This window comes from Gopherus evgoodei, chromosome 2, assembly GCF_007399415.2.
Source record: "Gopherus evgoodei ecotype Sinaloan lineage chromosome 2, rGopEvg1_v1.p, whole genome shotgun sequence".
NCBI lineage: Eukaryota > Metazoa > Chordata > Testudines > Testudinidae > Gopherus > Gopherus evgoodei.
In genome coordinates, this window is record NC_044323.1 from 35,610,709 (window position 1) to 35,848,456 (window position 237,748).

Here is a 237,748-nt window from a genome sequence, read left to right on the forward strand (position 1 = left end):
AGCATTTATTATAGATGGAAATATTTTTGTGGATTTGTGTATGCATAGCGAAATCGACGTTTACCAACATTTACTGATAAAAATCTAATCTCTCCAACCCTATATTTAAGTGGTTCTTCCATTCTTTTCCTTAAAAATTGTGTAGTGTTGAGATATTGTTAAACAGTTGCTGCTTTCCATCCCACAAATGGTGTGAACTGAAGGGAAGCTGAAGTGATTTTTAGATGCAAAATGTTTTGGTATTATTAGGAATGAAAGGCACTACAAATCTAATATTATACTTCATATGTTTTCCAATTAACCCATACTATCTGATGTACTTCTGTCAAGTGGGGAACTGTATGGAAGTCTAAAGAGCACTTAACACAAGATGAAATGCTCCTCCATCTATCAACAGTTTAAAATCTGGAATATAAAAATAAATAGTTATTACAATGAAAACGTGTGTTCTACTACCTCCAATTTCCATAATGGTTGATAACATTTTCATCCTCCCCATCATCCAACTTCATAATCTGGGGAGCATTTTTTACTCCTTTTCCTCCAACATGTAGGCAGGTACCAAATCTTTTTGCTTCTACTTCCACATTTCCTTCTGATGGCGAACTCAATTTTTAAGTATATCCCACCTAGACCTTAGCAATCTTCTCATCTCAGTTTTTCCAAAAAAATGGAGGAGCACAAGATTGGTTTTACATTTACTGCTACTAGAATAATCCCTCACTTCTTCCCTGTAACCACAACACCACTCTTTGAGATGCTTCACTGGCTCCCACTGCACTGTGCGCCAAGTTCAAACTTCCATCCTTATTTTCAAGGTCCAACATAGTGCAGCCTCTATCTACGTGTCTGCTCTGGTCTACTTTTACATTCCCTCTGCTAATTATGCCAGTCTTGATACCCATTTATTCTTATATCCTTTCATGGTAACCCTTATTCTTGGAACAACCTTCTAAAATTTATCTGTCAAGGCTCCACCATCACCTCATTGAAGTCACTTGAAAATACCCATTTCTGAACATTGCCTGCAAGCAGTGTTTGCAATATATTTTAATCATCAAAACATGTGTATGCCTAAAACCAAGCTTAAGATTGTTACTATGTTTTCCTCACCCCTTCCTTCTAAGTGTAACTCATAACTTCACAAACCTGTCATGCTCACTATTAATACTGTAAGTTCTTTGGAACAGGCGACTCTTCTGTGAAAAGCCTAGCACATTTCTGAGCACTATAAAATAAATAACATCATGTACTATTCTTAGTATTTAATACTACATCACATATATGTACATCTATTCTGTCCCCAACGTGCAGCCACTGTCATTAGCATTATCATTAGGGCCAAACTGATGGATCTGAACTCCTATGAACTCTAGCTATTAGAGGAACATATACCATTGCCTTAGTATGTGGCATGTCAAACTTGCTCAAATATTTGTGACAATAACATTCAAATACCTGTTCCAAAGACATAAACCTTAGTCTTATCACAGCTAACAGTTTTGTCTTTTAGCTCAAATGGTAGATGCCTGTGTTTAGTTGGCGGCTGAGTGTGCGTGCCTATGGGTGTCACTGAAAGTGGGAGGTAGATATTGGAGGAGGAGGTTTCGTGCGTGTTGCTGTGGAGGCAGGGAATGTGATTAGAAGAAGGTAATGAGTGTCACTGTTGGGGAGGGGACTGGCTGGAAGGGTTGATGTGTGTTGCTGGGGGCGAGCCATTGAATGGGAGGTGTGTGTGTCCATCTTTGGGGATATAGGGCTTTTGTGGGTGGCTTGGTGGGTGTTGTTGAGTCAGGCACATAACTGGTAGGGGGAAGCAGCTGAGTTTTGGTAGGCTGGTGGGTATGAGTGGGTGAGAGGAGGTTAGGTGGCAAAATTGGTGGGAACTGTGGTTAGTTGTAGGGTGGACACTAGGAAAGGGAGGTTATATGGCCGGAGTGTTCCTCGGGGGAAGGGCTAGCGGGTATGAAGAGATCACTGGAAAGTGGAGGCAGGTAGATGGGAGTGGTGTCACTGCAGGAGAAGGAGTTGGAATATGGTTGGTGTAGAGAGGTTGGCAGATGTCCTGCGTTGCCTGATGTCCCTGAGGTTAAATGGAAGGGCTGGTGGACGTCTAGGGGACGGGGTTATTGCGGGTGTCCCAGAGGGGGTGGGGGAGTAACTATGTGGGGTGAAGTGCAGGAATTTAGCAGCTAAGAGGGGATTGCCACTGATTGCATCACCGCTGCTCAGAGCGTTACTTCCTTACAATCCCCGTCTCCACGCTCCCCAAATTGTTATCGGAAGTGACGTCACTTCTCCGGCCTCCAATCAATAATGTCTCCGGGAGGTGGGGCGGGGCGCTAGTTGCCATGGTATCGGACGCTTAGCTCCTTTCTTGCGGTCCTCCTCGACTCGCTAGTGGGGACGCGGCAGGAGCCTCCGCGCCTCGCCATGAGCAGCCTGTCGGCCGGGCGGAAGCTCAACCTGTCACCGCACATCCTAGAGCTCCTGGCGCTGCCCTGCTGCCTGGAGGAGCTGGAGGCCGACTGCCGGTAAGAGAACCACGGGACGGGGCTGGCACCCTGGGCGGTGAACACGCGGAGCTGGAGGGGGAGCCCAGGCAGGCGGGGGAGCTGGAAGGGGGGGGGGGCTGGGGCAGCCCAGGCAGGCGGGGGAGCTGGAAGGGGGGGGGAGCTGGGGCAGCCCAGGCAGGCGGGGGAGCTGGAAGGGGGGGGGAGCTGGGGCAGCCCAGGCAGGCGGGGAATTAGAAGGGGCGGGGGAAGCTGGGGGAGCTGGAAGTTAGGAGGGGAGCTGGGGCAGCCCAGGCAGGCGGGGGAGCTGAAAGGGGGGGGAGCTGAGGCAGCCCAGGCAGGCGGGGGAGCTGGAAGGGAGAAGGGGAGCTGGGGCAGCCCAGGCAGGCGGGGGAGCTGGAAGGGAGGAGGGGAGCTGGGGCAGCCCAGGCAGGCGGGGGAGCTGAAAGGGGGGGGAGCTGAGGCAGCCCAGGCAGGCGGGGGAGCTGGAAGGGAGAAGGGGAGCTGGGGCAGCCCAGGCAGGCGGGGGAGCTGGAAGGGAGGAGGGGAGCTGGGGCAGCCCAGGCAGGTGGGGGAGCTGGAAGGGGGGGGGAGCTGGGGCAGCCCAGGCAGGCGGGGGAGTTGGAAGGGGGGGGAGCTGGGGCAGCCGAGGCAGGCGGGGAATTAGAAGGGGCGGGGGAAGCTGGGGCAGCCCAGGCAGGCGGGGGAGCTGGAAGGGAGGAGGGGAGCTGGGGCAGCCCAGGCAGATGGGGGAGCTGGAAGGGCTGGGGGGAGTTGGGGCAGCTGAGGTAGGCAAGGGACAGGGCTGGCTCCAGGCACCAGAGCACCAAGTGCATGCCTGGGGTGGTAAGCCATGGGGGGTGGCATGCCGGTCGCCGTGAGGGCAGCAGTCAGGCAGCTTTCGGCAGGATGCCTGCGGGAGGTGCGCCAGTCCCACAGCGTCAGTGGCAATTTGGCGGCGGATACGCCAAAGGCGCAGGACCGGTAGACCTCCTGCAGGCATGCCACCGAAAGCCGCCTGAGTGCCGTGCTTGGGACGACACAATACATGGAGCTTCCCCTGGTGGAGGAGTTGGAAGGGGAGGAGCTGGGGCAGCTGAGGTAGGTGGGGGAGTTGGAGGGGGAGGAGCTGGGGAAGCTGAGGTAGGTGGGGGAGCTTGAAGGGGGAAGCTGGTGGGTGGGTGGAGGGGATTTGAGGACCAAGAAAGGCCAGGGAGACAGAAGGAGAGCATCTGGCTCTTCATTGTGCCAGGAAAAACAAGAGTTGATACCTTGTTTGGTGAACGTGGTGCCTTGCTGTGCCTAGCCTTACTCCCTCCAACTGTTGAGTAGGGACGTAGGGCACCTTGACACTAGTAATATTTGTACAGTCTATGCTTAAAAAACAGTTGTGAAACTTTAAGAATTAGCCTTGAAGGTTTTTATAAAACAGGAACTGCTTGGTTTTTTGTAATGATCCTCTTTCCAAAGAGCCCCTTCAGGGAATGCACTAACTTGTTTAGTTGGAGTTTCAAGCCAGAGGATTGTACATCTGTTCTCTGTGGTTGTGAGAAATCCTATCAAATTAAAAATACCAACTAGCTATTTTTAAGCAATACCAATTCACCCTCATGGACCCGTTCTTCTAAAATGACAGCTGAAGATTACTTTAAATTATATTAACTCACTCCTATGGACTGTTATGATGTGACCCAAAAAATAGCTTTTAAATCAGTCCTTGGCAGTACGTGACCTTATTTTTACGTCTTTGTTTTATAATGCTTTATTCATATTTGTTTAAGATTTAAAAATTATAAGGAGTTGTGCCTACTATTGCTTGACACCCGTTGTGCAATGTTCCTCAATGTAGCATTATTTTAGTATGACTAAAGAGCTTCTGTGTGTGAGGTAGATACCATATCTTTTTTTTCCTAAAAGAAAATGAAAATTTTACCCCTCCCCAACCCCATTCTTATGTTCTGATCCTTTCAAATGTCAAAAGATAAGTAGGATCTGACTTAGCAACAGTTAAAGAACATGTGTGATAGGAAGTGTTGCGCAGTGATTCAGTAGGAAGCTGAGTATTGCCGTTTTGGGGCCATCCCATCAAGTCCTGCCTCCAGTAGTGGCTAAAATAATAGTTTATGTTTTTAGGAGACAAAAATCCTGTAATATGTATTTGATTGTCTGAGCAGTGGTGCATGTGGGAGAAGTGTGCATGGTACTCTTTCACCCTGCTTTGGTCCTGATTCTGGATCCCATTAAGATGCTAGTGGGCATTCTGCTGATGGAGTGAGTGTTTTGGGCAGTCTTTCAAATATAAAACTGATGTTTTAGCCACTTGTATCGTTGTTTATATATTGAACAGTGCTAGTGACAAATCTGTTACTCTAAATTCTAGATGAGGGGTTGCGTATGTCACTCAGAATTTGTTTATGTACCTAGGTTTATTGGAATTTTAAGAAAAATGACAAAGCAAAAAGGGGTAATCAGCTGAACAAATAAAATTCAGTTATTCACATCATTCATTTCTGTGTCACTTTTAATACTTCAAGGTTATGATGTTCTGTGCCTGTAAACAAGATGTTTTAAGAGTCGAAAAATGGTTCTCTCTGAATGCTTTCAAACCTGTTCTGAGGCTTTTTCTTTATGAATTAGGTAATTTAAATATTGCCTTTTCTCTAATCTATACTGATCAGTTTAAGCACCTTTCCAATTAAGGGATAAGTAGCTAAACCTAATAACCAATTTAAAACTAAAAACATTGTCACATCATAAAACTGGATGTCTTATACAGAGTTTTGTGGTAGACTCTTGGTCATACCTTTTGCTTTTCAGCTTCTGTCTTCTGGGATATTCCGGACTCCTGTGGACTACTTGACCATATATAACTGTGCTTGTTTCACATTATCTCTCATGGAAATTGTTGAAGAAACTTCTGTTCTTCAACAGTCTATCAGGCAAAGGACTTGCTACATTTCTAGCTAGAGCTTACTAATCCAAACTTGTCATTTTCTTCTAATTGTAGAATTTTATTAAGATGACAGTGAGTAGTCATTTTTTAAAACAATGGCGTAGTTAGAGAGAGAGTGGGATTTTCAAAGCTACCTACGTGGTTCAGGCACACAAATACTATTGAAAGCCAAAGGGATTGGTGCACCTATGTTATGTAGGCACTTTTGAAAATCCTGTCCAAAGTTTTAGGTTCATCACTACTTACTAAGAATTAATGTGAATTCTTGGAACTGTGAAGGATTGTGTCGGAAAATTTAAGAGGAGTTGAATTTGAAGAGTCAGTGTATAGCTAAAACAAGATTACATACTATTTTGAAGGCTGTAATGCTGTTTCATGCAGCAAAAGATTTCTCCTAGTAATATCTTTCTACAGCACCCATGTTGTATTAGCAGGTGTGAACAAAAGTTTAGTTTTTTAAAAGTGTTTTTGTTAAACATGAAATAGGTTCTTAACTCCGTTCACTTGGTTTGAAATTTGATATTTTTTGTAATGCTTTTGAAATAAACAAATGAATTCTTAAATCCAGTCTTCACAGGAAGTGGTAACTATCTCAGTTTTACAGATGTGGAAAATGAGACCTGGAAGGGTTAAGTGACTTGTCTTGGGATAGTCAGTGACTAAATCAGAATTAGAACTAGAGTGCTTGACTCTCAATCCCATGGAGAATATGAGACAAAGATTATATGAATTGTCAGAGGCCAAATAATGAGTCCGTGACAGAGCTGGGATTAGCCCTAAAGTTTGTCTGTTGAACATGTTAATAGTACTTGGCATATTATGGTTGGTGGGTCAAAGTGCTTGACAGGCTGATATTTGTAATGGTAACATTGTAAAGAGGATCTCATTTGGAACACTTTCTGGAAGAATGTTGTTCTATTACCCTTTATGAAGGAGAGAGAAAAGACTCCATTCAAACCACTTTGTTAGATACTGTATGAACGTGAATAGACTTGGTCCTCCTCTCCCATAGAATTTTAACTGGCAGATTGTTTGTCCTCAGGCTAGCAAATCTTCCCTCCCCAGCCCCTTAATATTTTTAAAGTGACTTGTCCAAGAATAACCTGGATGTCCAATTTGGTTGTCCTTCAAGAACATAATTAGTTTTTTTTCCTAGCATGATTAGCCACATGCACTGCTCATGAAGAGTAGTCTGAGGCTCAACTGGCTAAGTGGCACCAGAGGAGGGATTTAGCAAAGCAGTTGAGGCAGGCAGGTGTAACCTACTTGTGTAGTTCAGTGACATTTACAAGGAAATTTTCAGTTCATCCTCAGGTTGGACATAGGAATCAATCAGTGCATCCAAGAATTATTGAAGTGTAGGTCAGCAGGTTGTGAACAAGGCAGCAATTGCATTTCACTTGTCTAAACTGTTTTTGGCTTTCTTGGGATGCGGGACAACAGAATTTGACCTAGCCTGTTGTCCCATTAATGTCGAAACATATTTTGACATTTTCAGAACAGAATATTTATATATTTTGTTTCAGAACAACTTTGAGGGTTTTTTAAAATTATTCTAAATAAAATTTAAAATGCCAAAATTGGGATGTAGCATCTGAACAAAACACTTGGACCTGAAATTAATTTTTTTTTTCAGAATTTTGTTTTGTGGGAAATTTCAAAATTTATTTTTGTTCTGTCCCAAATAGAAAAAATGGTTTTCCAGGAAACAGAAAATCTAGTTCCTACCCAACTCTAAAATTAAATATGATCTCTTGAACTATATAAAAGATTATTAGTGTTGTGTATAGAAAAATGGTCACAAAATACATTCTTTCCTCTCTGCATTCTCTTCCGATAGTGTTTAAAATAACATTCAGACATAAACAAACTTAGTATCTGATCAGAAACACTTCTCTTTATGATACAAACATTATAAGGGAAAACAGATTGTAAGTACACTTCTAACTCCATTCTCCCAAATGATACCCAAATGTTATCTTAGATAGGTACCGTAAGTAAAACAATAAGACATATGTCCTTTGGATGATCACTACTGTTTTGAATTTCAGTTCTTAAAGTTAAATTGCCTTACCTGACTAATTAATTTAGTAATCTTTCTTAAATGAAAAAACTTTTTTTTTGTAGGTCTTCCATTTCAGATGACTTAAAAGTAGGCTATTTTATCACGGATCATGCCACTCAAACAGATATCACAGAATTAGTAGAACTAAAGGAGCTTACTACTACAACACAAGCCCTAGTACAGGTAAGAATTCTTCTTGGATATGTCTCAAGATATTCTTCACCATGTTGTAGGACAAATCCTCTGTCAAAGTCATCTTTACCTTTTATGTTATTTTCTGTCCTGTTATGGTTGTTTCATTTAAGCTTACATAAATCTCAGTTCTCTGTTAAAATATGCCAATAACTCACATTTATATTAAATAGGTATAGCTGAATAAGAGACTAGACAGTTCGGTTGTACTCACCAGAGTACATATTATATCCATGCGAAGATTGATCAAGCATATATAAAAAAAGGAAAAAGTTTAAACATGGTGAGCAAAAAATGCACATAAGTGAAGACTTTCAGACTTAAACAGACTTAAACAGTAAACTTTATATTAATGCCCAGGACGCTAGAAGAGAAGTAGCTTGTGTAAAATAGTACTATACCCTTACTTTAAAAGATTATGTATAAAACAATTATGTGATGAATTAAATAGGAATATAATATTCAAATCAACTAGGTAGAGAAAGGTTGATTGTAACTAAGGTCGTCTTTCAGTTTGCTACTGTGATTTTGGTAGAAGCACCAAGAGGCTTAAAAAGAAGATATTTGGATAAAAGCATTTAATATTGGATTAAAACAAGCCCATCTCTAACAAATTCATGACTAATGCACCCATACTACAAAATAGTATGAAGAAAGTTACTGAGAGATCCTTATTTTTTTCACATTTTTCATTCATTTAAAATGGAGGGAAGGAGATGCTTTATAATTAAGGCTGCGAGTCTGTCACGGAAGTCACAGATTCCATGACTTTCCAGGACCTCCATGAGTTCTGCAGCAGCAGTGGGGGTTCTGGGGCTGTGTGCCGCTGCCCACTCCCTGGGTCGCACTGGCAGCAGACCAGGCCATGTGCCAATGCCTCCCCCACCCCCAGCAGCTGCAGGGTCCTGGGCTGCCCACTGCCACCCGCCCTCCATCCACAGCACCCCTGGCTACCCCACCCCTGAGCAACCCACCCACCTCCTACCCGCTTCCCCAGAGCACCCAGGATTTAGTCAGGGGTATATAGTACAAATCATAGACAGGTCATGGGCCATGAATTTTTGTTTAGTGCCCATGACCTGTTTATGACTTTTACTAAAAATACCTATGACTAAAACATAGCCTTATTTATAATACAATGCATTAACCTGCTGTGGTTATTGCGGAAGACTATTGCACCAAATAGCCGATAAGTTTTTAAAATGATTTTATACATGCTTTGCTCATATTTTAATCAAGTCTGTTTGTGTTTCTGATTGAAATAAACAATTTCTTTCTTACATGAAAACTAAGGTGCATAGCATGTGAGTGCTTTTATAATACCACTGCCGCAACTTTTAGTTGTAACTCTCTTATTCTCCTGTTCTTCACTGGGTTCTTCTGTCATTCAAAATGTTAACTTTTTTATTAAGTAATAGTGTTCTTTAGTCAGTCAGCTGAATTATCACAATCATGCCTTCTTGCAGTGCTTAAAATGCAAGAACATAAATAAGAACGTAAGAATGGCCATATGGGTCAGACCAATGATCCATCTAGCTCATTATCTTATCTTTTGACAGTGGCTGGTGCCAGGTGCTTCAGAGGGAATGAACAGAACAGGGCAGTTATCAAGTAGTGTAGAAGTTCTATTACACTGTTTTAAATACAAATTATTTGATTCCATGAGTATTTATTCATTTTAAGAGGAGGTTAAAATTAATTACTCACTGTCATCCTTGGGCTTTTGTGGCTCTGTTCTCTCTCAATTCTTCTAAATTTTGGATCATTCCTTGAGAGTCTCATTCAGTGGAACTTCCTCCTTTTCTTCTCTTCCTTTCTGTTCAAACCCCTTAGGACTCCATTCTTGGTCTCCTCCTCCTTTCACTCTGTTTGTGTGACCTCAGCTGCCAGCTAGGATTTGACTGTCATCTTCTTGCTGATGACTCATAAATACAACTCTCTATTTTGAATTTATCTCCTTCCATCCAAACTAAACTCTTAGCCTGTCTTTCTGACATCTCCTAGTGTGTGTCCAGCTAACAAATTAAACATAACATGACCTAAACTGAGCTCCTGATCTTTCCTCCAGAGCCTTCTCCACTCACTCCTTTCTCTATCACATTAGACAACATCACCATATTCCCTTTTGTTCAAGCCCTTAATGTATTGGCTTTTGCTTTGGCTCAGGCCTTTTCCTTTGATCCATACAGCAGAGGGGGGTGGGACGCAGAAATGGGAGAGGGAGTGGGAGCAGGAGCTAGTGGTTCTGCAGTGGAAATATTGTGGGGGCTCCTCTCCCATATAAAAACATACGTGTGAAGGGGTGGCTGTGAAAGTGGGACCTGGAGGAGCTGAAGTGGCCACCTCAGTGCCTAGGATTGGGCTGGAGACCAGGAAGGAACAGCTGGGACCCACTTCCCAGCCTGGAGTTAGCTGCCCACTCCCATCCCCCACAGAGTTTCAGTAGCTCTCTTTAATCCCACTCCTATCCCTCCACCCCACCACTGACAGAGAGCATTCACCCCCACCACCCCTCCCACACACATCCAGGCCACTTCTAAATCTTACAGCTTCTTGCACAGTATCTACAAGAGCTGACCTTTTCTTCCTGCACACACTGCCAACATTATTTCCCAAGCCCTGATCATGTAGCACCTTGACTACTGCAATCTCCTTCTCTTTGGCCTGTAAGTCTACAGTCTCAGCTCTCTCAAGTCATTCAAAATGCAATCACTAAGATCAACTTGGCTCATTGCTCCGATGGTATCATCCCCCCTTTTCATTGAATCCATAATGCTAATTTCTTATCCTTACTTTCAAAGCATTTGACAATTTAGTCTTATCCTTCCTGTCCTCCTCTAAATTCTTCCTCAAAACTCATCTCTGCCTTAGGGCATACAGAAAACTGCAACCTAATATGGCTAAGCCGTGGCAAGTTTTGACCACAGCTACGGAATGGCAAAAAATGGCATACATTTTATTACATTTGGTACCCTGTCTCCCCCACCATCTATTGTGGCCTTCTTGTTTGTTTCATTCCCCTATTATAGCTTGTCTTTTAGACTGGAAGCTCTTTGAGGCAGGAGCTGTTACTTAATATGTTGTGCGTACCACTGTGGGATCCAGCCTGGCTGTGACTTTTAGGCAGTATGACAAAATAAATGTTGTTGTTAATAATGTTGTATCTGCAATTATACTAGTATAGGTAGGATATATGATTAATATTAGGACCTAGATCCACAAAAGGACTTGCATGTCTCACTTAGATGCCTAAGTCCAAAATTTAAGTACCGCTGAGATCCTTAAAACCCCTGTTCAGCTGCTGTCTAACTCTGGAGGTGCTTAAAATTCCTGAGCGCCTAATTTTTTTTTTTTTTTTTTTTGTGTAAAAGTCCCAGGAGCCTAAGTTTCTGCATGCACCCAGATGCCTGTCATTTCTGACTCTCAGTGCTATCCTCTAACAGGTGAAGATAGGTGTTGCCCTGCCTATCCTGCCAGTAGGCGTTCTCAGAGCATGCCTAATTCCACCCAAAGTGCAGACATATAATTGCAGTATTATGAATCTGATTCTTCCATACTATAAGGTGCTTACAGTATTGTTGATGCCAGTCTTTTCTTCTTAACATCCCACAGTAATGATCATATGATGCAATGATCATGTTCATGATAAAGCATGTGACAGAGATTGTCAGTGGTGACACTGGGAATACAATACATAATGTATGTTTTCATAACTGTTTATAATTTGTGTGTTACCCTACAGAGACAATTACAGTTTGCTTTATGTAACTAAGTTGTTTGATTTTTTTCAATAAGTTTTCTGATAGAGTATTTTGTAATCTCTGTTCAGAAGGATGCCAAGGTATTTCAGTCAACAAAGTTGCCACTCATCCAGTGTCTTACATAAAAAGAATCATTAAAGCACAAATACTTTCTGATTAGTTTATTTTGTATCAGCAGGGAAGATTATAGAAAAAATGTCCTTTTAGTGTATATGTAATATCAGTCTTTACATTTTTAGTTCACTGACTCCATCCAGCAAGATTTTATGATCTATAAAAATATCCTTCAAGCACAGTATGAGGAAAAAATCCAAGAGCAGGCTTCGAATCTCTGTAGACACATAAATGACAGACTGAGAGACATAGAAGCTTTTCACAAACAGGTACAGAATAACTTATTTAAAATGTCAATTTTTCATTCATTTACCCTCTATATTTGGGCAGATTACTGATATGTAACAGTATAAGATAAAATTAATCTACAAATACGTTGATTAATATGTATATGGATTTCCAAAGATTTGCAGCATAAAGTAGTGGATAGTTATATGGAAAACATCTACATATAAACATATGTAAAAATGTTTACAAAAAATCTTAACATTTAGTAACAAACATGTGCTATAATAGTGAGAACTTTCAACACTAATGTCCTTTTAATGTATAGGTCTAAGATTTTAATCTACCTCTTTTCTCATGTGTTTATAAAGTCCAGGCAATTCTTTATGTATTATCTTCCAAAATAAATGCTTTAACACTCTTTTTGTTAACAAACGAAACTAATTGCCAATGTCCTAGTGCTTATGGAGAACTGTACAGTAACTGTCCAGTGCATGCTTAGGCATGGGAAGACAGCAGTAAAGGAAGGGGGGTTAGTTTTAAGCTCTCAAGATATCAGTATGAACCATAAATAATAAAACATTTTTAAATTTGAGAAATGTGTGGAGTTCTCTTTTTAAACATTTTCAGATGTATATAGTTGTTGTACATATTTTTAAATATATTGGTTGCATTTCGAGTATTTCCTTTGGAAAGATTTAGTAATCGTTGTTTGTTTCTTTTCAACAGCATGTATGTGTCTAAAATATTTTGGAATCCATTTATATAAAAATGTATGCAGTACAATTATTTAGCCAAAGGTGGAAATGAGAGACTGTTATACACCAATAATATAAATAACAAAGGGACAGAAAAGTTATAAGGGCACTGGCTCATTAACTTTTCTCCCAGAACAGAGGATTTGGACAACATTTTGATTTTGTTCAGTGGAAAAACAATAAGAACTAATGTTTTTCTTAAAGTATAATATAGCTATGTTTCAGTAATCCATTAAAAATTTGAATTCCAGAAAGAAGTCAAAATTCGACAAAGCTACCAACAGCAGCTATGTGATGCACTTGCTGTTCTCAGGGTAGATTATGAGGTGGGTTTTAACTGTAATTATTTTTTTCAGTATAACATTGATTTGAAGAGTGGTATAATATGTTATTGACAGGCTACAGAACTTTGAGTGCTGGTGCATTGTCAAAGCTGAAAAAAATAGGCTATGATACAGCTGTTTGGTGAATTTGTCATATTAAGATTAAGCATTCCAAAAACAATATATTGAACAGGAAAAGAAAATGAACATAATGTAAAAATATTTTTATAACTTTAGCAACCACAATTAGTTCCTCTGCTACTGAAAAGCCTGACCTTGCATTGACTTCAAGGTACACAACTAATGCAGAATTGGGCCCAAATAGTTGGTTAGAGCTTAATCCTGCAAGCTTCTGAGGATTGAAGAAAAAGGTCTGAGAAAATCAGGGTAGCCTCTTAAAGGATGGAATCTTTGGAAAACCAACTTTAGCTTAAATTCACAAAATGAATATATCTTAAAAAAAATAATTAAAATTATTTAAATCTTTAACATATTGTGCCTTCCAATAAATAAAGTTCAGATTCTTCCATTTTTACAGCCTATTAAATTGGCTTTGTAACCACAGATCAGAAAAGAAAAATCAGTGCATGTGAATGAAAAGAAAAATCCACTGTATGACTAGCTCTGTTACATAATACAAGTTTGATAATCGGAGAAAATATTGTATGTGGTGCAGCAGATAAATTAAAAGCTTCCTGGTGAATTTTGCAGTGTTGTAGCTGTGTTGGTCCCAAAATATTAGAGAGACAAGGTAAGTCAGGTAATATCTTTTATTTTGTCCTATTACTGCAGAGGTGTAACAGGCCACTTCACATTGAATGGTTTCTTACAATATGCATTAACTACTTATGCTAAACAATGTGTTCCACCTTGTATTTAATTATGATACTCTGAGTACCTTTCCCAGACCTGAATAAGACCCTACAAAGTTAAGAAGCTTGTCTCTTTCATCAACAGAAGTTGCTCCAATAAAAAGTATCACCTCACCAACCTTGTCTCTTTTGGTGCATTTTGTAATTCCACTTTCAAACAGTCATTGCAGACAAAGTGGTGACTGACCATAAGTAACCTAAATCAATGTTTTTCTGTGAGATGAAACTTGGGGTTATGCATGACAAATCAGGCTCCTTAAATGGGTACAGTAGTCTGGAAAGGTTGGGAGACCTTGACCTAAATGACATTCTTCTGCCCTCTAGAGACTATAGTTAAAGATCTGAGAGATCAAAAGAATTCTCATTTCACAAATTCCTAGATGTCATTTTACCAGTAAGAATAATTCCTGCCAGGAAATTATTGAACTTTGATTTGCAGATAAAGAAAAAATTTAAATATGATTTTGCATCATTACAGAAAACAATGTCACTATTTTCAAATTTGTTTTTATGATTGCTTTCCTACTGATGTGGGTAGGACAATATTTTTAACTATAATTGTTTATTTTGTATATTAGTACATATTTATGAACAAAATAGCATAGTCAGCTGCAGGTGGATAGCAGCAAGTGGATAGCATAGCACAGGGAGCATCGTATCAAACAGTAATGGAAAACAATCTGGAAAAGGCAAATTTTGAGGAAGTGTTTAAAGGGGAGGAGGAAGAATATATGGTTACAAGAGGATGAAGACTCTTCCAGGCATATAGAGGGACATGGAAAACTGTGCAGTTGTGAATGAAATCAAGTCATTTAGGAAGTGGAGTTTACAGAGAGTAGAACAGAGGAAATGAAGAGGAGGAAAGAAGAACAGTCACAAAGAGAGGCAGAGATCCAAAATCCTGAGAATGAGACATTTGAATATTATGTGAAAGGAGACACAAACTTGGAACATGAGAAGATGTTTGCATCAGTGGGTTGGATAGCTTAAAGGGAAGCAAGTGGAGAATCAGGGATCCAGCCAGGAGGGAGGAAGCTATGTTAGTGGAATTTTTAGCAGTGGGAAAAAGATAGCTGTTGTAGAGATAGAAGTGACACAATTTAGCAACAGCCTGGATATTTTAAGGTGGAGTAGAAACAACGACAGTTTGTGTCTCTCCTGCACCATGTCTGGACAATAACATGAGGAGCCGTCATCTGAAAAATGAAACTGCTACAAAGTCAAGTACAAAATATTTCAAGTTTCTACAAGAGCCATAAAATCTTCCCTAATGGTGATTTCAACATGGCAGTTTTAAGCAGTTCCAACCTTTCCTTCTAGAAGTGCTTGAAAAGAATCCTCTTTAAAGTACTATATTTTATGGGCTATCTGAACAGAGATTTGAAAAAGAATCTCCATTTTTAGTGAAATGCACTTATAGCTATTTTTTTGGGAATTGTTCCTTCTGAGAGAGTGTGTCTATAGCGATACTTAGTTTTCTGTCTCAGATCTTTATTTTGAACATATTTACTGCTGTGCTTAAATTTTTTTTTTAAAAAAACAACAATCCTTAATATGAGGTACCAGCAGTTGTGCTGTCTGAAAATATGTTTCAAAGAGATGATGGGCACAAGAATCTTTGATGAAACTAACCAAGGATCAGTTGTGCTTTAAAAGTGGTGGCACTATAAGAAGTTAATGCAAATCCTTTGGAACTCTATGCCCTGGTCTACAATACAAGTTTAGGTCAAATTTAGCAGCTTTAGATCGATTTAACGCTGCACCCATCCATACGATGAAGCCATTTTTGTCGACTTAAAGGGCTCTTAAAAATTGATTTCTGTACTCCTCCCCGACGAGGGGATTAGCACTGAAATCGACATCGCCGGGTTGAATTTGGGGTTAGTGTGAACACAATTCGATGGTATTGGTCTCTGGGAGCTATCCCAGAGTGCTCAATTGTGACTGCTCTGGACAGCACTTTCAACTCAGATGCACCTGCCAGGTACACAGGAAAAGCCCCGGGAACTTTTGAATTTCATTTCCTGTTTGGCCAGTGTGGCAAGCTGATCAGCACAGGTGACCATGCAGATCTCATCAGCAGAGATGACCATGGAGTCCCAGAATTGCAAAAGAGCTCCTGCATGGACCGAACGGGGGGTACTGGATCTGATCACTGTATGGAGAGACGAATCCGTACTATCTGAACTCTGTTCCAAAAGAAACAATGCCAAAATATTTGAAAAATTCTCTAAGAGTATGAAGGACAGAGGCTATAACACAGACCCACAGCAGTGCCACGTGAAACTTAAGGAGCTGAGGCATGCCTACCAAAGAGGCAAACGGCCACTCTGGGTCAGACTTCCAGACATGCTGCTTCTATGATGAACTGCATGCAATTCTAGGGAGTGCCCCCACCACTACCCCACCCCGTTCATGGACTCCTGCAAGGATTTTGGGGACGAAGATGACGACGAGGAGGAGGAGGTTGAAGATAGCACACAGCAAGCAAGTGGAGAAACTGTTCTCCCCGACAGCCAGGAACTGTTTATCACCCTGGAGCCAATACCCTCCCAAGGCGGGCTCCCGGACCTTGAAGTCGGAGAAGGGCGTCTGGTGAGCATACCTTTGTAAATATAATACATGGTTTAAAAGCAAGCATGTTTAATGATTAATTTTTCCTGAAGACTTGGGATGCATTCATGGCTACTGGAAAAGAGAATTGTGTATGGTGTGGGGGGGTATTAGTTGGGTTTCTGCTGCTCAACTGTGAGAGTGGCTCTCATCTTGGTATTCTGGCACTTCAGGGTAGGGGAAAGCAAGTCACAAAGTTCCATGAAAGTGCCCTTATGCATACAAAAGTTTCGCAGTCACTGGGAATAATCCCAGACCTGCAATGCTATGCAGTCCCACCAGTCTGTGCTTGTCTCCTGGGCCCAGAATCGGTATTCCACAGCACGAACCTACCCCATTACCACCATGATGTCCACATTGCCAGGGCCCGTGCTTTGAGAGAAGTCTGTGTCCATATCCTCATCACTCTCGTCACTGTGCTGCCATCACCTTCTCGCCTGCTTTTGCAGGTTCTGATTCTGCATATACTGCAGGATAGTGTGTGAGGTGTTTACAACGGTGATAACTGCCATGGTGATCTGAGTGGGCTCCATGCTTGCTGTGGTATGGCGTCTGCAGGAGAGCAGAGTTGCAGCAGACGCAGTGGATGACAGAATAGATATTTCTAGAGAGATACAATGAGAATAGATATTTATAGACACTGACGAGAGGACCTGCAAGGTGGATTCAGGAGAGCAGAGTTGCAGCGGAAGTGGGAGCCCATGACAGCCGACATGGAGAAATTCACTATTGATCGAGACAGGAGAGCAGAGTGGTAGCAGAAGCCACGGATGACAATGGTCATATAGAGGACCTGCGAGGCGGATGCTATGAGAATAGATATTTATTCTGCACAACGAGAGGACCTGCGAGGTGGATTCATGGCACCAGGAGAGCAGGAGAGGAGAGTGGCAGCGGAAGCAGCAGGTGACGATGGTCATATAGAGGCAGATGCTACAAGAATAGATATTTATTCTGAACGACGAGAGGACCTGCAAGGTGGATTCATGGCACCAGGAGAGCAGAGTGGCAGTGGAAGCGGTCGTTCAATGATGATGGTTAGCAGTCCTACTGCACCGTCTGCTGAAAGCAATATGACACCCGCACGAAAAAAAGGCACAAAATGATTGTCTGCTGTTGCTTTCATGGAGGGAGGAGCGAATGATGACATGTACCCCCAAACCACCCGTGACAATGTTTTTGCCCCATCAGGCATTGCGAGCTCAACCCAGAATTCCAATGGGTGGCGGAGACTGCGGGAACTGTGGGATAGCTACCCGCAGTTCAACGCTCCAGAAGTTGATTCTAGCCATGGTACTTTGGATGCACTCCGCCGACTTAATGTGCTTAGTAGGGACACACACAGTCGACTGTATAAAATTGCTTCCTAAAAAATTGACTTCTATAAATTCGCCATAATTTCATAGTGTAGACATACCCTATGTCAAAGAGCAAGAGTTACATTTAACTACCACCTACTGGGTAATAATTACGGCTGTCAAGCGATTAAAAAAATGAATCGTGATTTGTCACTGTTAAACAATAATAGAATACCATTTATTAAATATTTTATACATTTTCAAATATATATATTTTAATTATTACATAGACTACAAAGTGTACTATGCTCATTTTATATTTATTTTTTATCTATATGCACTGTAGAAAAACAAAAGAAATAGTATTTTTCAGTTTACCTAATATAAGTACTGTAGTGCAATCTCTTTATCATGAAAGTTTAATTTACAAATGTAGAATTATATACAAAAAAACCTGCATTTAAAAATAAAACAATGTAAAATTGTAGAGTCTGCAAGTGCATTCAGTCCTTCATCTTGTTCCGTGAGGCGCCCAGACAGACAAGTTTGTTTACACTTGCAGGAGATAAGGCTGCCCGCTTCTTGTTTACAATGTCACCTGAAAGCGAGAATAGGCATTCTCATGGCAATTTTGTAGCCAGTGTCGCAAAGTACAGAAGCTCCTTGACATTTGCAAGTGTTCCATTCTGGAATGCTTGCGTTTAGTTAAATTTTGCGTAAATCAGGAACGTATTTCCGACAATTATGCCAAAAAAAAAAAGCTACAGAACTTTTTCTCTAAGTGCGGATTTCCGTAAGTTGGGTTTGCGTAACCCGGGGAGCGTCTGTATTTGTGCCAGATATGCTAAAGATTCATATGTCCCTTCATGTTTCAACCACCATTCCAGGGAACATGTCCATGCTGATGATGGGTTCTGCTCGATAACAATCCAAAGCAGAGTGGACTGACGCATGTTCATTTTCATTATCTGAGTCAGATGCCACCAGCAGAAGGCTGATTTTTCTCTTTTGATGGTTTGGGTTCTGTAGTTTCCATATAAGAGTGTTTCTCTTTTAAGACTTCTGAAAGCATGCTCCACACCTCATCCCTCTCAGATTTTGGAAAGCACTTCAAATTCTTAAACCTTGGGTTGACTGATGTAGCTATCTTTAGAAATCTCACATTAATGCCTTCTTTGTGTTTTGTGAAATCTGCAGTGAAAGTGTTCTTAAAACAAGCAACGTGCTGGGTCATCATCCAAGACCAAAATAACATGAACTATTTGGCAGAATGTGGGTAAAACAGAACAGGGGACATACAATTCTCTCTCAAGGAATTCCGTCACAAATTTAATTAACACATTTTTTTAATGAGCGTCCTCAGTGTGGAAGCATGTCCTCTGGAATGGTGGCTGAAGCATGAAGGGGCATATAAACGTTTAGCATACCTGGCACGTAAATACCTTGCAATTTTGGGCACGAAAGTGCCATGCAAATACCATTTCTCACTTTCTGTTGACATTGTAAATAAGAAGAGGGCAGCATTATCTCCTGTAAATGTAAACAAATTTGTTTGTCTTAGCGATTTGCTGAACAAGAGATAGGACTGAGTGGATGTGTAGGCTCTGAAGTTTTACGTTTTAGTTCTGAGTGCAGTTAAATAATAAAAAAAAAATCTACATTTGTAAGTTCCACTTTCATGACAAAGAGATTGCACTATAGTACTTGTATGAGGTGAACTGAAAAATACTATTTCTTTTGTTTATCATTTTTACAGTGCAAATACTTGTTAAAAATAATATATATTTTGTTTTCAATTACAGGACAGAATACAATAATATATGAAAATGTAGAAAACATCCAAAATATTTAATGCATTTCAATTGGCATTTTATTGTTTAACATGACAACAGTGATTGAAAATGTGATTAATTGATTAATTTTTTTAATCGCAATTAATTTTTTTGAGTTAACTGCAATTAATCAACAGTCCTAGAAATAATGTGATTGTCCCTCATGTTGTCATGTGACAATCCAGCATGTTAAAACAGTATTACACAGGCTATCAGAAGTAACAGAGTTACAAGATTTTGTTATCCATGAAGTATACCAAGGAAGTCCTCACCGTAGGACTGACACTAAAATGAGTAAATGCACAGCTAACATGAGTTAAAATCCTACTAAAATGTTGGCCGACAGCCACCGTTGAGCATTCTTCATAAAATTACATTTATTGCATAGCTAGCATTAAAATAGTTGTACATTTAGAATTTAAGTGTTGATTTTAATATTTGAATTGTTTATCAGTAACAATAGCAAAAATGTGACCATATAATTTCAATTTCACAGGTCGTTAGCACTACCTTACTGATTTCTTTTAAAAATTCCCTCCACTCCAACTTCAGAGCAGGTTTAATTGGCACAACTAGGTTATTTTTGGAATATTGCCAGAACATCGATGTCTTTAAATATTTGATGTCTGGTCATGTTCCATTTGGTGGTGGTGGTGTTTTGAAAGAAAAATTGTCTCTTTATGTCCAGATATGATGAAAGTGTTTAATGTCATTTTGTAGTAATTATATTCTTAGTTCTTTTTATATTTAAACTTTAAAGCAAAAGAAATTGCATTTCTGAGCATTCTAGACAAAATTCAAACCCGTGGGCGTTATCAGGTATGAAACTTTCTGCATTTCTTGCCTCCGTTAGCCTTCACTTTTCTGACTACCTGACATTTTCCCAGATCTCTGACTCATATTATTTTTGTTGCTTTCTGTTAATCTATGATTGCTTGATTACACACATCAAATCAATTCAAAGCTGAAAATCTTTAGTATTTGTACAATGTACATAGTCTGGTTACTGTCATTCAAGTTTGAAAAACATTATTAATTTGCATTTTTCCCTTAATTAGTGAGATGTGAAGATGTATAATTTCTCTTCATGATTAACTGATCAGATCTACTTTCATCTCAGCTTATTGCTTATCTTAGTGAGATTCAGTGTTCACAATTAGAAACAGAAAGTTCAGGATTAATGTATTAATCAAGCACTTATGCTTAAAATATAGTATTTGGTAGTAAATTGTGTAGTGAAGGTTGCAGAACAGTTTTGATGATAAACCATTGTCTTCACATTTCAGAATTTTCTGAAAAGAAAATTCTGGATTGATATCTTTTCTGCTTGGTCTTTGATCAAAGGAGAATCTTTTTGTTGTTGTTTGTTTTCGTTTAAGATTTGAACAAGATCCTTTTCAGATGCTTTTGAGGATAAGAAAAATATGTTTTCCCATACAAATGCTTAAGTTTTAAATGGCTGAATTTTGCAGCTTGAATCTTTAATAATCCTCATTGAAGAACATGTCAATAATCCAATTAGAAAACAAAATTGGTAGAATATTACTGAAGTTATCAATGATTGAAAATTGTGCTAAAGTTTATGTTGACAAAGAAGCTGTTCTGTAGGGAACAGGGCTTAGGCACTCAATTAGGATATTGATAAAATATTCTCCAATGTGAAAATTATCGAGGAACTAAATATAGATTATCTGGTGCAGACTATTACAATGGATCTGAAAAAATGGACAAATCTCCCTCTTTCTTAAAATGAATAGCCTGCCTTCTTTACATCTAGCACAAGTGTTTCCATAGAAATTCCAACCTCTAGTCTTTAATAAACATAATTAAACTTTTTTACCCATTTTAAGATTTTTTTTTTGGTTTTTTTATGGCAACAGGAAGAAGTTTTTGTGAAATTTGACACTTGCACAAAACAAAAGATGGCTTAATTTTTCCAACCCAAAAAGGGAGTGCCTTCCCACCTGCGTAGTTGGAGGTTGAAATCAAGTTGGAACAAAAATGAACAGTAATTCACAGGTTACCTCTGTTGGGAAATCTTTCAGGCCCAGTACTGTTGGGCTTTGTGTGGGCACAGCAATCCCCTTGCATGCCGTCAACTGGAGGATCAGTGGTGAATTTCTGTGCATATTGAAGTCAAATGAGAGGTTTTGGGGTTTTTTTTGGTTAACTTCAGTGGGGTCAGGCTTTCATCTATGGTCCTCATTTTGCACAATGGACCAGATACACAAGAGGATGTATACCCACCCTCCAATGCCAGGGAATACAAATACACAGTGAAGAAATAAAACAAATGTAAAATACAGTGGGTGAAATCTGGGCCCCATTGCATTTAATGGGAATTTTGCCATTGTCTTCAATGAAGGCTAGGATTTCAGCCAGTGTAAAATATCCTCTCTCTTTAGTCTGTTGGATATTCCATAGTCTTCAAGAGGAATCAATTCTATCTAGAAAAAATAGGCAATAAAAGATATATTTCAGTATAATTTTTTTTTAAATCAGGAGAAAAATGTTTATTTTAAAAAAATCTAAAATGTAAAGGAACAAAATTCCAAACTATGGAAATTTTTATTGTATACAAGCTAAGGTATTTATTAGAGCTGGTCAGAAAATGGAATTTCTGTCCTGCAGGAAATTCCAACATTATAAATTTTGTATTTGTCCCAAATTGGGACAAAAAGTCAAAATTTTGAAATTCTTTGCAAAATAGAAATTAAAAAAATACACTTTGGAAATGTCAGAATATTTTGTTTTGATATTTTTTGATCAAAACAAAATATTTTAACATTCCCAAAATTGAAATGTTTCATTTTGGTTTGTTTAAATGCCCCCAAATTTTTCATTTTGAGTAATTTCATATTAAACTGCATTTCCCTAGGATGTGCACATTGTCTTATGGGAGTTTGTAGTTTAAGCCCCTATCCTGCCCTAGGGGTCAGTCTCCTTGGCAAGACTGTCTCCCATTATGCAAGTCTGGGATTGAGCTGCATGGTGCATCATGGGAGTTCTATGACTGGGTGCATTTTGGAAGATGTAATCAGGCTAGGGAGCCTGGCCCATAGGAGGCAATAAGGGCTGGAACTACAGCTCCCATAAGACAATGCACACATGCTAGGACAGGGGTAGGCAACCTATGGCACATGTGCCAAAGGTGGCACTTGAGCTGATTTTCAGTGGCACCCACACTGCCTGGGTCTCGGCCACCGGTCTGTGGGTCTCTGCATTTTAATTTAATTTTAAATGAAGCTTTTTAAATATTTAAAAAAATCTTATTTACTTTACATACAACAATAGTTTAGTTTTATATTAAAAGAGACCTTCTAAAAACATTAAAATGTATTACTGGCACGTGAAACCTTAAATTAGAGTGAATAAATGAAGACTCGGCACACCGCTTCTGAAAGGTTGCCAACCCCTGTGCTAGGATAATGCAGTTTAATGTTGAAGTGACTTGAAACAAAGCATTTTAGTTCATTTCAACAAATCAAAATATTCCAATTTGGGACAAATTGACAATAAATATTAGAGGTGGTTGGGAATTCTACATCTGAATGGTTTTCCAATGGAAAATGCATTTTCTGTAAAAAAATGAAATTTTCTGCAGGAAAATTTCGATTTTTTTTTGCCTCAAATTTACAATTTTCCATCAGGAAAACTGATCCAATGAAATATATTTCAAACACCCATTTAATCCTTTAACATTACATCCCATAAAAAGGAAATTTGGTACGGTTTGTGTCACACAGTAGTATCATATTTTGAAAAAAGAAACTGTGATTTTTATAGATAAGAAAATATAGCAAAAACATATTGCAACTCTATTCCAAGATAGAATGAATCAGGCCTTAGAAGGAATGCATACATTTAATACATTTACAAGAAGCAAGTTAAGGTACAGAGCTAAACATTGTTCATAGATGTGTGATATGTGTGATCTCTTTGTATTGAATCCCTCCCCCCACTTCAGAAGAAAAATTGGAATTGCTAATCTTTTCTACAGCTTGTCTTTTTCCTCTCATCTACAGCTTCTGGAGGGAGATGTGCTGCTATTAGCCTCATTTTTTTAAACTATTTTCTCTGGACCCAAAGAAATTAAACATGTATATGTTCCCCAAGAAAACCTGGAAACATGTAACTTTTTTTTTTTAACTTTTTTTTTTTAATTGATTTTAAAAAATAAAATTTATTCTAAATTACTGGACTTCAGGCACTACCCCCTACACTTGAGCCATATATTGCATTAAAATGTATCTCCCGGTATATACAACAGGAAGAAACGCTTTAAAAATAACTGTTTTAAATTTCTTCAAGAAACAAAAATAACTACCTTTTGCTATAATAGCACTTTATACTCTGCAGCTTGTAGCACTACTGGTGAACCACATATGATAATGAATAAGGCTATGTTTTACTAAAAATACCTGTGATTAAAAGTCATGGACTGGTCATGGGCAGTAAACAAAAATTCGTGGCCCATGACTTGTCCATGAATTTTACTATATACTCTAAAACTTGGGCCGGGGGGGGCAGTGGGTGCTCTGGGAGGGCAGTCCAGGGGTGCCATGTGTACTGGGGGTGGCCTGGGACCCCAGCTGGTGCTGGGGGTGGGGAGTGGCATGGCTGACAGGCTCCCTACTTGGCTCCACATGTACCAGTAGCTCCTAGGGGGAAGGGCAGCTGGGGGGGCTCCACGTGCTGCTCCCGTCACAAGTGCCAGCTCTGCAGCTCCCATTGGCCGGGAACCGCAGCCAATGGGAGCTGCGGGAATGGCACCTGCAGCCATGAGCAGTGTACGGAGCCCCCTGACCCCTCCACGTAGGAGCTGCATGGATACGCCAGTAGGAACTGGGGAAGCCCCTCCCCAGGTAAGCGCAACCCCAGGCTTGGGCCCCCTCTCACACACCCAAATTGCTGCTGCTGGCCCAGGGGCTGCCCAGCTCAGGCAGCCCCTGAGCCAGCACCAGCTGCTGCAGAAGTCACGGAGATCATGGAAAGTCCCAGAATCCATGACCTCTGTGACAGACATGCAGCCTTAATGATGAATATTATTATTTTGTTGTCATTAAATTCCACTTTAAGTTTACAAAGCAGATTAAAGTATATTAGAGAAGAGACTGTTTTGCCCTTTATTCTCCTTAATGTGAAAAATTAAGGATATAAGAACTACAATACTGGGTCAGACCAATAGTCCATCTAGCCTGGTATCCTGTCTCTGACAGTCGCCAGTATCCTTGCAGCAGAAACAGTGAGTATGGAACAGGGCAGTTGGAGTAATCCACCCCTGTCTTCACCTCATGGCTTCTGGCTCTCAGAGGTTTGTTAATGCAATGAGCAACAAAAATGGTTCAAGGTCTAGAAAACATGCCCTGTGGGGGAAGATTGAAAAGATTGGGTATGTTTAGTCTGGAAAAGAGAAGACTCAGTGTTCTGGGCTGGGGGTGCAGGCTCTGGGGTGGGGCCAAGAATGAGGTGTTGAGATGCGGGAGGGGGCCTCAGGGCTGGGGCAGGGATTGGGGCATGGGGTTGAGGCATGGCCTTACCTCTGGTGGCTCTCGGTCAGTGGTGCAGCCGGGGTGCAGAGGCAGGCTTCCCGCCTGTTCTGGCACCATGGACTGCACTGAGCCCTGGAAGTGGCCAGCAGCAAGTCTGGCTCCTAGGCAGAGGCATGTAAGTGGCTCCGCACAGCTCTCGCCCACAGGCATCACCCACCCCAGCTCCCATTGGCCAGAAACCATCCAATGGGCGTGCAGAGCTAGTGCTCGGGGCAGGGGCAGCGTACAGAGCCCTGTTCCTCCCCTGCCTAGAAGCCGAATCCGCTGCTGGATGCTTCCAGGGCACAGCGTGGTATGGGTACAGGTAGACACTAGCCTGTCTTAGCCGGGCAGCACCACCGATGGGACTTTTAACGGCCTGGTCAGTGGTGCTGACCAGAGCCACCGCGACCCAGTTCCTTACATTCTGCAACACAGTACTGGGTCGCAACTTGCAGTTTGAAAACCGCTGATCTAGATAATACTTAGTTCTGCCATGAGTGCAGGGGACTGGACTAGATCAGCTCTCAAGCTCCCTTCCAGTCCTATGATTCTATGATAACAGTGCAAAATTAAATTGAATGTCACATTAACTGTACATTTCTCACGTTAGAGATATATTAAAATATATAGGATGTATTCATTGTGTGTGTTGTCAAGTTATCTGGAGTGGCTCATGAGCATGAATGCCAACCTCGGGGCAGACTGTCAAGGAACATGGCATAAACCCCAAACTGGTTGTATGTTCTGTAATTAGATTTCAGTAACCAATTAATAAGTGTGAACTCTTAAAGAACTATAAATCTTAATATGGAATAACGTTCCCCTTTGGCACTCTGTTCTGTCTTGCCTCCCATGCAAACCTGCCTTTGTGATATATGATCCCCTTTGCCAAAAATCACAGCAATATTCCAGTTATTCCCAGTCCCAAAGGACTAGTCACATACCCCAGGTCAACTGTGCCTCAGATCACAAGCCAAAGACAATGCCTGTAGCTAATCCTATAATACTAATTCAAGATTTATTAATTGGGAAGAAGAAATGTTGTTTACAAGGTTAAAGACACGATACTATCTTATGTTCCAAAAGATGATAGCTGCTTTAATATGCAAGCTTTATATGTCCTTTAGGTCTAATCCAGGCTAAACCACTGGGGACCCTTTGCTTATGCTTAGAAATCATCGCCTCTCAGAGTTCAAGCAGCATAAGGATAATAATTTTTCCTTAACAGGGATTTTTATTACTTTCCCCCAGCAATGGCTTGTGTGTGTACCCTCTTCAGAGGGGTGGGGAAAGCACTCAACTGGGTCTTTTATCCACTGCTGTTCCACAACAGCTTGGCTTGTGTGTAGACCTTTTTGTTGGGGAGGAGATAACACCTCTTTTGGTAAACTAGTATTTCATGCTTGATAGTGCTTCTCCCTTTACTGTCAGGGCTTACAGTCTTAAGCATTTTTATAGTTACAGAACAGACACTTAAACACTACCTTATAACATGACATACAAATATTATAAGTATGATTAATACATGCAGCATCCTACAAGCATTCCATAAAGTCTAATCACATTCTTAAAACTCTAATATATATTTTAACAACGCTAACACACAGGCAAGCCAGACTGGTTTCCAGTTATGCATTTGTCAGTGTCCAGTGAGGCCCAGTGGCCTTGGCATGAGCTGGCACCTGATCTGCCAGTGTCTCATCCATCTTTTCTGTATGTTTTACTTTATATGCATTTTCTTGCATGATTATTCTGTAAATGCCATTTTGTTTCTGTACTTGAAATGCAGTTAAATGTTATTCTAATGAAAAAGCTAATCACATTCAACTGGACTACAGAACTTAATGTTTAATAATAGTGTCATTAAGTTACAACAAAAGTATCCTGGAATTCTGTAATTTCTTTAAGAAAAAGTACTGTGTGATTTTATATAACTAGCATATCTCACTAGAGGATCTTCTCTTGTAACAGAAAAATTATCGCATACAGGAAGATGCAGATTCCTCATTAGCAGCCAGCTGGCAGGTTTTGATTAAGACACTCCAGGAGAAAGAGTCTAAAATTCAAAAATTAGAAGCAGAATTACAAGAATATCAGGAAAGTGAAGATACAAAAATGGTAGGTTTTTTGTAAAAAATCATGAATTTATTCTTTGAACATGTTTATTTACTGTAGTAGCATTTCCTAGTCTCATTATAAGAGTATAGGAAACCAGCTAGAAAACCTGTTCAAACAGCAAATTAAAACGCAAGTGGAAAAAGACCAAAGTTGTTTCAATAGGAAGTTTGTTTTGAAGATGTATCCTCCTGGAATTTTTTCTTTAAATGTTTCTCCTGTTGTTAGGGTGATTGGGAGATAGTAAATCTTTTTCAGGGCAGAGACAGTATGTTTGTACGGTTTTTGTGCAGTGCCTAGATCAGTGAGGCCCCTTAGTGCATTTGCAATATAAAACATGTAATAATAATTTCTGAAAGAAGATCTCTGGTCAGAAAAATCTTCTGAAACTGCTGGAGGAAATAAAAATACTCCTAACCTGATTTTTTCCAGATTTAATTAAAAACTAATAAAAAGTGCCACAGAAGTTGACCACTTCAGGGGGGAAAAAAAACAATGAACAGTTTCCTTATTTAAACTGAATCAAGGAGAATAGCCCACCAAAGGGGAGAGTCTTGCCTCATATGAATTAAGTATTTAAAGAAAGAAATCCTTGCCTCAGTGACAATTTAACAGTAAGTAATCACAGGTGATTAGAAATTTAAGAAATAACCAAAGAAAAGACCACTGCTCCAGACTTACTGGTGCACAGGCACGTTCTGAAAAGTGAACTTTCTGGGAAAAACAAACACTGTGGTGTAATAAACTATTGGAAGTGACCCCATTATTGTACATTAGTGGAAGTTGTTATTTCATATGTTTTTATGCAAATATGTAAATAAGTATCTGTTACTTCTGTTCCCCTAAAAACCAACCCAGGCTCACACTTGTATTAGTTTTATTACAATGCCGCTGTTAGGTCAGATAGAAAAGAGATGGAGCTTATTCATACACGCACACATTCACTGCATTCATACCTTCATACACCCACACACTTACACAGGCGGAGAGTTACTGGAGACAGCATGGAGGCCGAGAAGCCAAAGCATGTTAGATCTGGTATGTCTGCCTGCGGTCACAAATCCAGGCTGCTGGGCAGGTCAAGAAGCAGCAGCTGCTTGCGTGCATGGCTGCTTCCTTTGGCTGGAACTGGGTGGCTCCTGTCATGTACACTGAGTTTTCCTTCTGTGTCCATCACCGAGAAGCATTCCCAGACCAGTTCCTTTCATGCATACCAGGTTCTTCTTTTCTTTACAGCACCCTGTGATTGCCTTCTCAGGACAGATTATATTAGACACACCTGGCTCCTGACTCTGGGCTCCTTTCTCCTTGCAGTTCCTCTCTGCCCAGTCCCACATACACTCCCTTGTTCACACTCTCTCTCTTATTGTGTGATGAGATATTAAACAGCTTGGAAGTTCATACAAGTGGTAACTGGAAAAGGTTACAGAGCTTGCAAAGGTTGCAAAACTTAGAAGACTATGCTAACAATAACTGAAGTTACAAAAAGGTTGCAGAACTTAATGATACAAGTTACAGATCTTACAATCACATTTGAGCGGAGGCTTTACATAACATTTCCAACTTTCCCCAAGTTCCTCTATGTCTAGCCGTCAGTGTTGGATGATTTCATATAGGAATTGTGGCAGAAGTGAGTCTTGAAAAGGGACTTGAAAGGGGAGAGAGTAGTAGCTTTACAGATCAGTTCACATTTATTTACAGGTTTGGAACATGAGAATTTTAAAAATTTGACCTACAAAATACAGTAGGCAGTGGAGAATAAAATGCACTAAGGAGGCACTGAGGAACAGCTTGCACTAGCAAGGGAAAAAAGGCAATGTTATTTATATATCACCAACAGTTAGCATCCACACACTTTATCCACTAATCCCATTTCCTAAATGCACTTCTTTGGGTATGTATACACTGCAATAAAAAACCTGTGGCACTGAGTCTCAGAGCTCAGGTCAGCTGACTTGGGTCAGGCTCAAGCTGCAAGGCTATAAAATTGCAGTGTAGACATTTCTGCCATGTGTCTCGTATAACAGTGTTTATCAGGGGTCGGCAACCTTTCAGAAGTGCTGTGCCGAGTCTTCATTTATTCACTCTAATTGAAGGTTTTGCATGCCAGTCATACATGTTAATGTTTTTAGAAGATCTCTTTCTATAAGTCTATAATATATAACTAAACTATTGTTGTATGTCAAGAAAATAAGGTTTTTAAAATGTTTAAGAAACTTCATTTAAAATTAAATTAAAATGCAGAACCCCCTGGACTGGTGGCCAGGACCCAGGCAGAGTGAGTGCCACAGAAAATCAGCTCATGTGCCGCCTTTGGTACCCGTGCCATAGGTTGCCTACCCCTGTTGTAGACTAACAGACGTACTGGAGCATGAGCTTTCGTGGATGAATACCCACTTCGTCAGATGCATGTAGATGTCTTGAGAGATCTGCCACTTTTGCACCTGGCAAGCAATTCTGCATGCATTTCTCCCAGTCATCACAGACCCAGCTATCTGTATTTCTAATGATCAAATCCCTCATTACTATTACCTGTGGCTGGAGTTTTGGGCCTTGAACAGCCCAGATGGGAGAGGCCTGTTTGCTTGTTTTCTTTGTAGTCTCTGAGTGATTAATCCTTCTCTGTCACTGTGGGAGTGGAGTGAAGCAGCAGGATTTATTATATGTCAGTTGCCAACTGAATTCCTCAGTGGACAAACAAGAGTGTCAAACAGAGGAGTTTGCAGGAGGGAGTGTTGTTCTCAGGTCCAGCTCTATACCAGGTAGTGGAAATGGATGATTGGGGGACAACAGTTGAGACTTGCTTTGGATGTACTTTATCTCCCTTTCTGCTGAAAGACTGAAGAAATTTCTGGTGCATGAAGTGCAAGTTGGACATATTGGAGGAGAAAATAACATGGTCTGGAAGTGGACATTTCAACACTGCATAGCATTTTAGAAAATAAAGATTTCTTTAACAGCCGTATTCTGAAATTGTTGCCACAGACACCACACAGGGAAGGATCATTGATAAGGGAACTAGAGATAGTAGAAGATGAAGATTCAGATTGTCACAAATAGGGGGGCAAGAACCAGGAGGCAGTCAATTTAGGTAGAAGTATTGAATTGTTTTGAGATACCCAGTGAGTCAGGGACCAAGGGACCTGTCTCTGGAGAAATGAAACAGAAATCTGCAGGGGACATACCTAATGGGTGTCCTTACTGTCTGAAGCAGGTTGTTACCAAGAGAGGTTCTTCAGCCATAATAGGAATGGGCGACTCATAGGAGGGACACAAAGGGGGGCACCAGCTAAAGGGGGGAGGCATGTGAGCCCCCACGTGATTCCTCCACACCCTGCCCCCAGCGTGGGGGCTCTGTGCTCTCCCCATTCGCTCCCCATCCCACATTACTTGGAGGGGACTCTGTCCTCCTGCTTTGCTAGGAACCGCAGTGGTGAAAGGAGCACAATGTGGAGCCACTGGGCAGCAGCTCTTCCAGCGTGGCTTTACTGCTCTCAGACCTTCTATGTAGCGGTGGCTCCTGTCTGGGGTGGGGACTGGGGGTGGTACCAGTACAGCCGTGCCGGGGAGGTGTTGGCATGGGGCGCTGGCTCCTGGGAGTGGCGGCCTCACGATCTGCTCCTTTCGCTGCTGTGGTTCCCTGATGAATGCCCCTGCAGGCATCTGGTGAGGGACATGTGACCCTTCTTGCCCGTCCCAAGCATCGCTTGACCTCTGTGACATTTTCTGCCCCAGGGCTGGAGCTGTCAGCTGGGAGGCTACGCAGCTTTCAGCCACTGCTGGTGGTGTGCCCCCAGCACCTCCTAACCCCTGGGCAGCAGGGGGACCCTGCAGCTCCCAGCCACTGAGGGCAGGGGGGGCACCCCACAGCTCTCAGCCACCAAGGGTGGCGGGGGGATCCCCCACAGCTGCAGCAGGCAGTGAGGGGATCCCAGAGCTCCCACTCCCTGTGGGCAGTGGGGGCCCCCACAGCTGTGCAGCTGGTGGCAAGGGGATCTTCCGGAAGCAGCCTAATGGCGGCATGCTCCCCGCCCACTTCCACAGCTGTCTGGCAGGAGGCGGGGGGCTCTCTCTGCAGCTGCTCAGCCCTGGCAGGTGGCATGGAGACCTTGCCACTGCTCAGCCGTGGTGCGGAACCCATCGCAGTTCCCAGCTACTGGGGGAGAGGACAAGGGGACCCCAAAGTCCCCAGCTGCTATGGGTGCTGGATCCTCCTCCCTCCTCATTTTTAGTAAAAAGGGATATTTTTAGTAAAAATCACAAACAGAGCATGGGCTTCCATGAATATTTGTTCACTGTCCGTGATTTTTATCAAAAATATCCCTGATAAAATCTGAACCTTAGACATTAGCGACTCCATATTAAGAAGAGTGGACAGATAATTCAGCAAAGGGCACAAGGATAATAGGACAGTGTGATGTCTCTCTAGAGCAAAAATACGAGATGCCAGTTTTCACTCGTGATAATACATGTTGGAACCAATGATACAGCATCACATGGTACTACGCAGATTACAGAAGACTTCAGGAATCTTGGAAGAGAGCTGAAGAAGAGGAAAGGTCAAATGATCATTTAAGAGCTCCTTCCAGTCACACAAGTGACAGAAGGCAAAAGCCAGAAAGTACTGGAAGCGAACCATGGGCTGCACAACTGGTGTGAAGCTGATGGTTTTCATTTTGTGGAACAGTGGGCCACATTCCAGTGGAAGAGGGAGCTATGTGAACAGGATGACCTGTCTCTCACAGATAAGGGGTGACACATTGTGATTGGACCTTTAAGACAAGTCACGGCCCAGTCTATCTGTGACTGCCTGTGAGTAACTGACTGCCTAACTGGCTGCTAAATGGTTAAGCAGTAAACGAGCACCAGGAACCTAATGCAAAGGTTATTCAAGACTAGTTAGAAAAAGCATTCCCAAAAAGACAGGAAGCTCCTTAGGAGAGGAGTTCTCTGGGGAGTTCCCCAAAGCAAGGAGCCTAGAGGGAGCACTCTTGGAGACCGGGAACTCCCTTGTGGGACCACCAGAGCAGGGAACCTAGGAGGTGCTTGGAGGGATAAGAGGTTCCTAAAGGGAGATCTGCAGAAGGCAGGCATTTAGGATGGTGTGGGGAAAGGCTCAGCAAAAGGATTCTCCAAACAGTGGTCAGCAGCCCAGCCTGCCAGCAACTGTGTGCTGCCCTGGGGAAGAGCTGTAGCTGACAGTTCTCTGTTGACCACGGCTCTGGGGAAGGACTCTACTCAGGTAGAGGCAAGAGACTTGACTCTAGGGGGCAGACACTAGAGTGAAGAGAACCTTGCAGGTAAAGGGCCTGGACAGAGGTCAGCAGTAGACTGAGGTAGGAACAGATAGCTGGGAGACCGGGTCTTTCTGAGGCTAAGATGCTGGGGTGGAGGTTTGCTTATGTTTAGTGTTGTACCTTTTTTTTTTTAAATAAACAAGACCCTCTGAAGAGGGTGCTCTTCAGTATCTGAATGCCTTCTTGGACATGTTTATATGCCGGGTGAGGGGAAATCAAGGCAGGGCTCACCTGTGGTGCCGTGCCTAATAGCCAGGGGGGTGAGCTAGGATGGCCTGCACTATAATATGGGGGCTAATAATCTCATCTGGAGACTAGCTGGAGTATCCAGGATGACATTAACTAGCAATACAAGGGAAGAATGCTAAGAAGGCCAGTGTGGGACAAACTCAAATACATTGTGTCACAAACAAATTGAACTGAAGTGGCAAAGGATTTTAAGTTAAGAAATTTTTCAACTGTTTATGTATCAATGGAATCTGAGTATCAGGCAAAAGCTGTTAGAAAAATTCTCACTGATGCAAAGAAATTTGATATAATTGGCATTACTGAAATCTGGTGGGATGAGTTGCATGACTGCAATGTTAAAATCACTGGTTTATAACCTATTTAGGAAGGATAGAGTGGGTGAAAACGGTGGAGGGGGAGAACACTCCATTAAAGACACCCTTGTTTGTTTTAGAATTATTGATAACTCAGAACCACAGAATCTTGAATGCATATGGATCAATGTGCTGACAAAACCCAGGAAGAGATGTTGGGAGATCTGTTACACACCACTGGAGAACAGGATAAGCTACAAGATGAGACCAGTAATCGTGACCTGATTGCATTCAGTATGGGCAAACAAAGGACCGTCCCAACCAGTTTTATATATATTTAATGCATCAAAAGGGCTAATTTCCCAAAGCTGAGAAAACATGAGTGAAATTGACTGGGAGGAAAAATTTAGACAGAAAAGGGTAAATGAAGAGTTCCTCAAGAGGAATTTATTAGATGGCCAAAAAGCCACAGTTCATCAACCAAGAAAGAGGATAACTATAGCTAAAAGCTGATCCTGGTTCAGTGATGAGGTGAAGGCAGCAATTAGAATTTAAAAAATGGAAAAAGAATAAATAGGTATCAATTAATGTACATTAGATGTTTTGAGGTCTAGAAAATTGAAAAGGGAAACTAAAGATACTACAGAAAAATCCATGGCTACCAGGGCTAAGGACAATAGGGAGGGGTTTTTTTAAGTATATTTCCAACAAAAGAAATACTAGCAGTGGCACAGGCCTGTTACTAGGTGGATATGATAAAAACTATTAATGGCGATGCAGAAAAGGCAGAAGTAATCAATCAATATTTCTGTTCTGCAGGATGATGTGCTTGTATCAGAAGAGGGTAATGAAGTACTTTCCAGTCCAATATTAACCAAATTAGATCTTAAACAAATTCTGCTAGGGTTAGATACTTTTAAATCAGTAGGCCCAAGTAACTGGTACCCAGAAGTCCCAAAAGAGCTGGCTGAGGAGGTCTCTAGCCCATTGATGTTAATTTCTAATAAATTTTGGAATACTGGGGAGATACTAGAAGACTGGAAAAGTGCTAATGTTGTGCCAATATTCAAAAGAGGCAAGTGGGATGACCCAGTCACCCAGCTAGCTATAGGCAGGTTACCGTGACATCAGCCCTGGGCAGAATAATGGAAAAGTAGATATGGGATTCAATAAATAAATAATGAAAGTATAGGAATATGATGAGTGCCTGTCAACATGGTTTTATGGAAAATAGGTCTTGTAAAGCAAACCTGATTTTATTCTTTGAGGAGATTACAAGTTTGGTTGTTAAAAGTAACTGAGTAGATAGATGTAATAGACTTTGTTTGACCATGTACAGCATGACATTCTGATTATAAAATTGGCAATATACAATATCAAAGAAGCACACGTTAAATGGATTAAAAACTGATTAACAGACAAATCTCAAAAATTAGTCATCAATGGGAAATCAAGATTAAATCAGGGTGTTTCTACTGGGGTTTGGTATTAAGCCTGTCACGATTCAACATTTTCATCATGGTCTGGAAGTACATCTAAAATTACTGCTGATAAAATTTATAGATGGCACAAAGATTGGCAGAGTGATAAATAATGAGAACAGATTGGTCATACATAGTGATCTGGATCACTTGGTAAGCTGGGCACATTCAAAGAAAAGTGTTTTAATACAGACAAATACAGTACGAAGTTGTACATCTAGGAATGAGGAATGCCATACCTACAGAATGGAGGACCGTATCCTGGAAAGCAGTGACTCTGAAGAGGATTAAAGGGCCATACTGAAGAAACAACTCAATGTGAGCTCCCAGTGCAATGCTGTGGCAAAATGAGCTAATGTGATCCTTAAATGTAAAAAGGTGAGTAGGAGTAGGGAGGTGATTTTGTCTCTGGGTAAGGTACTGGTGAGACAGATACTAGTGTACTGCATTCCAGTGTCCAAATTTAAAAAACGATATTGGAAGAATTGGAGAGGTGTAGAAAAGAGCCACAAAAATTATCTGAGGGTTGAAATAAATGCCTTACAGGGATAGTCTTAGGGTATGTCTACACTGTAGTTAGACACTCCTGGCTGGCCTGTGCCATGTGGCTCTGGCTAAGGGGCTGTTTAATTGCGGTGTAGGTAAGCTCTGGGACCCTTCCACCACTCAGGGTCCTAGAATTCAAGCTGCAGCCTGAGCCTGAATGTGTACACCACAATTAAATGGGCCCTTATTCTAAGCCCTGTGAGCCTGGGTCAGCTGGCACTGGCCAGCTACGAGTTTGTAGCTGCAGTGCCAACATATCTTTAAAGAGCTCATTCTGTTTTAGTTTATCAAAGAGCTGGGTAGTAAAGGGCTCTTTAATCTATCAGAGTGAGGCATAACAAGAATCATGGCTGGAAACTGAAACCAGACAAATTCCAGTTGGAAATAAGGCACATGTTTTTAACAGTAAAAGTAACCATCAAGAACGTGATGCATTCTCCCAGCCTGATGTCTTCAAATCAAGATTTGTATTCCTTTCTGGAAGATATGCTTTAGCCAAACACAAGTTATTGGGTTCAATAAAAGGAGGAACTTTATGAATCTATGAAATATGTAAATGTATTCGCTGTAAAAAAGCTAAAATGGTAAATAAAACACTGGAACATCATAAGGTTGAATAAATATTTTACAAATAAATGGAAAAGTGTAACTTGCCATAGCTACTAACTAAAGTATAGTAAATGTAAGTTTGCTTTTCATAGAAATGTAGGGTTGGAAGGGACCTCGATCAGTCATGTAGTGCGATCCCTACACAGAGGCCAGACAACACATCAGATACTTCTTTCACAATTGCCCCCTCTTGTGGTATACAGACACAAGTACTTAAAATATATCTTAAAAAGGAAAAGGTGCATAATGTAATGGGTGACAGCTTTCTAAAAATGATTTTTTGGGGGGACAAACACCCAATAGCAACAAAAGAATTGAGAAATGTTCTGTTTGACTCTTTTAACCAAATTATGTACAAATACTTTAGTATTTTATACTGTAATTGGTTTACTGATATTATACATAACTTTTACTGTGATATGTTTACCAAAGTAATTATAACTAATCCTAAAAGTGCTGTTTGCTTATTTTTCAAGTGTATATTAGAATACACCCTCATACATAAGTATGAGAAATGCAAATTCCTGCAGCGGAATATATGACTGTATGCTTCCACACTTACAATTGCTGAAATCAGTGGGCCTACTCATATTAGAGGTTTTGAAACAAATTGATAAATTAAACAATAATAAGTCACCAGAACAGATGGTATTCATCCAAGTATTCTGGAGGAACTCAAATACGAAACTGCAGAACTACTAACTGGTATGTAACCTATCACTTAAATCAGCTTCTGTACAGGATGACTGGAAGATAGCTAATGTGAGACCCATTTTTTTTAAATAGGCTCCACAAGCGATCTTGGAAATTAGAGGCCAGTAAGCTTAACTTCAGTATCAGGCAAATTGGTTGAAACTATAGTAAAAACAGAATTATCAGACACATAGATGAACATGATTTTTGGGGGGAGAGTCAACATGGCTTTTGTAAAGGGAAATCATGTCTCACAAATCGACTAAAATTCTTTGAGGAGGTAAATGTGGACAAGGGTGATTCCGTGGATATAGTATAATTGGACTTTCAGAAAGCCTTTGACAAGGTCCCTCATCAAAGGCTCTTAAGCAACGTAAGCAGTCATGGGATAAGAGGGAAGGTCCTCTCATGGATCAATAACTGCACAAAAGACAGGAAACAAAGGGTAACAATAGATGGTCCATTTTCAGAATGGAGACAGGTAAATAGTGATGTACCTCAGGGATCTGTACTGTGACCAGTGCTGTTCAACATATTCATAAATGATCTGGAACAAGGGGTAAACAGTGAGGTGTCAAAATTTGCAGATGACACAAAATTACCTGAGATAGTTAACTCCAAAACAGACTGTAAAAAGTGACAAAAGGGATCTCACAAAACTGGGCGACTGGGCAACAAAATGGCAGATGAAATTCATTGTTGATAAATGCAAAGTAATTCACACTGGAAAACATTATTCCAACTATACATACAAAAAGAGGGGGTATAAATGGCTATTACCACGGAAGAAAGACATCTTGGAATCATTGAAGCTAGTTCTCTGAAAACATGTGCTCAATGTGCAGTGGCAGTCAGAAAAGCTAACAGAATGTTAGTAACCATTAGGAAAGGAACAGATAATAAGACAGTAAATATCATAATGCCACTGTATAAACCCATTGTATACCCATGCCTTGATTGCAGTGTGCAGGTCCGGCTTTAGGCCGATTCGCCCGATTCCCAGGAATCTGGCCTCGCGCCTAAGAGGGCCCTGCGCCTTAAACACTTTTTTTTTTTAACTTACCCCGGGTCCCTGGCTGCGATCTGCTCCGGGGTCTTCTGGATGGTCCTGCTCCCTTGAGTGAAGCACAGGCTGGAGCCCAGCAAGCCCTGCGGCCCCGGCTGTAGCCTCGGCTGGAGTGCGGCAAGCCCCGCAGCCCCGCTCTCCTGGCTGGAGCCCCGGCCGGAGCGCAGCAAGCCCCGCAGCCTCGCTTTCCTGACTGGAGCTCTGGCCGGAGTGTTGCAAGCCCCGCGGCCCCGCTCTCCTGCCTGGAGCCTCAGCTGGAGCGCAGCAAGCCCCGCAGCCCCGCTCTCCCGGCTGGAGCCCCAGCTGGAGCGCGGCAAGCCCCGCTCTTCTGGCTGGAGCCCCGGCTGGAGCGCGGCAAGCCCCGTGGCCCCGCTTTCCTGGCTGGAGCCCCGGCCGGAGCGCGGCAAGCCCCGCTCTCCCGGCTGGAGTTCCAGCCGGAGTGCGGCAAGCCCCGCAGCCCTGCTCTCCCGGCCGGAGCCCCGGCCGGAGCGCAGCAAGCCCCATGGCCCCGCTCTCCTGGCTGGAGCCCCGGCCGGAGTGTGACAAGCCCTGTGGCCCCGCTCTCCCGGCTGGAGCTCCGGGCCTTTAAATAGCCTCCAGAGCCCTGGGGTAGTGAGGGTCTCCGGGAGCTATTTAAAGGGCCAGGGCTCCAGCTTCCTCTGCCACCCCGGTCCTTTAAATAGCAGCCAGAGCCCCGCCACCCCCATGCATTCCCCAGGGCTCCCACAGCTATTTAAAAGGTCCAGGGTGGGGTAGAAGCTGGGGAGCCCCGGGCCCTTTAAATAGCCCCTAAAGCCCTGGGATAGCAGGGAGCTTGGGGGCTATTTAAAGGGCTGGGGCTCCAACTGCCTCTGCTGCACCCCCTGCCCTGCCCACACCCTGCCCTGCCCGCTCCCCCTGCCTGCAGCCAGCTCTGCACCCTGTGCCCACAGTGTGTAGTTCTTGTCACCCCATTTAAAATAAGATATATTAGAAATGGAAAAAGTACAGAGAAGGGCAACGACAATGATTAAGGGTATGGAACAGCATCTGTATGAGGGGAGATTAAAAAGACTGGGACCTTTCAGCTCGGAAAAGAGATGACTAAGGGGGGATATGATAGAGGTCTATAAAATCATGAATGATGTAGAGAAAGTGAATAAGGAAGTGTTTTTTTTCCATCACGTGACACAAGAACGAATGGGGCATCACTCAATCAAATTAATAGGCAGCAGGTTTAAAAGAAACAAAAGGAAGCACTACTTCACACAACGTACAGTCAACCTGTGTACCTCATTGCCAGGGCATGTTGTGAAGGCCAGAAGTTTAACTGGGTTCAAAAAATAATTAGATAAGTTCAAGGATGCTATGTACATCAATGGCTATTAGCCAAGATGGTCAGGGATGCAACCCCATTCTCTCAGTGTCCGAAGTCTCTGTTTATGAGAAGGTGGGAGTAGATGATGGGATGGATCACTAATAAGTTGCCCTGTTCTGTTCATATCCTCTGATGCATCTAGCATTGGCCATTGTCGGAAAATGGGATACTGGGTTAGATGGACCATTGGTCTGACCTAGTATGGCAATTCTTATGTCCAAGATACTATTCAGTGTGAAGTAAGGATAGTAGAATATGGCCCTAAATTTGTCATATTTCAGAATAATGTCTTCATATTTACCTAGTGTTCTGTTGGAAATTTAATAAAAGTTCATACCTTTAGCAACTGTGTATTTTTGCATTAATTAAAACTAAATAAAAACAATTTTGATATTTAAAAGTTATTATTGGGTAAATTGTAGATTGAAAGTAACAAATCAGCAATTTTATGTATAAAGTGAGAGAGTTTAAAACTTTATGATTGCCAACCACTTTCTAGCCCTTTTTTGCTTACATGATTGAGTTTAAAGTCCCCTTTGGTTTAAGCAAGCCAAAACTACTGCTGTGGGCAGATGGTAGAGAGAACACTACCACAAAACCTGCCACTCAAAGTGTAACAGATGACTGTAGCTACAGAAAACTGTCCCTTTGTTCATTTTGCTAATGAGTGTCCTCATTGCAGCATGAGCCTGAATAGTTAATTATTTGCAGTTCTTCTTTATAACAGATGGTGGAGCTAGAGCTAAAGATTATCTATGCAAAGCACAAACCATAAATTGATCTGTGAGTAAAATAAGCCCACTATGTTTTTCTGAATTATTGCATTAAAACAGTAAGAGATGAAGACTACATTTCGATTTTAAAACATCATTTAAAAATTTTACACTTTGATTCACATAGCTAAGTCAAACATTTCTAGTTTCATTTATGATGATGGTGATCCTCATGCTATCAGCTCTTGATGCTCAGATTCTGCCTGGGCAAAGGAACTCATGCCTAAGCTTATTAAGTTCTGAAACAGTTATTTAAAAGGTCTTTTGAAATTGTAAATTTGTTCTGTAATGGTTTAGGGTTGAACAATGTTAGAGGAGAATTATAAATAATTACTCAAATATTTTATTGGCTGTTTTTTTAACAACCCCTCTGCAGCTTGTTAGAGACTGCCTATAGGATTTCCAAGGCTGTGGAAAGAGTTCTTGTAAAAATTAATCCTAGTCTAGTAACTAACTAATAAGCATAACTGAAAAGTAGTTTTGTTAGTCTGAAAATCTGTATTACTAATAACATAATTTCATTAACTGATATTTGACCTTTCTAGAAATTGCTACTTCTTAGTTAGCAAAAAAGGGGAGCTACAAACTTATTTTCAGGTTGAATTTTTAAAACACTCTGGAATTTTATCCACCTGATTCCCAGTAAAATCATTGAGAGACCTGTGGCCATAACTCTGTGTAACACTTTGATAGTTTATTCCTAAAAGTGTAATTGAGCACAAGGGACTGAGAGGTGGTTTTGTTTTGTTTTTGTTTTGTTTTGGTTTTTTGAGAAAAACATTTGAAATAGTTGTGCAGGAGAGAATGTTTGCCATAAATATATTTTGGTTTTGAGTTCAAGTTTACTTTTTTTCTTAAAAACTCAGAATTTTACTTCCAAAGTTCTAGGTACCAGATTCTTACTTTTTATCATTAGGTAACCTAGAAAAGGAGGCCCTACTTTCACATGCTTATTTTTGCCTCATGAAACAACTATCTTAAATTTTCTTTAGTAAGCAAAGTAATTAATAACCTGTTCTTTGTTTTTAATATTTTTAAGGCTTTCAGAATTCAGTTTGATAGGCTGGTATTACTCTAAAGTTTTGTTCCAGCTTCCGAAAGCTTTTCTGTAATTTTAAAAGAAATATGTGGCAGTAAAATCTGGACAGCCATAAGACAATATATTCAAATGTTTTCAATAGCTTTGAAACAGACAAGAAAAAAAGAGTAGCTGTCCCAATAAGCTTCAGTTGCATAAGAAGTCTTTTCCATAATGGATGTGGCAAGATTTAAACAAAGGACACGCATAATAAAAATGTAAATGAGTTTGCTTTACTAAAACTATAACTTTAAAGTCTTTTGTTGTATGTTATCCTGGAACCTTCTTACTAGGTAATCACTGTTTGCATAGAGATTTAAACCATAGTCTTCAATAGCATTAAACCCCTGCACGGTCTATGTGTGACAGGCATGCAAAGCCATGTTAATGTTCAGAATATGAATTGCCTCTGGGTGGCTCCGACACCAAGTAGAAAACCAACTGCGTTGGTATCAGAAGGCCTGATGGACTCCATGCGGCTCCCAGCCTGAAAACTTCACCACTTTGACATGTGATGTGCTCCTCATGACACTGGCAGCACTGTCACTGAGAAATGGCACAAAGGCAACAAGCCCCCCTCCTTAGCCATGCACTTTGCAACCCCCTGGTGTTGCCTGTCCACAATCTCTCCTGCCTGCCTAGTTACGGACGGCACTTCATAAACACAGAGGGAAGTGTGGGTGGATAGGCCCCAGCTGCCTTCCTGGACACAGCCTCCATAATAAATTGACCTGAATGATGAGGGCGCACAAACAGTTTGATATGCATTATTCCTGTCAATAAAATGTCCCCATGTGTTATGGCTTTGTATATAATGTACTGCAGTCTTTCTTCCAGCAAGGTCCTATTTAGTCTCTTGACTTTTTTGTATTCATATTATAACTGTGTAATAGAATTCAGAAAATTATATGATAGCTGTGTTGTATAATTATTATATTTGTGCAGCATATTTAAATCCTTGATTCTTTACTTAGAAATACAAGGGTTCTCAATCTTTCAGATTATTTTTGACAACGATGATGACAATGAAAAAAATATGCTCGAGAAAGAAAATGAAGATTTCAGAGAAGAGGTTTCTAGACTACTTGATAGGATTGCACATCTTGAAGAGTCTCTGAAACGCAGTGAAAAAGAAAATAATAAATTAGGTAAAATTTTCATGTGATGTTAGGTCAAGATGACATTTAAATACAGAATGCATTAAATGTTAAAATCAAAATGCAAATCTAGTATGGTCCAAAAAGGTGGTAAATTATTCTTGGACCTTCTAACAGCTTGTTTTGTACTTTTTAATTATTCTAAACTTTTTTGAATATTTATATTTACTTTTTTACTCATGATAAAAGAATATTTGTTAATATGGAAGTTGAGACTTCTTATGTTGGTTAACAGTGTTGTTGGAGTTCATAAAATATAACACTGTTGTTTTGTAGCCTGCAAAATTACTAAAATCTGAGAAAGTGTTATGTAAATATTTATATTTGTAAATGATTAAATATATTGTTAGTTTTAATTTAGTTGCCTTAAGATGAGGAGGTAAAATGGACACTATATATGGAATAGGTTTCTGTGCTTGCACATACGTATTAACATACACTTCCTGGGAAAAATATGAATTATATGTTTGTGTAGAAGTCTACAAGAATCAATTTCTTTTTCAATTTATCAGCCCTGTTTTCAGTCCGGTTACTTTACAACATTTTTTAAAAGGAATTCATTTTGTCTTATTCTGAAATTGAGTGTGTGTATGTGTATTTATAAACAAACATACACACCATTCAGGCTATAAGAACAATTAAGAAGTTCAGTCTTTACTTTCAAGTTACTGCTAGTATATTGTCAGTGTTAGAAAGCTCTATGGAAAGCTAGACATCTATGGCATTAGAACAGAATTTGTGTGGAAAATCTGGCTTCTGACTTTTGTATATCCAAATAGATTAGACATAGTAGTACCTTTTATAGTAGAAAGATGAATTTGACATAAACAGTATTCTTTATTGCTGTTTATCATCTGATTTAATGGCGCTTCTCATCTTTTCATAGTTTTGTTTGAGCAATAAAGAACCACCTGCTAAAGCACTTTGTATTGGCTGTGACTAACAGCAAGGATGTCCAGAACTAGTATTAATGAAAAGCTGTGGGCACTCAGCCACACTTGGCTCTTGAACTTACTTCTTAATCTCTATCTGACCAGCCGGCTGAACAGCAGGAAGAAGGCTATGAATGTCAAGGGCAGTTGTGAAGGTCAGAGTTCTGCTAGGACTTTCATCCACTGTGCATTCCACTAGGCTTAGACTGACCTGAAGCATATAATATAAATACACTGATGTAGGCTTGTAATTTCACACTTTACCTTTCTCCCTATTTGTTTTCAGATAAGGAGGTTCGAGGTATGCAATTAAAAATGGAAAAAGATGAGAAAACTGTTCAAAAGGTACTGTACTGTTTTGACAGTGATGGATGTCTCTCTAAGCAGAAAAGCAGCAGGCTTGGATTATTCACAACGTCTATTCCAAATAATATGAGAAAGCTGAAAAATAGTCAATATCATTTCAATTGTTTCAGATTTTACGTTTGTGTAACTCAATGATGAGTAAAAATGAGCAGGTATTCCTACCTATGCGGAAGACGGTGGTTCAGGTTGTCTTCCTCCTGTCATGTCAGCATTATTTTTGCTGTATTTTAACACTAGTAAATTAGATACTTTCTCACTTCTGAACTTCAGCAAACTGTGTTGGAGTTGGGTGGAGTACTTTCATTAAAAAGGAGGGCACAAGTATATTTTTAGAGAGAGAGTAACGAGGATCAAATAGGGAAGTATCTGTAATTTTGGGCAAGAAATGTGTTATTCTCAATAACCTGTGGTTTGCTGTATATTTTCTGTATTTCTGGGTAATGTTATTAATTTATCTTCAATATTATTTATGTGCTATCAGTACAAGGCAGTGGTTGAACAAGACATAGTAAATACAAATCAATGCTTCTTGGCATAGGGAAGTTCTAAAAACCAAAACCACCTCACTGAGAGACATAAAGATCTATTTAGATATCATGCCAAATGGTTTTCTTCTCTACAGTGCTTTATTCCCTTTCTACAAATGAAAGAGAAATCAAAGAACTTCTTCCCACTGTAGAAAGTGGACTCTTTCCAGGAAACATTTTTCAATGTGATCTATATCCCTTGTTGAAGAACTTCAGTTTAGCAAGGTCTTACCCTTTTCATTAAGGTATTTTCATCTTTGTGGTGAAATCTCTGGGAAGTAATGACCCTTTATATGATAAAAATCTTCATATTAAGTTGTTCTCACTGTCCAGGGAGAGGAAGAATTCTGTTTTGTTGAGGCACAGGAATGAAAGTTAGGAGATCTGGGTTCTATTTCCACCTCTTCCATAGACTTTGCTTGCAAAGATGTCACTTCTCACACCTCACTTTCTCCTCTGTTAAATGGGGATAATACCAACCTACCTCAGAGGGGTGTTGGAAGGCTAAATTTGTTAATGATTTTAAACCTTTGAGATCCTATAAATGAACCCTAAAATTAGAAATGGAAGCTAAACATGTATCCTAAGATTAGATACTGAAAACTCCTATTGGTCCATCCATTACATCTATTTGCAAAAGGAGGATTGTTCCCTACAGAACATTTTCTAGTGTATTATTTATATTGTGGAACTGCCCAAAGACCCCAACAAGATTGGGATACCACTGTGTTAGGTTCTATACAAATTATATACAGATGAAACAATCCCTGCCCCCAAAAGTTTACAGCCTACAGTTTGTCTAGTTTAGTTTGCAAAGTCCTAATCCATGGGATTTCTGATGCTTCTTTGGAGACTGTTCCACAGCCTAATGCATCTCACTGTTGGGAAGTTTTTCTACTGGGTACTCCACTGAAAAAAATTTTTGGCTTGATATCTAGAATTTTTGCACTTGGATAACGTTAAAATTGGGTTCATTTTTAAAATTTATACATGCATGGACTTAGTCCTCATTGACAATAGGTGTCTGACATGCTCCCCATTAAAAAGCCTAAGTAAATAGGTTATATATACTGAAGATGACTTCAAGAGTCAAAGAAAAAAGATTATCTTTTCCCTCCCCAGAAAGCCACCAAGCAGCAGTTGAACTACTCCAAAACTGCCACTGCATCTTGACTGCATCAGCTCTTGTGAATGCTCTTGAAACACCCCAGTCATAGATGTGTGGTTTGACTGTTGGATCAGAGTAATCCTCATTCCGAATACTTCTCTCCATGATAGGGGCTCCATAAGCCCATTCTTTATACTTTACAGGTGGTATAGATATCCTAGTAGTTCCTCTACCTAAGCAATGGGGCATCATTAGTTTGACTGGATTCAGAACTTCATGCAGTTTTTATTTGGGCCAAAGGATTTGTCTCAGAAAGCTGTTTTCCAGAGTGCCCTTCATTTTAATCTGCAGCTTTCTAGAGATCTGATCTTGTATATTTTGTATGCATATTCAGGGTGTGTTCAATACAAAATTAAAGTGTGAACATTTGGTGTGTGAATTGCACATTCTGCATGTGGCATTCCTAGTGCACCATCAGGCTTGTTTCTAGGTATCATGGTATGTGCCAGGATGCCTATCAGCCTATCATTCATTAGGTTATATATATACTGTATTTTCTTTGGTAAACTGTATTTAGAAAGGATTTTGGAAGAATTCTACCTGCCTCTAATCTAAAATGCAACATTACTTTTTATGCTTTTATTTTTAGTTAATTGAAGCTCAAGAAAAAATAAGAATGGAACTTGAAAAGGAGAGGTCATTAAATCAAAGTATGGTAAGATTCTTGTGCTTAAATTATTTTGTGTTTCAAACTTCATAAAAATGGTTGTTTTCATATATATAGAAACTTTTTTATTTTATTTAAATATTCGGTTTGTTCTAAGTATCATATGCAGTCTATGTGTACCGACTGATTTTTTTTTTAGAAAAATGAAAAAGCATTTTTTAAAGAGGTTTTTGGAGAATCAGTTCAGCAGAAGCCTAAATTTTACTCTACTAATGGAAGAAACATGCAAAATGATTTTTAAAGATTTTTTTTTAAAGAACTTAAATATTGTTCGGCACAGAAGAACTTGGAAAACATTTAACATTATGTGAAAAGGTTTGCTACTATGATAGAGGGAGCCCTATCTTAAATATTTTTGTATTCTGTATTAGTCTCATAAGAATACTGCCTTTTATTTTCTTTTTACGTGTTTCAAGAACTTTCCAGATGGCTGATTCTTTATTTTATCATTTGACTTTTTTTCTAACTTGGTCTCACAGTGGTTTTCACACTGGTCACCACTAGTATGTCTTTGTTACAATATACTGACTGGGTTTATTATAATAAAAAATAAAACACAGCTTGACTTGCAATCTAAATATGCTGGAAAAGAATATGATACTGTTTAGAAGAGAAAAGGTTGTGAATAGAAAATCAGTACCACTTCAGTTACTTAAACATTTGCTTTTTTTCAGCTTGTCAAACTTTGTGCCAAGTCATAGCTGCTTTTACTTACTTTGTTTTGTTAATCTTAGCACAGTGTGTGTTGGGCTATCTTGACATAGGGCCAAATCCTGCAGTCCTTACTCAGTCTTTGACTTCAATGGGACTTCTGCCTGAGTAAGTACTGCAGGATTGAGTCTTTAGAAATGGATGAAAAACAGAATTTCAAGATTATAAAGGAAGCCTTCTTTGAAACCAGTTTTTAAAGGCTGAAAACTAAGAATAAGTTGATCTGTGGACCTCTTTTTTTAACAAATACATTAGTCTTGAGAACACATTTTACCTTTTTTTCTTTTAACTGGAAAAATGTGATTTTCTTGGAGTCAGGGATTCTGAGCGCACACAGCCAACATTTTTAAACTTGATTGCCTAAAGTTCAGACCCTAAATTCATGTATTGACTTTGGCCTTTGAAAAGGATCTGTGTTATCAAAAGCATCTGTCTGCAGGGCTGTCCTTTGGTATATGCAGCATACGCGTAGGGCACCCGAAAATTTGGGAAACCCTGGTTCTTAGTGTCCACCCTCCTGCCTCTTCCTGTCCCTTTTCTGACCCTTCCTGCAGGCTCCCACCACAGCTGGCTGCTGCAGCCTGGTGAGTCTTCTTCTAGATGGGAGTGAAAAAGCCTTCCAGCCTGCCAGACCTATTAGCACAACATTGAAACTGTTAAAGAGCCATTCAAGTGATAATGAAGCCATTTAACAGGCATTTGCCAGCCCCCAGGTATATACTGTCAGTTTCTGAATTTACTGACAAAATCAGTTGTGCATTACTGTAATATGTACTCAGAACATGTTAGTCTACAGGACCTTAGTTTAAAATTTGCTTTAAAAATATTGCATTAGTATGTTGCTGAAGATTATAAAATCACATCTCTAAAAAATCCTTGCATAGATTTTTTGATGCACAATCTGAGTATTCATCTTTAGCCTTAAATGCTTGGATCTTCAAACATACAGTTTTTAAAATAAATCCTCAAAATACCACCCTTATCTAAAATACACATTCAAGCCCAAGCTGCTGTTGGGCATAGGGGCACCAGTTTAATAATACTGCATAGGGCCCAATAAATCCTAAGAACGGCCCTGTCTGTCTGTGCAGATTTCCTAGTTGGCTTTGAAAATCTCAACCAGTGGATTTGCACAGGTTTCACCAAGGACATAATTTGAAGGCATTGGAGTTGAATAGGTGTAACTGAGGTTTTATTTGTCCTCATTGAACCTTTATAACTGAAGATGATGTGTGAGATGGAAAGAACCCAGAATGACCTTCAGATCTCAGGTTGAGTTTGCTGGGCTGGCAGCTAGAAAAGACATTTTTACTTGTAAACTGAGCTCATTAGTTACAGAAATCACTGAGAGACAATAAACGTGGAGTCACATAATGTCACTTTTACTGAGACACTCCTCAGAACAGAACCACACTTAAAGGACTGTCTGCGTTTCCTCTCTATTCTTTTATAGTAGTGTGTGTTTCAAAAGCTGTGCCTCTTTCTTCAATTTACTGTTACCTAAGACAAGGCACAACAAAAGTGGAAGTGAATATTCAAATTCATTGTAAGTTCTTCTAACATAGAAAACTATAGGCTTAGAATTCATTAAAAAAAACAAAACCAGAAGACCACGCAACATGAATGGAGCTATTGCACATACATATTTAGGGCGTAGGGTATGGCTACACTTAGAGTTGTACAGCGCTGGAAGTTACAGCTGTCTTCGTACAGCTGTGTAGTTAAAGCGCTGCAGTGTGGCCACACTAACAGCTACCAGCGCTGCAATGTGGCCACATTTGCAGCATTTGCAGCACTGTTGGGAGTGGTGCATTGTGGGCAGCTATCCCACAGAGCACCTCGTCCCATTTTGGCGCTGTGGGTTGTGGGAAGGGGATGGAAGGGTGTGGGTCATTCCGCTTCCTGTCCCAACGCCCCGTGGTGCATTGCTACACATCCCAGCAGTTTGGCAGCATTATGAGTCTGCAGCGTGATTTCTGTTAGAAATGGAGCCCGAGCTGCTGAGGACTTTGCTGATGAATGTTGCCAGCACATCACATTTGCAGGTGAGCTATTCCTTCAGCTCCAAAGTGACAGTGAGGAGTCCGACGATGATATCGATTCGCCTGATGTGCGTGACAATACATTGCTTGTGGCAGTAATGGACATGCTCAGCACCATGGAACGCCGCCTTTGGGCTCGGGAAACAAGCACTGAGTGGTGGGATCACATCGTCTTGCAAGTCTGGGATGACGAGCAGTGGCTGCAGAACTTTCGGATGAGAAAAGCCACTTTCATGGGACTGTGTGCTGAGCTTGCCCCCACCCTGCGGCGCAAGGACACGAGATTGAGAGCTGCCTTGTCAGTGGAGAAGCGGGTGGCTATTGCAATCTGGAAGATGGCAACTCCAGACAGCTACCGATTGGTCACGAACCAGTTTGGAGTGGGAAAGTCGACCATTGGAATAGTGTTGATGCAAGTTCGCAGGGCCATTAATCGCATCCTGCTAAGAAGAACTGTGACTCTGGGGAACGTGCAGGACATTCTGGATGGCTTTGCACAAATGGGTTTCCCTAACTGTGGAGGGGCGATAGATGGGACGCATATTCCTATTCTGGCACCACCCCACTTGGCATCCGAGTACATTAATCGGAAGGGGTATTTCTCTGTGGTTCTCCAAGCGCTTGTGGATCACCGTGGGCATTTCATTGACATTTACACAGGATGGCCTGGAAAGGTGCATGATGCACGCATCTTTCGGAACAGTGGCCTGTTCAGGAAGCTGCAGGCCGGGACTTTTTTCCCAGACCGCAAGATCACAGTAGGGGACGTCGAAATGCCCATTGTGATCCTTGGAGACCCCGCTTACCCGTTAATGCCATGGCTCATGAAACCGTATACAGGGAAGCTTGACAGGAGCAAGGACCGGTTCAACTACAGGCTGAGCCGGTGCAGAATGACTGTGGAGTGTGCTTTTGGCAGTTTAAAAGGGCGCTGGAGATGTCTTTATGGGAAGCTAGACTTGGGGAGAAGCAGCATCCCTGCGATTATATCCGCGTGCTGTAGCCTCCATAATATTTGTGAAGGGAAGGGTGAAACATTCAGTGAGGAATGGACCTCCGAGGTTCAACACCTGGAGGCTGAATTTGCACAGCCAGAGAGCAGGGCTACTAGAGAGGCCCAGCACAGGGCTACAAGGATTAGGGATGCCTTAAGGGAGCAATCTGAGGCTGAAAGCCAACAGTAATGTTTGGTGCCTTGCACAGGAGTGAAGTGCAGTGGTTACAATGATTTGCAGTGCCTGTTTTTCCCTTGGGGTGCAGTATATTTCACTTTCTGCAATAATAAAAACTGTTTTAAAAGCCAAGAAATCATTTATTCAAAATACAGTACATAAAAGGGCAGGGGGGTAGGGTGCTGAACTGTACTGTCAGAGGTTTGAATATGTCGTGCCTGGAGTGCTGTGCAATGCCTGCTGCACTTCAGGATTAATATGCTGCATGGTGATGGGGATTGAGTGCATAGGATAAGGGTGGTAGTTCTCAGGGCTGGTAGGTGAATGTACAGGTGTTGCGGGCAGCTGGTGGTGGTAAGAACCAGGATGCTGGAGACGGGGGTTTTGAGCAAACAGTGGGGCACAAGTGAGAGAGCTTTTGGATGGGGGGTGTTTAGCACGGTAGCGATCTACCTACATGGCTACGAGTGACTGCATACAGTCCGTTTGGCGCACCAGGAGGCTATCAGCTGCTTTGTGCTTTTCTTGGTAGCCAATTCCTTTCTCCTGCTTTGTGTTTCCCTCCACTGATGCATTTTCTCTCTCCAGTCCTGCAGCCTCTTATTCTCTCTGGCATACTGATTCATAACTGCTTTCACCAAATCTTCTTTGCTTTTTCTTGGTTTCCTCCTCAAGTTCTGTAGTCTTTCAGCAGGCTGTGATAGGGCCGGAGGATTCAAGGACACTTAAAAAAAACAGAAATAGAAACATTTATTACAGAGGCTGCATTGTTTATAATCACAGTGAAGGAGTTTGTAGACTATTTGTAGCATCATTTACACATAGCAAACATAGCACAGAGAGGCCAGAGCAGCGAAGACATGGTGAGTAGCGGCGAATGAATGATTAATGAAGCCATGTTGCTGCCACGGCTCACCTGGGAAGGGGAGCTGCTTGAGTCAGGGCTCACTGGGGTTTCTGTGCATTGGGGAAAGCAGAGAGCAGCTGGGGGGGATCTGCACTGAACACTATCCCTACATTTTCCACAGGATTTTATCCTGCCAGATATCTCACTGCTGCGGGTTACCTGGGAAGAGCGGGAGGGTCTTCTACAACAATGTTGATTCCACTCTGGTCCCTATGCAGCTTGCCTGTGTGCAGCAATAGTCCTCCCACCCCTCACGGCACAGTGGCACGGATGCGTTAGCCTGACTGGGACAAGGACCGCAGTGGCTCTCCCTATAAACTTGCGCAGGCACATTGCCCACGCTCTGGCTGAAACTTTTGAAGAGATTACAGAGGCCGATTATCGCGACGTGATAGACCACATCAATAGGCTATTCCACATCTAGGCATGCATGCAGGCAGCCATAACCCCCACCCTCCTCTCCCAAAATAGTTACATCCTAAAAATAAAATCTGCTTACCGGGAACCCGCTCCTCTGCTTCTTCTTCACCAACGAGTTCCAGCTGCTGCGACTGGCTAGCTTCCTCCTGGCTTGAGAAGAGCTCCTGGCTGCATGCCTCCTGGGACTCCGGGGTGTCTCCTACCACCTCAGTAGCCTCACTCTCGGTTTTCTCTATACCCTCCCCCTCCTCTCCCTGCTCTGAACTGTCCATCGTGGTCCTCAGATTGGCAGTGGGGTCACCCCCAAGTATCACATCCAGCTCCTTGTAAAAACGGCAGGCCGTGGGGGCAGCACATGAGCAGCAGTTTCCCTCATGGGCTTTGCAATAGGCACTCCGCAGCTCCTTTACTTTAACCCTGCACTGCACTGCTTTGTGGGGTGCATCTGCAGCATCTGCAAATCAGGCTGTAAGGGAGTGCATTACAGAAACCTATAAATAATACTGTAGGTCATTTCAGTAGCATGACATAACATCAGAAGTGGAATTTTATTATTATGGAAGGGGGGAAGCATTTACTTGTACAAAGACAGTTGCATGAGATGTAGACTTTTGGACTAAACTAGTGTTCAGCTCTGCCAATTAGGAGACATTAAGTTTGATTACCATTCTCCCACTCTCTTTCTCCTTGGAGTGGGAACACACAGAAAAGCAGATAGTGATCCTTTGGGAATCGGAAAGAGAAAGTGCAGGAGTAGAACTTCCCATCAGCCAGAAGTTACATGCCCTGTTGATCCAGTCTTCTTTGGGTAGAAAGAAGATGTCAACAATGTAACTGATTGAGAGAGAGGAAATTAAAGAGAGAGAGAGTGTAAAAGCAAACTGAGGAATGGAGAAATCCTCAAATTACATAGTGTCCTTGTGGGAGGAGATGTTTTGAATATTGAATGTAAATGTGAGTAGTAACTAAAGATCAGTCCTGCAGAAATGATGATACAGCCAGGGCCGGCTCCAGGGGTTTTGCAAACAAACAAACAAAGCCGCGATCACGATCTTCGGCAATTCAGCGGGAGGTCCTTCACTCCGAGCGGGAGTGAGGGACCCTCCGCCGAATTGCCCCCGAATACCTGAAAGTGCCGCCCCGCTCCGGAGTTGCCACCCCATGCACCTGCTTGATAAGCTGATGCCTCGAGCCGGCCCTGGATACAGCAGAACGCTAGACATAAATTCTTTAAAGCTTTTATACTTTTGAATAATTTCTGCCATAAGCTCTACTAAAATTATTGTAAAACAATTACATGAAGATTATGACATAGATAAATATAGTCATTTCTGGATTTTACATCTTTTGGCCTTTTTATTATAACTAATAACAAAATGTTGAGAAATATGGTATAAACTAATTTTTCCTACTGTGGTAAATACTGACAAATTTAATACTGAAAAGAAGGTAGTATACAAAACTGAATCAGTTGCAAAGTTTTGGAAATAATTTCAAGTGTAAACTGCTAATTTAAATGTTCTTCTTTACTTTCTTACAATTTGACAATTATTCCAGTATTCAATTTTGTTCCATCATTTATAAAGATAAATTTGTTTTCCTTTTATTTAGCAAAGCAAATTTATAAGAAATACTGTGCAGCAATACTGAAACTATTGAATTTTGCTATTGTTTAGTATAAGTCAAGTAGCTGCTGCTGTTTAGAAATATTTTGACCAGTCAGAGTTTACATCAAGCAAATATTTCTAAGAAAAATTGTGGACAATAATTAAGTCTCTTATGTAGTCCTATTCACAGGCAGTAAACGATGAAAACAAATTTTCAGTGTAATAGATCAAAGTACCAGTACATTTTGCTTTGAACATGGATAAAGCTGCATTTCATTTTTTAAAGAATTAATAATTACTTATGGAAGATGTATATTTTTGTACACTTTCTGCAATATTTCAGGAAATGTAAGAATTTTAATTAATTGTTCAAAGAAGTATAATATTAAATTAATAATATCTCCCTCATCCTCTCCGTATTACATTTTATAAATGTTTGTGTCTGTACTTTTGCTCAGCTTTCTTGTCATTCATTTTAACAGCTCAGAGAACAAAAAGACCTTGAAACAAAAGTGGAAAAGAAATTACCTGACCTACAGGAAAAGGTATATTAATTTTACTTCCTAGATGGAGCATATATTTCAATTAATTATATGATGCTACGAAATACACCATATACACTGTACCCGTAATATATTTGCCTTATCAGACTTTTTCTACCTCCACTGGTTGCTTTCCCTACACTTCACTGATAACTAAACTAATACCATTTTGTTTAACTCTCCTCTCTTTTCAGCGTAGCAGCCGTGTTAGTCTGTATTCGCGAAAGGAACAGGAGTATTTGTGGCACCTTAGAGACTAACAAATTTGTTAGTCTCTAAGGTGCCACAAGTACTCTTCTCCTCTCTTTGTAACTTTCTGCTTGTCATCCACATGGCTCTAGATAACATATGTATTTAACTCAGTCCTCTCTTCCACTCACTCTTCCTTTGTAAGGGAATATGGACTCACACTATTCATAGTCATGGTAGTGAGATTTGTTAGGAGGGACTCGCAAATAAGCATAGTTCAGTTGTTTTCCAGCTGAAATGTGGCAGCCCTAATACAGCAACCTGAACATAAGAACATCAGAAAACTACTCTGTGCAGAACTACTCTAGATAGTTAAGTCACAGGCAGACTGCAAAGAGCTATGTAGCAGAGTGGACCTCTGCTCCTGCCCTGAAGAGGTTAAAAACAGCCCCGGGGAAGGGGCTGGGGCTGGAGAAAGCAGCCTTTAAGCTGGGGTGATTGGGGAAGTGGCTGCAGCTGGGGCCATGCCCCAAACTGAGCCACAGGGCCTAATAAGAAGGCCAGGGAAGCCACGAGCAAACAGTCTCTCTCTGACTGGAGAGGGAGACAGGCCTGGCTGCTCCGGGACTCACCCAGGGGACCTAAAGGAAGGCAGGGCTGGGGGAAAAAGCCTTAGGAGCTGGGAAGCCCTAGGCCAGCAACTCCCCAGGCTGCAGGGCTTAATTCAAGGCCTCCAAGGTACTGGGCTTGCAGAGGGGCAGCCGGAAGGTGGGTAAAGGCAGCCAGGCCAAAACCCCTTTGCCTATGATGAGTGGCTGATACTGCAGTCTGCCCCAGGGCGTGGGGGCTAGACAATGACTGGGCAGTAGCCAATACTGAGGCAAATTGGGGATAGTGGGGTGGGGTTCCCCTGGGAGGGGGGAGACCCAGTTAAAGGGGCACTGAGGTCCAGGGAGGGGCCCCGGGCCAGCAGAGGACAGGTGGATCACCGGCCTACAGAGGGTGCTCTGTAGCTGGAATCAAGCTAATTCCCCGAAGTAACCAGCAGGAGGTGCCGCGGGGGTGAGTCCACATGTTCACAAGCTACAAACGGATCTCTCAAAACTGGATGACTGGGCAACAAAATGGCAGATGAAATTCAGTGTTGATAAATGCAAAATAATGCACATTGGAAAACATAATCCCAACTATACATATAAAACAATGGGATCTAAATTAGATGTTACCATTCACGAGAGAGATCTTGGAGTCATTGTGGATAGTTCTCTGAAAACATCCACTCAGTGTGCAGTGGCAGTCAAAAAAGCGAACAGAATGTTGGGCATCATTAAGAAAGGGATAGATAAGAGAGAACATATCATACTGCCTCTATATAAATCCATGGTACGCTCACATCTTGAATACTGTGTACAGATGTGGTCACCCCATCTCAAAAAAGATATATTGGAATTGGAAAAGGTTCAGAAAAGGGCAACAAAAATTATTAGGGGTATGGAATGGCTTCTGTATGAAGAGAGATTAATAAGATTGGGATTTTTCATCTTGGAAAAGAGACGACTAAGGGGGAATATGGTTGAGGTCTATAAAATCATGACTGGTGTGGAGAAAGTAAATAAGGAAGTGTTATTTAATTATTCCTCATAATACAAGAATTGGGGTCACCAAATGAAATTAATAGGCACAGGTTGAAAACTAACAAAAGGAAGTATTTCTTCATACAACGCACAGTCAACCTGTGGAACTCTTTGCCAGAGGATGTAGTGAAGGCCAAGACTATAACAGGATTCAAAAGAGAGCTAGATAAATTCATGGAGGGTAGGTCCATCAATGGCTATTAGCCAGGATGGGCAGGGATGGTGTCCATAGCTTGTGTTTGCCAGAAGCTGGGAATGGGTGACAGCGGATGGATCGCTTGATGATTACCTGTTCTGTTCATTCCCTCTGGGACGCCTGGCATTGGCCACTGTCGGAAGACAGGATACTGGGCTAGATGGACCTTTGGTCTGACCCACTATGGCTATTCTTATGTTTTTACGTTCTTCATTTGGGCCTATCACCCTCAGGGAAAGCCTGTCTAAAACTTACAGGGCGTGTCTACATAGCAGGTTACTGTGTGGCAGGTAGTTGTAAGCCAAGCCATATTCCAGGACTTTTAGGGTATCTCTACATTGCGATAAAAAACCTACAGCACCGAGTCTCAGAGCTGGGTCAGCTGATTCAGACCATCTGCAGCTGTGCTGTGGGTCTTTTATCACAGTGTAGATGTACCCTTAGTGTGCTTTAGCAGTTTCCACACGGGACATTACTATGCAGGCAAGCTGGTGTGCTGTAGATTAATACCCTAGTTTGCCATGCAGTAAATTGCTGTGTAAATAGGCACTTTAAAAATAACTGAAAGAATCTAAATAATGAGATTTCTTTTTAATATTATAGGTATACTCCGAATTTTCTTTATACTAATAGTAATATGCAACATTTTTGATTACCTTTGTCTCCCCTATTCTCTGCCTGTGGCACATAGTAGTGTAGTGTCCTGAGGGCTGTAATACCCAGGTCTATTTTCAATTGTTGAGTTTAGTATTTGAATGCTGGGTGGTGTTGGTGACTTATGATATACAGGAAGTCAGACTAGATGATCTGATTGTCCCCTCTGGCCTGAAATTTTATGACTATGACATTTTCAGATTTGTGCATAGCATTTGTCCCCAACCTTCAAACAATAACAATATCCATCTTGTAAAATAAATCTATAAATTTGAGATAAATCTGTCAATCAACAATTAAAATATATTAACTAATCTTACTACAATGCACCTATCCGTACTCAAAGTATATCTCAAAATATTAATTAACTGTTGACTCTCTTATCAGGGGGTAGCCGTGTTAGTCTGTATCCATAAAAACAACAAGGAGTCCGGTGGCACCTTAAAGACTAACAGATTTATTTGGGCAAATAAATCTGTTAATCTTTAGGTGCCACCGGACTCCTTGTTGTTTTTGTTGACTCTCTTGAGGTGAATATTAGGATTTATTGACTGAAGAGATAAATACTGACCAATGTGAGGGTTTTTTTTGTTTATAGCAGGGTGAGGCTAAGAATATAGGGCCAGATTTTTCAAGATATTTAGGCACCTAAACATGCATACAGTGGGATTTTCAAAAGCACACAAAAAATTAGGCACCTAGGTGCTTTTGAAAATCTCACTATGTTTCTAAATACCTTGAAAAAACTGGCCCATTGTCAGGTAAATGTGATGGCTGCCGGAACCCTTAAACTTTGCAGTCCTTGCAAAGAATGATTTGTGTGTGTGTGTGTGTGTGTGTGTGTGTAACCTTTTGCATGTGTAGTTTTTATTTGGAATGAGATGAGGACTCCACCTGTTTACATGAGGGTGTAATGAGCATGTGATGTGAGAGAAAATTAAATTATCTAATCTTGATGTACAGGCTGTTATACTCAACATACCCTTGTCCCTCTTTTTGTTGAGCCAATGCCAATATTTCTCTAGAAAAAAATCCTCATTCACTTTATGCACTCAGATTCTCAACCAACCTTACAAAAATAAAATTCAAGCCTGATTTATCAACAAAACTAAAACTAAATCATCAGCACGTTACCAGTCCTCGCTGAGGGACTGTATGACTCAGGGATTTGCTATAGGGATACGGTACCATCCGCCTTTAGGGTCACCAGTTTTAATCTGGTTCATGTCAGCACAGTTACTGAAAGCAATTACTGTCTGATGACTCACTGATAGTCTGTGTGAAATGAACTGGCAATCTCAGTCCAGATCATTGGCTGGCTCCCTTCATTTTTCTTCCTCTTTACATGAGGCAGACACCTTCTTGCATAATTATAGAAAGGTGACTGTAGAGAGGGAAAATATGGTATCTGATAAGTTTGTTCACTATATCCAGGTTGTCCATTATAATAAATCCCTCATCGTATTTGTTATAAATAGAGGTACGTACTGAGAAAGAAATACACACATCTTTAATATGTTATTTTAAGAGGGTTTTTTTAGTTATATATGGTTAATATTTTTCTAACAACTGAGTGTCCCCCCTAAATAGGGATGGTTGGCAAGTATGACTCCATAACCTGTTAAGATTAGTAATTTGAATTATTCAACCTAACTGTAGGGAGGTAGCAAAGAACCTAGTCTAACAGAAGAAATCTGAAAGTAACTATGTTTAAAGATGATGATTTTGAACTGTCTTCTGTACATCTCACTAGTTCCCGCTCTTTACCAAAGAGTGTGTAGTGAGTCTGACTGTATAGCGAGACTCAGGCTAACTTGTCTGGCCTTTTGGACCGTAAATGAATAATACTGTTATTCAAAATTTTGGTTTTTAGAAAAAAATCTTTTTGTTTCAGACAAACAAAATTCTTACACTAGTGGTCTTCCTTAACTTTTTCAGAGAACTTTATTTAATATCTGCAAGAAAAAAATTAGATGCCTCTTAGTGAACAAAAGATTTATGTTTTGTTTCATCATTTCTAAAGACATATTGAATTTAGGATACACAAAGGTTTTCGTTTGACTTCAGTTTGCGGTAATCCTTGATCTTCCTAAAACTTCAAATAATAGCACATAGCAAGCAAGTACTTAGAAGTTAATGTCTAAATTGATGTATTAATCACCTTAACTTTTTCAAAGCTGTATTTCTTACAACAGTTATTTGGTGTATCTTATTAATCATACTTATATTTGGAAATCCATGGCATTTGGTGGGAACAGCACACATGCTGAGATAAACTGAAGTTGAGGCAGGACTGGAAGGAAGGACAGAAACAGTGCCAGCTAACTGAAATTTAGAAAATGTTTCAAAGCAGGATTTGTTGGTATTAATACATAAAATACAGTATTGTTGAGTTTGGTGTTTGCTATTTTTAAGTGTATGTCAAATAAAACATTACAAGCATGGAGGTATATCAGGTCAGGAGTGAGTTGCAATGACAATGCCTTTATTCAAGTATTTCTTTAATTATTATTTAGATATTTCAATAATAATAAGACACCTATCTTGGTGCCCTAATACACCATTAATTGTACAATGAAACAAGGGCTGGCCTTACCATGAGGCGAACTGAGGTGGCCACCTCAGGTGCCAGACTATGGGGGGGAGCCACTAGGACCCAGAGTGTAGAAAATTGTGTCTGCTGCTGGTGCATATGTATTCTCTCTGCTCTAGATGCACAGAGATGGTGGAGTGCTGTGCTGGAGGAAGGCAGGCACACGAGATATAACAGACAGGCAGGAGAAAAGGTGAGAGGGAATAACAGAAAGCAGCAGGAGCTGCAGGGAGAGAGAGGAGGAGGAGCCTCTTATGTACCTCCCTAGCACCCCCAGGAGCCTGGACTGATTAGGGAGCTTCTCAGGTAGCTTCCTGTTTGCTGCTGCTTCCCTGAACCCACTTGAGGAGAACCGGCAGTCAACTGAAGTAGTAGGAGCCAGTTAGGCCCTTAAGACGCTGATATCTTCCCTCACTCAGGCCCTGCTACCAGCCTGCTTATTTGTCCCCTTCAACTGAGTGTTGAGAACCACTATATCTGGCACAGAACAGCAGTCATGAGTGAAAGAAGAAAATACCCCTCTAGGGCAGCATTCAGAAAAAGAAAGCAAGCAAAGGAAGCTTTTCTATGTAAGCAGGAAGGAGCTCTCCTGAGATACACAGACACAAATGTTCACGGTGAGACTTCCGGCCCCAGCGAGGATATGAGTGGTGAGTAGATGTCTGTCTTCCAGTTAGTCAGAGTGCAGGTGACCTGGCAGCTACTGCTGCATCCATATCTCCATCTCAAATGTATGTAACCATGCACATTCCTGAAGAATAGTGTAGATCAGAGAAGAGTGTGGTGGAGGCGCAAGAAACAGCTGCTGTTGAGTTTAGTTCTTTAAGTCTAGATGATCCAGGACTGTGGACCCACTTGAGCAGTAGCCTGAAGGACTTCCTTGTACTGCATGGGCCGCAGCAAGTGAAAAACTTCATGTTCCCCAAAGACAATGAAAATAGAAGTTTCCATCAAACACATTACTGGCATGAAATCCCCAACTGTTACAAAGTGGAGAGGCCATGGCTTATGTACTCAAAAACCCAGAATGCTGCATACCGTTTTTGCTGCAAACTCTTCCAGTCTAATGTTCCAGCCACATTGGGTTCTACAGGAAGAAAGGACTGGAAAAATCTGACTGGAAATCTGGCATGCCATGAGAAGGCAGCAAATCACCAGAGAGCATTCCATAGGTGGAAAGAGCTTGAGATGATACTAAGGTTAAAGGCCACCATAGATGATCAGCATCAAGAGAAGATTGCATCAGAGCCTCTTTATTGGCAAAATGTTCTGAAAAGGCTCATTGCCATTGTGAGAATACTTGCTTGCTACCCAAAACTTAGCACTGTGTGGCACTTCAAATCAACTGTATGTGCCAAACAATAGAAACTTCCCTAAAATTGTGGAGCTGATGGCTGAGTTTGATGCTGTACTCCAGGAGCATCTAAGAAGAATCACCACCCAAGAAATCTACACACACTACTACCATGGAAAAACAATTCAAAATGCGATCGATCATACAGTTACTGGCAACAAAAGTCAAATAGAAGATTGTGGCATATCTGAAGTCAGCAAGATATTACTCTGTTATTCTGGACTGCACACCTGATACCAGACATATGGAACAAATTACTTTAATGTTGCGTTTTGTAACAACAGAACCTAGTGAAAATATCCCTGCAATAGTGACTGTCAGAGAGCATTTTGTAGAATTTATTGACATTGTTGATACTACAGGAGCTGATATGACAAATGTGCTTCTTAAAAAGCTGGAAAATACGGGAATTGCGATAGCTGACATGAGAGATCAGGGCTACGATAGTGATGCCAACATGAAAGGAAAGAACAGAAGAGTGCAGACTTGGATCCAAGAGTTAAACCGTCGAGGTTTTTTTTTTCCCATGCAGTTCTAAATCATTGAACTTGGTGGTCAGTGATGCAGCATCAGCTTCTAGTGAGGCTGCTGCATTTTTTATGTAATTCAAAGCATCTATGTATTTTTCTCTGCATCAGTTCATCAATGGCAGATTTTGAAGCAACATCTGGAAACATCCTCTCTGACACTGAAACCACTGAGTGCCACACGATGGGAAAGTCGAGTGGAGGTGATAAAGCCTATCAAACACTAAATTGGGATGAAAGATGATGCTATAGTTGCCATTATGGAGGCTGTTCATGGGAGAACTTCAAATTTCTGTGTGACTTAGTGTTGTGGCATGACATACTGTTTGAAATAAGTGTTGTAGGCAAGAGACTCCAAGGTGTTGACCTTGATATATCTGGAGCAATGGAACAATTGGACAAAGCAAAGTCATACCTACAGTCTTACTGGTCAATGAGGATTTCAAAACGTTCTGAAGAGTGCACACGAGTTGGCCGAGGAACTTCACACTGAAGCTATTTTCCCACCCATTCAAGAATACAAGAATCACTGAAAAAGAAGACATTTTGATTATGAGGCATGGGATAATCCCATGAGACCCCAAACAACATTTCAAAGTTGAATTCTTTAACCAGGTGCTAGATTGTGCAATAGTCAGTTGAAGAATGTTTCATGCAGCTCAAAGAACACAGCAGTATATTTGGGATGTTGTATGATATTCCAAAATTCCTCATATACCTGAAGAAGACCTACACCAGCAATGCGGGGCACTGGAGACAGTGTTGACATATGATGACATGACCGATGTTGATATGAGTGATTTAGGTGATGAACTGAAAGCCCTTTCAAGATACATTTCAGCAGGATCAACTCCAAAGACTGTTCTGGAATATATGTGCACAAATAAGATGACCACCCTCTTTCCCAATGCTTTTGTTGCTCTGTGCATACTTCTAACACTTCCGGTAACAGTTGCCAGTGGAGAACTCAGCTTCTCCAAGCTGAAATTAATAAAAACACATCTACGCTCCACAATGACGCAGGAGACGCTGGTTGGCCTTGCAACCATCTCAATAGAGCATGAGCTGGCCCAGACTGTGCACCTTCAGCAGGAAGCAATTCAAATCTATGCAACCAAGAAGGCATGGAAAGCACCACTTTGATTATTCAAACAGATAAAAATGCCAAGAAAAGTTACATTTGCTGTTCAGGTATTTGAAAGTTAAGTGTTACTTAAAATTTTTGAACAAGGCATTCTAAGTTGTTAGTTCTCCTTTATTGGGGTAGGTAGCAGAGCAGAACCATGAGAGGAATAGAAAAGGAAGAAGGCAGAACTGAGACCTTTCAAAGTTTTGGCCCAAGCAAGAGGGCATGGGGGCGTCATTTGAGGTCCCCGCCTCAGATGCCAAAATGTTGTGGGTCTGCCTTGAATGAAACCCCAGCAGTATTAAAGTAATCATTTCAACAGGTATTCACCTATTAATCGCATAATTAATTGTAATTCATTATTTTAAACACTTGACAGCCGTAAATTTTATTTCCCTCCTATGCTTAAATTTAATTCTTTGAGTAGTGAGTTCTAAAATGCCTAAGCAATCCTCACTGGAGTAATTATCATTATTGCTTTTATCAATTATCATTACTACTTTTATTACCATATTATGTTTCGTCATTCATTATTTAAAGTGGTACAATCAGTTCTTCTAGAATGTAAATTTAGCTTGTACATGCCTTAGCAGTTCCAGTTTAAAACAACAATATTAGTTAAACACATAAGTCTAGAGTCCAGACACTGTCTAGATTAAGGGTGCTTATTTTCAAATTGTATTTTTAATTATCTCTGTAATATAACTTAAAATTTGTTTGAAACTAATTGCAGTTCAAAGTTTGATACTAATAGTAATGATGGAGTCAAATGTTAGTGAGTCATGTACGTGATTGTGATCGGTAAACATAAATGCCAAAATAATTAGAAAAATAAATTCCCGTTCTTAATAAGAGGAAAAAAACTTCATCACTTATGTTAAAATTAAGAAAATACATTTTTAGAGGAGTGAAAAACAGTTGACTAAAATAGAGTAGATAATGGCAGTAACACAGAGTATGTCTATTAGAGAAAGTTAGCAGATTTTATTTATTTCTACTAAAGATAGTATACAACGTATCAAACTTGTGTTTCTGATATCTGTGTTAAGGCTCCAGAATTGTTACCTCAAGGCTTGGGATTGGGAATATCTTGCTATATTATCTTCTGATTGTTCTAAACTTATACCTACACTTAAAATATGTCTTTAATTAGTGTTTGCATGTATATATATATTCTTTCTTTATATAAGAATTAGATACAGTACTCTTGTCAGCTAATTTCTTAGTTATTATCTGCAAAAAAAATTAGAGTTTTCAGGTGCCTAAGTAGCCCCTGGAATCACAGTTAAAGTTGCCCCTCCCCACCACCAAAATCTGAAATAGTACCCCTGTTTCCTCCTGGCCTGGTTCATGTCACCCGTGTGTGGTTCCCTGCCACATAACTGCTGCAGCTGCATATACTCTGGCCCAGGCTGATGATGATTAGGTTTGCAAACTGGCTGGGGCTCAGGAGCCACATAGACCCAGCATCCATACCCCTTCCCGCCTACTGCCTCCTCCAGCTGCTGCTAAGGACAGAGCAGAAGGTGTCCGGGTAAGGCCTCCTACAGTACCTGTGCTCAGTTAAGCCCTTCTTGCACTGAGGCCTCCTGCTCCAGAGTGATCACAGTGTGAGTTGTTGTATTATGGCTATGAGTCTCCAAATCTTCCAAATATCCTACTGTGCTATGTGAAAATGGCTAATTTTAAATTGTAATACAGTACATTCTCCCATTTACAGTAGTAAGCTACTAGTATTATTTAACCAGTAATTATTTCCAGAAGTTTGCATTTATGTATTATTGTTATTATTGTTATTATTAGTATTATAAGTTTATTTATTTATTGGCTTAGGTTTTTTCCTATTGATTTTCCGTGAATAAAAGTTGCACCAGTGAGTTGCCATAGATGAAGTTTAAAACTGATCTGTCAGTATGTATTCTCCTTTTGGGGATAACATAGATAAAACATACATTTAAGTGCATAATCTTTGTGGAGAAAAAAGCATGTGTGCCCACAAGATGTATGCAGCCCCTCCCTGCAGTTTTCTATCTAGCCCACCTCAGCTCCCTCACCAGGAAGAGGATGGAGCCGCCCGTGTTCTAGAGTTATATTCATAATAGTTGTCATTCCACCACGTTTCCATTATTTCTCAGGCTGTACTCCTGCTGATTACATTTTAATGAATTCTTGTAGCCTTTCAGTCTGGCTATCATGATTCAGAACAGAGTAAGGACCCCAGATTTTAATGTGCTGAATTAAAAATTGACCCACTTAGGGCTGTATTGTAAGTGACCCTTGCGTGAGTGTATAAGAGAAGGAAGGATGCATAAATTCTCCACCCCCATACACTCTACACAAGGGCTGGGCAGTTACAGTCTCTGCACTTCACTGAACAAGCCCATAGACCAAGAAGAAGTCAGATCCATGGCTCTGACCCCTCCTCACTGGCCTCATACATCAGAGAGGCTCTTCACTGCTCCCAGGCCACTGTATTCAAGATGCAGTCTGCCCTTTCATGAATAAAACAGTAAGCAGCAGTATCTGGGTTTTTCTGTTTGGTTATTTTTGAGGTGGGGTGGAGGGTATACACTGTAGTACATTCAATAAACTTAGAGAAAACAGACTACAATGAATGTTAAACACACACAATGTTAGCTCACATTTTGCTCAGTGTTTATATTGTAACACCGATTTAGATGAGTAATTTGTTCTGTAGATAGAGCACTGGACACCTGCATTCATTTCAGAGGTTTTCAAAAGATTTATGTGTGTATGTATAGGGATTATATTTACACAAGAAAATCTGCTTTGTTATTGAGGAAGATACTGAAAATAATAGGATACCTGTGTTACAGTGATACCTTCTGGGCTAATTACTTATACTGAAAATCATGTACTGGGCTGACTGGTAAAGAATATAAAGAATAGCATTATTATGGAAGCATAAGTCAGAGATGGAAAGACTTATTAGATCATTCATCTTCCTTGCTAATGCAAGATTTTTCTCTACAGAATAATGTTTTGTCTATTTGGAACAGAACTCATATTCAGAAACATGGTGATGGTGTGATACAAGTACCTGAACAGAGCAGAATAAATGTCTCCAGCAATAGGGCTTCCTTCTATTCCCCGGAGAGACTATTTCAAAGCCTAATGCTTCTCACTCTCAGTAAAATTTCCTTCTATTCAGCCAAAATTTTCCTTTTCATCCCATAACTCCTAGTAACACCCTAATACTGCCTTGGATAATTGCCCAACCTCCTTCATGTTTGTACTCTTCAAGTATTGTACACTAGTATCCTATAGCTCTGTAGTCATGTCATTTTTAGCTTTTAATCCTTCCTGATAAATTATTTCCCTCACTACCTCCTTCATACATTTTATTTGTTCCTATTTGCTGGATTCCCTCATGTTTGTCAGATCTTGCTGATCCTAAGGAGACAAGAAATGAATGTGGTATTCTATGTGTGATCTCACCTGAATCATCACTGAGCCATTTTTTATACCTGTCTTATTGGAAGTCAGTGGAAACTGTAGGTACACAACCTGCCTGAAGATCGGGCCACTTTTATTATGGTGGGTGTTGGTCCTTTGCTAGAATTATTGGGGTATACCTCAATCATTTCCCTGCCATTTGTGGGGGCCTTGGACATTGGTGTACCTCAGTCCCTTCTGTTCTGTGTTTGTGGCACATAACAGTCTAGTCTTCTGTGGGCTGTCAGACTTCGGTTTAATTTTAGTTGTTGGGCTAATGTGTGGGTGCTCGGTGGTGTTGGTGGCCTGCAATATGAAGAAGGTCAGACTAGATGATCTAGCGTTCCCTTCTGGCTTTAAACTCCCTGACTGCATTAGGCTCCTAAATCCACATTTTAGTTTCTAAATTTTATGAACCCAGATTTAAAAATGTTGGCCAGAATAAGCATAGTATTCTTCAAGGCTGTCATGAAAAAAGACTGCATTGGGGGGAAAGGAATTATTTTTGAAATTCTCAAAATGGGGAGACTCCAACCCAGATCACTATTGCTGGTCTTTATGGTACTATTCTATGTAAGTTAAAAAGTAGAACTGTTCCTCTAAAGCTCTCTGACATACAGGATATAGTTGAAGACACTGCCAACTATCTTCTAGCCCTGGCAGCTGTTCAGTCAGCAGTGAAGGCTTTGAATCCTTTAAAGGATTGGAGAGCTTCTCTAGACTGAAAATTAGTCATGTTTTAAAAACTAATACTTTTTAATCAACACAGTGTTAAACAGGACTTTGCAGCTAATGTAGACAGGGCAAGTCAGATTTAAAGCCTTCCTTTTTTAGGAGGAAAATGATCCAAGTTTTGTAAGCCCTTTGGGGCAGAGACTGTCTGTCTTGTTCTTTGTTTGTACAGCACCTAGCACAATGGAATGCTGGTCACGACTAGGGCTCCTTAGTGCTACAATAATTCAAATAGTTAATAATAATAGTTTCTTTTGTGTTACAAGAAAACTCGGGTTGCAGCATGCTCTTTCCTGTCTTTTCCTCTTCCCACCTTCTCCTAGGTTACATCTAACACCTACAAGCTAGGTTTAGTGCTGCAGTAAGTAGAACAAGAGTGGTGTCTGTCTGTCTCTCTGTCTATGTAAAACTTCAATTCCTCAACCTTACAATACCTTTGGTCACACTTCAGTTGCTAAAGGTTGTGGGTTTTGTGACTATTTACCTGAAATGTATGACATTTCTTTCCTGAAATAGGAGTGTGATAATAACCAGCAGGTTGCTATGCAGTGTTCTTATACTGTCCTGTTGTGGGAGAGCAGGAATTTTTTGTTCCTGATAAGTCAGATTCCCTTATTGAAGTTAAATCTTGTGACCCTTGTTAGTGGGCATTTAGATTTCCAGGAGAAGATATACTTTATTAGCAAGCTTTAGGGGAAGGCTCAGTGTCTCCATATATTGCCTGCAGTACTGAGATATTGTAACCATGCTAAACTAACAGCTTTGAATGACTTTCTCAGCTAAATACTGAGGGAGCACAGATGAAAAACAGCTATCAAAATAAACATATTTTAATAAAATCTGGCATTTCTGAAAACAGTTTTGTACGTGTGAAGCAATATGCCCTCACAATTCTAACTAAATAAAGGTTCATATAAGTAGACAAGTGTATAGAGGTATGTGCTTCCAAAATTACACTGTTGATACAGAGAGAGGATTTCCCATAAAACATATGGCCCTTGTAGTGTTCACATAAACAAATATTGCCTGGATCCTATGACTCTCAAGCAAGGGTCTGACCCACTTGTGAGCAAGTATCATGTTATCATAAGATGGTCATGAGCCTAGGCTGTCCAGAGATCAAGCATGTGTGTCAAGTGTGGTTGCTGAGAGCTCCTAGTGAAGAATATTCAAATGACTTATGGTTAAGGGATATGCCATCACTAATCCTTCTCTGAGCATTAATAAACAAAAACCAACACCTTGAAGGCACCTGAGAGTTTTTGGGCCACGGTAACTGAGTAGAATGAAAAAGATAATGACAAGATGGTCATTAAGAACATCCAAACCCTAGCCGTGTTTTGTTGAATTGATCAATAGGGGAGCAGAAACTTGTATTAGTTTCAGCCTCACCAAGGCATGCATAACATTTAGCTAGTCTTTTTGGAATGAGGGATGTGTCTGACAATAATAAATAATTATAAATTTATGACTTTTGGGACACTAAATGAGAAGGCAATAATACTGCAAATGGTTGCAATAAGTGCCAATGCTTCTTGGAATAATTGTCAGTCTTGTCTGTAATGTAAATACATCTGACATAAATAAGAAAAAAAATATGTTAAAGTTAAATGTTGTTAAATATAGTTTGAATTTTCCAAGCAGCAGTCTATATCCTTGAGTTCCAACAATGCAATCATCACCTTTTTGGCCCAATTGGATTGGTCAATATTCCTTCCAGAGTTATCATTATTCTTTAGTTATCCCAAGAGATCCTTGGAAAGGGGAAGGGGTTTCATACACCATTCAAACCTCAAACTTCTGACCAGTTTAGTATTGGTTTTCATATGTTTCAAAGAGGTTCATTGCAATCATCTTTGGCCAAAAGGAGAGTGGCTGTGATGCAGAGACTTGAAGGTAAAGACTTAAGTGGACAAATAAAGTCAGGAGAAGAAATGGACAGAAATTTTCAGATGAAACAGAGTTTTGTTGGAAAATGCCAGTTTGTTGAACCCAAAATGTTTTGCAATAACATCTTGGGTTTGATGAATTTTTGGTGAGTCAAATGCTGAGTTATGATTGAACCTTGATGAAACCCTGCCAGCTCATCAAGCTGCTTGATCTTCCAGGATCTGTGGCTCTGAGACAGCCTCAAGACCAGAAATCTCAATCTTCCAGGGTCTGCAACTCCATAGCAGGCAACCACGCCAGAACTTCCAGACTCCATGCCATGGAACTGGGACTCTGAAAGCCACGGGAGCTCTGACTTTAACATGGACTCAGCTCCCAACCTGGAAAAAGGGAGTCAGGAAGTGCTGAGAGCCCAAGTTGATCTGAGGATCTAAGGACTTACATACTTCCTGCCATGGATCTAGGACCCTAGAAGTCCTGGGATAAGCTCCCAGGATCTGTAGTTCCCGGGCATCCCTGCTTTGTGGACTGTCCTGGGGCAAGAAGTCCAGGGCTTCCAGCTCTTAGGCAAGCAACTATGAAACTGACAATAATATCAGTTTTACTCAGCAGGTGTTAAGGTGCGGGTAGGGTGACCAGATGTCCTGATCTTATAGGGACAAGTCCTGATATTTGTGGCTTTTTCTTATATAGGTGCCTATTACACTCGCTGTCTGGTCGCCCTAGGTGCAGGGAACAGACATCCTATTGGAAAGACGATGTGGCATTGTTTCCAATAAGATAATTTTCAGGATTTCCAGTTCACAGGAAATTTAATATTTGTTTTGATTAATTCTGATTCAGAACAAAACCAAATTTCAAAAAATTGAAATTTCCTGTGAACCAAAAATCCCACATGTCTGCCAGCTCTAATCAGGAGAGAGAACATCAAAACACCTGATGGGATAAATGACCACATGGGATAGGTGGTTATAATTAAAATATGGGAAAGGAGGGAATAGATCACTTTAAAAGAGAACTGTGTGAAGTTAAAGTAATTTATAAGGTCAGAATTTCCTAGCAAGTAGTGCCCTTTGGCACTGCATGTAAACTTTACCTATGTTCTTGCCTTTCTTTCCCCCATGATAGTTCTTGGTGTGCTACCTTACAAATCATTCCATTCTTTATTATTGCCATAATGAGCTGGAATTCTACAATGCCCACCAGTTCCTCAAAGTGCCCTTCTGGTAACTGGAGATTATCAGGATGTGGAGATTCTCTGGCTAGGCCCCTTTTTTCCCAGCCATTCCCTCCCACTGCCTCAGCTGGGAAGAGAATTGGTGTAGGAGCTTTTACAATGGCTTTACTCCAAATGAGGATTCATTTGTAGAAAACCTCTGAGGAGAGGGAACAGATCAAATGGCTTTATAACTGCCTTACACCATTCTAGCATGGCCCAAGATCTGGCCAAATGTGTATATAGCTACAGTAGGCTTGATTCTCCTCTCTCAGACCTGGTCTACACTAGACATTTAAACCAAATTTAGCAGCGTTAAACCGATTTAACCCTGCACCCTTCCACACAATGAGGCCCTTTATATTGATATAAAGGGCTCTTTAAACCGGTTTCTGTACTCCTCCTCGACGAGAGGATTAGTGCTGAAATCAATATTGCCATGTCGGATTAGGGTTAGTGTGGCTGCAAATCGATGGTATTGGCCTCCGGGCTGTATCCCACAGTGCACCATTGTGACCGCTCTGGACAGCAATCTGAACTCTGATGCAGTGGCCAGGTAGACAGGAAAAGCCCCGCGAATTTTTGAATTTCATTTCCTGTTTGCCTAGCGTGGAGCTCTGATCAGCACGGGTGGCGATGCAGTCCCAAATCCAAAAAGAGCTCCAGCATGGACCGTATAGGAGATACTGGATCTGATTGCTTTATGGGGAGACAAATCTGTTCTATCACAGCTCCATTACAGAAGACCAAATGACAAAGCATTTGAAAAAATCTCCAGGCTATGATAGACAGAGGCCACAACACAGTGCTGTGTGACAAGCATAACGGAAAGCCAAAGAATCAAATGGACGCTCATGGAGGGAGAGAGGGAGGGGGTACTGAGGACTCCAGCTATCCCACAGTCCCCGCAGTCTCCGAAAAGCATTTGCATTCTTGGCTGAGCTCCCAGTGCCTGTAGGGTCAAACACATTGTTCGGGGTGGTTCAGGGTATGTCTCTTCAATTTACCCCCCACCCCCGTGAAAGAAAAGGGAAAAAAATCATTTCTTGACTTTTTTCAAGTCACCGTATGTCTACTGCATGGTCCTGGTAGACGCGGTGCTGTGGCACTGAACAGCAGCATCCTCTCCCCTCCCATCCCCGGTGGCAGACGGTAACAGTACAAAATGACTGATAGCCGTCCTCATCATCCTGTGAGTGCTCCTGGCTGGCCTCAGTGAGATTGGTCAGGGGTGCCTGGGTAAAAATAGGAATGACTCCCGGTCATTCCCGGCAAATGGTACAGAATGGCTGGTAACCGTCTTCATCATAGCAACTGGGGGCTGAGCTCCATCAGCCTCCCCCCCTTTCATGTCTAAAGAAAAGATTCTGTACTGCCTGGACTATCATAGCAGCGGGAGGCTGGGCTCCTCTCCCCTGCCACCGTTTAATGTCCTGCCTGGACTATCATAGCAGCTGGAGGCTGCCTCCCCCTCATTTTATCTCACTAAAAAGTCAGTGTTTCTTATTCCTGCATTCTTTATTACTTCATCACACAAATGGGGGGACACTGCAATGGTAGCCCAGGACGGTTGAGGGAGGAGGGAAGCAATGGGTGGGGTTGTTGCAGGGGCACCCCCTAGAATGGCATGCAGCTCATCATTTCTGCGAGATCTGACACAGAGCGGCTGTGCTCTCTGGTTCTCTGGTACACTCGTTCTCCAGTACATTTGCCCCATATTCTAGGCAGGACTGACTCTATTTTTAGATAAAACATGAAAGAGGGAATGACCCGGGGAGTCATTCCCATTTTTGTCTTTGCACCACTGGCCAACCTCAGCGAAGGCCAGCCAGGAGCACCCATGACAGCAGCAGACGATACAGAATGACTGATAACCGTCATCTCATCGCCAATTTACAATGGCATGGCAGACAGTACAATAGGGATGGTACCCCTCTCTGCTACCTTGCAAAGGCAAATGAACGCTGCTGTGTAGCACTGCAGTACTGCGTCTGTCAGCAGCATCCAATACACATACGGTGACAGTGACAAAAGGCAAAATGGGCTCCATGGTTGCCATGCTATAGCGTCTGCCAGGGCAATCCAGGGAAAAAGGGCGCGAAATGATTGTCTGCCGTTGCTTTCACGGAGGAAAGAATGAATGACAATATTTACCCGGAATCACTCGCGACACTGTTTTTGCACCATCATGCATTGGGATTTCAACCCAGAATTCCAATGGGCGGGGGAGACTGCGGAACTATGGGATAGCTACGGGATAGCTACCCACAGTGCAACGCTCCAGAAATCGACTCTAGCCTCGGTACATGGACGCACACCACCGAATTATTGTGCTTTGTGTGGCTGCGTGCACTCGACTCTATACGATCTGTTTTACAAAACTGGTTTATGTAAAATCGGAATAATCCTGTAGTGTAGACGTACCCACAGATTCCTCATTTTCCTCAGTATAGCTCCATTGAAATTAAGGGATTTAAACCAGTGTAAAATCAATGTTGGGGAGAATTAGGCCTGAGACTGGTATGCTGACATTTTTATAATATTGTAATTAATCTTTACAATGAATTCAATTTGCAGTTTTCAAAGGATTAAACTGCTTTTCTTTATTTAAAAAGGTCTGATACTGCAATGTATCTTCACCTCCAACTATCCTTTAACTATCTGGTGTTTTCCCCTATCAGTGAACTGACCACACAGAGACCAGCATGTGTCCTCCAGAGAAAGTGGAATGTATCAGCAGCTGACAAAACAAATGGCTGGCTTGAAGTGGAGAGAGCCAGCATTCAGTACAATATGCTTCAGCAAAGTTGAAAGTTCAGTTGAAATAGGACAGATAATATAGTCAGTGGACCAGATTCATCTCTAGTGTAGACTTCAATAGGGATGAATTTAGCCCCTTAGAGTTTTATTTTAAAACAATGTAGCCTTTGTTTTGACAGATTTAGACTTGGTATAATGTTTAATTTACAGATATAATACTAATAAAATTTTGCTAAGTGTGTGGGAGAGTGGAACCATTGAGGTGGTTTAATTTGGGCATATATTATTAGTTTGAAACAACCGGTGGTATTATCCTTATTTGAAGTACAGTACCTGAAGTAATTATTGTGCTACAATGTCATTTTCCTAACTTGTTTTCTTAACTCCTGTGGATTAAAATGACCGTAAGAGTAAAACTGTTTTTCCTAGTGTACATAATCACCACTGATTCTTTGATTGTCAGATTCCAGCATTGAAAGAAAAAGATACCAAAAAAAAGGAGCCAGTGAAAAGTGAAATTACAGTGCCTCATGAGAGCAGAGAATCACAAAAGGAATATCACAAGCAGAAACAGAAGAAGAGTCCTAGTTATAAGGTGTTGTTTTTATTATTAAAATCCAACAAATTCTCTGTAAATATTTTATGTAGATTTCTTGTCCTTTGATACCAGTCTATGGACTGTTCAGAACCATTGCTTGTTAAACCTTTTAGTTACTATGGTAAAAATAATAATTTGCATTTCTATTGTGACTTTCATTCAACGATTTTGCACCACTTTACAGACATTCATTAATCTCCTGTGAGAGAAGTATTCTTATATTTGTACTACAGACAGGGGCTGCCCAGACGGAGGGGCAAGTGGGGCAATTTGCCCCAGGCCCCACAGGGGCCCCCATGAGAGTTTTTCAGGGTCCCTGGAGTGGGGTCCTTCACTCGCTCCGGGGGCCCTGGAAAACTCTCGCGGGGCCCGGGCCCCTGGAGCTTCTTCTGCTCCGGGTCTTCAGCGGCAATTCGGCAGCGGAGGGTCCCCTGAATCTTCTGTGCATCCCTGACTACAGACAGAAAAAATGAGGCACAGAAGGCCTAAGATACAAGTTACAAAAAGAATCAGTAACAGAGCTGAGAACCATGAATTCAGTTCTATGTTCTAATCACTAGACTGTATGCTCTCTACCAAAAGGCATAGTCCTTGCCCATAAGAATTTATAATCAAGGGTCTTAATCCTGCTTCCATTCAAGGGAGCAGAAATTTTGCCATTGATATCAGTAGGATTGGCCTTAGACAAATATGATATACATGACAAAAGTTAAACTTTACTTGTCTATGTTGCCATCTTTATTATATAGCCCTCCAAAAAGCTGTGAAATTGTAATGATTCTCAGTCACTCCGGACCTGGGTTGGCTTTGAAACAATGACTGGAGTTAAAAGGTTTTGTACTCTGTTATTAATTCCTTTAAATATCTAGTTTCCCTACCCTAACAGCCAAAACTAGAAGTATCGCTACCAAGAGTAAAATTTAGTATTTTTTGCATAATAAGCATAGAAAATAAATAATACATGACTTAACTTTTTGCAATATTTTTTGTACTTGAGAAGGAAGCAGAAAAAAGAGCATTACTTGCTGAAATTGAGAAGCTGAAGATATCTGAAGGTCAAGAGAAGCAACACATACAAAGGTATTGGTCAGAATTTTTAAGACATTCATTTAACTCTATAAATATTTTAACATTTTGTGGGTTTTTTTAATTTCAGTCTTAAAAATGAAGTTGAACAAATTAACCGAAGCTGGGCAAAGAAATTCCAAATTCTAAAGAAAAGGTATAGTGGTATTATAATATTGTCCATATTCATAGAAATAGCTCATGTCTATAATTTTGCAAACTATATAAGGAAAATATTAAGGGTATAGATATTTTGTAGATACAGTATTACTACAATGCAATCACCCAAGCATTTGCCTAGCTTGGTGTAGTATGCAATCTGGTCATAAGAAATGAGTCATTGGTTGGATAATATACTGTTGATCTGGTTGTAGTAATAATACATTCTTCAGGGGCAGGCACATTTGTACCATTAGTTTAACATTTATCAAGACTGTGGACAGAACACTGAAAATGTAATAATATATCTTTTTTTCTATCTTTAAAGTTGTTACCATTAAAATACCAACATTAACTACCAGTTACCCCACTACTTTATTAAAAATGTTATTTTCTATTCTAAGTATAAAGAAATGCTGCTGAATTTTAAATGTCCCAGTGAAATGATACCAGTGTAAAGAAAGTGAATGACATATAATATGGAGACAAAACTCAAAATGATTCACACACAAATGTTTTAATGACAGAACTAATGGTTGTGCTTTTAATGTACAGTTTTGAAAAATGTACCTCTGTGATATGCATAATGAATATACTAGATCCTGTGTATGTGTAATCACTTGGGCTATGGTGTAATTGAAAAAATAATTAAAAAGTAGATAAATTTACCAAGTTACCACCTATCTGTACCTGGCACAGGATCTCAGAATGAACTCAAGAATTCTTTTAAGCCTATTAAATACATTACATGAAACTGTTGGCTGTTCATCCCAATTAAGTGAATTTGCCTAGTAATCATACCCATATTAACTAATGCTGTTTGTTTTTTTCATTGAAGGAAACTACTATTTTTTCATGTTTCCAATATTCATAAGATTGCATATACATAGAATATTATCTAATAAATTAATTATGCACGTCATAGAAGTAATTTTAAAATTGCATGTAAAGATTATCATTATTTTGTCAGTAACAAATTTGAATATACACTATTTTAAGAATTCTTCCTATGTTCACACACCATTCACTTCAGCACATTGATCCTCTGATCCAAACTCATTTACACAAAGGGTTGGTGAGTGTTTTTTTGTTAAAGCCCTTTTATATCATGCTACAATGGGCCTCTATATTATGAATATTTTTCTCCTTTTTCTATTTCTTTTCTCTCCCCTCTCTACAGTTCTCCTTTTCCAGTTTTCTTCCTTTATTTTCATTTCCCTTCAGTCCTCTTAGATCAGAGATGAGCAAACTTTTTTGGCCCGAGGGCCACATCGGGGTTGCGCAACTGTATGGAGGCCTGGGTAGGGAAGGCTGTGCCTCCCCAAACAGCCTGGCCCCCACCCCCTATCCGTCCCCTTCCACTTCCTGCCCCCAACTGTCCCCCTCAGAACCTTCAACTCATCCAACCCCCCCGCTCCTTGTACCCTGACCACCCCCTCCCAGGACCCCTGCACCCTATCCAAACCCCCTTCTCCCTGTCCCCTGACTGCCCCGACCTCTATCCACACCCCTGCCCCTTGACAGCCCCCCTGGGACTCCCACCCCCTATCCAACCACTCTCTGCTCCTTGTCCCCTGACCACCCCCTCCCCAGACACCCTGTCCCTAACTGCCCCCCAGCCCAGGATCCCACCCCCTTATCCAGCCCCCCCTTCTCCCTGTCCCCTGACTGCCCACCCGACCCCTGTCCACATCCCCACCCCCTGACAGGCCCCCCAGGGCTCCCACTCTCAACCCTCCCTGTTCCCCATCCCCTGACTCCCCCCCCCAGAACCTCTGCCCCATCCAACCACCCCTCCTCCCTGACTGCTCCCCAGGACCCCTTACCAGCAGCAGGAGCTCGCAGCCACGACATCTGGCCAGAGCCAGGTGTGCTCCCCATGCTGCCCAGCGGGAGCGGCAGACCAGAGGGTGGCTCGCATGGCAGTATGGCTGCAGGGGAGGAGGGGGAATGAGGGAGGGGCCAGGGACTAGCCTCCATGTCCGGGAGCTCAGGGGCCGGGCAGGACATTTGGCCCGTGGGCCATAGTTTGCCAACATCTATCTTAGATCTTTATCCTTCACTACTTTTTCTCTCTCCTTCAAGGATCATATTCTTCCTCTTTTTTGCTTGTCTTTTCCTTTTGATCCTTTTACTTCTTCCCAGTCCCTCCTCTGCATCTCTTTCCCTCAGCCAACCTTCTTCTCTGTTCTGCCCATCTTCTCGAAGCTTCTCTCTTCCCTTCACTCTGCCACTTCTCCAACTGCAAAAGTCTCATGTTAGTACTCTTCATATTGGGCCTTCTGTTGAACTTATTAGATGGTGCTGCCATGTAGAGAAGTGTACAGAGTTGCCTAGTCTAAGGTGTGAGTAGTTCTCCTCCTATCCACATCTGATAGTATCATAAGATAAAGATGCACAAAAAACCCCAAACCTGACTAAACATGTTTAGAAAGACTTCTTGCATTGCATTTCATTGCTCCAATGAGTGGTGGTCACAATTATATTTATCTTAGCTACTTATATGCCCCCCAATTACTGTAATATATGAGCCATATTAGGAAAAAAGTACTATCATCATTATATACTATATGAGATCTAACTTGATGAGAAATGTAACGTACTCTCTTAATAGTATCACTAAGCACTTTTATAAGTTGAGCCTGCTAAAGTTAGAGGTGAACGTGTGGTTTTGTACATGTCTAATCACTTTAACACCATAAAAAATAGATTCATTTTGACAGATATTCTGTTTACAGAGAGGTACATAACCAGAATACAGGAAAAATCTTGTTTTGCCTCAGTTTTTCTGATATTTTATGGAAGTAGTGTGCATAATAAACTGTCTTTTTTTCCATAAAAATTTGACTACTAGAGTTTGGCAGGAACTGGTTTTCCCATCACCTTAATATTTTCAAGAGTTCAAATTTTTTCCCACCTCAAATCTGGATCAGAATTTGAAATCTTGAAAATACATGTGAAACAGAAAAACAATTATTTTGAGGGGGCTGGAGGGTAGTTAAAACAAAAGCTTTCATTTTGATAATTTCAGAAGTTTTCATTTTGGTTTTGACTTATTTGAAAAACTTTAATTTGGTTTAATTAGCTTACATTGCAACACAAAAATCAGAAACCGAATTTTTTAATTTTTACAGTTTAGGAACTTTTTTCTTGATTTTTTTAAAAAATCAAACGTGATAGCTTCAATTTTGACAAACTGTCCATTTTTGAAAAAAACAGATTCATTACAAAATTTCTGACCAGCTGTAGTGACTATCTGAAGAGCACACAGGCTTGAGCTTGCATTTAACCCTTTTGTTATTTTTATAAATTATATTTTTTCTTTATTATTCTCATGTTTCTACTGCATATAAATATAAAATATGAGAGCCCTCTTGTGGTGAAAATAATACTTGTCAATTTTATAGATGTTGATCAGACTGTGTGGCCTAGTGGATAAAGTGCCTGCCAAATATTTAGAATATATTGCATGTAGGCCCTTTTAAATTTATACTTTTTATTCTTTTTTTTTCAGCTTTTTCCATCAATTAAATTAAAAATTAATTCTTAGCAGTTTTCCTTTTTAAGTGACTTTAGTGCTCATGAAAGTTTACCGCTTTGAGAGTACAGGAGATTGAAGTCCTCTGTTCATTTACAGACATAAGTAGAGGACAGCAAGGCATACTCACACTTTTGGCCTTTCTTCTAAGATTCCCATGAAAGATGCCAGTTAGCATCAATTGTGATGGTGGTTTTTGCAATGTGGACACTTGTATGCTAGTAACTCTACTAAGACTAACAATTTATTTCATATAGGCTACCAAATAGCTGTTAGATAGAATTGTCTTTCAGCCGCTATTGACCTGAGGCTAGAATCTGACTGGTGATTTTGGAACAGAAGATTATATGGGCTAGATTGACAAAGGGACTTAGGCCCCTAGAAAATCACTGGGAGTCACAAAGCCTGAGCTAGGCACTAAAGCTGCCCATACAGTGGAAGAGAGGGAGATACCTAAGACTGGGATTCACAATTTAGAGAGCCATCTAAATTAACCAATGGGAGATGCCAAGCAGAGGGGTGTGCCCTCAGCCATACCCATCTCAGGGAGTTTGGTGCCTATTGCTGCTTGGAATTCAGCTGTGAACTCTCTCCTGAAGTCAGGTGCTGCTGGGACTGGGGAGGAAGGGAGGTATGGAGGAACTCCATCAGAACTTTTAGCTCCGCAATCAGAACTCATGTGGGATGTGGGAGACCCCTGGATCCAGTTCCCCCCTCTGCCTGAGGAGAAGGGATTTGTACAGAAATCTGCCATCTCTCAGGTGAACACTCTAACCACTGAGTTCCTTCATTCTCTCCTGGTGAATCTGCTCCACTGTGGATAAATAGAGTCATTAGGGGGCTGGAACCTGGGTCTCCTACATCCTGGGTGAGTGCCATTCTCTTGTTTGTTTGTTTCTCTCTCCCTCCTTCACCCCCGATGACTCTTTTAAATATTTAAACACAGTAGAATAGTTTCAACAGGAGATATTGAGGGAGTCCAACATCAGAATATCCCATGGCAGAGAGGTTAGGGCACTCACCTAAGAAGTAACAAATCCCTTCTCCCCTTCAGGCAGATGGGGGACTTAAACAGGAGTCTGTCACAACCCAGGTGAGTCCCCTAACCACTAGGCTAAAAGTTATGAGGGAGGTCCTTCTCCCCTCAAACCCCCAACAATTTGTGTGCAGGGCCCAATCCAATAAGCATAATTAGAGGATAGCTACTGGATTGAGCTCCACAGGAGCATTGAGCAGAGGAATGCAATCTTCCCCTGGTTTTTGCATCGCACTTGGCCTTAGCAGTCTGGATGTCTAGACTGGAGCAGCAGTGTGTATGCCCAGAGGGAGGAATATAGGCAACTAGGGAACTTTTACTGCAAAAACGTAGGTACCTGCAGGATTCAGCAGCAGCTGAGCAGGTATTTGTGAATATCAGTGGTGCCTGATTCTGAGATTTAGCTGCCTAATGTGACAGGTGTCTATCTCCTTTGTGAGTCTAGCCCTATATCTCATTACTAATCACCTAAGACATACAGTGCAAAAAAAAAAATCTAAACCAAAACATTTCATGTATAAGAAAAGACAAATTAAACTACTGGGTAATTTTAATAATCTAAACTTGTAATTTGAAACATCAGAAAAACAAACAGCCAGTTACTTTATATTCAGAAAAGATTAAATATTTAAATAGTTAAATCAGACAAGACACAATTTATGGCTAACTTGAACCACCTCACTCTGCCATATTTCAGAGTTCCTATTTGTGGTTTTATAAATCTTAGCAAAAAGTGGTCAAGTTAGCACTGCTGTGTTTTGTTTAATTTGCTCATTTAACATTACTGTTCTTATAGATATACCATGCCCTCATAATGGCTGAGACAATATTTACATTTCTCCTTCTGCTAATAATGGCAGTTATCTGTCCAGTCAAACTCCAGAACTGGTCAGATATGAGGGACCACGTCTGTGACTGGATTTGATTCCTGATATGGTGGAAATCCAATATTTTAGCAGCTGTGAGATTCTGCCTGAAGATTTCCACAGTTCTAAAAAGAAAGCCAATAAAAAAGCTGGTAATTCTAAATTAATCTGTGACCAAAAGCTTCCAGTGGTGCCACCCTTTATCTGGTTTGGATTGTTACCTTTAATAATGCTCTATGGAAATTGACATAAGCTCCCCAAATTAGCAAAACAGGTGCCACCTTTTTAGCAAGTTCAATAAACACATCTGGAAAGACCACAGACTCCCTAAAGGTGCCAAGTTTAGAATGTAATTAACAGTCATTCTAACCACCTTGAATTGTGTTTCTGGTGCTTGGTAGCTGAATACATCTACACTGCAATGTAAGCCCGTGGTTAGCAGAACTTCAGTTAGCAGACTCTGGTTTTGTTAACTTGAGCATCTACACTCATTTGTAACACCAGGAATTGTTGAACCCTGGGTCCAAACGTGGGGCAGCAGGGTCTACACTGCACTACGGAGGCCTGAGTCCAACCCCCCATATCCTAGATTTCCTAACACCCTCCCTAAATGAAGCCACTCCAGCCCTTTGTGGTGCAGTATGGGAAAACTTGACTGTTCACCAAACGTGATTGTCTAGAGGACAAAGAAAGTCAGCCCATCGAATTGTGGAATACTTTTGGCAGACCCCCAGAATATGAGTCCAGTTGTGCTGTGTCTACACTGCAGAGCAATAGAGCTTGAACTGTGGGTCCTGGCTTGACTCAGGCTCAGATCCTCCACCTGTGGGAGGTCCTGGGTCCGAGCCCTGAGTTAGCACAATGTGTGTACATACAGATAGAGGAGGTTAGGTTTGAGCCAGAGTTGAAACCCTGGGTTTACATTGCAGTGTAGACATATCCAATGAGGCTTTCCCTTTGCATTGCTTCTAGGATTCTTTGTGTAACACTGACAGACCCCAGTCATTGGCAGGCAGGATTGAAGCTGGGACCTCTGGAGCTTAGCGCATGAGCCTCTACTGCATGAGCTACAAGTCACATAGCTTGTAGCTAAGGTTGTAGAGCGCTCATTAATCTCTAAGTGGTTTCATTGCCAGTAGAAGGGACAGTGTACCACATCCAGGAGGTGTGTGGGTTATATACTTCCCCTAGCTGAGGAAGCGCATCCCAAGCTTCAGAAACTTCCCCGTTGAAATCCAGGATGAACCCCCACTTGTAACACCAACAGACCCCAGTCATTGGCGAGTGAGACCAAACCTGGGACCTCTGGAGCTTACTGCATGAGTCTCTACTGCATGAGCTAGAAGCTCACCGTCTTCCCCTCACCCCAGCAACTGAACGACAGAACTTTTGTCTTTCAGAGTTGTTAACCCCCCTGATTCCCAAGACAAAAGTTTTGCCACGACAAGTGCTAGTGTGAATGGCTCGTTGTCGGCAGGAGCTCTCTCTTGCCAACACTGCAAATGCCGCTTGTTGGGGGTGGACTTTTTTTTCGGCAGGAGAGCCAAAAAACAGTGGCCACACTGCACAACTTTTAGCGGCATGATTGTGGCAACAGCCATGTTGCTAAAAGCTGTGTAGTGTAGACAAAGCCTTAAGTGGTCTTGGTGCCACTAGATGAGACAGAACACCGCACCCCGGAGGCATGTGGGTTACATTTGCATTAATTGATATGACTGTTTCTAGAGTTAAATTTTTTGATCTGCCAAAGCTACTATTATCCTGGGCATTTTGTCTAAATGTCTTGTGAAAAGTTTTCTGTAATGAGAGGTCATGTTAACATTACAACTGGCATGTGAAAATCCTAGCATCAGATCAAATAGAGAACAGTGGTCAGGAAACAAATGCCCATCTTTGAAATGAACGTATTTGAGAACCTCAGCTTGAAAAAGTCTCTTTTCCTAAGATTCCAGACAAACTAGTATCCCTTTCCCATCACCTTGACACACTGATTCTTAAATAATGAGGGATATGGAAGATTTATGTCTAAATAAAAATAGCATTTACCTTTGAGTTAAGACTACAAATATGGATCTTGTTATTTAAAGTTCATTTGCTTATTGTATCTGCACTAAAACCTGGTTATTAGTTGCTGTACAGGCAGAAGGTATACTATCTTTTGTCAATAACTTTCTCACGATGTTATGTTGTTGTTGTATTATTAATTGTTAAGTGCTGAAAATGTGCTGAGCGCTGGACAAGTCAACAAAAAATCAAGATTATCTCTGGTCCAAAGAGCTTGCCATCAGAGAGACAGACATAGAAAGACAGAATGCAGAGGAAGTAATTACCCTTATATGAATTTTTCTCTTAAACTAACATTTTTCATCTCTTTTAGGCCTTCCTTCATCAAAAGGTTTTCCCATAGCATATTTTCCTTCTTTTAAAGAAATGGAAAAATATTATGGCTGTTCAGCTTACCTCATTTAAACTGAACCATGAGAAATTAGCTAGTAGTTCTTCTTCAGGTGGTTGCAGACATATATTCCACTCACGTGCGTGCATGCCCAGCATGCCGGAGCCAGAGAACTTTGTCTAGCAGGTGCACATGCCTTCGTAGCCCCTTTCCTGGCTATTTAAGGGCAGCACCATTCTGATCTCTCTCAGATCCTTTGCACTGCTGCAGCTGGAGTCAGAGCATTCTGTATGGTATCTTACCTCATCCTTTTGTTATCTGAGGTTTCCCTCTCTTTTTCTGAATATAGTTAGCTAATTAGAGTTAGCAGTACCCTTAGTGGTAGATTAGTTTAGTAATTTTAATAGTAAGATTTTCCTTGGCATTATGCCTTTTCCGGGTTTCAAACACTGTCCTTCTTGGGGTAGCTATCCCCAAAAGTGGTCCCCTATACTTGGTGCTTGTTGTGTTTGGGAAAGGGGAATATTAAGGAAAAGTGCTCCATTTGTAAATCCTTCAAAAAGAGAATGCAGATGGCTAGAGAATTAGGCCTCAAGCAGCATCTTATAGAGCAAACTATGGGGCCCACATCAGTGCCAGGATCCTCCTCAGATCACCAGCCCCGTCAGAGGGCTTTGGTGCTGCCACAAGTTGCTGTTATGCAGCCAGACTTTGACCCTTCTCCAAGGGGAAGAAACTGTTCTCCTTGATCTCCTTCCCTGAGAAGGAGGACTCATAACACTGACCGTAGCCACTCCAAAGCTTGAAAAGAATCTTCTTCTTCACCTAAGAGGAGTACTGGGCAGCACTAGGATTCCTCGAGTGCTCAAGGTAGAGCGGGGCTGTCTACATACTCTCTGGTACCAAGATGGAATCATTCCAGCACTGTACCATTGACTCCTGTATCATCTATGTGGTGGCCATTGAATCTGGTACCGACATAGTCAGTCTCAACACTCATCATATTGACCCCACAAGCTTTTCAAGCAGCAGCGGATTTATTCTGCTTCTCTGTTACAGACTCACCTTTGGTACAGGAGTCCTCGACTGTGCTGGTATTGTCTGTCACTGTGGCCCCAGAATCTGTATTAGCACCAAGGGATCTGTTGTTGGTACTATTTCTTTCTTCAGCACCACAGACAATTTCAGTTTCTACAGGCCCGGTATGGACCAGATCTGCAGAGGCAGTACCGGCCCCTACTTCAATACCAATGCCTTTTCCAGCACCGAGTGTTAGTTCTGCCTGAATGGCACTACTGGTAGTCAAAGCACTGGTTGCTATGCATCCGTAAATACCAGTTTGACCCCCATACTGGGTTTCAGATGAGTTGGGACATTTGATGCCTCCATGAGGGATGCCTTCTCCATTTGCATTGGACTATGTGGGAAGTGCCTTGTGTTCTAGCTCAGAGTCATCCTCTGCCTTTCCTTCTCCATCCAGGTTAAGGTGCAAAAGTCTTCAAGATCTCCAGGGCATTACCATCAATACAGGCCTGCGTGGATACTTCAGCTACAGTCTGTGTTTGTCTGATGTTGCTAGGTCATATGGCTGCATGTGGTAATCTAGTCTAGCATATGAGATTGCGCCTTTGTCCTCTTCAAAGCTAGTTAAAGTTGATTTATCTCCCAAATTGTCAGCTGGTGGATAGTATAGTACAAGTGCAACCACCAGAACATAGGATTGCATCCCTGACCATCTTGGCTAATAGTCATTGATGGACCTATCCTCCGTGAATTTATCTAATTCTGTTTTGAACTCAGTTATACTTTTGGCCTTTCCAACACCACCTGGCAATGAGTTCCACTAGTTGTGCGTTATGTGAAGAAGTACTTCCCTCTTCCTATGCTTGTTTTAGACCTGCTGCCTATTAATTTCATTGGCTGACCAGTAGTTCTTGTGTTACGTGAAGGGGTAAATAACACTTCCTTATATACTTTTTCACACCATTCATGATTTTATAGACCACTATCATATCCCCCCTCAGTCATCTCTTTTCCAAGTTGAACAATCCCAACCTTTTTAATCTCTCCTCATATGGAAGCTGTTCCATACCCTTAATAATTTTTGCTGCCCTTCTTTGTATTTTTCCCTTTCCCTTACACCTCTGCCCACATATAGCATGGTCCTCGGGAGCCAAAAAATCTCACTGCATTATAGATGAGGCCATGTTATATCAGGGTAGGGAGAGGAACTGCTCCCCACCCCAGCTCACCCCTCTTCTCTGCCTCCACCTCCTCCCTGAGCACACCGCCGCTGCTCTGCTTCTCCCTCCCTCCCTCCCTTCCAGACTTGCCACGCCAATCAGCTGTTAGGCCCGGCTAGCCTGGAGGAGGGGAGGGGGGAAGCGGAGCGGCAGTGACAGTGAGCTCAGGAGAGGAGGCGGAGATGAGATAGAGCGGGGAGCAGTTTGTCTGTGCCCCCCATTATTTGCTGCGGCCCTCCCTGGGGCCCCCCACCCCAGCTCAACTCCGTTCCACCTCCTCCTATCAGTGCGCCACAGCTCTGCTTCTCTCCCCTCCCTCTCTCCCTCCCAGACCTGCTGCACCAATCAGCTATTTGGTGTGGCAAGCCTGAGAGGGAGGAGAAGCGAAGCTGAGCAGTATGCTCATGGGAGGAGGAGGAGGAGGCGGGAGTGGAGGTGAGTTGGGGAGGGAAGTGGTTCCTCTGTGCCCTCCCCTTACTTGCCTTCGCCCCTCCTGCCCCAGCTCACCTCCACTTCGCCCCCGCCTCCTCCCACGAGCGCACCTGGAAGGAAGAGAAGCAGAGCTGTGGCGTGCTCGTGAGAGGAGGCGTAGCGGAGGTGAGCTGGGGCAGGGGGCCCCCGGAGAGGGCTGCAGCAAGTAACAGGTGGGTGCAGAGGAATCGCTTGCGGTAACATGAATTTGGATATAACGAGGTAAAGCAGCCCCGTCCCCTAGAGTGCTGCTTTACCGCGTTATATCCGAATTCACATTATATTGGACCGCATTATATCAGGGTAGAGGTGTATATCTTTTTTGAGATGGGACCACCAGAACTGCCCGCAGTATTCAAGGCGTGGGAATACCGTGGATATATATAGTTGTATTATTATCTATCCCTTTCCTAATGGTTCCTAACATTCTGTTTGCTTTTTTGACTGCCTCTGCACATTGAGCAGATGTTTTCAGAGACCATTCATAATGACTCCAAGATCTCTTTCTTGAGTGGTAACAGCCAGTTTAGACCCCATCATTTTCTATGTATAGTTGGAATTATGTTTTCCAATGTGCATTATTTTGCATTTATCAGTATTGAATTTCATCAACCATTTTGTTGTCCAGTCACCCAGTTTTGTGAGATCCCTTTGTAACTCTTCACAGTCTGCTTTGGACTAGAATAATTTTGTGTCATTTGTAAACTTTGCCACCTCACTCTTTACCCCTTTCTCCAGATCATTTATGAATTTGCTGAACACCATTGGTCCCATTAGAGATCCCTGAAGGATTTCACTATTTACCTTTCTCCATTCTGAAAACAGACATTTATTCCTACCTTTTGTTTCCTGTCTTTTCAGCAGTTGCTGATCCATCAGAGGACCTTCCCTCCTATCTCATGTTTGCTTACTTTGCTTAATAACCTTTAGTAAGGGAGCTTGTCAAAGGTTTTCTGAAAGGCCAAGTGCACTATATCCACTGGCCATGTCCATATGTTTGTTGACCCCTTCAAAGATTTCTAATAGATTAATGAACCACGATTTCCCTTTACAGAAGCCATGTTGACTCTTCCTCCAACAAGTCATATTTATCTATGTGTCTGATAACTCTGTTCTTTACTATAGTTTCAACCAATTTGCCTGCTGTGGAAGTTAAGCTTACTGGCCTGTAATTGCCAGGATAGCCTCTGGAGCCCTTTTTAAAAATTGGCGTCATTAATTATTCTCCAGTCATCTGGTACAGAAGCTCATTTAAGTGGTAGGATACATACCACAGTTAGTAGTTTACACTTTCAAATTTTATATTTGAGTTCCTTCAGAACAGTTGGGTGAATACCATCATGTCCTGATGATTTATTACTATTTAATTTATCTCTGACCTTCTCAGTCTATCTGTTCAGTCTCGCAGAACTCTTCACCCTCCTTCTCAACCTACTGGCAAACCACTGTCAGATTTGGTGTCCAGTACTGAGCAGTCTGCACCTCCTGGCATAGATGAGGAGGAAGGATGATGTTTTGAATCAGTTCAGCAAGTCCTAATTAAAAGAAGAAAACCCTCTACTAGGACTACCTATTTGGACAAGTGGAAGTGTTTTTCAGTTTGGTCACTGGGTCAAGGAATTCAGCCAAGACTAGCCTGCATTCAGGACCTTTTGGATTACCTGTTACATCTGAAGTCCGCAGGTCTGCGTCTCAGGTCATTGAAGGTCCACTTAGCAGTGATTTTGGCATTCAATCCTCCGATACAAGGAAAGTCATTTTTTTCCAGCTACATGTAGTCAGATTTCTGAAATGTGTTGTCTGTCTCTTTCTATGTCTGAAAAAAATGGTTCTTTTGTGAGACCATAAATACTGGCTGCCCTCATGGAACCTCCATTTGAGTCCCTTTCAACTTACTCTGTGTCCCTCCATTACTGAAAGACAGCTTTTCTTACTACCATAAAATCCACAAGGAGAATAGGGAACAGCAGCGCCTAATGGCAGGGCTTCCGTATGTGCAGTTTTTCCAAGACAAAGTGGCCCTAGGGCCGCATCCAAAAATAATTTCTGAAGTGTTTTCAGAGTTTCACCTTAACCAATCAATATACTTACCTGTATTTATTCCTAAGCCACACTCGAGTGCAGATGAACAGTGCCTTCACGCATTGGATGTGAGACGGTGCTTGGCACACTATTTGAAAAGGGCTAAACCATTTTGTTCATCGCCTTGGCTTTTTGTCTCCTATGTGCATTGTGTGAAGGGTCAGGCAGTCTCTTCAAAGACAATTTCTGGTTGGACCACCACCTGCATTATAACAGCATATGGGATAGCTCAGACCACACCACCACATGTCCACAGAGACTGGTGGCTCATTCATTCAGTGAGGGCCCGAGTGGCTTTGTCCACATTCCTCAGTGATGTTTCTGTATTGGATATTTTCAGGGCTGCTACCTGGTCTTCAGTGCATATTTTTACCATACATTATGCTCATAGGTTCTGGAACAAGGAGTGCAGAGGTGGGGGCGGGAGTGCAGCACCCCCTGGCTTGAAATGGTTTCCATTCTATACAGGGTTTACAGTTTGGTTCAATGGCTTTCAGCACCCCCACAATAAAAATTGTTCCAGCACCCCTAACTATGCTATTACAACTGTTGTTTTTGGAGATGTGGATAGAGGGGTGTATTCCACAGCCCACTTTTCATCCCCTCTTGTTGCCTGATTTGTTGATTGTATATTGATTATATTACTGATGTGAGTTTCCCCAGTTAGCACTCTAAAATTTGGTAGGTTATTGCCCTAAGATCAGGCCCTGTATTACCAGAATTGCTGTTCAGTTGGGAACCCTGATGTTCACAGTTGCAACACTCACACTTAGGAAATGACACTATATTTATAATAATTTGTTTTTAATATAGTTAGCAAATTCACAAACACTCAAGCCCAGCATGGCAAATAGAAAGGATGCAGAATGAGCTGAGTATCCATATACTTACCCTATCCCTTGCAAAACCACCTGAATTGTTAATTATTTTCCTTATCTTCCCCCTCACCATCATCAGTAGTCACCATCCTGGCATCTCTCCAGGCACACAGGCCAGGATACAGCTGTTATAATGTGTTATACTGACAGTACTATAGCTAATACATGTTCAGTAGGAGTTTCAGTGCCTTTTTCTTGTTTGTAATTCTTAACCCTACTCATGTTGGGATGCTCTTCTCCCAGAGGTTATTAATCCTTTTACCTCAAGCTTATTAGCACATATATCAGTTAGTTAGCATGTCATTCTTGTAACCAGACATTTGCTGATGTCCTTAACTAAAAATATCCCAAACTGGTATAAACTAGCATCTTGTGATTACCTATCAGCAGTTTACAACACTTGTGATTATTGCAAAACAATAAACAAAGTTTTGTGCCATCTTGTGACTTAAGGTCATTGTTAGTTTACTTACTTATGCTAACTTATTGAGCAACTGCTCTTATGCTGTAAGGCCTTATACTATGGGAACTGCTTAAGCATTCTTATAGTTCTATGCCTATAGGTCTCATGCATTTCTGCTATCAGTTCCTTATGCCTTTTTCCTTTTATGATCATTATACAGTAAGTATTGCATGGCTGTATACCCACTGCATGTGTTACACTTTGCATCAGAGCTTCAGTTTTGGATTTTGGTGGGAATGAGTTGAGGGGGGCACTGCCCCTTGGGTGGGGCTACAACATAAAATTACAATAGATTTATAAAGCCTGATATTTTAAAGCTGTGAATATGTTCTGTTCCTCGAGGATTTTTCAGCTCCACAGAGTGTGGTATTGTATCAATACATTTAGTGTATATATCTAGCAATATGCACAACTTATTACTGAATATTTATTGACTTTTTGCTCTCATTCTCTCTTGTGTGTTTGCTTTATTAAGCCTGAGGCTCGTAAAAGGAACACTCATGAGAATAGTTTCTTGCTGGTCAGTAAAAAGATGTATTTGTCATAGGATGTGAGAGGGATTAGCAGAATGTCTCATCCCATTATTTCAGTTCTTTCTGCAAGTACAGCAAACATCATGAGTCATATAGTCATTTATGTAAGATGTCTTCATATTCCTTCTGTTGTATTAAAAAGCAGTACCATATTTTAAAATGTACACAAGTTTTTCTTTACATTTTTCCATTTTTAACTTGATCTGTTCTTTTCTTTCTCTTGTTGTTTTCATTTTTTTAATGAAAGTATTTTCTGTACTCTGTGTTGGCTCTGATCATCTTATGGGAGGGCAAGGTGTTTAGGGCTGGTCTCCATAGCAAGTGAGTGCACAGCATGTTAGTACACTGTAGATTCACACACTGGATTGGCACACACTAATTCTCTATGGAGACAAGCCCTTAATCATAGCTTTTATTTTGCTTGTTTGTTTGGTTTTTTGTTGTATATGTTAAGGTCTTCAAGTCTTGCAAAGAGAGCTGCCATATTCACAAATGTACTTATTTGCATAGTTAAAATATATTAAAACACCTTAACATATAATATCACAGAATTCTTCACAGCATCATGTGTAATCTAAAGGGAAATGGAAAGTTTCTAATGCAAGATATGTAGAGATGTATCTATAGAGAGAGATATTTTAACTAATTCATCAATTGTAATTATTCGCAATGACATCCTACATTATAATCGATATGTTTACATTTTTAATTTAACAGAGAGACTCTTTTTTTTTTTTCAGCCTGCATGCCATTAAGGATGAGATGTTTCTTAGACATACTTTGTACCGTCAGGCAGCAGCATTTAACCATGCATCCCTCAATCAACCCGTATGTAAAAACAACTATGCAATTGATTGGTTTTTAATGTTTTGTTTTTATTGGAAGGTTCTAACCTTCTAACACTGCAAAGCCTAGTAATAAACTTATATTATGAAGCCAAGCAAATCCAAAAGCAAGAATAAGAAAGATACAAAAGTGATTTGCTGCTGAGAGGGTGTGAGGGAGATTCCCACACGTGAGCCATTCTTTTTAGGTGACAAATCTGAGGAATTGTCCCAGATTGAGATGTTAGTAGAAGCAGTTTTGGAACAAATTAATAAATTACCCAGTAATGAGTCACCAGTACCTAATGGTATTCACCCAAGAGTTTTGAAGAAACTCAAATATGAAATTGCAGAACTGCCAACTGTGGCATGTAACGTATGTGCCAGATGACTGGAGGACAGCTAATGTAACATTGATTTTTTTTAAAAGGCTCCAGGAGTGATCCTGGCACTTACAAGCCAGTAAGCCTATCTTCTATATCAGGCAAATTGGTTGAAATTATAATAAAGAACAGAGTTATCAGACAAATTGATGAACATGATTTGTTTGGGAAGAGTCTTTTGTAAATGGAAATTATGTCTCACCAATCTATTAGAAATCTTGAAGGGGCAGAGGTGAAAGTAAGCCAGTCCAGTCCGGTACGGTGTACTGGCAAGAGCCAGTATGCCATGCCAGACCGCATCGGCTTCTGCAGCGGGGATTTAAAGGGCTCTGCGGGGAGCCCCGAGCTCTTTAAATCCCAGCCCTCAGCTCCGGCAGCAGGGCAGGGGCCGGCATTTAAAGCGCTCCTCCAAGCTTCCCGCTGAGTCACAATTCATTCCCTAATCTGCTCCTGAGGCAGTGCAACTATGTGCTGTCCCTTACTTGAGTCAGACTGTGTTCTTACGATGTAGCCCTTAGGAATATGACACACACATGCACATGCATGCTATTAAAAAAAGGACCTAAGAGAAAGTGTTTGGCAAAATAGAAATGGAAGGTTTATTGTTTAAAAGTATCAGAGGGGTAGCCGTGTTAGTCTGGATCTGTAAAAGCAGCAAAGAGTCCTGTGGCACCTTATAGACTAACAGACTTTTTGGAGCATGAGCTTTTGTGGGTGAATACCCACTTCGTCAGATGCATGTCACGAAGTGGGTATTCACCCACGAAAGCTCATGCTCCAAAACGTCTGTTAGTCTGTAAGGTGCCACAGGACTCTTTGCTGCTTTTATTGTTTAAAACTCACTTACTGCTTGGCAACTTAACTTACACAAAGAGGAAAACATTTATTTCATTCACATAGAGTTGTGTGTGCTCTGTCCAATTTGTGCTGCTCTGGCAGTGTAAAGGGGATGGGTCTGATGACCTGGTCCTTCAGCTTGATCAGATCTGTGATCAGCCATAGCTCTCATCTCCACTGGACTTTCCCAATAGAGCTAGTAGTCTTAACACTCAGACAACAGTACTTGGCACTATACGTTTGAAAATCCTTCAGTTGGTGAATAAATTCAATAAATAAATTGCCTCTGTTGGAGCCAGACTCATTTTAACTACAGATGTCCATCCTAATGGATGGGGAAGTACTTCTACAGTCACCATCAACTCAAAGGAAATGGATAAAGCCAGAAAATATCAGTATATTTCTCTAAATTATAGTTCAAACATAAAAGTATTAAAATCAACCCTGGTGAGGTCAGTCGAGCAATGAGATAGCTGTTACATATCTCTGTACATGCAAAGGAGAATTTCCATTAGTGGAATTACTCTGATGCTTAAATTTAATACATGCTTAAGTGCTTTGCAGAATATGGATGGAATTATTCACATTCTTAATTGCTTTGCTGAATCAGAACCTTAATGCATGCATGCATTGTTCTGGACGTGCAGGGAGAAAAACAAGGTACAAGGGATGTGGATAATTAGGCCACAACCGTAATTATGTAATTTATCTGGGAACTATCTGGCAATAGGTCATACAGTGAAGTTCATCATTCTTTCCTTAATGATTTTCACCTGTTTGAAGACTGCCATAAGCCCCACACCCCTCCACACCTGCTCCCACACCATTGCTGGGACCCCACTGGCCTTAACTCATGTGAGGGCTAAGGTGCTGGGTAAAGGGGGTTGTCTCCTTGTTGTATCAGACATTAGAAGCCCTGTCCCCATTCCCCAGCTTCTTCAGGAGATGCCTTTTCCTAAGTCCACTTCCAATTCTGTTTTATCAGGGAACCAAACCGCCTATAGAGCAAGTACCTGCACTGGCCACCAGAAGTTGCCACCAATTAGCTTGGCTGTCTCCTCCCCACCCCTGGCCACTTCCATGATAGTTATAAAATCCTTTCCAGAGTGGGGATGGAATTACAAGATTAGGTGCTTTGCTGAATCAGAACCTTAATGCGAACATGCAGAGCAGATGACTTAAAGTTGCTGTGAAAACTAGAGCTGTCAAGCAATTAAAAAAATTAATCATGAATAATCGCACTGTTAAACAATAGAATACCATTTATTTAAATATTTTTGGATTTTTTCTACATTTTCAAATATATTGATTTCAGTTACAACACAGAATACAAAATGATTTATTTTTTACTACAAATATTTGCACCGTAAAAAAACAAAAGAAATAGTATTCCCCCATTACAAGTATTGTAGTGCAATATCTTTATCATGAAAGTTGAAAGTACAAATGTAGAATTATGTACAAAAAAAAGCATTCAGAAATTAAACAATGTAAAACTTTAAAGTCTACAAGTCCACTCAATCCTACTTCATGTTCAGCCAAACAGACAAACAAGTTTGTTTACATTTGCAGGAGATAATGCCTCCTGCTTCTTGTTTACGTCACCTGAAAGTGAGAACAAGCGTTCACATGGCACCGGCATCGCAAGATATTTATGTGCCAGATGTGCTAAAGATTCATATGTCCCTTCATTCTTCAACCACCATTCCAGAGGACATGCGTCAATGATGATGATGAGTTCTGCTCAATAACGATCCAAAACAGTGCGGACCAATGCATGTTCATTTTCATCATCTGAGTCAGATGCCACCAGCAGAAGGTTGATTTTATTTTTGGTGGTTCGGGTTCTGTAGTTTCCACATGGGAGTGTTGCTTTTATAAGATATCTGAAAGCATAGTCCACACCTTGTCCCTCTCAGATTTTGGAAGGCACTTCAGATTCTTAAACCTTGGGTCAAGTGCTATATCTATCTGTAGAAATCTCACATTGGTGCCTTCTTTGCATTTTGTCAAATCTGCAGTAAAAGTGTTCTTAAAATGAACAACATGTGCTGTCATCATCCAAGACTGCTATAACATGAAATATATGGCGGAATGTGGATAAAACAGAACAGGAGGCATACAATTCTCCCCTTGCCCCAAGGAGTTCAGTCACAAATTTAATTAATGCATTTTTTTTAATGAGCATCATCAGCATGGAAGCATGTCCTCTGGAATGGTGGCCGAAGAATGAAGGGGCATACGAATGTTTAGCATACATGGCATGTAAATACCTTGCAATGCTGGCTACAGAAGTCCCATGTTTAACAGTGTGACTTATCACAATTAATTTTTTTAATCGCAATTAATTTTTTTAGTTAATCATGTGAGTTAACTGCATTTAATTGACAGCCCTAGTGAAAACCAAATGTTCAACTTCTTGACATTGATGCAATTAAAAATTAAATTATAATAGTTGCACATACATTGGGTTTTTGCACTGATACATATTGTTTATTGCATAAGATCACATATAAAGTCCAGCTGTGAACATATTCAATTCTACATGTAAAAGAGTTGTTTTTTAGTTTAGCTATATTTTAACTGTTTTTTGGTGTCATTATTGTATGCAACCTCCCCATTTAATCAGATGAACAAAACAGTGCATTCTATTTCAGTATTTTATTATTGAAGCTTAGTTGTTTGTGAGCATACATGGTCTTAAGTTATGTTTTCTTGAAATATGCTTAGTATGTTTTTGCTGTTTTACAGCTTGCTGTTCCTCTCTATATTGAAACTGGTGCAAGCCAAATAAATGAACGAAGGGGTGGTTTATATTTCCCTTTTTCACCATTGGTATGTAACTACTTTTTTCATTAAATGTAACTGTTTAAAATTTTTCTGTGAATAATACAAGTATATAGTAAAATTTTCTGACAGTTTTGAAAAGCTAAATTTTTATATAGCAAGGAGTCAAAAAAAATCTGTGATTTTTCATGGTGAAAGAATTGTTCTAGTGATTCTTTTGACCACTTATATCTGACAATGGTTTATTGCAGATATCTGAACATCACTATACATGTGTACATTTTAACATGTAGTTGTGAATATTGTAATTTACATTAACTTTTACTTTTTCAGAACTTAGACAAATGGTCTATATTGAATAATAGTTTATGATAGACCATCTATAGAATATCTAAGACCAACATTGCACTTAGTAACATTTAACAATAAAATGTATGTCCTTTTTAAAAATTAGAAAATTTAATAACAAATAATTTAATGTTAAGATTGCTATGTGTAATTCAAGAAAAGACATATAAAGGTTACAAAACCAGTTCTAGTGCTCCATCTTAACATTCAGTTAATACAGACAAAAAATTTAAAAAGAATGATTCTCAATGGCAGGCATCTAAACAACCTTAGCTCTACCCTTTTAACGAGACATGAACAACAGCAACAAACTCTTAATGAACCTTTTCCCTTTATCATGTAGCTCTCTCTCAGAACTGTATAAGAAAATTTAAAAAACAGTGTATAGGTACAGTATCTCAAATAGCAAATAGGTATTAAATGACTTACTAGGTATCTCTATATAGGTATGTCAAATAGCAATCTTTTCTTACTGAGAAAAATAGTTCACTATGCCCCTAATTAGACAACTGTAATTAGACAGTAAGGTACGGAATAGACTAAATATAATCCTTAAACCAGAGAATAAAACTTTCCCTATTACCTTAAAAAAACCCCCTATTCATCTGATAGTAAACCACCACATTTGTTACTATAGAAGAATATACACAAAATACTCAATTTTTTATTTATATGTGTGACAGAGCTCCTTCTCTGCCTCAGTGGATTCTGTGCTTCCACTTAGTGGTGGGCCAGGGTATTCCTCTCTACCTTAGAATTTTCCCACACCCCTGGGCTTGCTGTCCATACCTTGCCTGAGCACGGTTCCTCCCGGCCTCCCTGACGGGGGAGGCGGAGGAGAGCCTCTTAGTCTCTGATAGCCCCTCCAGACATGGTGGCAGCAAACCAGACACCCAGTTCAATCTCTCCGCTCCAGTGAGGTCTCTTCCCTCAGACCTCCGGGGCCCAGAAGTGTTGTTCACCCTGTTGGGTAGGATTTCCCCTGCCCTTTGCCTCAGTACCTGTGAGGTTTTCCCTCCTTGTCAGCATCTGCATTGCCCAGCTGTCCAGTAATGCACTTCCTTCCCACAACTCCTATCGCATGCCCCTATCTGGCTGGAGGGGAGGCTTTTAACAGGTTCTAGCAGGCCCTTGATTGGCCCCAGCTGTCCTAATTAACCTAGAGCAACCTCTGTTCAGTTACCAAGGGAAAAGTGACCTGCTTATCCTGGGGCTAATATACCTGCCTTCCAGCACTCTCCTGTAGCCGTCTGGCCTGACCCTGTCACAAATCCATCCCTGCTGCTCAAAACCATGGGATTGGGCAACTTGGGTCACTAGACAGTGTACCCGGGACAGGCCATCCGCATCACCATGGTGGCTTCCGACTCTGTGTTTTATGCGGAAGTGGAATGGTTGGAGGGACAAGAACCATCCGATCACCCTGGCATTATTCTCTTTATTCCGTTGCATCCACTGGAGGGGGGCATTTTCAGTCACAAGGACAAATCGCCAACCTAGCTGGTAATATGATTGAGTTTCCATGGCCCACTTAATGGCGAGACACTCTGTCTCTACTGCTGCATTTTTCTGGTCCCTCCGAAGGAGTTTTCTGCTAAGGTAAAGGACTGGGTGTTCATCTTCTCCGACTGTCTGTGACAGGACAGCCCTCAACTCCACTTCTTATGCATCCATCTGTAAAATGAATTCTTTAGTAAAGTCCAGGGCTATGAGCACAGAGTTGCTGCAGAGGGCTGTCCACAGGTCTGTGAATGCCCCCTCTGCCGCATCAGTTCAGCGGATCATGTCAGGTCCCCAGGCCTTTACCAGGTCCGTCAGGGGACTTGCCTTGTGGTGAAATGGGGGATAAATCGCTGGTAGTACCCCACTATGCCTAGGAATGCTCTGACTTATTTTTTCTGGTTTGGCTGGGGCCAATTTTTGGATCACTTCCAGCTTATGTAGATGGGGCTTTACCATGCCTCTCCCTAAAGTGTACCCTAGGTATTTAGCTTCCACTAGTCCTATGGCACACTTGGCAGGATTGGCTGTAAGGCCAGTGCACTATAGGGTATTCAGCACCACTTCTCCCTTTTCCAGGTGGGTCTCCCAGTCTGGGGTGTGGATAATCACATAGTCCAAGTATGTGGCAGCATAACCAGCATGGGGGCACAACAGCTTGTCCATGAGACTCTGGAAGGTGGCTGGAGCCCCATGAAGCCTGAAGGTGACGGGGACTGTGTTGTTGACACTTGGGGCAGGAGGCGCAATACCGCCAAACTTCTTCATGTATTCCCGACCAGAAGAACATTTGTAGGATTTGTGCCAGGGTCTTCTCTGCCCCTAGGTACCCTCCAAAAAGGTGACTGTGGGCAAGGATTAACACTACCCTCAGATGCTTTTGTGGCACCAGGAGCTACTGTACTTCCTACCCCTACATCTGTATGACGCAGTACAGGAGATCCTTCTTGATCATGAAGTAGGGTCCTGGTCCCTGGGCGTTTTCATCTATGGATACCCCATCTATCTCAGCCACCTCATTCCTAATGTCATATCTCAGGTCTTCCGCCTGGTCCCATCCAAAATTCTCTTTTCCAGGACTGACCTGGCTCTGGGTCAGGATCCGGGTTCCCAAGGCCTTAGCTGCCTTCCTTTCCTGCTTGGTCTTCCTGACCCTCCTGGGAACAGGGAACAGATCCTGAGATATCTTAGAGAAAATCAGGGGTGGCATTCTGCTGTGGATGATTCATTAACTTTGGGATCCTCTCCTTCCTCCAGCCCCTCTGGTGGGAGCAAGCTTCCAAATCCTGGGAAATCTCTCTCTATAGGTATGGGAGTGTAGAGACCACCCCTGCTGTTACCCTGGTAATGTTTCCCTGGATCTCAATCTTTACTGGGTTGGTGGGGTAATAACTAACCGCCCCATGGACGCATGTTACCCCTGTATGTTTGGCCTGCATCAGCTGATTGCATTTCACTAGCTTCCTGGTGATGAGGAGGATAGAGCTCCCGGAGTCCACAAACCCCATGATCTCTACCCCGTTCAGTCTCACTGGTCTTGTATATTTATGTGGGGTTAGCACAACCCCCATTAAGTGGATTAGGGTGCACAGGTCTGCCCCATTCCCCAGGTTACACTGCATGGGCTCCTCAGCATTAGGACACTGGGTTGCTATGTGCCACAACTCTCCTCATGCGTAACATCTATACATGGCCCTAGTCACCCCCCCTGTCCTTTGGGCTAGGGGGACTGACCCCACAGTCCTCTTTGCCCAGGTCTCTCCATCTCTTCATGGTCCCTGGCTAGTCCTCGGCTCCCCTCTTCTCCCACCTAGACCTTCCTGGGTGCTTGGTCATCCGAATTCCTGGGATCGGGGCCGATCATTTGATTCAGAAAGAATCTTCCCTGGGTGGTCATAAAAGTTCTCTGGCCATCATCCATCTCTCCACCAGTGCAACCACCTCGTCATAGGAGGAGGAGTCATTTTGGCCCACCCATGCACAGAGATCTGGTGGCAGTCTGCTCGTGTACCGGTCTATGACCAGAATCTCCAGAACCTCCTCAGAACTATGGGCTTTGGGTCACAGCCACGTCTGTGCAAGGTGAGTGAGGTCAAATAGTTGGGACCTTGGAGGTTTGCTCTGTTGGTACGTCCACTTGTGATACCTCTGGGCCCGCACCGCTGCCATTACCACCGAATGCATCAGGATCTCCGCCTTCAGCTGAGGGTAGTCGGACGCGACTTCTGCAGGCATATCATGGTAAGCCTTCTGGGCCTCCCCACACAAAAAGGGGGCAAGGATGTTGGCCCACTGGTCCTGGGGCCAGGCCTTACATAACGCGGTCCTTTCAAAGGTAGGGAGGTACGCCTCCACATTGTCTTCTGCAGTCATCTTTGGTAGGTAACCAGTGGCCTTTAGGACTCATGTCTCATTGGGCCCACAGGCTAGGGTGATCAGGGCTTTCAGCTGGTCCATCACTTCTCGCAGGAGCGCTCAGTCCTGAGCAGCCTGATTCATCAGCAATTGCTTGGTCTAGTGCTGCAACCCTATCAATTCCTGCTAGACTGTCATCTGGGCTCAGCTGGCTTCCTGCTGGGTCACAGTGGCCCGTACTAATGCCCTCACCATGTCGTCATTGTGGTAAGGACAAGAAGATCCCCCTTTTCTACTTTTTTTTTTTTTTTTGGCTTAGTCCACTGCACTGTCACACAATCTCACGTCTGACACCAGTTGTGACAGAGCTCCTTCTCTGCCTCGGTGGGTTCTGTGCTTCCACTTAGCAGTAGGCCGGGATAGTCCTCTCAACCTCAGAATTTCCCCATGCCCCTGGGCTTGCTGTCCATACCTTGCCTGAGCAGGTTTCCTCCCTGCTTATCCTGGGGCTAATATACCTGCTTTCCAGCACTCTCTTGTAGCCATCTGGCCTGACCCTGTCACAAATGTTAAAAAGGTCTGTAAGAGACCATTCACCTTCTAAAAAAAATCAAAAGAAGTATTAATACTATTTCCATGGAAATTTAATCAGGCCAAAAAATGGTAACACAAAAACTAAAACAGAGTTATGGTTATTTAAATGCTGCTCATTGAGAATATTTCAGTATTTGTTTGCAACATGTTGTAGTTATTGTAGAGCCTAGAAACTGTAGTCATGGACTGAGACCTCAGTGTGCTAGGTGCTGTACATACACAGAACAAAAATATGGTCTGTACTCCAAACAGCTTACAATCTAAGTATAAAACAAGACACAGCAGGTTGATCTAGACAAACATTGGAATACAAAGAAACACTGAAACATGGCTGGTGTCCGAATTGTTTATGGAACTTCCGATTTCCACTTTTTATAGTATTTGATTGTTTTATAGATGGTTTTATGTCTTTGCTTGAATTTCACACAAGTCACTTGTTATTTAATCAACCAATAGCTTTTAGTCAGTCTTAATGAAAAAATGTTCCATACTAGCCCCAGATACGTTCCCAGGCTACTGCAGCGATGGAAGAAACAGATCTTAATATTGTGAAAATTCCAACTGGAACAGAAATGTGCTGTTTGTTTGAAGATGGTAAGTATGAAATTTTGTAGGAAAAATAATATACTTTGTAACTTTATTTTGTGGGAAAACAGACTGATAGAAATCCTGTACCTTCAATTCCATACACACTGCCCTGAAAATGTAGACATAAAAACTAAGTAAAGCTTTATAAGAACTTCAGTTAAATTATTGCTGTTTGTTATGAAACAGGAAATAAGATATTTTAAATGCAATGCAGCAGTTTGGCAAGAAGCAAAATACAATTAACTACTTCTCTTATAAAAGTTAGGAGCATTATGCATCACTTTGTCTGGTATGCAGTTTGTCAACTGTTTGTTCAATCAGTTCTCATGGGCTCTGATCCAACAAAGCAATTATACACATGCTTAACTTTAAGCATGTGAGTATTCCCTTGACTTCAATTAATTATTCACATGCTTAAAGTTAAGCACATGCTTTAAGTGTTTTGCTGGATCAAGGCTTTAGTATTCATACTTTCCATTAATAGTACTAACATTGAAACTAGCTACCATTCCTGCCTTTTGATAGATACATCATTCTGGATGCTTGAGTGCCATTTAAGTATTCTCTGTCTTTGGTTAGACTGCCAAGCAGCAAAATCTGTAAAAACTTTTACATTTGACATTGTTCTGCTGTTTGATCCCACTTCCATAACTCTCCTCCAGTTCTTTCTCTTATTCGCACAAGTTCAAGCAAAACCTACATCAAGTTTTGGAAGTGAAGCTTGGTCAAGTCAGGAATGTAGAAGTAACATTTCAAAATGGAGTCCTCCATATCAGTAATGTTGGCAGTTAGCTCTGGGAACTTCATTGCTTCAGAGGGTCTGCAAAATACCCACATGTATTTGCCCATTGTTGTCATAGTTTTCTAATCCTGTCATTAGGAGCTTTAATCTACTTTGCTGTTTGACCTTAGCTCTCATGTTATTTACCAAAATGATAGTAGTATTGGCAGCCATTGACAAAGAGACAACTATTCTAGTGTACTCTGATGGCTGGCCAACCAGAGCCCTGAATCTTCCACTAACAGACTCTGCTGTTCATAGAGCCTATGGAATAGGAACTAAACAATCACATAGCTAACTTCTCTCTTCATGACTTCTGATCTACATGGGCACCATTTTCAGTGTCACTATCTATAAGTCTTTTCACAAAAAGAGAGGGTAAAAGTGCCAGACTCAAAGAAAATAAAGATTGTCACATTCAAGATTACTTGGATCTGTTACATTTAGAGGTCTCCTATCAGGAGCTGACTCCTTGAATCCATTCTGATCCAGGTATGTTTTTATTCCTCTTGGGAAAAGTGGATTCACCATCCTGAAGTTTTAAGATCAAAGGTGCTTATCCCAAAAGGAATCAATTCTTATCCTGGAGCAGAAGATGCAAAGAAATAATTATGAACTTAAATAAAACACATTAGACCGGGGTAGGCAACCTATGGCATGGGTGCCGAAGGTGCCATGTGAGCTGATTTTCAGTGCCACTCACACTGCCTGGGTCCTGGCCACTGGTCTGAGGGGGCTCTGCATTTTAATTTAATTTTAAATGAAGCTTCTTAAACATTTAAAAAACCTTATTTACTTTACATACAACAATAGTTTAGTTATATATTATAGACTTATAGAAAGAGACCTTCTAAAAACATTAAAATGTATTACTGGCACGCAAAACCATAAATTAGAGTGAATAAATGAAGACTCGGCACACCGCTTCTGAAAGGTTGCCGACCCCTGCATTAGACTGTAAATAGACTTTAAAGCAGGGAGTTTTATTTGAGGGAGCTAGAGTTAAAAAAAAAAAGCTGTTGAATATTGTGTTACACTATCTAATTATTGTAGCAGCGACAGTATTCTGATAACTCAGTTTGTTCTAATCAACCCAGATGGGGGTACAGTTGTCTGATGTCTCAGCTGTTGATGGTCTCTTTGTCAGCTGGCTCTTGGTAGCTGAGGCCAGGCTGTAGGTATGTTCTGCAGCAGGCCCTGGCTCCTTTCTTCTCTGTCTGGGAAGTGGCTCAACAAGCAGGGTCTCCTGTTCTTGTGAAGGGGAATTCTCTGGGCCTGTTTAAGGCTCACCTGCCTGTGCTTCTCCCACTCTTTCTGCAGCCAGGCTAGCTGTTTCCCTCCCCCACAAAGACTACTGATTCTCTCTCTTGGGGCTGTGGGAGTTTCTGAGAGTGAGACTGTGTTTGGTATGTTCTATGTGCACTAGCTGGTTTTGTTTTAGTCTGTGTTTGTTTTTGTTTCTTGCTGTTTCTTTGTTTTAGGGGTGTTGGGTTCCCTCCCTTTTTTCCTTTGGATTGGGGGGGTTCTCCATGAGGGTCCACTTCAGATGAGTTTAGTGGCTTGACCCCCAAGCATGGGGTTCAGTGTGTTCCTGCTGTCTTCTTTATTGTGGCGTCTGCTGTGTGCAGGTAAGACTATTGGCTGTGCTAACATAAAATCTGCCTCTCGAATTAGTAAATCTGCATTGATTTTCTTGACCCAACAGCAGTTTGTGAATCATTTGGTACAGGAGGGATTTTGGGTCAAGGAATCTTTTTTTCCAGTTTTTCCCTTGTTTATTCCTGCTACTAAAATAGTTTTTTTCCTATGCCCACCCCCCCGCTTCATTCACAATGAGACCCTAGTATCTGATCTCTCTCATTGTTTCTGCTGTTAGGATTATTCTGTTGAGTTGCAAGAATCCAAATATGAAACATGTTATGTCATTCCAGGCCCAGGCTTAAATAACCTGAACAGCTCTTCAACCTGTTTTTAAAGGCGCATGTAGGTGGTGTGGATTATACAGTGTTTGTTACCTCTGAAAAGCTGAAACGGTGTGGTGACCCTGGTCAATAGAGGGGTTACTAGTCATGTACACTGGCTCTGGGTTCCTGGTAAGAATATGGGACCCCAGGATCGTGGGGAGGGGCTGGAACACCAAGGGACCAGCAGAAGACTGAGCCTGCATGTGCATGACCAGACTATTCCCTCTGCCCATGTGGTCTGCCATTGTCCAAGGAGCAGCACTCCCCAGAGAAACCCTCTGTTATGACCCCATCACTTATGCCTGGATAGAAGATAGCCCTGGAAGTTGAGGAGCTTCTCCTTACAGAGCAAGCAGTCACACATTATAGAAATGGGGGTGAAGAACAGACCAAGAAGATAGATTTATGCTGGACTGTTTCTAAAAGGGCTAGGAATTTGGAGGCCCTTGAGCTGCTGGCCGTGGCTGAGGGTGGAGCTCTGTGCCCTAAAAAGAATTGCTTTGCTGTGGGTGATGGATCCATGACTGGAGCTCCCAGTGAGGTGCTGCCTTCCCCTGGCATGGTGAGCCCTCAAGCCCCCAATCCTGCATGTTACAGTGATGACACCAGGTCTCAGGCTGGGGCTGTGCTGCCTATCATTCTTTGGCAAATAGATATGCCAGTTTCTTCCACTGAATCTCTCTCCTTTTGTAACATTCTCATTATTCACATAGCAATTCAATATTATTCTAAGCTGGCAGAGACTGAGGGAGGTGGAGAGGACGACGATGATCTCTCTCTGATTCCTCACTGATTCCTGATATCCCAGCCCATCAGCTAGATAGGAAGGGTGGGTACAGTGTGCAGAAGATTAATGACTTCTTGTGTAGCACTAAAGGAAAGCAGAGAGTTGAGGTCAAGGCCTATTTTCCTGACTTACAGCACTTGGTTCACTCAGCTACTCTTGTCTTAAGAGATACCTTGGGTGATCATAGGAAACATTGCCATCTCAAAAAGTTGCTGAGTATTTTGAGGAAGCATGCAGAGCTTGTGCAAAATATATGGGCCTCCCATCGGCTCATTTTTTTCTCAAGTATTTCTGCTTTTCATTGTTTCTCTCTGCTCCTTGGCTCTCTCCTTCTAGTCTCTGGGGTGCTTCTCAACTTAACTCTGCAAATATTAATGGATGCTAGGATGGTCATAAAAGGGCACAACTCTGAATTTCTCAGACAGAAATGGGCTGAGGTCCTTTTGCAAGAGATGCACTCAGATCCTGATAATCAGGAGAACTGGTGGAAGGAATGGGAAAGGGAAGCTTTCTTGAGCAGTGGCTCCAATGTCACAGCTGGGGTAGCTGTTCTCTTTTACCAGGGTGCGGGGACACAGATCCTCTCTGTCAAGGAGATTGTGCAGGGCCAGCTCCTCAATGTGAAGACACATGTTGGCACTGTTGTTTTTAATCTTTTTACTGTGTATGCACCCACAGTGGGGCAAGACAGTGTCTCTTTTTTACAAACACTTTCACATGCCATGTTTGACTGTGACCTGTCTTGGAAGGGGATTTCATTTGCATTGTGTTTTATGTTTGTTTATGTTTGTTTTATGTTTGTTTATGTTTGTTTTAGACAGGAACCATGAGGAGCTACACCTTCAGTCATCCAGGGAACTATATAGTCTCCTATAGACCTTTGGGCTAATAGATGTTTGGAAATTCTCCCAACCCACTGCTAGGCAGTACTTTTGACTGAAAGCTACTCCCAGCCACATCACAGGGGCTAGATTGCTTTTATACCATGAAAGCCAGTGTGAATATGTTTGTTCAGTCCTCCATGTTTCCCACTCACTTGTCTGATCATCATTATGTCTCTGTCAGTATGTGTCATCTTCTTCCTGTCTGTTCTTCCCACTAGCACTTTATTACCAAATTGTTACAGGACTTGAATTTCACCCAGATATTCACTGTGCTTTGGGAGGGCTGGCGGCAGAAGAAGCCCCTTTATGAGTCTTTGAGAGAGTGGTGGTATGACATGAAAGTCCAGATCGAACTGTTTTGCCAGCAGTACACCTAGGCTACCACGTGGTCCTTGCATCAGGCCATGTATGCCCTGGAATGAGATATCTTGGACCTTCATGGCAACCTTAATATGGGGAACCCAGTGCGCATTCACCAATCTCTGAGAAGTACTGATCCTGAGTTGCTTGCTGGAAGAGAAGGTGAAGGGTGCCTGGTTCAGGCCCTTTGTATCCAGCTGCATAGTCTTGATCCTCCCGCAAGGTTTTGGGCCGGGGGGGGGTTTGGAGAAGAAGACTGCAGACTATCAGCAGGTCTCTTGTCTCCAGCTGCCAAATGGTTATTTGATGACTGAGCTGGCTGAGATCCGGAAAGCCGCTCTTTCCTTTTACAGTACTGTGTATTTGTCTGAATCCTTTGATATGCTGGCGATGGCACAGCTGCACCAGGACTTACCCTGTCTAACTGGTGAGGTGCAGTGGTGCCTGGATGCCATGCTGTCATGTCTCTGTTGCAGTCCAGCAGCTCTCTATGGGCAATGCGCCTTATATTGATAGGCTGCCGTCTGAATTCTACAAACATTTCTGACATCTTATTGGTCCTGACTTATTTATAATGATGCTGGAGTGTATCAAGGAGAAAGATCCGCCCCTCCGCTGCTGTTGGGCAGTGATTACCCTGCTGCACAAAAAGGAGACTGCTGTAATTTTCAGAATTGTATTTTCTTTCTCTGCTTCAATTATAAAATTTTATCCAGGGCCTTAGCTAACCAACTGAAGGACTGTTTGGATACTTCAGTTCATTCTGATCAAACATATTCTGTTTCTAGCTGCTGTATTTTTGATAATTTGTTCTTAATTTGTGGTGTTTTTACTGTTACTAAACTTTTTAATCTGGATGTGGGGCTTATTTAAATGGATCAGGAGAAGGCCTTTGATAGAGTTAATCATAGTTATCTTTTAGTAACATGAGAAGCTTTGGGGATTAGGCCAGAGCACTTCATATATTTCTTTATTGTTTCATAACGATTGTAGTTTCTTAAAGGTTAATGGGGGTATTAGCTGCTGCTTCCCAGTCTGCAGGGGCATACGTTGGGGTGCCCTCTGTCTAGGATGTTATATGCCCTGATTCTGGAGCCATTCCTCCTAAGAAGCTGTTGACTGGCCTACCTGGGCCAGGAGAGCCAGGTGATTTCCCAGTTTGTTTGTCAACCTATGCTGATGACATCTCAGTTTTTGTCATGTCTGAAGGTGAAGTGCAGGCACTTGCACTTTGTGTCTGTTTACAACGATATGAACAAGATTCAGCACATTAATCTTTTTTTTTTTTTTTGAATGGTTACCATTGGTTGCACCCTGCTTTGCTGTTCTTACTATTAGATGAGGGTGGCTGGGGCTTATTGGCCTGGTCAGTAGGTTGGTGGCTTTTTGCATCCAGTCTTTTCAGCTGTTGCTGTACTCTGACTCCCTGCTGGCCTGGAATTCCCTTGCCCTCTCTATCCTCCATCGTGTTGGAGGATGGGCTTTGACCTTCACATTTTCTTGTTGGCACCTGGCTGATTACAAAGTTTAGATTTGCCTCCATTCTATAATGGCCATTTTAATGCGTGGTGATTTCTCTGCAGTGCCCAGTCTGACCAGGCATTTTTAGCCTATGGTCTTAGAAGAGCCACTGTTTTTCAACCCATTTTTATTTTCTGAAGCTCTTTCTGCCAGGAGCCTGTTTTCCGCCTTTACTTAGGCTGGATTGACCAACCTGCCTCACCTGATTGTTCCCTGTTTGTCATGCTTTTGCTGCTCAGACCAGAAACCAGTCTGTGTGGTTTTTTGGATAAGGTTCTTGCTGAATTCCAGGCAGCACTCCTTAAATGGGCTACTCAGCATTTGCAGAAAGATTTTGCGAGAACTGTCCTTCAAGTGGGAAACCCTCTCTTCCCTTCACTGGTTGCCTTCTCTTCCGTGGATGAGATTCTAGTGCACCCAGGTAGATAGTTGTCCTGGAAGGGTCTGGTAAATGTTTGTTTTGTAGCCATGATCAAGAAGCAGCTCCATGGTATGTGTGTCAAGGGTTGGCATTATGCCACCCATTCTGTTCTCCCTGATACAACCTGGAGGATGGCTTTGTCCCTGGGTGATTTTATGTCCTCAACTTGGAGGATGCCGTAGAAACCTCCTCATTCTAAGCGCTCTGGTGACCTGCATTGGAGGGTCCTGCACAGCATCATAGCAACCAATCATTTTGTGACCATATCAGCCCTGTGTGTCTGTGCAGTGCTCTTTCTGTTCAGCCTCAGACATGGTGTTTCATTTTTTCCTTCATTTCCCCATTTGGTTCCTCTTTTTGTTTTTGTTTTTTTTTGTTTTTTCAGCAGCTTTTCAACAGTCTGGGACTGGTTTTCTCCTGTTTGTTCTGGGAGCGAGATACAGTGCTCACATTCAGCAGGTTTCATTCCTAGCTAACTTTTTTCTGGGCCAGGCAAAAACTAGCCATTCTGAAATCTCTCTAGAACTGAGTGGCCAGGGTAGAAGACTGTGATGTGCTAGGGCTGTTCCACATGCAGATTGTGGCCCAGCTGCAGATCGATTACACCTTTTTTATAAATTACTTTTAACCTGGATAACTTTTGGTTAATTTGGTGTGTTAACAATATTATGAGTGAACTTAGTGATGATGATGCTTTAGTGATTCATGTTTGATGTTCACTTAAGATGGTTTCATTTTATTTCATTCATATCTTCCTGTGTAAATATGGCAATTTTATAACATTTTTAGTAGCTTTTCATGTGTTTTATGTGAATAAAGTGCTTTTCATGTCATACACACACCCTCTCTGCATGAGGACTTTTGATCCCTTCTCTCTTAGTATCAGGTGTAACAATCAGATGGCAACAGGAGGAACCACAAATTATGTATACTGATTGGAATGGGTATGCTTTGAATTTGGCATGACAGGTGCTATTGAAAATAATATTATCCTAAGAGATACTCTTGTAACTTTACAAAATTGCTAAATTAATTTTAAAATTACCCAAATAAGTTGTTATATTTCAGGACATTAAATATGTAGTGTTAAGTACATCACCAGGTATCTGTGTCCTCTGTCCAACAAGATAGACTCTCCAAGCAGAAGCACTGGTTACAATTTCTGAGAACTATCTTACCTTGTGCAACTTGGGAGGTAGTGAAGGATGCAACAAAAGATCCTGAAATAAGTGTTTGAATTGGTGGCACAGTAGCTCAAACAGAGAAGATTAACTTCCTCTTTTAGTATTGAACTATGACAAAAAGTCCTAAACATGGTAGACAATCTGACCAAAACTCTACAGGGGTTGGACTTTTCAGCAACAGAAGGACAGACTTACATGAAAATGACTGACTAATTCTCTTCAGTCCATCAGATCAGAAGAAAGTGATAATTTATTTTGGGTGCAAATGCCCCAGAAAAGTTTAAAGTTGGAGAAAGTCCAGAATGCCTGAGCTTCCAAGGAAGAGAAAAATTACCAAGAAAATGTAAATAGGGACAGGTGAACCCAGCTACCCAAATTCAGCAAAGGAATTTTATAAGTACATCTGCTTTGAAGTAATTGATTTTACATTGTCTAGTATTCAATCAAAACTCAGACAGGCTACAAAATTATTCAAATCTTGAAGCTCTCACAACCTAGCCAAATATGACAGAAATGTGAGATCAAGACATGCTTCAGGGATATGGTTCTGAAGGCAGCCAGGATTGACTAGATTATTCAGTTTCATCTGTTTCAAATAAGATGTCATCTTGCAGAAGGATTGTTGAAGTCAGTTCAGAAATATATGAGTTCATCCATCCAAGCCAAACATTAGTTGTTTTCAGAAGTGGTGAAGTTGATAAAAATGATTGTGGTGATACCAGCTACGAATGTTGTAAGTAACAATAGTTTGTGCTCTACTTAGTATTAAAACATGGCTTCAATCCACAGTGGAAGACTAACAGCTTTACTAGTGTATGATTTTACCTATATACAAGGAGAAAATTTATGACTTATAGTTTTCAGATATTGCAGAAGAATTCATTTCAAGAAGCCCAGGGTAAAGATCGTTGTCTGGAACTTTTTCAGATATGTAAGTCATTCTTTTTACTTGTGTTTAAAAAAATTAATGCTTTATTGAGTAGTTTTGTATCATGATTAAATTTGTCCACTTTTGATAACGTGAGACAATTGAGCTCCTGTTCAAGACTCAATACCTGATTTTTTGGTGGGGTAGGAATTTGTCTTGTGTACCCTCAAGTTCCACCTCACTTAAAAACTACTTGCTTACAAAATCAGATATAAAAATACAAAAGTGTCACAATACACTATTACTGAATAATTGCTTACTTTTTCATTTTTACCATATAATTGTAAAATAAATCAACTGGAATATAAATATTGTACTTACATTTCAGTGTATAGTATATAGAGCAGTATAAACAAGTCATTATCTGGATTAATTTGTACTGACTTCACTAATGCTTTTAATATAGTCTGTTAACAAGGCAATATCTAGAAGAGTTGATGTACCCCTTGGAAGACCTCTGCATACCCACCAGGGGTACACGTACCCCTGGTAGAGAACCACTGCTCTAGACAAACTCCTGGACAGGTAGCCTTCTGCCTACCTAAATTTCCCCTTTCTGTTTCAATTAGATACAGTATTTTCACTTATGTCCACTATTTTGTTCTGTTGCTATGCACTGTGTGACAAAGTCAGGCCAGATGGCTGCAGGAGGGTCTGGGAAAACAGGTACGTTAGCCCTAGAATGCTAATGGTCCTTTTTCCTACAAGCTGGGAAGGGGTTACTTCAGGTCAATTAGGGACACCTGAATCCAATTAAGGGCTGCCTGAAACCTGCTAAAATCTCTCTCTTGGTGATAGAGAGAAGAAGGAGGGCGGGAGGTAGGCTTCTCCAGTATGAGAGACTGTGCTCCGCCTAATAGGGGAGACACCCAAAACCCAGTGCCTTTGTAGGGGAAGGACTGACACCCTGGGGGCCAGCAACAGGACAACACCTGCCCTAGTGAGGGGGCCAGGGAGAGGTATTCCCTTTTTGTTTTGGTGCTTTATAGACTTGTTCTCCTTTTTTTGGCAGAGGAGCACTCCTCAGGCCTGCCTCGAGGCCTATCGGGAAGGCTCTGAAAAACAAGCCCTGAAGAGGGAAGACAGACGTGCTCCAGAGTGGGGGCTGATTTACTCCAGACCCTGTCCCTGCCAGAGGAGAGAGCGCTGAGCCCGGCGAGGCAGAAGGGGTGCCTCGCCACAACTGTTATAGCTGTTAAGTTACACTGCACTCTGGAGGTAGCTGTATTTAAATTTTGAGTGAGTGTGACGGACCCAGAGCAATGGGGTACAGGAGTCTGGTCACTGGATAAGTCATTTTCTGTTCCCTGAGTGACCAGAGCAGGGGCTGCACTAGAGTAATCAGGAACCTGCTAGAATCCATTAAGACAGACAGGCTGATTAGATCACCTGCAGCCAATCAAGGCAGGCTAATCAGGGCACCTGGGTTTAAAAAGGAGCTCACTCCAGTCAGGCGAGGAGAGGAAGTGTGTGTGAGGAGCTGGGAACAAGAGGCACAAGGAGCTGAGAGTGAGAGGGTGTGCTGCTGGAGGACTAAGGAGTACAAGCTTTATCAGACACCAGGAGGAAGGTCTTGTGGTGAGGATGATGAAGGTGTTTGGAGGAGGCCATGGGGAAGTAGCCCAGGGAGTTGTTGCTGTCATGCAGCTGTTACAAGAGGCACTATAGACAGCTGCAATCCACAGGGCCCTGGGCTGGAACCTGGAGTAGAGGGCTGGCCCGGGTTCCTCCCAAACCTCCCAACTCCTGATCAGACACAGGAGGAGTTGATCCAGACTGTGGGGAAGATCACTGAGGTGAGCAAATCTGCCAATAAGCGCAGGACCCACCAAGGCACAGGAGGAACTTTGTCACAACTGGTGTCGGGTGGGATTTGGTGTACACAGCGTGGCAGAAGAAGGAGGGTGATTTAAAAAAAAAAAGGTAGAGGATTTTTTTTTTCACCACAATGGATGACTTAGTGTGGGCATTGATACAAGCTACGGCGGCCCAGCAGGAGGCTACCGGTGTCCAGGCAGCTGCCCAACAGGAGGCAGTGCGGTTGCAGCAAGAGACTAATCGCCTGCTGATGGATCAGGCTTCTCAAGACCAGGCTATGTTGCAGGAACTGGTAAACCAGGTAAAGACCCTTACAGAGCTGAACCGTGGCCATGATGGGACGCAGATCATATGGCCAGCCATTGGCTGCAGAAAATGACGCGAGAGGATGATGTAGAGGCATACCTTCTGGCCTTTGAGAGGACAGCCCTACAGGAGGCCTGGCCTCGAGATCAGTGGTCTGGCATCCTTGCCCCATTCCTCTGGGGAGAGGCCCAGAAGACTTACTATAATCTGCCTGAAGAGGCTGCAGCAGACTACCTCCAGCTGAAAGCAGAGATCCTGGCCAGATCTGGGGTAACTACCACAGTGCAGGCCCAACGGTATCATGAGTGGAGGTACCAGGAAAACAAAACCCCACGGTCCCAATTGTATGACCTCATCCATCTCTCATGAAAGTGATTGCGAACGGAGTCCCGGAGTCGAGAAGAGATACTAGAGGTTCTGGTCATCAACCGATATAAGAGGGGACTATCGCCAGACCTTCGTGCCTGGGTAAGCCAGAACGAACCCTCCACCTATGATGAAGTTGTTGAACTGGTAGAGAGGCGAAGGACAGCGAGGGAGCTGACCCAACCAGTTAAGGAAGAGGCACCCTGGGTTAAACCAGCAGCACCAAGCCCTAGAGCTCAGGTGACTGGGCCACCAGGAGGGCCCAGGTGGAAAAAGAGAGGGGCTGAAGGCCCACCAGAGGCCACAAAGAGTCGGAGCACAGAGGGAGAAGAGGATCATGATGTTAGATTTCCCAGACCAAGAGACTGGAGAATGCCTAGGGCTCCATACAGATGTTATGCCTGCGGGGAGTGGGGACATATAGCTGCACAGTGTCCCAATGCTGAGGAGCCGATGCAGTGTAACCTGGGGAACTGGGCAGACCCATGCTCCCTAATCCACCTTGTGGGGGTCTCACTAACCCCACATATGTACACCAGACCAGTGAAACTAAATGGGGTAGAGACCACGGCACTGGTTGATTCAGGGAGTGCTATCACGCTTGTTTTGGGGAAGCTCGTCAAGTGTAGTCAACTGCTGCGGGCTAAGCGTACAGGGATAACATGCATCCATGGGACAGTTGGTTATTACTCCATCATCCCAGTAAAACACAAGATTCAGGGGAACACTACTGAGGTAGCAGCAGGTGTAGTCCCTCAGCTCCCATACCTGGTGCTCATAGGGAGGGACTTCCCAGGGTTTGGAAACTTACTCCCAGTAGGAAGATTGGAGGAAAAGGGGAACCCTGAAGTTAGTGAGGCATCCACAGTAGACTGTCAATCCCCAGTCTTCTCTGAAATATCCCCAGATTTATTTTCCATTCCCAGACAGGGTAGAAAGTCAAAAAGGGAAAGGAGAGCAGCTAAGGCCTTGGGAACCCGCATACTGACTCAAAGCCAGAGGTAGGTGGACCCGAGCAGCTGAAAAGGAGGCCACCTAGGAGGGAGAAGCACCCGAGTCTGACCCCCACCCTAACGCTTCTGAATCAGTAGAGGCAACAGAGACTGGGCCCCTAGATCTTGGGCAGATTAGCCCCGGGAGAGGAAATTTTGGAAGGGATCATGCTGAAGACACAAGGTACGACAACATTAGGAAGGAGGTGACTGAAATAGATGGGGTCCCCATGGAAGGGAAAACCCAGGGACCAGGACCCTACTTCATAATGAAGAAGAATCTCTTATATCGGGTTGAAGGTACAGCAGATCCTAGTACCTCAAAAACACCAGAATGCTGTATTAAGTCTTGCTCATAGTCATCTTTTTGGGGGGCATTTGGGAGTAGAGAAGACCATGGCACGAGTCCTACAATGGTTCTTCTGGCCCAGAGTACATGAAGAAGTGTGGAGGTACTGTGCGTCCTGCCCAGAGTGTCAGCTGCATAGTCCCCATCCCCACCTGAAGGCACCTTTAGTACCCCTTCCCATCATAGAAGTCCCCTTTGAGTGAATAGCCATGGACCTAGTGGGACCCCTGGAGAAGATGGCTTGGGACCACCAATATATACTTGCTACCCAGAAGCTGTCCCCCTGCAGAACACAGCCTCTAAAATGATAGCCAAAGAGCTGGTGGGGATCTTTGCCCGAGTGGGCCTACCAAAGGAGATATTAACAGACCAAGGAACCCCATTTATGTCAAAGCTAATGGAGGACCTCTGTACGCTGCTCCGTATACATACCCTGAGAACTTCAGTCTACCATCCGCAGACTGATGGGTTGGTAGAAAGGTTTAACCGAACCCTCAAGGCTATGATATGGAAGGTGGTAAGTTGGGACGGGAAGGATTGGGACACCCTACTACCCTATCTTATGTTCGCTATCCAGGAGCTACCTCAGGCCTCAACTAGGTTTTCCCCCTTCGAGTTATTATACGGGCGTCACCCCGGTGGCATACAAGATATCGCCAAAGAGATCTGGGAAGAGGAACCCAATGAGGGGAGAAATATAATAGAACATGTAATACAGATGCAAGACTGGATAGCCTGGGTCACACCTATTATACGGGAACATTTGGAAAAGGCACAGGAGGCCCAGAGAACCCATTACAATTGCCAGGCAAAAGTCCGACAGTTCCAACCAGGGGATCCGGTGATGGTGTTGGTACCCAAGGCAGAAAGCAAGCTTCTGGCCCAATGTCAGGGACCCTATGAGGTGGCTGAACCCATGGGGGAAGTAACCTACAAGGTGCAGCAGCCAGGACGCCGAAAACAAGAACAGATTTATCACATCAACCTTCTGAAACCCTGGCATGCACAGGAGGCGTAAATAACTGTCCAAAAAGACCTAACCCAGGAAAACAAGCCTTCCAAACAGGTGACGGTGTCTCCTGATTTAACACCAGACCAGAAGAATGAGGTGTCTGAGATGATCTTCCAGAACCAAGATGTGTTCTCGACAAAACCGGGTCGAACAACCAAGACATATCACCACATCGTCTCGAACCCTGGGGCCAGAATAACAATGAGGCCCTATCGGGTGCCAGTGGCCAAAAGAGAGAAAATAAAAGCAGAAGTTAAAAAAATGCTGGAGTTGGGGATCATCGAAGAATCCCACAGTCAGTGGTCCAGCCCAATCGTGCTGTGCCCAAACCTGATAGCACCAGAAGGTTTTGCAATGACTTCCGGCGACTAAAGGAAGTTTCCCAGTTTGACGCATACCCCATACCTCGCATAGATGAGCTAGTGGACGTCTGGGTAATGCCCGGTATTTGACTACTCTAGACTTGACAAAGGGGTACTGGCAGATTCCTCTTGCAGAAGACGCAAAGGAAAAGACTGTGTTCTCTACACCAGAGGGTCTTTTTCAATATACTGTCCTCCCTTTTGGATTACATGTGGCCCCAGCTACTTTCCAGCAGCTCATGGACAAGCTATTATGCCCACATAACAGTTATGCTGTTGCCTACTTGGACGATGTGGTCATTCATACCCGAGACTGGGAAACCCACCTGGAGAAGGTGGAGGCAGTCCTTGATACCTTCAGGTGAGCTGGCCTTACAGCAAACCCTGCGCTGTAGGGTTTATAGAGGCCAAATATCTTGACTACATTGTGGGAAGAGGTCTGGTAAAACCCCAAGTGAACAAGTTGGAGGCCATCCAAAATTGGCCTCGACCACATAGCAAGAAATAAGTCCAGGCATTCCTAGGTGTAGTGGGGTATTACCGATGATTTATCCCCCACTTTGCCACAAGTGCAAGCCCCTTGACAGACCTAGTGAAAGCCCATGGACCTGATCTGGTGAGATGGTCTGACGCAGCAGAGGAAGCATTCACAGACCTACGGACTGCACTCTGCAGTAACCCCGTACTGATAGCCCCTGATTTCACCAAGGAATTTATCCTGCAGACAGATGCATCAGAAGTAGGCTTGGGGGCTGTTCTATCACAGATGGTTGGGGAGGAGGAACACCCAATTCTCTACCTCAGTAGGAAACTCCTTCCGAGGGAACAAAAATATGCAGTGGTGGACAGAGAGTGCCTCGCCGTAAAATGGGCCATGGAATCATTGCACTACTACTTGCTCGAGTGCAGATTTGTCCTCGTGACTGACCATGCCCCTCTTCAATGGATGCAGCAGAACAAGGAGAAGAACACAAGGGTGACCAGGTGGTTCTTATCCCTCCAACCTTTCCAGTTCATTGTGCAACACAGAGCAGGGAGCCGTCATGGCAATGCTGATGGCTTGTCATGTGTATGCTGTCTGGCTTCGCAAGCTGCCCAACCCCTTGGTGTTGAGCAGGCGGGAGGGATATGTGACAGACCCAGACCAATGGGGTACAGGAGTCTGGTTGAGGGCAAATATACTGGTCACTGGATGAGTAGTTTTCTGTTCCCTGAGTGACCAGAGCAGGGGCTGCACTAGAGTAATCAGGAACCTGCTAGAACCCATTAAGACAGACAGGCTTATTAAATCACCTGCAGCCAATCAAGGCAGGCTAATCAGGGCACCTTGGTTTAAAAAGGAGCTCACTCCAGTCAGAAGAGGAGGAGCCAGAGGAAAGGAAGTGCGTGTGAGGAGCTGGGAGCAAGAGGCACAGGGAGCCGAGAGTGAGAGGGTGTACTGCTGGAGGACTAAGGAGTACAAGCTTTATCAGACACCAGGAGGAAGGTCTTGTGGTGAGGATAAAGAAGGTGTTTGGAGGAGGCCATGGGGAAGTAGCCCAGGGAGTTGTCGCTGTCATGCAGCTGTTACAAGAGGCACTATAGACAGCTGCAATCCACAGGGCCCTGGGCTGGAACCTGGAGTAGAGGGTGGGCCTGGGTTGCCCCCAAACCTCCCAACTCCTGATCAGACACAGGAGGAGTTGATCCAGACTGTGGGGAAGATCACTGAGGTGAGCAAATCTGCCAATAAGCGCAGGACCCACCAAGGTAGAGGAGGAACTTTGTCACAGTGAGGTTATCCATTTGTATATACTATACTTTTTGATGAAAGGCACAATATAACACCATGTATAGCAAATGAGAAATTAAGCAATACAGTAGATGGAGAATTTCAGAACAATTAAATCATGTTTCAGCTGCAAAGCATCAGGCATTAGGCATTGACTTAAATGCCCCAAACGCCAGCTATCAACTAGAAATATCCTGTCTGACATTTCATATTACAGTTATGAAAATGAATTGCTTCATCAAAATAAAAGAAGGTGTTAGACCCAGGCATCATTGAGAAACTCCAACTATATCCAAAGCTTGTCCACACAGAGACTAAATGGGTGACAAACTGGGATGCAAATCTACAGCACACTAAGTCGCGTGTGAACCCTGCTATGGTGTACTAAAGTTTTGGAGTGTGCTATGGAACTTTTACTGCATGGCAGCACAGTCTACATGGCGAGTCGGTGCAGCCCAGGCTAGTACACTGTACATTTACACTCTGCCTTGCCACACACTAATAAGTCTCTGTGTGGACAAACCCTTAACTGTCCTTTTCTCATAGATAATTGGAAACTTTCCCATAGCGCACACAAACTTTTTATGCAGTATAATATGAAATGTCTTTATCTTTCTTTACAATTATGCTTTAGAACAGGGGTCGGCAACCTACAGCACCCATGCCACCTTTGGCATGCAAGCCGATTTTGCATGCCAAAGGTGGCTGCCAGCTGGGATCCTGGATGCCGACCCTGCTCAGCCCACTGCTGGCTGAGTGAACAGAACCCCAGGTCGGCAGGAGGCTGAGTGGGGCCGGCGGCCGGGGCCCCAGACCAGCGGCAGGCACTCCCCCCAGCTCCTCTCTCACCTCGCTCGGGTTCTGCGGCTCCCAGGAGTGTGAGCTGCTAGTGTGCGGGGCCCTGAACATGCTGCGGGAGGGACGGCAGCAGTGGCTCACACTCCTGGGAGCCGCAGAGCCTAAGCGCAGCAAGGGTGGAGCTGGGGGTCGCATGGGGACCACCGCCCACATGCATCCGCTGCAGGAGCCCCCCAGGGCAGGGGCACCAGGCCACAACTTGGACAGGTGCGCCCCCTGGCTCCCCCCTCACTGCGCTCGAGTTCTGTGGCTCGCAGAAGTGTGAGCCACCGCTGCCCCTCCCACTGCCCCCCCACCGCTGCCCCAGCACTCCTCATGGAGTTTTGCCTCCATATGGAGCCAGTGTCTGACCAGCATGGGCATGGTAAGGGGAGTCCCGGGGAGCAGTCGGAGGGTTGGATGGGTCGGGAGTTCTGGGGGTCCTGTCAGGGGGTGGGGAGTGGTTGGATGGGGCGTGGGAGTACCTGGGGTTCTGTCTGGGGGTAGGGGTGTGGATAAGGGTTGGGGCAGTCAGGGGATAGGTAGGGGGTAGCATCCGAGGGGGTTAGTTGGGGGGGTCTCAGGAGAGGGCATCAGGGGACAAGGAGCAGGGAGGCTTAGGTAGGGGGTGGGGTTCTGGGGGGCAGTCAGGGGACAAGGAGTTGGGGGGTTGGGTGTTCTGACCTGGATAGTTGGGGTGGGAAGTAGGAGGGAGTAGATGGGGGTGGGGCTAGGGCAGGGCTCTCCCCTCTTTTTTGATTTGTTGAAATATGGTAACCCTAGGTGAGGGGGGAGCCAGGGGGCACATGGGGGCTGGCGCCCGCATACATCCACGGCTCCCTGCAGGAGCCCCTGGGGGATGGGGATGCCGGGCCACAGCTTGGGCATGAGGGGCGGGGGGGCATGGCTGCTCTTCGCTAGCAGCACCGCTGCCTTTGCAGGGCTGTTGCCCCCCTGCACCACGCTGGCTCCTCCATGACTGGGGCTCGCTGCTGTTGCAAGCAGGACGCTCTGGCTCTCTGGTGCCTCCGGAAGGCTGCTCCTCCCTGCCAAGCTTCTGCAGCAGCCCAAGCCTGGCAAAGCCAGTGAGTGAACTTGGGGTGGGGGCCACCGGGGTGGAGTGGGCAGGGCTCTTGGGGGGGTGCTGTGCACCGTCCAGGGAAGTTCAGGGGGTGAGGAGGGAGGAACCTGGTCTGGGGAGCAGCCACTGGGCAGGGCTGGCCCCTGGGCAGGCTGGCTCCTGTGGTCTATAAAGGCTTATTGGGATTTGCCCCTCAATGAACCAATATGCATGGCGGGGGGCGCAAGGTGGAAGTTTTGCCTAGGGCATAAAATATCCTTGCACTAGCCCTGCCCCAGGTTAAGAACCACTGCACTAAACTGATAAGATCTGCATTTTAATTTAATTTTAAATGAAGCTTCTTAAACATTTTAAAAAACTTGTTTACTTTACATACAACAATAGTTTATAGACTTATAGAGAGAGACCTTCTAAAAACGTTAAAATGTATTACTGGCACGCAAAACCTTAAATTAGAGTGAATAAATGAAGACTCGGCACACCACTTCTGAAAGTTTGCCGACCCCTGCTTTAGAATGTTCTGCATATTTTTCTGGAAGAGAATCATTCACTAAAACAACTGATTCTCAGTGAGTAAGGAACTTTAAGAAGAAAGACTAATTATTATAAAATTACATATTTACTCATGTTTGTTCCCTAACTCACTCTACTCTAACTGTGAAGATGTGCTTGGGGGTCTGATCCTGCACTGAAGACAATGCCAAAGCTCCCACTGACTTCAATGGTGCACAATCCAGCCCTTGCCCTGTATCCCTTTCCACCCCTTGCCAAACCATATATAACTCTAGCTTTTCAGCACCATGGACATTCTGCACTGTTCGCACATTCTTTCAGCTAGTACACTTTCCTAGTCAGAAATGTACTTTGTTTTGTAACTACATATTTTCTAAAGCTAATTCTGAACAGAAATTATGGTCAATCAACATTATTCATAGTTAGTGGTGGCCTTTTGTTCATCTTCTAGGGAGCTGTGGTTTGTTTAATTCAGAAGACTTGGCTCTCGGTACCATTTATCTTATTTGTTTAGAATAAATCTTTTTTCTTTTTGCAAAAATCAAACAAATTACAAAACAATAATGATCTTCTAATACATTTGACTTAAGTGTAAGGATCAGAGGGAGCACTGCATTCAGGTAAGACTGGATGAAACTATAGGTTGTTTACTATTACTGTGACTATTTGAATTGTACAACTGGACACCTAATTCACATGGTGGTGGTTCTGTTTCCTATCTGGATTAGTAGAATTAGAAATCATAGAGATTTCAAGATGATTATGCTAACTCTTCCAGCATGAACCTTATGTGAGCCTATATTCACATAATTTTTTCTGATACGTTCGCTTTCTGCAAATACTCTTTCAGATGAATCACTGAGAAGGATGTTTGTAGAAAGTAAATTAAAGAGGTTGTTATTCAAACAAATCTTAGCAAAAAAAATGTTTGTGATATTTATCTAGCTGTACATTTGGGACTGCCCATATCTAAAGCCCCTTTCATGTAGATTGGGCATGATTGTTTTGTTTTAAAGTCAGTCTCTTTCCTTTTATAGTTGAACACATTGGGAGCATACAGGAAATATAACACAGAGAAAGAGGGTGTGTGTAAAGGTTTCAATGGTTAACAAATATTATATTTTATAAATATTATAATTTTAATAAATGAAGACAATATTTCATAATGAACATCCTAAAACCCCAAGAGTCTGTACACAAAGGATGGCCCTATTCTGCAATCTTACTCACACTGAGTGCTGCTTACTTATGCAAATAGTTTCATTTTTAGTACTGCTCAGCATGACCAAGGTCCATAGGGCCTAATCCAAAGATTTTAATCAATGTAGAAGTCTGCATAGACTTCAATGAGTTTTAATCAGGCCCATAAAGAATAAATTAGGGCTTATCTGTACTACAGAGCCTCTGCCGGTATATCTGTACTAGCAAAGCCTCCTAGTGGAGATGCCGCATAAGTTGGCAAAAAGAGTTCTCCCAGAATAGCTAAACCACCTCCCTGAATGGCATAAACTATGCCAACAAGAGCACTCTTTTGTTGGTTTAGTTGCATCCACAAGGGGTTGTGCCAGCATAGTTATGTTGGCAAAGGGGGTGTGATTTTTTCACACTCCTAACCAACATACCTATATCGCCAAAACTTTGCAGTGTAAACCAAGCCTCACTTCTCATCTTTATTGAGGAATGAGGATGATCCATCAAGATAATTGTGAAATTATTATGACCTCTTCCACTGCATTGTACATGGTTTCATAACTGGTGCTTCAGTTAGATCAGTATCTTGATTTTTCTGAAACACTAATATTTTGATATTTGATAGCAGAAGAGGTACTATTTTAATCTAAAGGTAAGATGTTGATGATTTATTCTGAACAATAATATGCTTTCAGCCGAAAGAAACTGATGTATTAGCAGAATTTTTTATGTTTCAAAAGTGGTAAATATACTGTAGGTTACAGAAATTATGTATAAAGGGAATAGATAAATAAGCTTGTGATATAAGAAGTAGTTAGTATAGTCAAAGGATGAATGTGTATCTTCCAACATTTTAAACATTGTTATAAACAGGTATAATACATTTTATAAGTAAAAATTTGCAACAATTTTTTATTCTGTTTCTATGTAATAATGATAAATTTGGACAGCTAAGAACAGCTAAGCCTTCCATTGTATGACACGAACTGCAGTTGATTTTATGTACTCTAGAAGACTTTTCTCACAGTCCAGTATTTGTGTACTATTGACTTTGTAATCTCTAGACACATTCTTAATGAGTAGAAAAGACACGAATCTCTGAGATAAAAATGCAAAGTAACAGTGACTCTTTACGTGGGTTGTCAGTAAGAGAAAGCTCAAACATAAATATCTGATGCACAGAGGTAACACAAATTATTCTGATAGATTACATTGTTTGTTTCTGTATCAAATTACTCTGTCAATCCAGGAAGAGGAGGTTAAGAGGTCAGTCTAAAAGTGCTTGAAAGGACACTGTCAAAGAATTTTTTCATAAATTTAAAATCCATATTTCACTAATTATTTATAATAATATCTTATCTGCACAAACCAAATAAAGATTCTTATCTAATTAAGAGACTTCTACTATAGTCAGTGGGAAAACTCCCATTAATTTTAATAGGAACAGGATCAAACCCTTACATGTTAAATTAAAACCAGATAAACTGGTTTGCTGTTGAAGGTCTTCAATAAATGTTGCATTCCTGGAACTGATATGGTTTTAAAAAAAAGTGTGTCATAATGGGGTTATCTTTGTTTTTTGTTTTGGGGTTGGTTTTGTTTTCTATGGGGGAAAAAACAGAAAATTACATGGACTTTGAAAATAGACTCCAAAACTTGCACTCTTTCCTTACACCTATCTTATTATGCTTATTAATGTCCCTTTAATATGGTGAAAATTGCCCCAAAACTGTAGGTAGTTTTAGTGTTTTATAGGTAATTTTAAAAATACTGGATTAAAACTCCTATTGGCTTGGGCAGATGCATGACTGTGGTGTGAGTACCAGCATTACTCCCATATACAGAAAGGATCAGATCCTAAGAGGTTCTTTAGCATGTTGAGGATTTTTTTCTGAGTGCTTTGAACTCCCATTGAAATCAATGGGTTTGATCCTTCACCTACTGCAATCATTAGCAGCTCTCTCATTGACTTCGACAAGTGTGGGATTTGACCCATTGGCAGTTGAAGATGCTGAACACATTCAACAGTTGGCTCTTACTGATTTATAAACACATTCTTGAGCAGTTCATATAAAGATACACCATTTCTTTCCTGGTTTTCTGTCCATCCCCCCATTCTTTCTTCTGGCACTTTTCAGTGCACAGTGATTAACTTTGGAGTTCTGGAGTTGTGCAGTGACATTCCAAATGTGCAAAGAGTGAACTATTTCTATGCTGACTCCATTCATAAACATCAGTCAGGCTGCCCGCCTCTCAGAATTTAGTCAAGTCCAGAGACAGCAATATATTGCCCTACAGTTAGGCAGCTCCATGTTCTCATGGACTACAGCTCATAGGATGTCATATTCTTTGGGGGATTAACTGTGTCCCAGCTTCAGAACTACTGACACACCTAGTAAGAGCCACGTGTGTATTCCTTGTATAACTCAACAATTTAATCCACAGATATCAAACTACCCTTAAAAAGAGTAAATGTCAATACCCCTATTTCACAGATAGGGAAACTGATGTGCAGAAAGGTTCAGTGATTTCCCCATGGTCACAGGAAGTCAGTGGCAGAGCCAGATTCGCCATCTTTGGATCTACCCATGGCACTGTATTGCCTCCCTTTACCAAGATGCATTGCATGTTGGTCTTGATATTCAGCACATTGTTACTGGAAATGTATAAAACATAAATGTAAAAAACACAAAGCACTCTGCATAAAACAAATTATGTTTTCATTATAGAATGATTCACTGGGAACCACTGAATAAAAAAAGATTATAATAACGTTTGCAGCTAATGTCTTGATATCATCCATATCACTCTGCAACTGGACAAAGTAGTACAGATGCGGCAGCAATGGGAAACCTAGATATAGGTACATTTCTGAAAAAGAAAACCTGTACATATAATTGTAAAAATAAATTATAGGATTTAGCTTAAATAAAAGAAACTTAATTTCGTTTCCATAGAGTCAACCGGGGACTTTTTTCTCATATCATCCAGTACTATAGGTAGGATACTTGACTTAATAAAAGAACTGAACAAAATATGTGACAAAGAAACAATATGATTATGGAATCTAGAGTGTCTGAGAACAAACGTTATTGTGGTCAGAAAAGATGCCAGAAGCTGCTTTGCATTACCCTACCGCTGGCATTAAGTCCTGTTTCTGATTAAGGACTATTTGTCCCACAAGGAAAACATTCTTCCTTTTCAGACAGGCTCTAAGTTTAACTTGGACATAGCAAGAGCAGAGGAGAGTTTTTAATTGATGGTGGTGGTTTTAAAATGGGCACAGTTATGGGTACGGCACCGTGTAGGTTTGAGCGTTTAAGATATACAAGTTATAACAGAAGTTTATTATCTATAGATCACCGATCTAACGTAATGAACTTGAATATATCTTGGAGCAGGCACTCTATTTGGTTACACATCTACAGCCAAAGGAATTCCTGATGGCACTCCAGTAACTCCAGTGGAACAACAGCAAGAATCGCTTTGGCCCATCGTGCTTAAAATGTCCAATTCCTGTCTGAGAGCTGTGTTGCTACCTGTACGGTGCAGAGAAGAGCACTAAGTTTGTCTTCCCTGTGTTTATAAGGCTTGACCAGGCTAGGTACTGAACATCCTCTGTTCCCATTTTCTGTAGTTAGCACTGAAGGCGCTCAGCACTCAGGATCAGCCCCTAGCTCAGAGTACAGAAATAATTAATGGTCACAACCATAAAAGACTCAGCTTGAAGATTGTGGATCAAGTTCTCCACTGCGTCCAAATAGTGCTGGGCGCAGCAGTGAGATGGGGCTATCAAGAAGTGGTCATGCCCCCTAGGCCCAGGATAGAACAGCCTGGGGGGTGCTGTAAACGGCATCAGCTGGCGGGGGTCTTCTAGCGACCAGCTGGCTATTGCCAAAGTGCATTGCTCTTGGGCCACTCCCCCTGCCCTGCTCTAACACGTCCCCTGCTTCAGGGAAGGAGGTGTAGTAGCCTGTTGAAGACTTTCGCCAAGGATACCCCAGCAGGCGGCTTGAGGGAGGTTTCTCTCTCTTTGCACCCTGTGGATGAAATCCTGGCCCTGTTGAAGTTAGTGGGAGATCACCATACCAGATATCAGAGTGAAGTGTGCATGAGTGTGTATATATATGTTTGGAAATATTTTTACATATTCTGTGTGTCAGGACACACAAAACCAGGGAAACAATAGGTTTGCCATAAATGATTATTTGATGTTCTATTTTATGATGTAATGTGTTTCTGATGTAATCATGTAAATATAAATTAGACAGCTTAATTTGTAAATATTCTGATAAAATTACTGCAAAATGCCAGTAGGACATGACATATTCTTGACATCGTTGAAGCTGAAAGATTTATGGAACTTTGGCAGCTGATTTTACTCATGAAAAGGACAAGGCTGGAAAATTGGCTTGTTTATTCACTAAATAGTCTCCTGTGCCTTTTCCAATATAAACCATGGGAATGTGGAACTCAGACCAATATTGACAGTATCTCATTGAAACATTATAGTGATAACTTTATCAGTGGTATGTGACACAAGATGGCACCAGACCATAACGTGCTGTCTTCATATGTCTACAAACATTTTAGATAAACTGTTTGCTTACTTTTAAAGATCTCTGAAATGCTGTTAGCACATGTATTTGTTTTACTGAATTTAACGTCTATACTTTTCAAATGGTTTTAATTCATGGGGTGCCAAGAACAAGAATAAATTACAAAATCACATTTAATGTTAGTGACTCTTTAAATGGATTTTTTCATTCAAACTTTGTCATTAAAATAGAAAGACCTTTTGGTTGTGACCATACAAGCATAATAAATTGTGTATGTTTGTGATACTGAATGAATCTTGCCCATATGCTGCACTGCAAGGCTACATGAATGAAGCATTTACCAAATCAGGCCCACCACATTAAACAGAAAAACAATCTTTATTCATGGTAACTTATCAGTTTCAATTAATCAACCTTAACAATAGAAATTCTGATGTGTTCAAGCAACTTGAAAGCAATAGGTCATCTCCAGGGCAGCCATGTTGTGTCTTTGTGCCTATGGCTTCACACAAAGCAACATCTCCAATAAATGTACATATACAAATTCATATGTGTGCATATATACATATAAGCACCTAGCCACACCAAGGCCTATAACATACAAGTCTGCATGTATGTACAGTACTTGTTTACCTTTTTGTCCTACAAAATGTAATTGTTTTCTAGTATTTTTAAGCTCTGTAAGTTTAAACAAAGGAAAAGAAATTTCCATTGGATGACCATTCTTTCAGTTTCTCTGCTGCTATGTGAATGGCATTGTGAAAACCTTTCCAATGGTATTGAAAAGGGGTAACCATTGGTTTGATTTGGTTACACGGTTTCCTAAAGAGCTCCCTCCCACTGCCTTAGGGTCTGTGAAAGGTCTGTGACCTGTTTAGAACTGCCAAGTGAAATGTCATGTCGCCCCTCCCAAATGGGAGTATCTGCATTCATTTGATCAGTATAAAAAATGATTGGGGATGGCGAGATCAGTGCTTTTGAATTGCAATTTATACCAGTTTACAAAAATGCACATTGTTGGAAAAGAAAACATGGAAGTGTTTCTTTCTAAATTGCATTACCTGTGAAATGTCATTAGTCTTTTTAGGATATTTACATCCTATTTTTTACTATCTAAAAGAGAGACTTAAAATGAAGAAATTCCATATTGGTTGTGATATTAATGAATATTGTCCTAGTTAATGTCTTGTGTTCAGGTTTGCTATCAAATATTTGGGGGACGATCTTTCCTGATTCTTTTTCAAATTCTGTTTGTAGCCACTATTACAACTATCATTTGAGAATATTGGGTGATGCATAAATTTTCCTCACTTTAGTGAACTGACACAATGATAGTATTTTCCAGAGATTTAGTTTATGTAATATTGAACATTCTTCTTTTTAGTGTTAGGTGCATTGCCCATTGATTGCTTGTCCATAGATGTATTCATTAAATACTTAATTTGTTTCAATTTAACTAGCTACTTCCCTGGGCGCACACACATAATCTACCCCCCAAAAGTAACCCAGGATGGGATGTACATATTTAAAATATATAATGTTGAATGTATTATCTGTAGCTTTCTATTTGCACTGAAGTTATATCTAGTAGATATCCAGCTCACAAAGGGAAGGCATAAAGTCTCTGTGATGCATTGATGATTTCAGGAAAAGGTGTAGATCCTATGTTCTGTCTATGAAAAAATATACACCTGAATATTCTGTTTACAATGCATCTTCTAGTTATGTCAACACTAAATGGATGGCGTTATTCGGTGGTGTTCGCAGTTGTTCAGAAAGTGCTGAAAGCAGGTCCTTTTGTGTTCTCCAGTGGCTTTCAGGAGGACATTAGTCTGACAGAAATCATTACCTTTCCCAAAGAATTAGAAATGTGCTGTTCTCATCAGATGAAAAGGGACGTTTGATGCCTTTGGCGTTCCTATATAGGGTTCTGTGGGTGCCCACTGAGTTTTTTCAACTTTCAAAAAACAAAACTTTCGTAATGGAATAGGTGACAGCTTTAATTCATAATAAGCTCTTAATTGATGAGATGGCATAAGCGTTTCTTCCTACACATGATCAACAGTGTTGAATTTAAAATAGCAATTTTGCACAGAAATTTTATTGCATCACATTTTTAATTTATGTTAGCATTTAATGTCAGCTCTTCACTCGGTAGTACTCCGTGTGAGATACCTATATATACATATATACGGTATTCTGTATGCTTCCCCCCTTCCCCCAATAACTCAGAATGTAAATCTGCCTCCGACATCAACGCCTGGACCCAGAAAATCACTGCTCAGCGTGATGGCTAAGCACTTCTCCTTATAGACCACAATTCAGAAGTGGAGCAATGTCTACATAATAACCCCCCAGTGCTGACCATCATCAAACGCTACCTGCTGTTTTAAAAAAATAAAAAATCATAATGTACTAATTATAAATGGAAGGCCTAGAACAAATCAACATTAAATGTAGACTAAAATGAACATACATCCGAAAAAAATAGGAAAAGCAAAAGTTGTTTTGTTTTACAAGTTCACCTGGTCTGTACAGGCTATTGTAGAAAGGGCTGGCAGATTGCTAAGGGCAGTAGCTAAGGGCTACTACACCGTGGTAAACCAAAGAGGGACTTGGATCATAAAGATAACGCAGTGGTTTAAAACTAATGAGAAAACAAATGAATGGCAAAGTTAAAGCTGAGCTTCAGGTGTGTATTGAATAGTGGGCACTGGTGGCTGTATTGCACATTTAACTGCGCTGTTGTATTCGATAGCACAGGTGTCCAGAATAACTGGGGAGCAGAGTAGGCTTTGCTGGTGTGCAGACGGAAGGCTCGGTCATGCTGTCACTTTCACTATGAAGGGGATCACTATATTTCAGAGTATATGCTTTACATTGCTGCTCACAAGAACCCCAGACTCCTGGTGTCACCTAGTGTGCATCAGGGGAACGCACAAAACAAACTCCTGAACACCTTCATTCTGTCTAGGAAGTGATCTGAAATAATGCAACAAGTCGAGCAAGTTTGAGCCTCAGCCTGAGTAAGTTTGTTCTGTCATGTTTCCTGCATGATTTGTGCTCTGATGTTTCATGTCTTCTCCATCTTTTCTCTTTTAGTTTCTGGGGATGAAGAATTTGTTGGGAGTCCTCCTTTTCCTTCACCTCCGTCCACGTTAACTTGACAGTTGGAGCAGTGCCTTCTGTGGGGAGAGACAGAGAGAGCAGGCTCGCAAGGAAATAAATGCCCATAGGTCTTCATGTGGTCCAGGAAATGTTTCTCTGTGTTGCCTCGCTAGGAAGCTGTGAACACTTTGATTCTCCAAAGTCAGGTAGTGTGTATTTGAAGTGAATGACAGGAATTTAAAGACGCAACTCTCCCACCTGCACGCGTTCCTTTCTTCAAGTTCTAGGTGATGATCAGAATGGGGATATAAACGTGTATCGGATGACATTCCATCTTGGCTCCATATTTGTTCCATGCATGGCCTGATTCGCAGTTCTACTTTTTTTTTTTTAAGAGCAAAGTTTTATTCTGAGTAAAGACTGAACTTCAATCAAATACACCACCAGCCTTGTTTAGAAACCCCTACATTACACCACATGAACTGATAGTTTGATTTAAGAGCTAGTCCTTAAACTGAGCAAGCATAAACGGCTGGAAGTACAAGGCTTTGATTGCAAGCTTTTGAACCATAAGCAGAGCCCGATCTTGAAACCTATAATTACTTCAGTAGCTCCACCGAGTTTAATAAAACTTACAGAGAGAAGAAAGACTGCATGATTTGGCCCTTAGATTCTGCCTAGCCGAATAGCTGGAGTGAATTTAGTGGCATTGATGTTTTATGGGCTATTGATTCATATTTTCTTATTCATTGACATCTTTATTTTCATCCAAAGGGACTTAAATTATACAAATTAAAACATTTCCATAGTTACCATGAACTGGTAATTTGAGAAATTACAAGTTATCAGCCAATAGTCTAAGCAGATTTGTGTGTATATCATAGATGTGTGTTTAAGGTGTTTATAAATATATAATATTGTTTTAAAATACTGACCAATAAATGTAAAAGCGCTAATTTCCTCAAGTGGTTGTGAAAAGCTTTCCGTCCTACCTTTCTTTGACAACTGCCAAAGCAAACTAAGAACTGCTTGCTAGTGTCATTAATAATCGACTGCGTTCAGTACATAGTTTTCATTTCCATTTATCTGTTTTGCGGTTTGATTCAACTTCTCCATGAACAAAGTTAAGAGGTTCATCATTTATGCTGGACAAAACTTCCATAATACTTCGCAAAACTATTCATTAGATCCCAGGAAATATGTTCCTTTTTGGTGTCCTGCAAAGCTGAAATGTTTTAACCCCGGGTAGATAATTTACTAGATGAGTAAAAGACTGAGAGGGTTTAATGGGGAAAAGCAGCCTGATTTCCATCCCATGCCCATATAGTTGCACACTGCAGTCCACCATTATTCGAGCTTCATCTACTATGCACTATATACCACCGTCTCCAAAGGATTGTTGCCCTAGAAACGTGTTTTAAATCTCCTGCTATATATCAACACCTTGTTTTAGCAGTCCTTGGCTGAATTACAGTTACACAGTTTGGCGCTTCTTTCAAATTTCCTCCCATCACTTTGGCCAAAGAAAGGAATTTTTCTCCTTTAGAAATGAATTGGCTTAATTAGTAAGTAGATTAATGGCAATTGCTGGTGAGTTGGTTTCCAGCAGAGTTTCACCAGAGAGGGTTAATCGGAGTCAGGTCTGGAATCTTTCCCAGAACTGGCTGCCAGCCATTTCCGTCAACCAATCAACCCCATAAACAAATACCCTACCAAGTGAAATCGGGTTTATATTCTTACTGTCATCCTGCTGGAGTAATTTCCCCAAACAGCGGCAACTTCGCAGTGTGGTTGAAACTGATAGCTCTGAATTTGGGTTTAATACCCAGCTATTAAGAATACTTGAAATGTTCCATGTGATGTAAGAATATATTTGTTGGTCAAATCAGAATTCAGTACACATGAAAACTGGCTCCAACAATAAAGGATCCTTATCTGTAACAATCTGTTCTAAACTGATCATAATGTGAGGCAACAGCAATAACTTAAGATCTAGAATATTGCAAAACACTCCCAAAATCCATTGCCACAAAATATGGTACGAACAAGGAAAACCTTAAGCACAGCGCTGCACATTTTGCAGTCTTTACACTTAACTTTCCATACTGATAAAAATGCATTCATAGTTTAACACGCAGCTGCATTAGGCTTGCAAAAAAAAAAATCCCTGCTGAGAAATGCATATAATAGGAAAAACAGATCGGCTGGACAGCAATGTAATTAATGCCAGAAAGGGCTGAGGCCGGTTTCATAGTTTGTCTTTTGAGTATATCAAGACGAGACCTGGTGAAAAATGACGCATGCTTTAGCATTTCAGAAAGCTGGCAACTGGCAGAGCCCCCCTCCTCCCCTTTTAACTTTATGCTGCTGAACAAAGGGGTCGGCAGAACTAGCTAGGTTGTAATGAGTTCTATGTCCCTAGCACATTAAGTGCATCATGGAAACATATTGTATCGAAATAGTTTGGAGGAGAATACTGGGGATGAAAGAGAATGGGTGCTTTGATCAGCTCCCTGGGGTCCTGAGTGCGCACAGACCGACTTGCAAGGAGTTATTCAGCTCCAGCTAGACACACTTACAACACCATTCAAAGAAATTTGCATATCTGTAATTTATCACATTTGTCCCGAACATTTTTGCAAGGTAAATAAAAGTTGTCTGAATAAAAAATATCAATCATCAGATGGGGGGGGGAGAGGAAACTGTTTAAAGCAGACCTCAAAAGTCTGCTCGATGCGAAATAAAACTTTTGCCCGTAACATTCACAACGTTTATTTCACTGAGTCCTTCTGACAGCAGGTTAAATGCTAATAAGACGATTGGCAACAGCTCCCCTCAAACCGCTAACCAGCAAAGCGGGCGGTTTCTCCTTGTCTGAGAAGTACAACTCCCAAAACTTACTTCAGGACCCAGGAAAACAGATTTGTGGCTGTTATTGTGCAAAGACAGGCTCACACCTTGTAGAGAGCAACGAAACGTTTCGCTGCATTCTGAGACCACATACAGACCATGCAATGCCTTCCCCCTTCACAGACTTGCTAATTTCAGTATTTCTTGTTACACTAACAAACCTTGTTTGCAAAAACTCGCTAACCCAGGAGGATTAAAGATCCGCGGGTCTGTGCAATAGGAAAAGCCCCTTTCTAATGCCACACTCGCACAAGAGAAAGGCGAGCAGGCAGGCATTGTTCGGCGTTTTAACAAACTCCAGTTAAACAGCAAACAAGAATCTTCAACTTGACCTTGGGAAGGGGCTCTGTGCTCCAGATAATCTATCACCCCACCCCGGTGACAATGATGTATTTCCAAGTATTGCCCGAAGAAAAGATTAATAAAATCGCCGCGGCACAGCCTGGGCGCTTTGGAGAGAGGCATGCGCCTCCTCAGCCCCAAGTCTTGGGGAGAGCGCCTCAGGAGCCAGCCCACGTAAATCAGCCCTGTAATATTTCTTTAGGGGCACGAAAAAGCTGTGGACAACACTTCTCATATTAAACGCAATATTTCTTTGCTTTGGCGGGGGAACAAAAGTCATAGCAAGACGTCTTTGTGGCTAATTCAGTCAAAGGCACATCCCTGGTTCCCCTGCAGAAAGGTCAGTGTCGTTGTGTATGGTCCACCGAGGGGGTGTTTTCAGAGTGCAAACGGAGCCAGCTGTCCCTGTCAGACTCTCACCACTGGGGAGCACACACTGCGTCCTACACCTGCGAGCGTTACCGGGTCCCAAGCCCTTCCAACGCCTTTTCTTCTTCTTTCCCCAAACTTTGCCAGCCAGCCCAGCTCAAGCCCTCACTGACAGTACCGCGAGCAGGGCAAACGCTGGGAAGCGAAAAGCTTCTCAACTTCTTGCGGGTGCCTATGGGGCGCCTATCAAAGGGGCTTCCAGTCTGCGTGGTACATGTTTGAGAAACTTCCCAGTAATTTCACGAAACTTTAATACGTTTGTGTTAACGGAAGGACCCCCTGTTTAAGCTAGAGATTTCCTTGCAAACTGAGGCACCACACGGGGGCCGCAGCCAACCACAATTCATTTATAAGTGGCTCGTTTTGGTTTTAGTTTTATTTGCATTGCATAGAGCAGGGAGCAGTCCCGCAAGAGGCAGCTTGTCCCATCTCTTCCGTTGCCAGCATTTTAAAACGCAAAACTCCTGCCGCACATCTAACGATTCAGGGAGGGTTTGACTCCTGCTCCGGCTAGCCGGGGAGCCCCAAGCTAACTGGGACGGGAACCTAATAAGCTGAAGGATTTAGGTTGCATTTCAAAGTTGACTCCTAGTTCTGTGCGCGTAGACCGGGGCGGTTGGTACGGTGGCTAGAGCTGCAGGTCTGCAAAGTCATTTCACTGGGATACGTCTTAGGGGCTATTCTGGGGTTCACATAATTGTTCAGCCGCTGCTCCTGCAGAAGACACACGCACTGCTCCACTCCCGAATGCGTGGATACCACAGACCATACGTGTAGCATTATTGCTGACGACAGGACGGGCCCCTCTGGGTGTGGGGTAGGGGGGCGCAGTTAGCGGGGGGCATGGCTGAGCGAGCCCGGCGCTTTGGGATAAAGGCGAGGCGAGGCGAGCCAGCCGGGGAAGCGCTGAGCGCCGAAGTTATTCTCATTGGTGTAGCTCTGCTGTTGCCTAAGGTAAAAAAGACGGAACAAATCGCTCTCCCCGAGCAGGGCTGTTCGCTTCGTGCTCCCAGCTCCCGGGCTGGGGATGGCACTGGCTGCCCTGCCCCAGAGGCTCTGGCAGTGAACGCGCCTCTTTCTAGCTCTCCAAGCAGCTCAGAGCAACAGGTTGCCCGGAGCAGGTGCACTGGCGGGGAAGGGGGATGAGTTGGCGCTGAAGGCAAAGGCCCAGCAGTCCTGGGGAGCCGGCCCCGGGTGCTGATGCTGTGCAGGGGGCAGGTCCTCCACGCCGGCGCCCCCAGGCTCACAACGCCGCTGGCTAAGCAGCCCCGGCGCCTCTGGCCAGGGAGCTATTCCGCTGGCACCGCAGTATCCAGCGAGCACTGCCGCCGCCGTCCCTGCGGGAGGGGGACCCTGCTCTGCCCCCCATGGCAGCCGTGTGGGCAGCTCCTTACCCCGGGAGGGATGGTCGGTGCCCGGCAGATCCTTCGGGGAAGCCCCAGCCGCTGCCCCCGAGCCTCCCCAGCGCCCCCTTCGCCCCCGCCCAGCCCTGCCTTCCCGGGGCCCCTCTTGGAGACCTCCATGCGCAAAGTGGCCAGGCCAGTCGGAGAGCCTGCGCCTGCGGCCCGTTCCTGGCTCGAGGGGCCACCGACGGCATCCGGGCACCGGCTCACTCTGGAGCTGGGAGCTGCCTCCTCCCTGGGGCCGCCTCGCCCGGCTCCTCTCCGGTTCCCCGGAGATCTGGGAGCAGCGGGGAGAGGCGGGGCGCATGCGCGCCTCCGCCGGGGTCCCTATACAGCCGCTGGCTGCAGAGTTTGGGGAGAGTTTGGCCAAGTTTGCCAGGGAGGCAGCGGGCGCTCGGAAGCCTGGCTCAAGTCGCTGGGGAGCGGGGCTGAGGCCCCGGGGGGCTCCCAACCTGCGGCTCGGGGTGGGCTGAGGGTGGGAGGCGGCGGGGGGGGGAGAGAAGTCTTTGTGTGGCACAGGGAGACACTTGCGCACAAACGCAGCAGCGCGCTTAGCCATGGAGGCCTCTCTCCAGCGAGGCCACCTCCGCCGGGGCGCGCTTCATTTACAGCCTGAGCCATTCATCCCCCCTCCCCTTTGTTCGCCTTGAAAGTAATGCTGTGAATTAAAAGAAATGACAATATTTTCTGTCTGCTTGAAAGTCCAAGAGAAGGGCCCTTGAGCTTGGCAAAAATCAGGCAAATCATTCATCATGCCACCCCGCACCTGTGGTCTTGGCATTGAAAACCCTTCAGACCTATTCCTATTAAACTTAATTATTCCCCCAAGGCACACAATGGTTGAAATGGAGCAGGTTGGAGTCTGTTTATTGGTCGTAAATGTTTTTCTGAAGATCTTCTGAATCTCATTGTTAGCTCGTTGTTTGAGGCTGCCCTCTTTCTTTCAGCCTAGAGTAGCCTTGGACTTTTCAATTTTCAATCGTAACATCTGCTTAATCGTACGGATCAAAATATGGAGACACAAAACATATGTAATGGTTGATTTGTTAAATCCTGGTAATGAGTTATTAACAAGGGAAAACAATAGGCCAGGATGGTGAGAGCCTTATGGTAACAGAGTCACTTTATGTAACGCCTGACGTTTCCCTTCTTGATAAATGGAACTAAGGTCTGAACGCCAGGTGATAGCAAGAAAATCAATGTCTTTAGGGGCCAGCCCCGAGACTTTTTTTCTATGTGAAAAATTAGGAGACATAAAATTTAATTGGCTGATCAGGGGGAAAGCAGTGGTCTTAAGTTTAATTGCCAGTAGGCTTAGCAAGGGAGACAAAACAAGATTTGGGCCTGTTTGTTTGCTTGCATCCCAGCTTCAAGTCCAAGTGTATCATTGAAAATGTGTTTTATTATAACACTTGTCATGCTTTACAGTTCCCATATTGTGTAAAGACAATAGTTAATGGTACATTAAAGACAAGCAAACCATGCCAACACGTCTTGGAGACATTGTAAGGGCCTCTCTCTTTGCTTGTTTTAGGCAGCTGCAGTCCAGGACCCAGAAGCACAAAAAGAACAAGTTTGAAATACCAGGTGCATCCTAGAGAACCACGACAGGGATTGATATGTTATAGCCTAGGACATGAACCTAGCAATAAAGATATCATTTCAATTGTCTGCGGCTTCCACGCCATGTAAAGCAAGAGGCGCCTGAGCAGCCTGTTTTCTGGCAGCAAAGCTTTCCCTCCCTGGGTTTCCCTATCTCCCTCAGCCAAATTCGAACACCTGTTGGCCAGACCTCACATCCCGTCGTGGGAATCGTTGCCTACCAATGATTCCAGATCTCTGAAATGCAATTTGTTGTGGAATTATTTAAGACCATTCCCACAGGCTGCAGAATGCTTTGGAAAGAGGGAGATTTACCAGGGAGCACTCAACTGGTGTTTGTTCAACCTCGCAGCTGGTACTCGATGCCACCGAAAGATACATTAATGAAAATGGGATGAGTTCATGGATTTAAGCGGCTTCACACCCCATACAGTATAGGGCGTTAATCCTAATATCGGCAGATTAGAGGCCATGGGAATCACAGTGGGACAATTTCACAGTGCCAATGACAGCCTCTTTATGCGCCCTGCTTTGCCGGAGGAGGCTTGCTCTCTTTCCCATACCTTTTCTGTATTTTAAGGCAAAGAGATTGATGCTTTTAGGTTTTTATGGGGTCTTTTTTACAATTAAATTGTCTTTTCAATAGGCTTTAAAGGGCATCACGAATGTTATTGGTCTCAAGAGGATGGTGTGGCCATGTACATTAACAAGCACAGATTCCCCCTTCTCGAAAGGCTGTGAGAAGTTACATGGTTCGAGGCCTCTTTTAAAAATACAAGCAGCCTTTGTGATATTTCTTTTCTTTTTGTTTTTAACATAAATCAGAGATCTCTGGGCTGGCCGTGTGTGTTTCTCACATGGGGAATGTGAGGGGGTATGGCCTATAATTAGTCACATCCTTAAGCAGCCTGCACTGAGAATGAGAAACCACCAAAGGGGAAAATGAGAGGCTAGGTCACGGCATTATTTTCATAGCTGCATATTAGCCATTACTTCCCTCCTATCAGTGACGTGAAATACATCCACTTTAGAGCCGATGTGAACTGACTTTGGAAACAGGGAGATTTTAACTCAAACACACACAAGCTGTAGCCTCTGGCACGGAATTCTCAGCAGTTTTGTTTGTAGGTAGCACACATATCAAAGCAGTTTTAAAATATGACCCGAGCTTTGATCATGCACCGGGTCTCTTGACTGACGAAATCAGTTTTAAAGAGGGGCATAATTCATTTTAGCGAAAGTAAATGCCTAGGGGAAAGAGGCTAGTTTATACATATTACAATTACCGTTTTCAGTGTCGTTGGGAGAAAAGGAGCAGGCTGATTAAGACGAGGCCTGAATAGCTGTCAGTCATGCCTGCCCACACGCTGGTCCTTATAGTGCTAAGCAATATTCCTGAGCAGCAAAAACCCTAAAGCTACTGCAAATCTCAGCGTTTGCTCCTGCGACAACAACGCCTGTATTGGTTTCAACCGTGGAACTCTGATCGCCTTTTGGGCAGGAAGACCTGGAATGAGAGTTTCCTTCTGCCTTTTGCTGCAGGACTGTTTTTGCAGAACTGCTGCATTAGAATGAATGGATTATGACTAAGTAAAAAGAAGCTGTCAGTCTCTTTGAAGATTGCGTTTAAAGGGACTTGCCAAGTCAAGACAGGAGAGTGACAAGATAGAGACCCTGGTGTTTTACATGCGAAGCCCGGCTCTTCCGCTTGATCTGCATCATACTAAAGGATGTGTTGAAGCATTGAATCACAAAAAAAGTGGCACGCCAGAGAAAAGGTGCCACATAACAATGATGGTAGTGTTTTAATTGTGGAGTACCGCATTACCAAAGCCAATTGAAACGGAGGGGTCTATACAACAGAAGAAAACTGTACAACACTTCCATAACTTATAATTAAGCTGAAGTCCGACTAACATTTGACTTTCTAATGAGTGTAATGAGATTACATGCCTGATGGAAGCATTTGTGCAAAAGCGACTTTCTGTGTTTAATGAGGTCCTAATACAGGACAAAATCGAATGATAGTTTGACTCTTTTTCTCTCCCAAAGAGCACAGTTAAGTTCAATTACATTGGTGCAAACTTCTCTCTCCCGTTGCAGAATGAGACGAGAGGAGAGCTTTGCATTCTGAAACCAACACAGATTTTTGAGCTTTTAAAAAAAGAGAATAATTTAAAAAAACAAAAACAAAACCGAAGCCCCAGCTCCGCAGTGTTTGTATGGGTAAGTTGCTCCTCTAATTACTACTGGAAGAGGTCCATGCCATCCGCGCTAACACAAGGGGAACTAAATGTGTCTAACTAGGTTAATGCAATTAGCAGGCATGCAACATATTGCTCCCAGTTTGTGAGCTCTAAAAAAAGAGTCCAGTATACGAGGAGTAATAATTATACCTTGGCTCGCCAGTGCCGTTCCCATCCGCCTGGGCATCTCGTTTGGTCAGGTCTGCTCGGGACTCCGCTTGCAAGGCTGGGGTGGGCATCTGGGGCTCTCCCGGGAGCAGTGACGTCGGTGGCTGAGCCTGAGGAGCGGCGGGTACCACGGGAAAATCAGCACCTGCGGCGTTGGCCAGCAGCAGCACCAGGCCCGCAGCCCACGCTCCCCCGCCCGACTCCTCACCCCGCCGCCCCCCGCTCCAGCCAGGTTCGAGCGCTGGCCCTGCATCTCCCCCGCAGCGACACATTAACACTTTCCTCGCCGGCCCCAGGCGCTCGCGGCTACTTTCCTCTGCCAGGTGGAGTGGCCAAGCGGCGAGCTTGCTGCATCCTCCGAGGCTCGTCCAAGGGGCCGCTAGCAAAGGATCTCAGCTCCGGCGGCCCTTGCTCGGGCTTTGAAGTCAACGGGCGCTTTATCAGGGTAAGGGCTGCAAGGTCCGGCCAGTTATTCCTAGCCACAGAGCAGCTCCTCGCTCAAATGACGCACCCACGGGGTTGGGGCGGTTGTGCTATTTTCCTTCTTGGCATCAGGCTTTTCCTGGAAGACAGCCTGGTCCGCGGACAAAGCGCAGCCCCTTACAATACTCCTGTCCTCATGAGTGCCCGAGCCCCCACCTGCACCACTTAGTCCCGGGTTATAGGGGCTGGGCGCGTGCTGTTATTCGTGTGCAGCTCTGGCCCTGGTGCCCTGTCCGCAGCACCATGTGCTCACCATTGTGCTCACATGGCTAGGAAATGCTGCTGGTGTGCAACACAGCTTGGCCAGGCTACCGCGGTAAAACAACGTGGCACCTGATCCCTTGTCCTCTGCCTTCTTGGGGCTTTGTTTGTTAGAGGTGCCAAATTCGTTGTACTGAGCCCAGCAGCGCTGGAGCTGTACTGAGCTAAGGGCAGCCTAACCAGGTTGGTTCCCAGAAGTTTCTAATCGTCTGTCAGGTGCTCTTTGGTAGGCTAGCTCTAAGCACAGTAAAGTGATTCGTGAGTACGTGTGAAGCTGGTGTTGGACTAGCAGCCTCGTTCTTGGTGGTGGAAACCACAACCAGCTCCGTGTCATTGTAAAGAAGTAGAGGGGAATGGAAGTACCCGCTGAAATGGACAAAGCCATGACTTTAAAACACTTCAGGAGGGCACGTCTAAAGAGTGTGGTGTGAAAAGCCACTGATGTAAGATCAGCCCTCAAAAACGCTTCTCATGCTGAACGCTAGTCATCTCTGGTGTTGAGGCCATGGTACGGATACAATATCATGCTGCCATTGTTTGAACCACGTAAGCAGCCTGGAACTAATCCCTCTTTTTAGGAAATGCCCCTTTAAACACTACAGGTCTTATTTGGCATCTTCAGGGTAACTTGTCTGCGATGTAGCTGAAACTTCCAACTTTCTATTCTTTGAGTTCAATATTGTATCGCCTCATAGTCTTAGCATTGATGTCCCACAAAATAAACTGCCTTAAAAGGTTTAATCAGGGTTTATTATTAACAAACATAGAAATAGTCCACATGTGGTAATAAATTATTTTCATATTTTGGAAGTGTTTTCCGAACAGTGTTATCAAAAGGTGCTGGTGGAATAAAACTATTGCATATTTTAAAATCAGGATAAATTATATAAATTACACATACAAATAGACAATACCACCTCATTAATGCTACTTGATAATAAATAGATAAATAAAAACATTGATTGCCATCAGATTTTGAGTTTTAAATTACGTTTAAAATATAGGTTTTTACATACAAATATACACCGGTGTCATGTTTGCATTTACAGTCAAAATATTCACGATTCATGATACAAAATCAAATGGAGGTTCGTTTTCTATGTTGTTTAGAGAAGATTTGTTGTTTAGTTTTCTGGGGTCTTCAGGGGTCCACACTTTAGCTGTTCTAATAATGTTTTGTTCCTTAAGTTGCTTCTCATCAGTCCATGACAGAGAGTGTCCAGCAAGAGGAGGCAGTCCGTAATCAGGGTCGCTTGGAGAAGGTGATCCTGGAAAAAGAGAGTAGTAGGAAAATAAATATTTTGCTATGTACTAGTGGGAACCAGTCCAGGAACCCCTTCTCTTTGCTCCTGGCCGTTTCAGTGATGCAGGTAACCCAGTTAAATGCATAAGCATTACCGTGTGCCATGCACGGACTAACAGCTTTCCTGGGTTTGAAAATACCAGGTTCTACCGGTCAGCCTAGCTGTGGATGGTCTCAACCCCTTCTCTATCCAAGCTGCAGTCTTGCGCTAGGAGAGAAGTCGTGGCAACAGGCAAGGTGCACATTCCTTCAGACAAACGGTTCAAAGGAGAACGCGCTGCGTGTGCGCCTCTGAGAGCATGTGCGAGCCTGTCTTTGTGTGTGTCTGGGGAGGTGTAAACCCAGCCCTGGTGTAACTCCAGGGTAGCCAACGGAGTTACGCCAGGGAGCGATTTGGACCTGGGCTGCCCACTTACTTGTGCCCCGGTGGCAGATGATGACTTTCTTGGGCTGGCTGGGGCTCTCGCTGCTGGCGCTCCGCAGGGGCAGGTCCGACTGCACCAGCTCGCTCAGGAAGTTGATGTAGCCAATGGCCAGGCGCAGGGTGTCCACCTTGGAGAGCCGCTTCTCGTAGGGCAGCGTGGGGATGTGGGACCTCAGCCCCTCGAAGGCGTCGTTGATGGACTGCATCCTCCGGCGCTCCCGCACGTTGGCCGCCTGCCTCAGCTGCTGCAGCTCGGCCTCGGAGCGCACCCGCCGGCGCCGCTTGGCGGAGCTCAGCGCCTTGAGCCTGCCCCCAGGGGACAGCAGCTCGGAGGCGGCCGCCCCGCAGCACTCGTAGGGGAAGCTGGGCGAGGAGGGGGAGGAGGAGGAAGAGAAGTTGGCCGCGGCGGCCGCCGCCTCGCAGCAATAGCCCCCCTGGCCCTGCCCCCCGTCCCGGTAATACTCCTGCAGCTGGTGGCTCAGGAAGTCCACGTCCTGCTCCAGGAACTCGTCCGCTTCCAGGGGGTCGCGGGAGGACTGGTCCGTGAAGAAATCCTCCTCGTCGAAGTAGGGGGGCGAGGAGAAGGAGTCCAGCCCCCCAGGGAAATGCTCCAGCAGCACCGTCTCCATGCTGCGCCCTGGCCCGGGCACGCTGGGGCGGCTGCAGCCCGCTGCTGCCCGGGGACCCAGCCGCGAGGAACCTCCTGCTGCTCCTGAGCCCCTCGCCCCGGCTGCTCCCGGTGAGCCGCCGCCTCCTGCTGCTGCTGCTGCTGCCCCAGCTCCTGCTGCGGGCGCGGCCCGGCCCCGGCGCCTCTGCCGCTCTCTGGGGAGGCTGCTGGGGACTTGCTGGAGCTGAGGGCCGGCACGCGAGGATTCTTATAACTACATCCACAGGCGCGTGCCATTAACCAACAGCGCCAGCCAATCAGCGCGAGCCGCAGAGGGAGCGGCTCGGGCGCTGGGGAAGGGGGGTGCACACACCTAGAAAGCTGCCGAGCTATGAGGGGAGAGGCGGGGCCTGGTCCAGGCGGCGGGGGGCGCTGCCCCATCTCTACCTGGCGCTGCTGTGGCACCTGCAGGTGTTTGCGCTCGCCCCTGCTCAGGGCACATGCAGGCCGAGCTGGGGAGGAGGCGATGAAAAGCACTAGCAGCTCGGAGTGATTTTATCGGCGCCAGATCACCGGGACTGTGGGCAGGACTCCCTTGGTGGCCCTTCCCGTCCCTGTGCTATTTGCCTATAACGCAACACTCAGCAAAGGGAAAGGGAAACGGCGAGGCTGGTTTGTCGGCACGATGTAGCCCCCACCCCGGTCTTAGAGATCGTGGACCCTAAAATGGCTGTGATGAGCGCCACTGAGCATGATACAATTCCTCAGTCTCTGATGAGGAAGGGGATGATACCTGCACGAAGCCCAAAGCACGGTGCGTTCATCCTCTGCTCACACGGAGATGTCCGAGATTTACAGCCCCCTGGCCTGTCACAAAGCATTCTGCTGCTGTCATTCTTTAGGGGCTCTCAGAAAATTAATGAAAGCAACGTATTTCCCTTTCTTCTGTTAGAAAATGTGACATTGTCATTCTAGATTTTGAACATCTGCTTCACTGGAGACTTTTGAACTACACAAGGTGCTGAACAGTAAATGGATGCCATCCCCTTCGTACCTTTATTTCTTTATCAAACACTTTTGAAATGGAGCAGTAACTCACACAGATCACATTCGCAAAATCTCCAGAGGCGAAGTATGCCGTCCGAAGAGGTATATTTCATTCCTTGATACTTGGTGTCTTTGTCAAGTCACTTAAATATTTCTCCACCGTGTATTTAAGTAGCAATACAATGTATGCAGAGAGTCTGAGAGTTGACGCCGTTTTAAGAGTTATTTTAAAAGCAGGCATATGGTTGATGGATTGCTCGAGTGTTATTTTATTATTTTATTGGCGTTTGAAATTAAGACGCTCTAACATCAAAATAAATTACATCAACTTCTTGCGTTTGGGTATGTATCGATTTTAAACATATCGGATTTTACTTCCCTCCCCCTGCTCCTCTGACGAACGCACTCATTTTGCCGAGGTTCTGTTAATAATTCTCTAGCTGACTCTAATTGATTAAAGAGTTAAAAATTCTCACTGTGATAAAATGGATTACACATCAGATTAGGGACAGATTATCTCTGTGATTAACACTGCAATATTTTGCTCAGCAGTCTGTTGAGGTTCACCGAAATTCACTTTCCAATGTATCACTGAGTATTTGCACAGATCAGAACAAAAATGGAAACATATTCTTCCTATATCAGCAAGCAAGACAGGAAAAGTAATAAATGACTGAACTTCAAAGCATTTAACAAAAATTTGATAACATTAGAGTAAAATGTGTCTCATGGTAGTGAACAAAGGCCTTTGTCAGAGCTATTTCTTGGGAAGTCCTAGTTTTGGACTAACCCCACCGACATGTAAAAGAAAAGAATAAGGTCCAAGTTTTAGTTCGGTAGGTTTTATTCAGAAACATGAAGAGGAATGAAACAACCCCTGTGGGCCGCTGTAAAATAACCCTCATTTGTTATGCTGAGGGCCAGTCTGCGTGCTGGGGGAAGTCCAGCTCGAGGGAACTGGAAAGATTTGGGTCTATTTTTCGATCCACGTAGGAAAAGTCCCTTCAGAGGGATTCTTCTCACCAGATAAAGGCTGAAACTTGAAACTATTTGAGAGATAGTTTGCCCATAGATTTGTTTACATTCCTTATGAAATGTAAAAACATATAAAGCGTTACGTTATATAGAAACAGCCCCAATTAGCTTCACCCTAGTGGCTCTAGCATGTAGGAATTATGTACTTTCGAAGAAGAATTGATATTCATACAATAGCAGTTAGAAGGGAGTTTCCTATTAGTAACAGTTCCTTCTACTGGCTCTTTGCGGGGAAGAGGAAGAAGCTCATGGACAGCAGGATTAAGACCATGATGAGCAAAGTATAACCCTTGTGCATGCTGGAATGGTTGCCTCGGACGAAAGGAAAAGCTGCAAGGCAGAGGTGGGCGAGCAGCGTTAACAGGAGCACACCTTCTGCAGCACACTTGCATGTGACCTTGTCCTACAGAATATGACGTCGAATGAACCCCTTGGGGAGGAGACAGAGCCCTAAACCCAGCCTGACCCATTAGGTCTAGAAAAACCTTCCGCCTTTGTAAAGAAGCGGCCCTAGTGAATGCAGCGGTACTGCTAGGATCGAAGAGCTAAAAGCAGCGGGATCTTCATCAATCAGTGGCAGCCCTCTGGTCAATCAGTTTCTCTGGCAGCCGCCCAGCCGCCCCAAGGGTCACGCAGTGATCAGCAGAGGCGTCTCTCCCCAGTCAGCCTCCAAAGAACAGCAGCGTCCCCCAGTTCTCATGACCCCGCTGGTCCCCCTGCTCGGAGCACCCGGGAGGGAGCCAGCCCGGCTGCCTGGTGGTCAGGCTTCCTGGCCTGATAAAGGAAACTTTGGGAGGGTGCTAGAAGCTGCAAGGGGTGAGTGGCAAGGAGGTGCCAAATCCCAGCCAGCATGACACTGCAGGGTTCCTCCTAATTCATTGAATTAAGTGTTATGTTGTGTTCAGAGAGCGCGAGGCACAGGGTGGGAAACGGTGAAAACCCAATGGGGCAAAACTCCTCTTGACTTCAGTGGGGCCAGGCTTTCACCCTCCGCCTCTGCCCGGAGGAGGATAAAATAGACATTGCTCTGCTTTTCTGCCTTCGCAAAGTCCCCAGTGCTAGCAATACCCGAGGTGCACAGACCTGCCGGCACAATTACTGCATGAGAGGTGATTGTACATCTCAGGGCTTGTCTACACTGGCAATTTACAGCAGCAACTTTCTCGCTCAGGGTTGTGAAAAAACACCCCCTGAGCGCCGCAAGTTTCAGCGCTGTACGAATTGCCGAGAGACATGATACTGGGGTAAAGAGAAGCTTCTGCCTTTTTCACTACTGCACCTTGTTTTCCTGTCAAGTGTTTTTGCTTTGACAGCAGCAAGGTAGTGGGAAGAAATTCTAGTGGGTTTCATCTGCCCTAAATAAATACATTTATTAAATATTCTCAAACCATCTTTGCTGGCCGTTTCAAGATCACCAGGTGGATGCCGCTGTAGAAGACACCGAAGAAAAAATGTCACGATTAAGGAATACAAGAGGGTATAAGCTACAGTGATAGGCTCCTGCAAAGTGAATTCCGAGCAGTATCAAATGCAGGCCTAGTTCTTTGCTTGGAAAAGGGAAGTCTCTGTGCTCACTATAATTAGTTACTGGTTCTATCAGTTGCATGAAAGGGAGATCGCTTTATAATCTTACCTTCATCCGGGTTTCTTTATACGTACTATTCAATGATAGCTTGCCTTCCCATTTACAACTGCTGGCTACTAATCTTGGTAATGGAAAGACTCATGGCGGTGTAATTATTCATCAGAAACTGTGCCCTGTCATTCCAAGGTTCATCAGATAGAAAGCCAAAGGTTTAGTGCGATGTCCTTCACTTGTGCAACTATGAAAGTTGTTTGAACTCCTGAAAAGTAAACATAATAAATTATTATAATCAGACTTGTACTTCGTGGCCTCACTCAGGAATAACGAAAATACAATGGCAGTGAACAAGTACCGGCTCATTGACAAGAAGAGCTCTGCTCATTGCTAGAATACGTTTCCCCTCCGTTATCTGTAAACCACTGTTTGCCTGGTTGATGTTACAAACTTAGCTTTACAAGGTACATGAGTCGGAAGGGACAAATGCTGTTTGGGACCAGGATCAAGGCGACATACAAGTGATCTAGCGTCACCTTTGCTACCTCTAGGTGTTCGGGTCCTGAACTCACTGCAGTGTGGCCAGACCCAAGGTCAGTCCTTGTAGCAAGATCTAGCAAGACCATGAACTGGGGGGCATTACATGAAATTAATAGGCAGCAGGTTTAACACAAGCAAAAGGAAGTACTTCACACAAAGCACAGTCAATCCATGGAACTTCTTGCCAGAGGATGTTGTGAAGGCCAAGACAATAACAGAGTTCAAAAAAAGAACTAGATATGTTCATGGAGGTTTGGTCCATCAATGGCTATTAGTCAAGATGGGCAGAGATGGTGTCCCTAGGCTCTGTTTGCCAGAAGCTGGGAATGGGTGACTGGGGATGGATCACTTGATGTTTACCTGTTAATTCCCTCTGGGGTACCTGGCATTGGCCACTGTGGAAGACAGGATACTGGGCTGGAGGGACCTTTGGTCTGACCCAGTATGGATGTTCTTATCACCTGAAAATCAGCAAGTCAGCCCAAATACAAAGACACTTCACCCAGAAACCTCTGCCACCAGCTCTCAGAATTGTCTTTTGAGACTTTGCCACTTAGAGGCAGCCTCCTCCTGGAATGCCCCTCTCTCCTTGGCTGGCAGGATTTTATAGGTGAGATATTTGCGCTACAGCTAAGCGCCAAGATTTCAGCCAGGGAGAGGTGAACGGCTGAACTAGGAACCATGTTGTCTGGTCAGACTCATTCTGACCAATGGTTGAGAGACTCTGGGGGACTCAGAGTCTATGTGCCCTGTCCGGAGTCCTCTCGAATACACTGTTTTAGGCTGGGCTTTGGAACACCATCGTGCCATGGCCCCGTGTTTTGTTAGCGCGTGGGCGTCTGTAGCATCTCATTGACGTTCTGACATTGCCCTGGCGGCCTGGCCCGGTAGCACGGAAATGCTCCGGCTATCGGTGCTCGGAGAGAGGCGCCAATACTTTGCCTGGCATTTTGGACTAGTTACATCAGTGGGTGAAAAGCCCTCACCTCATTCTTGTCTCTCCGTTAATCGTTCTGTGGTGGGAGCTGCAACACTCCTGCGGGTCCGGGTCTCGCCGTAGCCAACTAGCTGGGGAAACGTCCATGTATTCCTCGGAACTCGTGTTAAGGAGCTTCAGTGTGCAAGGCTGTTCTGCACGGGGGCGGTGAAAGAGCGGCTGGGACTCGGGAGCGTGGCCAAGTCTGACAGCGCTGGAAATGAGCCGTCGGGACGGGGGATAAGGAGGTGGGGACGCACAGGGGCACAGTGAGGGGCAGGGCTCACAGGATGCAGCAGTAAGTATGCACAAGGTATATCGGTTAGCGGGACAGCAGAAGGGATGCGGAGATGAGAGGGGGAAAGACTCTGCGGATCCTTCGGAAACTGAATGTTCCGCGGGACTTGGAAATACTGGAATTAGTAGAGAGAACCGGGGATATCAGCAGTGCTAAGAGCAGTAGCAGCGATAAGGATACTGGATGTGTTTAGGCTAATCCTGTTGGAGAACCCTCAATTTAAACCTGGCGCCTTGAATCTAAAACACTCCCCCGTTAGATTATGACACTATAGCTCCTGTATATCAAAGATGATACAATGTGATTGCTTTATACGACTCCTGAGATTTTTTGGCATCAAATCACATCCCAGGAGTCTTTGAATCAAGTATGATTCCACGGACGCAATTATGATTTCACTGTACTGTGTAACTGATGTCAGGCATTATGCTTTAGATAACTGGGGAAGGGCCTAATTCAATGATGTCTGTATAGGCAACGCATTCTGTCATTTTTCATTTACATTTGAAAATGAATAAAATTAACCTGTCCACCCTAAGATTTAACCAGCAATCTTCGACAGGTGAGCACACGCTAGCACACCTCTTAGATTGCTCCAGATATTATGCAAGTGTAGCTTTTTGATGCAGTGAAAAAGCAACACTAGAGCCTTAAACGTTGAAATTCCCCTGCTCAAGTTCTGTCTGTTGCAAACATGGCTATTTCAATATTTGAATTAGTTGGGCATTTTATCGTATAGTTTAGTGTCTTGTTCACTTGCAAACCACACTCCCACTGATTGGAGAGGTAGCTGTGAGGAAGGACTGTAAACCCGGCAGTATGAACCACTGTGGGCAAGTCTCACACCCTGGAGTGGCCACCTTCAGCAAAGTAAATATTCTGCTCTAAATCCAAAAATATTGTATATAAACTACATGCCCCTGAGAATCCAGGAAGAAGTGGAGGTTTGATGCATTAGCCATATTAAGGGCCCAATTCTATTCCCTTTCAAGTCAACAGGTGATTTGAATGGGGAACAAAATCAGTTCCAAGTATTATTGCTCCATGGCTACAGTAATCCTGAAACAATGTCATCATGGAAATACAAGCATTTGTTGTGTTTAAATTAGGGGATACCCACTGTGGCCCAGCTTGGTGACAGGCTTGCAGCTTTGAGCGTTGCATTAGTTGAGGGCCAAAGAACTATTCCAGCTTGTAGCCATTTCCATTCCTGGGGGCCTGCCAAGGCAGCACGGTTTGTGATCAGCAATTGCTGAAGAAATTATAATAGACGATGGGTGCAGGGCAGTGTATAGGTTTTGATTTTCAGCTTTCTGCACCACAGCATGATTTCAAACATGCAACTACAAGTCCTCCTTATCCTATGGATAATGAATGACCTAAGGCAGCATTTCTCAACCTTCTCAGGTTGGCAACCCCTTAATCACAGTCAGAAAATGTTGTGACTCCCCCTTCATGTACTATAAAAATAAGAGTGAAAAATGTATCGGTGGTCACAATGAGAAACCTACATAACTTTGTGTGTTTTGAGAGGTTGGCAGAGAATACCTGACCATAAAGGGTAAGAGTGTGCTGGGAATGGGGAGCGAGATTTTCTTTGCTTTAGACTGTAATAAAATGGTCAATGCCTACCAGCCCCTACATTGCAACCCCTACAAAGCCCCATTGCCTTTCCTGCAGGCCAGGACCCACCGTTGAGAAACATTGGCTGAATGGCAAGATCAACCATACTGTTTTAGAGCCTGAGCCAACAGAAAGTCTCCTCTCAGCTATTGGCTCTGGAAGGGCCAAAGGTACCCTAGGTTACACTGCACAAACTAGGTCTGAGGTGGAAATCTCCTGCCTTCCTACCATTGGAAACTGAATTAGGCATTTTGAACGGGCCCCGTTACAGGCCCTGTCTTCATCCTGCCCACTCTGGCAATTGGCTTCCTAGGAATGGCTTGGAGGGTGGGTGAGTCTCCACTGAGCATGCCCAGAAAGTTCCCCAATGTTCTATTATCCCAGGGGTAGCAGGGAGCAGAGAAAGCGATTGAGACGGGCAGCAGCCCAGAGGAGCGGTGCTCTCTGGCTGACCTCCGGAACGGAGCTGTCAGTCAGTGCAGAGAAAGAAAGGATCCCACGGGCACAAGATTTTGAAAAAGAAAACTGGGGGCTGGGAGAAGAAGGGGTGTCTTGCAGGGAGGCAGGGCACAGTGGACGGTCCGCGAGGCAAAAGGCTGACGAGCAGCAAGAGTCTTTTATTTGAGTGCCTGAATATCACACAGAGCCCAGTGCAGCTACGTGCATGGCCCTAGTGTCTCATCTGCCCCTTGCCTGCATCTGGCTTTCCTAGCTGGCCGCATTCCCTGTCGTCTGTGGGCTCTTTTACTGCACCTATTGCCTCACTTGTCCTTTACAATCTCTGCCCGCCAGTGCCCGGCCATTTGGACCGCTTGCTCCCCAGTCAAACCGGAGCTCAGTAGCAGCTGGTGAGAGCGCGCCTCTCCAGAGCTCCTCAAGCTGGTTAAAAACAAAAGGTGGCCTAAGCTGCACGATTCAGCTCCAGTTGTCAATCAGCTCCAAGAAGTTCAGGGCTCAGTGGCACCAGTGCCTTTTGGTACAATCCACTGGAGCCAAGCGGCCACTGGCAAAATCTGGGTTCAGGAGCAGATTTTGGGTGAGTCCCATTGCCACTTCAAACCATATTTAAGCAATTCCTGTCCCTCTGCACAGGGAAATCCCTGCACACGTGCCCGGCCTCACTGGCCATGACACAGACTGGGGAGCTGACTCCTTCATCCTCCCTACGCAGCTTGGCCGCTCATGTCTCCAGAGAGTCTGGCAGCGCGGATCCCCCCAGGTACATCGTATCGAGTGAGGCACGTTTTCTGTTTTTTTCTTGTCGTAGTTTCCCCCTTCTCGCCTCCCTTTGCGCTCCTCTGAGGAGGAATCCCACTCCTCTGCCCTGGCACAGCGTCACAGCGTTAGGGTTCAACACGTGGAACAGGTGCAGTGCCTCTGTGGCAGGGGAATGAAATCCCCCAGGCCAAGCAGAGCAGCGTAAAACTGCTTTCCCCGTCAGAGAGGAGGCTCTCCCCACACTTAACCGATGCAAACTTGTTTATAAAGTATCAGCCAGAAGCATATTGTAATAAACAAGTTACATGCTCTTAATCAGCTGGATTTACGAGGCAAAGGGCAGACCCATCACTACAGCAATGGCAATGACTCCAAACACCCACCTACACTTCAAAGGCCATACTCCACCCTCACTTTGCAAAGTGGAAAAGGAACTAATTCCCTGGATCACTGGTTTTAAAGTGCTCCAACCTGAATTGGGAGCTGCACAAAAATAAAGGAAACATGGACAATGTCAAAGGGCAGCAAGGTCCTCAAAGGTCAGCAGACTGTGTGCCATCCTCAGCCTTTGATTTCCATGGGTCTGTGTTTGCTGGTCTGGTTGTGGACAGGGTTTTTATAACCATTCTTCTGCTGAATATAATTAGTGTCTAGTCTCTCTATATCCCATGTAAAGATCCAAGAGTTTTTGTGTTTACTATGCTACCCATTCCGGCTGTCCAGTCCAAAATGAGCTTCCAAAATGATCTCTTTCGCAGACATAAACTAGCCTCGTATAAGCAATAAATAATCTTTTGCGGAAGCTGACAGGTCTGACTCAGAACTGCAATGCATATAGGACTGTGCCTGGCCCTTTGCAGGTGCAAAAGGTAGGTGGGGAGAACCCAAAGTGCTTTTCCTCCCTCCCTTGTACCCCCTCACCCCCGCGCCACACAGAGGAGTCAGGTAACACAGGACTGTTTCTTTCTAGCTCCCCCCCGCCCTGGGGTGCACTGCTAGCTTTCCCAAAAGTGGCAGATAGTGGAAGAAGCAGAGCGATCCCACCCTCTCTATATTTAAGTATAAGCCAAGGGAGTTGGCCAGATAAGGAAGGGGAAGTATACTCTGCACTGCATTCTGTACTCCTCTAGTGGTAAAAGCAGCCGGTATAGCATGTCCCCCGGGGAGGTACGGCTGGACACTGCCCCCTAGCGTAGGCCTGCGCATTAAAGGCACAACACCGCACATCGTAATTGCCTTCGTTTCACGTGTCCCTGAACATATATTCATACATCCTAGCAGTAAAATGTCCATTTTGCTGTGTTCCGAAACAGATAAATAAAATGAAGAATACTTTAACTTGTGTTAATAATTTGTACTGAGTGTTACTTGGAATTAAATGACTATCCATAAATACTAACATTATTAACCATATCCCATAGCTGAAACAGCAGAAAAAAACTCCATATCCATTCATTGGTTTATGGACCCAAAGTCTCCCCAAATCCACATGAATGTTGAAACCTCCTGTTGTCGAAAAATGTGTAAAACGTCATGTACTCAGATAAGTTACTGCTGGATACAAACGCAGTGGCTAATCCTGCAGTCCTGTCTCATGCAAAATTCCCATTGACTTCGGGAATTAATCTCCTAAATAGTTTCTTATGCATACATTATTCCAGTTATCAAGTATCAGAGGGTAGCCGTGTTAGTCTGGATCTGTAAAAGCGATTATTCCAGTTGACATTGGTTCTAACTTAAGATCATGAAATGATCTTGAGATCCTCCTGTTTTAGCATGCAAAGCTCTTCATGACTTTGTGTAAAACACCGCAGTTCTAGATGATTCACCACCACACATGGGAAGCAGACAGTTTGGAAGACAGACACTTTCAGCACGGAGACTTGTTCTAATTTTCTGAGACCTGTAGTGCAGATCTGAGAAGAAATAATTTCTTCCCAAGCTTTCCTGAACTATGGAACACATTTTGACCTGTAGAAATGATTAAAAATCTATTGACTTTTGTGGAGTTGCATCTACTTATGCGGGAGGGTCTGAGATCAATAAAGTCACACTCACACTGATGCAAAAACAGAATAATGTAGGGCCAGATTTTCAAAAGACCTTAGAACCCAGCAGCTCTCACTGTGACAACTGACGTGCTGAATTCATTTGAAAAGGTGGGCAGGTATTTTGGTGCCTAAATGACAGCTGAGGTCTTCTGAACATTGACCCACAGTAGTGATTTTTGCCCAGTATATCTACATCTGCTTCTATGTTAGCAGATAGGCAGAGGAATCCATAAAATCTACAGCAACTATACTAGCACTTCCCCATTCCAAACCCCACCCTAGTTAATTTGAAACTTTTCCGTTAAACTTACGATTAGAACAAGAAATATCCAAGAACATCTATTTTCTAACTACATAACTTGGTTACATCAAGTGCTTCCACTTTCTGTTCAGATAAAGAACCTACTGTAAAGCTGTGGGTTTCCCCAACCCATAATGCATAACTGTGCAGTGCTGCACATGGGAGTGTGAGGGAAGGGGGTTCTTCTAGACCAGTGGTTCTCAACTTTTCCAGACTGCTGTACCCCTTTCAGGAGTTTGATTTGTCTTGTGTACCCACAAGTTTCACCTTGCTTAAAAACTACTTGCTTACAAAATCAGACATACAAATACAAAAAGGTTCTAGAGGTGATCCCCAACATTACAGGACAATAAGCCTGACTTCAGTACTGGGCAAACTGGTCAAACCTATAGTAAATAATAAAATTGTCAGACACATAGATTAACATAATTTGTTGGGGAAGAATCAACATGGTTTTTGTAAAGGAAAATCATGTCTCATCAATCTACTAGAATTCTTTGAGGGGGTCAACAATCATGTGAACAAGTGGGGGACAGTGAATATAGTGTACTTAAATTTTCAGAAAGCTTTTGACAAGTTCCCTCACCAAAGGCTCTCAAGCAAAGTAAGCTGTCATGGGATAAGAGGAAAGGTCCTCTCATGGATTGGTAACTGGTTAAAAGATAGAGAACAAAGGGTAGGAATGAATGGTCAGTCTTCAGAATAGAGAGAGGTAAATAGCGGTGTCCCCCAGGGGTCTGTACTGGGACCAGTCCTATTCAACATATTCTCAAATGATCTGGAAAAGGGAGTAAACAGTGAGGTGCTAAAATGTGCAAATGATACAAAACTACTCAAGATAGTTAAGTCCCAGGCAGACTGCGAAGAGTTACAAAAGGATCGCTCAAAACTAGATGACTGTGCAACAAAATGGCACATGACGTTGTGTTGATAAATACAAACTAATTCACATTGGAAAACAAAATCCAAACTATACATATAAAATTATGGGGTCTAAATTAGCTGTTACCACTCAAAAAAGAGATCTTGGAGTCATTGTGGACAGTTCTCTGAAAACATCCACTCACTGTGCAGTGGCAGTCAAAAAAGTGAACAGAATGTTGGGTATCATTAAGAAAGGAATAAATAAGACAGAAAATATCATATTGCATCTATATAAATTCATGGTACACCCACATCTTGAATACTGAGTGCAGATGTTGTTGCTCCATCTCAAAAAAGATATATTGGAACTGGAAAAGGTTAGGAAAAAGGCAACAAAAATGATTAGGGGTATGAAACGGCTTCCATACCAGGAGAGATTAATAAAACTGTGACTTTTCAGATTAGAAAAGAGACGACTATGGGGGGAGATGATTCAGGTCTATAAAATCATGACTGGTGTGGAGAAAATATATAAGGAAGTGTTATTTACTCCTTCTCATAACACAAGAAGTAGGGGTCACCAAATGAAATCAATAGGCAGCAGATTTCAAAGGAAGCATTTCTTCACACAACGCAGTCAACCTATGGAACTCTTTGCCAGAAGATGTGAAGGTTAAGACTATACCAGGGTTCAGAAAAGAACTAGATACATTCATGGAGGATAGGTCCATCAATGGCTGTTAGGATGGGCAGCGATGGTGTCCCTATCCTCTGTTTGCCAAAAGCTGGGAATGAGTGACAGAGAATAGATCATTTGATGATTGCCTGTTCCGTTCATTCCCTCCGGGGCACCTGGCATTGGCCACTGTCAGAAGACAGGATGCTGGGCTAGATGGACCTTTGGTTATTCTCAGGGCCGGCGCTTCCATCTAGGTGACCTAGGCAATCGCCTAGAGCGCCAGGATTATTGGGGGGCAGCATTTTGCCGGGGGGGGGGCGGTGGGCGGCTCCGGTTGACCTGCCACAGGCATGTCTGCGGAGGGTCCACTGGTCCCGTGGCTCTGGTGGAGCATCCGCAGGCACACCTGCGACAGGTCCACCAGAGCCGCGGGACCCCAGCGGACCGTCTGCACGAACGCCTGCAGCAGCTCCACCGGAGCCGCGGGAGCCACGTGCGGGGCAGCGAAATGGTCGTGCACCTAAGGCACCAAAAACACTGGCGCAGGTCCTGGTTATTCTTACGTTCAGTGTCACAGCACGCTATTACTGAAAAATTGCTTACTTTCTAATGTTTGTCATACGATTATAAAATAAATCATTTGGAATATAAATATTGTACTCACATTTCAGTGTATAGTATATAGAATGGTATAAATAAGTCATTGTATGAAATTTTAGTTGTGCTGACTTTGCTAGTGTTTTTTAGGTATCCAGTTGTAAAACTAGGCAAGTATCTAAATGAGTTGATGTACCTCTGGTTGAGAACCACTGTTCTAGACTTCTGTAGTTATCACTTTACACCCAGCATCCTTCTGCTTGGTGCTCAGATAGAGAAGGTTATAGATGTAAGTGATCACCATAGAAGTCAAGAAGGAGTTACACACACACCTAAGAGCACTGCTGACTTTATTGACCCCACCAAGTGTTGGGGTTGCTAATACTCCAGATTCGACTCAACGCTGCTATGGCAGAGAGAGCTGGAATCTGTTCTGCCTCTGCATCATCATAAGCTGTGCCAGCCAAGGTAGCTTTCAGAACGGTTATTAAATGGGAGGCAAGAGGGACAGGGCTGGGTCTTTAGACCCCACTTGTGTCTCTTGCAGGGCAGGCGGTTAAATAGAAAAAAACACGGCCCAGGTGCTGCACAGCAGGGTCAGATCCACGGGGGCTCCTGCAGCGCCATCCTTAGGCCAGCGGTGACTTGTGCCTAGAATTGTCCTCTTGCGACCCGAGGCCAGAGCACATCTGATCCGGAGTCACTGCGGTGGCCGCCAAGGTGCTTTGACTACCGGCTCCTCTCAGGACAGAGACGCGCTGGAAACGGCAGGATTTGGGGGCAGTTTTCAGAGGTGAGGTGGCTGCAGCCCTGCGCTAAGGTGCAGGCAGTGCAGGGGGGCCGGTCGCCGCTTCTCTACCCCCGTCTTGCACCTCGTCAGGCGCCTGATTGACGGGGCGGTGAGCCAGAGGGGAAGCAGGTTGGGAGCCTGGATCTCCCCCTCCCTAGTCCCGCTCTCCACGGGCCAGCGCGTGAAGCCCATAAATAACGCGGCGAGCGCTCCCCCCTCCCCCGCTAACGGGCCAGGGCCGGGGCGAGCAGGACACAACCCCCCGGCAATAAATAACTCCACAAAAGCAGCGGCCGCCCTCTGCGGGCGCTTGTCTGGCAGGCACCTGCAGCACGGGCCGCGGCGGCGGCTCCCCCGCGAGGGGAGCTGGTACCTGGGCTGGGGGCCGGTAATGCACCGTAAACAGCCGCTTTCATGCGCAGAGCGCGGAGGTCGCGGCCCCTGGCAGCCCCCACAGCGGGCCCCGCGCATGGGAATCCCAACACTTGTGCTCGCGGCCGGGGGCGCGGAGCGGCCTGGGCCAGACGGAGCCATCGACCCGCGGGCGCCGGGCAGCGCCTTGTACCCGGGGCGACCCCACTGGTGCGCGCAGGGCAGGCCCCGCAGCGCCGCTCCCCGGCCTCGCCCCAGCAGCGCCACCGCCTCGGTGCAAACCGCAGGCCGGGGGCTGAGCCCGGGGCTCCGCAGCGCACGAGCCGGGCAGAGAAAAGGGCGCGGGGCGGGGCCACCCCCCAGAGAACAAGCCTGCAAAGGCCTAGGCCGCCCGCGGGCAGCTCCCTCCCGGCGCGTCTCCCGGCCTGGCTGCAGAGCCGCTGGGGGGAAACGCACGAGTGTGTCGGGCTCTCGCGACCCACCCCGGGCCCGAGCTGTCTAGGGCTGCACAGCCCGGGGGGGGGGGCACGAGCCTCGGCTCCGCTCGGACCCCGGGCAGCCGCGCGATCACGTACTCCGGCGCGTTCCTGCCTCGCGGGGAGAAGGGCGCCACCTCTCGGCGCGCCCGGGGCACCGCCTCACCTGCGCGCTGCAGGGCTTCGTGTGCGCCTTGCAGCCCAGACTGGGGTTCATTAACCGCCTCGTTAGTGGCCGCAGTAAACCAGCCAGCCCGAGTGCCGCGCGGTGCCCCCCGAACAATCAGATCTATTCTTCCAGGCACAAAACCCCACCCCGAGAAGTGAACAGCGCCGGCTTAATGGGAGTTTCAAAGGGCAGCACCTGCAAGAGCTGCCGGTTGTGAATGGGAGGGATTCAAGCAGCGAGCGAGCTCGTACCTGGGCCCTTTTCTCAGCCGCGAGCCATTAGCGCCCCGCTCACAGGGCTTGGGAACAAACCAGCCCAAGCTCGCGTTTGTCCGCCTGCAAAGCTGCAGGACGGAGCAGTCCATGGGAATCTCGCCACTTGTGCGCTCGCCGCCAGGAGGGGGCTGGGCTGCCTTTACAAAAAGAGACACAATTAAGCAAAATGCTCAATGACCATTATAAATGATGTGCAATCGCTCCGCAGATTGCCTGGCAAATCAAATTATATGGTCGCTCCCGGATGATTTCCATGTGTTTTCAACCTCAAACAGGTATTTTCTGAGGGTTCAAACGTGCTTTAAAAACCGCCGAGCAATGCCACACGCTGAAAGGCTGCGCTTTGAATAGTCCCGTTGGCTTTTGTTAGCGGCCGCTTTCCACAATAGCGCGCGGGGGCTGGTTTTCGGGCCCCTTGTACATTTACCAGTCCTGCGCTGACAACGTCAGACACCTGCTTGGCAGGGCGCAAAGTTGCTGCGGTTCCATAAACAATTTACTGGCCCCTTGGCTTCTAAATGGCTCTAACAATGCCCGGGTTGGAAACTAATATCATTTCAATCAGCCGAAATAGCTTAGTTCAGGCAGCAGCGGCAATAGACAGCGTGCGGCGGGGCTCCGCTGGGATTCGGCAGTAGCCCGCTCCTCGGTTGTGCTCGCGGCCAGGGAGGTAACGGGGCGCCGACAGCCGCAGCTGTACACGGCCGGCAAGCTGCGCAGGCAGTACAGGGCACCTCGGGGCGGGGGACGCGCTGGCTGTCTCTCTCGCTAAGACTGCAGGGGGAAGGAGAAGGGTGACTCGGGCTTTCCGTTCTTCCTGCGGGAAGGAGTGAGCTCGAGACCCCCGCAGCAAGATGGGGATAAGAGGGGGCTGCTTTTAGTACCAGGATGTCGGTCTGTTGAGGGGGGAACTGACTAATCAAAGTGCCTTTGCACAGAACGAGAGAGGAAAACGCCCAGCTCCCTGGGTGCTGCGTGCGAATCTCTCTCTGCCTCTCAGCTGATGTGTGAAATGTTCTCGCCGCGGAGACTCTAAACGTGCGTCTCTCGTTCTTTGAGATCGTGAATGGAACCGGGCGGGTAAGTTGATCCGTCCAGGCTGGGAGAATATTGTGTATGGGCTGCATCCTACCCCCCTAGAATACGGCTGAAGAAGACACAGTCACTGTGCTCCATGTAAACTAGACCGAAAGACACGCTCCAAAACAGACTTTAATGTAATCGCGCTAAAATGTCTGTCCGGCGTCAGAGGCAGGTAGGTTGTTTTCTCATCTGTTTTCTCCAGCGTCTGCCTTCATCTTCCTCAGGGTACAGAGGAAGGAAGTGCGATAACAAGCAAGAAGTTGGGAAGCGATCATTCTCTAGAGGGCGCACAAGGGGAATGTACCCAGCCTCGGGAAAGGTACCAGCATTTATATAGCACAGTCAGTGCCTACATACTTGGAAGTTTGTGGGTGTTTCCCTTGAATCTTAAGGTCGTATAACCATGACATTTGTTCCAGCAACATATGCTGAATGCTGAACATGTAGCTTTGCAGTTAGTTCTCCCTATCATTAATGCTAAACTTAGCATTAGCAAATGCTAGCATCATGAAATTGCTTTAAATACACTGAACCTCTCTCTGCTAGGTCTCCTGCAGCTCTTTCGAGCTGTGGAGACCATAAAGGAACCATTTCCTAAATGGCATATTGTACTAAGGAGTCATTTCCTTCAAAATACGGACAAAGCACCGTTGGGGAGAATGGTCACTCCATGTTAGAGCCTCAAAAATATTAACTCAATCCTGTTCCAGATTATCACAACTTAGGAAGGACTGAAAATATGAAAAAGATCATTGTCACAAGAGCAGGAAAAAAATCCAGAAAACAAGATAGGAACATTAATTGAAACAATGTAAACGTCTGCTGAACATCTTTTTAAAATGAGACACCAGATGGAGAGACAAAAGGAAGAGCATCAGCTGAAAAGGGGCTTGTGTGCCTTTGATTTTAATTTTTTGTTTTTAACAGCTACCATAGTTCTATTACATTCCTTAATGATGATGGGCCCAACTCTGCTGCCTTTACATTGAGTAACACCTTATACGGTGAGTAGTTCCACTGCAGATACTAGGTATTACTCAGCATGAGTAAGGTAGTAGAATTGGGCCATAGAAGAATATTCAGGCAAGTGCAGCCATCTCCTTCGACAGTACTAATCATGTAGAGTGAGTAAGGGCTTGAAGGACTGAGCCCTCCATATTTGTGCTCAGCTATTAAATAAATCAGGGACATGATGACAAACCGGTGCTGCATATACACATGTTGCAAAGGTCCTACTGCTCTATTTAAGTAGTCAAAGCAGTACAACTTCCCAAGGGTGAATATAGCGTAGAATCATAGAACCATAGGGTTAGAAGGGATTGCAAAGGTCAAATAGTCTAACCCCCTGCCAAGATGCAGGATTTGTTGTGTCTAAACCAGACATGGGCAAACTACGGACCATGGGCCACATCCGGCCCACGGGACCAGGCTGCCTGGCCTAAGCTCCCAGCCAGGGAGCCTAGTCCCTAGCCCCTCCCCTGCTGTTCCCCTTCCCCCGCAGCCACACCACTGCATGGGCCGTGCTCTGGCTCGCTGCTCCCACTGGGCAGTGTGGGGAGTGCAGCAGGCACTGGCCAGGTATCACGGCTGCAAGCTCCCACTGCTGGTAAGAAGGAGTGGGCGGGGGTTGGGTAAGGGAGTGGGGGACAGTCAGGGAGGAGGGGGCGGTTGGATGGGGCGGAGGTTCTGGGGGGGCAGTCAGGGGATGGGGAACTGGAAGGATTGGGAGTGGGAGTCCCGGGGGGCCTCTCAGGGGGCAGGGATGTGGATAGGGGTAGGGAGGGCAGTCAGGGGACAAGGAGCAGGGGAGGTTGGAGGTTCTGAAGGGGGCAGTCAGGGGGCGGAAAGTGGGAGGGGGTGGGGGCCAGGCTGTTTGGGGAGGCACAGTCTTCCCTACCCAGCCCTCCATACAGTTGTGCAACCCCAATGTGGCCTTCAGGCCAAAAAGTTTGCCCACCCCTGGTCTAAACCATCCAAGACAGATGTCTATCCAGCCTCCTTTTGGAAACCTCCAGTGAAGGAGCTTCCACAACTTCCCCAGGCAGTCTGTTCCACTGTCCTGCTGTCCTTACAGTTAGGAAGATTTTCCTGAGATCATGGGCGGCAGGTGAATGGTGAGCCTGGGGAGGCTAGCCCCCAGTCGGCCTGTCCTATCTGCCCAGGGCCCCTTCCCCAGCTGGAGCCCAGAGGCCCACTCCCCTGCCAGCCCCAGGCTGCCCGAGCACCTCCAGCCCCAGAGTACTGGGTGGTGCACCTTCCCCCAGCCCCGAAGCAGCAGGTGGGCAGTGCAGCCCCCAGCTGGAGCCCCAGACCATCAGGTGGGTGGGCGGGCAGCGTGCCACACACCCAGCCCAGACTGCAAGGCAGGCAGGCAGCTGAGCGTGGTCCCCAGCATGGCCCCTCCACCCTGGAATGTCAGGTGGCCAGGGAGCATGGCCCCTCCACCCTGGAGTGCCGGGTTGGCAGGCAGCATGGCCCCCAGTACTGGATGGCTGGGTGGTAGGCATAGACCCCAGCCCCCCCAACCCCTGAGCGCCATGTGTGTGGGCAGCACAAGCACCAGCTCCAGCTGCCCAGACTACCTGGCTACAGGCTGGCCCTCACTAGCCCAAGCCCCAGCCCAGGGTAAGGGTGCTGAAGCCTTCCCAAAAGTGGGAAGGCTGGGGGCCCACGCCTGAGGTGGAGGTGAAAGCAGCAGCCCCCTGCCCATGGCAAGTGGAGGGACCCAGGCTCCCCACAGCTGCCTGCATATCTCTCCCCAACCCAGCTCCGGCTGGGCGGGGGGACCTCAGAGCTGCAGCCCAGCCATGATAAGAGCTGGCAGGCAGCTATGGGGGACCTACAATGGCCCTTTCCTTTTGTCTGGCTTCCTGGGGAAAGGTGCTGACCCCCTCCCCCCCCACCTGGCTCAGATTACAGGCTTAGGTCTTGTCCCTCACCTAAAGACATCCCTGGCTCTCCTATCCCCCATACAGACAGTCCCTACTGCATCACATCTCTCCCCCCTTCGAGACTGAACTGAGCGGGTTCACTCTGCCCAGTGATGTGAGGAAGTTCAGGGCCCCCCCTCTGGGACCACGCGTCTGCTATCAGGTTGGCACTTTCCTTCACATGGACCACGTTCATGTCATAGTCCTGCAGGAGCAGGCTCCACCTCAGGAGCTTGGCGTTGGCTTCTTTCATCTGGTGCAGCCAGGTCAGGGGAGAGTGGTCAGTATACACGGTGAAGTGTCGCCCAAAGAGATATGGCTCCAGTTTTTTAAAGGCCCACACCATGGCCAGGCATTTCTTTTTGATGGCCGCGTAGTTTTGCTCCCGGGGTAGCAACTTTTTGCTCAGGTACACGATGGGATGTCTCTCCCCCTTTTTATTCTCCTGCATTAACACCGCCCCCTGTCCCGTGTCTGAGGCGTCGGTGAACACCATAAAGGGCTTGTCAATGTCTGGGTTTGCCAGAACTGGGCCACTAACCAGAGCCTCCTTCAGCGCCTGGAGAGCATCCTGGCACTGCTCGGTCCAGATCGCCTTGTCTGGCTTCCCCTTTTTGCACAGCTCAGTAATGGGGGCAGCTATGGCGCTAAAGTGGGGCACGAACCTTCGATAGTACCCCACCATCCCAGTAAAGGCTTGGACCTGCTTTTTGGGTTGGAGAGCAGGCCAGTCTTTGATTTCCTCCACCTTGGCTGGTTCCGGCTTTAGGCAGCCGCTCCCCACCCGGTGGCCCAGATAAGATACTTCAGCCATCCCCACCTTGCACTCCACAGCCTCTACAGTTAACCCACCTCCCGGAGTCGGTTCAGCACTTGTTTAACCTAGGACACGTGGTCCTCCCAGGTCTGGCTGAAGACGCAGATGTCGTCAATATACGCCATGGCAAAACTCTCCATCCCCCTCAGTAGCTGATCCACCAGGTGCTGGAAGGTGGCCGGTGCTCCCTTGAGGCTGAAGGGCAGGGTTAGAAACTCGTACAACCCCAGAGGGGTGATAAAGGCCGATTTCAGCCTGGCATCTGTGTCCAGCAGCACTTGCCAGTAGCCCTTTGTAAGATCCTCGGAGGTGAGGTACCGAGCACCTCCCAGTTTGTCTAGGAGCTTGTCAGGCCTGGGCATGGAGTAAGCATCAGATACAGTGATGGCATTGAGCTTTTGATAGTCCACACAGAACCGGATTGACCCATCCCTTTTGGGGACCAGTACCATTGGCAAGGCCCAAGGGTTGGAAGACAGCTGGATCACCTCCAAAGCCAGCATGTCCCTGACCTCTCTTTTTAGGTTCTGGGCAGTTTTCCCGGTGACCTGAAAAGGGGAGCATCTTATAGGAGGATGTGACCCGGTTTTCCCCCGGTGGACAGTCAAATTAGTGTGTCCAGGCTGGCTGGAAAACAGCTATCGGTATAGATGCAGCACCCCTCTGATCTCAACGTGCTGGGCCAGGGTCAGCTGATCAGAGAGGGGAATTGCCTTCAGGGGGGAACCAGCTTTTGTCCCAGGGAATAGATCCACTAAAGGGTCATTTTCCTGCTCCTCCCAGTGTCCACACACGGCCAACACCACATTCCCCCTGTCATAGTATGGCTTCATTATATTCACATGGTACACCCGGCAGTGATGTGCCCAGTTCGACAGCTTCACCACATAGTTTACCTCATTTATTTGCTTGATAACCTTGAAAGGCCCTTCCCAGGCAGCCTGGAGTTTGTTTTTCCTCATGGGGATGAGAACCATTACCTGATCCCCGGTGGCAAAGGTGTGGGCGCACGCCGTGCGGTCATACCAGACCTTTTGCTTTCTCTGGACTCGAGCTAGATTCTCTCTGGCCAGGCCCATGAGCTTGGCAAGTTTTTTCCGGAAGGTTAAGACATATTTCACCACCGAGTCTCCATCGGGAGTGGCCTTCCACTTCCATTCGTCTTTCAACAGGTCTTGGGGCCCCCGTACCACCTTCCATACAACAGTTTGAAAGGCGAAAACCCAGTAGATTTCTGCGGTACCTCCCTGTACGCAAACAGCAGGTGAGGTAAGTACTTGTTTCAGTCCTGCGGGTGCTGGTTCATAAATGTTTTTAGCATTATCTTTAGCGTCCCGTTGAACCTTTCCACCAGCCCATTGGATTGGGGGTGATACGTTGAGGCCCAGTTATGCCAGACCCCACACTTCTGCCACAAGGACCGGAACAGGGCCGACATGAAGTTAGACCCTGGTCTGTTAAGACTTTCTTGAGGAACGCCACCTGGCTAAAAATGGTCAGCAGCCCATTTGCCATGGTGTCTGCTTTGATAGAGGACAAGGCCACCGCCTCGGGGTAGTGAGTGGCAAAATCTACCACCACCAGAATGTATTTCTTTCCCGACCGGGTCGTCTTGCTGAGAGGTCCCACTATGTCCATGGCCACCTTCTGGAAAGGTCCTTTTATGATGGGTAAAGGCCTTAAAGCTGCTTTCCCCTTGTCCTGGGCCTTCCCCACCCTCTGGCAGGGGTCACAGGATTGGCAGTACTGTCAGACATGGGTAAAGACCCCAGGCCAGTAAAAGTTCTCTAGCAGCCTCTGCCTGGTGTGCCGGATCCCTTGGTGCCCTGCGAGGGGGATGTCATGAGCCAGGTACAGTAGCTTGTGGTGAAACTTCTGGAGAACCACCAGCTGCCTCCTGATCCCCCATGCCTCTACTTTCCCTGGGGGAGCCCATTCTCAGTACAGGAACCTCTTCTCCCACAGGAACCTCTCCTTGCAAACTCTCCTCATGGTCTGTACCGCACTAAGGTCAGCCCCGTCCCTGGGCTTCCGCAAGGAAGGATTTTTCTGCAACTCAGCCTGGAACTCAGCAGCTGGAACAGGGAAGGGGACCTGCTCTCTCTCGCTGGCTGGGTCTGAGGCCGCAGTCTCTCTGAGCTGTGTCCCTGGGCGTTCCCTCCCCATCAGGTTAGGGTCCTGCGCCTCGGGCAAAGTACCTTCCCCATTGTCAGGGCGCAGTGCCACTCGCCGACTCTGACTACAGGTCATGACCAGGGCACCCTGGGTGTTACTTGGCCAGTTCTCGAGGTACCCCCACATCCTTGGGCCCCTCCTTGGCCCTCCACTTCAAGTGTACCCTCACCCTCGGCACCTTGAATGGGATCCCGCCCACACCCATCAGGGTCAGGTAGGTGTCGGGCACCATCCAATCTGAGGCCATCACCTCGGGCTGGGCCAGCGTCACCTCCGCACCCATGTCCCAGTACCCAGTGACCTTCCTCCCATCTACCTCCAGGGGAACAAGGCACTCTCTCCGGAGGGGCAGCCCCGCGCCCACCCTGTAAACCAAAAACCCGGAGTCTGAAGCATCCAGCTCCCCAGAGGAGCTGACCTGGGGACCTCTTCCCTCTTTCACAGGTGGTACGCTGCTAGCCCCCCTTTCCTGGGAATATTGCCCCTCATCCGACTGGGTCTTTACCCAGTCAACCCTCTGCGGGTTGGGTTTGCTCGGTCTGTCCCTGAACTTGGGGCACTGGGTCCGTATGTGGCCTCGTTGGCCACAGTGATAGCAGCCCATGTCTCATGGGTCCGCTCGAGTGGGTTGGATGGACCTGACGCTGGATGTTCCCCTTTGATGGGGGTTCTCCATAGACCTCCGCTGGGAGGTCCCATGGTGATTTTCTCTCTGCGTTGAGGCAGGCCTGCTTCTTCAAGACTCCTCCCTGTTATTCCCTGCCCGACTGTCCACAAATTGGTCGGCCAGCTGGCCTGCATGCTGCGGGTTCTCCGGCTTCTGTGGTCCATCAACCACAGCCTCAGGGCAGATGGGCACTGCTTGTACAGGTGCTCCAGTATGAATAGGTCAAGCAGATCCTCTTTAGTTTGGGCCCCAGCTGTCCACTTGCAGGCATACCCCTTCTCCTGGTTGACCAGTTGTAGGTATGTGACCTCACAGGTTTTACGCTGACTCCGGAACCTTTTCTGGTACATCTCAGGAGTCAGCCCAAACTTGCGGAGCAGGGCCTTTCTGAACAGTTCGTAGTCCCCCACCTCCGCTCCTTTCATTCGGCTGTACACCTCCATGGCTGTGGAGTCCAGTAAGGGGGTGAGAAATGGGATCCTGTCTGCAGGGTCAACCCTGTGCAGCTTGCAGGCATTCTCAAAGGCTGTCAGGAAGGTATCTATGTCCTCCCCCTCCTTATGCCGGGCCAGGAAGTACTTATCAAAGCTCTTTGTAGGCTTGGGTTCCCCCTTCACTCACCGCAGCTGGGGCCTTGCTGCTTCTCAGCTGGGCCAGTTCCAGCTCATGCTTACGCTGGTTCTCCTCATATTTACGCTGGTTCTCCCACTCCTTCAGTTCTTGCCTCCTTAACTTGAACTCTTCCCATCTCAGTTCCCTGTCATGTTCCATTCGCATCCGTTCCAGGGATGGGGAGCTCTGCCGGGACGATCCCCTGCTGGCCGCTGGGGTCAGGGTGCCCTCGGTATTCACTGGGCTTCCCCCAACCCCTCCCCTAGGTATAGGTGGGCAGGGTCTCGGGGTGTCCTTGGCAGCATTTGGCCCCTCCCAGCCATGTCAGGCCCCAGGGCCCATTCTGCGTCTGCTGGGCGGCTTCCCTCAGGGACCGAGCTCGGTTTACCCAAGTGATCCTTCTCCTCCAGCTGGGCAATTTACTGTTCTTTGGTGGACCTCCCAATGCGCAGCCCCCTCTGCTTGCACAGTTCCACCAGGTCTTTCTTAAGGCACTTAGCATACATCTTCCTGCTGGCCACTCGCTGACCAGTGCTCTCTGCTTCCCATCGGTTCCAAGGAGACGCCTTGTGCACCAGCCCTTTTTCAGGTCACTGCCTCTCTGCCAGGGTTGAGCTGCAGACTCCTCCGCCCCTGAGACTGCTCCTGCAATCCCCCCAGGGGACCCTGTTACTGCAAAGTCCTCTGCTCTGGTCACACACTCCCAGGGATTAATCACCTCCTGAAACCATCGCTCTCTGTCTCGCCAGCCCACCTGGTCCCTGTCAATCCCCCTTCATTTTGCTGCTCCCCTGTCACCTACTGCAGGAAGCGCTGTCCACAGGGTGCAGTAGATCCCGCCACTGCCACCAATTGTCATGGAGTATGGGGGAGTCTGGCCCTGCACCCCTCTTCCTGGGACTCACAGTGACTCTCAGCCAGTCAGTAAAACAGAAAGTTTATTGGACAACAGGAATGCAGGTTACAGCAGAGCTTGTAGGCACAACCAGGACTCCTCAATCAAGTCCTTGGGGTTTAGGAAGCTTAGTCCCTAGCTAGAGATTCCCTGAATTCCAACCACCCAGCTCAAAAATTGAAACTGAACTAACTCCCTCCAGCCGGCCCCTTCCTTTTGTCCGGCCTCCCGGGCAAAGGTGTTGACCCCTCCCCCCCACCTGGCTCAGGTTACAGGCTTAGGTCTTGTCCCTCACCTAAAAACATCCCCGGCTCTCCAATCCCCCACACAGACAGTCCCTACTGCATCACAGCCTCCATCTGCCCGCAGTGTGGGAGGCCCAAGCAGTCCCCACCCAGGGCCGGTGGAGCCAACCCTGCTTACGAAGGAGCCACGCCTGGGAAAGATCAGGTGATTGCCTTATAAAGAGCAGCAGAGGCTGCAGTAAGGGATCCGAGCCTGCTAGGAGGGAGCAGGCTCCAGTTGAATGTCCTAGGAGTTAGGACTTGTCTACACGTAAAATGCTGTGCTTCTGTGAAGACACTACGTACGCCAACGAGAGAGGTTCTCAAGTAAGCGTACGTACCCCACCTCCCAGAGAGACAGGAGCTAGGTCAAAAGGCAAATTCACCCATCAACCTAATGCTGTTTACACCAGGGGTTAGGGCGGTTTAACTGTATGGTTCAGGAGTGTGGATGTTTTACAGACCTAACCTAATTTCCTAGTGCAGACTATGCCTTAGATTCCAGCCAGATAGAGCCTGAGAGTGGCCTGGCAAATCAGGAAAGGCCTCAGCAGGAAGGCCTGGGAGGAGGAAGAGATAATACCAGTCAGCTCTGTGTTCTTGGGGAACAGGGTGCAGTATCTAGCCTGATTCATGAAAAACACACACACTGCCCCCAGCCTCTGTTTAAACCAAAACCCATCAGATGAAAAAACTTGCAGAGAGCAGTGAAGGGCATTGGGAGTCACACCCAGACCCCTCCTGACAAGGATGACAAGATTAAGACATCTCCATTAGCATACAGAATGGAGAGCAGAGACAACTCCCTTAGCCTCATCTACATGAAAGATGGGACAGGGAGACATCTCTATTTACATACAGAATGGAGAACAGAGAACCGCACTGAACTCTGGGACCAGAAAAAGCAGAGAAGCACTGCATCATGGGAATCTCTGCTCCAGATGCTAATGAAACTACACCTGCACACACCCAGCTCAGTAGTTATCAGACCAATTCTAGTAATAAATTCTTAATTGATAACCAAATAGTGAAGCAGCCTAGTTGCACTGTGAGCTCCCTGGAAGAAAAGACCACCCATAGCCAAGAGTGATCAGCTCCTATTATCTAGCCTAAAGAAAACCCTTGAGTCATCAGCTTACCTATAAACAAATCTAGTGTTCTCCCTTGAACCATTGTATTTTCTCTACAAAAATCCCTACTCACCCTCTAGTCAGGGTTCTGATGCTTAGATCAAAACTATGCATCAGTTGCACTGGGACTCCATATTCTCCTGACTGATCGTGCTGAGGACTCCGCCTGTCTCCTGCCCTCAGGACCCTCAGCTACCACCATCACCTGGGAACCCCAACCAATTCAAGCTTCAGGGAGTGGCGAGATCCCCTTCTCTTTCTCTTCATTTTCCTTTCTACCTTAGGTATTAACCTTTAATAATGTATGTTATGTTGGTTTAGCCTTCCTTGTGTAGTTATCACTATTATTCAATAAATAACTTTTATGGTTAAGTTGGTTGCTTCTCTCTCTCGTTGAACTTTACTCTTTTGTGTTTTTAGCTTCCCCATTTACTCTGCAGCAATGCTTCTTTTACCCAAGCTACAGATCCCTGCAGCGCCCAAAATACTGTGGGGTTTGCCCATCAAGTAGGTTACTGCCAGTACAATTGTGATGTGAGAGTGGGGATAGGGATGTGCTGAATCTGGGACACATAAGGGTAACAGCTTGAAAGTGCTGCTTGACCCAGTCCGTGGAGCCCAGGGACATATATGGAGAGGCAGCTTAAAAGTGCTGCTTGATCCAGCCCAGTGAGTCCAAGGACAAATAAGGGGTCAGCTTGACAGTGCTGATCAACCCGGTCCACCCAGACTTGCTCTGTTAGAGTGTGTGTGTGTGCGCGCGTGTGTGTGTCTGCGTGTGTGTGTGTTCATCCAGTCCTGGGGTTGGAGAAACCCAGCTCTAGGGACCATAGGTCCTGCAGGATAGCTCCACTGGGAGGGGACTTGCAGAAGGGAGAAGCAGAGCTCCATATGAAAATACCAGTGACAGAAGCAGTACATTGATAGAATTACAGAACCCCTCACTCCCTCCCGAAGAGTAACACGAATAAATGAGCATACCCCAAGGTAACGGACAAATCTGGTAACAGAGAAACCTTTGTTTTGGCAGAGCTTTGGATGGACTTTGGGAATTTTGAGATTTATTTATATTAATAAACCCAGCCCCCAAAAGGGGTATTTTTGACCAAGAAATTGCTTGGATGACGTTTTATTTGAACAGTCCAAGAAGGGAACCTGAGGCAGGCTGCCTGTAGAGTGACCCTAGCCCATGATGGGACACATGGAAGGTTTCTGGCCTATTTACAAATATCAGTATTATCACAATGGATTTTTAAATAATTGAAAGCTGCATTCCTTGCAGGAGATCAAGATCCCTGTGGGTATCCGAGTCCTGCTTGTGGCCATTTCTCCCTTCTGCATCTCAAAGGCTATGCAGACACACCGAACAAAAGGGTGTAAGTTTAGGCAGAGAAGGCTCATTCACATCTAAAATCCAAGAACTTCAATATTTATTATAAAAATAAACAGAAAACTAAATATGGTTAGTGAAGACAAGAGAAATGGGTAAATTATGGTTTCCTCTAGCTGATCCGTAATTTGTGAGTTGTTGTATCACACAAAAAATCTACTAGTAAAGTGCAATATATTTGGCTTAATCTGCACCTGATTCAGCTTGCCACAAGCAGTTATGAAATAACAATTTCATCAAAATGAGCGACAGTATTTTATCACACAAGCCTTAAGGATGGCAGCAGAATTATCCCATGCCACCTGTTCCTGGTCACCATGATGATGTACCATAGGGAGATTTAGCCCTTATTTTGTTCTTTTGTCCCCTAATGTTGTCTGCGTGGGGCTGTACCTGCTGATTGTGAATGAGGACCCTATCATTAGGGCTGGGTGGCCAGGGCAGCTATAGCTGGCCCTCCATGTCGGTATATGAAGTCTTGGGGTGAATGAGTGTGGCTCCAGTGCTCTCTTCATAGGGTGCCAACATTCATTTCAAAGCCTCTGCAGGTCTTTACAGCTCGTAGCCTGCATTCCTAGTGTCTCTGCCTGGGATTTCACACACTATATTTTCCTTTCTTCTCTGAAGGGTGGTAATGTTGCCTCCCCATATTTCAGATGCTTGGCATCTCTTCAATTATGTGTTTATAATTGGCTAGGTCTAAATAACTGTCACCTGACAGTAATGTATCTGGAGGCATATTTTTGGGTGATGAATCTCTGGTACTGCCAGCTCTTTCTCACTATCAATAGCTAATGAGTTAATTAATTAATGCATCTACAGTACTTTGAAGTGGTATGTAAGTACAGATGGGCCTGAGCCACAAAATTTGGAAAGATCAGGGTGGTTCAGATCCAGGATTTCCATTAAGTCCTATTAAAGAAAGTGGGTCCAGCCACAAAATTCAGGTCTAGATCCAGCTCAGAGTCTGCCACTCCATCAAAGCTCAGGGGTGTTTGGATCTGGGGTTCTACTCCATCCCCATTATAATCAGAAATCATGAAAATTAGAGCTGGATCTGAAATGTCCACAAAGCTCAGCAGGGTTCAGGTCCAGAGTGATGGTTTGGCCTGGTACAGCGATACCAGAGGATCCAATCCCCAATACCATGTGTCTGAGGCATTTGTGTACCATGGCCCCTCTCCAGAGGTCAAAGTACAGCATCTTAAGCATGCTTATTGCACTAGGAGTTCAAGGTTTATGAATTTCCTTCCTAGTGTTCTTGCTTCATGTGTGGCATAAGCATCCCGGGTAATGATCTCATCTTAGGCTTTGGACTGCTCTCCTCCCTCTCAGTTGGTCAGATTTAGCAGACTGTTCACTCAGTTATAAAGAGTGATGTCAAGGACATGTTTTCCATTGCTGCCTGAATGGATAGATTACAGGGTGGACCTTTGAGTGATTAAGCCAGCGGCCTCAAGGAAACAGACCCTGTAAAGTTTTATACCCGGCTTCTTTTCTCATCAAGGGCAATGCAGGCATCTTCTTCTTCAAGTAATGTGAAATTCAACTAGAGTTAACGATCAGCCTTGACTGGCATTAATTCCTTCCTTCCACCCTGGGGATCCATAACTTTCATCTTGTAAGAGATAATCCAGACTTCTCAGATGGCCCATATTTTCCAGATTCAACTGTAGTTATAAACTGCAAATCTAACAGTTTTCTACAGTCTTCTAGTTATTTTCTGTCACGTCAGGCCATTCTTTCTTCTTCAGAATAGTTTCTGAACTCAGTGGGAGCCGCAGGTGTTCAGCCCCTTTGGCGGTCAGGCCACTGGTATATCTAGGTGGATTTTAAATATTTAATTCCATATTCAGGTGGATTTACGTGCCTAACTTCAGGCACCCAGGGCTGAACATTTTTGGCCAAAGTGCCAATGCCCCAAGAAGCTTTCTACTAGTGAAGATGTGAACTGCAAGGTGCAGTGATCCTTGTGTAATGGTTAAGTGGCATTGCTAACACCTAACCCATAGCAGCTTCCCAGCTTTGTGTTAGGTATAACACCTTCAGCTTTTGCAGGGAAACCAGAACTTTGAACTCATCCAATCTTTGCTAGTTAAAATAGGAGGAAATTATTTCAAGCTGGTTTTAAAATGTAAGTTTTGGTATCCCTTTGACAGCTGCACAAATATTCTGCAACTGATTTTTGGATCTTGAATATTTTAAACACCATATTGTTTTCAGAGGAAGCTTCTCGGTTGACTTTAAGTACAAGGCATGCTGAACATTCTGTACTGTGTGTTATAAAAGTCAGCTTTTTCAATCATACTGTGATAGGCTGAACACCCTATCACTAAATGCCCAGGTGAAAGTATGGACAGAAGCAATGCTGTTGCTGCAACTCCCTCTCCCTAGCTGCTGGGGGGGGGTGGAGGGGAAGGAGGTCTTTGGTACAGGCCATAGAGCTGCCAAATCTGACAGCTGAAGGAAGCCTGACTCTCAAAGCCAAATATTTTGCTTTGTTTCTATGTGTAACCCTTCTGCCCCTCTGAGTTGGCAGCAACAAGGGCTGGGTTCAGTATCCAGGGATTCCGTTTCAATAACACCATGCATAACCGGCTCGAGCCCCCACCCAGTGACCTGGGACACTTACATACCACCCCCCTGGGCGCCTCTAGGAGGCAATACTTCCCCTCTCGCAAGCACGGAGTCTGAGTGTAGCAAAATCCTTTCAATAAAGGAGGGAAACAATGCGGCATCACATTGGAGAAACACCACAAACAGGATTATAACACAAACCATAAGCAAAAACCCACCTCCAAGTATGTTTGGCAATGTCCTTTCCCCCTTAGGGTCTTAAGTCCAATTACCCCAAAGTCCAACAACCCAAAAGTCTCCGGTCAGTGCCACCCCGGAGTTCAAAAGTTTATCTGCAGAGTTTTACTCCCCAGCCTGGGTGGAAATGGGGCGGGCCCCCACACAGGTTGTTAAGGGGCACCTTACATGGGCCAGGGCCAACTGCTACACCTCTCTGTGGAGTTCTGCTGCAGCCTTCACCATGACCAGCTCCACTACACCAGCTGTGCCACTCCTCCAGCCGACCCGTGAGCCATGCCAGCCATCCCCACCAATTGCTTCACTCCGCTTACTGTTCCATGGGCTGCTCCAACATGCTGCAAACTGCTCCGCTCTGCCAGCCGCTTAGCAATAGGTCTTCAGGCTCCCCCACTAGTTAATACAACACTCAGTGATTTCAGCTTGTAGTAGGGGAGCCCCGGTGCTGGTGCACCATTGGCCCAACATGAATTCAGCTCAGTCGCCTCTAGATGGACTCCTAATGGAATCAAAATTAGCTCTACTCTTTAGAGAGGAGGATGTGCAATTGATGTTCCAGGCCCTCAAAAGAGCCCCCATACCATCAGGTACACACACCAATCCCCAACCTCTCTCAATTCACTGGGTTTTGGAACCCATGTCCCTTGTCTAACAAGTACTACTTAATTGAGGTTGAGTCATCTCTGTTATAAAGCAGTCTCATAGTTCCTCATTCACATAATCAGAGTGATAACACTTTATTCCTCCTGCCCCAATAACAAAGAAATTGGGGATCCCAGAGCTGGCAAAATAACCATCCCAGGCTGCCGTGGGCTAGGCTAGATGAGGTGGGTGTGTCAATGCAAATACCTGAAATTCCTTTCCACACTCCCTGAAATTCTTTCCTCATTCCCCATAATTCACCACCAGATGTCAGAGTAGAGCTCATCCTGACTCTGCTTACATGTGTATACGCTTTATCTTCTTTTACTTATCAGCAGTAATAAACTACCATCCTTCAAGAACTAAATATTGACTTTTAGGGCTCTTTTAACCCAAAGACACTCACCTTCTGTCCCAAAGTTCCTGGCCCAAACCATTAGCCTCTTCCCCCAACGCACACACTCAGATTTTTTGCAATGAGATCTGTTGTACATTGGAGTCATTCACTAGCTTTTTCCTTTAGGAAAGCTGTATGATCCTGAATCCTGTGAAATGTTTTAGCTATGATTTGTACAACTTATCAACCATTACATCAAAAAAAGAAAAAGGATGTTAAAAGAAGGTTAAGGTTGCAAAGTTAAGCACTCAAAAGTTAAGGGATACTAAAATTAAAATTGCCTGTGTAACTTCCCTAGGTTTTTAAATAAACAAACTGAAAAAATAGAAATTCCATCATGTGGAGTCATAATGATGTCCACAGGGTTCATCAGCAGGGTTGGAACCTTTAGCTCCATCACACAGACTTCTGCCACTTCAGCTAATGCAGTAACTGGCACCAATAATAGTATGTCCTCTTTGTGGACCAGCTACCAGACGGGGATGAGACATATGCTTTTCCCCAGTGGGTTTCATAACTATTTGCTGATAGGAGAGGAATGGTGAGACTCACTCTTGGACTTCATTCCAAATTCTGGAAGGGGGAATGATCTAGTGGCTACAGAGCCTTCTTACCCATTATTCTTGCCCAGTCCTGTATCTTACTGAACATCTGGCTGCTTGCTCAGTCTCCCTCATCCCAGTTTCTCACCAAATCCTTGTTCTGGTTTTTACCCTAGCTAGTACCAGTCCACCTTTCCAGCCTCCTCATCCCTTTCCCAGTCTCCTAGCTCACCTAGTCCCAGCCTCACCTTTGGACTCCAATCCAAGTTCCAGTATTTCCCACCACCACACTGGCACCCAGTCTCTATGCCCAGACAGTCCCAGTCTACTCCCTGCACTGCTGCCATCACCACCATTATCACTCCTTCGCCATACCCAATCTGGCCCTTAGCCACTTTAGTCTATTCAGGCAGCATTGCCCTCTACACTCTCTGGGTGCCAGCCAGGAGATCACTGAAAGCACATGAGAGAGAGTCTCTCATCTCTTAAATCTAGTACCCAGTGCCAGAGGCCCCTGGCAACCAGGAAGAGCAACCAGGTAAAGTCCTGCTCGGACCTTTCAGCCTTGGGCAGACTCATGTCCACTGCAAATGGAATCTTTGGAGAATTTATCTGCCAAACACTAACATGTTACAGGAGCACCAGAACCTCGACAGGAGTGTGTGTGGGGGGCACGAGATCCCATCCCCTTTGTGGCCATGCCCCTGCTCCTCTTCCCCTGAGACCTCACCCCTCCTCTACCCACAAGGCCCTGCCCCCTAGCCAGGCCAGAAGCCGAAGCCAGGCCATGGTAAAAGCCACCCAGGGAGCCTAGGCTGCTGTGGAGATCCCCGGACCCTTCACTGCCCTGGGTGGCACTCCCTGGGGGCTGCTCTAAGGCCCCCTGACCTCCCCACCCAGGGCAGATGGAGGGTTTAGGGCTCACCATAGTGGCCTGGGCTCCCTGGGCATCTCTTACCACAGTCTGGCTCTGGGTTCCGGCCTGGGTTCCAGGTGGGACCTGAGGAGGAGTAGGGGCAGGACCACTGAGAGGCTCACCTCAGCCCTGCACTGGCATAGACCTCCCATTTTTAAAAGTGGGAGGGGACATGACCCTTTTGTCCCCTCCATTCTGGTGCCCATGACATGTTACTACTGAGTGTGTGCAGTCTGAGATTTTTCAAAGGCTTATAACTGGGCCCTATTTGGACAGATTTTCAAAAGGATGGCAAAAGGCACATCCCTAACAAAAAGCCAATTCTTCCCCCACTCTCTGCCAGTTGAATATCAAGCCCTTGCTCCAAAGCATGGAGGTGCTAAAACTTCTGAAGGGAATAGTTGCAATTTTGTTTGTTTAATGTGGGCAAAAACTACATATCCCCCCTCCTCCCCAAGTCTCATTCTTGGAAATGGCTGAACAGTTTTGGCTGAAACTTAAAAAAAAAAAACAAGCCCAAAATTCAGCCTAAGACAGATGCTCACCATGGGAAATTTCATCCTGAACAATTACAGTTAGGATAATCTACAAGCAGCTCATAGACTCATAGACTCTAGGACTGGAAGGGACCTTGAGAGGTCATCGAGTCCAGTCCCCTGCCCTCATGGCAGGATCAAATACTGTCTAGATCATCCCTAATAGACATTTATCTAACCTACTCTTAAATATCTCCAGAGATGGAGATTCCACACCTTCCCTAGGCAATCTATTCCAGTGTTTAACTACCCTGACAGTTAGGAACTTTTTCCTAATGTCCAACCTAAATCTCCCTTGCTGCAGTTTAAGCCCATTGTTTCTTGTTCTATCATTGGAGGCTAAGGTGAACAAGTTTTCTCACTCCTCCTGATGACACCCTTTAGATACCTGAAAACTGCTATCATGTCCCCCTCAGTCTTCTCTTTTCCAAACTAAACAAACCCAATTCCTTCAGCCTTCCTTCATAGCTCATGTTCTCAAGACCTTTAATCATTCTTGTTGCTCTTCTCTGGACCCTCTCCAATTTCTCCACATCTTTCTTGAAATGCGGTGCCCAGAACTGGACACAATACTCCAGTTGAGGCCTAACCAGCGCAGAGTAAAGCGGAAGAATGACTTCTCATGTCTTGTTTACAACACACCTGTTAATGCATCCCAGAATCACGTTTGCTTTTTTTGCAACAGTATCACACTGTTGACTCATATTAGGCTTGTGGTCCACTATGACCCCTAGATCTCTTTCTGCCATACTCTTTCCTAGACAGTCTCTTCCCATTCTGTATGTGTGAAACTGATTGTTCCTTCCTAAGTGGATCACTTTGCATTTGTCTTTATTGAACTTCATCCGGTTTACTTCAGACCATTTCTCCAATTTGTTAGGTTATTTTGAATTTTGACCCTGTCCTCCGAAGCAGTTGCAATGCCTCCCAGTTTGGCATCGTCCGCAAACTTAATAAGCTCTTACAATTGAAAATGTTGGGCAACCTTAACTAGAATAAGAGAGATTTTCCAAAACTAGCTGCTAGTTTGTTAGTTGATAATGGGCTCAGTAAATAATTCAATAAGAATTTGATTGTATCTAGTATTCCCTGGCTTCATCCAGTGCTGTTGTAACCCACTGCTCAGTGTGTTACAGCCCTCCTCTTTGACAATCTGCAGGAGATATGAATTGTTGTAGGCCCCAACTACAGAGCCCTGACTGTTTACCTCAAGCTGTAGCAACTGATCAGATACTTCTAGCTGTGGTGGTCCCAGTTCAATATCCAGTTTGTTGGCCAGGAGGTTAGCCACCATACTGTCACTTTGAAATCATGGTTCCAAAGGGATCTTTGTCACTACCCCGCCCCACCTCCTTACAGTTGCCATATTGAATGTGTTTTGTCCCAGGACAGACTTCGGGGCCACTCCCAAAGATTTTTTTTTTTTTGCTATGAATTTGAAAAGCTTACTGGGACCTCCTAGGCAATTGTCAAATGGGCTCATGCCATGTAAAATTAGGCTTGGAGGGCTTTAGAAATAGCCACTTTGATTCAATTCAGTTCATGGAAATGAATCCAAAACTGCAGCCAATATTTTGCAGCTTGTGCAGGATTCTATGAAGGCCTGTGCTTTGTCTTCTGGAAGGTCTATGACACTGTTAGTATATGTGTGGTGTGTTGTCATTTGGGGGATGGAGAAGAATTTTGTTTAAAAAATGAATTTGTTCCAGCCACACCACCTTATTGCTTGGCTGAAGCATTACAAATTATCAGTTCACACCTCAAATGAAGTAATCATGTTGTAACATATCAGTATTTAGCCTGGTTGGATACAAGGGTGCTGACAGTATCCTCCTGCCTGCCAGACACTGGTATGTTGTGTTGCTGTGCATTGCTAAAGAACTGTATTTCGGCGCAGAGGAGGATGCATTTCAGCAGTGGGTGAAGCGATATCTAAGCACAGTTGGCACTGTCCCCAGTAGAGCAGTTAAAGTTTGTAACACTTTTGGATGCAAGAAACTGTGTAAACACATTACTATATACCAGGAGGGATGACTCAGTGACCACAGGTTCAAATCTAGGCAGCAGTAACTGAGACCTTCTTGAGATAAATTGACCATGTTGGGATCTATCAGAAGAAGCCTTAAATTCTGAGGCCATCTCCCTGATCCACTTGGATGTTAAAGATTCCATGTCACTTTTCATAAGCACAAGCCTTTGCCTTAGTGTCCTTAGCCAAATCTTCTCAGGCTGACCTCCATCGCAGAGATGGCTGCACCTCGGGGCTCCTAGATTCATTGACAGCCAAATTCTTTTCACAGATGTTATATAGGAGAATCAAATCTTCCTCGTCGACCTGGAACCAAGAAGCAGAGCAGCCACACAGTCGCTTTGCAGTTGCTAGTGCAGCATCTAGGCTACAGTAGCAGTGGCAGGCCATTATGAGCCCCCTAATCAGGGTTTCGGACGCTGATTCTGCATAGCTCAGGACCCACCTGCCTTCCCCCAGACCTCTCACACGGCTGTGGAGAGAGGTGCCCTGGCTCACAGGGGTGTGTGAACTCTCTCTGTATAACCTTTCCATTCCATGTTCCCCTCTGCAGTACAACCATGACCATTCCACTGCTTTTTAGCTTTGGCTGCCCATGTAAACAGGAGTGTGTGTGTGTGTGTGAGGTGTGAGGAGTTGGGCAGGACTTGCCTCACAGTTTGTAAAGTACTTTGGGCTGACGAACACTATGGGCTGGATTCTGTCCCACTCACTCACATCAAATACCACCTTACTCCATGAGTTAGTATATGACTTCAGTGGGACTGTCTGGGGAGGAAAATCCTCTTCAGTCTAAGTAAAGGAAGCAATAGCTTATTTTAAAATATGTCCAGATTCTATATAGCTTGGGTTGGGTCAGCCGTGATGGCTGGAGGGGATGTGTGTGCAACTATAGAGAGTGACCACTAAGTATAAAATAGCTTTAGGCATGATGGAATAAGCCTAAGTAGAGGAAAGAACTGAATTTTATAAATTTATTTGATATATTGGAGGCAGACAGAACATTTCATCCAAAATTTCAGCTTTCTTCAGTGTTCTCTTCTGATTTAAATACCTCTGTCTCACATCTGCCCTGCTGGTCTGTTTTCTGGGGAAAAAAAAATATTGCTTGTAAATGACAATGTAAAATAAAGTAAGGAAGGGAATATGGATGGATTTAGATATGTGATACTAACACTGTATTCTTATCAGACTATGGCATCTTCAAAAGCAAAGGGAAAACTGTGTTTATAACCGATTTGTTGTCATTTGCCTCTTTATAAAATACAGAAACAGAACGTACAAAAGTGGCCTCAAAAAGCAAAACAAGCCCTCTGAACAAGTTCTTTGGCTCCATCTTGTGAGTTACCCTGTAATTACCACACCACTCACCACTTCCTTCTTCCAACACTTGTGCTGTGGTATACAGGCTGCACAAGGCTGTCTCATTCCACTGCTCTGCTGTTATTTTAAATAGCATGTCAATGCCTTCCCAGTATGCCTGGTTCTTCATTGGGGGAAACCTGACATAGCCCCTCCAGAGCCTGGTCCTTGTTCAGCATAGTATTAGGTGTATGTTCTGGAACAGTGGGGAGTCTTGGTTGGTCTCCATGGGAATACTGTTTTGAAGAGTTTGTCTGAAAGGAATGACATGACTTATATGGTGTCTGGCAGTTCTGACTAACTAATTGCTGAATTAGCAAACAATCTGGGGTGCAGCAACTGGTGGAAGCCTTTGGGAAGAAGAATGCATGAACGGAGATCTTCGAATCTGGTACGGTGCTACAGCGAGACCTGCTACACGGTGCTGAATTTGATTTTTAACAAGTTATATATGTTAAAGGGAACTAATTTGTTTTTACTGTTTAAGGGCTTGATCTTGTAATTTTTATTCAGATCTGTGGTCTTTACTCACACGAATAATCCCACTGACTTTACTGGGACAGTCCTTGTGAGTAAGGATAGCAGGTGCAGGCTCTAAAGCCTTCTCTACACAGGTCAGTTTTTTGAGTAATAGTTTTGAGGATATGCTGCCTGCCCTCCACACACAAAAGTTCATGTTTGGAGTGTCTGGCCTGCATTAATCAACACACTGTCAAAGCGAAACAACTTTATTCTGGAATGAGCATTTTCAAGTTAAGATTTGTGTGGATGCATCTACATTTCATTTTAACTATTCTGCTTCTTTGCAGTGTTGTTATAGCAGGGTTGGTCCCAGGATCTGAGAGAGATAAGTGGGAGTGAGGTAATATCTTTTATTGAACCAATTTCTGTTCATGAAAGAGACACGCTTTTGAGCTTACACAGAGCTTTTCAGATCTGGCAAGATACTCAGAGGGTCACAGCTAAATACAAGGTGGAACAGATTCTTTAGCATAAGGAGTTAACACACATTGGAAGAGACCATTCAAGATGAAGGGAGCAATTGTCTTTTGAAAGTGTTGTGTAGATTTCCTTTGAGAGATCAGATATGGAGTGATTGTTTCGAGAAAAAAGTGTCCATTCACAGATGATAGGGTGTTTTTGTCTTTTATCATTTTTCTGTGTTCATTCAAGAGCATTGTGATTGTAAAGTTTCACCCACAGAGTTGTTATTGAGGTATTTAGTGCACTGGATGAGATACACCACATGTTGTGATAGGCATGTGTAGAACCCTGGATCTTGAAAGGTGTGTTGGGGGCAAGGGGTGCGTGTGGAACATTGTAACTGCGAAGATGTGTCTGCAGGTTTTGCGTCTGTTGTTCTGGTAGGGTCTTGTGCTGCTTTGAGTTGGTGTGTCTTGGTCTGTGAGAAACTTGCTTCTGATGATGAGCTTGGAGAGGTTGGGGGGTGGTCTGAAGAGCAGAAGTGGGGGTTCAGGAAAGATTTCTTTTAGGATGTGGTCCCCATCAAATATGTGCTGTAACTATTTGATGATGATATCTTACAGGGGTTCTAGTGTGGACTGGTAGGTGACAACTAAGGGTGTGTAGTTGGTAGGGTTGTTGTTTTTTTTGTGTTGAAACAGATTCTCTCAGGGTACTTGGGTTGCTCATTCCATGATGCAATCTACTTCTCTGGTGGAGAGTACTTGTTTGGTGAAGGTGGTTTTAAGTGTGTTACGGTGTATATCCCAGACTTTCTCCTCAGAGCGTGTTTTGTGTTATCTGAGTGCCTGCCTGTAGATAACAGATTTCTTGGTTTGTCTGGGCTGGATACTGGATCTGTAAAGGTAGGTGTGGTGATCCCTGGGTTCCTTGTATATAGTTGTTTGTAGGGTTCCATTGTTGAAACTGATTGTGATATTCAGGAATTTGATGCTGGTGTGAGAGAGCCCTAGAGAGAGTTTGATTGAGGGACGGTGGTTGCTAAAGTTGTGGTGGAAATTGATGAAGGAGTTCAGGTCATCTGTCCAGAGTATGAAGAGATCACTAATGGATCTCAGGTATATCACTGCTTCTGGCATTCCTCCTGCTGCTGTCCCACACTGCATAGCTTCACATCTGTGGCAGCCTGTCTCTGTACCTACGTGCTCTCTACTGCTGTGGAGTCATCTTGATTGGTTGACATCTTCCTGTTTAAATGCTGGAATGCAGCCAGATGAACCTCTTTGTGATTCCAGCCTGTGGCAGGTTCACACACCTGGAGCCACATACCCATCTCCCTCAGCAGAAAGATGGAGAATCCCCTTCCACTCAAAGGTGCAGTACACTTAAACAAACTCAGAATAGGTTGTGGTTTTCCTTTCTCAGCAATCCTATTGTAAGCAGCCAATGAAGAAAACAGGTCTGGGTTAGCTTTGAAGGCCTCTCCTTGAAATACTAAGAGAGAAACAACTTCAGTTCTTCAAGTTGCTCTCAAGGGTACAATAAAGAAAGCATCTCTTATCACTGTGATAAATAACTCCCTGAAATAGGCACTGTTGTTAATATCACTGAAATGGACTCTGAAATTAGTTTTCATTTGCTTTATTATTCTTGCTGATGGAAAAAGAAAGCCAGCTTAGTGTTTTCCAATTGCTGTGCTGCCTTCTCAGTTGTTTGCTGCTTTCTGGCTCCATACCAGTCCTGATGATGGATTTTCCTTAGTTTGCATTATTCCTCCCTTTAGTCGTTCTTAGCTTGATGAATCAAGCTCTTACCAGCTAGCTAGGTAAGATAATGAATACCAAGTTGCACAGTGAATGATTTCCTGTGAATAGAATGAAAAGGGTCCTTAGTTCTGTATCCTACACAGTTCACCTCACGCGCCAGTCTTCTGAACCTGGCACCTGTATACTCTGCTGCCATATTCCAAATCACACAGGCTGCTTTGGCTTCGGGCAGCATGCAAATGAGAGATCTAAAATCCATACTGCCTTTGAACCTGTACTTAATAGCAATGAAGATAATCTGAGCTGAGAGCCAGCTGTAGTGAGTTTAGATGACAAATGAGGATTCAGATATAAGACTGATAGCAATTAGACTGCCACCTGCTATTGCGCTAATCTCCACCCTGAAGTTCAATTGTTAGACGAGGTTGTTGGCAAATAAATGCATAAGGACTATCTTTAAGGACATGAGATACTAGGATTTCATCCCAGTGACTGTAAGTAGGGCTATATCAATTTTGTTTTCAATTTCCTACTGCAAATTTTTGTCCTGCTTTTTTGAACAATTTTGCCCTGAAGTTTATGAGAATTCTTTAGCCTTGAGACTTCAAGCCATTTTTTAAAAAATACAGATTATTTTTCTTTGGTCTGGGCCACCTGTTTCCATCTTGGCTTCCTGATGACCCTCTGCTGTCAAGTGGGCTGCATTCATTTTCTTTTTGTTTCATTTTCATCCGGTTCCTATTTCAAGGCCCAGTTCTCCAATTCTTTACTCACATGCCTAGTCCCACTGCAGTCAGTGGTATAATACACATGGATAAATGCTACTCACACAGGTTAGCAGGGTCAGGTCTCAAGTTGTCTTCTGGATGGCTGTATTTTTCCCCCCACATCATAGTTCATCAGAGAAGGTATGAAGAGAAATGGTGTCAGGTTAACAGGGTCTAGCAATGAGAGGCTTGGCAACAGGTGCCTCAAAGGGAATACAGTTGGATGAAACCTGGTAATTTTGTTGAAGAAAGGCCATAACATTTGTTTAAGGGACATAGGAGAGAGACTGAAGTTTGTTTAAGGGACTAGGATTGTCTATTGGCCTGTTCCTGAGAGGTGAGGCTTGCTCTGGTTCCACTGAGGTCAAAATAACTGCTTTCATTTACTCCAATGAGTGTCGGAGCTGGCCCATGTTGAGTACCTGCAACTTTCTTTGAAGCTGCAGAGAATTGCATCTGTAAGGAGCAGGCTCTATATATGACCTTAGGTGGGGAAAGGACCTTTACTGTGGGGTTTTGAAAGGGATAAGATCCAAGCTTATACCAGAAAACTGATTACAATGTTACCTAGGGAGAAGCTACTGTTTCTGCAATATGTCACTGGAAGTCTGAAAGCCTAGAGGACATTGAAAAGCTGTCTTGTGTTTGGTCTTGTCTTATGGGATGAATTAACTGCCAGGTTATTCTGAAATGTTAAATAAGATTTTTAAAAGGGCATTTTCAGATTACCTTAAATAACCAGTGTCCACTTTGAAACCAAACAACATGCTAACCATGAACATTGCTTTTTCCTTTGTTTTGTATTGTTTTCTTTGATATTTTTTCAGTACTTGTCTTTTTTCTTTCAGCAAACAAAAGGCCTCTCATTTGGGGGACAACATTAAGTGAAGGAACAAAATTGCAGCATTAGTAAATGCTGGCATTTAGACATCTAACTACTGGATTGCATCTGCAAAACAGAAGTCCCATTTTAAAATATTGGCCCAAGACATCTATTAAAAACAGCAGGGAAAGGACAGGGTTATCTATCTATCATAGTCTCCCTAAAATCTACTGCATGTTATATTTGTTATTGGAAATTGGTCCTTACTACTAGTTGAGGAAAAAGAGAAAACATTGAGTGAATACCAATTGCCTAGTGTTTGCCATTTATTAGAGGTATATTCAGGGCCGACTCCAGGCACTAGCTTATCAAGCAGGTGCTTGGGGTGGCCACTCTGGAGCGGGGTGGCACTTTCAGGTATTCGGCGGCAATTCGGCGGAGGGTTCCTCACTCCTGCTGGGAGCAAAGAACCTCCCGCTGAATTGCCGCAGATCGTGATCACAGCTTTTTTTTTATTTTTTGGCTGCTTGGGGCGGCAAAACCCCTGGAGCCGGCCCTGGGTATATTGCTTACTGTGTTCTAAAGAAAAGTGTCAGTGAACAAAACATATTTTAAAAAAAAATTTCTTGTGGACCCAAAGATGAGGATTTCCTACCCTTCTTCCCCCCATCCCCAGTTGCTTGGGCAAAGTTTCCATTCTTCAATGGAAAGAAGATCAGGCCCAAAGTCATTTAAAAAATACAACAGATTCTCACTAGAAGTTTCTCTGACACTAACCATAAAATATCCCACCTTATTATGAGCTTCAGTGATACGGCAAACATTTTTTCCTTGACGAGTTTTGTGCTCTAACAAAGCCCACAACAGAACTAGACTCTTACTTGAACACGGTGTGTATTAAAATAGCGAGTGCCAAGGAGGAGTGTTAGGCCATAATCCTTACTGGCCAATACTTTTCAGCTGTATTAGACCCAGTTGACCATAAACTGTGGAGCATGAGGGTGAAACCTTGCAACAAAGAAACCAGGTCAGGAAGGACATCCAGCTTTAATAGCAGAACTAAGTGTAGGGAGTAACAATGGGAAATAATAATACATTCAGTTCTACAGCACTTTTCGTCCAGGGACATCAAACACTTCACAAACATCAACTACTTAAGCCTCACAACAATGCTTATGAGGTAGGAATGTAGGCTGTTCCTTTCACACACCACTTAGCAGAACACTGAAGCGTTTTGACAGTGGGCAGCAGCAGTGCACAACAGTTCAGGATGAAAAATAAAGATCATCATATCTAACTGAAACAGCAAGACAAGGCAGAAGTTTGGCATCTGGAAACTGGCCTGCCCACTGTTACCCTCACAAAAAGAGCCCTGGATCTTTAACACCAAGTGGTCAGGCCCTCCGTTTTATGTCTTAGCAATAAAACTGGAAAGGTGAAAGCAGGGGCAGAACCAATCTTTTAACAGACAACTATGGGAGAAGACAAATTTGTAAACTGAAAGAGGAACAAAGGGAAAACATTTACCCCCTGCTCTTAATAGAGGCTCATTTATTAAAATAAGGCAAGGGATCCAGGGTCATAGAAAGTTACATGTGATCAATTTTTGGAAAATCCCCTTGTTAGGGTCCTACAGAGCAAACCCATAGTCAGAGACTCTTTGGAATATTGCCAGAGCGAAGTGTCATGGAGGCCCCATTCTCCTTCTTTGGAACCCACGTAAACTCATGCACACCCTGCTAGACATATTGTACATGAAAAGGGTTGAATGACCTTTGCTAATAATGGGCCCCAAGCATGAATACCCGAATGCATTCAGGAGAGGCCCAGGACTAAGATTTTATGTAAAGCCTTAAACATGGAATGAAATTCTTCCAGACTGGGATGAGGGTCATTGCAGGGGCAGTGGGTGTGTAAGGGTTCCCTCTGCACCTGGTGTACTGATTAACAGAGAGCGTCATAGATAGCAAGGTCAAGCCCGTAATCTTCCCAACAAACACCTGCTTCTAGCTCAACTTAGCTTAGTAAAGGGCCTGTTCCCTCAGTAATCCAGGAAAATATCTGCTCCTGCTACAGCTCTAGTGTCATAAATGTCCCCAAGAGTCTCTGTCACATCAATGTAAATAGACCTCAACTCCTTTATTCCCCTGGTTCATTCTGATCCCTGTCTCCCATCTTCCTAGATGTTTTCCATGTGCCAGCTCTTGGCTGCACAATAACTTCCCAATACTGAAAGCTTCATTCCAAGTCCCCTTCTGGAGAGAAAGTTCTGTCTCCCATTTCCCTCTCTAATTCTGTCCCTTGCCTCAGGACTTGCTTGGGCCTGTTTTCTGCAATGCAGACAAAATGTTTTGCCACCCCCTCCCAGCCCTTCCAACCTAGTAGTGATTCCTGTCCCAGTCTTCCAGAGAAAGAAAGATGTACTGACTCTTACCTACACCTCACACTTGGTTAATGGGAGTGACCAGCACAGGCTGTTTCTAGTGAGAGATGGGACACTCATGTGTCCCTGAAAACCAGGAATATTCCTGTTTTTAGGGGCTATGCCTCTCAGTTTTACAGTAAACAGCATTTGTTGCAAGGTTTCACCTTCGTGCTCTTTGTTTTGTAAAGCCCAGCTGACTGGGTGCTTGAAGGAACTGGTAAAACTGACAGCCAGCTAGGTGAGCATAGTTGCACCTCACAGATCGACCCCTGGTCTGCCATGCTGCCACCCTGCCTTCTATGAAGCCTGGAGTTCCTGACACAGTCAGATCCATAAAAAGAACAGGAGTGCTTGTGGCATCTAAGGGCCAGCATTACTGCAGGTGACGAGCCCTCTAGGCAACCCAGCTGCACAACCAGTATATGCAACAGCTACTGATGCAGACTGAGGTGGGCATCCCTGCAGCTGCTCCCCTCCCCTGCACCACACCTAGGGTACTGGAGATGGGGGAGCTCAGAGGTGCAAGGGGTGAAATAACGATCTCTGAATGGATGTGAGCAAGGAATGAATACATTTGGCACAGAGCGAGGAAGCTGTGAGAGGATGGCAAAGGAGGAGAGAGGAGACGGAAAAGGAGAAGGCAGCTCATGGTTTGAGAGACTCTTCTCTACCTATAAATGTCTCATGTCCCAAACTTGCTGTGCGACCTTGGGCAAGTCACTGCCTCCGAGTGGTGATCTGAGCCTTAGTTCATTAGGACCACAGTCCTTATTCTATCTCATCATTTGTGTAAAGTAAGAGGTGGCACAATCACAGGAACACTTCAGTGCCCTAGACGTGAGCCATTTCAAAACAATACCAGGTACAAATAAAAGGATTCACTCCTCAGTTGCAGTTAGAAGACCTTCCATTGGCAACAACTGCACCCAGAACCCAGGAAACAGAAAGTTGCTACAGCTCCATTGCCAGCTAAGGATTCTTTGCAACTCTGGCCCCCAGGAATAAGTTCTCAAAGTGCACAGACTAGGTGCTTGGTGGCAGGACTCACCTCCTGCAAGGGAGGCCCACAGCTGATACTGAAGTTTGATGACAGGCAAATGTAAACATGCTTAGGGGCACAAGCTGAGCACTCACAGCATAGTTCACAAACTGCCATGAGCAAAAGTGGGATGTTTTTACCATCTTGGACCATGTCACACACAGCCACTTCCAGAACTGAATCCTGGCGTAAGTATGGCAAAGCCTATCTTAGGGTCCTCCTGGCTGGGGCCAAGAGCTGGCATTGCTGCAGGATGACTCTCACCTCGGTCTTTACCAAACCTCACAGTTCCACACTGCAGAAGAGAAAATAATATTCAAAATAATAGTTAGATACATAGAAAAATCAAAACTAACAGTCAGTATTCGCAAGCCTCGCTCTGACTTTTCTGTTTTAATCCCATTTGCGGCTGCACTGCCTAAAAATCCTTGGGCATGTTCAAATGCCACTAATGTTCTCTGCTTTGGCAATGTGTTGTACCGGAGTGTCGTGTCCTGTACAGAGGGTCATGTCAAGGAAAGTGAAATTTGCTGCAAGTGTTTCATACTTTTCAGAAAAATCTCACTTTTTCTCTCTTGCTCTTATCTGTAGGCAGGTAAAACAAACAGTGTAGGCTGCAGGAGAAAAGCAGCACTGCTCTTCTGTGGATGTGTGGCCATAGCAACACGTAAGGACTCCTTCAGGCTTTCCAGTAGCAATGACAGTGTAGTTATTCGTAAAACGGGAGCACCCACTGCTTGTCTCCTTGCTCTCTCCTATTCTTGAGCAAAATCAATGGTGCCTCCCAAGAAAAGGAAGTCACATCTAGTGAATCACTTTGCACAATCTCCTTCTAAAGCTGCCTTGGAACATAAGGAAGGGTGGTTCATTTTGAATGGTGTGGCAATGGAAAGTATTGCCAGAGATTATAGTCATTCTCTGCCAAAGCTGGGCTATATAATTCCTCCCTATAAAGCTTGGAGGGACTCCCATGCAGCTGCCTATTTCACAACCAAGCCTGTACCTCCTTTGCTCCAAAGAACAGGACAAGTAAGTATCATTCTATGTGCACAAACATTTGGCTGAGTTTGCTTACCTTTGTTTGAATATTGTAGCTAGAAGTGTGTTCTAATTTTACCTTTTCTTCCTGTCATTAGAAATCTTAATAAATAAGTACAAATCAGGTGTAAGAGGGAGAGGGAGGGTCTGAGCACAAACCTAGGAGTCAGGCATGCCTGAGTTCCAATCCTGGCTCTGCTACTGGCTCCATTAGTGGCCTTGAGCAAGCCACTTAACTTCTCTGCCTCGATTTTCCCTTCAGTAAAGTGGGTAACACCTACCTGCCCTGCAGGGGTGCTGTAAAGATTAATTAGTTAAGGGTTGAAAGTGCTTTGAGATGTTACTTATTTTAGCATACTAAGTGTATTATTTAAGTAGGAAAGTAAAAATAGAATAAAATTGCTTTCTTTCAAAATCTGGGGAGAGAAAAACAATGTGCTATTGTTAAAAACAAATAACTGAAAAAGTAGTTTTAAAAGTATTTTATCTTCACAGGCAAACGGAGGAACATCAGGTTATGGTAAAATGGCAGAGTATTTCCAGTTCAGCAGTGCAGCTGCCCTTTATCTGATACTCAGGAACAAAGCTGGTGCAGGTACTGTGACAACCCCCACACTGTAACACATAACACATTGCACTTCAATAGCACCTTCCATTATTATTATTATGTATTCATATTAGAGGCTTCAATCAGGATCCAAGTCCTACTGGGCCCTGTACACATAGAAAGTAAAAAGATGCTCCCTGCCCTAAGATGCTTACAGTCAAAGGGCCTTTCCTGCAAAAACATACACACATGTTTAACTGTATACACAAGTGGTTCCATTGAGATCAATAGGATCATTCACATGCAAGGAATTATGCCTGCATGTAAATCTTTACAGAGTCTAAGTCTATGATGAGACATCACATGGATGCACCTAACAGATGTGGGGGAGCACAAGGTGACTACGATTGATGTAACAAGCAGCAGTCAGAGCACACCAGCTGCCTAGCCATTGTTGAGTGCTGGGTAGGCATCATGACAGATATGAGATTTAAGCAGAGATCTAAAGAGAGAGGATAATGAAGTGGTTTTGCAGATTTTTAAGGGTGATCTTCCCATGCATAATGTGATACCTCTGAGCCGAAGCCTGCTGAAGCCTGATGAGTCATTCCTGAGCTGGAGAGTATGATGAGTCTCCAGAAGCAATTACCTGCAGGTCTTGTGACAGGTCCCCCACACCATTCAATCAGGGTTCAGCCAGTCCACAGGGGAGGACACACCCAGGTGATCCCAAGGCAGATATATAGGTGCCTAAGGGAAACAGGCTTTAATCTGCTCAACATCTACCTGGCTGGGAGCATTCCCATTGCTAACTGTTTCAACAGACTGTCCTTGCTCCTCTTACAGCTCTGGCTTGCTTCTCCTGTAGCCATCTCTGTTTCTGTGCTAGGCAACAGTGGAGAAAGCACAAAGATGTTTGAGGAAAAATTGGGCTGATGGACAATAAAGGATGGCATTGCTGGTGGAGTAGAGGCCAATGTCTTGATAAATATGAGAGAGAGGTGGGTACAGAACTGGTTAAAGGGGAGATTACAACAGGTCATATGAAAAGGTGGAGGGAGATTACTAGTAGAGTTCCTCAGGGACTGGTCTTGACACCAGTCTAGTTAACATTTTCATTACTGACCTTGGCACAAAAAGTGGGATTGTGTTATTAAAATGTGCAGATGACACAGAGTTGGGAGATATTGCCAATATGAAGGAGGACCAAAATATCATACAAGGAGATTTAGATGACCTTAAAAACTGGTGTAATAAAAATGGGATGAAATTCAATAGTGCAAAGTGCAAGGTCATGCTTTTAGGGACTAACAGCAAAAATTTTTCCTATAAATTGGGAATTTAACAGTTGGAAGCGATAGAGGAGGAGAAAGGCCTGGGTATACTGGTCAGTCATAAGATGACTATTAGCTACCAACATTATATGGCCATGAGAAAGGCTAATGCCATCCTAGGATGTATCAGGTGAGGTATTTCCAGTAGAGATAGGGAGGTGTCAGTACCGTTATACAAAACACTGGTGAGACCTCATCTGGAATACTGTATGTAATTCTGGTCTCCCAGGCTTAAGAAGGATGAATTCAAACTTCAACAGATGCAGAGAAGGGCTACTAGGATAAGCAGAAGAATGGAGAACCTACCTTACAAGAGGAGATTTAAATAGCTTGGCTAGTTTAGCCTAACCAACGAAAGGATGAGGGGAGATATGATTCCTCTCTATAAATATATCAGAGACATAAACAGTGAGAGAAAAGTTATTTAATTTAAGGGGCAATGGTAGCACAAGAACAAATGAATATAAACTGGCCTTCAATAAGTTTAGGCTTGAAATTAGACTGTTTCTAACTATCAGAGGAGTGAAGTTCTGGAACAGCCTTCAAAACCTGACTTGTTTTAATACTGAGATTGATTTGTTTGTGGAGGGGTGGAGTTATGAGATAGGCCATATTCCACTGTAGCCAATCTGTGACTCCTATTACTAAATAGTTCCAGTGGCTGGAGATGGGACACTAGCTAGGCAGGGCTCTGAGTTTCTACAGACAATTTGTTCCCAAGTGTCTGGCTGCTGGGGGTCTTGCTCACATGCTCAGGGTCTAGCTGATTGCCATATTTGGGGTAAGGAAGGAATTTTCTACCAGATCAAATTGGCAGAGTCCCTGAGATTTTTTGCCTTCCTCTGCAGCATGGGTCACCTGCTGGTTTGAACTAGAGTGAATAGTGAATTCTTGGTCATGAAAGTCTTTAAATCAAGATTTGAGGACCAGTAACTCAGCCAGAGGTTATAGGAGTACTACAGGAGTGAGTGGGATGGTGAGATTCTGTGGCCTGCTATGGGCAAAAAGTCAGACCAGATGATTATGAGGGCCCTTCTGGCCTTTAAAGGCTATGAGATTATACACAGGGTGGGGCCAAAGCCCTTAAAAATGAAGACAAGTAATTGTGTTTGATGCAGCGGAGGAAGAGCCAGTGGAAGAATACAAAGGGAGGTGAGGCGGTCAAAATAAAGAGCCAGACACCTCTGAACCTCCCATCTGCAGATCTCACAGCATGCTATTTATTACCATTATTTACATCATAGTAGCTCCAGAGAGAGGTTCAGGGACCAATCGTGCTAGACACTTGCACAAACATAGAGGCAGACATGGCTCTTGTCCCAAAGGGCTCACAATCCAACAAGATGAGCAGCATAAGAAGGCAAGACAATCAAACATACCATCTTATTGTCCACACATATAGATATTAGGAGCAAGAGAAAGATGTAGGAAAGTGTAGGGCCTCCACTTAGTGGGGAATGAGAGCTAATAATTGATGACACCTGAGGTGTTAAATGCCTGTTATGCCTCAATCATCACTAAAAAAGGTTAATGGTGACCAGATACTCAACACAGTTAATACTAACAACAAGGGGGAAGGAACACAAGCCAACAAAGGGAAAGAACAGGTTAAAAATATTTAGATAAATCAGTTGTATTCAAGTCAGCAGGGCCTGATGAAATTCTTCCTAGAGTACTTAAGGCACTCGCTGAAGCAAGCTGAGAACTATTAGCCATTATCACTAAGAACTCATGGAGGCCAGGGGAGGTCCCAGCAGACTGGAGAAGGGCAAACATAGTACCTAGCTTTAAAGAGGGTAACAAAGACTGGGGGTGAACCCAATAACACTGTTCAAATATACTAAGGGCTGTTATAAAGAGGACTGCAAGCGGTTGTTCTCCATGTCTGCTGATGGTAGAGCAAGCAGTAATGGGCTTACTCTGCAGCAAGGGAGATTTAGGTTAGCAAGTAGGAAAAACCTTGCAACAATAATGGTAATGAAGCTCTTGAATAGGCTTCCAAGGGGTGTTGTGGAATCCCCATTGCTGGAGGTTTTTAAGAACTAGTTGGATGAACATGTTGCAGAAATGGGTCTAGGTTTACTTGATCCTGCCGTAGTGCAAGTGGCTGGACTTGATGACCATGCAAGCAAGGTCCCTTCCAGCCCTACATTTCTCTGATTCTGTGCAGTCTATAAGATGATAGCTTTATAAATACCCTTTTTTAATATATAAACAAGAGCCTCGCAAGCTAACCTGATCCTTATTTAAGCTTTCCCTCAGGTCATTCTGCAACACTTGTGGATGGTCACCTCCAGAGTCAAGCCTCTGGTTGGATACAACGGCACCTACAGTTACAGAAGAAACACTCCATCTTTGTGCAGGCAGCCTTCACTGTTTCGGCTAGTCGCCAACTTGCCAATTCACTAAGAGCTGGTCTATACAAAAATTTGCACCAAACTAATTAAATTGGTTGTAATCCACACTTTATTTCAGTGCAAGTTTTTGTGTTGACACTCTTATTTTGGATTCAGAGTGTCACTTTTGTGTGGAATACACTGCAGTATTATGGTGCTGAGCAGCAGGAAACCCAGTGTCTTGTTTTGATTTTTGCTGGTCTGGGTTGAAGCTACACTGGAGTAAGACACTTGTACTCCACAGTAAGAGTGCACACAGACTGACTTGCACCAAAATAACTCAAGGTGTGAATTAAAACCAAGCTAGTTATTTCGGTGCAAGTCTGCAGGTGGATCCGACAGAACTCTTATCACAGCATAGGCCACATTCTACTCTACTTTGAGCTGTGTTGATGGGTGTCGTGAGCATTTTAATTTGGAGACTTTGCAAGTGAAATACAATTCTAAATTTCTGATCATGTACATACAGAGTCACACTGTGCTATCTGTCCATACATATGAAACATGGCTGGCTAACCCGTTTCCTTTGATAATCGCTAGTCATTTCTTATTGAGCCAAAACTGCCCCTGAATGAGCAGTGCTGAATGGGACCCTAAAGGACCCTTTGATAGTGGACCAATAGATCCCAAGACGAAAACCAATGAAAGCATATTGGAGGGCTTCGTAGTATCTTGGCTTATATGTCCACACAGGTGTGTAAGGAGGCATGAGATCTCTTTCATTCCTGTGCAGACTACCTGGCCCTCAAGTCTGGGTGTACAGGAATAAGCAAGCACAGCAATATTCCCTGGCCAGACAAGGTGGGCAGGAAGTGGGCAACAGTATATGACATAAATGACACATTAGTCCTGTTAATAAGCAAGTCTGACATAATTAGGCTCTTCACGCCTAGGACAGCAAGCAAGAAGCTCAGCAGTAGCATCGCTGACTCCTCATGCAGTTTTATTGCTCTGTTGTTCTTTGTGCAGAGCTCTATTTTAGTTTAGCTGGAAGAATTATGTATGTTCTCTGTCTTGGCACTGGTCATTTTTCAGAAAGGCTGATTCTAGAGCTGACAGATGATGTAGAGGTGAGTTCCCTATGTCCATGATCACTATGACAGTTATAAGTAATTCTTTGCTTCAAAAAGATTTAGATGACAAATGAAACGCAGTGCACAGCTCCAAACTAATGCAGCACTGCTTATTACATGAACTGAAATTTTACTAAAATGTTTTGTGCCTTTAGAATTGTACCAGGCAGCGAAGCTCTAAATAAATTAGCACACCCTTATTACTTAGATAGCCAAGAAAGGGAAAATGGAAACACCTGTTACAGATAGCATTGAATGTTGCCTAGTAACTCTCAGCAGGGAACAATAAAAAGTCAGCTAGGTTAACATTATAGAGGTTATAGAAGAGTGAAAATCTGAAGGCAGGAAAGCTCTGTGCAGCACAGCTATAATCTTTCCTTTTATGGTGTCCTAAGCTGAAAGTGCTTAGGAACTGCGCAAAGGTATGTACAAGTTTATACAGACACATGTTTGCCAAACAAATTACTGAAAATATCTTTTTCACAGAAGCCTTTGCACCCATTGTCATCCAATCTCTGAAATGTGTAACAAGATAGCAAGTCAAATGCCTCTGTGGATCCTTACGGTGAGTGGACGAGGCTTAGTTCTGATGCTATTTTTGCATCATGAGGTACCTAGAGTGAAACCCTTTTCTCATGTCTGCTAATGACACAGGCACAAGGGCATTGTTTGAAGGAGGAATTGAGCTGCTCGTGCATCTGAATCATGTTTCCTTGAATGGTTATAAATATGGTTGAGGTTTGGAGTTTAAAAAACCATTTCCAACTAAGGCCACTTAAGATTTCCTCTGCTAACAGTGTTTAAAGCCACGGCAGGATGAAAAAGTGATAATGTTTGTGTAAAAACGCCTAGCTTGTTTATCCCTGCTTCAGGGTACCATTTCCTTACCAGCATAACTGGAGTCGGAGAGCTGAGTTCCGCTCTGTGCCAACACTACCACTGGTGTCAGGGACACAATGGAAGTGGCTTGTGGCTTCCCTATTTAGAGGCTGCCAGGGGCTGGGCTGGGCCTGTAGAACAGGTTCCCTGTGCCAGTTTATAGTCACTGGGAGTTTAAAGAATTTGCACCTAGCGTATGGCTCCTTTGTTTTGATGTAGCACAGCCAGCACAAAGAAGCTATTGGGCAACAACAAATTGTGCCTTGGCTGTCTAGTTACAGCTCTTCCCAATCTGAAGGCTTCTTCACTGAAACTATGACAATCTAGATTAAATTCCAAACAACAATTTCATTCCATTTTTGAATTATGTTTACTTCTGAACTGTTCGCTGTAGTGTGAAAAGGTCTTCCTCTTATAGACTCATAGACTTTAGGGTCAGAAGGGACCAATATGATCATCTAGTCTGACCTCCTGCACAAAGCAGGCCACAGAATCCTACCCATCCACTTCTATAACAAACTCCTAACCTATGTCTGAGTTATTGAAGTCTTCAAATTGTGGTTTGAAGACCTCAAGCTGCAGAGAATCCACCAGCAACTGACCCATGCCCCACGCTGCAGAGGAAGGCGAAAAACCTCCAGGGTCTCTGCCAGTCTGCCCCGGAGGAAAATTCCTTCCTGACCCCAAATATGGCGATCAGCTAAACCCTGAGCATGTGGGCAAGACTCACCAGCCAGCACTCAGGAAAGAATTCTCTGCAGTAACTCAGATCCCATCCCATCTAACATCCCATCACAGACCACTGGGCATACTTACCTGCTGATAATCAAAGATCAATTGCCAAAATTAAGCTATCCCATCATACCATCCCTTCCATAAACTTATCAAGCTTAGTCTTAAAGCCAGATATGTCTTTTGTCCCCACTACTCCCCTTGGAAGGCTGCTCCAGAACTTCACTCCTCTAATGGTTAGAAACCTTCGTCTAATTTCAAGTCTAAACTTCCTAATGTCCAGTTTATACCTATTTGTTCTTGTGTCTACATTGGTACTAAGCTTAAATAATTCCTCTCCCTCCCTAATATTAATCCCTCTGATATATTTATAAAGAGCAAGTATATCCCCCCTCAACCTTCTTTTGGTTAGGCTAAACAAGCCAAGCTCTTTGAGTCTCCTTTCATAAGGCAGGTTTTCCATTCCTCAGATCATCCTAGTAGCCCGTCTCTGAACCTGTTCCAGTTTGAATTCATCCTTCTTAAACATGGGAGACCAGAACTGCACATAGTATTCCAGATGAGGTCTCACCAGTGCCTTATATAACTGTACTAACACCTCCTTATCTTTGCTGGAAATACCTCGCCTGATGCATCCTAAAACTGCATTAGGTTTTTTAACGGTTGCTGGAAGATCCTAGGGCCAAGGTAACCATGCTCTGAAAACAGGTTTCTGGAAATGGATCACTTTGACCATGTAATCTCAAGAAGTGGTGCAATCTAGCTTCAGTGGGAGTAGGTCTGATCTGGAGAAAACAGGGAACACAAGAGTTATCTCACACATTGGTCATACTAGGCAATGTACCAAGTGCGTAAAGATGCTAACCTTGTAATAAGTCTCAGAGTCTAAAGTTACTTTCTGATGGCATCCAGGATATGGCATCCTTTAGCTAAACAAGCTAAGATCTCATTTGGAAGATGGGAGAAGTAACAGACAGACTCAATAGTCATTAAATACTTTATTTATATCCCTAAATACTGCTGGGGTGATAGTGGTAAGATTAATGACCCTCACACCTCATTCAATCTAAAATAAGGAACATACCCCTGTGAGGTCTCCACTTGCAATCTCAACCCAATTCAATTCTGGAAGAAGAATAAATTTGTCAGAATTGAATCTCGGTGGGAATTGCAGCAATTCAAAGACCCCTTTGATTCTGGTCTGCTAGACTGGGACTGGGAGAAGATGTTAATACTTTGGATTTACATTGCCCCACTGCAGAGTTTTGAATTTCTGGGGTCAGTTGCTCTGTCACAAGTCGCTGCTTTAATGAAATGTCTCTCAGACCTGGAAAAATACTAATTTGCAGATGTGCATTATTTGCTTTTTAATCAGTATTTAATGAGCTCAACATAAAATATTTAATGAGCTCAATGTAAAAAAAGAAAACATTTTAACACTGAAAACTACAGGCCACAACTACTTGGATTTACTTTTTAAAGTTAAATGTATAAATTTATGTTAAGTACAAGGCAATCATTGAGGATTTTATTTCAACACTTACAAGACAGAGGAATACATCAATGTCAATTTCATAAACATTTTGCATTGTTTCATATAAACTTAAATATTATAGTCAAAACTAATACATTGTATACATTCGTAAAACCAAATTCAAATGAACACAAATATTAGGCTAGAAATTATAATAAATATATTTTTACCAACATTTTCAATATCACTAAAACAAAACTCCAGTGGCACAAAGGATCTGGTAGTGAATTTATGTTTGGTACTAAAATTTGTAGCTTTCACAATAGTACTTAATAGTCTAAGCTTGGTTTAAAGGTTAACGAAACACTGTTCATACAGAACCTTTGTCCAGAAGGTCTGGGACCACCATCAAACACATGACCAAGATGGGCATCACATTGCAACAGAAAATCAATCATTAGTTAAGTGAACACAGATGTCTTCATAGTAGAATATCAGACAGCACTCCATGTTCTGTAGTGCTATTCCACAACTTAGATAAGAATGACAACTCAGGGGGAAAAGAAACCCTACAAGCTACTCAGACATTTCTTTAAGAAAAGATTTTCTACACTCACAGCATGAGGTTTGGGATCAGCACAAAGCTAACAGCAAGTTCACAACATCCAAAGGAATGTGAGGTTATGAGTTGTTCTACGAGATCCCAGTCTTTCCAGGTTAGCAATGATACACAATAAGATGTACACACTACAGCACCTGGCCCTGCTCCAGGCAAGATATGACCTGGTTCTGCAGGTCTTATGCACACAAAGTTCTTGCTAGCCTCTATGGAATACTTTGTCAATCTTATCTTCACACCTCTGGTACACAATGAGGCATCGGGTCAGACAAAGTATGGACAAAAACCCAAGACATATTTGTAACAGTTGGTCACATAAAATAATCTCTAGTGAACTGGTATAATAGATTTTGTTCCTAAATTCCAATCTGAGTGTACTTAAAAAGATGCTCACCTTATCTGCCAGACTGTTCGCACACCCAAAAATGAATTTTTATAGCTGATACTGCTTTGATCTTGTATCAGAGGGGTAGCCGTGTTAGTCTGGATCTGTAAAAGCAGCAAAGAATCCTGTGGCACCTTGTAGACTAACAGATGTTTTGGAGCATGAGCTTTCGTGGGTGAATACCCACTTCGTCAGATGCATGTAGTGGAAATGTCCACTACAATATATACATGCAATATATATACCTGCCCCTGGACATTTCCACTACATGCATCTGACGAAGTGGGTATTCATCCACGGAAGCTCATGCTCCAAAACGTCTGTTAGTCTATAAGGTGCCACAGGATTCTTTGCTGCTTTGATCTTGATTCTCATGTCTGAATCCCAAGAGTTGAGAAATAAAACTTTTCAGTGGTATCCTAACACTCACAGATACATCTGGACAGACCAATTACTAACTGCATGGATGCAAACAAAACATATCCACAAAGATTTCATATAAATTCACACACAAAGGGTACGTCCACACTACCTGGCAGATTGGCGGGTAGCGATCAATCTATTGGGGATCAATTTATCGTGTCTGATCTAGACATGATAAATCAATCCCCGCTCTGCCATCGACTCTGGAACTCCACCAGGGTGAGAGGTGAAAGTGGAGTCGATGGGGGAGCCGCAGCCAACGATCCCGCGCCGTGAGAACGGGAGGTAAGTCGATCTAAGATATGTCGACTTCAGCTATGCTATTCTCGTAGCTGAAGTTGCATATCTTAGATCGATACCTGCCCCCCCCCCAGTGTAAACCAGGCCCAAGTAACATTTTCAAAAGCACCTGGGTCACTTAGAAGTTTGTCCCATTTACTTTCAATGGGCTTAGACACCTAAGTCACTTAGACATTTTGAAAGTTTTACCCATTGGGGGTTGAGGTGGATAATCAGCTAAACACGAGTTCCCAATGTGCTGTTGTGGCCAAGAGAACTAATTTGATCCTGGGATGCACAAACAGGGAAATTTTGAGTAGGAGTAGAGAGCTTATTTTACCTCTGTGTTTGGCATTGGTGCACTCACTGCTAGAATACTTTGTTGTCCACAATTGTGGCATTGGTGCCCACAATTCAAGAAGGAGGTTGATAAATTGGAGAGAGTTCAGAGAAGAGCCACAAGAATGATTAAGGGGTTAGAAAGTGTTCCTTATAGTGAAAGACTCAAAGAGCTCAATCTATATAGTTTAATAAAGACTGTTAAGGGATGATTTGACTACAGTCTATAAGTAGTTTATGGGGAACGTATCTTTAATAATGGGTTCTTCAATCTAGCACAGAAAGGTATAACAATCCAGTGACTGCTAGCTGAAGCTAGACAATTCAGACTGTAAATAAGATGTACATTTTTGACAGTGAGGGTTACTAACCACTGGAACAATTTACTAAGGGTTATGGTCGATTCTCCACTACTGACAATTTTTTAAATCCAAGACTAGTGTTTTTCTAAAGATATTCTACATTGGTGAAGTTCTATGGCCTGTGTTATGCAGGAGGTCAGGCTAGATGATCACAGTGATAGATTCCAAGGCCAAAAGGGACCAATCTATAGATATTGTTATATGGCAAACTGTGCAGACAATGATAGAAAGATGAGGAAAGAAGAAAATACCATAAAAAAGTCCTTCTCTACCACCTTAAGATAAATATACCTGTTTGCAAATGACTTCCATGCTGATTGATCCCAATGAGGTATCTGGACACCTCTGGATATTGGTATTGCTTTAATGTGAAACCACATGCATCAAAAGCTTCCTAAAATGAAGGCCATCCGGTGCCAGAATTGTATTTCTTCTCTGAACTACTGAGGACAGCAGATCTTGTTATTAATCAAGAATATAGATGTTAAATAGACTTTTTGTTGTTGTTTTCAATAGGAAAAACTGGCTTTTCCTTCTACTTTCTCCTTCACCTTTGTTTTTGTTTGTTTGTGTTTGTTTTCTTTTAAATAGCATTTGGCTCAGTAAGCATCTTTTTCAGTGCACCATCATTGTTCCAGAAACTTTTCACCTAATAGATTTCTTGTTCTTTCTACAGTACAGACTCTGTCTCATCAATGGTGGTCCAGCCTTCTACAGTGTTTGAAAATGGCTTTCCAACTAGCTACACACACTAGGCACTTTCTGTAGAGGCCCAAAGGCCACAGTTCAAAACCTTATGTGTCCAAATACGTTATTTTAAAAAAAAATCAAAATTGAAAATTACAGTAAATTTTGGCGTCTCATTAGTTTAACCTGCCAGATGAGGTTCATACATCAGAGCAACTGCTGCTTGAGACAGCAAAATTGACAAGGTTAACTAAAAAAAAAGTCTGGCAGATCTATTCTATGCAAGTCTATGGAGCTTTCTAGAATACAATGATCTACTGCCCACAAGAGGTGACAATTGGCATTACAGAGACAACTACTAGTGGTTAAACAGGAACTGGAAAAAAATATGCTGAACAAAATAAGAGACTGGGATGGGGAATCCTTGAGCCAACCTTTGCTCATACGGTACAATTCAAAATTCTGTTGGGAGGAAAAATAAAGCCAAAGATAATGCAAATCAATATAGCTAATCAATACAAAAACTGAAGATGTTACCTCAATCACAGAACAGCATGGCATGAAAAATATATGGTATTCAAGAATGAAACAATTTCAGTTTATTTGCCTTAAGGATTCCTTTTTACATCTGTTTTAATTCTCCAAGTAGACATTTAAAAAAAGAGATCACTACACTTAGATGCGATTATTACTAATACAGAACTAGTTCCACATTTATCTTAAAATCTATTATAAATTATGATCAAAGTAATAGTTTTAGACTTAAAATTCAGTACAAAGGAATCTAAAAGTTCCCTCCTTTATAAATAAAGTCGGCTTTATTAATGATAGTAATTCAGAATTGTTCATTTCTACGGATAAGAGATTTGTACATCATTGCAACAAATCAAGACTGATTGCACTACTATGCTAAATATACTGAAGAACAAATCCTGAAGGTCTCCCCCTAGGTTTTTATTCTCTTGTTCCAGGGCCAGCTTTCTCAATGCTCCCCAAAAATCAATGCTCACAGTGGCACCTAGTGGTAGACAGAGACACTGCCACTACTGAAAAGTTTCCAGTAGCAGAAGGGAGTCTTGTATCACAAATGCTCTAAAGTGAAACATTTAATTAAGATAATATACATGTTATGATGGGGCATGAAAGACTGACAAAATCTTATTTCTGTGCCTTTCAGAAAGACACAGTAATATCGGATACATTTAATGTTTCTAAAATGGCCAATGTTCACTTTAATTCAAGTAAAAAATAGCAATGTACATCTGGCACATAATTTGTAAATAACTATAAATATTTTACAAGCAATATAATCTTTGCAAGTAAATGAGAGACTGTAGCAAAGCAATGACGGGAGGATCACGCTTCTAAGGGCTACTGCTCCATCTATTACACAAAAGATTATGGAAAATGCTCAGCTACAGGTTTGCAAAAGATGCACAGAGTTTGGCCCCCAACACCCAGGGATCTCAGGGATCTGCACTGTACTGCAAGGCTTCAACTGAACCAGTTCTCCAGGGACTTCTCCATCTGTCATCTGCTGAGGGAAACATTCCCCTCATCTCATGGGAGTATTTGACAGTACTACAGAGGCTCATGGCAGGAAAGTTAACAGAGCCTGCAGATTCCCCACATGGGCTGGTGAAGGGCGGTTATGTGGTCCCTAGTCCTGCCCTACTCCAGCTATGCAAGGCTCTCTGCAGCACCTGGGACAGCTTCACCCCAACACATATGGGCAGGGGAAGAGCCACATTGTAGCCTGATTTAGGGTGTAGTGATAATATTAATTTGAATAATGTGGGAATTTAATTCATTAATTTAATTTTATTTGATTTTAATAATAATCAATATAAATTAGTATGGGTCTTAGGCTTGCCAATCTGTTTGATCAGAAGATAAAAGTTCTTGTCCCGAATCAGGCTCCACAGAATTTATAAAGGACCCTCGGGGGTATGACAGGAAGCTCACACTGAGACAGATATAGCCTTGAAGACTTTTTATTAAAATCAATAATAGTAAGTAAATGGTAAAATAACCAGAGTTACAAAGTTACAATTGCATTACTGCTATTCAAAAGATACATATGAGAATATAATATTATATGCAACAAAGCTTTGGTTAACTCACACCCTTTCTTGATAACCTGGTGGTAAGAGACACAGGACCAGCCTTGCAGTTCAGGTTTCTCAATTCCTGAGTGGGGGATGCAGTGCTTAGAAAATGCTAAGTGCTATCAAAGCTGAGTAAGATTTACTTGACTAACTTAAACTTAAAACCTAATAAACAAACTAAGAATAAAACTTAGGGAAACTAAGCTTAGCCTAGGTCCCTTGAAACTTAAAGTTTAAGAAGAACAAGTATAGCCTACTGATAGTAGCAGTCATCATAGATAGATAGAATAGAGAGTGGAGGAAGAGGACGTAAGTGAGAACAGAGTAAAGTGAGAACAGAGATGGAGTAAAGTGAGAACGGAGTACTGTGTTGAGGTGGATCACCTCTTTTATAGGGCAAATGCTGAAAATCCTTCCTCTTACGCCCAAATTTCATTCCTCACCCACAGAAATGTTAGGGTACACTTATCTATAGGCTAATATGTGTGTGCGTATTGATGACAGGTATGTATGCACATCAGTACAACACTGAAACCCCCCCCCATGCCATTCTCCATTGTCTATTAAAATAAAAGGTCATAGACATAGGCATGGGTACTCATCTATTTAGGTAGCAAGATATAAGTCACCTTTGCTTTCTGAGTAAAAAGTCTTAATATAGATATGCTAACTTTGCCTTAGCTTAACATACAGGATATGGCCTGTAGGTCTCTTACATTACAGCCAAGCTTACTTTAATATAAATCTATAAACCTATTACAATAAACAGATACTTAAACTATAAAAAAAGATATATATATATATATATGCAAGCAAGCACTATAGGCTATATAACATGCAGCTTCCTAAGACATGGCCTAAGCCAATACAGTCATCTGGTTACAACTTCATCTACTTCTGCTGCTTCTTTTTGTCTGTTTTAATAGTTTTATTTCCAGAACATAAGAATAAGTTCTACATATTGATACACTAACTCTCCATCACTAGGCTGACCAGATGTCCCGATTGTATAGGAACAGTCCTGATATTTGGGGCTTTTTCTTATATGGGTACCTATTACCCCTCACCTCCATCTCAATTTTTCACACTTTCTATCTGGTCACTCTACCACCACTGCTTCACACATAGTACATGAAAATTATAAGAGAATATTGATAAATTGTCAAGAAACAACCACATTTCCTTACATTTATCCTTCTGTTCATTTAAATGGGATGATACTTTGTAAGAGCCCTATCTAAAACCTAGTGAAGTCAATGGAAATTTTTCCACTACAACCCCAACCGGTTTTGGATCTGTCCCTAAATTTGCTAGTTCATTCAGTCTTCTACACCAGTTTTACAATGCTTAAGCCTCACTGGAGAGGTTTTCCATTTTCAAAAGATCAATCTTCTGAGCTATTAAACCAGCTTTCAAACAGAAATTGTCCCTGTGTGGTTTACCAGTAAGTATATCACCTAGATCTCCTAACAGAAACATTTTAGTAGCCACAAAAATACCACTGTTCAAGATCATATTTGTCCTTTGAAGTACCTAATCGCAGAATTTATGGATAACTGGACTTTCCCGAAACATATGCATTAGATTAGCCTTCCCCATACTATACCTCCAACACATGTCATTTGCTTTGATTTCTACTTTAGCCATCCTTGATAGAGTCCTGATAAGTCTAAAAATGCTTTTTGTAGTAGAAGCCTCAGCTGTATGGTTATTTAAGGTTTGAGGTTTCATTAAAACTCCATAATTTGCTATCTATGAAGGTTGAGATCTTTGTTTCATGTCTTTTGAACCTTTTCCACTAGCATATGGTAGCAGAGAGTAATAAGTATATAAATATATATATATATAGAGAGAGAACTTTTTGTTTATCCTTGGCTAAAAGTCTGGTGCATTTTAAAAAACAAAGTTTTTTTTATTGTGACATTCTTTGTGTGTACATCTCAGCTGAACAATGATGAATTATTCTCTTTTCAAATACTAGTTTTTCTATTAGTATTGTGTAAAAAAATTGATTCATGGAATTTTTTTCTCAGTCCATTTTAACCTATGAATTTCCCTATTTCCAATCTTGAAAAATAGCTTGTTCCAGAATGTGATTTTTGTTCCCGCTGTAGAAATGGATCAAAGCCTAATTTATTTGACAGCTATAGCCAAGCTTTTCTAGAGCAGTGCTTTACAAGATCTGTGTGGTTTTTTTTATTGCAATAAGACTAGAAGTTTAGCACAAATGAAAGTAACTGACACAATTCTCTTCAATGCTGACCCATCTTCATGCTTGCCTGTCTTTATTTAACATTCAGTATAAAGGATGCTTTAATGCAAAGGAACAGCAATTATTTTTGCAATTTGGGAATTTAAACTCTCCCTGATCTTCTAGCAAGTATCACTTTTCTAGCCTATTGAAGGCTTTTTACCTTGTCTCCACAAAGTTTTGCAACATCTTACTAGCTTCTGAACATTGATTTTTAAAAATGTTTATGGGCAATGATCTAAAAAGATACAAAAGTTTAAGCTCATGCTGAAATAAATTTGTTAGTCTCTAAGGCGCCATAAGTACTCTTGTTCTTTTTGCGGATACAGACTAACACGGCTGCCACTCTGAAAAGTCTAAGCAGTGTTCACTGGTATTAAATATATTTCCATACTCACCCAAACGTGAATTTAGTCAGTTCCCAATTAGCAAGATCTAGTTTTATCACTGTTTATTGCTGGGTCCAGCTTCATTTTCACTATAGCCTCTAAGTTGTTTTTATTTTATTGCCCTAGTATGCAGTTCCTCAGGTTCCCACTGAAGTTCTAGTCTGAAATGTATATTTTAAAACATTTATAGATACTGGTATGATTTCAGCCTTATCCAAATTTAACTCTTAGTTGGAAATATACAAGGCAATTAGCTAGGTCCCAAATACGAGGAACCATCTTTTCTGGCTCAGTTACAGACAGTAGACCCATCTGCATATAACATCCTAGGCACCATATTGACAAACTTAGATGTTGATGATCTTGTAATGTATGTAGTGCTGATAAGGAGGGTATGGAGAGGAAAAGCACAGGCACTCAGGGCCAGATTTTCAAAGGTATTTGAAAATTCTACATAGTGGGAGTAGGTTAGGCACCTAACTACCGTTTACTTAGTGGAGTTCAACACCTAATCTTCTTATGTGCCTTTGAACATCCCACTAGATGCCTATCTGCTTCTTAAAGGCACCTAATGAACTTAGAAAATCTTCCCCTCACAGGTCAGTAATGTCAAGGGCATGCAGAGAATAGCAGACAGGTTCCCATGTCTCATTTCCTAGGCACATGTGTCCCTGCAGATCTGCTGGGAGTGGGGAGGAGGGAGGCTGGGGGGCAGATATTACAGTGCTCAGACACAGTGAATTGGCAGCAACCATCCTCACTATATAAAAGTAGGTGTACAGCAGCAATTTTAATAGAAAAACAAGATTGCTGCTCTATGGCAGAGTAAAGCTGATGCAATCCCTCCAGAAGAACAAGGTCTGGAGAAGGACTTCTCAGCTGGCCAGTAAGTACTTCTCAGGGTAAAGCAATCTATGACCACTTTTCCTTATTTCCCTTCTGTTTCTTTCAGGATCAAGCCCTTAATGCCCCTGGTAGTTCTGCAGCTGTCAAGCTCTTTATCTAACCTGAAAGTAGGAGAGATGGTGGAAATCCTTGATTAGTGCCTCTATGGACAATAAACATCTGAGATAAGGGGGAACCATCATGCTCTATCAAACCAGTGGCCTATTTGGTGCAGTGTGTTCTGTCTCCAAGAGTAGCCAGCAACTGCTGCCTCAGAAGATGGCACAAAACCCTGCAGTGGGCAGTTATGAAATTACCTGCCCTCAAGGAGAGTTTCTTCTTTACTTCCATTAGTTGAGGTTAGCTTATGCCATGAAACATGAGGGTTTATAGTCCTTCCCAAACTCTTGGGTGTGTTTTAATCCTTACTGTTATAACTCTGGATATTTTTGTCATCCATATAAATGTCCAATTCCTTTTTGAACCCTGATAAGGTCTTGGCCTCAATATCATCTAGGGCAATGAATTCCCCAGGCTAAGGGTGAAAAATAATACTTCCTTTTCTCATCTTTAAATCTTCCACCTTTCAATTTCACTGATTGTCCCTTTCTTTTTCTATTATGGGACAAGGTGAATATGCCTGGTCTACCTTCTCTCTACCACACATTATGGAGCATACTTTTATCATGCTTCCTCTTGTCTCCTTTCAAAGGTAAGCAGATCCAATCTTTTCACTCTCTCTTCAGATGAACATTTTTTCATGCCTCTAATCATTCATGTTGTCCATCCCTGAACCTCTTCTACATAGACACAGAAGCAACTATGCCTGAGTATAATGGCCCTGCTTAGCTCCAAAGTCAGTGGTAGTGTTGCTTAGCGGATACAGCACTGGATGGGGATTCAGAAGACCTGGTTTCTATTCCTGGCTCTTCTATTTTCCTGCTGAGTGACCCTGGGAAAGTCACTGCCTTGCTCTGTGCCTCAGTTTCCCCATCTGGGATATGATGATAAAGATACTAACCTCCTTTATGAAATGCTGTGAGATCTACTGATTAAAAGTGCTATGTAAGAGTTTGACTTTAATAATTATTAATACCAGCCTTTTTTCCCAGCTGTAATGCACATTCTCAGTTGACTTTACTGAGTGCATTTTCAGCATCTAGAATCAGTATAAGTTTGATTACAATTTGATTTTGTCTGTAAACCTGTGAAGACATGTCAAAGTTAGAATAGCTGTCATTAGCAACACCAGCTTGGCTCACTCTGGGAGAATATATTTTATTTGTTTATCCATAACTCTGACAATAATCTTACAAATAAAACTAAGGAACAAGGATCATCCAGTCACTTTTTAGGGGGATTTAGTATGAAAGAAATGTAAACATCCATGAGTGTTTGTGGTAGCATGTAATCATCAATGACTGAATTGAAGGCCTTAATTAATCTTTTCTGAAGTTAAAAACTCTTCCACCATAAAATTCCATACATCAAGTCGCAGTCTTCTTCCATTACTCAGAGAAGCGACTGATCCTTATTTATTTTTCTTTCATTGTACAGTAACTCCTCACTTAATGTTGTAGTTATGTTTCTGAAAAAATGTGACTTTAAGCGAAACGATGTTAAGCGAATCCAATTTCCCAGGGTCGCCCAGAGGTTTCAGGGGGCCTGGGATCTTCAGCAGCGGGGCCCCCTCCATCGAATTGCCACCAAAGACCCGGCACTTCAGCAGCAGGTCCCAGAGCGGAAGGACAGCCCGCCGTGGGTCTTCGGGGCACTTCAGCGGCAGGTCCCGGAGTGGAAGGACCCCCTGCCACTGAATTGCCGCCAAAGACCAGGAGTGGAAGAAGCTCTGGGGGCCCCGGGCCCCGTGAGAGTTTTCTGGGGCCCCTGGAGAGAGTGAAGGACCCTGCTCCAGGGGCCCCAAAAAAACTCTCATGAGGGACCCTGTGGGGTCTGGGGCAAATTTCCCCACTTGCCCACCCCCTGGGCGGCCCTGCAATTTCCCCATAAGAATTAATGTAAATGAAGGGGTTAGGTTCCAGGGAAATTTTTTTCGCCAGACAAAGGCTTATACACACACGCAGTATAAGTTTTAAACAAACAATTTAATACTGGTACCCAGTGATGATGATTATGAAGGTTGGTTGAGGTGGAGGAGTCAAGAGGGTGGGATATTTCCCAGGGAATACCTTACTGCTAAATGAACTAGCAATTGAATGAGCCCTCAAGGGTTAATTCTCACAACACTCTACAAGGCAGCAGGAAAGGAGGGAGGGCAGACAGAGACACACACCCTGTGTGTGAGAATAAAAATGAGCAGCTCCCCTTTAAGTGGCTGACTGCACGCTTAAGTCCACTGCCTTGTTAATTAAATCAGCTTGCTGAGACCTGAGACCCACAGCTACTGCCTAGACGCTCCCTCCGTTGGTCGTGTGCCCCCCCTACTCTATGGAAGATGGGGTAAGTGGGGTGCAGGACCAGAGGGGGGGGAGAGACACCTTAACATTAGCCTCCCTCTCCCCCCGCTCCCTCCGTACAGTAAGCAGGAGTCTTTGGGAGCAGATCCAAGGCAGAGGGCAGGAGCAGCACATGGCAGTAGGGGGAGGGACAGGTGCGGCACAGGGAACTTAGGGGAATGGGGAGCTGATAGGGGAGCTGCTGGTCCACCCTGGTTCCAACCACCCACCAGCTAGCTGCAAGGGGCTGCTCTTCCTGAAAGCAGTGGACAAAACAGGTGGCTGCCAAACGACGTTAGAAGGGAGCATTTCACAACTGTAAATGAGCATGTTCCCTAATTGATCAACAACTTAACATCGAAACAATGTTAACTGGTACGACTTTAAGTGAGGAGTTCCTGTAGTCTTATCCCAATAATTTCTCACTCCTCTTTTAAATCCCTCCTTAAAACACGCTTCTGCAAGGCCTTTCAAAATGACCAGTTTTCAGAGCTGGATGAAGGCAGACACTATAGGACATGCCTAGGTCCCAGCTTCTGGAGTCATGTGATGATATCAGAGTCTCCATTTTTTGTTTGCTTTTTTTAAAGTAAGTTTCTAGCCCTCCTGGTTGAAAACTTGACACAAGTGTAACTGATAAAGTCATGTCTGCCTGAGTCTTCAGTCAGCTTGAAAAATAGCTCAGAGGTGGGATCTGCCCCATTAATCTCAATGGGGTATTAGTGCCAAGACCTGCTGCTTTGGACTCCACTCATATCAACCAATAGAGGCCTTTGTGCAGCAGGGGAAGAGTGCAGAAGCCCTGGCCCAGTCACTCTAGCAGATGCACCCTGGGATATGTACAGGGGTGGGTGGGAGGTGCCTGCTCTCTCCAGAGTAACTTTACTGCGTCCTTAGGAAGAGGAGGGACCCTGCTTCTGCCCCTAGGGGGGAAGAAATGGGCCCCATGCTGCTGCAGCTGCCTCTGTGAAGTGAGGAGGTCCTTCTGTCTCCACCATTCCAAGTGATGGGGAAGGGCCACACGGCATCACGATATGCCTAGAGGCTGGGCCCAGATTGCTTTTGCTCAACCCTGCCTGTGCTACAACCTCTTACATCACCTCCAACTCTTCCCAGTGGGCCAGGTGCTGCGTGTGTCCAATTTGTTTTGAATTACACCACAAGCATCTTAGAAGGTTGTCATGTTTTCTTACTTCCTTGTAACATACCAGACCCACTGTTAACACCTATTATTTATTTGTTTGCTATTAAGCATCTTGATGTGCTTAAGAATAGGGCCCAATACATTCCCTTGTCCCGGCCAGCAACTTGGAAGTCTCATGCATAATTTTTAGTATGCTGGCATCAAAGGATTTTTCGATAGTCTGGGCTATGATTCCCCCCCATCCCCCCTTAAGAATATATTGCCCTACCTGTCATACTATGAAGCTCTGAGGACAGCCAGATACACTGGAATTTTGAGGTGCTTACCTGATCAATGGGGCATTACAGCATACACAATGGCACATTCCTCGATCTCTGTTATTCAGATAGATTCCAGAAAATGGCTAAAAAACAACATAATATTAATATACTACTTTCAATGCTCAACATCTGGAGCAAGCATGTAAGGGGGGTCAGATTTGAAACAGGGGAGAAACAAAGAAGTCTTCACAGGGGGCCTTGAGGAACAAACAATACACACAAAATCGAGGGGAATATGCCTTTGGATTAACAGTGAAGATTGTCCCTGCCTTCAAAAGCTTCCAGAATACGGTCTAACATCAAATGTGTAATCACCCAGGTAGTGAGGCTAGAGTCATGACCTTCTAAGTTCATGAAGTGTGCAGCACCTCACAGATCAAGACACTTATATAGAGTTCAACAACTTCAAAGTACTCTATAACTAACTAATCCTCATAGCCTCTCTGGGAGGTAGAGAATTGTTATCCTTATTTTACAACTAAGGAAACAGACACAGGTTACATGATTTGGTCCAAGGGCACATGGCAAGTTAGTGACATAGAACTAAACCATATGGCCTTTCAATTAGAGAATGAAATATAACAGGGTGACAAGGTATGAACATGGTCTGGCATGTAAAGGGTTACTGGGTTTCAGCTTATTACACGGCTGTTGTGGGTGGGGTTATAAAGGGAAAGAGGAAGCTGGCTAGCAGAAGGCTAGCACCGGGGAAAGGTGTATTCTGGTTGGAGCTAGAAAGGCCCCAGTGATTATTACTTGGTAATTTGAGTTGATTCGTTTTGAGCTTTGTTTTTGGAGCTCAAACAATCCCTAAAGAAAGGGCTGAGTCTGCACACCAGCTTACAAGCACACCAGAACTGCCACACTGGATCAGACCAGATGCCCATCTAGGCCAGCACCAGAGGCTTCAGAGGAAAGAAATCCTGCAGTAGATGGGGGTAAGGAGCCCCCCAGAGAAAGTTTCTTCCCAACCCCCAATAGCTGAAGGATGGATTAAGCCCAGAAACATGAACAAAATGAGATATATTTCTAGTACTGTCTCCTTGACAGGCATCAGACCTTGTGCTTACCAGTTCAGTTCCTTTTTCTCTTGTGATATAGAACTGTTCTGGAGTAAATTTCTTTTGCCAATCAGTGATGACAGCTGTGTCATATCTAGTCAGAAATCCCACATCTTTAACTGGAAAAATAAAAGTCATATTTTAAAATATGCACTTTTCTCATTTTGAAACAATCTGTTGGCCACTTTCCACTTCAACATCAGGCTGAAAATTCACTTTGCCCACAAACAACTGAATACTTTGGGTTTATGTGGGTAATATATAGGTGAGGAAGGTGGGGCTGGGAGTTGAACATTGCCTCACCCAACAGACGAGCAGGGCATGCTGTTGCAGTGCACAGCTCCGCACCTGCTCTCCATGCTATGGGCTGGAACTGTGACTGCAGGCCCTGCACACCACTTATGTTAGATACTGGAGCTGTGTAACACAGATCCTGTCTTGCAACTCCTCCAGCTTGGCCCTCCATTCAGGCTGAGGTCAGCACATAGGCCACTTCGTCACTGCCCTGCTGGCGCACCTTCTTCACCCCTGTACATTCATGCAGGGTTTGGCATAATTTGACCCTTAGAAATCAGAGCCAAAGCTAACAGATGTTATCCTCATTTACAGACCATCAAAGACTAGAGTAGTGGTTCTCAATCCGCAGGCCACTTGTAGCCCAATCAGCATGCAACTGTGGCCCATGTGACATCCTCAGGGCCATTCAGGTAGTGTATATATTGCGTGGATGCGGCCCACATAACACAGAGAGCTACATATGCGGCCCACAATGGTAAATAGGTTGAGAACCACTGGCCTAGAGGAACTTACTGATACATTGTCAGCAGTGGTGGTGAAATATCTCACACTTGTCATATTGAGAGACTTCAGCATTCATGTCAATAAGGCATCAGATGAAAAAGCTCTAAAGCTTCTCTCATTTGCCTCCCTAGCACTTTCATAGGTCATTTCTGATCCAGCCACACAGCTGGTCACATCTTAGACCTGGGTCTTTAGATTAGATGTCGATATCACAACCCAGATCATCACCTCATTAAGATAGTGGTCAGAACTCCTCCAGATTCCAGGAAACAAGATCCACCCAGGATCCCAATTCCATCACAAAGACATAGACTCCATCAAATTCCAAAGCCTATTAAACTGACCCCAAAGGACTCCAGCGTTCCAGCCACAGGATAAGGAGTCAAGGATCTCATGAATTTTTACCATTGTATGCAAGCCTTGATCATCAACACATTGGCCCCCAAATAACCCCTTCCTGTCACCCACACAAGTCTCTCTAGTTTTCTGACATCTTATGCCTGATGAAGAGAGCCAACATACTGCCTTTCTGCAGTTCAGCACATAGACGCCTCAACTGGGACTGGGTACCAGACACCTTAAGAGAGTCTTGACCCAAGATATATGAATCCAATCCATGTCCTTCATGTTAGTGAAAGATAGTCATGAGCAGCTGGTGCCATCACTGCAGGAAACAGCCAACACTGTGTTCAGGGAAGGAATCTTCCCTTCCTCCTTCAAATATGCAATAGTCTGACCAACACTGATGAAACCTACCCTGTATACACCGGTTCTAGTTAATCACCACTCCGTGTGAAACCTTTGGTTCCTGAGCAAGCTGACAGAGAAGCTAGCCAAAGGCCAACTAAAAGTTCATCTTACTAATGCTAATATTCTATACCTGAAGCAATCTGGATTCAGGCCAGACACAGATTCTCCAGACCTCTCTGCAGCATTTGACACCACTGACCACAAGAGACTTACGTCTCACTTGAGAGAGGTGGTAGAGGTCCAGGGTTATGCTTTAAAAAGGGTTGCGTTACCTTTTGGAGGGACATACCCAACAACTAATTATGGGAAACTGCACTTCTGCCACTAGACCTGTCACTTGTGGAATGATACAAGGATCAATTTTATCCCCACTCCTGTTCAACATCTACATACAGCCAATGCAGAGGACATGAATTTAAGTGCCAGCAATATCCAGGTGAAACACAGCTAACTCTATCCTTTGCTGCACACGGCCATATCACCACCACCAAGATGGCCACTACTTGGCTGAAATCAGCTCATGGATGAAGAATAGCTAGTGGAAACTGAACCCTAGCAAGGCAGAGGTGACACTGGTGAATGGATAAAAGCATTTTGAGGAATTTGCACTCATGGTGCAGGACACACATAGTACTTAAGGTGCACACCCACATTAGGTCAATTCAGTCCATAGCTGAGGGTTGCTTCTGAATTCCTTGCTGACACTATGCTCTCACCTAGCGGCGTCTATGAGCTATGCTTTGTACCATCTCTGATTGGCTAGAAGACTGTCCCATCCTGATAGATGATGGCCTCAGTTATACACACCTTTTCACCTCATCTTGACTACAGCAATGCAATATACCTGGGCACAAAGCCATCAGCCCTTCAGAAACTCCAAATATTACAGAACGCTGCAGTGCATCTCCTTATCAATACAGGCTACCATGAGCACAACATCCCTGTCCTCCACTCTCTGTAATGGCTTCCCAGAGAATAGAGTTAAATTCATGGTCTCAGTCCTTATCTTCAAGGCCCTCAATGGCCTGCACCCACGATATCTAAAAGATCACCTAAAGCTCTGGGGTGAGGACCATGATCAGCAACTGAGCTCCACTGCCACAATGAAACACTGCAATAAGAGTAAAGCTCATCTGTGAGGGAGACAGAGCTTTCCTGAGGTCCAGTCTACAACTGTGGAACAAACTCCTCCAAGAACTCACAAACCTCATTACTTTCCACTCCAAGTACATGACACACGTCTCCAACCTGCCTTCTCTAACAGTGAGTGCACAAAGAACTCCAACACTGTCAAAACAAAACACCATACTATAGACACAGAACTCCTCCCTGGGGAAAGGCTGAGAGAGAGCGAGAGAGAGAATGAACCACACATGACAGATGTTAGGGCTGGTCTACACTAAAGCTGTAAATTGGCCTAAGTTATGCTACTTCAGTTATGCAACTGAAGTCGACATAACGTAGGTCGACTTACAGCAGTGTCTACACTGGGCTGTGTCAACAGGAGATGTTATCGTGCCAACTTATCTTACGCTTCTCGGGGAGAGGGAGTACAGAAGTCCACTGAGGAGCACTCTCCCATCAACTTAGCAGATCTTCACCAAACCCACTAAACTGACACTGCTGCATCGATAGCAGCAGTGCCAATTTAGCTGTATAGACACATCCTTCGTCACCTCACTTAATGCATTACTGGAAGGTGCTCAGCTACTGCCATGATTAGGGCCCTACCAAATGCACAGCCATGAAAAACATGTCACGGACCGTGAAATCTGGTCTTTTGTGTGCTGTTATACTATACTACAAAAGTACCCTAAACTCTAGGATAAAAGTATATAAAAATACACAGTATTTCTCAATCTGAGCATCCCAACCCAAAAGGGAGTCACAAAGCTATTGGGCAGGGGGGGTCACAGTATTGCCACTCTTACTTCCATGCTGCTGCTGGTAGCCGTGCTGCCTTCAGCTGCCCAGCTCTGAAGGCAGCGCAGAAGTAAGGATGGCAATACGATGACCCACTTCCAATAGCCTTGTGACCCCCTTTTGGGTTGGGACCCCTGGTTTGAGAAACACCAAGTTTTAAAGGGCTTTACATGTTTATATTTTGCCTTTTTAAAATACATATTCATGTTTTGTTACACCACCATTAAATTTAAGATTTAAATATCTGAAACCATGAAATTCAAGATTTTAAAAATGCTATGACTGTGAAATTTACAAAAATGGACCGTGAATTAGGTAGGGCCCTAGCCATGATGAAGGCAGTAGAAGATTCGAAGTAGAACACAACAGGAAATATTTGGAAATTAGCCATTAGTACAGAAAAGCGCAAAGACTCCCAAACTTGCTTGCAGTAGTGCCACATCACCAGACTAAAACCTCAGTTGTACCAGTTCATATCCACCACTTAATGTGTTCTGGCCTGCAGTAGGGATTGGGCTGCTCCAAATCATACACTGTGTGACTGGGTTTGGATTGGCTGCCCAAACTCATCCATAGGTTAGAACACACACTAATGACTGGGAGAGGGATAGCAGAAATCAGAGCATGAGTTCATCATTGATCTATGGAGGGAGAGCCCAGAGTACCAAGCCCCAAAAGCCTGAAGTACCAATACTCCTATACATGCTGGTGGTAGGGAGTAATGGGTTATTGGCACAGCTGCTCACAATTGAAGTTGTTATATTTATAGATTGCAAATGTTAGAGTATTTGGTACCAGGTGTATAATCTGTGAAGTTTTATTTTAAACAACTAAGTAGGATCTGAAAAATTCACAGACTAGTGGAACAGTGGAACAGACTAGTGGAACAGATACGTCACCCTTCCCCGTCACCCTTCCCCGCCTCACTTTCTAGTGGGTGGGATAGATAGACTGTAAACTCCTCGGGGCAGGGACTGTCTCCTAGTCTGTATTTGTACAATGCCTAGCAATGAGGCCCATGGTAATAAATGATATTATGAGAACACCCCTCCCCAAACAATTCATTGTTAGGTGTTGAACAGTGACCTCAGAACATCCCTGATAACTATTTATCTCCAACTAATTCAGCAATAAAGCAAGCTAAGGTGAAGAGAAGTGTACACAAGGAAAGAAAAAGCATGAGAAAAACAGACCATTGCCATATTCAGAATTGCATGCACCACTGGTTTAATTGATTGCCTATTACTGGTTAACTTTTTTCAAGTGATTCATGATCTAGCAAGCAATTCACCCATCAAAAAAGCCTTTGAACCTGCTCCCAGTCATTAAAAAGACTTGAGATAGGAGGCTCTGGGGAATGGGATACAGGGCAGATGAGTGTTCATCACAAACACCATTTTGCATGGCACCCCTGCCCTGTTGGCACTCAGTGAGGTAAATGATCTCCTGCATGCCAGGATCACTATAGGCTACGACTTGAGTGCCCAGAACCTAAGGGACACATGGGCAGGCAGCAGGAGGAGAATGGTGGGAAAGGTGTCTGATTCCTTCAGCTGGAACATGGATTCTCCCTGCTGCTCCCAGACAGCGCATGCCCAGGGTGTGTGGGCGCTGAGCACCGGCGGGGCCCATGCGGTTGGCTCCAGCCTACATTCCGCCTCAGGGGCTTCAGCGCTTCAGGTGGTTCCCTGGAGCCCCGCCCGGGTGGGCACAAGACTCAGCAGAAGTTTCCAGCGGGGAAACTCGTTTCCCTCAGCTGGGCCCCTGTACTCGCTCCCAGGCCAGGGGACACTGAGCAGCCCCTAGCGTGCAGAGCGAGCGGCCCAGGCAGGAAGGCCGCACCCAGCCAGCAGCCCCGGCCGTGGCAGGCGGAACGTGGTGCCACCATGGGCCAACCCCGCACTCAGGGCGGGCTTCGGAGGATGCAGCGTCCTGGGCTGAGGCCGAAGCGAGCGCCCTGTCCCGGGAACCCCTGAGAGGGGCTTACCCGGGCGCTCTGCTGCAAAGAAGCCTGTGCCCGGGTGGGGGAAGCGGGCAGGGCAGGGCAGGGGCACAAAGCTCATCCGGGGGAAGCATGCCTGGCCCTGGGAGCAGCCTCCAGCCTGAGCCCCATCAGGCACCCGGGCCCTCCCCCCAGCCCAGCAGCAGCCACCTGGGTGGGTGTGAGCAGCCCTGGCCCGGCGGCCACTCCCGGACCCGCCCCAGCACCGGTCGGGGGAGCCGCACTTTTAACCAGCAGCCCGGGGAGCCCTAAGAGCGACCGGGCCATCGTGCAAAGGGGCCGAGCAAGCATAGACAAACGGTTCAGGAGCCGGTGAGCAGCCACGCAGCCTGGGCTGACCTCGGAGCGCCATGCAGCCTGGGCTGACCTTGGAGTGCCCTGCAGCCGCACAAAGGGTGGTGCCCGCCCCAGGGCAGTTCTGCGGAGCCTCCAGCAAGAAGTGCGCTGGATCTGCATGTTTCTACTGCACCAAACACCTGCAACTGGCCCAGAGCCTGGGACCCGGGGAGCGTCCTAGAGCCTAGCCTCCGTAGGAAGCGTCTACACTGTAAAATTAAAGCCGTCCGGGGAGTCAGCTGATAAGGGCCAGCTGGGAGTGTTTTAGTGCTGTGGTAGCCTGCACCCTAATCCCAGGATCTTACTCAGGTTTGAGCCCAAGCCCTCTTTCTAGCCACAGGCAAATCAGTCCGACTCAGGCTAGTAAGCACTCAGGATCTGGGTATTAGGGCCCTGCTTGGGGGGTGAGTCAGAGCCTGAGTCCTACTTTGACTTGGGTCTAAGATTTGTCATCTTGCAGTTTGAACACAGCTCAGGCTGTAGGCCCAAGTGAGGAAGTCTGCGCAGTGCAGCATGGCCACCTTAGCACAGCTGAGATCCAGGGTGCAGAGTGATGAGGCACAGAGCCTGAACACGCAGGTGCTATTGCCACCCAGAGATCTTGGCTTGGGGGTCCCTCTTTAGAATAATATGTGCAGGCCATAGTCTGCCCCTTTTTCTCCAGGCAGCTTCAGTGAAATTGCTGGGGCCACCTGTGCGGGAATGGAAGGCATAATTCAGCCCAAAGGCCATTCTTCTGATTAATAGTCTGTGTTATGTTGAGCCTGCTCCCAAGGTGGATGGGGCTTTGGATATTGGCCTCACCCAGCCCCACTAATCCAGGCCTCAGTGGCAGTGTCTATGGCCTCTCAGTGAAGTAGATAAACTGACCTAACCCTCAGTGTAGCCAGCGCTAGGTAGATGGAAGAATTCTTCTGTCAACCTAGCTACCACCTCGCAGGAAGGTGCATTACCTTACGCAACCCCACAAATCAGCATAGATAGTCTCTGTGTTGAAGCACTACAGCGGCACAGCTGAAGCAATGTTTCACAACCTCTGATTGCCTTCCACTAGTACATTTAACACATCTGTCACATGTAGGTCTCTCTTCCGCTCCCCCAGGGAGAAGCATGTATAATGGAGTGTCCTGTTTGATAGGATTTGGATTTTTTTTATGTTACAGACAGAAAGGTCAAAGACATGCACTTTTCACTTGGAGTGGAAGCTGGTGAGGGTTTGTGATGGTCCTTCATTCCTGGGAGAGTTCATTCCACATTCTCAGACTGGACCACAAAAAAGTTCTGTCTCCTGCACAGACAAGTTTACCTTTATTGTAGAGAGTTCCATTGTGCCAAAGGAGCAAAGTCATTGACCAGTCTTCATCCTGGAGCTTTAGACAGTCTCCAGATAGCCTGGGCTCAGGTCATTGGGTGCCTTGAAGATAAAGACCATGACCTTTAACTTGATTTGAAATGCTGTGGGAAGCCAGTGTAGCGAACAGAGGAGAGGTTTGATATGCTTGTGGTAGCTTGTGTTGCTGAGGAGAGACATTACAGAGTTCTCTACCAATTGGAGTTTCCTAAGTGCTAAAGGTTGCATGTCCAGTTATATCTTTAATGTGTTATATAAAACAAAGGAAGATACATTGTTTAGAAACAATTATTTTTAATAAGCTGATTTTCAGAATTATCTCAGAGGAGTTTTTTAAAACTCCATCAAAATCAGTCTTCTCTACTGCATGCCAGAACTCCAGAATGTCCTTCCAATTTACTACTCACAGAACACCTGGGGCACCCTTCCAGGTGAGGCTATTGTCTTTTGTCCTTTAGAACTAAAATAGTTCAGCTAGTGTTAAAAAATCCTACAGTATTGAAAAGAAGAACCTCACAAATGGGAGGGTGCTTAGTTTTTCTTTTTAGAGTGTTTGCCTGACAGATAATGAAAGAATGTGCATGTACTGGGAACAGTGCTGGCGATACAAGTTCTGATTTTGCATTGAATTCTGTCAGTGGACCTCTGAGTCTAAGCAGAGCCTCAGTCAGATATCACATGGACACATAGAGCTTACCGTAGGATCAGGGCCAAAGACTGATGTTATTGCTGTATTATGACAGTTTCCAGACTGCAAGGTTCATACATCTGATATACTATGACCTATAAGCCATCCTTCTCTCATTTCCTTTGCTTGCTGTCTTCTTTCTCTGTTCTTTGGCTCACTCTCAGTTTTCTTACAACATGCAGCATGAGCAAATGTAAAATATTGAGGACATGATAAACTTGGCACATATCTTTGTATTTCCTTTTATTTCATTGTAATTGTTGGTGTGTTTTTTCCTTTGTACAATAAATAACTATTGAAGAATTTAAGAAAAGATGGTTGCTGTGTTTGTATGATCTACAGACGTGTTGTCCAAGTGGACATAAAGCTAAATGTTTAGTGCTTTCTCTTCTGGCCCTGCAAATGAAATTAACTAACAAACTTCATCCCCAGAGCTGTATATGCCCCTGCTGACGTCATCTGGCATGTGCTAAGCCAAACAGAACCAAATTGTCTTCTGTTTCATTAGAAAAAGGGGTTGTGTGGCTCAGAGGAATCAATGTTTGTCAAATGGAAATAGACAAAAATCAGTAACGAATGAAATCATATTTTCAAGCTTCTAAGACAATATTTCAAAGAGATGCCACAAAAAGTGGCATTAAAAGTGGCAGGAGATTATATATCCCACGATATGGTGCTTCTTACAATTCAAGTTTACAGTGATTTACATGGATGGGTCAAAAATCATTAACTGTTCTACAAAATTGTTGTTGTTGTTGTTTTTTTTTATGGAAAGCTTCCTCACACTGCTCTGCCAAATGCTGCTTCATTCTTGGCCTGCAATACCTCATCTTCTGCTGTTGCAGTTCTGGGCTATTTCTAAGTAGCAACTGTTAGCCTCTCCATGGTTTTGTGAAGAAAACATCCAGTAGAGGCTTTGGCTCATTGTAACTAGCCACCTGAGCTGCATTTGAAACAAGTTACGAAAGAGGTGAAAGGCCAGTGTACTAACAAATGGTGCCTCCGAGTATCTGGGGCCAGAGCCTCAGCTAGGGTAAATCACTGTAGCCTTTGGCTACTCTCCTCTGGAAGAGAAGGGACTGCGGATGCTTTTTACTATTGCACCCTCCTCTTGCAGAACAGGCTGCTGTAGACCCTCTGGTGAATCTGCCGACTTAGGCCTTGGGCAAATCATTTAACTTCTTTGTGTTTCAGTTTCCCTATCTGTAAAATGGGGATAATGATCCTTATGCTTTTGTGTAAAGTGCTTTAATAGACTCAGATATAATTATATGAGTACTAGTTGTTGTTATTGCCACAGAAAAATTGTCCATAAAACCACATGTACTTGGGCTGAAAGTAATTCTGGGACACCTACTTAGTATGTAATTTGGCCACCTATACAATGTATAAGCTATTTATTTTCCTCAATATGCTATTTTCCTTTAAGAAACAAACTCATGTTCCCTGATTGCAAAGTGAGTTTTAATAAACATACAGCTACATCAAACACACCTGGCTAAGCAGGATTTTTAATAGCCTCTGATTTTTACAGTGGTCACTAATCTCCTGGATACGATCAGACGCCTAATGTCAGTTCTGTCATATGCGTTTCATCCACTATGGCTATACAGTCCAATGGACACAAATTGAGAGTATGTATATGTGTCCGCTATAAGTAGCATGCACTTGTAACCAGTATTTTCTTTGGTTGTCAATTGCCTTAAAATCTAAATTAGTCATGGGAAGGTAATGGACACTCTATGAGAAGGATTCTTGATGCCGTGTCTTGTTCCCAGCCATCCCGTGCTTCCTAGGGTGTGGATAAATGTGGTAGAGTGCAGCGTATACATAATCCTTTCTGTACTCCGTCATCCATGCAGGCTGTGATTCAAAATCTGCGTCTGTTTAAACTAGTGTAATAGATTGATGCTGTAGATTTACGCTGCTGTAATTAGACCAGAGTGTGATCTTGTGCTTTGACATTGCATTGTGCTTCAGTACAAGAGGCCTTGCTCTCTAAGGCCTGGATTCTCAAAGCCAACTGCACCTCTGCTCTCAATTCTAGTTCAAGCCCCTCATAGTGGCTGTTCACACTTGTTTCGCATGTCACAAGACTCTTTTTTCCTTGATCTGAGAAGTGCTCTCCCAAAAAGGACAAATCCTGAGCAATATATGTATTAGAACAATATTCAATTTCCATGGAGTTGTTGGCCATTGTAATTTCAAACAATTAACAGATGACATTATTTATAGATCAGTGTGTAAAATAAAGAAAATTACAGTCATGACCGATACTCAGATCAACAAAGAATATATGATTTTCTCTAATGGGGATGATTTGATTGAGCTAAGCTTGGCATCCTGCCCCAAAGTAGCACAGTTTGTCAAACACAGCCTTATAACAAGATTTGTGTTGCAGACTGAAGCTGAATTTTTTAAGCAAAAATTGATATAGACTTAATCAGCCATACAGTGCATATAAGCATTAGCCTTAGACTAGTAAAAAAGGGATTTTCAGCCAGTCTTATCACTTAAAATCTTGACAAATTTAAACAGCTGATGGTTCTGTGTGAAGCAGGATGATTACTACTATTCCGTCAGGCTCAGTTCTGTTCTCAGATACATGAGCTCAGCACCCATTGGCTTCAGAGGGACAGCGATGTTGGAATTGGGTTTGCAAGGTCTGAGGGGTGTGTTAAGAAATAAGAAGCCTTAGTAAGATACACTGGTTTCCAAACTAGTGGATGAAAGAGCCAGCATTGTGTGGTAACCAATCATAAGATTTTAAAGGCTTAAAGCAGGGGTCCCCAACGTGGTGCCCATGGGCGCCATGGAGCCCGCCGGGGCGTCTAAGTGTGCCTACGTACTGGCTGGTGGATGAGCATCCGGTGAAATGCCAGTGAAATTCGGTGACATTTCGGCAGTGCCACCTCTGAATGACGCTGCTTGCCACTGACAAACAACATCCTCCAGAGGCATCACCGCCGAAATGCTAGTCTGCCACCACAGTCCTCCATGCCAGATGAAAAAGTTTGGGGACCACTGGCTTAAAGGCTAGTTGTAATGGGGTGAAGGGTTTGCTAGCAAGTGGCCTTTCATCTCATGTACATATCAGTAAGGAGTGCCAAGGAAAGAGAAGGCCACTGTGGCCTGACAAATCTCCTAATTCTCCTCCATTTCAATATGAAAACATAAAAGTCTGATCTGCATGCCATTAAGGATTGCACTAAAATTAGCAGTGCACAGAATAGACCATAAAAAGACAGATTTCAATCACTTCCTAAGAGACAAAAAAGAGATCAGTTTAAAATTGAATAATTACTCTAGCTATAAAATATACAAAATATGTTTGTTTGGTGAAGGAAAAATTCCTTGTCAAATCATTTATTTGCAGATCACTTTTTAAATAAGGCATGCTCAGTATCTGCATGCAAAAACGTGTATGGTGCAGTGCTCCTAATTTTGCATGTACAGTCATCTCAGTTGTGAGTACTGGTTGTACAATTGCACATGCAAAGAGCTATTTGGACACCTAACTAGCTATTTGTACACACATTTGTTTGATTTGCATTCACAACTGTGATACATATATTTACACAATAGTGCATGTATTTTAGCTTGCACAGTTTGTGCTTCTTGTTTTAAAAAAACAGTCCTATAAATGAGTCATTAAACCATACCAGACTATTTCTGTCAACATTTCAGCACTCCTTTTCTGATTTCCTGTTTGTTTATTGTTACTGAATGTAATGGAAATAACTATTTTTAATTGCATTGACTAGTAAAGAAACCAGAGATCAATATCTTTAATAAGATCTGTCATTAGGAAGATTTGTTAGTAAGATAGCATTTGGCCTGACCAATTCTACATCTTCCAATGGAAAGATTAATTCTGTACATAAAGTACTGCTATATGTCCAGCCTTCTTGACACAAATCACCTTTACACCAAATACTGATCCCAATCCTACCAGGTGATAAATCCAGTGGAAATTGAGGACATTCAACACACCACGTTATCAGACCAATTAATTGGTTTCAAGATTAGATTACAAAGTTCATGTAACCCTGCACTGAAAGAGGGCCAGCACTAAGGCTAGTTAATAATTGCATGTGATGATTTGCAGCACTCTATGGTAGCACACTGTTAATTAAGGGCTCAGTGTATAGTAAGATTTGATGGTGTGGAGCCATGTTACCCCAGCAGGAGCTCCTGGGACTCTCCAGGAAAAAGAATTCCTCCAGTGGGAGGTCTGCACTGTTGGGCAGTATGGCTTTGATCTCCTTTGGAGAGGCTAGCACCATCTGTGGGCACTAGCTGGGTGCTTGCAATTGAGCATAAGGACTAAAACTGCCCAGTCCTTGTAACGAGGTGAAAGGTGAAGGAGGATCTTTCCACCCTCCTATTGTATATCGTGTAAGGGCAGGTATGCACTGTAACTATAACTTAGCTGCAACCTGGTAGGGAGTTGTATGCAGCTAGCCAGCCACTGTCCTGCACTGGAGCTAGGATAGCAAATCTGACATTCCGTTGTTCCGGTGCGTGGCACAGAGCTGACAAACTCTGCAGCACAGAACCCACCACAACCTCACTCCTCCCCTCCCCGGGTCTTTGCTTCCAGCCCCTAACCCTATCATGTAAATAAAGTATTTCCATTGTGTTATTGGCCTAGTACTCAAGTGGGAAGTGTCCCCAAGGTTGTATAACTAATTAGTGGAACACCCCCTGAAGGATCCTGGAAACGAGTGAGGATAAGAAAAGGTGATTAGTTCTGAGACATGCATTTTAAAGTAATTCACATTGATTTAACTGGTGTGTTTTTAAATCACAAATTCAATAAAAAATGAACTGTCAGTAGCCTCTCTACAGCCCAGTGTCTTTGTTGCATTTCAGCTATTCAGAAATGCCACAATTTACAGGCAGAGAGACATTAAACTGGGTGGATCAAGCATTTTGCTGTCTGCACCGTGCTCTAGAGGAGTCCAGTCCAGGATGTGAGTAGCAGATGGCTACACTAAATGAGAAAAAGCAATTCTCTTTATTTGATAGAACATTTGCTGCCAAACCATTGTTTGATTAAAATACACACATTGGTAATATCACCAAGTCCTTTTCTCCTCAACAGCCATTTTCCACACTCCATACCCAGTCCTCCAGTGCCCTGCACTGTACATAGTCATTCACACCAGAGCCAAGTAGGTTGAAATGCAACCAAAGCAAAATGGCAGCATTTTACACCCATTTTGGACTCTCTTTGCGTGTGTGTAAACAATCAAAAAGGTGTAAGGCAGTGGCGAATCAGATCTGTTTGTTCTATTGGCCATAATTTTTCAAGAAGGGCTTGATCCAAAGCCCGGTATAGTCTATAATGACCTGCCTTCCTCAACGTGAAAAAATCGCTTAGATCTTCTGTGCTATAAAACAGAATCATTGTCACTTCTGCTTTGTGATGGTGCCTCCCCCAGTTACAGCCCGTACCAAGCCAGGCAGAGAACAGGCCTGCAGTTCTTCCTGCAGACTGTCATAAAAGCCTACCAGGTTGTGACTTAATTTTCCTCTTTTTTTTTCTGATGCACAAGGGATTAGCTCCTCACTACATTATGTTAATCAGGAGCGGCGCCAGGGTGTTTGGCGCCCTAGGCGGGGTCCTTCTGTGCTCCTGGTCAGCGGCAATTCGGTGGCGGGGGGGTCCTTCCGTGCTCCCGGTCTTCGGGGCACTTCAGCAGCAGGTCCCGGAGTGAGTGAAGGACCCACCGCAGAATTGCCACCGAAGACCTGGAGCACGGAAGGACCCCCCCGCAGCTGAATTGCCGCCAAGGGCGTCAAAATGCCGCCCCCCCAAATCCTGGTGCCAAAGGTGACCGCCTATGTCGCCTAAATGGAAGCACCGGCCCTGATGCTAATTGTAAAGTAAATTCTCCCAGCATTACAGTCCAACTACATTGTGGTGGAAGTGACATCAGACTTCAGCGCCTGAGTCGTACAATCTGCATTCAGAGAAGGGTCACTCACTCAGCAAAAGCACAATGTCTTATTAAATATGGGGGTGGAAAAGGAGCTCATCGGCTGGCTCTGCAGTGTCTGTGTTGCAGCAGCAGCATGTGTGTAGGTGGGTGAGGTAGAGAGTAGGAGTGATGTGGTCACAATCCAGATTATTCTGCTAATATTTATTCCTGCTCTAACCATTTCTCAGCCCAGCTTCTGTCTTGAATGACAGCTCTGGAGACAAGCAGGGCATCACATAATGCCTACGCTGGCAGATACTGAGCAGTCAACCAAGCAGATGTGACATGCAGAAACAAAATTAACCCTTTTCAAGCCACTGCTTAGGCAGCTGGTTGATAAAGCTTCTTATTGTTAGTAGACACTAAATATTTTGAAATTCTCTCTATCCAATCGTGTGTGTGATATTATATATCACTTTTCTGGTCAGTGGTCTTGGAACTAGGGGTGCTGTAGTAGAAATAGGAAGCACCAAATACATGGTTTCCATGATAAGCAGCCCCATTATAAAAATTGTTCCACCATCCTTGTTTCTAGTGATGTTTTTGTCATATTATTCCACATGTTTAAGGCTGCGAGTTTGTCACAGATTTTGTGACTTTTCGGGACCTCCATGACTTCTGCAGCAGCTAGTGTGGCTGGCCCAGAGGCTGCCTGAGCAGCTTGGGCAGCCCCTGGGCCAGCCACACCAGCCGCTGCTGGGGCAGTCTCGGGCCACTGTGCCTGCCCTCCCCTCAGCAGCAGCAGGAGTTTGGGTGAGGAAGGGTTGGTGCCAGGAGGGGATGAGTGCTTTGGGCGGTGCTTACCTTAGGGGAGCACCCTGGAAGTGGTGACATCCCCTCCCTCAGCTCCTAGGTGGAGGCGTGGCCAGGCAGATTTGTGCACTGCCTCCCTCTGCAGACACCAGCCCTACAGATCCCATTGGCTGTGGTTCCTGGCCAATGGGAGCTGCGGAGTCGATGCTCAGGGCAGAGGCAGTGTGCAGAGCTGTCTGGCTGCGGCTCCACCTAGGAGCTGAGGGAAGGGGATGTTGCCACTTCTGAGGAGGTGAAGAGCCAGGTAGGAGGCCGGCCAGCCCCGCCAACTGCCCCCCCAGCACCAGCAGGGGTCCCGGGCTGCACACTGCCGCACGCCCCCCAGCAGCAGAGGGGGTCCCGGGCCGTGTGCTGCCACATACACACCCCCAGCACCAGGCTGCCACCCCAGCACCTGTGGTGCCCCTGGGCTGTCTCCCCCTAAGATTTAGTCAGGGGTATATAGTACAAATCATGGACAGGTCACAGGCTGTGAATTTTTGTTTACTACCCCTGAACTGTCCGTGACTTTTACTAAAAATACCTGTCATTAAAACATGAGGCATCCCATTTCTGTAAGCCCTCCATGTGAGGAGTTTGCTTGCAGAATTGGGCCTGTCATATGTAACTGCAATTTTGGTTTGTCCCTGGTGCCTGGGGAAAGGGGCACAAATATACACACTTTGCTGGATATATTTGGCTCTGGCATAGAACTCCACTACTCTCACAGAAATGCATGGCACCCATATGCAAGACTTCCTAAGGAACTCTGTGTCATCTTCAGCAAGAAACTTTCCCTCATCACCCATAGAACTCAGCTCTAGTGGGATTCCAGACCCTGGAACAGTATCAAGATAATGCAATCACCTGATAATTGGCTGTATGATGACAGGCAACAATGGTCTGGTATAAAAATAATATCCGAAGATATGTGACCACATTCACTCATTGAATGCCACTGCTGGAAGTGGCGTCAGCCAGCTGTTGAAATCATTTTTATGCATCTTTGTCCTGGGTTCTAGCTGGGATGAGAAGTAAAAGTGCTGAAACATCATGACAAAGAGCCTGCCGGAAATCCCAACAAAGCCTGTTCTTACCAGATTGCCAAGTCGAGCTCTGTAGCATCAGGGGCTTTAGGCAGTTCAGAAACAAATTGAAGCTGACCCATCAAATCTTTTGAGGTTAACTTGTGCAATAGGTTGGTTTGCTTAGCCAATGACATCCATGCAAGTGACTGAGGCACTCTGTTTTGTTTTGTTTTTGCTCTGTCTTTATTTAAGAAAAAGATTAGTGAAAAAATAGATGATTAGTGGCTTAATAGCCCTTTTTGCTAATCACAAGCAGCATAAACCAATCTCATCCTAACCACCATTTTAAAAAAAGATATTGGGACAGATTGTCAGATCTGTGCATTAATGTGAGTAGTGCCACCCCGCACCTGGATCCAAGGCCCATTGTGATAAAACACTACCACACACATTACACAATGTAGGTTAGATGAACAATGCTGATGATAGGTAATGAGTTTCCAAAACGTTTGTGCAACTCCTCACAGGTCCCTCTCCCACACTGTATACTCCTGTTCCTTGTACCTAAGGTAGTGAGCCGTTTTGGAAGGCCTCCTGTCAGCAAAGCACAACCCCTGAACACCATGTTTGAATGAACAATCCCTCAGCAGCAGTGGTGGGAACTGTAGCTTCCTTGTACCTAAGGTAGTGAGCCGTTTTGGAAGGCCTCCTGTCAGCAAAGCACAACCCCTGAACACCATGTTTGAATGAACAATCCCTCAGCAGCAGTGGTGGGAACTGTAGCTTCCTGTACGTTATTTTAATGGCTTTATCACCCTGAACTGAGCCCTGGCCATCTGTTCCAGCCTCTAATTACAAATGCAGAAAGAGCTAATTCACAACTGCATCATAAATAAGTAAAATAGAAATGATTTAGGAGCTGGTCTATGTCATGTTTCACATACCAGTTGGAGGAAAATTGCTCTCCTGTTGATAGACTGATTTCTCTGATTATAGACCTCTCTTTTCTGGCTGGCAGGAATTCCTCAGGAGCAGGGCTCCATACAGCAGGCTCTACTGCTTAGGGATGCACAGAGGTTTGAGAGGCCTGGGGAAAAACCTGAACCTGAGGCCTCCTGTTCTTACAAAACAATTACCACTGAGCGGAGGCTGCTGAGTGAGTCTACCCCACACTCACTCCAGAGGGGCAGGCCTGGCTCCCTGCTCTGGGCATTGGGATCTGGCGCACAGGATCACTGTGCCTCTCAGGTTTGGCCCATATGCACCTGCAGGCCAAATCTGAGTGGCACTGCAGACCCATAATTGAATAGCAATGCCATTCAATTTGGGAGCTTTCACAAATAGGAGGCCTGGGGCCCCCCCTTTTGTGCCACCCCCAGGCGGTCCTGCCGCTGTTGCTAACTCTTCGTTTCTATATGTATAAACAGTTAATTGCTAATCACATACACTGCCGTATGACTGATGTAATATTTCCTTTCTCTGTGCAATGGGTTCAAGATATGGAGGATAACATTTTTGTGGAGCATTTCCAGGCAGGCAGGACACAAAATTCTGCTTTTCCCAAGCCTTCCAAACCTCTGGGCCTCCTCCAATAAAAAAAAAGCAAAAAAAAAAAAGCCCCATCTCACTAAAACAGGCACATGCATATTGCTGCTGATTTATTATCTGCGTTCAAAGCTATCCATTAATGCTACTCTGGTATTTGATTTGCACTGGTATGTTCTGATTTGGGAGGTGGGCAGAAAATTGAGAGGGGCATTTATTGCCCAAGACCACAGTGACATTTCAAAGGGTAATTTTAAATCACTTGGTACTGACAATACTTGATCAAACAGCAGTTATAATGTTTCAGTAATGATTTCAGCTTCTGATTTGCATTTGATATTTTTAATAGCTGTGAGTGGATTAAGATTTATATGAATATTTAATCTAATTGTTTGTCCTTACTGTCCGGGGGGATTCCCTTATTAAAAAGCTGATACAGCTGAAGAGCAAAAAGTAACACTTAAGGGCTTTCCAAATTCATTACAGCCTCAATCCTCTAACCACCAGCACTGGAGACAAGAATTCTGCTCCAGGTCTGCAGTAGCGGCAGATCTGCTGGGTCTGCCCCCTTAGACTCCGCCACTGGGGACCCCCCATGTTGCTGCAGTCTGTACCCCGGCATCCTGCAGATTCCCCACAATCCTTTTTTCCTCTCTTGCACCGCAGTCTCACTATGAAGCACCGGACTTGGGCAGGATTTGGCATATTGACTTTAATGGGTTTTTTGCCTGAGTAAGAATTCAGGCATTCTGAATAGAATACTTGATAAGTTAGATAGTTGGATGGTAACTACTAAGGCTGGGAAAATAATTCATAATGAATCATTTATTGAATTAATTTCTCTTTTGCTGCTTACAAATTGTCTACCGGCAAATCTGTTTTTTGTTGGTTCCTAGAGTAGTGGTTTAAACTTTCACTATAATTCTTGGTGCTTAGGTCACTCACAAGCAATTTGTTGAGAGTATCAGCATTCTATATTCAAAATGTCAGCTGTTTCAACTGGACAGCAAGGTTGCATGGTTTCTGTTCCATGACTGGCTGAATGTTACTGTCAGAATCAGATTTTGGGTGCAAATTCTTATGACTACAAATTTAAAATTTGCCCTCCACAAATATTCTCTAATATCCTTGTCAAATTTGGATGATTCTGTGAACATTTCTGCCTGTAAAGTTCATACCAACAAACAGAAGAAAAGAGTAAATGCGACCACAGAGAATTCATTTAAAGGTTCGAATAAATATCTGTGGATTTTTTTTGTTACATTTCCTCAGATCTAGTTACCATTATGAAAACCAGATGGAGTATAAACATCTCCAAATGTTTGGTTCCCTGATGCCATAAAGGACAGGGCACTTCTCCACTCAAATACCGTACATTGATAGTGTGTGGTATTTTAAGGGCCTGATTTTCCAAAGCTCACCCTTGCTCATCATGGAATGTGACTGCAGCCTATGCTGCCGCACAGGGGAATAAGGGGATATAAGGTCCCTTTCTGTGGCCACACAGGACTGACTTGGAGCTTGAGGCTGGGCACAGTGTAGGGAAAAGCAGGGGGTGCATTCCTGATACCCCACAAGCAAGTAAGCAGGGTGGGGTCAGGGTGAAATCCAGGAAGAGTGAGGTGAAGACAGAGCCATGACTCTGAGTACCCCATTACCCCACCCCAGACAAAAGAACTGCCTGATGTGATGCGGGGAGTATGCTGCATCTAACACAGCAAAATCCTCACCCTCATCCCAGGCAATCTGGAGCTCCTTGAGTGTGTTTCTGAGTTACAGCTCCTGGGCTGTGCGTAAAACTTCAATCTAGCTCCATGTGGGCACTCCCTCTAAACACCTTGGAGTTAGTTATGCCTGTAGGGACTCCTCATATGAAGGGTTGCAGGGTCAAGTCCTGTGCGTAGGCTTCACTTTTGAAGCTTTTTCAAAGAAGAGTTTTGTGGAAGTGGAAAAAGGGATAAAGGGAATTTGAACATAGATATCTTAGTTTCTAGGAATAGAGCAAGAGTCAGGTTAACACTAACTGTAATAACGTGAGACTGTAAGGCAGGGCCTGGGTGAGTGGGAAGTGAGTGGGTAAAAACTGTAAGAGATGCTGTTTTTGACCTTGTGTTAGATAAGAATGGAACACAGACTGTAGTAGGAACTGCTGAAGATATCAGGAAGGAATATGTATAAACAAGACACGTCTGTTGATCATTATTGTATGCAACAAAAGGTGAAAATGCTTGCCCTAATTGTTTATCTAGAGGAGACCTGCCTAGGAAGGGGGAATTCCTGTCCATGTGCGCTCTCCCTCTTGCAATTGCTTGAGAATAAACTGTCTCTGACATGTTGCAAACAACCTAAGAGTGAAGACTGTGTTTTCTTCCACAATTTGGTGCCATGACTTGGATGGCAACGCCCAGCTGAGACAGCGGTAGCTACTGCGGACTGCTCCCCTTCGAACCCCATGGCGCCATAATAGAGATAAGAGACTTTTTGAAATCTCTGTTGGGGTATTGGAGGAGGACTGCCTGTGGGGCCATCTGTCCCACTGGGCTTATGCCATCCAAACTTATTGATGTTGCAACAAGATCAGATGCAGAGCAGTTCTGAGGAATAGTGTGCCGCCCTCAATAAGGTTAATGCACCAGTGCTGAGTTGTTTTTTTTTACTGCCTCAGATAAAGGAAAGGTTGTATTAAGTCTGGACATAAGGAATTAAGGTTATTGAAAAGAGATGTATCCAGATATGGGGAATGAATGTGTGTGTATGAATGAATGAAGGGGGATATGAGCCACTGACCAGGTCTAAGACTTAAGCTGACTCCAGCCGCCCCAGGGCTACCCCATGCGGAAGTTCTGAAAGCAAGAGGGGTCAGCCGAACCTTGTGACCCAGTGGAGAAGTTTCCCTTACTTATGAGCCACTGACGAGGTCCAGACTTAAGCTGCTAGTCAGTGGAACCCGTGACCCAGTGGACCCTTTCCCTGGGATGTGAGAGAGTGTAATTTTCTCTAGCTTATGAGCTGCTGACATAGTGGACAGGGCACTCCCCTGTGTGATTGGAAAATGGGTGTGGGACAGTCTAAGAATTCCCTTGCACCACTGAAAGGCATCCCTGTGTACTACAGGTACGTGCATTCTGGTCCTAGGACTTGTAGGTATTTAGATAGCATGAAAACCTCCAAGCTTAGTTACCAGCTTGGACCTGGTACTTGCTGCCACCACCCAAAAAATCAGAGTGTTTTGGGGCACTCTGGTCCCCCTGAAAAACCTTCCCTGGGGACCCCAAGACCCAAATCCCTTGAGTCTCACAACAAAGGGAAATAATCCTTTTTCCCTTCCTCCCTCCAGGTGCTCCTGGAGAGATACACAGACACAAGCTCTGTGAAACTACACAGACTGACTCCCCCTCTCTGTTCCCAGTCCTGGAAACAAAAAGTACTTTCCTCTTCACCCAGAGGGAATGCAAAATCAGGCTAGCAAATCCAACACACACAGATTTTCCCCTGATTTCTTCCTCCCACCAATTCCCTGGTGAGTACAGATTCAATTTCCCTGAAATTTCCCAGAAAAGAAAACTCCAACAGGTCTCAAAAAGAAAGCTTTATATAAAAAGAAAGAAGAAATACATACAAATGGTCTCTCTGTATTAAGGTGACAAAATACAGGGTCGATTGCTTAAAAGAATATTGAATAAACAGCCTTATTCAAAAAGAATACAAATCAAAGCACTCCAGCACTTATATTCATGCAAATACCAAAGAAAAGAAACCATATAACTTACTATCTGATCTCTTTGTCCTTACACTTAGAAACAGAAGATTAGAAAACAGAACTACTTCTCCAAAGCTCAGAGAAAAGCAGGCAGACAGAAAACAAAGACTCAGACACAAACTTCCCTCCACCCAGAGTTGAAAAAAATCTGGTTTTCTGATTGGTCCTCTGGTCAGGTGCTTCAGGTGAAAGAGACATTAACCCTTAGCTATCTGTTTATGACAATGTGTGATAATCCATCTAAACAGTTTCCGCTAGAAGGTACCTTCAATCTAGATAAAATCATATACTTTAGAGGAACACTTACATCACCAAAAGCCTCTGACACAGTGGGAGCATTTTGTCTATTGGTGGAAGGAAACTACAAAGAGACTCCATGAGTCTCGAATGTGGAGTCTAAAGGATTCCCGGGAAAAGTTAAAAACCCAAGAGCAGGATTTAAAAACTAAATGCAAGGCATCTGGATGTCCCCCCCAAAACTACCTTGTCAACCCCCTCGGCTCTATTCAGCCCAGTCTCCAAACACACTAGGAGCTGACAAGACCAGTCAGTAGTGATCCAGGACACCTTAAGGCTGTTGCCTGATGAAGGAGAGCACTTGGTTACAGTACATGCCCCCTGGACAGCAGGGGACCTTAGAAATTTAGTTAAGGAATTTCCTAATATTAGAGAGGAACCAGAAAGATTTGGGTGACCCTTGTGAGTGATATTGTTTAAGGAAAGGGACCAGGAAGGGTGGGAGTTAGTCAAGAAGCCCACCCTCTTTGCTAAATTGGTAGTGAAACAAAGCCTGTGCCTATGAAAAGAAACGGTTTGATGAGAAATGTTTGTTCTTAGGTAAGTTCAGTAAAATTTTAGTATCAGACATCAGAATAGACCCAGACAGAGTCTCTGCTCACAATTTGGGAACAGTCAAAGTTCTAAACTGGTAATAAACTGCCCCAGATTTGTGAAATGTTTTATGTTTGTAACAAAAGCAGGAAGCAGCAAGCTTCAAGCATTCTCTGAACAAATCACTGCAATTTTATGACTTTGAAATTTGGCTCTGAAGGAATCTGCTTAACCAACAAAGCAGCTATTACTGGAAATTTCTCCTCACACTATTTCAGCTTTCACTAGGCTGCATTTAGTGTTATTTGTATTTTAGCAGCACACAGGGCTGAGAATTGCTACCTCATAGTCAACTTGTAGTCAGGTTTGAAGTAGCCACACAACTATTGCCATGCTAATGTATCAAGTTTAGCAGACAGATAATACTTGAAGCAAAATCGGAGACAGATCAGCATCTGGAAAAGGCAGCAAAAACATTAAGAGTCAGATTTTTACAGGTATTTAGGTGCTTAAAGAGGCACATAGATGCTTAGTGGCTCTGTTTGCTGGGAGGAGGCATCAGGACATAGGCAGCTTTGCACATTCCTACTGGTGGTAACTTAGAGTATGTGTTCAGCGCAACAAAAAAACCCGGACAGTGAGTCTCAGATCCTGGGTTAACTGACTTGAGCTCATGCTAGAGGGCTAAAGAGCAATGTAGGCATTCCCGCTCAGCCCAGAGCCTGGGCTCCAAGACTCACCCTCCTTGCCAGGTTTCAAAGCCCAGATGACAGCCCAAACAGGAACGTTTACACTGCTAATTTTAGCCCCATAGCACAGGCCCAAGGCTCTGAGATTCGCTGCTGAGTTTTTTTACCCATAGTGTAGATGTAACCTCAGGATATGTTTACTCTACATTTAAACACCCAGAGCTGGCCCATGTCACCTGACTCGGCTTTGCAGGGCTTGGGCTCTGTGGCTATAAAACTGCAGTGTAGACATTTGGGCTCATGTTGGAGAGCAAGCTCTGGGACCCTCCCACCTCTTGTGGTCCAATGTTTTGGATTTCAGTCCAAACCTGAATGTCTACACTGCAATTTTACAGCTCCTCAGCTCAAGCCCCGTGAACACAAGTCAGCTGACAATGGCCAGCCATGGTGTTTGACTGCAGTATGGACATACCATTAGGTGCCTCGGAGACTGTAGGTGCCACCAGGGTTAGACTATAAATTCACAGTGATTCTGAGAATGTCACTGGTGCCTAAATGTTGGTCTCAGGTGCCTAAAGAAGTGTTAAGCACCTAAATCTCTTTTTGGATCCAGCCCAAAGTGCCTTAATGATCTTAATTTCTTAGGCCTTGCAGTAGTGGCACAACATCTAAATACCGTTAAAAGGCTGGGCCCTATCTCCCACTTAAATAACTGGATATCTGCATCATTAGGCATCTAAATACTTTTGAAAATCTGGTCCAAAGTGCTTTTTGGAGAAAAGAGATTTGAATAAAAAAGGAAGAAAAGAAAACCCTGCTGTTACTCTTCTATCTAACATGGCTTTATGGTTTTCAAATGCCTCTCAGAAATAGCAGATACTGCTGAACTGAAGGACAAGTTGTTTGTTTTACTAATAAACAAACTAATGCAATCCAGGGACATTTCTTAGAAATAAGCAAAGGCTGGAGAGGTAATTAAGTAACAAGGAAACACTAAGTCTAATTCAGACTTTTTTTTAATTGGAGCCACAAGGGAATTTTATAATCTTATTTGCATACCAACAGATTCTAAAACACTCAACTTTCCCTATCAGTTATAATTGTAGTCACATTTTATATTCTTTGAATTTATAAATATTAAACAGATACTGTTCTGAAAATGCAAATCTTGCTTCTTCCTGTATTCCAAAGAGCATATTGGGATGTTTTCCCCCTAGTATATCTGGAGGCTGTAGTCACCCTCCTGAAAAAGAAGAGACAAGACCCGAGCACAGAGGAGTACTTTGGTGAGCTTGCTGGACACAGACAGAGCCTATAGCTCACTGAGGCCTTGGCTACACGTGCAAGTTAGAGTGCATTAAATCAGCCCCGGGCACCCTAACTCCTGAGGTGTCCACACTGGCAAGGCATGTAGAGTGCCCGGACTCCATGGCTGGTAATCCACCTCCATGAGAAGCATAGAGCTTTCTGTGCCTAGCTAGAGTGTCAGTGTGGCTGACATGTTGCATTACTGCGCTATGATTGGCCTCCGGAAACATCCCATAATTCCCTGAAGTCAGGTGGCCACTCTCGTCATTGTTTTGAACTCAGCTGCAGGAATGCAGATATCCCCTATCAAAGCTCCATTTCTGACAGCACGCATGCTTATCTGCTCCGAGACACATAGCAAACCATTACTGTGGAATGCTCCTGGTGTGTGTGTGTGTGTGTGTGTGAGAGAGAGAAGCAGGGGGTTAGGGCTGATGTTGGGTTTCCCTCTGCCGCTGTCTGAACTTACAAGATAGCATGCTGACACTCTCTGCCCCCCATGCTTTGCAAACACTTGCCAAAGCACGTTGCAGCCACTTGCACACTGGGACAGCTACCACAATGCACTGCTCTTTGTGGTATTGCAAGAACTGCTAATGTGGACATGCTCCACAGTCACAGGGAGCACAGTGTGAACACACAGCAGCACTTTCCCTGCTGCTGTCTCCGAGGGCTGGTTTAACTCCCGGTGCTTTACATCTGCAAGTGTAGCCATGGCCAGAGTCTCTAGCTCACAGACAAGGAATGCAGCTCATGCTGCCCAGCATCACCACACAGGGTCTGTCTAAATCCTACCCTGGATCTAGGAATCATGGAAAGGCCTTTCCACCGTAAGAATGGCACATAGTATGGACACCCCCATCTATGTAAAAAAAGCAAAAAGCCCCACTTCCCACAGACACCAACTTCTTTGGCGCTGGTGGGTACTTATGCCCCTCCTCGCCCCTCCCCGACTCCACCCCCGCCCCAAAGTCCCCACCCCAAATCTGCCCCTCCTTGCCCCTATTGGATCCCTCCCCAACCCCTGCCCCAGCCCTGCATCCTCCCCCAAGTGCGCTGCGTTTCCTTCCCTTCCTTCCCCCTCCTGCCCAGGCTTGCTGCACAGAACAGTTGTTTTGCGGTGCCAAGTGCTGGCAGGGATGGAGGGGGGAGAGGTAGGACTCTGTGGGGCGCTCAGGGGAGGAGGTGGAGGCAGAGCGGAGGCAGAGGTGAACTGGGGCGGGGAGCTGCCACCCACCAATTTTTCCCCGTGGGTGCTCCAGCCCCGGAGCACCCACGGAGTCAGTTCCTATACCCCTTCCTCCAAAAAGTAAATGACAACATCTAAAAAATCAAAACAAAAAGCCCTACCCTAAGTGGAATTTGATCCTGGCAAGGGAGAAGTGCCAGTGATTCAATTCAGTGAAGTCCACTAGCGACTTTGATATTGCTGTTGATTTTACATGGAAGATGCATGGATATTATGTAACCCTTCTGCCCCTCTGAGTTGGCAGCAACAAGGGCCGGGTTCAGTATCCAGGGGTTCCATTTCAGTAACACAATGCATAACCGGCTCGAGCCCCCACCCAGTGACCTGGGACACTCACATACCACACCCCCCTGGGTGCCTCTAGGAGGCAATACTTCCCCTCTCGCAAGCACGGAGTCTGAGTGTAGCAAAATCTTTTTAATAAAGGAAGGAATTAATGCAGCATCCCATTGGAGAAACACCACAAACAGGGTTATAACACAAACCATAAACAAAAACCCACCTCCAAGTACATTTGGCACTGTCCTTTTTCCCCTTAGGGTTTTAAGTCCAATCACCCCAAAGTCCAACAACTCAAAAGTCTCTGGTCAATGCCACCCCAGAGTTCGAGCGTTTATCTGTAGAGGTCCCTTCCCCCCAGCCTGGATAGAAAGGGGCACCTTACGTGGTCCAGGGCCAACTGCCCTGCCTCTCCGTGGGTTCTGCTTCCGCCTTCTCCACGAACTGCTCCGCTTTACCAGCCGCTCCACGCTGCTCCTCCAGCCGTCCTCAGAAACTGCTCTGCTCCACCAGCTGCTCTGCTCCATGAGCTGCTCCAGTTCTCTCTGCAAACTGCTCGGCTCCACTCGCTCTGTGGGCCGCTCCACCCGTCCCACAGCTTCTCTGCTCTGTCAGCCGCTCTGCTGCCACCAGCTGTCCCATGATCCGCTCCAGCCATCCCCACAACTGCTCCACTCCGCCAGCCGCTCTGTTCCACAGCATATCTTCAGGCTCCCCCACTAGTTAGCACAGTACTCAGTGCTCTCAGCTCAGTTATTTCAGCTCTTTAGTGATTTCAACTCTTAGTGGGGGAACCCCAGTGCAAGTGCACCATTAGCCCAAAGTGATTTCAGCTCAGTAACCTGTATTTAAATCCTTAAGGGAATAAAAAAATCAACTCTGACATCCCACAGTGGAGAGAGAACAGGGTGCAACTGGTGCATCTGGCTCCACAAGGAGACTGCACCACCAGGCACAAATACCTGTCCCCAGCCTCTCTCAATTCTCTGGGTTTTGGAACCCATGTCCCATGTCTAGCCAGTACCATCCAACTGAGGGTGAGCAATTTGTCACCAAGCAGTCCCACAGCTTGGGAGTCTGGGATAGGGTAGGCGTCCCTATGCAAATACACTCTCTGAAATTCTTTCCACCAGATGTCAGTGTAGAGCTTATCCTGACTCTGCTTACATTATAGTGATGAGCAGCATTATAAAATCTTAAGGCCTAGTCTACACTAGAAAGTGATCGCTGATATACATATACCAGCACAGCTATACCAGCAAACCTTCCTAGTGGAGGCACAGTATATGCTGGAAAAAGTGCTTTTGCTGATATCGCTTATATAAATTCCCCAAACACAATGAGCTATACAACGGCAAAAGGACCTTTTTGCCAGTATAACTGCATCTACATTAAGGCTTTTTCCAGCATAGTTAGTTAGTTGGGGTAGTTTTTTCCATGCTCCTAATGATATAGCTATGCTGGCAAAACTTTTAAGTGTAGATCAGGAGATAGATAGATTAGCTAGCATAAGCTAGAGGTGGAGAAAGGGCCTGCAATTCTCACTTGCAAAGCTCTGAGAACAGAGCTAGTCTAACACTTTATTAAACAATGGTTCCAATCCTGCAAGCCAATATTCATCAGTGGGACTCTGCATGAGCCCTGGGCCTGCACTACTGCAGGTATTTGCTAGGCTGGAGCAGCGGCAGCTCCAGGCACCAGCGCATCAAGCATGTGCCTGGGGTGGCAAGCCATGGGGGGTGCCCTGCCAGTCCCTGTGAGGGCGGCAGTCAGGCAGCCTTTGGAGGCTCGCCTGTGGGAGGGCCACTGGTTCTGCAGTTTCAGCAGCAATTTGGCGGCGGGTACGCCGAAGCTACGGGACAGGTGGACCTACTGCAGGCCGAAGGCTGCCTGACTGCCGTGCTTGGGGCGGCAAAAAAGCTAGAGCTGCCCCTGGGCTGGAGGCAGAGTTTGTGGCAAAATCTGGTGTTTCCTTTTTAAAGAATAATTATTTGTTCATATATTTTTCCATTATTTAGATAACTTTGAGCAAGAGCAGACTTCAGTTTGATTATGCTTCGTGCTTGGTTTCAATAGCTGACGTGCCAGCACGTCAGTGAACCATTAATGAGATGGAAGAATTAGATTACTTAGTATGAAAATAAGCACAGTCCTTTATGAGAGAAGAGATTTCACTGGAAAACTGTCCCCCTAACATCTTGGGTTCTGTTATGTCCTACAAATAACAGGTGTGTCTTTTAGGTTCAAGGCATGTATACTGTATACACCATACCTACTTCTGAAGGGTAAATTCTGCCTGGGCAATAACTGATAAGAAAGGATGGATGAAGCAATAAATGTCTCCAACATGACTGATATGTATCAGTGCCACAGGCCAAGGTTTGTTTACTACAGAAGCTATGATACTGTACAGTAATCTGGTTATGGAGCTGTTCTTCGTTCATGGTTTTTTTTAAAGGTGACCTGTAAAATATTTTTTTTAAAGTGGTCGATTGTTAGTGCTAGTTGCTGAGAGCCCAAATAAATTGGCTTAGAAACATTTCATCAGTTATTTGCTTTTAAATCAGTTAGCTGGGATGGTAGTGGTGCTTTTATAGGTGTTTAAAGAACAGCTGTGGATTCCTGGATCTTCTCAGACATGCTACTGGCACTGTTACACTTGTCAGAGATTAGGTTTCTCTTTATCCAGATACCCAAGCAACAGAGATGGTCCAGGACTGAAGCCCACACGTGAACACCCCAGAACCTGTTGGAAGTTTGCATCCCAATCTGATCGTGTGGCTTGGGTCCCTCTTTGTCCAGCCAACACACAATGGTAACATCTCATTCACCATAGACTGCCCTGGATTCTGCAGCTTATGCAAGTAACCGAGGTGTGGGATTGCTCTGTATTTATCTATGGATACTGATGTATAATAATTTTATGAATATTGTATGTGACCAGGTCAGTGAGGTAAATCTGATCTAAATTAATGGGGGGTTGTGGGAAGAACAAACGGAAAAGCAAACAATAGATAAGGACACTCCAGCACACAGTTGAAAGGCAATGCGGCAAACTGTTAGCTTCAAGGATCTTGTCTCTAAGAAACAAAGCTAGGAGCCTCGAGATCAAAAGCACATGAAAGAGTTAAAAATTGCTTCTCAGAGGGAGCATGGGGCTCACCTGTGAGAAGCTCTCTCGGAAGAGAGGCTGACAGGGAGAGTGAGAGACTCTTCCAGGGGAGACTAAATAAAATGGGCCTTCACAGATCCAGGGAATGGTAAAGGTTAGGGGAAAACTACATACATGTACAGTCTGTTTTATTGTTTTTAAAATATGTTCTCTCTGTAATGCTTTTGTTTTAAATAAATAATACATAGCTTTAAGGAGGCTGTTGGATCACTAATTACCATAGTCATTGCTTAGAATTGCAGGGACTGCACCTAAGTCAGACCTGCTTAAGTAATTGCAGATGACCACAGGGGACTGCCACCCAAGGCCTGGTCTGAGAGTGGGAGAATCATATGAGTCCACCCAGAAAGAGAAAGGACAGACTGAGACCTGAGGCCTAGAAAAGGGTGCACATCACAAGACCAGGATGGGTTAAAAGTGAATGTCACCTGGTAATAGTTTCACCTTCTGTTCAATGGGGATGATGATACTGACCTCCTTTGTAGAGTGCTTTGAGATCTAAAGATGAAAAGTATTATATAAAACCTATGTCATTATTATATTATTATTAATAATAATAATTGTAGTATTACACAAGGCCTTGGAGACAAGATGCAAAAAAAGAACAAAATAAACAATAGGAGGGAAAGGGAGCGGCTGGATGCAAGGTCGGCTCTACTGTTTTTGCCGCCCCAAGCAGCACGCCGAATTGCCACCATGGACGGAGGGGGCAGTCCGTGTGCCGTTAGGGCAGCATGAGCGTTTCCGTGGCAGCAGCAATTCGGCGGCAGCTTCTATGTTCAGCTGTCTGCGGCAGCACAGCTTCTGTCTTCCGGCTGAAGACAGAAGCTGCTGCCGAACTGCCACCGCCGCGGAAACGCACAAGCCACATGGCACATGGACTGCCTTCGCTGTCCACAGTGGCAATTCGGCGAGCTGCTTGGGGGCAAAAACACACGGACTGCCGCCCCTTGCAGATTGCCGCACCAAGCACCTGCTTGGAATGCTGGTGCCTGGAGCCAGCCCTCGGTGGACGAGTCTAGCAGTAAGATTATCTGGTGACATAGTCAAGCTATGTGCAAAACTTAATGGTTATCACTTTTATTTTTTAAATCTTTCCTTGAAAGCTGTTGTCTTAGAGCGGTGGTTTTCAGCACCCTGGCCTTTTTCCATTCCCTCTGACGTTTTGGTTTGCCCAAGTTTGTCATATTGCTTATGTCAGTCACACTTACTTCATGCTGCATTAGGTGAAATGCATGGGGGAGCTGCATGGCATTTCATGCCAAGATATCCCAGCATCTGACTCTGAGGGATTCATAATGATTTTTTTTTAAATGAAAAATATTGAATCTTTTTACCAGTTCAATCAAATTGTCAAAAAACATTACATCAGGTCTCACTGCCCACATTTTCAGGGGAAATTCTAATGGTACACATACACTATGTCTGAGAATGCCTTTTCGCCCCACCCATGGCTAGAAACCAGTGACATTTCACCTTCAGCAGCAGCTGTCACTTTGGTTTGGTGCCCTACTCTTTCGTGACAGCTGTTACTGAACGTGAAATGCCTGTTACCTGTTTCTAATCCATTGCTTGCAGGGCCTTGTGTCATCTCCAGTCCTGCAGCTGTGGAACTTGTCACAGAATCCCCCTTCTTGCAGCACAACTCTGCTCCAGTATCAAAGCTTTCAATAAAGAAACAGCAGTGATTGTGAAGATACCCTTGAAATCATAAGCCAAGTAAAAGAAGCGCAGTGTTGTTTTCACAAACTGCAGACAGCTCAGAAGCTGTGAACTGCCCATTAACCTCAGTGGGCCGTTAAGGGTGAAAAGTAAATGTCAGCTCTGTTTACTATTACTGGCTCTATTTCTCTGCTGAACATTTTATCAGAAACATTCAGCAATGTTTTACCCCCACTATCCCAAACTGCCTCCTACAGATGTCAAAATCCCCAATTGCCCCCTACCCAGCTGCCAGCCGCCACGACCCTACTAGAAACTTCTACAATGCAGATAGCATGGTCAATAAAGAAAAATCAGCGGCATACTGAAAAATAAAAATATGTCTCAGCATAAGATAATTTGTACTGATAGCAAAAGAAATAACACAGGGCCTACTGTACTGACTGTGAATATTCATATTTAAATAAAATCCTCCCTTCTTTAAATTTAAATGAGGCTGCCACCAAATTTCCACTCCGCTGCAGCAAAATGCTGCACAATGTAGGAACTTGTCATAGATTCAAGCGCCTGCTTGCAACAGACTTCATCATGGGACCTAGCCCTTAGTTGGTGAGAAAAGACATTTAAAGTCTGTGCACTGGGAGAACACACACACCCCTTGTCTGCTTGAGGGAATTGTAAAAGAGACCATTGGAACAGCCTGTGTGTTGTGTGCACTTTATCAGACACTGAAGGTTTCACACACCTTGCTGCTGTATACTTTTCACCAAATGGGACAAAAGCCCCCCCTTCTTCCCAAGCCCATATTTAAAGTTAGTAAATGGTAAAAAAGTACATATTGAGTTGAATTCTTCCCTGGCATAACTGATTTCATTGGGGTCACATCAAGAATGAATTTTGACAGTTCTGTGCTGAATGATATGACCCAATGGCTTTTTCATCCTTTACATTCTGCCTTCTTCCCCAGAGGGCTTGGCTCCACTAGAAAATATCATCATGTCTGAACACAGTTGTGAAGAGTCAAGTTAGCTGATATAATGCTGAATGTGATTTGCCCTGATCTATGTTGTCCAGTCAGGACGGTGTCAGCCAACTTAACTCATTGCAATGGTGTCAAACACAACAACATGTTCTATAGAGCAGCAGTTCTCAAAATGTAGGTTGGGACCCCAAAGTGGGTCGCAACTCCATTTTAATGGGGTCTCCAGGGCTGGCTTGGACTTGCTGGGGCCCACGGCTGAAGCCCAAGCCTGAAGCCCGAAGCCCTACTGTCTGGGGTCAAAACCGAAGCCTGATGCCTTAGGTGGCAGAGCTCAGGTTACAGCCTCTTCCCCCTCTCTCCCACTGGGGGCTGAAGCCCTTGGGCTTCAGCTTTTGCCCCAGTGCCTTTGGTTCCCCCACAAGGGCAGCGGGGCTTGGGCGGGCTTAGGCTTCTGTTCCCTCTCATGGGGTCATGTAATAATTTTTTTTGTCAGAAGAGAGTCGCGGTGCAATGAAGTTTGAGAACCCCTGTTCTAGAGAGACAAGCCCTTATTCAGAAATGTACTAACAGTGAGTATGAATGCACAGGGACTTTGAGAGATCAAAGATCCTCTACAGGGAACCATTTATCCCCCCTAATTTTTTGTTTTTATTTTTCAAGGTAAAGATTTATCTACCCATCGTAGAAAGTGCATACCCAGTGCTACTGGAGGTACCCATCTAAGGCATGGGTATGTTGAGATGGGCAAGTTAAGTAACACTGAGGTTATACCAGTAGGTCAAATCAGGACCTAAGGGGCAATCCTAGGGAAAATTTATGGTCCAATAACACATGGTACAACCTGAACAACCTCCAAGTTGGAGAGAGTCCATGTGTTACCATTCAAACACCACACACTCCTTAGTCAGGCAGGGCATAATCTTCCTGCAGAAAAATCTGTGATCAGAGGGGTCAAAGTATGCTGGGAAATCCATTTGGTTCATCTCCCTAAGTTGTCTCTTTATTCATCTCACAAGATGAGGGAGATCTGGGAACACAGCTTGGAGATGCCACAGAGCCTGAAGGGAGAAACTACTTCAATTTTTGTTGGTTACAGGCAATTGTGCATAGAACAAGTCCCTCTGCAGTGCTTCCTGATCACCTCCCCCCACACTATGAGCACAGCTACTGTGTGAGTTCTCTTCCTTTGTAGCTGCTCCCTAACCTCCATCCAAGGGGTGTAGAAAGTGGAAGAGTGAGAGCTGATAATGCCTGGAGTATTTGTATCAATAAAAACAGCGAGAAGAGATGACATCCTGGAAGTGTAAACAGCTAGAGTCACAAATCTGAAAAATAAAAACAGTGCATTTGTGTTTGTATGGAATGCCCACTGTACTGAGTGGAGAACTGTGATCATTTGAATTCACTCATGTTGAAAAATATGCTACTGCTCTGAGAGAGACTGAGAAAGATCTCTTGGGGGTAGAGGGAACAGGGACTAGAGCAGTGGTTCTTAACCTGGGATGCATGCACCCACCAGGGGTGTGAGATGCCCTTTCTGGGGGTGCAAGACATGCCAGATATTTTAAGAAGGTAAATCATCGAAAACACAAATTAAGCACAGGCATGTAAGTATAACTACTTTGTTTCATCAAACCTATGTATTTATTAACATACTTTTTTTTAATGATTACTGTAATATACAAACAAAAATATATCTAGGTTTAAGAGGTGTGAGTACATATTTTTTAGGTTTATGGGGTGCGAAGACACATTTTGAGAACCAAAGGGGTGCAGGCTGCAGTAAAGGTTAAGAACCACTGGACTACAGCAATAAAAGGAAAAGAACATAAAATTAACTGGAATATCTTAAGCCTGGGATTTCTCTAGGTGTATCGATAACCAGCAATATAAAAAGAGATGCAAGTGAATATACAACTTGGGAGAGTGACATATTGTCACACTTCAGTCATTGCCATAATGTATCATTACTGGTGTAATTAGAGACTACTTGAAAAGTGTTAACTCTTTCATTTGTATAGCACCTGTTCCCTGGTCACGCAAAGATAAAACACACTTCAGTTATCCTGAATGTTTCTCCAGATCTGGGTGAAAGATATTGGTGGGCCCATATGGGCCTGTTTGCACTGCTGCTGGGAGTAAATTGTACATTCTCTGCACCCGCTCTAGGGAAAAAACAGAGGATTCAATTGCCATATCACCTTTCAAAAGGCATCAGATTCACCACCAAAAGCAAGCCTACCCAAAGTGCAAATGTTCATCATCCAATGATGAGCAGCTACCAAGACTGCATTTCCCAGGCCAATGCATTATTACAATGTTAACTAACCCAGAGTTGGCTCTGAGCCACAATCCCACACCTGAAACTACCCATAGAGAACACCATTGACTTTAATGGGCCATTCCACCAGCATGAGAACTTGTAAGCATGGAGCAACACTTCACAATTTATAGACAAACAGCATCACTGCAACCCATACTCACATGTGCAGCTCCATTGACTTCAGTGTACTACTCTACTCAGATCAGTTAGAGTTGTGGAATTACATCCCAGCTCCTATCAGTATAGTCTAATTTCTCACCATATGCAGCTGTATTCCATATTG

General features: G+C 43.8%; 4 protein-coding genes and 1 long non-coding RNA gene across 6 annotated transcripts; 2 read left to right on the forward strand and 3 right to left on the reverse strand.

Annotated features, from left to right (window-relative positions):
* The first annotated feature begins 2,394 nt into the window (after positions 1 to 2,394).
* On the forward strand, positions 2,395 to 125,737 carry C2H10orf67 (chromosome 2 C10orf67 homolog). Of its 2 annotated transcripts, XM_030550369.1 has the most exons (16): positions 2,395 to 2,534; positions 7,594 to 7,714; positions 11,724 to 11,867; positions 12,833 to 12,907; positions 27,025 to 27,171; positions 41,611 to 41,758; positions 42,986 to 43,044; positions 45,350 to 45,415; positions 52,769 to 52,831; positions 71,619 to 71,750; positions 72,754 to 72,833; positions 72,910 to 72,975; positions 88,223 to 88,310; positions 92,278 to 92,361; positions 97,605 to 97,704; positions 124,788 to 125,737. In XM_030550369.1, exons 1-16 carry the CDS (start codon positions 2,434 to 2,436, stop codon positions 124,850 to 124,852), a joined length of 1,539 nt encoding a protein of 512 aa, XP_030406229.1. In that variant the 5' UTR covers positions 2,395 to 2,433; the 3' UTR covers positions 124,853 to 125,737. The 2 variants fall into 2 exon arrangements, with proteins under 2 accessions (XP_030406229.1, XP_030406230.1); XM_030550370.1 differs by lacking the exon at positions 27,025 to 27,171.
* On the reverse strand, positions 19,740 to 37,520 carry LOC115645544. The gene is made up of 3 exons (XR_003998771.1): positions 37,400 to 37,520; positions 27,002 to 27,109; positions 19,740 to 21,966 (listed from the first exon to the last, which is right to left on the reverse strand). It is a non-coding gene; the product is annotated as an uncharacterized LOC115645544 (long non-coding RNA).
* A 9,965-nt stretch (positions 125,738 to 135,702) lies between the features above and the next one.
* Positions 135,703 to 136,993, reverse strand: PTF1A (pancreas associated transcription factor 1a). Its single transcript, XM_030549301.1, has 2 exons — positions 136,357 to 136,993; positions 135,703 to 135,905 (listed from the first exon to the last, which is right to left on the reverse strand). Exons 1-2 carry the CDS (start codon positions 136,991 to 136,993, stop codon positions 135,703 to 135,705), a joined length of 840 nt encoding a protein of 279 aa, XP_030405161.1.
* A 44,718-nt stretch (positions 136,994 to 181,711) lies between these two features.
* On the forward strand, positions 181,712 to 186,154 carry LOC115644811 (uncharacterized protein C17orf98-like). The gene is made up of 3 exons (XM_030549277.1): positions 181,712 to 181,855; positions 182,360 to 182,459; positions 185,997 to 186,154. The coding sequence occupies exons 1-3, from the start codon at positions 181,712 to 181,714 to the stop codon at positions 186,152 to 186,154; spliced, it is 402 nt and encodes a 133-aa protein (XP_030405137.1).
* Positions 186,155 to 190,628: 4,474 nt separating this feature from the next.
* On the reverse strand, positions 190,629 to 204,884 carry MSRB2 (methionine sulfoxide reductase B2). The gene is given in 6 exon segments (XM_030549278.1): positions 190,629 to 190,740; positions 193,002 to 193,078; positions 193,080 to 193,146; positions 202,953 to 203,029; positions 204,017 to 204,126; positions 204,854 to 204,884. Coding segments are annotated over 6 exon segments (474 nt in total).
* Between the last annotated feature and the right edge of the window lie 32,864 nt (positions 204,885 to 237,748).

Coding starts and splice junctions, on each gene's coding strand:
- C2H10orf67 (XM_030550369.1), top strand. CDS start 2,434: ATGAGCAGCCTGTCGGCCGGGCGGAAGCTCAACCTGTCACCGCACATC. Junction 2,535..7,593: donor GAGCTGGAGGCCGACTGCCG/GTAAGAGAACCA, acceptor TTTTTTTTGTAG/GTCTTCCATTTCAGATGACT. Junction 72,834..72,909: donor GAGAAGCAACACATACAAAG/GTATTGGTCAGA, acceptor TTTTAATTTCAG/TCTTAAAAATGAAGTTGAAC.
- PTF1A (XM_030549301.1), bottom strand. CDS start 136,993: ATGGAGACGGTGCTGCTGGAGCATTTCCCTGGGGGGCTGGACTCCTTC. Junction 135,906..136,356: donor CATCTGCCACCGGGGCACAA/GTAAGTGGGCAG, acceptor CTCTTTTTCCAG/GATCACCTTCTCCAAGCGAC.
- LOC115644811 (XM_030549277.1), top strand. CDS start 181,712: ATGGAAAGTATTGCCAGAGATTATAGTCATTCTCTGCCAAAGCTGGGC. Junction 181,856..182,359: donor TGCTCCAAAGAACAGGACAA/GTAAGTATCATT, acceptor TTATCTTCACAG/GCAAACGGAGGAACATCAGG. Junction 182,460..185,996: donor CAGGAACAAAGCTGGTGCAG/GTACTGTGACAA, acceptor TCCTTATTTAAG/CTTTCCCTCAGGTCATTCTG.